This window comes from Castor canadensis, chromosome 5 (genome assembly GCF_047511655.1).
Source record: "Castor canadensis chromosome 5, mCasCan1.hap1v2, whole genome shotgun sequence".
Lineage (NCBI taxonomy): Eukaryota > Metazoa > Chordata > Mammalia > Rodentia > Castoridae > Castor > Castor canadensis.
The window spans coordinates 166,465,754-166,752,488 of record NC_133390.1 but is presented as its reverse complement, the minus strand read 5'-3'; the positions used below and the strand labels follow the sequence as shown (position 1 = coordinate 166,752,488).

The 286,735-nt window shown below is 48.3% G+C and overlaps 4 protein-coding genes and 2 long non-coding RNA genes across 13 annotated transcripts in view; 2 read left to right on the top strand and 4 right to left on the bottom strand.

Annotated features, from left to right (window-relative positions):
- Positions 1 to 14,512, bottom strand: part of Gdap1l1 (ganglioside induced differentiation associated protein 1 like 1) — a 22,286-nt gene extending 7,774 nt beyond the window's left edge. Inside the window, exons 1-5 of the mRNA XM_020173133.2 lie at positions 14,151 to 14,512; positions 6,997 to 7,189; positions 5,912 to 6,085; positions 2,018 to 2,115; positions 1,178 to 1,292 (exon numbers count right to left, since the gene is read on the bottom strand). Coding sequence (XP_020028722.2) covers positions 1,178 to 1,292; positions 2,018 to 2,115; positions 5,912 to 6,085; positions 6,997 to 7,189; positions 14,151 to 14,330 — 760 coding nt within the window. The 5' untranslated portion in view covers positions 14,331 to 14,512. The remainder of the gene's footprint in view (positions 1 to 1,177; positions 1,293 to 2,017; positions 2,116 to 5,911; positions 6,086 to 6,996; positions 7,190 to 14,150) is intronic.
- Positions 14,513 to 40,080: 25,568 nt separating this feature from the next.
- Positions 40,081 to 47,196, bottom strand: LOC141423410 (uncharacterized). Its single transcript, XR_012448269.1, has 2 exons — positions 46,190 to 47,196; positions 40,081 to 45,570 (listed from the first exon to the last, which is right to left on the bottom strand). It is a non-coding gene; the product is annotated as an uncharacterized lncRNA (long non-coding RNA).
- A 14-nt stretch (positions 47,197 to 47,210) lies between these two features.
- On the top strand, positions 47,211 to 59,620 carry Oser1 (oxidative stress responsive serine rich 1). 2 transcript variants are annotated; one of them, XM_020173149.2, is made up of 4 exons: positions 47,211 to 47,348; positions 51,325 to 51,441; positions 54,518 to 54,631; positions 58,333 to 59,620. In XM_020173149.2, exons 2-4 carry the CDS (start codon positions 51,365 to 51,367, stop codon positions 59,018 to 59,020), a joined length of 879 nt encoding a protein of 292 aa, XP_020028738.1. In that variant the 5' UTR covers positions 47,211 to 47,348; positions 51,325 to 51,364; the 3' UTR covers positions 59,021 to 59,620. The 2 variants fall into 2 exon arrangements, with proteins under 2 accessions (XP_020028738.1, XP_020028739.1); XM_020173150.2 differs by lacking the exon at positions 47,211 to 47,348 and adding an exon at positions 47,592 to 47,886.
- A 1,028-nt stretch (positions 59,621 to 60,648) lies between these two features.
- LOC141423409 (uncharacterized) lies at positions 60,649 to 66,628 on the bottom strand. 2 transcript variants are annotated; one of them, XR_012448267.1, is made up of 5 exons: positions 66,489 to 66,628; positions 66,208 to 66,317; positions 65,722 to 65,933; positions 65,060 to 65,445; positions 60,649 to 61,599 (listed from the first exon to the last, which is right to left on the bottom strand). It is a non-coding gene; the product is annotated as an uncharacterized lncRNA (long non-coding RNA). The 2 variants fall into 2 exon arrangements; XR_012448268.1 differs by having other exon boundaries at positions 65,156 to 65,445.
- Positions 66,629 to 66,752: 124 nt separating this feature from the next.
- Positions 66,753 to 132,880, top strand: Jph2 (junctophilin 2). The gene is made up of 6 exons (XM_020173152.2): positions 66,753 to 67,613; positions 87,409 to 88,198; positions 126,511 to 126,629; positions 128,629 to 129,356; positions 130,102 to 130,196; positions 131,314 to 132,880. Exons 1-5 carry the CDS (start codon positions 67,235 to 67,237, stop codon positions 130,180 to 130,182), a joined length of 2,097 nt encoding a protein of 698 aa, XP_020028741.1. The 5' UTR covers positions 66,753 to 67,234; the 3' UTR covers positions 130,183 to 130,196; positions 131,314 to 132,880.
- Positions 132,881 to 153,241: 20,361 nt separating this feature from the next.
- Tox2 (TOX high mobility group box family member 2) lies at positions 153,242 to 273,653 on the bottom strand. 6 transcript variants are annotated; one of them, XM_020173137.2, is made up of 9 exons: positions 273,534 to 273,653; positions 224,635 to 224,700; positions 195,543 to 195,788; positions 162,614 to 162,853; positions 160,497 to 160,724; positions 157,926 to 158,006; positions 156,770 to 157,162; positions 155,844 to 155,971; positions 153,242 to 154,175 (listed from the first exon to the last, which is right to left on the bottom strand). In XM_020173137.2, the coding sequence occupies exons 1-9, from the start codon at positions 273,630 to 273,632 to the stop codon at positions 154,139 to 154,141; spliced, it is 1,518 nt and encodes a 505-aa protein (XP_020028726.1). In that variant the 5' UTR covers positions 273,633 to 273,653; the 3' UTR covers positions 153,242 to 154,138. The 6 variants fall into 6 exon arrangements, with proteins under 6 accessions (XP_020028726.1, XP_073930914.1, XP_073930916.1 ...); XM_074074813.1 differs by having other exon boundaries at positions 153,242 to 153,975; XM_074074815.1 differs by lacking the exon at positions 273,534 to 273,653 and adding an exon at positions 272,446 to 273,331 and having other exon boundaries at positions 153,242 to 153,975.
- Positions 273,654 to 286,735: the final 13,082 nt, after the last annotated feature.

Here is a 286,735-nt window from a genome sequence, read left to right as displayed (position 1 = left end):
TTTTTCAGGAAGGATTAAGGCAGCTGGCTTCAGGGTGGATGACGAAGTCCCTCTGGTCAGGACTTTGGGTCACTGTGCATCTCTCATGCTGGAAAGAACACTGGACCCATCGAGAGGGAACATGTTCATTCCCTAACAATGAGCTGTGTGACCTTGAGCACATCACTTATCTCTCCAAGCCTCGGTTTTCTCATGTGGAGAAGGCACCTGCCTTTAGCTGTCACGCGTATTAGACCGGTATCTGCCAGGCACCGTGCTCAGTGGGTGCTTTTATTTTCACAAGAGTCCAACAAGATGAGGTGAAGATTTTAAGCTGTATTATCACCATCAAGTTTTAACAAGGAGGAAACGGAGGCTCTGACAGGGAAAGCAACTTGGCCCAGGTCACACAGTCCGCATAGCAAAGCTGAAACTCTGACTCAAATGTGTCCAGCTACAAGCCTTCTGACACGGCCCTGCAGCCTTCGTGCACTTGGACACGTGTGCAAGGAGCTGTGAACGTTGCAGGGCATGTTGCATGCACACCAAATGTTTGCACTGCTGGGGCGATGAAACTGACAGGGCTTTGAACACACAGCAAGATGGAAAGATACAGAGTGAGACTGAAACAAAAGCTGTGACAAGGATGGTGTCATAGGTAAATGGAGCAGAGCGGTGTGGGGAGGAGGAGTCCAGGCTGGAGGGGCTGGAGAAGAAAGGTGCAGGGGTGGGAATGAAACTGCAGGAAGAGTCAAGGTCAGAGAGTCTGGCTGAAATTGGATGTCTGGCTTCAGCATGAAGGAGCCCTAATACATTCTTGCACAGGGTAAGGTGAGATGGTGTGGTGGGTGACAGTCACCATCACCACCATCCCCTCACCAACCTGTACTAAACACATGCATGTGCTGATCCCTGACCTAAGCACTCTGTGAGCACCATTTTATGCAACGTCTCACAGCTCTGAGGTAGGTCCTAATATTATCCCCACTCTACTAATGGAAAACCAAGGTCCAGAGAAGTGAGTGCCTCATCTAAGGCCACTCAGATAATAAGTGGCCAAGGGGGGACTTAAGCCTAGGTCTGACTCTCTAATGAGAACCATGAGAGGTCCTCTGAGACCTCTGGCAAGAAAAGAAGCTGGTAGTGGGTAGGGCAGGCAGATGGGCTGCAGCCCCACCCACCCCGGGCAGGCACCCACCCTCATTTTCGAGCTTCCTCTTTTCCAGTTCAGCCTCAATCTGGTCCAGCACCATGGCCAGCTCCCCAAGGATCTTCTTCAGGTAGCTCACATCGTCATGTTCCAGGATCTTGGCCTACAGGTAGAAGAATGGCCAAGAGCCAGAGGCTGAGTTGTTCTTACTGAGTCAGACTCTCCAAGAATGGAAGGAGCTTTGCCTAAACTCCTTCTGCACACCCAGCCTCCCTTCACGTGTACGGCCCGCCCCACTGTCACAAAGCATCCTTACCCAGGCCTGCCCACAAGCCTGTCATGAGCTGGCTTGCTCACATGCCCCACTGCTGGGAGGGCTGGTTGCTAGAAACTCACAGGTGTCCTTTCTCCAGAGAATTGTTTTATCCAGTGAGGAGATGCCTTGCCCAGAAATATGTGGCAAGTGACCCCCTCTATCTGTCAGGTAGTCTGTAGCCAATGGTCAACTGATACAGGGAAATGAAGGGCTGGCCTTTGGCCACACTTGAGAGCTTCCTATGGGATCAGGGAAGGCTTGGCTGCTTCCTCTTCTCTCTTTCCTTCCCTCCCTCATCCTTACCGAGTTCTCCTCAGAGCACTACCTCAATACCTCCCTATGCAAGGACCTGAATGCTCTGCTTTTTTGGGCCACAACTTAAGACACGAGGAGCCTAATATCCCAAGGTGGCAGTGGTAGCTTACACCTAATCAAACAGCCAGTAAATGGCAGAGGAAGCAGGGTTGGAAGAGAAGCCAGTGGGCTTCCTAGGTCAAACCATCATCTGATCCTCTTAGAACCAGTTTCCCCAATTGTTCCTCGGAAAGGAGGGTGGGGGAGGAACCACTCACCATGAGCTTCTTCTGTTTGGAAAGGTAGGGCTCAGACAGCTGGGGCTCCTCTTCGTGGTCCAGTTTCATGAGGTCCGTGGTGGCGTTGGCTAAATGTCCTGGGAAGAGAGTAAGAAAGGTCCCTGATATCTGGAGCCTCCCCTGTTCCTTTCCCAACACAACTGGGAGTCAGTCCATCCAAACATTGACCCAAGAAGTAGCAAGAGCAACAGCTGGCACTTAGCAGGCACTACAGGCTGTGACACAGGCATGGATGAGACACCACCGTGCCCCAGGCAAAGGCCAGTGGGGGAGACAGACACACAAAGGTGTTTCGTAACATGGCATGGCCAGTATGCAATGAGGAACAGACAAGTAAGAGGCCCGCCTGCCTGGAGTATGAGGACCAGTAATGAATAGAATCCCAAACCTGAGCCTCACCTGCTCACTCCTTCCCTGCAGCACCCCTTCCCCACAGTCCCAAGCCAGCTGCCTGGGAGTCCTCAACCCCACCCCACCTCAATCCTTCCCCTGTCCTATGAGTTCCTCCTACTTTCTCACACTTAACCTTCCCCACCCAGCCTTTGGCTGCTGCTTACTGTAGACCCCAGTCATCTCTGATTTGGATGTCCCCACCTTTCCCGGAGAGACTTCCTCAACCATGTCCCCAACCCCACCACTCCCTGTTTGAAGCTCATCCCTGGCCCTTACTGCCTTAAGATAGTATCCCAGCTTTCTACTTGGCTTCAAAGAGCCTGGGGGATCCATCTCCTTCCCTCTCACCTGCTCCATGTTCCAGTGGGATCTCCTGTGTCCCTGTCCCTGGGCGGTACCTCCCAGTTGGTCCAAATACCTCCCACTCCCTAAATGTGACTACTCCAAACCCCTACTCATATTACCTCTCCCTCCTTGAACAATCATACCCTTGATTCATGAAAACCTTCTTCGGGGGTAGTTGGGGAACGGGAGGCCGGGAGAGAAGGTGGGGGGAGGTGGCCCAAACAATGTATACACAGGTGAGTAAAGGTAAAAATGATAAAATAAAAAATAATAATAAAAAAGAAAAGAAAACCTCCTTCCAGGTCATGAAGATCACTTCCCCCATGAAGTCTTCCATGAATCTCAGGGTCTAAGCCTCAGTGCCTTTGTCCCCAGAGTACACTCTACAAACTTCTGCCAGGCAGTGCAGACACTAATCAGAGCTGCCATGGCACAGGGCCATTCACCTGTAGTCTATGTGACAAGTGTCCCCTTGCACTTACACAGTGCACAACCTGTACTGCTTGCTGTTCATGGAGATTTTGATGTGAATGGCATTATCTGTGGATGTACATTTGTCCTGAGAGAATCTGAGTGCTACAGAACTGTGACTCAGACTTATCTTTGTTTTCTTAAAGCTCAGAACAGGATCTCAGTGGGTGATGAAGGAAGGAATGGAATGAGCAAAAGAATGAGTGACCAAGGTTGTTTAGCATCTCACACCTTCTGAGGTCTCCCTATCCACCGCCCAGCCCTGCCTGACATGGTCCCTGGTAAACACTCCCAGCCCTTCCAGCTCTGGGACTATATTAAGTCTCCTTGATGTTTTATGAATGTGAAGGTCAAGTACAGCATCTTATCTCTTGCGCATCACCTGGGCTGCCCACGAGGCTCTCTTCAGAGTTTAGGAGAGTAGGCCAGGCCTAGGGAAGACCTTGGATGACTGGGGTGTCATTTCAGGCTGGCTTCTGCCCCTCTGTACCCTGTGAGATCTCCCCCGTCCCATCTGAACTGGAGGCCTGAGATTCTCTCTGCTTGCCTCAAAGAGGGAGCAGGCTGGGTCAGCTCTGGACCTCACTGCCTTCCTGGTTAGGACAGGATGAAGGAAACTTCCAGGTCCACACAAGCAGAGACTGTGTCTGCCCCTAGGCCAGGCCACCATCACTGCTCACTTAGGTAACAGCCAGGGCCTCTGGGCTGCTCCATTTGCTCTTCTCTGGGGGACTCATCTTTGTGAGACCTGTCCATGTCGCCACCCACCACTATTTCTCCACTGCTCTCTGGATAAAATTCCTCTTTCTTTGGACCCAGTCCCCAGACTCACATAAAACCCCTGCCACCCTCTCGGGCTGTGCTCCACCACACCACATGTCCTTTAGCTCCCCTCACATGGCATGAGTCTTCCCAGGACCTGACACCATCCTCTCTCCTTCCCGACTGCCGTAGCTACCCATCCCTGGATAATGCCATGACTCAAGAGGCCAGGATGGGCATCTCCCACAGACCCACAACTCCATGCTGCCATGATTACACAGCTGGAACTCAATAAAAACTTTTAACTAATTAATTTTATGTGTGTTCTTGTTAAAATTTCAAAAAATGGTGGCTGGGCACTGGTGGCTAATGCCTGTAATCTTAGTTACTTGGGAGGCAGAGTTCAGGAGGACTGTGGTTCAAAGCCAGCCCAGGCAAATAGTTCGAGAGACCCTATCTCAAAAATACCCAACACAAAACAGGGCTAGAGGAGTGACTCAAATGGTAGAGTGCCTGCCTAGAAAGTGTGCGGCCCTGAGTTCAAACCCCAGTACTGCCAAAAAAAACCCCAACCAACCAACCAAACAAACAAAAAACTCAATGGTAAAGAATATACAGTAAAAGGAAACCTCCTCCTTCTCTATCTGCAGACTCTTGGTTCTGCTCCCAAAGGCTATTGCTACTGGCAACTTCTTGTGCATCTTTCCAGAAACATCTCTTGCACTAAGGGTCCGTGCACATCTTTTAATCCTCTTTAGTATGTCAGTGACAGCGCTACATGTTTTTCCCCTTCTCTTTTTCTGACTCATTATTATATCTTAGCATTATATGCCTAGTATTTTAAAATATCTACACAGTATTCCATTACATAGTATGCCATAACTAATTTACCCAGTCCCCAAACCATGGACAGCTAGGTTATTTCCAGCAATATTTCTTGCCATGACCAACTCTGCTGCAGTGAATATCATTGTACACACTTCTTGGTGCCATGTCCAAGTGGAACCTCAGGATAATATCCAGGGTGTGGGCTTTTTGATGTTTGATATACTGTACCCTTCTGAGAGGCTGTCCAAACTTACTTAGTCTTGCACTGTAATAACCTGATCCTTGTCTTTGCTCCATGAAACTGTGACCCTGGGAGAGCAGAAGCTCTGTTCATCTCTGTCAGTCCCTAGACCCTGCCCAGGGCCTCATAAGTACTGCTGACTGAAGGCCGGCAGGACTGTATAGGTAAATCCTGAGTCTAAGGGACAGGGCTGAGATCTTAACTCCCCCGCCTCCCTGCCTTTGCACATCAGTGGGACAGTGGACGAAGAGAGAAAAGAAGTGGCCATTTACTGAGCACCTATGATCCATAAGGTGCTCATGTCTCTTCCACCTAAAGGATCCCGAGGTTCCCTAGAGTCCACACCAAAATCCTGGTGAGCAGCTATTGATGGATCATCTAACTTAATCCAACTTCCATCCACTGAGTGCTCGACAGGAAAGGATGAACCAGGCTGGGGACATATAGGGGCCCCCACTGGACAGCCTTCTTTGGTAACCCCAACCATGAGGTCACTTAGTGCCTTTGGCCACTGGCTTCAGGATGCCTTTCTGGACCCTAACCCCAGGAGTCTACAGCTGGCACTCCTGTGGGGAGGTCTTCCAGTTTCCCAGGGACAAGAAAAAACTCTGGAGGACAGATGACCCTGTAGCCTCTGAATGGGTGGCAAGAGAAGGGCAGAGCACAGAGAGGGAATGAGAGAGAGAGACTACAGAGACGATGAGAGATGGAAGGCCAGAGAGAGAGAGAGAGAGAGAGAAACAAGGCAACAGGGAGAGAGGGAAGGGAGGAAAGAGACTCAGGAATAGAGGCCCAGGAGGGAGAGGGCGGTGAACAGTGCAGCCGGCACTCACTGCGGATCTCGGCCGTGGCGTACTTGGGGATCATGGAGTCAGTGGTGAGCTCAGGGTGCAGGATGCAGCCGTGCGTGTAGGCGTCCATGGGCAATGCGTCCAGCAGCTCCCGGTACTGCAGCACCCGTGCATGTTGCGGGCTGCCTGCCTCAGGCATCAGGGCCACCACGTGCTCTGCAGGACACCAACAAGGGCTGGACTGTGGTCGGTGATTGGCCCTGTCTCAGCCACCTGCCCCTAGCACCCCAGAACGCCAAATGCCACACCCAAAGGTCCCTGGCCCACCCCTTCCCGGAACTGGGCCACTGACTGACAAGAGATCCTAGTGACCCCGTGGCTACCTCTCCTCACTGGTCTCCTCCAAGCTGTCCCTCAAAAGGGTAGCTACTCAGCATCAGATGGTGGCCAGGTGGGATCTGGGCCCAGTGTTTCCTGATTTCCAGAGAGGGTGGAAACCTGGATGCTTAAAACTTAAGTCTCCTTGGTTTTTAGTCATTGGCAAGTAATTCATATTCTTTACAAGCCTGAGCCCTGGGCCCCTCTCCACAGCTCCCTGAGCCTCTGCCATAGACAGCGAGCTCCTGAACCTGCAGGGAGGGAAATATAGAATATTATAGAATATTATATTCTATAGAATATAGAATATAATAATAATATATTTGGGATGCTAGGGGATCATGTCTGTGAGGTTCCTGGGAATCTGGCCCCGACCATGCTTACAGGGCTCCAGGGGACACAGACCTTGTCTGTGGGAACCTGAGGATCTGTGACTGGTCCTGTGTCTCCAGAGGTCCTGGGGGAGGGAACTAGTCCCATGACTCCTCTAGAGGATCGGGGCCACACCCTCTCCCTGCAGTGCCAGTAGAGAAGGTTGGGGGCTATGGGTCTGTGGCCATGCCCATGGCTCTGTACTTCCTGGGGGCATCTGAGCTCTGCCTGTATCCTGTAGTTCCTTTGGGGGGGACAATGGGCCTCACCCATAGTCCAGCAGCTTTCCCCAGGCTTGCCGAGGTTCAGGGACCCTGTCTGAGCTTATGGGGACCCTGGAGCCTGTGACCCTGCCCAGGCAGGAGTCACTGCTGTACCTCCTGTGAACGTGCGCTCCACATAGTCGATGATCTGGTCATAGTCACTGATGATGTTGTCACGGTGGATGATGACGGGTACCTCCTCACCCAGGTTGAGTCGCATGAACCAGGGCTCCTTGTGCTCGCTCTGTGGCAGGCTCACATCCCGCTCCTCACACACCAGCCCCTTCTCCGCGATTACCAGCCGCACCTGCAGGTGCCAGGGTCAGAGCGGGGGAAGGCGGGCGGACACAGGGGACACTCTGCCCGGGTGGGGCGGGATGTGTGGGGAGGGAGGTCAGAGGTCACACACAGGAGGGGACACTGTTGCTTTCAGCCCATTCTTGGGCATGTGGGGGGCAGGGGATTCGTCTCCTGGGGCAGGTGCTTGGTGATGGGCAAAACAGAGTCCTGTCCTGGGACAAGGGCAGTGCTGGCTGGTGGTCAGGGGCTGAGTTTTAGCTGGACACCCTGGAGAGGATTCCTGCTGTGGGACTGGGGGCCAATTCCTGAAGCTTTCTGAGCCTCAGTTTCTTCATTTGCAAAATGAGAGTATTAATAGTACCATCCCTGTCTGGCACGTAGATGGCATGAAATTCATAATTATCGTTATCATGATGGACCACTCAGTCCAGCCTGCAGGGCTGATCTGGCCAGGAAATTCACAGAAATTCTAATCAATGTAATCAAAAGGTAAACTTCTCGAATTACTTGAGGGAAAAAGTGAGATGATGTTATGATTCAAATATGAAATATCCCCACAGGCTCATTGGGGAACGCTTGGGTCCCAGCTGGTGGTGCTATTTTGGAAGGGTCTAGAAACTTTAGGAGATGGGGCCTGACTGGAGGAAGTTGATCCCAGGGGACAGCACCTTAGCAGATTAGGCCTAGTTCTCTCTCTCTCTCTCTCTCCTGTCTGCCATGAACATCCTCCCACCTGCTCCCACCGCCATGATGTCCTGCCTCCCTACAGGCCTAGAAACAAGGAACCCAGTGACCATGAGCTGAACCCTCTGAAACCATGAGCCATAAGCAATTCCTCCCTTTAAGTTGTTTTGTTACAGTGCTGCAAGAGTCACTAAACAGCTGGTGTTGCCTGTAGACACCTTCCCCATTTTTTTTGCAGTACTGGGATTTGAACTCAGGACCTACACCTTGAGCCACTCCACCAACCCTTTTTTTGTGATGGGTTTTTTCAAGATGGGGGTCTCATGAACTATTTGCCTGGGCTGGCTTTAAACCATGATCCTCCTGATCTCTGCCCCCTGAGTAGCTAGGATTATAGCTGTGAGTCACCAGCACTGGCACCTTCCCATCTGATTGCCTGCTCACAATAGGCCCCCTTCAGAAGGGAAGAGCAGGAAGTGTTTCCTTATTGTCTTTGATGGGAAAACTAAAGTCCAAAGAAGGCAAACAACTTACCCAAAGTCATACAGCAGTTTAGCAGCTGATTTAAAACAGCCCCTTCTGTTTGATGGACTGTTAGGAGGGAGAGGCAAATTTACTCTGACCTCCAAGACTCACTCACAGATTCATTTGCTACATTAGCCAAAAGCCAGTTCCACAGAAGGGGCTCCTGGTACAGACAGAGACCCTGGACTGGAGGCAGAGACACACTGAATTTCCTGGTTCTGCCAGAGCAATGCTGTGTGACCTTAGAACTATCACTGCTCCTCTGAGCCTTCTTTTTCTTGTCAGTCAAATGCGGGCGTTGGACTCCATCTTTGGAGCGCCCTGCAGCCTTACTGTGAGCAGACACTACACTCAGCCCCCGCAGGAGGCCTGGCGGCTCCACTGCTCCGTGGGCAGTGGGAGGGGTTGCTGGTTCTGCTAGAGACAGCAGGAACCGCTGCATGGAGTGAGCAGCCTGGGGGCGGCCTCTGTTTGGGTCTGGGTGTGTGAGGGGCGTGTAGGCAAGCGTGCGTGTGTGTCTGTGTGTGCATGAGTGTGGAGGTGCATGTGTACTCAAGCATTGGATGAGTGATATGGTGGAAGTGTGTGTGCACATGGGTGTGTGTCCTTGCGTGAGTGAGTGCCTGTGTGGATGTGACATTTGAGCTTATGGGTGGCTTGTGCCCTGGAGCAGCCCCAGAGCATTAAGACCAGACTGGGTGGGAGCAAAAAACTCATTCCCTTCTCACTTGTCCCAATGTCCTCTGGCCTCACATTAAGGCTCCACCAGGCCATTGAACCTCCTGGTCAAGCTGAGACCTCCAAACAGATGGAAACAGAAACCAAACCAGCTCCCTGCCCTTGGCCTTCCCTCCCAGCAGGGCACCTCCCTGAAGGGTCACTCTCTGGGCTCAGCCCTGGGGCTCCCGTGAGGGTGTCAGGTGTGGCTGCTGCCTGGGGAGGGGCCTATCTTTAGAAACACCATAACCTATGGGGAGCTGCCTCTAGGCCACCCTGGCACTTGGTCAAGGAGATTTTCACCTTTAGCTGAGCTGCAGGCCAGAGCCATGTGCCATCCTGTGGGGGAGGGGAGCCCAGAGAGGAAGCCAAGCCCAAGGGAAGGGCACACAGCCACCAAGGCCATCTGCCATCTCTGTCTCCTGGACGCTCCACCAGACTTAGGTGGCCACCACTCTGTCAATCCTGGGTCCACTGTCTTCTCTGTGGTGCCAAAGTGCCCACTGGTGCTTCATTTGATGGGTCACAATGGGATGCCTTCTTCCTCACCAGGACCTTTTTATATGATGCCATTTAGTTGCTGTGTGACTTTGTAAAAAGCACTCAGAGTCTCTGGGCCTTCTTGATCTCAAATATCTTTTTTAAAAAAATTAATAGACTTTATTTTTTAGAGTAGTTTTAGGCTTATAGAATCAAACACCTTTATTTAACACCTTACAAATACATGGCTTTTCAGTATGTATTCACTGAATGCCTACTATGAAACAGATCCCTGCCCTGGAGAACTGATATTCTGGTGGGGGCAGATAGATACAGGTAAAACAGTAGGACAGGGTCAGAGACATGGGCATCAGGGAGATGGTGGTCCATCAGGTGGGCCTCTGACATTGGAGCAAAAGCTGGATCAGGGTGAGGAAGCGGTCCACACAGGGGCCTGGAAGTCTAGGAGAAGGAACAGTGCTAACTAAGGTGGCCCTCAGAAGTCAGGGTGGCTGGAGCAGGGTAGATGGGGACAGGAGAGGAATGCAGAAAGGATCAAGTGCAGGGGTCTTAATGGAGACTCCCAGACCCAGGGCTCCATGAGCAGATCCAGGGTCCCTGAACTAAGATGGGAAATGATGTGTCTATTTTCAGCAATGAAAGCTGACATTGGCTCACTAGGAATGTGGATGGCGAAGTGCAGTGGTGTGGGCTTGGATTCACAGTTGGTGCAGGTACCGTGAAGCATGGCGCACGCATTGTGACTTGTACTTGGGTGTGATCAGACCTGCCACTCATTGTGGTAGATAACAGGTTAACACAGAAACACACGTCATTACAATCATGCTTGTTTTATAAATATTTCAATAGCTGTACTTCAATATGACTAGTTTCTTTTTCAATCTAATAATCATGTATTTTATTTTATTCAATTAAAAACATCATGCTGAGAAGGGTTCACAGGCTATCCCTGACTTTGTTCTGATCCCAGCCAGGACTCCCAGGGCTATTGTGAAGACTCTGGGTCTCTCCTGGAGGAACTGGGGAGCCACTGTGGGTATCTGAGCAGAAGGGTATAAAAATACAGTGTGGACAGACTTGGGGCCAGAGCCCAGGAGTTTGAAAGGCAAGACCAGGGTAGGAAGTAGAGGTCATCCTCTACCTCTTGCTCCCTCCTGCTGGGCCTGGGTGTCAGGACTGGACCCTGGATCCACACCTGGGGTTTCTTACTCCTGGGGACCAAAGGCTTGGCTCCCAGTAAACCCAGCCATGACAATGGCAGAACCCAAGAGGATGGAGTAAGGGAGCCAGGGTGGCCCTCAGAATCTTGCTCTAGTAGAAACAGTAAGAGCAGTAGGTAACTCTCACATGGCTCTTCCACTGTGCCAGGCACTGTGCTCAAAGCTTCATTTATATTAACTCACTAATCCCTACGAATACCTAGTACCTACTAGTGTCCTCAGTTTACAAAAGAGGAAACTCATATAGATACAATGAATAACTCGTTCAAAGACACACAGCTAGCAAGTAGCAATCTTAGTTTTTAAAAAAGCTGGTAGGTGTGAGGTGTGTATACAGAAAAATCCGGAGACACAGAGGCAGGGCCCTTCTTGCTGCCTGGAGAGGGAGGAAGTGAGGCAGATTTTATCTCCCCTCTGGGAAACTGAGGATGAAAGGATGAGGACTGTGGAACTGCCAACACTGGAATCTTGGTTCTCTGAATGCTTGCATTTTTGTCCCTCTCAATCTTGCTCCTGCCCCCAGAGGCAAATGACAGTGGGCCAGGAGGGCCTCAGGAGCTCACTCACATTTACATTTGGCATTTAGAGTGTCCTCTAAACCCCATCCGTGGCCCTGAACCATCCCCCATGACGGTGTCTGAGAATTGCATAAGGCAGGTGCTCAATGTGTGACCACTGACCACCTATGACATCATTCAGTCCTCACAACCCTCAAAGGGAGGCACCTTTGCTGGCACCTCTGCAAACAGCTGAGCAGAATGCAACCTAGAGAGGTTTGCACACGGCCACACTGGGAATGTCAGGGTTTCGGTTGGACCTTGAGTCTGGCTTATGCCATATACAGCCAGAACTCATGGAGCACTTCCTATACACCACAAGCTATTCTCGGTGATTGCAAGGGCCTCTGTGCAGCCTCCTTGCAGTGACCCTGTGGAGGAAGCTCTATTATCACTCACAGTGTACAGATTGGTCAACCGAGGCACAAGGAGTTAGGTAGCATGTGCGGATTGCCTAGCTTCTCAGTGGTGGAGGCTACCCAGGATGTCTGGCTCCGGGGTCTAGGGTCTGGATTCCTGCACTACCCTGCTTGCCCTGTGGGTGGGGAGCAGTCCCCAGATGTCCAGGGTTGCTGCTATTGCTCCTGAGGGTGGGCTGCTTCTGCTATTAACAGCTCCTGTGCCATTAAGGCTGGGTTTCTCAGATGACCCCCCATGGGGAGCAAGGCCCTTCATGGCCAGAAGGAAGGAAGGAAGGAAGGAAGGAAATGTGTCTACTAAGCTTTCTGCCAGGTACTTAGCATGCACAAAAAATCCTAGAAATTCTGCAGGGGAGGCAGGGAGTCCGCTTTTCCAGGTGAGGATGTTGACTCACAGAGAGATGAAGTGACTTGTCCAAGGTCACTCAACCCGTAAGCAGCCAAAAAGAGACTGGGACCCAGGACCACATGACTGTTGACCCATGCTCTTTTGCCAGACTGCATGGCCTCTGGAATCCTGGGGCCATGAACAGGGGGAGGCACTGGCAAGTGAGGCAGGAGGATGTCCAGGCTAGTTCGGTAGACACTTAGACAAAAGTAGGGTTACTGTTCCCATCCCTGACTCCAATGTCACCTATGCCCTGAGCTCAGGTGGAATAGGAGCAAAGCAGGAGGCTCCCTCAGAGGGTGGGGAGGGAGATGCCTTCCCCTTCCCTGTCCAGTCCCAGACACAGTGGCCTGATTCCCGACAGAGGTTCTGGAGCCCAGAGTTCAGTCTGATTCACCTCCACCCCCCTGCACCCGGCACAGTGCCTGGCATTCAGTAGGTGCTCAGCAAGTACATGAAGGACTTATGGACGAGTCCTAGGATGACCTTGGTTATCTTTGGCCTTCCTTTCCCTAGCACTTTTTTTTAGCAGTAGGAATGAGCCCAGGGCCTGTGCATACTAAGCAGGAGCTCTGGCACTGAGTTACACCCCCAACCCCATTACCCAGCAGTTTCACAACATCACAACACCATTATTAGCAGAGCTGTGATCCTTTGCCAGTCCTTACCATCAGCACTTTCTGTGCATCATCTCATTTTACCCTCCCAACAGCCCTTGAAGAAGTGACCGTGTTAGCCCGTTTTACAGATTAGAACACTGAGGCTTTGGAGAGGCGAAAGGATTTGTGCAAAGCTCCACAGTGCATGAGGAGAAGATGGCTCTCCCACTGGGGTCCATCTGTGGGGACCCCACAGATGGGGTGGCTCAAAGGTGAACCATGATCCAGCCTCTTCAGCATCACCTGGTGGCCTGTCGGAAATGCAGTGTGTGGGCCCTTCAGACTGACTGAACCAGGACCTCTGGGGCAGAATCCAGTAGGCTGCAGGCTGTGTCTCAGCCAGGATCATCTAGTGATTGTAACAGAGCCAGTCAGGGACACTAAGTTAAACCTGGGACCCTAAAGATGGGCTGGAGTTCAAGGTGACTGTTTTCATTCTTATTTTCACCAGCCCATTTTCCAGGTGATGAAACTGAGCCTGGACCGAAACTCAAACTCAAGTCTTTCAGTTCTAAACCCTTTCCTTTCACGGAATCTATTTTTTCCATGTGGAAAACGAGTGAGGGAAACAAAAGGAGAGGAAGAGCCAGGAACTCAGCAAGGACGGGTCTCTGGGCTCTGGCCATGGTGCTGAACCCACCAGAGAAAGGACAGCTGCCCAGTTTGGGAGATTGCGGTCATTAGAGGTGTTTGGGTCTTAAGGGCGCAGTCCCGAGTCTCACTCCGAGGAAGCTGGAACCCCAATGACCGCACCAGGCTGGACTCCCAACTGCCTGCCTCAGCTGCCCTGGGTCTGAGAGGGGTGGAAGGGGACAGGTCGGTTTGTGCCTTTAAAAGCAAAACACAGCTCTGAGGGGCTGGAGATGAGGGGGAGGCGGGTGACGACTGGGACAGAGGTCCCAAGCTCCAGGGAAAGGAAGATCCAGGCCAGGACAGAGGGAGCCGGAGCTCTGCCCTGGGGCCTGCAGTGTGCTGGACAGCAGAGGGAGGGAGGCTGAACCCCAGGGAGGCTTCTCCTGCCACCGCAGCAGCCCCAGCAGGCCGCTTGCCGGCAGTGCCTGCTGTCCCTTGCCTTTGTCTCTTCTCAGCCCCCCAATGCACGGGTCTCTTGGAAAGGAAAGAGGCAGCATGGCTGTTCCTGGCATTGGGGACTGTGCTCTGGGGCCCAGGTAGGGCCGGTCAGTGACCTCCGAGGACATCGGCCTGGAACCTTGGCGACACCCTCTCGCTCCCTCCAGTCTCTCGGGGCCCGGACCCCAGCCCTGGCTCCCCTCCCCTAGACCCCCGCGCGGCCCTACCTTCTGCGAGCTGAAGGACTGGGTCCAGTGGTACAGAACCAGGCTCTCCTTGGGCCAATGGGCGGGGCTGGCCGCCTCGGGCGCGTCCGGGGCCTCGGCAGGCTTGGCCGCATCGCTCTCCAGCGCCGAGATGGGCCACCAGCTGCAGTTGGTGGGGGTCAGGTTGTTGGGGGTCGCCATGACAGCCCGCGATCCGAGGAGGAAGACGGCGGCTCCGCGGCTTGCTCGCCCAGCATCACATGGCCTCGCCGAGCCGGCCCCTCTCCTTCCCTCCCCCTCCCCGCCAATGTCATTACTCACTGGGCGAGGGGGAGGGGCGAGGGGGATCCCGGCTCCTTCCCTCCCCACACCGGGAAAGCCGCGGGCCTCCCCGGGGCTCCAGGAAGGGTGCGAGAATCCAGGGGACCAGGGCCGCGTCCTCTGGGAGCGCACAGCCGGCCAGTCACCTGCCTAAGATTCCACCATTACAAACGCGCTGGGGCCTTCCAGCCTAACAGGGAAAGACCTCCCAGGATGACAGGTAGGGTAGACAGATCTATTCCTTTTAACAAGGAATAGCAGCTGTCTTCGAAACTGTTATTTACAATTTCTTTGCCTGAAGGGCTTCTAAGCACAGGAAGGAACAAGCTATGAATTATTTAACAAGACAGGTGCATTTCTGTGTGCCCAGGTACTGTTCTAAGGGCTTTACAGCCATGAACCCATTTGGCCTTCAGGAAAGTCCTATTAGCCTATTTTACAGACAAAGAAACTAAGGCAAAAGAGGCTAAGTGACCTTGCCAAAGGTCACATAGCCACTAACTGGTGGAGCTGAGATTCAAACCCAGGCAGTGTGGCTCCAGGGTGTGCTTTTAGCCATGAGTTATGACATGTGGTAATGTAAACAGCAGCCCTGCAAGCCATTATCAACTCCAGCACTTCCCATCTCATTTTATCTGCACAATAATCATTTTCACAGACGAGGAAGGTGAGGTTCACATATGCCCCTGGTCCAAGGTCACCTCTTTGCCCCAGGGGACTGAGACACAATCAGAGGAGTCCAAAGAAAGCCTGTAATGCCTTTGCCACAAGCTGTCTTGAGCACTCATGGAAACTATGTAAAGTTCTTTAACGCACTCACGATTCCCTTAGAGGGTATTACGTTTTAATTTAAGTTGAGCAAATACAGAAGACCTTAAGAAAGTACATGCAAATACAGCAGCTTGTTGCTTAATGAGAAAGGTAAGTTCTGAGAATGTGTCCTCTGGCAATGCTGACGCTGCGCAAACATCTGACAGAGTGTACTTAGATGAATCAGGATGACCACATCACTTGGAAGTACCAATATTCTGGCATCACCATTGTTGAGTCCTATCCTTCCAAAGCATGTGACTAAGGTAAGCTTCTCAGTTTTCTACTAGGGACTCCTGGGCACATCACTTCCCACACTGTAATAAGCATGGCTCTTAAGGAATCGGTGTCCTTCCTTCTACAGGTAACAGAAGTTCTGTGTCCTATGGGTTTCCCTTTTTTGCCTTGCCTGACAGGAAGCTTGGAGTAAATTTTTTTTTATTAAGTCTAAGTTGTTATATTAGCCTCCCTGGTTCAGCAAATTCTCTTCATCATTCTTTGTGAATTTTTTTCCCTTCTTTCTCCTTAGAGTGATTTTTGCACTGATTTGCAAAGAAGGATATGGTGCATATCCTTGTGGAAAAATTCAAATTTTTGCAAATTCAAGAAGTATGACCTAAGGTGTTTAAAGAAGGTAGATGATCTGCCCTTTTTTTTTTCTGGCAGTGCTGGGATTTGAACTAAGGGCCTCACGCTTGCTAGACAGGCACTCTACCACTTGAACCACTCTACCAGCCTTTTTTTGTGTGTGTTGGATATTTTCGGAATAGGGTGTTACAAACTATTTGCCTGGGGCTGACTTTGAACCATAATCCTCCTGATAGCTGCCTCCTGAGTAGCTAGGATTACAGGTGTGAGCCACTGGCGCCCAGATGTTTCTTTGTCTTGAACCTGAGCTGTACCATAGCAGTCATGTCCAAATCTGTGTTCAGTCCCTCAACTGATGTTAACTGTGAGCCCAGGTGTGTCAGGCACTTTACTCTACAGATTTGGTGATAAGTACGACTTTATCATTGCCTGCCTTATGCAATGCTCATTTAGCAATGCATCACAGAGTTTCCTAAGAGCATAAAATGCCTAGAGTATATACTCTCTGCTATGTGGATAACAGAAAAATGCATCCAGCAGCTCCTATTGGTGGGTATATAAGCTGTGCCTAATCTTTTGTTATAAAAATAAAGTTGTGGTGATTTATTCATGTAATTGTGCACACTCAAGTACACTTTGCATGTTAAATTCCCAGATGTGGCATTGCTGCATCAGAGGACAGCTTTGCTAAAGGTCCGAATTTGTACTTCCCACTGACAACCTGGGATGTATGCACTTCCCTGCATCCTGGCCAACACAGCAGATCCTTAACTTTTTTTCTTTGTGGAACTATGAATAAAAAATGGAATCCTTTTACTTTTCAAACATATTTGAAAAAGCAAATATGATAACTCAATAAACACTCATATCTATCACCTAATTGCCATCATTGTTAAAAACTCGATACTTGGGCAAATATAGTGTTCCAGCACTTGGGAGGCAGGAGGATCTTGAGGCCAGCTTGAGCTACCATAGCGAACTTCTGTCTCAAAAAATAAACAACAATTTATCCTACTTGTTTATTTGAGGGGTGGAATCTTTGAAATAAATTATAGGCATCATAATATCTCTCCAGCTGAATATTTCAGTGGTAGATACTTCATAAACTATTGCATACTTCATATCTAACATAGGCATTTTCTTACTTAATGGACAATTTTCACTCTCAAAAAATTAACAATAAGGGCCTAATAATCTCGTTCAAATTTAAATTTCTTCAGTTTTGCCAGAAATGTCTTTAGAGCTGGTTTCAACCAGGATTCAATCAAGGATCGTACAACAAATTTTGTTGTTACATCTCTTAAGTGTCTTTTAATCTAGAATGGTCCTTGCTTTTTTCCCCTCCATGACATTGACTATGAAGAGACTGGGCCAGTTGTCTTGTGCAATGTCTTAATCTGGGATTTGTTTGATTGCTTCATTGTGGTGTCCTTTAGCTTGTAACTTTCATATATATTTGATTTCCTCCCTCCTTCCCTCCTCTCTCCTCTCCTCTCCTCTCCTCTTCCCCCTCCCTCTCTCCCTCCCTCCCTCCTTCCTTCCTTGCTGGGGATGGAACCCAGGACCTTTGTATGCCAAGTAACTGCTCTACCACTGAGCTACAGCCCCACCCCCGACCCTATATTTTTTATAAGCTAGGATAGGTTAAACTATTTGAGGGCGAGAATTTCATGACTACTTCCTGGGTGGTGTGCGCTTCACTTCACCTCCCTCAGGAGGTGCACATGGCTTGCTGTCCTACTGTTAACCGTTAATAAAGACAAGCTTGATCACAGAGTTAAGGTGGTGACCACCTTCCTCCACGGTGAGTATCCACTTTTCCCTTCTGGCCAGAGCTTTGTGGAAATGCAGATCCTCACCCTCTGATGGCCTTGATTGAGCCAACTGTCCCAGGATGTGAACTGACTTGCTAATTTTGTCTTTTCACCTGCATTTATCAGGAATTCACCTGAATTTCATTAATTATGAGTGAAGTCGGCCATTTTCTGAATGTTTAAAAGTCATTTTAATTTCTCTCCCAGTGAATTGTCTGTGTTTCTGCGGGGACTTGGGCAATTGTAGTACCATCTGCTAAATACTGTCACCAGGACAAGAAAGAGGAAGAGCTCTTTTTCTTCTGGGAGCATAATTTATAAAAGCACTTGTTTTTTAAGTTAAACTTTCCCATGGACAGGGCAGGTGATTAGGATGAAAACACTCTAAAAATAGTTTTAGATACAAAAGTCCAAATTTCTTGGGCTGGAGGAATGGCTTGAGTGGTAGGGTGCCTGCCTACCAAGTGCAACTCCCTGAATTCAAACCCAGTACTGCAGTAAAGTCCAAATTTCCAAAGATATACCTACTTTAATTGTGATTCAAACCCAATAAACTGCCAGGCAACAGTGCATCATGCCTGTAATCCTAGCTACTGAAGAGGCAGAGATCAAGAGGATTTGGGTTTGAAGCCAGCCTGGGCAAATAGTTCTTGAGACTCTATCTCGAAAAAACACATCCCCAAAAAGGGCTGGTGGAATGGCTTAAGATGTAGATCCTGAGTTCAAATCCCAGTACTGCAAAAAAACCAAAAACAAAACCAATAAGCGTTCTGTGACTTACCCATGGATGCAAGAGGTACCTACAAGGAAGGTGGAAAAGATATAGCTCCCCTCAAGATGCAAGGTTTCCTAACACAGTAAGAACTGTCCTTGTTAAGAAGGTGACAAAGGCTGAGACAACTGAAGTAATCCCCATCCCTCTGAAGCCTCCAGCCCACACTTGCAGACAGTCTCATGCTTGTTTCCCCATTCATTGGGCGTAGCTCTCATTCTCAGAGGTGACACTATTTCCAAAGTCTTGGGGGACACTGCTGCCCTTACCACTTTAATTTTCCCCTCCCCAAGCACTTCAAATCCTTCTTGGAAGCCAGGTGTGGTGGCACACACTTGTAATCCCAGCACTTGGGAGGCTGAGACAGGAGGATTGAAAGAGCCATGTCAGCCTGGACTACACAGGAAGACTCTGTCCCCAAACAAACAAATATCCTTCTCGGATTAAAAGAATGGCACAGGGGCTGACAGATTTGATACACGGAGTTTAACAACTTTTGTTGCACAAAAATCACAATGAAACAAAATTAAGCTGGGAGAGGGGGCTCACGCCTGTAATCCTAGCTACTCAGGAGGCAGAGATCAGGAAGATGGAGGTTCAAAGCCAGACTGGACAAATAGTTTGCCTATCTCAAAAAAATCCATCACAAAAAAAGGGCTGGTAGATTGGTTCAAGGTGTGGGCCCTGAGTTCAAGCTCCAGTATTGAAAAAAAAAGTTAAAAAATAAGCAACAGAGTAGGAGAATATTTACAACTTATACATAACAGAGAAATACTCATCATATGTAAAAAGTGCTTTCAAACCAATAAAAAGATAAAAAGTGGTTAAAACTTTTTAAAAGGCACAGGATATAAATCCTCTATAAAGGCAACTCATAACAAAATCTACAGTGTGGTCACTGTGGTATCTCTGCATCCCTCCTACCCAGCTCCCACCTGCACCCACCATTCGAATGGTGCTGGACATTCCACTGTCAGTGTGGAGGGCTCTCCCCCATGCCTGCCCTCAGTAGTCAAAGCCGGTCAGGGTAATCCCACTCTCCTTTGCTCCAATACTGATTATAACAGCGGAGCGAGTCAGCCCCCCTGGCTGTCCCCCGTGGAACACGTCCCCTGTGGTGGGGGGTTGGTCCTGTTAGAGCGAAACTCAGGTTTTTGTGCAATGCTTTTCCCATGCTAGATATCAGTGAGGAAGCCTGTAGCACCAACTGCTTCTGGCAGTCATCCTTGAGAGGAGTCAGACTAATGCATTTGATTGTGAGATGCTGCCCTGGCCCCCACTGGGAATGTCATAATATGCCGTATAGCCCTATATTACTTTTCTGAAGTTCCATGAAACCCAAATCCAAAGTCTCTTTCAAGTAAGAGGTTGTGGATGTACCTAGTCTTTATAAGACAAATTTGGTTGAATGTAACAAAAGTCTGCCAGAGATACCTATGGTGTTTGACTTCTAAAGAGTCTATCCTATGGAATCCATCCTATGGAAACCTAACGGTCCCCAGTCTCAGGCTCTACCCTACACTGGCTGAGTCAAAACCACAGGCCAGCCAGACTCCCAGGAGGTCAGCACACACTTAAGTGTGACAAGCTCTGCTCTGAGGCATACAGGCTCTCTCTGGAAGGATAGTGGCTTAAGACCCCCAGCCAGGTCTGACCCATCTTCTCTTTGAAAGGAATAGGAGGTCTCAGCGGGCCCCAACCCCCTTGTTGGAGAAACCAGTACCAAACACCCCATGTAGATAAGATAAGCAATGCGGCAGGGCTCAGTTAGGGCATATAGAATGTGGGGAATGTGAGCGGGGGGTACATGCAAGATGTGAAGTACGTGCAAGATGTGAGGTACGCGCAAGATGTGCTCTGCCTGCTTGCCCAATGTTGATAGCGAAAATATGCACGCCACCGCAGTCTATATAAGATTTCCTCTAAAGAGGCTCAGGGTCGTGTTTTTCCTAACCGGTCCTGCGTGTCCGTGTGGGAGCTCGACCCTGGCTAGCCAGCCCAATAAACTCTGCTTTGTAGATTGCATTCACGCCTGGCTCTCTGTCTCTCGGGGGAATAGGATTCCGGGTCCTAACATTTGGAGGCCCCAGCGAGATTTTATTTTCTCGAGAGACAGAACCTGCCTGCGAGAAAGCAGGGGCGATCCCAAGTCCTAGACATTGGGAGGGGATCCCAGACCCTCATTTGGAGAAACTTGAGTGTTCCATTTGGGCCGCAGCGGGGATTCGGCCAATCCCCAGGGAGATTCATTCTGGGAGTCTCGCAAAGAGGACCACAGGGTCCTATTGGGAGAGGCTTTCCTCTCATTTGGGCTCGAGCATTTTAGAAACCCTGGCGCCAGGTAAAAAACTAATTAAACTAGTCGACCGACCACCCGTCAAGTGGACGCCTTTCAGCCTGATATCCCAGTTGGACGGTGAGGAGGTTAAATGGGGTGCGCACCAGTGTGAGAAAAGGACCGGTCCGAGCGAGTGCTGGAAAGTGTTTTGTGTGTGCAGAATTATTGTTGTCTTCACCCTTTTTGTTCTCTCTCTCTTGGTGTTTGATTCTCCTTCCACAATGGGACAGGGACAAACAACCCCAAAGTCTTTGATCCTTTCTCACTTTTCAAAAGTTAAAGAAAGGGCCTTAAATGCGGGTCTGGTCATCAAGAAAGGTAAGTTTGACACCTTTTGTTCTACAGAGTGGCCCACCTTTGGAGTCGGGTGGCCCATTCAAGGTTCCCTCTCCCTAGACATGATCACTAAGGTTAAAACAGTCATTTTTCAGCCAGACAATCGAGGCCATCCAGACCAAGTTCCTTACATTTTGGTTTGGGAGGATCTGGTGAGGAACCCTCCCCCTTGGTTAACAGTTTTTCTGACCCACCCCTCCAGTTCGGCCCTCGGGGCTAAAACCCCAGTCACACCCGCCTTGGTCATAAAGGAGGAGAAAAAACTTTCTCTTCCCACCTTGACCGGTCCTCAAATTAGGGCATCTCCTTCACCATCTCCGGTCTTACCAGAGAGTTCCCCCCTTTACCCATCCCTCGCAGGGGCAGAGAAAGATCGGCCGCCTCCATATATGACTCCCCCTAGCCAAGCCAGTGCCCCGGAGGAGAAAATTTCCTCATCCTCCTCAACAGGACTGGCAACAGGAAGAGGAATGGGTCGAAGACTTCGCCCCCGAGGGATCCGGGAAAGGGAGGGGGAAGATGGGCCCTCCTCATCAACACAGGGGGAGGAAACTGTCCCTACACTTCCAGTCCAGATGGTGGGCCAAGGGGGACCGGGAGGAGGGCAACAGTTTCAGTACTGGCCCTTCTCCTCCAGTAATCTATATAACTGGAGGACGCAGAGCCCACCCTTTTCTGAAGACCCCAAGTGTCTCATAGATCTCTTGGAGTCCATCATGCATACACACCGTCCCACTTGGGATGACTGTCATCAGCTGCTCAATACTCTTTTTACGGCGGAGGAACGAGGGCGCATCCTCAACGAAGCGAGGAAAAACGTCTTGGGGGATAATGGGAGACCCACAACTCTCCAACTGGCCATAGACGAGGCTTTTCCCCTACGCTGCCCTGATTGGGATTTCGGGACCACAGAAGGTAGGGAGCGTCTTCGGATCTACCGCCAGACTCTTATGGCCGGTCTCCGAGCGGCCGCTAGAAGGCCCACCAATTTTGCAAAAGTAAAAGCAGTTGTTCAAAGGAAAAACGAAAGCCCGGCCGGTTTCTTAGAGCGCGTCTATGAGGCATACCGTCAGTACACTCCTATTGACCCTGAGGCGGACCTCCACCGGTCTGCTGTGGTACTCTCATTCATTAATCAGGCAGCTCCAGACATTAGGAGAAAACTCAATAAACAGGAAAATTTAGGGGAAATGACTATAAGAAAAATGCTACAGGTAGCGGAAAAGGTCTTTACTGCTAGGGAAAACTCCAAAAAAAAGAAAAAAAAGACGAAGAAAAAAAGACAGGGAGGCCCAGGAAAAATTAAAAAAGGAGGACCGGGAGTTCCAGGCTAAAGAAAACCAAAAGCAACAGAAAAAAATGGCCCGTATTTTCCTAGCGGGTGTCCGGGACCAACCCAGGGGAGGGGGCCACGCCAGAACCCCGGATAAGAAACACTGTTTTTACTGTAAAAAAACTGGGCATTAAAAGAGAGAATGTCCTAAGTTAAAAAAAAAAAGAGGGTTTAAAAGGAGACCGGGAAAAAACAGGAAAAGGAAACGAGCAGTAGAACAGGCCAAAGTCCTCCTAGCCGGAGAAGAGGACTAAAGGAGACGGGGCTCGGACCCCCTCCCCGAGTCCTGGGTAACAATACATGTGGAGGGAAAGCCGATGGGGTTCATGGTGAATACCGGCGCCCAGTATTCGGTTTTAAACAAGGCACATGGACCTTTAAACAAGGCACGAACAAGTGTTGTTCAGGGGGCCACAGGTATGCAGTTATGTGCATGGACTACCAAAAAAAAGGTAAACTTAAAAAAACACCAGGTCACACACTCCTTCCTGGTTGTCCCTGAGAGCCCCGCTCCCCTGCTTGGACGGGACCTACTCACCAAAATAGGGGCCCATATCCATTTTAAACCAGATGAAATAATTGTGACTGATTGAAAAGGGAGCCCGATTCATGTCTTGTCCCTATCATTGGCTGACGAGCATCGTCTGTTTGAGAGTCAACAGGAACCAGGAGGAGACATAACTCATTGGGTAAAAAGATTTCCCACGGCCTGGGCAGAGACTGCGGGAACCGGTCTCGCCAAACACCTCCCGCCCGTAGTTATACAATTAAAGGCTTCCGCTCTTCCCATTCGGGTAAAACAGTATCCTATGCCTGAGGAGGCCCAAAGAGGCATAGCCCCTCATATCCACAGGCTAATAAAGGAAGGAGTACTGCGGCCTTGTCAGTCTGCCTGGAATACTCCTCTGCTCCCCGTCCAAAAGCCGGGAAGCAGGGACTATAGGCCTGTGCAAGACCTACGAAAGGTAAACGAGCGGACGGAGGACATTCATCCCACCGTTCCAAATCCCTATACCTTGCTCAGCCACCTACCCCCCTCGCAAGTATGGTATACAACCCTTGATTTGAAAGATGCTTTCTTCAGCATTCCATTGTCAGAAATTAGTCAGCCGCTATTTGCTTTCGAATGGCAAGAAGATGGGGGCCAATCCGGACAGCTCACTTGGACCAGACTGCCGCAAGGATTTAAAAACTCTCCCACCCTGTTTAATGAGGCCCTGAGCCAGGACCTGGAACCTTTTCGTCGGAGCCACCCACGAGTCACTCTATTACAGTATGTTGATGACTTACTGTTAGCGGCAGAAACCCGAGAGGAGTGCATCAAGGCTACTGAACACCTGCTAACGGAATTAGGTGAGCTGGGGTATCGGGCAAGTGCCAAGAAAACTCACATCTGTAAAAGGTCAGTGACATATTTGGGTTATCGGATTGCAGATGGGGCAAGATGGCTGACTGATGCCATGAAACAGACTATTCTGGCTATCCCATCCCCGACATCCACTAGGGGGGTGAGAGAATTCCTGGGCTCCGCGGGGTTCTGTAGACTCTGGATTCCAGGATTTGCGGAAATAGCCAGACCCCTATATGAGGCCACCAAAAAAGCTCCAGATTGGAGTTGGGGAGAGAGAGAACAACAAGCCTTTGATCAGCTAAAAGACGCTCTTTTGCAGGCCCCTGCCTTAGCCTTGCCAGATCCTACAAGACCATTCACTCTGTTTATAAATAAAAAAAAGGGGGTAGCCAAAGGAGTCTTAACCCAACAGCTAGGTCCCTGAAAGAGACCAGTGACATACTTTTCCAAGAAATTAGACGCAGTAGCGGCAGGATGGCCCACCTGCCTCCGCATCATAGCGGCCATTGCTGTGCTGGTGAGAAAAGCCGATAAACTAACCTTTGGACAGGCCCTCTGGGTAACGGCCCCTCACCCGGTGGAGGGAATCCTTAAACAACCCCCTGGAAAATGGATGACGAATGCCAGGCTCACCCACTACCAGGGGCTCTTGTTGGATTCCCCTCGGATCACATTCACAGATCCCGTAATCCTGAACCCTGCCACCTTGTTGCCTAACCCGGAACTGCAGACACCTGTCCATAACTGCAAAGAATTCCTCTCCAAAGTTACACAGGTACGGGCTGACCTAAAGGATACCCCCCTGTCCGGCTACAAATTAAACTGGTACACGGATGGAAGCAGTTTTTTCCAAGATGGAGCCCGAAAGGCAGGGGCAGCTGTAGTCGACCAAAAAGAAAATACGGTATGGAGCAGCGCCCTCCCTCCCGAAACATCAGCCCAAAAAGCGAAATTAATTGCCTTGGCAGAGGCCCTGGAGAGGGCAAAAAGAAAGCGAGTCAATATCTACACCCATAGCCGCTATGCTTTCGGTACCATCCATGTCCACGGGGCCATCTATCGCGAAAGAGAATTCCACACAGCAGAAGAAAAACATCTAAAAAACCTAGCCGAAGTCCAGCGTCTATTAATGGCAGTAAAAAAACCGAAGGCAGTGGCAGTGATGTATGTCCCAGGCCACCAGTCTGCCAAGACGCCGGAAGCTGTCGGTAACAACAGAGCAGATCAAGAAGCAAAGAGAGTAGCAATGGTGAGTCCTCCCATGGAGACAGGGCAACCTTCCACGGTTGCGGCGATAGACGTGCCGGTCCCAGAGCTCCCTCCGCTACCCCCCCGACCAAAATACTCCACAGAGGATTTCACTTGGATGAGAGCCCACTCCCCCTTTAGAGAAGGGAAAGACGAATGGAAAAGCAACTTGGAAGACAAGTTAATTCTGCCTAAAAAACTCGGACGATTCCTGTTGGCTAACTTACATAAGTCCACCCATTTGGGGCGGAAAAAATTACTAGACTTGTTGACATCTGCGCAGCTCCGATTTCCGAACCAGACCATAGCAGTCCGCCAAATTGTGAAAGATTGTGCCAGCTACACAATCATAAAACCAAGACGAAGGGAGGGGCACCATACAGGTACTCGGAAACGGGGGAGGGCTCCGAAAAGAAGTTAAAAAGTGGATTTTACTGAGATAAAACCAAAAAAGTTTGGGTACAAATATTTGCTGGTATTCATAGATACCTTTTCAGGCTGGGTGGAGGCTTTTCCTACAAAAAAGGAGACGAGTCAGGTAGTGACAAAGGCTTTGCTAGAAAAAATCATACCCAGATATGGGGTGCCCGAGGCAATTGGGTCAGATAACGGTCCGGCTTTTGTTAGTAAAGTCCTGCAGGGACTAGCCCAGACTATGGGGGCCAATTGAAAACTACATTGCAAATATAACCCCCAGAGCTCAGGGCAAGTAAAAAGGATAAATAGGACACTAAAGGAGACCTTAGCCAAATTGGCCCTGGAGACTGGCGGTGATTGGGTGACGCTCCTTCCCTTGGCCATCTTCCGGGTCCGGAACTCTCCATATGTCCACGGGCTAACTCCCTTTGAGATCCTGTATGGGGCTCCACCCCCCATCATTCAGAGGACCTTAAGCCCGAGACTAGGTGATCTGGCCCCAAATTATCGTGTTACTCTACAGGCTTTAGCTAAAGTACAACAACAAATATGGCCCCTAATTCAAGCGTACCATACTACAGAGAGGACCCCGAACACGGAACATGACATAGTCCCGGGGGATATGGTATGGGTTAAAAGACATCAGTCCAAAACCCTAGAGCCTAGATGAAAAGGACCTTATGTTGTACTGTTTACTACCCCTACCGCCCTCAAGGTCGACGGGATTGCAGCATGGGTACACCATTCCCATGTAAGACGGGCTCACCCTCCGGAAAAAAAGCAGAAAAATTGGTCTACACGGAAGCATCTAACAAACCCACTCAAGCTCCGGCTGATACGGGATGCTCCAAAAAATGAAAACACTCCAGATGCTCCACAGCCCTCCTAAAATGGGATTATCACCTGGGTCCACTACACCCACATCAGACCGACAGATCCGGTAGCTATAAAAAAAGGCTTCCTGCCAACAAAAAGGGTGTGCCACCACAAAAAAAATTTTTTCAAACTCAAACTTCATACTGGACCTCGGTAACTTTATTCCTTTTTCTAACCCTGTCCACCACTTGCTGGGGGCATACAAATCCACATCAACCTTTTAACCTGACCTGGATGATTGTAGATGTATCCACAGGAGACATTCTTAACCAGACCTCCAAGGTGACCCCTCCCAGCACCTGGTTCCCAGAATTATACTTTGACTTAAGGGCCTTATTCACTGACAGGGGACAATGGGATTTGCGCCAAAGTTACTTCTATGTCTGCCCCGCTCCCCAACCCAACCACAGAAAAAAATGTGGAGAAATCGCAGACTATTATTGTAAGTCATGGGGTTGTGAGAGCTCAGGGGATATATGGTGGCCACCCCCCAAACAGGGGGACCTTATTCAATTAAGTAGAGTCTCTCAATCTGGCATTACATACCACCAACCTAGACCTATAAATAAGGGATGCCCAACTCCCCCCAATTGTAATCCCATTATGATAAATTTCACTGATTTAGGAAAAAAGGCAACGAATTAAAAATTGGGTAAATCCTGGGGAATCAGACTCTACAAAACAAATCATCCAGGAGCCCTTTTTACTTTGCGGCGTGTGCGACAACCAGTCTCTACTCTAACAATAGGCCCTAATAAGGTACTTAGGCCACCCTATGTAAAGCCACCTCCCCGACCTTCCACAGCTCATCACCTTCCCTCAACCATAGCCCGGGCTAATGTTACAACTCCAAGACCATCAGAAACCAGCCCTCCCCTGGTGAGGCCCAGTCTCATGACCGGATCTAAAGACCCCCTCTGGGAGCTAGTGGGTGCTGCCTTCCTGACGTTAAACCACACCAACCCTAACATGACTAACTCCTGTTGGTTATGTTATGATGTGAGGCCCCCATTCTATGAGGCAATAGGGCTAAACACCACTCACGATACCTCATCTGAGGAAAACCCTAGTCAATGTTCCTGGGGAGACCGTAAGAGAGGTCTGACCATACAGCAGGTAAGCGGCCAAGGAACCTGCTTAGGAAAAGTGCCAAAGAACAGACGGGACTTATGTACTGTTATTAACGCCAGTTCTACCTGGGAAAATGCTATTAAATGGGTAATTCCAAAGGACAATGGGTGGTGGCTATGCTTGCGGTCCGGACTCACCCCGTGCCTATCAACTAAGGTGTTTAACAGCTCTAAAGAATTCTGTGTTATAGTGACTGTGCTGCCCCGCATCCTCTATCATTCAAAAGAGAGTCTATATTCATACTGGAATACAAAAATGGTTAAAAAAAAAAAGAGAGAAAACCTATTTCCACAATAACTATTGCTACCCTACTCAGCCTAGGGTTAGCGGGAGCAGAAACCAGCATAGCTTCTTTGGCCACCCAGCAAAAAGGGATGTCTTCGCTGCGTGCAGCCATAGACAAAGATATAGAGAAAATAAAAACCTCCATTAGCCACCTAAAAAAATCCCTCACTTCCCTGTCTGACGTAGTACTTCAAAACCAACGAGGTCTAGACTTGTTGTTCCTCCAAAAGGGGGGACTATGTGTTGCTCTAGGGAAAAAATGTTGTTTTTACGCTGACCATACCGGAGTTGTTCGTGACTCCATGTCTAAACTTCAAAAGAGCCTAAAACAAAAAAAACAAAAAAAAGAGGCCGGGGAAAGCTGGTTCGAGTCTTGGTTTAACCAGTCCCCATGGTTGGCTACCCTTTTATCTGCATTGGCAGGGCCAATAATAATCATCCTATTACTTGTTACCATAGGACCCTGGATTCTAAACCGACTTATGACTTTTGTCAAAAGTCGAATTAATACTATCCAACTTCTGGTCCTCCGCCAACAATATCAGGCTCTTCATCCCCTTGAGAATGATTCCTCAATTTAGGCCGTAAGAAAAGGGGGGAATGAAAGGAATAGGAGGTCTCAGCAGGCCCCAACCCCCTTGTTGGAGAAACCAGTACCAAACACCCCATGTAGATAAGATAAGCAATGCGGCAGGGCTCAGTTAGGGCATATAGAATGTGGGGAATGTGAGCGGGGGGTACATGCAAGATGTGAAGTACGTGCAAGATGTGAGGTACGCGCAAGATGTGCTCTGCCTGCTTGCCCAATGTTGATAACGAAAATATGCACGCCACCGCGGTCTATATAAGATTTCCCCTAAAGAGGCTCAGGGTCGTGTTTTCCTAACCGGTCCTGCGTGTCCGTGTGGGAGCTCGACCCTGGCTAGCCAGCCCAATAAACTCTGCTTTGTAGATTGCATTCACGCCTGGCTCTCTGTCTCTCGGGGGAATAGGATTCCGGGTCCTAACATCTTCTACCTCAGGAAGCTGCAGAGCCTTTAACTGTCACCAACAGAGTCTGTCCTCAAAGTTCTGGGCCTTGCTACCTTCATGACATGGACATCTGTTCCTGGATTCCCCCTGGAAGGGCTGGCCATGTACTGAGTTTGATGAATCAACAGGGGTCTCACAGGCCTTCTGTTAAGGAAGGACATCACAGACTAGGAACAGACTGTGGGGCTGGGTGCGGCACCCAAAGATCTAAAAGTCTTTAGATCTTGTAGGCTGGAGAAAATGACAGACTTGTTTGTGTGGTTCCTGGCCAATCAGAGGAAGTCACTGGGAAGGAGGCTGCAGGTAGACAGAGAACAGTTTCAAAGAAGCAGGAAGGGGTGGAGTCAGGGATGATGAGCTTCCTGTTCCCAGAAGAGGACAGGCAGGAGTTGAATGGTCTCAGTGTGGGGCAGCCTGTGGGCTGGGTGTGAGCTTGATGTAGGTCTACATTCCAGGCAGAAACATGCAGCCTCCTGGAAGGTGGGGGTGGGGGGTTTGGAGGGGGTGCTGCTGTGTGAGCTCATTCCCCACGAGGACAGGCTAGGTGAAAAAGAGCTATTGTGTGTATATGAAATAGCCTCTGTTGGTCTCTCCTTCTTTGTAAGCTCATGAGGTCAGTGGCAGGACTGCCTGTTGAGTCCCTGGCACCTATCTGGGGTCCAACTTGAAACAGCAGCTGCTCAATGGATATTTGTTGACTTAAATGTAATCGGTCAAAAATAATTGTTACTCTCTTGTTTGTCTCTTATTGGCCGTTATTGTGCACTGTAGGATAATTTGGTATTCTTTTGTGCCCTTTAAAGCATTCTTCTCTCATATGTGGAAACTAGATTTAAAAACAAACAAACAAAAAAATGTGCCCAGCCAGGCACAATGGCTCATGTCTGTGATCCCAGTCGCTTGAGAGGTGGAGATCAGGATGATTGAGGTAAGGCCAGGTCAGGTAAAAAGTTAGTGAGACGCCCCCCCACCCCATCTCAGCCAATAAAAGCTGGGCATGGTGGTATGCCCCTATCACTCCAGCTATGAGGGGGCACAAACAGGAGGATCAAGGTCCAGGCTGGCCCAGGCAAAAATGTGAGACCCTATTCAAAATATAACTAAAGCCAAAATGGGTGGGGCATGGCTCAAGTAGTAGAGCACCTGCCTAGCAAGCATGAGTTCCTGAATTCAAGCCCTGTGACCCTTCCTCCCCCACAAAAATGTTAACGGCAATGGTGCAGTCTCTGACCAGTTTTCAAAATTCTTTGACTTCCACATAGAAGAATCCATGACAGGACATGTGGTTGTAATGGAGTTTATTAAAAGTTAGGGAGGAGAATTATAAAATGGAGCATAGTAGGACTAGGTAGAAGCTGGAAGCAGAGAGAGTCTTTCTCTTTTTCAGGTGCTTTTAAAACTTATGCTAACCTATTATTGGTGATTCCTAACCAATAATGGATGAGTGAGGAGGGGCATGGGTGGTCCCTGGGCCAGGTGAGAGTGGCTTGAGTTGTCCGTGAGCTAGGATGTAAATAACCTACACACATTCCCAGTTGAAAAGAAGGCTCAGAGAAAGGAATGTTCAACCTGACATACAGTATCAACTCACAGGTGTTCTAAGAGTCCCAAATTTTCCCTAAGTCTTGTCTACCTCATGAAAGAAGAGAGACTATTTGTAAAGAAGAAGGGGACCAGAGGGAGGGGGAAGGGGACACAAGGCAGGGCAATGGAAAGGGGGTGAGTATGATCCAAGTTCATTATGTACATGTATGAAAATGTCATGATGAAACCTATCATTCCTACAATTGTCATACGCTAGTAAAAATAAAAATAAATAAAAGAGAACAATATTCTATGAATCATCAAAAAAGAAAAAATTAAATAAAACATTTTTGTCAAGCGTTCACATTTTCTGTTTTTCTTCTTGTTTTCGAATGCTCTTCTGTATCCTGCTTATACCTGCACTGCATTCCTTGTAACAGCAAAAAACAACTAGGATATCCCTGGCCTACAAAAGGGGAATCGTTAAGTTAGGCTTATCTAAACAATGACACAGAAGTTGTCAACAGGTATAAAGAAACAAGTGACAAAATACCTGAAAAAAACAACTTAAAAGGAGAAAAAATTTATTTTGGCTCACAGTTTCTGAGGTTACATTACATAGTCACCTGGCTCCATCATTTTGGGGGCCTGTTGTGAGACAGAACATCATGGCAGATCAGAGCAGCACAGCTCATGGCAGCCAGGAAGTGGCAGGGGACAGGGTGTATCTTTCCAGGGCATCCTCTAACCTCCTACCTTCCATCACCAGTAATGCTATCATGTGAATCCATCAAGAGATGTATCTGTTGATTAGGTCAAAATCCTCACAGTCCAATCACTTTCTAAAAACCCATCAGTTGGCAACCAAGCCTCTAACACATGAGAATTCAGGGGATACTTCAGATTCAAACCATAACGGTAAGTAAAATAGTAGGTAGGCTGCAAAATAGTCTTATGGCTAAGAACCCATTAAAACATTTTAAATATATATGCCTAGAACATAGTTAAGAAGATAGCTCTTGTTCGAAGAAGAGAAAGGAACCTCTGTGAACTGAATGAGAGATCAAAACTTCAACTTGAGCCTAAAGTTTTAGTGGGTTCAGGAGCTTCCTTCTCTGCAGAGCCCAATCTCTGATCCAGGGTAAGAACCACCTCTGGGAGGATCCAACCAAGATGTTAATAGCATGGTGTCTTGTAGTTAGGAATTATGGGTGTTCTTTATGAACTGCTTTTTGCTTGGTCATATCTTCTCTCCATCCTCTACACCACTCCTGTTCTGACCATCTATGATTTACAGATGGAAACTGGATTTTCCCAAAGGAAATCTCTAATTCATTTTATCTAGCATTATCTAATTGACAAATTTTTTTTGAGAAAATTGTGGATTGAAAAATAAAGTGAATGCCATCAGTGAAAGGTTAGTGAGGAAACTGAGGCCCAAAGAGGTCTAGTCATTTATCTGGCCCTGGCAAGGTAGCAGGGCAGGACCAAAGCTCAGCCCCTTTCTCTCCTCTTCCCTCTGTGAATTTCTTTTTGTTTGTTTTTGAAACAGATACTCGTTTTGTATCCCAGGATGACCTTGATTTAGTAATCCTCCTACCTCAGTTTTCAAGTGCTGGGATTATAGGTGTGAACTACAGTGAGTCTCTTGCTGCTTACTCTGTCTCACTAAGTCAGCAGTGGAGGGCCACAGGGAGGTGTATCTTAGACATCCGTGGCTTTGCGTGGCCTCATCTGTGTGGATTTGAGAGAGTGGAGACAGCCTCCACATCCCTTTGCTTTGTTGGAAAAGCGTACTGGGCTGAGGATCAAACTCACAGAACAGCTGCCAGAAGTTTAGTCTCCCACACCAGGGCCATGGGCTGTCTGCCCACTGTTGGGCGATTCTGCTCTACACTGTTCATATGGCTGCAGGCAAGTCTATGCCATTTCTGTCATGTGTGACCTTTTCTTGGGAATATCCAGGTCATACCACAAGAACTCCAAGGACACTTCTTCCAGGCTGGCTCTGGCTTGCTCTGAACCAGGTGGAAGAGCTCTTGCCGGGCTAGGCAGGGCTGTAGGCTGGGCTCCATTCCATTTCTGTACTAATGGGACCGAGCAGAGACTCAGTACTGTGGATACGTTCCTGCTCCAGGAGGGCTATGCCAGCAGCCCCAGGCTTCACACAAGCACCAGGAGGCTTAGTTCAGCTGTGTGTGACAGCCCTGGACATTGACATTGAGCGGGTGAATGGACCTCAGGTTGCAAAGCTCAGCGTGAGGATTTGTCCTAGTGTCTGGGCAGATGAGTCCATGGTGGATGTTTTGAGTTCCAAGGACAGCACAGGACGCATTCTGGTTAAGAGCCTGGACTGTGGTGAGGCTAATTTGATTCTGGGAGGGGGCTCCTGGGTCTGGGAGTGTGCTGGGAGAAGGTGCTTATAGAGAGCACCAGGGAAATTCTGAAGGTCAAGGAAGGGAGCCTTGAACCTGAAGCACTCTGGCCTCCAAGGCCAGCACGGAGGACTCTTTTTCTGCTGTACACGGAGAAACAAGCAGGCATTTACATGACTACTTCCTCAGAACAGACTGCACACTAACAGTGAAAGAGGTGTGGCTTCTTAAAAAAATCTTTGGTGCTTTGTGAAAGATTTACAGAAAGCAAGCATGCTTATTGTAATAAGTTAAAAAAAAAAAACAACACCAAGCAGCAAAAATAACTACTTATTCCAGAGAGGTCCAAAATAAAATTAGGCTTGATTTTTCAAAATACCACATTGGCAAGATTAAAAAGAACAATGTCCAGCACTGGTAGGGCTGTGGGCCAGCCCTTCTCAACCCTGGCACTGTTTACTTAACTGTGATGTGGGGACTATCCTGTGCATTGCAGGATGTTTAGCAGTGTCCCTGGCCCTACCCACCAGATAGCAGCATCTCCAGTGCCACATTCCAGGTTGTGACAGTCAAAAATGCTTCCAGGCACTGCCAAATGCTGGGGGAAGGGAGGAATCACCTCCTCCCTCTGAGGACTACTGTAGATAATGGCTCCAAACATCATGGAATTCAGCCACTTGCAGATCTACCAAATGTTAACATTTGTGCCACCAACTGCACTGCAAAATGAAATTTGTTTGAGGAGTACTTTTTGTTTGTTTGGCTTGGTTTTTGGTGGTATTTGGGTTTTTTGTGGAGCATCTTGATGCATCATTGCTAATACTTTAATTTTAAAAGTTAGTGGCATTGGTAGGTGAAATAAATGTTTCTGGAAAATGCCCAGAATTAAAAACCTAGGCAGCTTGGATGGAGAGGTCTACAAGGTATGATTAAGAAGGGGGAAAAGCAAGGGGTAGACAGTGTGGAGGACATTTTTATAAAACCTAAAGGGCAGGATTGTATGAATACACGCATGCATGTATAAATATTGAAAATATATATACACAGAAGTGTGTATGGGTTTTGTGGATTTTTTTGTTTGTTAAATTGAGACAGTCTCACTTCATAGCCCACACTAGCCTTTAACTCGTGATGTTCCTGCTTTAACCTCTTGAGTGTTTGGATTACACGCTTGCACCACCAAGCCTGGATTTGGATTGTGTTTTTTTTAAGGCCCAGACAGAGGCGTACTAAACCACAAGCAGTGCTCTTTCTACAGAGTAGTATGGAGGGACATACATGGTTTTCATTTCCAGTTTAAATATTTTAGCACCACTAGTGTTATCTTTCAAGAACATCACAAAACAGTAAAGATAAAGAGGTAGAAAAGGAAAAAGGAGGGAAGGAGCAGAACTCTCACTGGAGTCATGCCCTGCTTTGCCCTGGAGGAGATGTGGCTTAAGGGATCCTCAGGGCTCCACTCTATAGTTTCAAGTCCCCAAGGCAGCATCCCACACACCACTACACCAGATTGCCAATGCAATTCTAAGTCAGCGGACAGAGGTAGCTGTCTTTATTTTGCAAATGGGGAAACTGAGTGCAGTGACTCACCCAAAGGCCCACAGGAAGCAGTAACTCTGGAGAGGTCCACAGGGAACCCAGATCTCTGGAGTCCTGGGCTGCTGCCTTGCTGGGCTGCTATTCCTTCTGCTGCCTCCCCCCACTAATGGGAGCAGGTCAGCACTAAGCTTTTTTTTTTTTTTTTTTGGTGGGACTAGGATTTGAATTCAGGGCTTCCCACTTGCAAAGCAAAGCAGGCACTCTACTGCTTGAGCCACACCTCCAATCCATTTTGCTCTGGTTATTTTGGAGATAGGGTCTCAAACTGTTTGCCCAGGCTGGCCTTGAATCTTGATCCTCTTGATCTCAGCTTCCTAGATGGCTAGGATTACAGGCACAAGCCACCAGCACCCGGTCAGCTAGACTAGGCTCTTAAAACTCCACCTTGTTGGGAACCTCTTCAGCCTTTTTCCTTCAAACAAAGCCGCGATCATCTCTCAAGTCTGTGGATCTACTCCTCTGGTGCTCCTTTTCTGCATGCAGTGAGCTTCAGAAATTGCAAGAGCCTGCAGTGTGCTCTGCCACTTCCGGCTCCATAGGTGGCCTCACCTCTCAGCCTCACCTGCAACTCAAATTTCTAGACGTGTTTGGAGAGCCCAAGCAAGCATGTGTGCAAATGTACTCTATAGTATAAAACACTTCTCAGTATTAGTTCATTTTACACTTGCAAATGAAAACTGTATGTGAGGCTAGCATAACACTAGCAGGGGAACTACAAGTGAGAGGATGCCAAATGGAAGTCTGAAGTTGAAATAGGCACAACTTTGGTTCACTGAAGTACAGAAGCCTGGAAGAGTTCAGAAAATGGGTGAGCCCATTTCAGCTCATACTTAATGAAGTCAGGCTTTCAGAAGCTGTTAGTGGACTTTGGGACCTGTGCTGTCACCAGAAAGATGACACAATGCTAAACATCTTGTAGGGGTAAGTATGACAACAGGGGAACAAGCAAAATCCATATTCAACCAGTACCACAGATTATATTCTACCTGCATGAAAACATACCAGCTGGAAGCAGGTTCACATGTCCACATAGGGTTTATGGTACCACTCAGTTAATTTGTCAGCATTGTAAAAACTAACAGAAGCAGGAGCTGGCACAGTGGCTCAAGTAGTAGAGAACCTGCTTAGCAAGTGTGAGGCCGAGTTCAAACCCCAATACCGCCAAAAAAAAAAAAAAAAAAAAAAGTAACGTAAGTGTAAATGTCACCAGGACCAAGGTGGGCCAAAGAGGTCCCCAAGCAAGAGAGGGTCTCACCGTGGAGTTACCAGGTTCATGATGTTACAGAGAAGAGGCCAGCGAAGCTTATTAGTAAAGAAAAACAAAGGAAAGGACAGTACACACCAGTCGGGTGCAGGCACATGAAAAGAGGCGTGTCCAGTTCTAACAGAGGCGTGTCCAGTTCTAACGTTAGGGGTGTTATACCAGGTAACACAGGCAGGGGCAGAGAGGTATGCAGCAGGCCCTGGTAGTGTGGCGTGGTTATTATCTCAGTTCTGCTTCTGTGTGAGGGTTCTTAAGAGTTGTTACCCCTGTCATCACTTAAGGAGAGCAATTTGGTCCCCAGGAGATGATTACTGGTCTAGGGTGCAGCCTCTTTATTATAGGTACTTATCCTAATTTGCAGGGCATGGGGTGTCTGTCTTGCGAGACTTTGCTGTTCCTTGGAGGGTAGTTTTGATCTCTTGTCATAAAGATGTTACCCATCAGTCCTGTTGTTCCTGGTATCCAATGTGACTGAAGGAGAGACTCGGAGTAAAGGAGCAGATACAAAATGGAGGCAGGGATGTCAGTTTTTAGTTAACATGTGGGCCCAAATGGGGAGTCAGTGCTTTTCTAGCAAAAGCAGTTCTAAGGACCTGTTTATAAATACAAGAGCATGAGACCATCTTCCACCATCCCAGTGAAATGTGGGAAATCCAACTGCAAAGAGATAGCAGCAACAGGGTGATGTAAAAAGTGTCTCTCACTGCTCAAGAGGGTGTAGTGAGGCAGACACTGTGTACATTGCTGAGGGTGCAAGTGGCCAGCAACCTTTCTTTTGCAATTTATCAGTGTGTTCAAAGACACTTAAAACAGTTCTTGCCTTCTCACTCAGGATATCCAGGCATAAAATTCTAATCCAGGAAAAGACTCCCGATCAGATGTAGATATAGAAACACACATGCACACTTTAGTTTTTTTGGTGGGTGGTGGTGGTGGTGGTGGTGGTGGTTCACAAGAGTCTTAGTATGTAGCCCATGCTGGCTTCAAACTTGTAATCCTTCTGCCTTTACCTTCCAAGTGCCGGGTTTACAGGCACCCCAGGTAACAACATATATGTATATATTCACACAAAGATTATAAAACATACACACACCACTAATTGTCCAAAAATAGAGGAGTGGCTAACTACAGAATTATGAATATATTGAAATGATGGGTTAGTATACAGTCATTGAAATCATGCTTTGATGCCTATTTTGTAAACTAAAAATGCTCAAAATATAACAGTAAATGAAAAAAAGCAGGATAGCAAACCCAGAGTTTACCAGAAATTAACTACATCATAATGGTAGTCAGCAACATTTATCAGACATTAGTCATTTTGTTCTCCCCAAGTCCTCCAAGGTAGGCCCTCCCTGCAATTATCCCCACTTTTCAGAGGTACACACGGGGCACAGGGGCTTAGGCAGTGTCTAAGACCACGTGGAGGGGCGGGTGTGGTGGGGCAGGCCTAGCCCTCCGGCACCCTGCCACACGCTAACAAAATGCTGATGGGTGGGTGGTCACCCTCAGAGGCTGGGGCCACAGGGCATCTGGCTTTCTTCTTTACAGGTCCTAAAATTTCGATTCAGACACAGTTTTGTTAAAATTAGTATTTATTATAAAAATAATACACTAACACATGAAAATATTTCCTAAGTATGGTGTAGGGTTACACATCCTAGGAGCCACCCATGGGGATAGGGTAAATCAAGAGACCAGCAAGGGTCAGGAGATAAGGCTTAGAGGGAATGGGAGCACATTCAATTCCACATGTCATGTTTCACCAGGCATTTGTGACAAGTGGCTAGTAAGGATGCTGGACATAGTGGGGTGATGCTGAGGCAGATGGGTTCTAGATACAGATGTGGTGTCAACAGTGAGTAGCTATTACCTGGAGCTGTGGAGGACATGCACAGTCTCTGCCTGCCCTTCCTGTCCCCCTCCTTTGGGAACATCACCCCATGAGCTGTCAAATGTCCTGCTACCCAAAGGCTGGGCACGTCTGTCAAGAACGGTGTGACAATGAACTTCGTAGGGGTTTAAAATCAGTACACTTTATTGATAATCCCTCACTCCTAATGAGCACTTGGTTCCCAGCAAGTGCAGTGAGATAACAGTCTAAGATCTAACTCTGTTGAGGGAGAAAAAGTTTTCCTAGATTCCAGAATCTTGCCTTTGCAGATCAAGAGCACAATTTGGGAATGTGAGGACAGATTTTCCGCAAGTCACAGGGTAAGAACAAAGACACGTTCCCAATGGGCAGGAAGGGAAAAGGGCTGGTGCTGACCAGGAGAAAAAGCAGGATGAGAGCTCAGATGCGAGTGCTCTGGTTTCCCCTTCTCCACCACTCATGGGCTATGAGTCACTAAGACCTGGAAGACACATGTCCGGCTTCCTCAAGCACAGCCTGGGGAGAACCCTGGTCGCTTGGAGTTGCTGCCACAGTGCTGCGAGACCTGGGAGGTGGCACAGGGAACAGAAGCAGGTCCTTGTTTCCCTTTGATCTGTGGATGCCACGTAGGAGATCTCGATGTGTTCATATGCCTCAGGATGTGCTAAGTAGACCAACAGATGAGAAGCCAGGTGACAAGCTTCAAGGACTGTGACCATGAGGACCTCATCACCAGAGCCACTGTCAATTTTCAGGGTTCTAAGGAGGCCATTGTACTGCTTAGGATCGAAATCGGGTCAGACCCATCTTGGTGGGTTTTACCATAACCCATACTGCCTAGGGCCAAGTCTGGAGGGATACATGGCAGTGAAGGCCAGCAAAGGGTAGGGGACAGCTATGGAATCATGACGTTCACCCAGAAGCCACCCTGGGAGAAGGCAAGAAGGGACAGTGGAGAAACCCTGACACACTAACAAGTGTGCAGACCAGAGTGCTGTAAACCAGAAGGGCTGAAATACGCCCTAAACCTGGGCAAGTGGGAACTGGAGAGATAGGCAAGACCAGGTGAAACTCATAGGGGAAGCTGCAGTCCACACACTCAAGTAGTAATGGGTAGGTGGCCTGCTATAGCGCCATCTGAGCCTCTGCCTGGGAAACTGAATCGTGTACAGATCCAGATCAAAACAGCCTGGATCAGAACCAAGTCTGATCACAATGGCCAGGGATTCTGGGCGCCTGGGAGAGGCTCTGGTTCCCAGGCTGATAAGGCTCCTTTGGCATTTCCTCTTGTTGAGTGAGCTTCCTGATAGCCTTCTAGTACATTCCTTTTTCACTTGAGCAAGAGTGGCTTTCTGGCAGGGAACTGGAGTTTGACTTTTTTTCTTTTTGGTTTTTAAAAGATGAGAAATTCTCTGGCTATGGCACATAACCTGCCAATGTGGCAAAGTGGGGCATTCTTACCACTTTTGGTGCAGACTGCATCCAGATTCTAGAACTGCAAATAAAGCCAAATAATATCAGAAAAACTAAAATATCTACCAAAAATGAGAGACAGACAGATGTGTTTGCATGTACAGAAAAAAGTGGTTTTTTCTCAGGGTTTCCTGAAAAGGTGGAGAGGTGGGACTCCAAGTAATGTTAGAAACAGGGATTGACCCTCAGGCAGGCAGGGAGATGGAAAACTGGGCACAGAGCAAGGTCTCCCATCTACTAGCTCTGGGGACACAGGTGCACATTTCTGGTGGTGGAACCTTTTTTTTTTTTCTTTTTTTGGCGGTACTGGGGTTTAACTCAGGATCTCACACTTGCAAAGTGGGCACTCTATCATTTGAGCCACTCCAACAGTCTTTTTTTTTTTTTTTTGTGATGGGTTTTTTTGAGATAGGGTCTTGAGAACTATTTTCCCCAGGCTGGCTTTAAACCTCAATCCTCCTGATTTCTGCCTCTCGAGTAGTTAGGATTGCAGGTGTGAGCCACTGTTGCCTGGCCAGAACCTCTTTTTCCCTCAGGCTTTTTTCCAGTTTGATGGACCTAAACACACAGACAACTGAGTGGTTTCCAATCTTTGCTATTGCAGTCATGTTGCAATAGATAATTTTTTACGTAAATTGTTACATGTATGTACAAATGTCATTTACAGGGTAGATTGCTGGACTAGTTATCTTGATAGACAATACTAAGCCAACAGGGCTGCCTATTTCAGTCCCAGCAACACCCCTCATCCTCCTTGATCCCAGAGGGCACTGTCAAGCTTTGGGATTTCTGTCAACCTGACAGGTTAAACGTCGCACCTTCCAATAAGCAGGTATCTTTTGAAGACTGAATCCTAGCATCTTTCCATGTTTCAGGGTCATTTTTATTTCCTTTCCTGTGAGCCATCTGTTCACATCCCTTGCTCATTTTCTCTTCTGCAGCTGTAAAACTTCTTGAGGTTTATGGTTTTCTCAGGGTGGTGACCCAGCTAAGGTTAAGAATTGTTTAAAAAAAAAAAAAACCCAAAACAAACCTTCAGGGGGGCGGTAGAGTGGCTTGTGCAGTACAGTGCCTGTCTAGCGCACGTTAGGCTCTGCCTGAGTTCAAATCCCATACCAGCGGGGGGTGGGAGGGGAGGAGAATTTTAAGAAAAAAAAATGAATTGTAAGTAAAATAAAAAAGACCAGCTCATCCTATGCATACAGAGACTATTTTATTTTTTAATGTGTTCCAAAGTCTTTATTGGAGTTTGAATATACACACAGAAGCCAGGCATGATGGTGCATTCCTGTAATCCTAGCACTTGGGAGCCAGAGACAGGCAAAAAAAGTAAAAAAAAAAAAAAGGTGGCTCACACCTGTAACTCCAGATATTGGAATTACAAGGGTGGAAGCCAGCCCAGGAAAAGTTCACAAACCCCATCTCCACAAACAACCTGGGGGTAGGAGGCATAAACAGGAGCATCAGAGTATGGGCAAAAATGCCAGACCTATCAAAAAAAAAAAAAAAAAAAGCTGAAGCAGAAAAGGCTGGGTGGGGTTGGCTCAAGTAGTAGAGCACCTGCCTAGCAAGTGCAAGGTTCTGAGGTGAAATCTCAGTACCAAAAACAAACAAACAAACAAACAAAAACCACACAGAAAAATATGCATGTACTACATTATAGCTGCATGGATTTTTACTGAAGATACTCTTACAACCAGAGCCAATCATATCAAGAAAGGGACATTGCCAGCATTCTGGAAGCTCTCCTCAGTACTCCCTTTCAGCCCTCATGGAACAGACTTCTACAGCTTTACCTATTTATTTTATTTATTTGCAGTACTGGCATTCGAACTCAGGGCCTACACCTTGAGCCACTCCACCAGCTCTGTTCTGCAATGGGTTTTTCAAGATAGGGTCTCACCGAGTATTTGCCTGGGCTTGGAACTGTGATCCTCTCCATCTCTGCCTGAGTAGCTAGGCATGAGTCACATGCGTCTGGCTCAGCTTTACTTCTTGATTCTATTTGTCCTCCTTAAGCCTTCCTGATGTTAGCATACAGTTTAAACTTCAAAGTTGAAATGAATGAAAATCTGAGCTTGAAGGCAGTTAATTCACTAACCTTCAGTTTTGAAAGGGCTTTCCTACAGTTAAGCAGAGGTTGCGATCTTCGGGTGCCCTCTGCTGGTGAGCAGCAGTTACCAGGAAAAGGCTCCTGCTTTGTCCTGGAATTGAGGATTAACTGGAGTCTGGGAACTGAAGTTGTAGCTGACTTCCCAGAACCAGCACGGAAGTGCGGGGCCAAGCCACTCATCAAGACATCGCAATGTTCCCCAACATTTCGGGAAAGCAACTGTCAAACTAGCAGAGCACAGGAGCTCTGAGGCTATAAAGAGAAATGACAGGGAAGAGTAGCCGCCACCCACTTCCCCTAAAGCAAGAGGTTGTGGTAAAAGGTCCTGCCGCCCAAATCATAGGCTGAAGGAATCAACAGTGCAGTTGGGCCACCTGGAATCTTTCCTGAGAGGACCAATGGACAACTCACTGGTTCACCAATCCAATACATTGCAGTAGACCTGTCCCACCACAGGGACACAGGACAGACCTCTGTGGAGTGAGAAGTGCCACGGCAGCACACGGTCTAGTGGCATTTATCCTACACAGAGGGATCCAGGGTTGGAGGGTGGTTGAGGGAAAAATTAATAGTGCTTCTTGCCCTTCAGGTTTTGTAATTCAGCTAGAGACAAAGGCTATGCCTGGGTGAAAAGCTAAAAAGTAACTGACAGAGGCCCCAGAAGTCCCAGTGAAGTGTTACTGGAGTTCTGGAGCGAGCTGGAGAAGCTCTTAGCCCATAAAGCTGGCAGGTGGCAAGCAGACAGGTGGGACAAAAATCTAAATGCCCAGTGAGACAACAGGTTAGCAGGTAGAATCCCACGAGGAAGGGAGCAGGCAGGTCCACAGCCATCCTGGGCGGATGTTGAAAGAACACATCCACGAGTCCACTTTCAGCTTACCCAGAGCTGATCTAATACAGGAGAATGGACTCAATTTTTTTGAGACAGGATCTCACTGCATAGCATGAACTCTCACTCCTCCTGCCTCAGCCTCCTGAGTGTGCCACCACACCTGGCTTTGGACTCAATAAATCCTAACTGGTGCTTTATAAGCCAGATGCCAAGTGGTTAGCTTGCAGAAGGGAATCCATCCTCATTACAAACTTGTACCAAGGCTTGTTTTCTCCAGGCTTCCCTTTGCTTCTTTCTGCCTGTTATCCCCCTCTCCTGGGGGTCCTGCCCTCTCCTGTGGCTTCAACAGCCCCTGTATGCTGATGCCACCATCTCTGTTTCCAGTCCCAATCTCCAGCTTGAGTTTCAGACCCACATATCCTCCTGCCCTGGACACCTCTAGTCACCCCACAGACCTCCCAGGGTCAGTATGTTCAAACTGGGGTCACCATTTAGATACATCTCATCACAGGCAGGCAGAGAGAGCACAGCCTGCCTCACAGGGATCCAGCTCTGCCACTTTTTTGCCAGCTGTGTGACCTCAAGCAAGTCACTGAACTGTTCTTTGCTTTGGTTTCCTCATCTGGAAAGTGAAGACGACTTAATAGTAACCTCATGGACTGCTGTGAGAATGAAAGGGAGTTTTCTGATACTAAGTTATAAAATTATTACCTGCTATCATTCCCCTTTAGTTTTTCTCTGTTCCCCGGCAAGAATGCCCATTTCATTCTCAAATGAAAATCACTGTGGACTTTGTCTCACTGCCCCTCTTGTTCTCATGCAATCTCTCAGCAAAGCCTGGTCAGCACAGCTTTTCACTCAATCAGCTCACTCACCCTTCCTTTCTCAGGCATGGTTCAGGGTGCCTGCTCAAGCTGATAGCACAGTAATCGTTCTAAAATTAGTCTGGCCTTTCTTTCTGCAAGAGAAATCTTAGGATAGCCCTCTTGCCTTCAATGACCTGATTCCTGTTTTCATCTGTAATTCTTTGTATCTAAAACCAAGCTTCCCCACTCTCCAAACCTGAGCTCCTGGATTCCCTCCTTTAGTGAGTGGGACCACCTGCTGACTTTACCATGCCCCATGCCTCTGTCCAGCACCCTGCCAGTCTCTGCCCTTCAGCTGTGGCTGCAGTTCTGCCCTTTCCCCACATTCCTTCTCCTACACTTCCCCCTCCCCACTTGCTTTCTAAGAGGCTTCCTGGTGATCATGTTAACTGGCCTAGCACCATCATGAAAATAAATCACAACCTTCAGGATAAAATTCAGGCTCCTTGACATGATTCTCTCCTACCGTGCCTGGCCTCACCCCCCAATCCTGTTCCCATCCCTTCCCACTTAGGCAATGCCTGAATTTCAAATCCTCTTCCAGGAGGTCATCTCCAAGACACCACCCCGCTCCAACAGAGTGAGCTGGTCATCTCCAAGACAACAGAGGCACCCTGCTGTCTACTGTGCTTCGGCTGGTCTGTGGCTCTGCAAAGAGCCCTTGAACTTCTCAAGAGTTTCTGCATAAGACCTGGGCAAGCAGTAAGGTCTATGGAAAGAACAAAAGGAACTGATGGAACATGAGGCCCCTGACTTGCTGTAGTCCCATGGCAGAGCAGACTAGATGCACCTCCCCCAAACCCCTGCCTTCCAAAACAACCAATACACATTCAGTTCCCACTATCATACTGCCCTGGTAACAGGAAGCATTTCATAATAGATGATCGTGGGGAATAAAAATATTTACAGACTTTCGGCATATAGTGAACGTTCAGTGCTTTCCTTTGGCCAGTAATTATCGAGTGCTGCTATGTGCTACCCAAGAATTTAGGCCCTGGGAACACACTGCTTTCATCAACTCTTAAGACTTTTCTTTTTCCTTTGGGGCTGAGGATCAAACTCAGGACCTTGCTTGCACTAGGCAGGTGTTCTATCTCCGAGCTACATCCCCAGCCCAAGACATTATGGTTTTAAGGACTCTCCATTTATTAGAAGTGTAATTAAGCAATAAAAAAAATTACTACCAATTGGAAAGGGACACAGAGTGATAGAGGATGCTGGGGTAGTCTGAGAAGGACCCTCTGGGGAACTGACATGAGTAGAGACCTAAATGAAGAGGTGACTTGTGGTAAACAATGTCTAGCACAGGAAACATCAAATACAGAATCTGAGAGGGAAATGTCTGGTATGTTCAAGGCCATACAAGGCAAGTACATCTGGGAACTCAGTCCCAGACCTGGGGAGTCAACTTCCCAAGTCCAGTGGTATTTCCCAGGTGAAAGCACGCAGTTCCTCAGCTATTTAGGTGATCACGAGGTGTGAGGGTGGGGAGGCTAAGAAAAGCAGCATAACAGGAATCAGGAGGGAGGGTATACAACCAGACCACTTACCAGCTGTGTAATCTTCCGCAAGCTGGCTAAATTAGTCTCAGTTTTAGTTTTCTTTCAGCTGTACCTGATTCACAAGTTGGCTATTTCAATTAAAGGAGATAACACTTGTAAATCAAAATGCAAATGATCATTATCACTACCTTCTACCTTAAAGTCATTAAAAAATTCAGTCAAGGTAAGGAGCAAATTTGAGCCTGAGAACATAAAACTACTTCTCTAGATTACCAACTGGTAGGATTGCAGCCATATCATTAGGCTTTATTTTTTTTTCAAGAATGAGCTTTCCTTCTCCAAAGTTGTTTTCGTTTTGCTGTACTGGGTTTTGAGCAAAAGGCCCTGAGCCATGTTCCCAGGCCTTGTTTCAGTTTTTTTAAAGACAGAGTTCAGGCTGGTCTTGAACTCAAAATCCTGAGTCAGTCTCCCAAGTATTATGATTACAGGTCTGCACCATCACACCCTGGGGTTTGCACTCATGGCCTCATGCTTGCTAGGCAGGCCCTCTTACCCCTTTTGGCAGCCCTCTTTTGTGATAGGCTTTTCAAGATAAGGTTTTGTGAGCTATTTGCCAGGGCTGGCTTTGAACCACATCCTTCTGATCTCTGCCTCCTGAGTAGTTAGGATTACAGGTGTGAGGCACTGGCGCCCAGCTACCCATAGCCTTTTAATTAAACGACTTCACTATGTGCATTAAGTTAATAACAATTAATTTCTGGACTATGAAATACACACGTTAGTTCAGGAGTTTTTCCTTGGCTAAAAAGATCCTATGTTGCTGCTGCATGTTTAGCTTTTTTTCACTTGGGTCACAGGTTCTGTAGCTTCATCGAATTCCAAGTAAAGATTTCCCACACAATGAGCCAGTACAACGTATACTGACTTAAAAATGAAGGCCAGGTCAAGTGTGTGAGGCAACAGACTTCAGGGTTCTTATCTTCCAAGTATGCCCTGATGATGAGTCACAATCTCAGAACACAACTTACATAAAATGAAATTCGTTGACTTGCTAGTTTTCGGTAGTGACCTAACACTTAGAAATGAGGTAAAATGAGAATTCACCAAAATTGTAGTGAGCATCTCAATAGCGATCTAGAGGCAGTCCTTGCCCTCAAGGATCTATGGAGATTTTACCTCAAGCATTATTTTAAAATGGTAGCTTAAAACACACTTTTGGTCTGGCAACTTCTGAGAAAACATGTGCATTTTCCAAGAGATGCTGAGAAGGCTTGTAGGAAAAATTAAATCCTGACTTAGAAGCACTACACGACAGGACAAGGGAGCTGGAATAGCGATGTCATCTCAATGAGTCCCAGTCACGCTTATCTGTAGAATGGAAAGTCACAAGAATATTAAATGAGAAACTGTACAGAACTGTTACTCAGTAGAGGACAGCCATTATTATTGGCATCATGAGGTTACAACTAACAGATTTTTTACGTTGCCTATCGGTTATTGAGCTTCTGGTATGAAGGAGAACCAGAGCCCACTATGTGCTCTTTAACAACCCTATACAGATGCTCCTCCACTTATGATGGGGTCATATCCCAAAAAATTCCTAAGTTGAACATTATTATAAGCTCCAAATGCATTTAATACATGTACTCTACTGACCATGAGCGCTCAGAAACACGCTGCACTAGACAGCATTATCCTTGTGATCACCTGGTGGACTGGGAGCTGCAGCCTCTTTTCTGCTGCTAAGCATCCAAGAGTATCACAGAGCATACATAGTTCAAGCCTGGGGTGTGTGTGTTTAGGGGTGGGGATTAAAAATTGAAGCCATTTCTACTGAATGTATATGACATTCATACCATTATAAGGTCAAAAAAAGAAAACCTAAATCGAACCATTCTGTGACAGGGCTCAAGTGTTCCATGAACTGGCTGCGGTTAAGCTGGACAGAGCTAAACTCTCCAGTAGCCTATTCAACCAGCTGACTTACACCTATGGGAAAGACCAGTTAGGGTTCAGGGAAAACTCTTCACTCTATAGAGGTGGGCCAGAACTATCTCTAATGAGAAAAGCCATCTTTTCTCACGAGTTTTTGAGAAGTAGAGCTGCGGAGTGGTAGGTGAGGACAGTTGCCTGGTGATCTGAGATCCGCAGAACAGGTCCTAGCGATGGAGGCGGTGGCAGCTGCTTCACAGCTCACATATTCCTTGCATGCTACCTGAGCAACAGTCAGAACCATGAAAAAGAAAAGATCCCTAAAAATCACAGACTTAAGTAAACTGCCTAAAACCATTTTGCAAAATTGAGTGTTTACATGCATTTCTCTGGCGAGAGTCTGTATTTCTCACTAGATCCTCAACAGAGTTCACGCTTGAAAAGCCGACTTTCGCTGATACCGTGCAACTTCCAGATGAAGAAACTGAGGCCCAGAACGGGAAAAACAGTTGCTTCAAGTCTTACAACAGAGACATCAAAAGCGAGTCATTTCAATTTCAATTCCAGTTCCGGTCTGGCAGTCATGCAAGAGGCCAAGAAGGCGAGAGCTGCTGTGCGAGCCTAGGCGATATCGCAGGCGGTCCAGCTTTTACCATCTGGAAAACTCCACCAAGCGCTCACGAAGGGCTCAGGTGGCGCGAAGACCCCCCCACCCCCCACCGCATCCGTCCAACCTGCAGAATCCGTTGTCTCGGTGACTCCAGGTGGAAAATCAAGCACAAGCCAACCTTGGGGCAGTGGAGAGGGCTCCGCAGCGTGTATTTGGCCCACCTGACTGAGAAGAGGAAGCAGGCACGCCCCAAAGTCCTGCCTGGAGCTAACCCACGCCAGAGGGTGGAGCGAACGAAAAGAATAACAGGAAATGACGTAAGGCGCACGTGCTTCCTAGAGGGGCGGGTGCGGGGCGTTCGAAAGGCGCGGCAGCCGCCCCGCGCCTGCGCAGCTATCGCCTGCCGCTCTGCCTAGTCACTGGGGTGGGAGGAGCGTGAACAGGGGGCGGGGCGCGCGCCTGATTGACGCAGGCGCAGTGCGACTCCGGAGGCGCGGGCCGCCCTCTCCGAGGGTTTGGATCCGGGTCAGTCAGGCGCGGCGGTCGGAGAGAGACGATCTGAACTGACGGGACCGAATCACCGGAGCGCCCCAGCTGCGAGGAGGTAAGAGCCCTGACGTGACGGGGAAGGCCCGCCCGTGCCGCGTCTTAGCCTTTGGGCCCCGCCCGGCCGCAGGCAGCTTCCTCTGGGCCCGTTCGTTTCTTTTCGCGTCGTTTCCCGGCGCCTACTGCCAGGGCCAGGCCTGGGCCTGGCCTCCTCGGCTCCTCTCCGCCGCGGCCTGGACCTACCTGCCCGAGCTCCGCGTTCTCTCGGCTTCCCGCCTTCCTGCTCTTCCGCGGCCCCGCCCCGCTCCTCCGCCGCCTCTCGCCCATCCGGAGCTTCCCCTTTTCGCCTTCCTCCGCCCTTTGCCCCTTCCCGCCTTTTCCCGCTCTCCTCGGAGCCGCATTCTCGTTGGCTGCCTGTTCGACTCCGCTCCCTACTCCTCCCGCACCCCTAGAGCCTCGACCGTACTCCAGCCTCTCCTTCAGGCCCGGACTGTCGAAGGGGGCGACTTTGCAGCCGGGACCCGGGCGGGCAGAGCCGAAGTCCTGGACAGCTCTGCGCTCGGCGTTGTCCTCCACTTTCCGAGTCCCGCTCCCAGGTTCTGACCTTTCTCCCTGATCTTCCTTAACCGCGACAGGCCCAGATTCTGGATGAAAAGAATTAAAAGGATGCTTTGGCTGTAGTTTTGCAGAGAGAGAGGTGTTCGCTGTGAGTTTTGTCCCGGGGGCCGATTGTTTTAACCGGGTCTTGTTCGTCTCCAAGCTCTGTCTTGCAGAACAGGGTTTTGTTGTTTTTTTTTTTTCCCCCGGGCCCCACGCTTCCTGGTGGCCCGGGAAAGTTTCGAAATCTTCATCATTGTGATGACACACATACGCGCGGGCCTTATGGATTATTCTCAGGTCTTCTCCGGGTCCTGCAAATGAGGAATTAGGCTTGGGTCTTGGTTAAAACTTGAAGATGTTAATAAGATTGGGTCACATGCTATTCGTTGAAAGTCAGGGAAAACCAAGAATTTTCCTGTTTTTAATGGGGGAACTTACAAGAACTTTGTCAATTTTGAAAGGGGAGGGGTGGAAATCAGAGGCAAAGTTAAATTGTGTATTTGGTTTCGAATAATACAAAGTAACTTCTAACAGGTCTTTTACAAGTTTGATCTGTGTGAGGATTGTTGGAGGAGTCACTGCAGTGAAAATGACAAGAATGTCTCCCACATATTTAATATTAAGAAGGCAGGCAAACTATATCTGTTGTCCATAGTGAGTTGTGCCGCTCTTGTAGTGAATGGGAAGCCGGGAATACTGAGAAGCATAATAAGCCTTCCGTAATTGCAAACATGCTCTGCTGTAGCTCTTAAGGTTGTGCCTAAGACTCACCTTTGCTCTGGGTTAAAGTAACTGAGGAAAAAGACGAGTGATTAAAATGCTGGACGCCTGAGAATAGTTTAGATAGGATTTCATTCTTGAAGTTTTAAGTTGTAGCCAGATTATTTTGAACTGTTTTGGTTTATAGATGACAGATCGTTAAGTGTGTCAACAAGGTTAACTAGGTTTGTATTAACACCTAAGGTGGTCACCTGCTGTGTTATTAAGTCAGCACTGTATAATTAAAAGTTACATATCTGGGTGCAGAGCTTCTTAGCAAAGTGGTACATTGTAAATTCCTGGAGGGCAGGAATGAGATTTGAGTACTTAAAGAAAGGGAGTTCCCAGCCCCCTAGGTATCAAGTTTACCCTTGTATCTCTAGCACCCAGTCTTGTGCCAAGCTAGGAATTCTGTAAATATTTGTGGAAAGAACAATTTCTGCCTGTAGATTTTAGATGTGATTTGTACTTAAATGTTGACTGATTTCCACTGAAGCCCACAGAGTTTGTATGGAGTGTTGGAGTTGGGGAGACTGGCTCACATGATTAACTCCAGTTTGGGCCATAGGCTTGGTGTTTGGTCATAAAGTAATTGAAGAGGACTTAATCAAACTTTAGTTCCTGCAGCACAAGGAATTTGTTTAGACTTACGGTAGCACCTTTTTAGATGCCGTGGAGCTTCAGATTACTAGAGTATGTGATCTGTGCTCAGCCCCACCTAGGTATGGGGTCTTGTGCATTTTGGAGGGACCCTTCTCTAGATGGAGAATCAGAGCCCAGTGAAGCGTGGAATTGTATGGACGGTTTCCTTGTGTACTGGTTAGCTAAACTCACCACGTATGTGTGGAGAGTTTATTTATGTGGTTTCACTGTTTTCAGCAGTGCTGGGGTTTTGAACTGAAGACCTTGTGGTTCTACCACTTGAGCCATGCCCCCAGCCCTATTTGCTTTAATTTTTTTTTTTTTTTTTTAAGAATCTGAGATTTTGCCCTGGATTGAGACCAAGGTCCTCCACCTCCCCTTCTGTTTAGCTGGATTGTAGGAATGTGTTACCACACCCAGCTCTTTTTTTTTTTTTTTTAAAGACAGGGTCTTGACAGCTTTTGCCCAGACTGGCCTTGAACCACAGTCCTCCCATCCATGCCTCCCTAGTAGCTGGGATTAAGGCATATACCACCACACATGGCTTTGTATTTATGTTTTTTGTCTTAGGGAAGTTTAGGTGAAAGCTAGCAGAGTTCTTTGAAGACTTGGTAATTTTCCACAGAGATCTGCCTAAAACACCTTAACTTCTACACACAAATAATTAACTGAATGGAAAAGGCTTGATTCCTTGGTGTTTTATTCTGCCACTAATGCTACATGGTTACATTATAGCAAATATATTGTGACATCTTGACCTTTGGAATATTAGAGGTCTCACAATAACATCAAACTTACCCCTGAGAGAGGAGCAGATGTGGAATCAGAGTGTTGGAGGATCCATAGAGGGGCACTTCTCCCTCTGAGAGTGCCTAAGGGGGTGGGAGGATGGGGTTAATTAAGAGTACCAGGTTATTAGAAATAGAGGTGACGTGCATCCTTTGCTTCAGAAATTCTCTAACTTTTGCTTTGCTTTTTTTTCTTTCTGGATACTGGTTTGCTTATTTTTGTTCAAGATTTCATACTAATAGTTTGAAGACTAGATTCAAGAATTTATTAACAGATTTCTTACTGCTTAAGTTGATCCTTCATCCTCCCCCTTTGTTTAAATATAAAAAATCAGGGTGGAAGAAATTGAGAACATCGATTAATCAAACTAGTTGATTAAGAAGAGATCATTTAAAAGCACATTTGCAGGACAGTAATATTTGTTTTTACTTCCTACTTTCTCTCGACGAATGAAAAGTTCTGTTTTTTGTCTTTGAGTTGCAAGTATAGTTTATTTTCTTGTTTAATAATTACAGTATTCAAAGCTATTTTTAAAAACCAAATAAAAGTACCAGTCTTATAGGTAGAGTATGGAATAACCAGTAATCATTGAAATAAGCTTTTGATCTTGTTTTAATGATGGTAACATCTTGTTCTCTTGAATATATCTTTGTACATAATGATAACTGTGTCAGAATTGTTTTGTGAAAAGGCTGTCGTGTGTCATGAAGATATGCTTAACTAGAATTATTAGGGTTAGACTAGACAAATATTTTGTAGTATCTTAAAGAACCAGAATGTTGTAATTTGAGCTTTTCCCTTTTTTTTTCCTGGATGGTCAAAGTTAGTTTGTCCATAGGTTTCAAGACATCTACAAAGGGGAGAGGTTTTTTCCTCTGTTGTAATGTGTACTGAAACATAGATTTTGCACAACTATGTGATAGGATGTTGGCATCAAGTATTGAACAGTTTAAATTCTGTCATATTATGCGCACATATTTTCTGTATTTCATTGTTTTCTTCTTAAGAAATGAAAACCTTTTCATCATCTATACCTGAAACGGGTGTTTTTTCTCCCAACAGTATCAGGAATATAGTTTTCCGGGGTTTTTTTTTCCTTTCAGTGCTAGGAATTGAACCCAGGGCCTCACTCATGCTAGGCAAGAGCTATATCCTATCGCCAGCCAGGAATATGGACTTTTTAACAAAAGGTATACTTTTGATCCTTCCTGTTTTCATTTTGCTCATCTTATTGTCTTTTTTAGTATTAACGGGAACATCCATAGTAGAGCAGAAACTTTCACAATGAAATCCGAAGCTAAGGATGGAGAGGAGGAGAGTCTACAAACTGCTTTCAAGAAATTAAGAGTGGATGCATCAGGGTAATAAAATATGTCATCTGTTATTTGGAATTATTTAGGTACTACATGTACATAGTCCTTTAAATGAGCTCTTCCTTGTCTGATATTCCTCATTATCCATAGAAGATATAAATGCTGAAACTGTCATTCTGCTCAGTTCTGCACAATATTTAAAAGAAATGCTTCTATTATTTGAAAAATATCAGCTCATCTGTACCTAAGGTTGAATGTTTTGATTTTCTTTAACTTTGAGGATCTCTCCTGCTTTTAATCAAAGATTATCGTGCAGCATCCCATCGAGGAGCTCCTCATGCATCTCAAGGGAATCACAGTATTTTTCACTAAAAGTGAATTGGCCTGGTAGAAATCTATGAAGACATTGTTGATTTCATGGTCTCTGATTGCTAAGTCTATCACTATGGAAACCTCTATTCAGTAGGGTTCTGTCACTGAGATCAATAATCTTGGACCCTTTGGCCAAACTAATTAGAGCACCTGCAGACCAGCTGCTATCTGAATGTTAATATTTCACCCTTTGCACAATGTTCTGTGTACATCTCTTCTCACTCCAATTCTTTGCCCCAAGCCAGAAGAAATCTCAGAATTTTAATACAAGAAGTTTTCTTTTTGTGAATGAAAACCAAACTCTGGAAGCTCATAATAGAACACAATAAGTAATAATAGTAACCACTAACATTTATTACTTATGATGCCCTCAATGCTAGCTAAGTACTTTGAGCACATTATTTAGAAGATAGGTACTACTGTCATTTCAGCTTCCGGATGAGACTCTCATAAATTAAGTACTTTGTACTGATCACATTGGTAAGAAGTGACCAAGTTAGGATTTGAACCCAGTCTGGCTCCAGAACCTGTGCTCTAAACAATTGCCTTGAAGATAATATAACGAAATGCATGTAGTCCATAGCACAAAGTAAAAATTAAATAGGTCTTAGTTTTACAGCTGTCTGTCTATTGCTGGCACTAATTTTGGCCTACTAAATGAGAAGATTTATGCTCGTTTGCACAGTACATGTTAAGATGCTCACATTTGCTTCTCTGATACTTAAAAAAAGTAGTGTTTCTCCCAGTGGTTTTTCCAATATGATCATTTTGCCATTTCATATCACTTTGGTAAGCCATTTTTAGAAACAAAGTAGGAGAACAGGTAGCTCCAGATTGTGGTTACAGTGCATTCCTTTGTAATTTCTTAAAAATCAGGAAAATACTAGGAATATACACACAAATATATTCAAATCCCTAAGTGTGTAACTCCTAATTCACAAACTTCTTTCTAATGTTTTAAGAAATTGTAATGTGGACTGAAGCTGTAGCTCAAGTGGTAGAGTGCCTTGCCTAGCAAGTGCAAAGTTCTGAGTTAAAACCCCAGGACTGCCCCCTCCCCCACCAAAAAAAAAATTGTAATGTAAAATTAAGCCACTAAAAATGACTTGGGCCATTATAAAATATGCAATGTGTCTGTAATATAGGGTTGAAAGTTACATATTTGTAGCATGTGATGTGCCTTGAGTAAAATAGGAAGAGATGGAGCAATGTCCAACATTTGAGAAAACTACCTAAGAGTAGACGGGTGAGTCATCAGCATGACTAAGCAGCGCAGGACTTAGGTTGTGAAGCTTTGCTTGTGAAGCTTTGCCATGTGCTGTGCTGATGGGACTTCTGAGGAACTGACTCACAAACTAGCCAAGCTTTGCCAGGAATTTAGCCTGATCCTGTTCAACAGGTTTTGATTCCCAGTGCTATTTGTCTTATCAATATATATTTGTTATTAAGCAACAACAACCTTTTTAAGTATGAAATAATAAACGTTTATTATTATAGAGGGTTTTTTTTGTTTGTTTTTTTTGTCAGCACTGGGGTTTGAACTTAGGGCCTCACACTTGCTAGGCAGGCACTCTTACAGCTTGAGCCACTCCACCAGCCCTTTTTTGTGATGGGTTTTTTCAAGATAGGGTCTCTCAAAATACTTGCCTGGGGCTGGCTTTGGACCATGATCCTTCTGATCTCTGCCTCCAGAGTATCTAGGATCATAGGTGTGAGCTGCCAGCTCCTGGCTTAGAAAAAATTTTAATAAGGGTAAAATGAAAATAAAAGTCATAATTTATTTACTGTAATCACTTTTATCATGAAGACTATCAATGCATATTTTAACATAGTTAAAATCATAATGTATATGGAGATGTCTCTATGCTCTTTTCTTGTAATGTTATAAGTATGTTGTCACATTCAAAGTTCCTTGTGATTTTTAAATTCCTAATATTCGATTGCATAGATACGCCACAATTTTTATAATATAGCATTTTTCTCTTATTGGATATTTAGGTGGTTTCCACTTTTTATTTTAAATTATGTTTTAGCGAACATCTTTTTAGTTGAATAGAGTAATGTCTCTTTTTAAAGAATTTTTATTAATACCATAGCATATATAATAGCTCTGTGTGTGTGTGTGTGTGTGTATGTATTCTGGAAGGATTTATACCAAAATATTAATATTGGTAGTTTCTGGGTTGTAAAGATGATAGATGGTTCCCTTTTCCTCTCAAAATTTTTTTAATGTTGACTGAGGATCTATATTGCTTGTATACTTTTAAACCAAAGATTTAATTCCGTAGTAGTTCAAGTTTATTGATTGCAAAAATTAGAATAGTTTTCTATAAATTGCATAATATTTAAGACGTGTTCATTTTCAAGTTGGATTGAGTTTCCAGAAGGTTTTGCTCCTAATCTTTGTTCCCACGACTCTTGACTTGCCTGCATAAAATAAGGGGTCAGTGTCATTAGCATTCTCTCTGGACCTAAGGCCTGCTCTGCTCCAGATAAACAGCCTGACAGTCTATTTATATCGTGCTGCTGGTTATACTTCGGACTCATTTACCAGAGTTTACAACCGTGGGCTTTTAGGGGGCCTCTGAATTTGGTTTTGGGAAAAACTTTAGACTAAAAGTTGAGCAATTTTTGAGAACCCTAAACTAGAAAGAAAATGAAAGTATTGAAAAAAGTTGTCTTTGGGTTGCTGAGAGCAATAAGTTTTCATTTTATAGTTTTCCACAGCAGTAAACTTTGTGCTTGTCTTCAGGTCCATTGTATCATTGTCTGTTGGAGAAGGCACAAGTGTCAGAGCATCAGTCAGAACCACAGCAGATGATACCAAACCTAAAACCACATGTGCATCTAAAGACAGTTGGCATGGGTAAGAGTTTCTTCCTTAGATAATTTTATCCCAATGCCTTAAAAATATTATTGGATTTTCTTTCCTGAGTAGCCAGGAAAAGAATATGCTGTGATACAGAACCTAGACTGCCAGTTATTCTTCTCAATTGTGCATTGGCTGAAATTTTCTATGTAGCCTGGTCCAGAGTCAGTTTTTACAAATGTTCTATGTGTGTTTGAAAAGAATGTGTCTTTAATTGTTCTTGAGTTTTATGACCATTAAATCAGACTTTTAGAGGGAGGGAGTTGAAAAAAATCAGACTTTTTAAATGTTATTTGGATCTTTTTTAGTTTAGTTTTTTTTTTCTTTTAATTTTTTTGTCAGCTTGACCTGTAAGTTAAGGAGAAGTGTGTTAAATTTCCCCTAGGGGATTGAATCTGTTCTCCCCTTAAGTTCTATATTTTTGCTTTATGTATTTTGGTATTATTTTATTAAGATTCTTAAAGCCCAGATTCATTCAAGTTTAGAATATTTCCTTCCTGGTGAACTGAAACTTTTGTTATGTAGTTTTATAATGTTTTTTCCTTAAAGTCTATGTTGTCTTGAATTAATATAGCTAGTCAGTTTTCTTCTGGTGCTTGTATAGTATGTCTTTCTTGTTCTTGTAACTATTCCATGCTTTTTTTTTCGTTTATTCATATGTGCATACAATGTTTGGGTCATTTTTCCCTATTCCATGCTTTTAAGGTTTGTGTACATCTCACGTAAACAGCATATGGCTTGGTTATATTTTGTTCTGTTTTATTCAGTTTGAGCATCAGTTTTTGTTTTTTTTTTTAAATGTAAATTTAGTGCATTTACATTTATTTTGGTGATTGGTTTATTTGAATTTGCTTTTGCCATTTTACTTTATTTGTCCTGCTTCTGTTTTTTTTTTTTCTCCCATGTCCTCTTTTTTCCTCATCTTTTCAAAAATTATTTGAAAGGCATTTGTTTGATAACTCCTCCCCCCCCAATCATTTTTTCTTCCACTGATTTGGAAATCGTACATTGTTTCTATTATTTTAGTAGTTAGCCTTGAAATTTTACCATGCTTCATGCTAACTTTTGACAAAAACAAGAACTCTTATTCTCTACAGTGTATGTAGTTGCCCAGTATTTGATTTGTTTCTTTTTTTGGGGGTGTGTGGCGGGGCTGGGTTTGAACTCAGGGCTTTGCTCTTGTTAGACAAGTGCTTGTTTTTCATCTCACGAATTAGATTTTGTTACAGTTAGACAGTAGTGGTTTCTTTTGTCTACATATAGTGAGTTTCTTTGCTCACCATCCTTGCATCTCCGACTTCCCATGTATCATCCTTTTCTTCCTAAAATAGTTCCTTTAGTGAAAGTCTTATTAGTAAATAGAACTTCTGCATTGCATAACGCCACATAGCATACATTCGAGTACCCCCTGAGTCAGTGGTAGAGTGCTTACGTAGGATGTAAGGTCCTGTGTTCAATCCCCAGCACTATAATAAAATAAGTTAAATAGTTAGGAATAGTGACCCCTGGAGTTATACAACATCATGTCCTGTTGGTAAATATAGTTTGATTACTTTGATTTTCTTGAAAATAATCTGTTTATCTTTTTTTGTTGTTGGTGGTAGTGGTAGTGGTACTGGAGTTTGAACTCAGGGCCTTGTGCTTGCTAGGCCAGCATTCTGCCACTTGAGCCATGCCCACAGCACAAAGCTTTAGTCATTTCTCAGGTATGGTCTTATGTTTTACCTGAGGCTGGCTTCAGACCACGATTCTCTTACTTATAACTTCCCACAGGCATGCACCACCACACCCAACTTACTGATTGAGTCGATACCTTGCTAATTTTTGCCTGGACTGGCCTCCAATTGCGGTACTCCCAGTCTCTGCCTCCCAAGTAGCTGGGATTGCAGGTGTGAGCCACTGTGCCCCAGCCCCTAATCCGTGAATTTCTAGGTTGGTAGTTGTAAATTCTTAGCACTATTTATTGTCTTCTGACATCATTTTGTTGATATTAAAAGGCCTACTTTCAATCTAATTGTTCTTTTGGAAATAATCTGTCTTGTTTCTGGCTGCTTTTGTTTTTGGTGTTCTATAGCTTTGCTATAGTGAGTCTAAATGTGGATTTCTTTTAATCCTATGCCAGTCTCCTCATTTCTATAGATTTTCTTTCATCATTTCAGAAAATTTATTGGCTAATACCTTTTCAGATACCATTTGTACCCCATTTTCTGTATTCTTCACTAAGTCCAGACTTACCCTTCTTACTACCAAAGTTTTTTTGTAAAGGGTTATGGAGTAAATATTTTAGGCTTTGCAGTCCAGAAGCAAGACACAAGAATATTCTGTAGGTATTTATATAAGAGAAAACTCTTCTAGGATCGGTTTCCGAGGCAGTGTCAGGATGAAGTGGCTAGCCTGAGGGCAGGGCCTGCTGGAATGGGTGGGTAGGGGCAGCACCAGAATCTTACTTTACACTCTCTCAGTGATGCCCAGATCCCAGCATGCCCTGCTTTCCTTCAGAGATCCTTTTATTAGTCAGTTTTGAACTGAGATTCTGCCTCTTGATGCCTAGCAGGTGCCAACATGTAGATGGCAGCCAGTGTGAGCTCTGAATAGTGGTGCAACATGCCCATTGACCAGATGGGCAGGCAGTGGGGGGTGGAGGCTATCCCAGCCTGGTCTTCATGGTTCATACTACTAGCCCACTGGTGCAGTGTCCACTGGCTGTACCAAAACAGGTAGGGGATGCTGGGGGTGTAGCTCAGCAGTAGAGCATGTACTTAGCATGAGTGAGGGCTCTTGGTCTCTCTCCAGGGCTCCTCGACCCCGGAGGGGGTTAGATTTAAATCAGCCACAGGCTGCTGTTTGCTGACCTCTGATATAAATAATTCAGATTTATCTTCCAGCTCAGTAATTCTTAGCTGTGTATATTCTATTTAGCCTGTTCATTTAGTTTAATTCCAAATAAAGTTTTCTTTTCTTTTCTTTTGAGACAGGGTCTCACTACGTAGCCCATGCTGGCCTCAGGATCACCGTCCTCCTGCTGAAGTCTCTTGAGTGGGGATTATAGTTGTGAGGCACCACACCCAGCACATTTTTATTTCTTAAGTCCTATTTGCTTCTTTTTTTCTAGTTTGACAGTTTTGAGTCTGTTTTTCGCTGTTCAGTTATTTATTTAAACACACGTCTGATAATTGCCAGTATCTGGAGATCTCAGGGAGTCCAAATCCTTTTTTGTTTCTTTCTTGGTTGGTTATCGGGTATTACCAATGATAGAGCCATAAATATGATGCTTTGTTTTACAGCACTAGCATTATCACTATTTGTAGCATTGGCCTTCTGTAGAAGCTAGATTCACGGTCAGGGCAAAGCATTTAGGCTTCACAGCATCAGTTTGACGGTGAAGGGTCTTCCCTCATACTCACTGCTCAAAGGTTCTCAAGCCTGCAGTGGAGAAGAGGCGGTATTGCACACCACAAGTTTGGGTCACGTGACTTCATTTATCTTACTTGTTTCTTTAGCTTGCTAATATGGAAATGTTTAACTTTTTGAGATGCAAAGACTTAGGCAGCTTGAGAGCAGAGGAAGGCACATCTCGGTGGGGAAAATTTATGACTTTACACTCATAAAACTGAGAGGAGGTTAGTTTCTAACTGTCATAAAAAGTCTCAGGAGGGCTCTTGAATTCCAGTGTCTTCTTGTATATTTTCCTCTCTTAGGTCTACAAGGAAGTCTTCACGAGGAGCAGTGAGAACCCAGCGTCGTCGACGTTCTAAGTCTCCCGTCCTTCATCCTCCAAAGTTCATACATTGCAGTACAATAACATCTCCTTCCAGCAGCCAGCTCAAGCACAAAAGCCAGACTGACCCTCCTGATGGCAGCAATGGGCTGGGAATTTCAGCCCCTAAAGAGTTCAGTGCAGGAGAAAGCTCTGCTCCTCTCAATACTAATCACACAGGGGCAATCCCTGAGCCTTTGAGAACTTCGGTTCCAAGGCTCCCATCAGAGAGTAAAACAGAAGACTCCTCTGATGCTACCCAAGTCTCCCAAGCAAGTCTCAAGGCCAATGATCTCTCTGACTTTCAATCTGTTTCCAAGCTAAACCAGGGCAAGCCATGTGGATGCATAGGCAAGGAGTGCCAGTGTAAGAGATGGCATGATATGGAAGTGTATTCCTTTTCAGGTCTGCAGAATGTGCCTCCTTTGGCCCCAGAACGAAGATCTACGCTTGAGGACTACTCTCAGTCGCTGCACACCAGAACTCTGTCTGGCTCTCCACGCTCCTGTTCTGAGCAAGCTCGAGTCTATGTGGATGATGTCACCATCGAGGACCTATCAGGCTACATGGAGTATTACTTGTATATTCCCAAGAAAATGTCCCACATGGCAGAAATGATGTACACCTGATAGCAAGAAGCTAACTCGTATGCTTTAAACCAATGAAGGGTTGTCAGAGATTTAGTTAATGGCAGACCTTGTGGCCACTTTGTGAGAAGACATCTCTTTCTGCTCACTGTGCTTGCAATAAAAACTTTTCTTGGCATCTCAGTTAATCTTCATTTCTTTAAGTTACTCTGAGTTCTTACATATCCATCAAAGCAAGCAGATCAAAGAAAACCCCTCTCATCTAGAAATATTCCTGAGAGATGAAGAAACTATAATTAATTGAGACTGGCAACAGTGGGTATATGGTGAGATCCTTTGTAAAACACCGTTTTTCAGATGTTTTAAGATTTGGTATCCAAGGAAAATCAAATGCGGTTTTGTAACTGAACTGAACATTTGTCATGCTGTAGTTGCCAGCCCAGAATATTAGAGGTTATAAAACTGATTTAAACCATCTTGGATTTAACACAGGATTTGTACCATTAAAGGTTTCTTACGTTATTGTTGAGCCAGAGATCTAAGGTTTAGATTGGATTTGAATAAACTAACTGGCCTGCCCTGTATTGTTTGAGAGTCATTAACCATCACTCAATAAACCCCTGCTGGTGCTGTTCATTCTGAGACATGTTATGTGGAGTTCTTGATGTAAGTTTCTTGAGTAAGAAGCTATTTGGAGTGGGCCACTGTACCTGAAGGGAGGGGTATAATACCTGAAACTAGTGTGGTGGTCGCCATGTGTTCAACATGTGGCATGTTTCTTGCAGTTGCTTGTAGGATAGGCCTCATACCTCAACTTCACATGCCCTAGATATTTGTTTTGGAACCGTCCTCCCACTCCAGCAACCCCAGCAGAGAATTTTGTATGTGCTCATTTTTTGGCCAACCATTCCAACATTCCCTCCAAAAATGTAAAATTTCTGCTCAATTTCAAACTGGAGTATGAGTCCTTATCTTTTTCAGGTGGTTCCAAAATGAATTTTTTGTGTGCTACATAGTTTACATTTTAATTTGTATTATTCATTGCATACCTGCCAAATTGTGGGATTGTGGCCATGTTAACTATACTAGAAATTTTGCTTCTGTGTAGATTACAAAATAAGTTTTTATTGTTCACTGAGGCGTCCCACAGGCTGTACAGCTGCTTTGTATCAGTGGGGTTTGAGCCTCACAGATGAGTGATTTCTACTGGGGAGAGGTAGGAAGTGTGTTCACTAGAAAAGCCCTAAACTGGAGGAAGGCCCCTGAAACTTTCCAGCTTAGGATGGATTTAGTTACATCTGAAGCCAGTGGTTAGAGCAAGGAAGCAAAATGCCATCATGAAAAGCTATAACAATTTTTTTTTTAAAATTTTATATAGGCTATCACTGAAACTCAGGCTGACCTTGAACTTGTGATTTTCCCGCCTCAGCCTCCCAAGTGCTATTACAGGTGTTATACTTGTTAATACTTGTTAATAATGGTGACAGAAGGTACACTATTTTGTACCTTCTCAAGCAGCAGTTCTCAAGCTTTTTCTCCTTTACACTTGAAACTCAGGACCTCAGATTTTATTTATGTGACTTAAAAATAACCCATTACAAGCTAACATAAATGACGTTTTTAAATGAAAATATTTTTCTGAACAAATATTTAACAAGAGTAGCATCATGTATGTTTACAAATCTTTTTAATGTTTAGCATAATAGGCAGATTGTTACCTGTTCCTGCATATGTCCTCTCAGGATATCGCAACTTATGTCATGCCCAGCAAACTCCAGTGTACACTTGGGAGAGAATGAATGCATCTTAAAGCATTGAAAGTAGTTTGATCCGAGTCCTTAAAAGTGTCCACATTTTGAGAACAACTCAGAGACCATTTCGGCTTGTGGTTGTAAAGCTACTGCGCTACCCACCCACACCTCTGCAACTAGTGTCTTGCCTTTTTTTTTTTAATGGCGGGTAGGAAGTTATTTATTCATTAAATTAAGATAGGTTCCTAAGTCTTTTAAGTTCTTTTTAGAAAAGGACAAAGTTCCAATGACCTCATAAACCTATTGGAGAAATTCAACTTGGATGAAAATTTAAGCATTTCAGATTTGTGGGAATAAGTTGTTAGATTATCTGTTAGAATCTCAAAATGATCTTGCTGGGTGTGGTGGTACATGTCAATAATCCCAGTCCTCAGGACACTGAAGCAGGAGAACGGGGAGAGTTGGAGGCCAGCCTGAGCTATATACCCTATCACAAAAAAAAAAAAAAAAAAAAACCCCAAAACAAAGGGGGTGGGACATGAATCTTGAAGTTAAAAATTACTTTGCTCAGACCCAATTGGGCTAACTTCAATATTAGCGTCCCTCATGGAAACATCTGACTTGCAGACATGATTAACCAAACTAATTTCCTGTCTCTGATGCATGCTGAGAAATGGATTCCGTTGGTGGACTGAGGTCTTGTTTAAATTGTTCTCTATGTTCTGAAGAATGGCATCCTGATTTCCAATGCTTTTCTTTCTCTCCTCTTCACTAGACATTCATTTAGATGATTATTAGCGTCTGCAGCAAAGCAGGCCTCTGTGCTCGATGCCGGGACCAGAACAGTAGGCAGCACGGGTACCCTGTTCTCTGTGGAGACAGGTGATGAGCAGGTGAATGGTATGGAGAGGAAGTGGATTAGGAGATGAGAAGGACCAGCGTATGGGGTTGGGATTCCTATTCGGGGTTGTCAAAAATGACATTTGAGCAGAGACCCGAAGGAAGGAAGGGAGTGAGCTGTGAGGAGTTTGTTTGGCAGAAGGGACTAAGAATATCAAAGGATGAAGCCTGAACAGGTGGCCTTGGAAGTATGGGGTGGGATCAGAACACGGAAGGCCTAGTTGGCTGTTTTGGGGACTTTGGGTTCTAGTATGAGGAAGATAGGGAGCCATTTGGGAAGTGACCAGAGAGACGTGGTGAGACTTAACCTTTTTCAAAGACAAGGTCTTGCTATGCAGCCCAGGCTGACTACAGACCGTCCTTTAAAGAAAGGACTTTTTGTTTTGGTGGTGGTGGTATGGTGATTTGAACTCAGCCTCATGCTTCCTAGGCAGACACTCTACCACTTAAGCCATGCTTCCACCCCTAAGATTTACATTTTTAAAGAGGTCTGGCTCTTTAAAACCAAGAGGAGGCAAGGAGGGCAGTCAAGAGGCTCGCAGAGAGCCAGGCAATAGCTTTTGGTGGCTGGACGCTAGGTAGTGTGGGAGATGTATCCTGGAACTTTTATTTTTGGTAGTACTGGAGTTTGAACTCAGGGCTTCATGCTTGCTAGGCAGGTGGTATACTTTGAGCCACACATGCAGCCCTTTTGTGCTTTATTTATTGGTGGCACTGGGGTTTGAACTCTGGGCCTCATGCTTGCTAGGCAGGCACTGTTACTGCTTGAGCCACTTCACCACCCTCTTTTTGTACTTTAGTTATTTTTCAGAGGCTTGTTTTTGCCCCAGGCTAGACTCAGACCAAGATCCTCCTACCTATGCCTCCCATGTGGCAGAGACCATAGGTTACGTCACCATTCCTGGCTTGTTGAGATGGGGTCTCACTAACTTTTTGCCTAGGCTGGCTTCAAACCTTGATCTTCTTGATCTTCTGCTTCCTGAGTACCTGAGATTACAAGCATATGCCATCACGCCTGGCTTGTTCTGAAATTATTTTGAAGCTTGAGTTGAAGTGATTTGCTGATAGAGTGCATATAGTAGGGTATAAGAAAGATAGGAATTAAGAATGACCCCAAAGCTTTTAAGAAGTTGGGAGCCAGGCTGGTGTGGTGGCTTATGCCTGTAACCCCAGTTACCCATGGCATTGGGAGGATTGAGGTTCGAGGCCAGCCCAGGCAAAAAGTAAGACCCCATCACAACCAGGAGCTGGGTGTGGTGATGTGTGCCTGTCATCCCAGCTACATGGGAAGCATGAATAGGATGTGGCCCAGGCCAGCCTGGACATAAACACGAGACCCTATCTCAAAAGTAAAGCAAAAAGGGCTGGTGGAGAAGCTCAAGTTGTAGAGCACTGCCCAGCAAGCTCAAGACCCTGAGTTCAACCCCTCGTACCATCACCAAAAAAGAAGAGTGAATCAGCTGGTACAGATTGGGGATAGCAAACTGATTGAGACTCTGTTTTTGTTTTTGTCAAGTCTGAGATGCTTATGGGATATTTGGAGATGATAAGTAGATGACTGATAATGACAAATCAGGAGAGAGGTACAGGCTAGAGATGCAAAGTTAGGAATGATCAGTACAAATAAGTAAATGAATAGATAAATAAAAGGAGAAAAGAAGTCAAACACTGTGACATTCCCAAGGTGCAGAGGACAGGGAATGACGAGAAACCAGTGAGGCAGGAATGGAACAAGCAAGGGTCCCTAGTAGTCAACAGAGAAGCATTTTCAGAGGGGAGTTGCCTCTGCTGCCCTGTGCTGCACAGATGGAAAGATGAGGAGGCCTACTGTGAAGTGAACCATTGTCCGACACACAGGAGGTGTCGTGTTTTGGGAAAGAAGATAGTCCTAGCTTCAAAGGACTGGGGTTGAGAGGAGGAGCCCACCCATGGGAACGGCTGCTGACCCAGCCTGAGGCCTGTCAGGAAAGGGTCCTGGGAAGGTGAGCCTTCCTCTTCTGGACCATCTGGGGCTCAGTGCTCAGGTGTACCTCTAGCACAGGCCTCTTCTCTGTTCTAGATTTTCCATTCTCTCTTCTCTGGGCTCCAAGCTTGAGAAGTGCAGGAGGAAACAGGAAGTGACTTCCTGTGACTAAAATAGAGCCAGGGAGTAAAAAAGAGGCCTGGGAGGGAAAGAATGTGATAGCTACCTTTTAAAAGTTTAAAATTCATTTTAAGCTTAGTAACTCCTGTTTGGTTTGAAGAACATTTCCCTAAGGAAAGTCACATGGCCACCAGAGGTCCCCCTTTCCTTGAAAGTCACAGGATTAAAGGGAAGGACAAAAAAAAAAAAGTGATCAGCACTGAACAGGTAAAGCCAGTGCTAAAATTGGCCATCTAGTTTTTCCTAAACTTTCACAAAATCAAAGTGTCCCTTTACTAATACTGGTTCAGATTTGTTTTTAAAAGAGCCTGGTGTAGTGGATAAAGCCTGCAATCCTAGTTACTCTGGAAGGAGAAATTGGAAGGATCTCAGTTCAAGGTCAGCCCAGGCAAAAAAGTTCACAAGAAAGACCCCATCTCAACCAATAAAGGCTGGGTGTGGTAGTGCATGCCTGTCACCCCAGCTACCAGGGGATGCACAAATATGAGGCTCATGGCCCAGGCTGGTCCCTGAATAAGGAGAGATCCTTTCTCAAAATTAACCAAAGCAAAAAGGGCTGGGGGAGTGACTCAAGCAGTAGGCCACCTGCCTAGCAAGCATGAAGCAGAGTTCAAACCCCAATACAGCCAAAAAAAAAGAAGAGAAACCACAGGTACCATTGGGTGAACATGTATTAGAAAGAGAAGGGATGCTTCAGTGCCAAGGCATTGCATATATAGTCCCTCTTTGCTGACCATTTTATGGTCATGATGAACTGAAAAGTAACTTGTTACATGAGAAAAATAGTAATGATAGCTAAAATTTATTAGGTGTTTAATGCATTCAAAGCCTTTTTACAGTATGAACCCATGTGAGCCTCACTCAGTCATAAAAGGTGATGTGATTATCCTTGATACCAATAATCCTCTGAGGTAGGTACAGGTTAAGGACTTAGAGGAAATTAACAATTGGTCCAAGGTCACTCAGCTGGTGAGGGGCAGAACTGGGATTTGAACACATATCTAAAGCTACCTGCCTTACATGGCCTGAACAAGTCAACACATTCCCAAATTTGTAAATACTATTAAGAAACTATTTTGCCATTTGAAAACATACAGTGGTTTTTAACCAGGGATGGAGGTAAAATTTGTGAGCTTTTAAAAACTACTCAAATCCTCTGCCAGGAAGATTTAATTACATAGACCAGGAGTGGACTCTGGAATTGGTTTCTGTCTTTTAGTTCTCTAGGTGATTCTTCTGTGTCTCCCTCCCCTTCCTCCACCCTCCCCACACTGGGGAGGAACCCACCACAGGAGCTTCTGTGGGTGAACAGTAGCTAAATTGATGTGGATGGATAGCTTCCTGTGTGAGACATCTGGCCAGGATCCCAGCGATTTCACTTACAGAAGGTGTGGAACTCCATCTGGGACTCTCACTGCTTTCAATTGGAAATGCTCTTTCCCCTTCCCTTGACATCAGAGCTGGAAAAAACTCACGAACTCGTGATTCTGCAGCTCTCCACGACGAGTAGGGAAGACCTCCGCCTGGAAGCAGTGTGGAAGCTAACTTCCTGAGCAGGCTGTCCGTCCATCTACCTGGCCAGGGACGGTCTTTATCCACTGCTGTGTACTTCAAGGCTGACGTTTCTACTTGGAGGTGAAAGGTGGACATTGGGGGCTCTTTAAGGTCAGAGGCTGCGCACACAAAAGAACCAAGTCGTAAGAACTGGTAGTCAGTGGGGTAGAAATGAAAGAACGTGTTCTACCCATTTGTGAAACAAGAACAAAATTCCTGCAGTTACTGTAAGAAGCCTAAGTCATCATGCAACTTGGAAATATGTCAGATACATTTGAAGTTAGATAATAGTTTACTGCTCGAGTGCCTTTGCTGTTTTTGTGTTTTCTACCCCTCCCCTCCCTGTTACCCACACGCACACACAACTCCCTAGACTTGGTGGCAGTGGCTCTTACCTGTCCCAGAATCACTCTCTATCCCCTTTACTCCCGGGCTGGGTTGGGGTTCACAACCATCAGCCCAGAACCGCCACAGTGTCTTGCTTGTCATGAAGATTTGTTTGTTCTCTTTGCTGGAGCCTGTGGGAACCTGAGTGCTGGGAATCCACCCGGGGCCCTTGGTTCTTGACCCTGTCTCAAGAGCTTTCTGAAATCCAGCTCTTAGGACACTAGAGCAAAAGAGAAATTAAAAAAGAATTCCGATCCTTGAGTATTTCTGAGTGGACCTCATTCTATCACAACCCAAAGCCCTGAGTTTCAGAAGTGGGTCTGGGGGGGGGGCTCCTCTCCCCTTCGGAGGCATTGGTGTTGGGAGTGGGGTAGGGAGTGGACCAGTGCTTTTTGCCCTGGGTTCTCCCCAGGTTCCTGGGTTGGACCTGGAGCCGTGCACAAGCACCAGGACTCAGGTTTGCTATATTTTCCAGACTGTCACCAGAAACTCACCTCTCTTTCTGAGTTCACCTCTGCTTTCAAAAGCATATATGCAACTGTCCCCTGTTCCATTGTCTTTAGGTCACTGAATTCCTTGATGGTGGGCAGTGGCTCCCCAGGTCCTGTTGGGGCATGCGAGTGGTGGTGGTGGGGTGAGGTCTGCCAACCTCTGTGCCCTGAGGAATTTGAAGTGTCCCGGGACTGGGCATTCTGCTAGTTGTGTCTTCCCTCCCTCCTCTGTGCCCTCCTTGTCTGCAGACCCAGGGGACTCTGGGACAGAAGGGAGTCCTTACCCATGGGAAGACAAGGCACCAAATGTCTCAGGCCACCTGCACTTGGTTCTGAGTTCCCTTGCTCAGCCTGCAGCCACTGCCTGGCTCTGCAGCCACAGTTCCATTTGAAACACCCCTCCCTCCTGCTCTGAAGGGGACTGGGCTGGCCAGGGGGTTATTTTGGGAGCAGCTTCTGAGATCCAATGGCCTTGTTAGGGCAACACTGACCTTTCTGTCCCAGGAGGAGGGCAGGGCTGGGGAAGGGGCGGGGCAGCAGGGAGATCAGTCACACAGACACAGCCGCACACCCACTGGAGTGGACAGACTCCAGAAGGGGGCCAGCGGCTGCTGCAGGAATTCAGCCTCTGCTGGGGCTGCCACCCAGGGGATTGCCCCTCTTTGAAACGGCAATCCCACCATTTCCCTGTCTTTCTGAAAAGGATCACACCGTTTCCCCTTGGACCCCATGGAAGCCAGACTTGGGACACTTCGTGGGGACTTTGTCTTTCCTTTCTGCTTCCTTCACAAGTTGCAGCCTTACTTGGGCTGATTGAGGGGGCCTCCCAAGCATGGCACTGACCAGCGTCCCCAGTGCCGAGCTGGCTCCCGGCTTCTTTCAGCCTCTGCTGGCATCTTGGATCCCCCCTCCTGGGGCATCGTGGTGAGTCTGGGTGCCCAGCCTGAGGGTGCCTGGAGAGTGTCAGGTACCCCCAACGCCCCCTGAACCAAAGCTGGAGAACGGGGAGGTTGCCAGGGGCGAGGATGAGATGAGTGGGGGCCGCTTTGACTTTGACGATGGTGGGGCATACTGTGGGGGCTGGGAGGGGGGGAAGGCCCATGGGCATGGACTGTGCACCGGCCCTAAGGGCCAGGGCGAATACTCAGGCTCCTGGAACTTTGGCTTTGAAGTGGCAGGCGTCTACACCTGGCCCAGTGGAAACACCTTCGAGGGATACTGGAGCCAGGGCAAAAGGCACGGGCTGGGCATAGAGACCAAGGGCCGCTGGCTCTACAAGGGTGAGTGGACGCACGGCTTCAAGGGACGCTATGGAACCCGCCAGAGCACCAGCAGCGGTGCCAAGTATGAGGGCACCTGGAACAATGGCCTGCAGGATGGCTATGGCACCGAGACCTATGCAGATGGAGGTGAGCCCAGCTGGGGCCTATAGAGTGGGAGGTGGGGACACTACGGGATTGTGGAAAGGTAAGGGCAGTTGGCATAAGCAGATGAGCTAGAATATGATTTGCTGTGTGGCTTTGGGCAAACTGTTCTACCTCTCTTAGCTTCCATTTTCTTATGAGTTAGGATGGGGCAGTAAAGGGGTTATTGAGAGGGCTGGCAGTACAAGCCCTGACATAAATACACACTCAGCACATGCTCAATAAGCAAAACTTTGTGTACTAGATAGGTAGAAACAGCTGTGGAAAAGATTCTGGCTTGTGCGCTAGCAGAATTGGGGTCTGGTCTCAACTTTGCCATGGAAATTATTTTCAAGCAATAGATCATGAGGAGTGTCCAATCATTTACTCATCCACCCATCTATTTGTACATTCACCTATCCAGCCAGTGAGCCACCTGCCCACCATGATCCATCCACCCATCTATCCACCCGATCATCCATTCACCCACGCACGCATTCTTTCATTCTATGCGTAATTCTGTGGTACCTCCTACATCACATAAAGGATTAGATATAAAAAGGAAGAAGATACAGCCTCTGGCTTTAAAGAATTGTACACAAATTATGTGCGTAGAACTGTGGCAGACAAGAGCAGTTAAGCTTGAGGAGTGCTTTAGAGGATGTGACACTTGAGCTGGATCTTGCTGGGAAATTTGTGGTTGTGAGAGTGGGAGTTGAGGACCATCTAGGAGAGAAAAGACTTTGTACAATGACTCAGAAGTATGAGAGTGCTTGTGGGTTAAGAAAACAGAGTTTTCTGTGGCTAAAGAGCCCTGATAATTGGCAGTGTAGATTTCATTATTTCATCTGCCTGCTGTGACTTGGGACATATCACTTATCTGAGCCTCAGTTTCCTCATCCATAAAGTGGGGCACTTTAGGATGTCACTAAAACTCAAAATGTGGTCGGTGGACAGACAGCAGCATCATCAGACAGACAGAAGCAGCATGTGACTGCCAGGTAGAAATGCAAGTTCAGGGGCCAGTTCAGAATCTCTGAGCAAGTGTCCTGAGAACTGTTTTAATAAGCTCATCAGGCAAATTTTATGCATGTTAAAAGTTTTGAAAGTATTGCTCTCTGGCATGGTGGTACATGTCTATAGTCCCAGCTACACAGGAGGCTGAGGCAAGAGGATTGATTGGACTCAGGAGTTCAAGAACAGCCTGGACAACGAAGTGAGACTCAGCGAAGGAAGGGAGGAAGAGAACAGTAGTGACTTAAGTCACGGCTAACAAACTATAAGTCATGGGTCAAAGTGGCTTGCTGTCTGTTTTGTACAGCTTGTGAACTGAGAGTGGTTTTACATTTTTAATTGTCTAAAAAAAACAAAGTATAATATTTTGTAATATGTGAAAATTATATGAAAGTCTCTACATAATCCTCAGTTTGCCTATTGTCCTGCAAAGCCTAACATAGTTACTGTTGGACTTGTACAGAAAGTTTGTTATTGCCTGCTTTTTTTTTTTTTTTCCTGACATAGGGTCTCACCACATAGCCCAGGCTGGCCTTGAACTCTCAATCCTCCTGACTCAGACTCCCAAGTGCTAGGATTACAGGCATGTGCCACCACACCTAGTGGCTTCTGCTTTTAATGGTCATTCAGACTCCTTGTGACTCAGGATAATTCTATGATGGCATCCTGGTGTGCTGCGTAACTCAAAACTGTGGCTCATTAGAAAATAATTATATTTGTCACCCGAGCCATTTTTAGGATATTATATTTGTCATTAGTCTGTCTTCTTTATTACAGAAAATAGGGAGCAGGCATTCTGAGAAACGGGGAGGGGGGCAGGAAGAAGCATCAGCAGATTCCCAGGTACAAGGTTTGCTTGAGATGCAGCCCTTGGGGACCTTGACAGCCCCCATTTAGTGGAGAAGATGACACAAACTGGAAAACAAGTGTGTGTGTATATAGATATATACACACACACACACACTTTCCAGAACTTACTGCTGTTATGAAAAAATAGTAGAGAGGGAAGAGGGTGGTGTTTCACCAAGGTGGTCTCCAAAGCACGATGAGAGGACCAGAGAGGAGGTATAGGACGAGATGGTGTCTGGCCAAGGACCTACCCTCGAATGTGCTGGATGTTAAAAGGTTGTGCTCCTGAGTGTCTGTGGTCACAGACGTAGATGTATACCACTGACTGGAACCAGACAGAGCTAAGGATAAATTCTGGCTCCCCTACCTGTTCATTTGGTGACTTCCAGCCATTTGCTGAACCTCTCCAATGCAACTCACCAAATGTTTGTCATGCACTCTGCTAGGCATGAAGACCCAGCAGAGAGCAAGCCTCCTGTTTCCCTAACTATAAAATGGACACAATCCTTGAGTGCTTACGAAGTATCCATTAGGGAGGCAATGTGGGGCATGGTTGACGTGCTGAATGTTCCTTCCTCCTTCTCTCTCTCTCTCTCTCTCTAAACCAAAGGGTATGAGCAGATGTTGGGATCTGGATGTGAGTGATAGGACATACATTGCTGGGTTAAGGCGAGCATGGAAAATGAAGGGCTGATCTCTCAAACCGTCTAAAAGAAGGAAACCCATTCACTTATCCATGCAGCTAACGCTACTGGCTCTCCGCCAGGTGGGGTCCCACAGCAAGTGCTGGGACTATAGTAGTGAACAAGTGGTGGAGAAGACTGAAACAAACCAAAAACCACCCACTTTTACTTGTGTTATGAAAAGGAAAATAGCAGAGAGGACAGAGGGTAGTGTTTGGATATGGTGATCTTCAAAGCAGGCAGAGGGAATGGCAGTGCAAAGGCCCCAAGACCTGTTTGAGGACCAGCAAGAAAGCCTGAGTGGCAGAAGCCCTGAGTGAATGAGGGATACAGGCAGGAGTGTAGGTTGGAGTTGTGGGCCAGGTCACCCCAGGCTTTGCGGGCCCTGGGTTTGATCCTCTGGAGGTCTTGAGGCCAGGTAACTAGAAGACCTGTCGCTCTGGTGTGCCACCAGCCTAGACTTTACCCAAACAAGATGGAGTCCTAGACACCTCACAGATTCTCTCTTCCAAGACACACATGAAGTGTAACTCTCCAAAATTAGATGTGGCCACTGCTTCGGAAAATCTCTTTAATCAATCTGTCATCAGTCCCCTGAGGGTTTATTAAGGACCTGCCCTTTGCCCTAGCCTGTGCAGCACTGAGAGGAATGCAGACAAATGGGATCCTGTGATTAAGAACCACTGGGGCTCAGGCAGTCCTGGGTTGTGATCCTGCCCTGCAGTGTTATTGCATCTCTGAGCCTTCATTTTCTCATCCATGAGATGGACCTATCCTCATCTCTCATAAGACTCCTCATGGGATGAGTGAGAGCTCTCCGTAAATGGTGATTATTATTATTCCTTTTCACTGTTGTGAATTCACTCAATAAATGATCAGAAAGCCAGCATTATGCTGTTTCCCTAGAAGGTGTAGAAATGAAACAGAGTAGACAAACGGAGAATTAACAAGAAATTGTAGGGTGCTAGGCAGGGGCAGACAAGGCCTTAAGGAAGCAAGAGGTGGGGAGCTACCAGACTTCAGCATTCTAGAAGGCTTCCTGGAGTAAGTGGTGGGCCAAGCCCTAGCCTGTGCAAGAATGAGCCTGACCACTCCAGGTTGACAGAGCCCACAAAAGCCAGGGGGCCCAGTCAGCAGATAAGTTGAAATTTGCACCTTTTTATGGAAATTGAGAGGTAGTCACCTTGCCTTGCAGTCAGGTGTTACAGGTGACCGACCTCCTGCTCTAAACTAGAATGCATTTTAGCTTGCCTACAGGAGTGCCGACTCTTTAGTAGGCAGTGTTATCAGTTCACTGGGTCAGGACCTACATTAAAAAAAAAAAAAGAAAAGCATAGAATAGAACAGAAACTGCCAGAGTATTTCACAGAGAATAAGATAAAGTATTATTTCATGAAACATCTATTCAGTCGAGGATATACATGTGTGCGCGCGTGTTTAAAAGCATCTGTGTTGATGTAAAATGTATTTTGTATTGTCACCCTTGGCCAAACATTTGGAAATCACTGTCCTAAAGCAACTTGACCTGGGATCTTCTTCGAAGCCCCTGCCAGACTTCCCTTCCCACCTCCATCCACCCTCCCTCTCCTCCAAGCCTTGCTTTGCTTTTGGTAGGAGGTTAAGTTCTTTAACTCTGGCATGGGAAGGGGGTGGGGGTGGGGAAGGCACACCAACTCTGGCCTCCCAAACCTTGCTGGAGCCTCTTGGCACCCTCCGCCCACTATAACTGGCATTCCTCCCCCAGCCATATAAAGCAAAGCTAAAAATAACTGCTGACTTAAAGCTCCCAAGTACCCCAGCCCTGAAGTAGTAATGCACGGCATGACTGCCTGGCCTTTTCCAGCCTCAACACTTGGACTCCAGCACAACAAGGATTGTTCTCGATTCTTGGTGCTCTTGACCAGGGACCCCAGCCTTGGCCTCAGAGGCCTGTGAGTGCCCTGAAGCTGCAGGCAAGGTGTGTGCATATGTGTTTTTCTGGAAGGTGTTTTCTCAAATACTGATTGGATTCTTAAAGTGATGCACAAATAAATTTAATAATCAAAATGTGCAGTAGAAAAACCAGGCCCCAGGTTCACTTTTTTCCCCACAAAGCTAGTAATACTAATAATCATAGTGATAGTTCAAATTTTTGAAGTGCTTACTCTATGCCTGGTCCTTGGCACCCTCCATTTGTGGTGTTACTTAAACCTTCACAACCTTAGGGGTTACTACTCCTGCTTTACAGATGAGGAAACTGAGACAGATCACAGATGCATCCTTACTCAGGGTCCTGGAGCTAGTGAGAGGCAGGATGGAACTTGATCATAGCGAGAGCAAGCAATAAAGAAGTGTTTCATATTGTCGCTAAGTGTTTAATCAATGACACGTAATGATACAAAATAGTCAGTATCGGCTACATCACTTGTGGGGCCCAGTGCAGATGGGAATGGGGGTTCCTTCTTCAAACTCATTGAAGGCTTTTGTAACAGTGATAGGAGAGCACTGAGCTAAGAGCTGGGCTTATGCACCTGCACAGGTTGAATGTCCTTGTTCACCGTGATGATAACAACTGTGTGTCCCACTCCTTGAGTCTTCAGTAAGTACCAAGCTCCGAGCTAAGAATTAATAAGTATAATTAATAATAATGGATTATATTATTTAGGTTTCTTAAGACCCTCTCATGTACTGCACTAAGGATTTTCAAACTTTTATGATTGCAATCACACTATAAGATTTTGTATGTATTTCTGCTGGACATACAGGCTCAGCCCTATAATCTCAGCACTCAGGAGGCTGAGGCAGGAGGATCTCGAGTTCAAGGCCAGCCTGGGCTACATAGGGAGAAACAACAAATAAAAAGAGTATGTATTTCATATTGTGATTCTGTACCTACATCTACAAAAATGGAAAATTGAAACAAATCACCACAACACAGAATTTCCCTTCCTATGTACAGCACTAGTTGCTTTCTTATTCTGTCTTACTGAGAGAATTATATATGCTGTGGTCTGTGTAAAGCCCTCAGAGCAAGGTCTGGCCTCTGTGAGTGCTCTTACTGTTATTCTTACACACAGAAAGATGAGACTTTATCTTTGACAACTGTGTCCAAAATCCAAGCTTCTCCACTCCAGATTCAGTTGGCTTTTTTCTGTCTAAAGCTAATGAGTTAAATGCATTTGAACCCAGGGGACTCTGAACATGTTAGTTCAGAGAATTTGACAGGCCCCAGGACTGAGTAGTGGCTGATGTCACGTTTCCTGAGTCTGTGATAGGTGTTCCTTGCAGAGATGAGCTTGAAAGAACTTAACCTCCATAGTTATTTATTTGCTTCCCAAAGGAATATCTTTTCGTTATCTATTCTGGTCTTTGTGCCAATATCATTCTGCCTTCATTACTGTAGGTTTATAGTAAGTCTTTTTGTTCTTTTCTTCTTTTTGAGTCAGGATATTGCTTGGTAACCCAGGCTGGCCTTGAACTCATGTTCGTTCTGCCTCAGCCTCCTGAGTACTGGGTTTATAGGCCTGTGCCACCACACCCAGCTCATATAAGTTTTAAAATCATAGTAAATCATCTAAGTTTGCTCTTCCTGTTCAAGGTTGTTGTAAGTCACTTCCATTTCCATATACATCATAAAATCATCTTGCCAAGTTTCTTTACAAAAAAAATCTTGTTGAGGTTTGGGTTGCAATTTCATTAGATCTGTAGATGAGTTTGGGAAAATGGACATCTTCGCAGTGAGTCTCCCAATCCATGGACATGGTGTGCCTTTCCATTTATTTAGGTCTTCCTTGATTTCACTCAGCAATGCTTTGGAGTTTTCAGTGAATCACACTTTGCCTGTGTGCGTGTGTGTGTGTGTATGTGTGTGTGTGTGCGTGTGTGTAGTACTGGGGATTGAACCCTGGGCCTCTCACTTTCTAGGCAGGTGCTCTACCACTTGAACCACATTCCTAGTCCTTTTTGTTTTAGTTATTTTAAGATAAGGTGTCATTCTTGCTTAGACCTCGATCCTTCTACCTCTGCTTCCTTGTAGCTGGGATCACAGGTGGGCACACCCACACCAGCTTATTTGTTGAGATGGGTTTTTTTTTTTCCAGCACTGGGGTTTGAACTTGAGCCACTCCACCAGCCCTTTTTTGTGAAGGGTTTTTTCTAGATAGGGTCCTGCAAACTATTTGCCTGGGCTGACTGCAAACTGTGATCCTCCTGATCTCTGCTTCTTGAGCAGCTAGGATTACAGGCGTGAGTCACCTGAGATGGTCTTGCTAACTTTTTGCCTGGCCTGGCCTGGCTTGGAAACCCAATCCTTCTGCTCTTCACCTCCTAAGTAGCTGGTATTACAGGTATGAGCCCGCCACACCCAGCAAGAAGCACACATCTTTTTCTAATTTTATGCCTAAATATCTTATTTTTAAATGATATTATAAATGCCATTTATTTTCCCACTGTGCATTTCTAGTTAATAGAAATGCAAATATCTTTGTGTATTGACTTTGAATTTTTTTACCTTGCTCAATAAATTTCATAGTTCTAACAGATTTTTGTTTTTCAGACTTATAATGAACATCTGTTATTTTTAAATTTCTTGGTTGCTATTAAAAATAAAGTGTAGCAGTCCTAAGAGAATCCGATACTGCTAAAGGGAGCTCTTGTGGGCTTGGAGGAGACAGATGGAAATCCAAATTTCAGCTGTCAACTGTGTGGACATGGGTATGTCAAATAACCTCTCTGAGCTTCCTTTTTTTCTACTAAGGATGTTAAAAGTTCCCTCAAAATATGGTTGAGACAATGAAATAATACATATAAAGCACTTAGCATAATACTTGCTTCATTGAGAAAGTATATGTTCTTCCTGTGTCGCCTCCATACTCCTAAGGGGGAATTAATTCAGAATGACTTGAACCATGGCTGTCTTTGGAACAACACTTGAGCACAAAACCTAGCTTTTGACTTTGGAACAGTCGATTCACTTCATTCTGCCTTGCGACCTGCCAGTGTGGATGGAACCCAGGCCAGCGTGGTTCCATTTCCAATGTATAATCAGCATAATTTAACCTCATCTTGAAAATCTCATGTCCCAGTTCACTGCCAGGGGTCAGCATGACAGCCGGCTGAGTTGCTGTGTTGGAAGTTTCTTGGCATTATCTGGGGACCCTGGGGTGGGGGGGTGGGGAGCAGAGTGGTCCCTCAATGAGACAGGAAAGCGGACACAGTCTTTCCTCTCTGTGATCATTTCTGTGATTCATGTGTCTGATTGACCAAATCTCTGTAGGCCTGCCCTGTCCAAGGCAGGCCCCTGGGATTTCATGGGTCTTGCTTGTTTCCTGGACCTGCTAATTCTGTGCCCCCAGCAGCTGTTCCCTGGACCAGCCCTTCCCCACCGCACCCTTGTGAGGAATGTCCAGTCTCATTTTCTGAGGACCCTGGCTGTGAGCTCTGGATGAGGGGGACAGGGTTGTTTCCTGCCATAGAGCAGAGGACTGCCTTGCTCCCTCCTATCCCCTCCCAAGCCAGGCCACAGAACAGGTGGGCAGGGAGGTCTACCCTCCTTGCTCCTGGGTGACTTCCACTCCTGCTAAGAGCTGACTGGCTTAGATTTGTGCCAGGCAGAATCACAGAATAGTCTAGGGACAGTAGGGACCCCAGAACTCTCCTTGGCAGCCAGCTGTGAGCACCTCAAGCTTGCAGGTGTTCAGGTCTGAGATGGATGACCATGGTTGTGGATGGACTCTGTGTCATGGCACCACACACCTAGGCCTCAGGAATATGCAGCTTGAAGGAATCACTATAAGGCACCAAGTCTTACTGCTTAAGCATTTTTTATGAAGTTGGAACCTTTAATGGATAGTGTCTTAACCAAGCAATCATATTTGGTAACATCAGCAGCAGGGCATACAGACAGTTTGTACCCTTCATGGGACATACAGAGAAGAACATAACATCTATACAATGTTCCTGCCAGGAAGGTGTGGAGAGGGAGTATTTTGTACAGGGCTGTATATGCCATTGTAAGAATTTGGCTTTGACTCTGAGAAAAATAGACTAGAAAATGACAGGATGGTGAGTACTCCTCAGTGGCAGAGCATTTGCCTAGCATGTCCAAGGCTCTGAGTCTGATCTCCAGCACTAGGAGAAAAAAAGGCTGAAAAATGACAGGACCCAACTCAGTTTAATGGGATTCCTTTATTTCGCTAGTATGTTGAAGAGACTGGGGCTGGGGTGTTAGTGAGTTTGGCCAATAATACAGGTGAGAGATGATGGTGGAGGTCTGAGGATGGTGGAGGTGTGAGGATGGTGGAGGTGTGAGGAGCAGTGCTTTTGTTTGTTTGTTTGTTTTTGGTGGTTTTGGGCCTCCTGCTTGCTAGGCAGGCCACTCTGTCTACCACTCTAGCCACACTTCCAGCTCTTTTAACTTAAGGTACTTTTCAAATACAATCTCACAGTTATGCCCAGGCTGGCCTGGACCACAATCTTCGTATTTACTCTTCCTGAGTAGCTGGGATGACAGGTGTGCACCACCAGGAGTGGTGATTTCTTTTCTTTCTTGGCTGGTGGTACTAGAGTTTGAACTCATGGTTTCATGCTTGCTAGGCAGGCACAGTACCGCTTGAGCCACAGCTCCTGCCTGTTTTTCTTCTGGTTATTTTGGACATAGGGTCTTGCTTCTTGCCCAGACTGGCCTGGACTGCAATCCTATTTTATGTTTCCTACCATTGCTGGGATGACAGGCGCACACCACCCATACCCAGCTCACAAGCAGTGTTTTGAAGAAAGAACAAATAGGTTTTTCTGATAGACTGGACATGCAGAGTGAGATAACAAGGAGTCAAGGGTGGTTCCAGCCATGCCATCAGCTGAGATGGGTGAGGTTAGGAGGTAAGCGTGGACATCCTGGGTAAGAGGTGCCCATTGGGCATGCTAGTGGCAAGGCATGCCTCCTCCTGAATGCAACCCTCATACCCTGGCAGTCTTTGCCTTCATACTCCAGTCAGTTCTGGTTTCTAAGGCCTGAAGGGTTGCTGGCCACCCTCGTGGTGCTGAGCTGACTCAGGCCTGGCCAAGGGGCTTCCACCCGGGCCTCAGGCTCCAGCTGTCAACACCCTGGTAATGCCGCCTGGTTAATCCTCAGCTTCTTGTGTGAGCTGTGGGGTGTCATCCGGGGCAGCAGCCCTGGATGTGGGGGTGGTGGAGCCCTGCAGGCTAAGAGGACTTGTCATCCATGTTGCAACCTGACCCTGCTCTGGGAGCTGTCACAAATGCTGCCAGCTCCCCCACTTTGGGCTGTCTATTAGTGATCACAGGAAACCAGAGACTGTGGGGCCTGACGGACAGTGGCATTTGGAAGCCATGGAAGGGACTTTGTTGCCAACCTTGCAGGTGAGCCAGAGAGCAAAGCCTTGGGATGGTAATGGGAAAGATTCAGTGCAGATCAAATGCTCACCAAAGGGCCTATTAAATTGATTCACGGGACCATGTGACGAAGTATGACAGAGGTAGACCACCTATGCTTGGATGGAAAGCAACCTAAGACATTTTAGGTGAACAAAAGCCACTCAACAAGTATTTATCAAGTACCTACAATGTGCTCATTCTCAGAAATGGGAATCGGTGCTAGAGTGGAGAGCAGCAAACCTTTCTGTCTACTTGTTCTACCTAATTTGTGAGTAGCAGATAGTCAGGAAGGAACCAAACTGTTAACAGTGCTTACCCCTGGGGAGACAGTACAGAGTTCTTTTCTTCTATGATCTCATCTGTTTCAATTTTTCACAATGAACATATATGACTTTTGTGACTTTTAAAGTGTTCCCTCCCCAACACAGAAACATTTATATGTAGACATGATAAGAAGTATGCAAGGTGCAAAAGAGAGTTTGGGGAATTTCCCAAACTTTAGGCTCAGAATCCCAAATGGTCCTTCCTTGTCCTTCCTACTCTGGGCACTCAGATCTTCAAGGCAAAGCAGGACAGAAAGAGCAGGCGAGGCAGGAAATCTGTTCTCTAGTTTCAGCTGAGCTACTGCCTGGCCGTTTGGCCTTGGGCAGGTCTCTCCACCTCACTGAGCCCAAGATTCCCTTCTGTCTTGTGAGGGCACCAGACCACACTTCACCTTAAAGGGAAGTTGCTCTTCTCTCATGTGCAACACTAACTTGCTGACCTGGCTACCTGGAGTTGTGGTGAGGAGAGTCGGCTCAGCCATATTGGGACCCGGCATCACGATTGATTAGCAATGTCTGTGGAAGGTACAGGATGGGGAAGAGGTGACCAATGTGCCAGGAACTTGTTGCTTTGACTAATGGTGCCCAGGTCTTCAGGACTGAGGGATTCTCACTTCCACTAGAATTTTGGCTGCCTGTAGCTATGGGGCATGTTGAGATCAAGAACAATAGTCCCTATGAAATTTGGGGTGTTGGAGCCAGCTCCTACTGGCTCATGAGAGCCCATGTTACATTTTTAAGAATTTTTCAAACTGGCCATTTAACCCGGGGTAGCTTGACCAGCTGTGGTGGGAGCATGGACATGGTGGAGGTCAGCTAAGGTTGCAAACCAAGTTTTGTTTGTTTGTTTGTTTTTCCTGAAGAGCTGGTTCACCAGTATACCACTGAATATTGTGCTAATATAAAACACCCTTCTCACCCAAATTTGGGGGACTGACCTTCTCAGTTTGCCTGGAACTGTCCCACTGTAAGCACTGAAAGTGCCACATCTGGGCACTTCAGTCTGTGGCAAAGTGAGGTGAGTGGTCACCCTACATTCTTTTCTGTGGTGTGGTGAGCACCCACATTGTTGTGCCCATGTCACGCCCACAGCAGCCCTGCAAAGGAAGCCTGCCACTCTCCCTGTACTGCGAGGAGACACTCAGAGATCTTGCCCAAGGCCACCTGCTCCACCGTTCATGTGACACTGTCTGCTGATGCCTTCTGTGGCATTGTGCTGCAGGCTGTGGTGGGCAAAGCAGGCCTGGCCCTGCTAGTAGGAGCAGAACTTCTCACAGCAGAGACCTGCCTCCAACAGTTACTCGGCTACAAAGAGTGACCAGTAAAGGGAACCCGGCCAGGTCCTATAAATAGGGAAGGTTTCCTGGGGGCACTGGAGTTTGTGTTAGGATCTGAAGGAAGGGTAGGGGTAAGAGGGAGACCACGCTGGGGCAGGCAGAAGAAAAGCAAGGGCAAAGGCTTGGCTTGGCAGTGGGGACAGAGCACTGCGTGTTCCAGAAAAGACAGAAACATGGAGGCACGGACATGTTGAGTGTTCTGTGGTGAGGCGTTTGGACTTCATCCTGAAGATGGACGCTGGTGTGCACCATCAATCACCCCTCAGGATTCTCATTCCCTAACTTCCAGAGTTACTGACAGCTCCTGGCTGGGCTTTGTCCTCCAGCCACAGGAGCTGCCTCAGCCAGAACCAATGACAGATCAATACAGAAGGGCAAAGGTCTGTCCCCTTGCTTCGATGTGGGACATCTCTGAAGGCTACGCCAGATAGAGAGCTCTCATGGGATCATTCAAGGCCTCTTCCACGGCCAAATCCTGCCTTTCTCTCAGGTACTCTTCCCAGAATCCTCTGCACATGATTCGCCTCCCAATCTGTTCCCCAAGGATCTTGACCCAGGCTACCCTCAAGGCCTTGGGAAACCATTGCAAAGTCTTAAGAGGGGAAAGCAAGTGGTTGAGATCTGTATCTTTTAAAGATGACCCTGGCAGCAGTGATGGGTCACCTGAGGTGGGGACCAGGGGCTCAGGCTGTAGTCAGCCAGTGGGAACTGAAGTGGCTGGGACTAGAGGGAGGGAAAAGGGGAAATTAAGGAGATTTCCATCAGGTTTGTTTCCAAAGTCCCTTCGGTCTCCATTATTCTTTGCCAAGACATTTCAGCCCTGACTTGCCTCTCTAGGGTGCTGAATCCAAAGTCTTTATCAAGGTGGGTCACAGCCAGGACTGGATGGATCCCTTACACTCAGAAGCATGGCATGACCATTCGTGTTCATGCCTGTCTGGCTGACCTGGCTGACCTTGGTGGATTCCAACAAAAGCCACTGATCCCCAGACTCTCTGGCGTTCACAGCATAAGTTGCCACACTCCATCCTAAATCCTGTTTGAAAATTGTTGATGACACTACCATGGGCCTGTCCGAAGATCTCATGTCAACTTCTGCTACTATGTAGCAGAAGGGACAAGGAGGAGGAAAGAGGTGACCAGTGTCTCAGGCAGTAAGAATTTGGAGGATGGAAAGTGGTCTCCTGACTTCAGAAGCGGCATTAAAACTGGGCTGTGGAGGATGTGAAGGTTGGGGGGGGGACTGGTTTGCCAGGTAAGGCCTTCAGAGGCAGTAGGACCTCTAGAAAGGCCCTGGTCCTAGTTCTTTTCCTCCACCTCTGGCCAGTTCCCAGAGACACTGACAGTCCAACCTGACAGTTTCCTAGAACTAGGAAGGTATTGCTGGCCAGACAGGTGGTGCTCTGAGTCCCAGGTCTGGCCCTCAGGGAGCAGAGCTGAGGTTTGGGCGAGAACCCCCAAATCTTTCACTTGGAAGCGGTAGTCTTAGATTCTTAGAGAGGGAAGCACTCATCAGGACACAGTGGTAACTGCCAGCAACTGCCACATTCTGTCATCATCAGCAGATCCTTTGAAGTCTTGCTTTCAGGTTTCCAAATTGGAAAATTAGAATGATGATACTTCTATCTATTAAGATAAAGTGTTTTGGTTGCAGGTAACTGAAAACTCCTACTGCAAATGACTTAGCTTAGCACTTTCCAATAGAAACAACGTGAGCTATGCATGCAATTGAAATGTTCCATAGCCACATTGTAAAAGGTGAAATTAAGTGACACGTGTGCCTCACGTCTGTAATCCTAGCTACTCGGTAGGCAGAGATTGGGAGGATCAAGGTTTTGAGCCAGTCTGTGCAAAAGTTCATGAGACCCTATGTCAACCAACAGCGGGGAGTGGTGGTAAGCACCTGTCAAGGAGGATTACAGTCCAGGCTGGCATGGGCAAAAAGTGAGACCCTAGCTTCAAAAAAAGAAAAACACCAGAGTCAAAAGAGTTGGAGGTATGCTCAAACCCCAGTACTACCAAAAAAAAAAAAAAAGAGGTGAAATTAATTTTAATAATACATTTTATCAAATACCCAAAATATTATCATTTCTGTAGGTAATCAATATGTAATTATTGGCAGTTTGAGGCCAGCCCAGGCAAAAAGTTAGCAAGACCCCTTCTCAACAAATAAGCCAGGCATGGTGGGTTCACCTGTAATCCCACCTACATGGGAGGCATAGATAGGAGAGTCATGGTGTGTCCCAGGCAAACCACAAAGACTCTATCAAAAAAGTCACTGAAGTGAAAAAGCACTGGGGTGTGTGGCTCAAAGTGGTAGAGCTCTTACCTAGCAAGTGCGAGGGCCTGAGTTCAAGCCCCCGAAAAAATGTAGTTATTGGGATATTTTATTGAGAGACGTTAGATCAGTGAGTAGTCTGCCTGATTTACCAGCCAGGAGCATCATGGGCAAAGGGCATCGCTAGCAGGTTTTCCAGCAGGAATGGAGCAGGCTGGTTAACAGGCTGTCCGAGGAGAGGTTTTACCACTCTCAACCTGGCTTCCATGTTAGAATCGTCAGCAGTGCTTCTCTTAGTCAGCTTTGCCTTCGTGGTGATGGTGGTGGTGGTGGTGGTGGTGGTCATGGAGCCCAGGGCCTTTTGCATGGTAAGGCTAGCACCATACATAGCACTCCCAGCCCTGCTGGTCAACATTTCACCACCATAACTAAATGCCTGATGCAGGATACTGTAAAGAAAAAGAGGTGTTCTTTAGCTCACTGTTTGGGAGGTTCAAAATCCAAGATCAGGTGCCACATTGATTTGGTCTCTGGTGAGGGCAACAGATGGCTGGCAGCATTTTGTGGGGTGAGAGGTGTGTTTACATTGCCCAATAGGAAGTTACAGAGAGAGAGAGAGAGAGAGAGAGAGAGAGAGAGAGAGAGAGAGGTCCCACAGTTCCTTCCAAGAGCATGTCCCCCATGACTTAAGGACCTTCCACCTGATGCCACCTTCAGAATGTTGGCATGATGTCCCCACAGTGCCACCCTGGGACCAAGCCTTTAATCACAATCCTTAAAAACTCCTGTGTCTAGGTCAGTGAAGTCAGACTCTGGTCAAGAAGGTGGATCTTGTCCTGTAGATATGGCTTCCAGAAACTATTCTGTGTTCTGCGTTTGGGGATGTGGAGGCAGGTGCACAGAGCCGAACCTTTTCTTCTTCCCAGGGATGGATGCACTGAGCCTTTTCCCCGAGTCGAGGGTTCCAGCAAAGCCTAGGTATGTCTGATCACAGACAATCACACCAAGGCAGAGAATCAGAGCTGGACTCCTTCCCTAGTTCTCTCTGTCCTTCCTGGCTCCTTTTCATCTTTACAGTTAATCCTTTCTGGGCCAGCTTTTCTGAGCAAAGACTCTGACTTGCCAAATCTGGCCTTTGGGGGGAGGGGGTGGTACAGCTTAGTGGTAGAGCACTTGGCTAGCAGGATCGAGGCCCTGGGTTTCATCCTTGAGGCACCCCCCAATTTTTCTTTTAAAGGTAGCCTTTATGGATCACTTCCTGTGTGCCAGCACTGTGCTGGCTGCCTCCCAGGCAGCTCATCTAATCCTCAGTCAACCACCTCTCCCATACTGTGCCACTCAAGACCTGGACCATTATCTCTCGTCTGGCCCTCTGCTCTGGCTACATGCAGTTCTGTATGTTAGGTTGGCTAACTTCAGTCTTCCCTGGCACTAGGCTGCAAACCCCTTGTGGGCAGACACTGTGCCCATTTAGTTCCCTGCTGTACTTCCAGCTCCTGGTATGATGAATGCATGGTCCATAGCAAATACATGTCAAATTCAAAGGCAACCACAAGAAGGAGGTATCATTGCCTCCACTTTACAGAAGGACAAACTGAGGCTTGGCAGGCTTAAGTAATTTATGCATGTTTTAGAACCACTCAAGGTCAGAGTTAAGATTAAAATCCACATTACTCAGGCTATATTCAGGTTCTACTGAATTCAGGAGGCAGGACATCATTTACCATGCTTGCTGTCCTCAGCTGTCATTTACATGTATGTCAATAACTCCCAGTGTTGGTGCTGCTGACTGTGGAGCTGGACATCCCCAACAGCTACTGCCACCAACTACTGGGCACCTATGTCATGCTGAGACATGGGGGGGAAAGAGATGCAGTTCCTGCTCCTGGGCGGAGATAAAGGGACCATTCAGGAAAGCAGTCACCAATCACCAGCTACTTACTGAAGGCTTCCTTGGGCCTGGGAACTGTGCTAGATGCTGAGATCACAGTGGGAAGAAGCTAGACATGGCTCCCGACCTCTTAGAAGTCAAAGAGCAAGAGGGAAGACTTACAGTGAACCAATAATCACAGTCATCATTTCCCTGCACCTGGGGAAAGTGTGAGGAAGGTGACATGATAGCCTGTGGGCATTTCTGCCAGCAATTGGGAGGGGCCCAGAGAACGCTTCTTGGATGAAGTCACACTGAAGCTGAAGCTTAGCCTATCATTCCAAATTGGCCATGGGAAGAGGGAGAGGGGATGCCAATAAAAGGAGAAAACATGTACAAAGGCCCTGAGGTAGGGAGGCGAGCATGATTACAGTATCGTTCAAGATGAGGTAGGAGAGGGGGCCGGGGCAGACTGTGCAGCAGCTGGGGATTTTGGTCATTCCTCTGAGGACAATGGGATGCCCACAGGGATTACAAGGCCACGTTTAGGGCATCCTAGTGGCTGTCAGAGGAAGCATTCTTTTTGTGGAGGGCCTCTCTCAACCAGATAACTGTGGCAGACACCTTCTCTCCCTCTGCAGATGTGCTCCTTTTGCCCCCAGGGAGGACTGTCCTGTCTTAGACACACAGGCTTACAGTCATGGTCCCACACTGGCTTCTCCCCCTTCCCAGGCCCCGTCACTCCCAGCCTCCCCTGGGTGTTGGTGCCTCTGGCCTCCGGCTGGTAAGTTTCCTAATATAGCCTGGCTGCTTCCTCCCCAACTGGGGCCAAGAGCCTCTCTCTGTTGCAACCTTAGTTTTTCTTGGGCTTAAAGGGACCACGTCAGCCCTTCTCATGCCAAATTTAAGCTAAAGGTAGGCTGGTGGGTTTAATTTCACATATGCCTCCAGTCCAGAGATCAGGTGTCTTCTCTCCCCCATTTTCCATTTTTCTGCTCTCTGTTTCTTTCCCCTTTCCTCTTTCTTCTGAGAGGTAGAAGGGACATAGCTAGACAGTGTGAGTTTTGAGTCTAGCCACTCATTAGCCATGCTCTTTTGGGTGAGTCCTTTGTCCTTGCTAGACCTTAGTTTTTCTCATCTGTGAAAGAAGAACCATAAAATAGTCTGCAGGCATTTCTACAGAGCTGTTTTCTGATGCAGATGGTGGAGAGAGGGTACATAGTTGTGCAATTCGTGCTGTTCATGCATTCAGTCAACAAGTGTTTGTAGAGTGCCCACTTGACCTTGTTTTAGGCACAGAGGATGCTGCAGCAAACTAAACAGAGAGTGTCTTAGATGTTGTGCCCGCAGGCTATGAGGAAGATCAAAGCAAAGAAGAAGATAGGAAGCCTTGGGTGTGAGGGTGTCATTTAAAGGGTGTGGTCAAGGAAGCAAAGGTGAGTGGAGCACCTCGAGGTGCTAGGCACTGCTCCAGATTTTGGGGATAGCTCAGGGAACAAATTAGAAAAGACCCATTGGAGTGGGGGGCAGGGCAGGGCAAGCAAAACAGGTAATAAACAAGCCACATGCTCTGTTAGAAGAGGTAAATGCCAATCAGGGAGCAGGAGCAGTTGCAATGTGAACCGGGAGGCCAGGTAGGGCCCAGTGGGCAACACATTGGAGGGTATGTGTGGGAAAAAACTTCAGGCCAAGGAATGGCCAGTGCAAAGGACAGAGGGAGAGTGGCCTGTCTGGCTGAGTGGAGGGCCTTCCCTGGTTGCTTGGCACAGTTACTGGGCCACACTCCTGGGCACTGGTTGGGAAGGAGGCCCTCTTAGTCAGCTCTCCATTATTACATAACAAATACCAGAGATAATTATTTATAAAGAAAAAACGCTTATTTTGCTTCAGTTTTGGAGGTTCTGGTTCATAATCCCTTATGCACTAACTAGTATTTTTTAGGCCTGTTGGTTTTAGGCATGGTGGAGCAAAGCCACCTACTTCATGGCCAGAAGTGAAAGGGAGAGAGAAGGGACATGCCCCACAATGATCTAAAGACTTCCCACTAGGCCCCACCCCTTACAGGTTCCACCACCTCCCTGCCACACTGGGGACCAAGCCTTTATCATGTAGTTGTTTGGGGGACACTTAAGATCCAAATTATAGCAAAGGCCATTCAGTTTTTGTTAAACAAGGGACAGCGTCAGTGTGTGTGTGTGTGTGTGTGTTTAAAATAAAGGCTCTGAATTGGCGCCTTCAGTGCAGTGGACAATATGTCTTGGTATCATTCTGCAGGCTGGGGGCCCAGAGAGATTGGCATAGGACTGGCTTGCAGTGCCACTGTAGGGGAGGAACACCAAGAGGGTGGTGTGTGTGTGTGTGTGTGTGTGTGTGTGTATGTGTGTATGTAGATGAACTGAAGGCTATGTAGCATCTAGGGGACGTCTGCCTTCAGGCTGACATCTAGAGTTGCAAGGGGTGGGGCCAGGGCTGGGACTATATTTTGGAGGGTCAGGAGGATATCCATGACAGTGAGCAAACACTAGATGATGTCATCATCCAGAGTGGGACATGGTTCGAGATGGAGTCTTGTGGGGAGACCACATGGCAGGATAGGGTGCAGAGTGAAGTCATTTTGGCAGCTTTGTATCTGATCATTAATACAACTCAGGTGACCTCAGATACTAGTACAACGCTGCAGAATCATAGTATCACACATATCTTTTCTTTCCGTTTTTCAGAGATATTAACTCATTTAAATCTCCAACAACACTATGAGGTAAGAGGTAATTGCTATCTGACAGATAAGGAAGCCGAGGCAGAGACAGGTCAAGTCAGTTGCCCAAGGTCACACAGTTAGTGAGGGCAGAGGCAGTACTTGGAGTCTGTCCTCCTCTCTCTGATGCCGCTCTGCTCCCATAGGACTTGAGCAGCCTGCTAACACAAGCCGTCCCCTGGGTGGGAGCTCATCTACTTTTTCAGGAAGGAAACTGACTGCTGACTGCTCCTTCTACGGTCGCCATGCTGCAGACATAGTCTTAAGTGGTCTTAGTTTCACTAATGCCCACAGCCTCAAGTGCCTCATATTGCTTTATGCTGTGACAATCAGGTGACCTTAAACATGCAGAACCTCATAGGCATCCATAGTGTTACCTCCATGGGACCTGGGACACCCAGTCCCCTGATCTCATCTAAGACACATGCATACCCACAAGTCTCTTGTACACATGAGCTTGCTCTCTCCTGTGTTCCAACGTTTACATTACTGTGCACAGTCACTGTCCTGTCTGTCCATGACCTGGCCATCCCATCACCCTGGACTCAAGGATGGCTGTGCATATGCACAAAACTTTATATCCGAAGAGGGCTTTGCCTGTTCACACCACTTTGCATCTTTGACCCGCTGATGGGTGTGCACTCTTCACTCAACTCTACCTTTTTTTTGCACACTCAAGACCTTGAAGGCTCCCATCACTTTATGATCATCACTCCCCTGATGTCTTGCTCACATGATCTCAGACACTTTCTTTGCACACAGTGCCTCGTATACTCCCACAACTGCACAGACCCACTGTCTTGCAAACTCAGGCATTTGCACATTCCTTCTGTCTTGGATAATCCAAAATCTGAGCAGCCTCACCTGCCCGGGGAACTCTATAACACTCTGATGTGCCCTTGACTGGCCTGTTGTGGCAGTATTTGCCCTTCTCAAGATGGCTGTCCGGAACATGCCTCCTGGCTTGTTTGCCCCTTGTGCTCGCACACTGCTTGAACCTCACCCAGGCCCAGGGCCTCAGCTGCTCACAATGCTTCATGCATTGATGCTCTCACACTACCCGCACTGTCTTGCACACCTGTGACCTTGCCATGTTCCTACCAGCAGTCACGCACACCACTGGGCACAGTACTCTGGCTTGTCCACTTACGTTCTTGCACACTTGGAATCTCACGTAGTCACAGTAACGCGCACTCAGTGTCCCTCATATGGCCCCACCCCGCCTTGCACACACTTCCTAGTCCCAGCACACCTACATCATCACCATGCACCCTAGGGCCCCGTAAGCCACCCACTGACGTGCTGTCCTCGTCTGCAGGGACTTACCAAGGCCAGTTCACCAACGGTATGCGCCACGGCTACGGGGTGCGCCAGAGCGTGCCCTACGGGATGGCAGTGGTGGTGCGCTCTCCGCTGCGCACGTCGCTCTCGTCTCTGCGCAGCGAGCACAGCAACGGCACGGTGGCCCCGGACTCGCCCACGTCGCCGGCGTCCGACGGCCCGGCGCTGCCCTCGCCCGCGATCCCGCGAGGTGGCTTCGCGCTCAGCCTGCTGGCCAACGCCGAGGCGGCGGCGCGGGCCCCCAAGGGCGGCGGCCTGTTCCAGCGGGGCGCGCTGCTGGGCAAGCTGCGGCGCACCGAGTCCCGCACGTCCCTGGGCAGCCAGCGCAGCCGCGTCAGCTTCCTCAAGAGCGACCTCAGCTCGGGCGCCAGCGACGCGGCCTCCACCGCCAGCCTGGGCGAGGGCGCCGAGGGCGCAGACGAGGCTGCACCCTTCGAGGCCGACATCGACGCCACCACCACCGAGACCTACATGGGCGAGTGGAAGAACGACAAACGCTCGGGCTTCGGCGTGAGCGAGCGCTCCAGCGGCCTGCGCTACGAGGGCGAGTGGCTGGACAACCTGCGCCACGGCTACGGCTGCACCACGCTGCCCGACGGCCACCGCGAGGAGGGCAAGTACCGCCACAACGTGCTGGTCAAGGGCACCAGGCGCCGCGTGCTGCCGCTCAAGAGCACGAAGGTCCGCCAGAAGGTGGAGCACAGCGTGGAGGGTGCCCAGCGCGCCGCCGCCATAGCGCGCCAGAAGGCCGAGATCGCCGCCTCCAGGTAGGGTCTCCAGGTGGGGCAGGTGAGATGGACGGCCTCTGAGTGGGACAGCCTTGGAGGTCCTGTCTCCAAACCTGTTTCTGCTTCTTTCACTATCTGGGTACCCTTGTGACCTTTTACAGGGTTAATTCGTGGAACTTCAGGAGCTGCTGTCATCCATCTATCCATCCATCCACCCACCTACCGGCCCATCCATACCCTCACTCATCTACTCAGCTGCTGCATTTACCCGGCCCACCCCTGGACATAACTCTTACATTCACTCAAGTGACCTAACCATCTCTCCACTCAACATGGCTTTGTCTGCTCCCCTTCTGTTTACCCACTCAGCTACCCAGTTATGATCCTTCCGCTCAGCCATGCACTCAACCACCCATCCATCCATCCTGTGCCTTTGTTCATAACTTCTCTAACACCTAAACAGCACTCCATCCAGCCAGCTCTTCCACCCCATCCAGCCACCTCTGCTCATTCAACATCTACCTGAGCAACCACCTATTCGTACAGCCATTGAAGCATTCATCCTCAACCTCCCATCCAAATTTCAACCCTTTTATTCAGCCACCCATCCATTTATCCACCCATCCATCCACACAAGCCACCGGCCAACCACCCAAACATCCTTTCAACCACTTATCCATCCCTGTCCACCAGTCACTCCCATTCACTCAACTGCTTCCATCCTCACTCAACCATGCACCCATTCACTCAGCCACCTGCATTTACTGAACTATTTCCACTTATTCGCCTGCCCCACCACCCAGCCATATTTCCATCCACTAAAACAAGATCCATTCCCAGCCATTCATCCACTCAGCCCTCCAACATCCAGCCACCTCCATCATTTAGCCATACTTCCATCCAACACCACTTCCATTCACTCCACCCTCCTCAGTCATGCACTCATCCAACCACCCACCCTGCCACCCAATAAGCACCTGCCCTGTTGTCTGCATTTGAACTCCTCTATGTCTTCTCATTCTACTTCAGATAAAGTTCTAGTGATCGCTCCAAACACATGTAGCACCTACTGGGTGCACAGCAATCTTCAGTGGCTTAAATTTATTGACTTGCTCAATGAAGAAGGGTTATTTATTTGTTAGCCGTGCTGAGGATTGAACACAGGGCTGGCACATGCTAGTCAAGCACTCTTGCCACTGAGCTACTTCCCCAGTCCCTGTCGCTGTTTTATAGGTGAGCTAACTGAGGCTCAGAGAGATAATGTGATTTGTCTAAAATAACCTGTTAGATAGTAGCCTTTGTTTCTTTTCTTTTTTTTGGCAGTACTGGGGTTTGAACTCAGGACCTCACGCTTGCTAGGCAGGTGCTCTACCACTTGAGCTATTCCACCAATAGCCTTTCAAAGCCAGTGCCCACTCTCTTGTTCAGCCCCCTCCCCTTTTTTAACCATTCTTGCCCTGTGCTTGGACTTTTTTTCTCTGTGCTCAGTGCCCTCTGTTTGGATTGCTCTTCCTTCCTCTTGCTGTCCACTTAAGTACTATTGTCCTCTTTTTGCGCATTGGGTGAGCCTTAGGGACAGCAGTGCAATGGCAGGGCATAGTGAAAGGCACTACCTGTCCAGTGCCTGTAGTGATCCTATTGGCTGTAAGTGTCCTGGGCTGGAGGTTGGGACTTGTGGCCTTGAGAGTTAAGCAGACCTAGAGACTAGTCTTGGTCCCACCATCTTTTATAGCTCAGAGACCTGGGCAAACCATCTGCCTGGGTGATGTTCAGTTTCCTCACTGGCATCACCAGTTCTTAGTTGTGTGATCTTGGCCAGGCAAGTTTTCCCACGAAACTCAGTTGTCTTGTCTATAAAAACAGGACCAGCCTGAGGTTTAAGAAGGCTGGTGTGGGTGCAGTGGTTCCCAGTCCTGTGGTGGGATCAGTGTGCGGGATGTTTATGGGAAGCCCTCTCAGGATTGACACTTGTGGGGAAGGGAAGACCAGGATGAGCAGAGGGTGACACAGGCAGTAGTGCAGTCTCCACAGAGGCCTTCCTGCTAGCCACAAGGGGCACTCGGCAGTGGAGACAACCTTCAAAGTCATCCAGGTTGGGGTGAGGGAGGAAGTTGGATCTTCACACCTTCTACAACAGAACAGAGCATGGCCTGGGCCTGGGGCTTGACAGTTCTCTTCAGCTAAGGTCAGTAGCTGGAGAAGGCAGACAGCAGGGAGAATTCTGAGCCACTGGCAGAAGTAAATCCTTCAGTCCTGCTAGGGAACCTGGGCCGCACAGTATAGTGTCTGCTGTGGTGGTGTCACCAAGCATAGGCTCAATAAATGTCACTAGTCATTGTCATCATTCAGTGAACTTACTTGTCAGATGGGAAAATGAGGTCCAAAGAAAGAATGCAGTCTGCCCAAGACCACACAGCAAGCAAGTGGGAGGGGGCTTCAGCCATAGCTTTCAGAGTCTGAAGCTTTAGCCTGCTCACCTTGCTTTCTCTGACCTTTTAAGTTGCTACTATCAGGAAAGAGGAAGAAGTTATGGGTGATTTTCTTTTTTTGTTAGCATGTATCAATTGTACAAAGAAGTTTCATGGTGATATTTCCATATATTCATATAATGCACTTTCATCAAATTCATCCGCTCTGTTATGCTTTCTTCTCCTTTCTTTTCTATTTCTCATTCCCTCTCTTCTCTTTTAGAAATTTTAAAATAGGTTTCATTATTCTGTTTCATATATGTGTATGAAGTACTTTGATCATATTTACCTTGTGGGTGATTTTCTTAAGACATGTTGGTTAAAGAATGCTATGGTTTGAATGCTCCCTCTAAACTCTTGCTGAATTTTTCTCTTTTTTTGAGGCACTGGGGTTTGAACTTAGGGCCTCACACTTACTAGGTAAGACCTTTATTACTTGAGCCACGCCCCCAGCTTTCTCCCTGAAATTTAATTGCCATTGTAACAGTATAAAGAGATGAGACTTTTAAGAGGTAATTAGGCCACGAGGGCTCTGCCATTGTGAAAGAGGAAGTTGTTACCCTTTTGCCTCTTGGTCCTTTTTGCCTTTTGCCATGTGAGGATGCACCCTTCCCTCTGGAGGACACAGTGTACAGGGTGCCATCTTGGAATAGAATACAGGGTGCCATCTTGGAATAGAATACAGTGTGCCATCTTGGAATAGAATACAGGGTGCCATCTTGGAATAGAATACAGTGTGCCATCTTGGAATAGAATACAGGGTGCCATCTTGGAATAGAATACAGGGTGCCATCTTGGAATAGAATGGCCTCACCAGATACTGAACTTGACCTTAGACTTTTCAGCCTTAAGAAGTGTGAGCCAATAATTTTCTGTTGGTTATAAATTGCACAGTCTCAGGTATTTTGTTAGAGCAGCACAAATGGACTAATCTGCAAAACCAGGCTTATGACCAGGTGACCATATAGTTTACTGTCTAACCTTGGACACTTTTATGACTAAGAGGGAACATTTTTTTAAATAAAACTTTTATTTTGGAATAATTTTAGTTTATAGAAAAGTTGCAAAGGTAGTACAAAGAGTTTACCCAATTTTCCCTAATGTGGACTTCTTACGTTTCCATAATGTATTTATTAAAGCCAACACTGGCACATTTCTGTTCACTAACTTGCGGACCTTATTTGAATTTTGCTGGTTGTCCCACTAATGTCCATTTTCGGCTCCAGGATCCCATCCTGGATCCTGTGTTGCATTAAGTCACAGCTCCTTAGTCACCTCTGATCTGGGGCAATTTCTTAGTCTCTTCTGGTTTCTCTTGACCTTGACAATGTTGAAGGAGTGTTGATCAAGTATTTGGTAGAATGTCCCCCTATTGGGCTTTTTTGCTCTTTTCTCATAATCAGACTGAGGTTGTAGGTTTTGGAGACCACAGAGGTAAAGTGCCTCACACCACCTCACACTCACTGGGCACATGAAACCTGTGTGACTCCTCACTGGATCATGTGCGTAAGGTGGTGGCTCGTAGAATTCTGACATAAAGTTACTGTTTTCCTTCCCTCCCTCCTTTCCTCCCTTTCCTCCCTCCCTCCCTCCCTTCCCTCCTTCCTCCCTTCCTCCCTCCCTCCCTTCCCTCCTTCCTCCCTTCCTCCCTCCCTCCCTTCCCTCCTTCCTCCATTCCTCCCTCCCTCCCTTCCCTCCTTCCTCCCTTCCTCCCTCCCTCCCTTCCTCCCTTCCCTCCTTCCTCCATTCCTCCCTCCCTCCCTTCCCTCCCTCCTCCATTCCTCCCTCCCTCCCTCCCTTCCCTCCTTCCTCCATTCCTCCCTTCCTCCTTCCCTCCTTCCTTCCTCCCTCCCTTCCCTCCTTCCTCCCTCCCTCCTTCCTCCATTCCTCCCTCCCTCCTTCCTCCATTCCTCCTTCCCTTCCTTCCCTCCTTCCTCCCTCCCTCCTTCCCTCCCTCCCTTCTCTCCCTGCCCCCTTCCTGTGCTGGAGATGATATGCCAGGCAAGTACATTGTCACTGACACTGACTTACATCCGCAGTTCATAAAGAGAACATTTGAGGTAATTACACCAACTGTATGAGGTTATGACAATCAGAAACCAAAATTGTCCTGGGCCACCCTGGGACATGACAGAGAGGATGGGTTCTGGGTTTAGAAGACCATGAGATAAAACCCTGGCTCTTCTACTGATTAGCTGTGTGACCGTGCTCAAGTTGCTTCACTCTCTGACCCTGGGATCCCCTTTCCTCATGGGGTCATTAGGAGGAGGAGATGAGCTAATGCCTGGCACAGAGCAGCTAGCCGTGCAAGCAGTCATGTTCTCCTCTCACGGGTTTGGCTTTACCAGTGAGGAAACAGACACTTAAAGAGGATGAGTGATTTCCCCAAGGTCTCTGTCAGGCACAGTCTTGCCCCTTTTTGCCCTTACTTTCCCTGCCCTCCTCATCCTTGCTGCAAATGCCTGCACCTTTGAATATGGAGCTCTCACTGAGAAGGTGCCCAAGCCTGCGGCTGGCCTGAGCCTCCAGAGAGAAAAGGTGCTACCTGGCCTCCATGCAGAGCCATGGGTGGGGAGGCCTCATGAGGGTGAGGATCCAGTTCTGGATGCCCTCGGGGTCATGCCATGGCGGGGAGGGGGTGGCGGTGGCTGCCTGGCTCTAATTCAAGTTCAGTCTGACTTTCCAATTAAGGGAGTCTTTGGGTTAGGCGGAAATGCAGGATTTCACTTCTTCAGAGGCTCTTCTCCCTGGGGCTTTGGTGAGCAATCTGTCTGTAGAGGGACAGGAAATGTCCCTCAGTCACCTTCCGGGGCCCAGGCAAAATCCAGATTGTCTCCACTGTGGCCTTAGCCCCCCGGCTAGGGTGGGACTTGTCAGTTCAGAGTCAGGGATCAGGAGAGGGAGAGCACTGAGACATCTCACACCCTTGAAGTGGACACGGAGCCAAAACGATTCTACACCTGCGTCTCCAGTGTGATGTCCTCTTGTCACAGGAGGCTGTGGGAACACTTGAGGTGTGGCTGGTCAGAATTGAGTGGATGGGAAGCACACACTGGAGTTTAGAGACTTAGTATGAAAAGATCATAAAGTAACCTGCTGCTAATGTAAAAAGTTTCGCCTACATGCTGACACAATTGTTTTGGACATATTGAGTCAGAGGAAAAACATATTGTTGAAATTAATTTTACCTGTTTCTTTTTGCTTTTGTTTTTGAGACAGGGTCCTCACTACATAGCCCAGGCTGGCTTCAAATTCATGCTCCTCCTGCCTCAGTCTCCCAGGTGCTGAGACTGCAGGCATGCACCACCGTGTGTATCTTTCTTTTTATTTTTTGAGTATGGCTAACAGAAAAAAGTTTAATTGCATATGAAACTTACATTACATTATTGGAAAGTCTTGCCCTAGACCTATTCATGCTCTTGGCGATAGTCCAGGCCCTTCAATGACCAGATAGGGAAATTGAGGTACAGAAGGGGATGAAGACATACAGCCAGTAGGTGATGGAGAGGAAATTGGACCCACGCCTTTTGATTTTGTGGCTAAGGACTCTTTGTAATGCCTTTTAAGGTCCTGGATGCTGGGTTGTGGAGCAAAGTTGAGCAGTTTGGGGAGATGTCTCAGCTTTTCTGGTTGTCACACCAACACTGTGATAAATGGCTCCTTCTGGAAAGAGTGTGGTGAGTGACTGAATGTGGGGCTCTGGTTGCCTCTCGCTGGCTTCTCTCCAGCCCTCAGTTCCCTCACTCTAAAAGGAGAATAATGGCACCACCTGGCAGTGTTTCAGGAGGGTAAAGCAGAGCTTGTATAGGAAGTGCTCTGTGGGGGGCTGGCCAGCAGGAAGTGCCCCATGAATGTCAGCTGCTGTCCTCATTATCTAGTCTTCTTGTGCTTCCTTGGCACAGACCAGGGATTCTCCTGGGGAGTTCTCAGCTGCCCCAAGGTGTGAGGCTTGGAACACCTCAGGCTTTGTCCAAGAGTGACATCATTGAACTGATCTGTCTTCTGTGTCCCTGTGTCATCCCCTCTCCCCGCCCCACATACCCTCCACACCTTCAGCTCCACCCCCAGCTCCACCCCTGGAAACTCAAAGTTGGGTGCTTTGCGTGTTGTTGGGGACTGAATTTCTCTGCTGAACAGGAGCCATGAGCCACGGTGGCTGAGTTTGGGCTCTGGCATTGAATGGGCCCAGCTTTGAATCTGGGTTCAGCCTTTGAAACGCTGTGTGACCTCAAGCCAGTTGTCACACCTCTTTGGGGATCAGTTCTCTTCAAAGAACAAGTGTAAGCTGTTACTATGAGCCAGATATCACTCTGCAGGGACCTAAGAGTCTCCCTGGGAGTGAAATTTCCAAAGGGAAGATTTGTCCTCTTTCTCAATTCCCACAACTTCTTCCCAAGCTTCTTCCCCTGCATGCCACAGTCCCAATTTCACATCCATGTGCCCCTCTATCACCAACTTAATCTTTGTCTTTAAATCAGTTTACTTGCAAATACATAAGTAGAGCTGAGTGTAGTGGTATACAGCTGGGTGTGGTGGCTCACACCTGTAATCCCAGCACTCAGGAGACTGAGGCAGGAGAGTTGGGAGCTCTAGGCCAGAATGGGCTACATAGTGAGATCCTGTCTCCAAAAAATCAAAACTAATCAACATAAGTACATCTATCGAAAAGGAAGACTTTCTAATCACTATCTTAAATGGGAAACATATATACCAGGAAGTTCTGAAAAGAGAACAGCATCATTCAAATCCAAGGCCAAACTGTTGATAGCCAAAGGCACTGAGCCTCAAATCTGTTCTCTTCTTTCTGAAAAGATACATTGGCAAGAACCTGAGTATGAAGGAACTGTCGGTTCCCCACTGAGGCATTCCCCTAACTCATAAGAAGAATGGATTTGGGGTCATTTCAAGCCGTGACTTCACACTGCCCACACTCATTTCCACACCACCAGAGGACGCAGGCCTCCCTAGAGGAAGAGAGCTTGACCCTGGATGAGGTCAAAGGAATGGTCTTGGTAATGGCCCATGTTTGAGCCTGTTTGTTTAATTTCTATTTAGTAGACACTCTTATTGTCCTTATTTCTGGGAGCAAGGCATAAGACTAAGTACCTGACATATTGACTTATGTAATCCTCAAAACAACCCTATGAGAAAGGTACTATTGTTTCCATTTCACAGATGGGAAACTGAGGCACAAACAATCTGAGTATCTCAAACAGTCATATAGCTTAGCAATGGCAGAGCAGGAATTGCACCCAGATAACCTGGTTCAGGAATGTTCTTCACCTTGAACTCACCTTCGATGGGTTTCCTCTCATAAGCTTTGATTAGCACTCGCTGTGTAGGGCTTACACACTGGGGCACTGGCATACAGTGGACCATCAGGGTCAGGTTCCTCCAGGGACTCAAAGCCTGGTGGTGAAGATAAACAGGGACTGGACACAGTCAGTGGTGGAGAGAGGAGGCAGCTGAAAGCAGTGGAGCCCAAAGTCAAGGCCAACTGGCTATCCCAGGGTAGTGGGGAGCGCTCCCTGCAGGTGGCCATGTAGCTGGGAGTTCCAGGTGGAGAAGAAAGGTCATTCCAGGTAGAGCAAGCATGCTAGGCCGGGCAGCAGCACAGAGGTAGGTGTGTGCAGGGTGTATTTTGGGAGCAATGACTCACTCAGAACCTTAGAGGGGAGGGGTGGACATTAGAGAGAAGGCCAGCCAGGCAACCTCCGCCAGGTTAGGGAGGCTTTGAATGCCAGGTGCAGAAGTCAGAGCCTGATGTCCGTGCCAGAAGCTAGCACGTCACAGGGCGAATGTTTTTTGGGCAGGTGGCAGGCTGTGTCTGACTCCTGGAGGATGGTGGGATGTTGGGGCCTGGCCTCCTTGAGTCCCCTCAAGAGGGGCTGTGGCCAATGGCTCCCTCTAGGATCATGGACTCAGCATTAGCACAACTCTTGATTTTTCAAGAAAAACTGGAGGTCTGTATTTTGACATAAAATTCTTCCCTTTTTTGACTTTTTATTATGGAAAAATCAAATATATAAAAAACAGATTGGAGTAATGAATACGCATGTGCTCATGAATTCGATTTGACAAGTACTAGACGGGGCGCATGGCTCACACCTGTAATCCTAGCTACTTGGGAGGTAGAGATAGTTAGGATAGTGGTTCAGCACCAGCCCAGGCAAAGAAGTTTGAGAGGCTCCATCTCAATAATTAAAAAAAAGCTGGGCATTGTAGTGTGTGCCTGTCACCCCAGCTGCACTAGAAACCTAAAATAGGAGGATTGCAGTCCAGGGTGGTCCTGGCAAGAAAAGCAAAGCAAGACCCCACTGGAGAAATAACTGAAGCAAAAAGGGCTTGGGGGTGTGGCTCAGGTGGTAGAGCACCTGTCTAGCAAGTGCAAGGCCCTGAGTTCAACTCCTCCTACTACCAAAAGAAATTGTTAGCCATTTTGTCATACTTGCTTCTCTTTTATATATAAATATATATATTCTACATAGCATGAGAACCTTCACTTCAAAGCCCTTCACAATGCACCTCTAAAATGTAAGGGCATTTCCTACGCAACACTAAAGCCATCAACATATCCAATTATGTTAATGGTAATTCTATATAAATAACTTTTTCTCAGCTTTATGCAGTGTACTTCATATCTGGTGGGTCAAATTAGGAGTCGTCCTATTGTGGCTCTGATTTGCATTTCTATAATGACTTACACCTTTCTTGTGTTTATTGGCTTTTTGTATATTTTCTTTGGAGAAGAATCCATTCAAGTCTTTTGCCCATTTTAAAATTAGGTTATTTGTCTTTTTTTCCTTTTGGTTTGTTTTTAAAACAGGGTCTTGGTTGACCTCAAACTGATAATCCTCCTTTTTCAGTCTCCTGAGTGCTGGGATTACAGGCATGTTCCACCACACCAGGCTATATTTGTCTTTTTTTTTTTATCATCAAGTTCTAAGAATTCTTTAGCTATTCTGAATACAAGTCACTTCTAAAATATGTCATTTGCAAATATTTCTCCCATTCTGTGGATTGCCACCCCCCCCTTCCCTTCCCTTCTCTTTTCTTTTTTTTTCCTTTTGTGGTACTAAGGATTGAATCTGGGGCTTCAAGCATGGTAGGAAAGTGTCCTACCACTGATTCTACACCCCCAGCTCTTTTTATTTATTTGTTTTTCTGGAGACAGGGTTTCACCAACCCAAGCTGGACTTAAACTTGAGATTCTCCTGCCTCTGCCTCCTAAATAGCTGGGATTAGAGGTGTGAGCCACTGCACCTGGCTCTTCGTTTTCCTGATGGCATCCTTAGAAATACCAAGAGTTTAAATTTTGTTGAAGTCCAGTTTATTTTTCTTTTGTTCCTTGTGCTTTTTGCTGTCATACCTGAGAGTATATTTTCTAATCCAAAATTCATTCCTGCATATTTTTCAGAGTTTTGTAGTTTTACCTTTGTCCTATGAGCCCAGGTAATTTTTGCATATAGTATAAGGTAGAGTCTAATTTCACTCTTTTGATGGGGAATTTGCAGTTGTCCCAGCACTTTGAAAAGACTCTTCTGGGGCTGCTGGAGTGGCTTAAGTGGTAGAGCACCTGCCTAGCAGGTGTGAGGCCTTGAGTTCAAATCCCAGCATGGCCAAAAAAAACAGAAAGGAAAAAAAGAAAAGACTGTTATTTCCCCCATTAATTTGCCTCAGCCTCCTCATTAAAGATCCATTGATCACAAACATGAGAGTTTGTTTCTGGACTCTCAGTTCCTTGGTCTATATATCATTGATCCTTTAGCTAGAGGTTGGCCGTGCACACGACCACTATGTACTGAGGTTTGAAATTGGGAAGTGTGAGTCCTCCAACTTTTTCCCTCTTTTTCAAGATTATCTTGGATTTTCTTTATTCTTTTCATTTTTTTCTCTTCTTTTTTTATCATAATATTATTTTTGTATTGGGGGAACATTGTGACATTTACAGAACTTCTTACACAATATATCATAGTTGAATTCATCCCTCCATCGTTCTCCTTTATCCCCTCTCTTCCCATTCCTGGAATAATTTCATCAGGTCTGCTTTTTCCATTTTCGTAGGTGAGTACACAATATTTCCCCTTCATTCACCCTCCTACCCCTTTTTATATCTGGATATTTCTGGTCCTTTCCATTTCCACAATAAATTTTTAGCATCAGCTTTAAGGTTTCTGAAAATGAAAAGAGGCTGAGATTACGAGAGGGATTTGGATGGATCTGTAGATCAGTTGGGGGAATACCGTCAGTTTAGCAATCTGTGAACATGGGATATCTTTACATTTACTCGGTTTAATTTTTTTCAGTACTTTTGAAACAGTGTGACCTCTTCCTTTCTTTCTTTCCTGTGCTTCCTATAAATTCTATCAAAAATAGATCAGGTTCAGTTTTTCTGGCATGGAAACTTATCAAATGGTTCTGTGTGTTTCATATTATATCATGTCAAGAGGCACGGAGGAACAATGTCTGCCTGGTGTGAAATCTTCCCACTCTCAAGTACTTTGCATCGCAAATCAGAGGACTTAGTTTGGGAGCAGGGGAGGACAAAGAGGAGAGAAGGAGGAAGTGAAGCAGGAGGTGAGGAAAGAGAGAAGTCAATACAACAAGGAGAGATGGAACATGTCTTTCACTCAAGTCTAAAGTGCTCACATCCATGCATCAAAACCCACCAGTGTGAACACACACACTCGTGTGCACACAGACAGTACGCAGACCCAAAATTATATACCTGCTGTGTGCTGTCTCTGGCCCCTTAGTGAACTCTTTCTAGACTGTGGGTACCCACGAGAGCTGGGAGTGACCTGTGCTGATGATGACCATCTCTGGACCATTCCTCCTGATGCAAGAGTGAGGAGCTGGATAGCAGGGACCAGGCTACTGATGGGGCCGATGAAGAGTAGCTTCAGGGATCTTAGCAAGATGACAGAGACCTGACACATGCAGAACCATTGAGTGGGGAGGAAAGCACTGGCCACACCTCCAGGCTGCTGGCCAGGGGCCTGGGTTTTGAGAAGCCTGGGCTAAGGTTGGTTGTATTCTTTTTATTATTATTATTATTTTAATTGGGAAGAGAGGGTTGAGGTAGCCTGAGTCACTCTGCCCAGTGTTGAATCAGGAGGCTTGCAGGTGTAGGGACAAATGCCCCTTAGACTGGGGGAACAATGGGGGAAGGGAAGGGTGTGGGAGGAGGCGCACAGAGAAAGGTGAACCCAAGGTCATGCATCCTGTTCTCCCTCTCTGCGTCCAGGATGTTGTCCCCAGGTGGGACAGAAGTCAAGAATCCTCCGTTACCTTGTCTTCTCACTGCGTTCCTCTTCCTCATCTTCTGTCAGGGGAGGGCCATTGGAGAAGAGCAGCAGGAGTTTGGGGCTTGAGTCAGGACACCTGGGGCTCAGCAGCCTTCTGCTGTGGCATCGCTCAGCCTGGCCTGTCTGGGGCCTCACGGGAGATCCTGGCTGGTGAAGGCTGATATTTTCGGAGGGTGTTTATTGAGAACTTAGTGTGTGGCAGGTGCTGTTCTAAGTGCTTAGCTGACACATCCAGTTCCGACTGAGGCATAAGAGACTTCTCACATGCTGGCATCAGGGCTAGTGACAGGGCTGAAGTTCTGACTCCAGAGTCTCTGTTCTCAGTGTTCTGCCATTTAAAATATGGTGACTTTTCTCTATCTCGCTCTTTACTTCTTCTGTTCTTTTTTACATTGTTCTACATAACATTAAAATTTAAGGAAACTCAGAATAAAAAAAAAAAGAAAAAGAGAAGGTAGTAACTCCCCGGTTGTACTTCTAACCCAGATGCACCTCTGAAACAACTATTATCCATACCCCACTTGAGGAATTCTTCCATTTAACTTCTTCTGATTTTGATATTTTTGTTTTCATCATTAGAACCACCTACATAACCTTTTGAGATCTTTCCATTTTATACACTTAGAGCTGTCTTTTTCTTTTTCATAGCTGTATAGTATTCTATAGTTTGGAGCATCATGATTTATTTCACCAGATATCTCTTGATGGAGATTGAAAGTGAAGCCGCTGTGAAACTCCTTGACTTGTATCCTTGCTTGCAGAGCTGGTTAAATGGATGGCCCAGCTGGGGATATTATCCAGTCAGCCACATTCAAATATCATTGGACACACTGGAAACAGAAGTCCTTCCTTACCCGTGGGGAATAGATTCCAAGCCATAACAAAAGTGGATAGTATGAAACCCTACATATACTATGCTTTTTCCTATATGCATACCTATGGTAAAGTTTAATTTATAAATTAGGCACAGTAAGAGATTAACAACACTAATAATAAAATCAAGTAACTGTAACAATAGACTGGTTTCTAGAGTTTTCCATTTGACATTTTTGGACCATGGCTGACTTCTGGTCATGGTGATAAGCAAAGCTGCAGTAAGGGGTTAGACCACTTCACCTAACCCTGCATTCATTGTCACATGTGAACTCGGTAGACTCTCTCCTGACGAGGGCCACTGTGTCCTTGAGTGGATTAACGCACACAAGCAAGCAGAACTCTAAACCATGCTTGTCCCATGTCCCACGCCATCCCCTCCTATACATCCAACAGATTCTTAGAGTTATTGCCACAAGGAAGACCAAGCTCCTGCACAGCCGTGGGTTAAATTCCTGGGGTGGGTTTGCTGGGCAGTCAAGGTGCACTGTTGTCATGTCACACCCCATAACCAAAAGGTCCCAGCACAAGCTTCTCCCCACACCCTTACGGCCATCGCTGTGTGTCCTGCCTGTTGAGTCTTTACTAAGTCATTTGAAGACACTCAGGTGTGCCATGACCTTGGGACCCGCCCTCAACACCTGTGTACCCACGGAGGCAGGGGTGTCCTTGACCTCGGACTCTGGCTCATCTCCTGCTAGGAGGTTCCACTGAGTGTGCTCACCTCCCTGCGGATGGGCTGAGCTGGGACTCCTGCCTTTCTTACATCCTTCCTTTGTGAATCGCCAGATGGCCAAACTCTCTGGGCACCCAGAGGCTGAGGACTGGGGCGTGGTGGAATTTCCTGAGTTGTCAGGGTGGGATTCTCGTGACATACACGAAACAGCTGTGACTCCCAACCGAGAGGTCCTGGGGAGGAGGAAGCACTTGCCCAGGTTCCTGACAGCAGGAACTAGGGCTCAGTGTGTTTGGGGGACTCAGGCCTCTAAGCTTGGAGAGCAGAGAACCAGAGCGTGGGCCACCTGCTCGCATGTGTCCTCAGAAAGAGCTGGTCAGAATAAAAGGCGCCTTGGGGAGGTGGAGGCCCAAGGTGTTCAATCACAGTGGAGAAACTGAGGCCTGGGAGGGGGCAGAGACCCAGCCAGGGCCCCGTGGCAAGCTGGGTTGGCGCAGAGAGGAGTGCAGCGAGAGGGCAGTGTGGGGAACACTGTCATGAAACTGCAGTTGGTTTCTGGGCCACACTTGTTGACTCTGTGAGGCAGAGAGGAGTTTTCTACAGTGCCTTCCCCAGCCCTGTGACCCATGCTTCAGGTCCAGCTGCAGAGCCTTGCCTGCCTTGATACTAAGCCTAGCTAGCCAAGAGGACAGACAGGTCTGCACCTTGGGGAGAAAAGTGACCCCTGACCGCACAGGTAAGGGACTCCCCATCTCCCAGTGAGGCCAGTGCTTGCCATGCTACCCTGGCACCTGAGCTGAGTGCCAGGGACTCGGATTAGCGCTGGAAGGGTGCAACACAAGAATGCTGGATTAACAGTGTAATGAGGATGCTAGTGACTGCTGCAGGTCAACATCGCAGAGCTCAAGGTCACGGTCAGGCAGACTGGGCTCCAGGCCTGCACATTTGCTAGCCATGTGGCTTTGGGCAGGTGGCTTCCTGTCCCTCCATAAATCATCTCTGAGCTGGAGGTCAGAGAGAAGCTGCACCACGGGCATAAGGGAGGATCCAGCAGGTGTTCGTAGGTGTGACATGCCCAGGACAGTGGCTGGCACAGAGCAGGGCAGGGGATCTCACAGTACCCCTCTGGTGCCACCTGCCAGGCTCCATTGGGAGGCACTTAATGGGCTTCTCGCTGAACCCCCACAGGGGAGAGCTGTTTATCAGAGGAACCCATTTCTCAGATGAGGAAACCGCAGAATTCAGAACCACAGTCACAGGCTCATATGTTCCCATCCAGACTTGGCTCCCTCACTGGAAGAGAGCCTTTCAGTGCTTACGTGTCAGGTTACTGTCCTACTTTCATACTTGCTGCTGGCCATGCTTCTGTCTGGACAGTGGCTGAGAGCACAAGCCAGGGAGACTGAGGGACTGGGGTTCAAATCCTGCTGTCCTTGCCCATGGCGTACGCTGGATCCTCCATGCACCTCACTTTCCTCACCTGTAGATTGGGGTTGCAGGAAGGGTGAAAAGAGAGGGTTGTGTAAAGGGCTTCTTTGCATGGCTGTGATGCCATGTGCGTGTTTGGTGAGTGGAGGCCGTGGCCAGTTTTATCACTGCTCTTCCTACTCAAAGTGAGTGGAACACAGTGAACAGCAGTCTTCGCCTCCAAGCTTCCTCTTTCCCTCATGCACCGTTTTGGGTTTGCAAAGCCCAGTGCGACTTCCACTTCCCTTCCTGAGTCCATACCAGCCAAGCTCTGCCATTGGAAAGGGGTTAAAAATAAAGCCAGGCATCAGTCCTTCCAATAAACACCCAGATCTCTAAAAATAGCCCCTTGCACCAGGTCTGGAGCCAGGCTGGGTTGAGGGATGGAACCTGATGAGGACAGCTCTCTCAGCCAGACAGGGTCAAGCCAGTCCTCTGTGTCACCACACCGGCCTGTGGAGCCTCTGCTCCTGCAGGGAACCAGGCACCCATGTTTGTCTCCAGCCTCTTTTCTCTACTGCCACCACCACCAGCCCCCTGCCCCCTCATCCTCTGCTCCCTGCCCCTGCAAGGAGCTCCTTGACTCTCCACTCTTCTTCCTGCCCCATGCTCTTCACACAGCAGCCAGGGCAAGTTCTTGAAAACATCAGCCTGACTGTGCCACACAGATGTACAAAACTTTTGTGGGGCCCTTGGCCTGTGTTTCCTCCAAAGCAGAGCCTGAAACAAAGATTCAGTGCCAGCAGTTTATTTGGGAGGTGATGCCAGGAAGGAGGAGGTGAGAGGGAGTGAGTAGGGAGAGTGAGACAGGGAAGAACGAGCCATGCTTCAGCTACATATGTGTTACGCAATCATTATTGCTGCAGCCCACAGGGACTGGACTTGGCTGGGTGTCAGTACCCCAAGGATGGACTGCAGACGTGGGGATGGACCACGTCTGCAGTCCCTCATTTACTGGGAGTCTCCCCTGGGATAGAAATTCCCCCCACTTCTGGGTTATAATTGGGCTTGAGTAAAGTGAAGGGATTTCCTACAGCATTTGTGTAGACTCTTGACAGACAGTGGGCAGCTGGGCTTAGGTGACCCTGACAATGCCAGGTGAGTCTGGGGTGAAACGAGGACCAGACAGAGGAGATAGGATATAGGCAGCAGGGGTATCTGCTTTAGGAGAAATTCCAGATCCCTTCCTTTGGCCCACAAAGGATGTTCTGGCTCCAGTTCATCCACCAGCCCCGTCTCACACCAGTCTCCCCTTACTCACCTTCAGCCACAGCTCCTCCAAGAGCTGTAATCTTTCCTTCCTGCTGTCCTTCATACATGCTGTTCCATTTTCCTGAAATGCTTTTCTGTCACCCTTTACCTCACCAACACCTGCCCATTCATCTGGCCTTACTCAGCTCGACTGTTTCTTCCTCAGGGAAGCTCTGAGCTCCCTACTAGTCTCAGTTCCCTGTTTTATGTATTCCTGGCACCTTGGTCCAGGTACTGGCACTTGGCATAGTACCCAGCACATATGGGTGACTCTAGAAGTAGGTTGACTGACCGACCACTGTTGGCTGTCAATTGTCTTATAATGGGAAAAACTTACAGTACAGAGGCACTTTTATTTTACTCATTTAAGCCTTCAAACATATTCAATAGTTATTTAGGGAGAGCTGGTGATGTACCAGCTCAGGGAAGAAAGCCTGAAGAACCTGGCCTTCACAGCATTTCCATCCTAGCCAGGGAGGGAGACCGCCCAGCAAACATTGTAAGTTACAGAGCCGTGGGAGATAACAAGTGTCATTTTTAAGTAAGTAGCCAGGGTAAGGCCTCAGAGACAGGAAAGGGTTGGAAGAAGGGCTGAGGGCAGTTGGGCAGAGCAGCCCAACAAGAGGGAAAAGCTGCCTGGCATGTGAGACCAGTGTGGCTGAAGTGAAGTTACAAGGGAGGACAGTAGTAGGAAGGGAGACCAGAGAGATCGTGGAGGTATGGATGGAACCAGGTGGCCGTGTCGTCTGGTATGGCAGCCACTGGTAACATTTGGCTATTAAATTAGATTAAGTAAATTAAAGATTCTCTTCCTTGGTCATAGTGGCCACACTTCAAGTGCTCAGTAGCTACTGTTTTGGATGTGGCAGATATAGAACATTCTCCTTCCTGCTGGAAGCTGTATTGGAAGTGCCTTCGTGGGTCACTATAGGGCGTTCGTGTTTGCCCATACATAACTGGGCATACATCATGGAGTCCTTTCCTCACCTCCTCAAGTGGTTATGATTGAGGTGTGCAAGGCCGTTGGTTCAACCCCAGCCAAAGTCAGAATCCTTTCCCATCATCCCTGCCCAGTGACCATTCTGTCACTTCTGTATCTCTAGATGTGAGAGCTCACCAGCTCTCCAGAAGGTCCAGGCCAACTTTGCACAGCTCAATGCTGGGATTTACTATACCAGCTAGGTTTTCTGCTCTCTGGGGCATGGGCCCCAGCTCTGCGCTTGAGGCCTGTGTCAGCCAGGCTAGCCATGGAAGCTGCCAATGGTTATTTACCTAGTGGGCTTGTTTCCCCACCCCCAGACAAGACCAGCCAGGCAGGTAGGGCTGATGCAGCAGTTCCAGGATGCCCTCAGGGACCCCTCCCCACCAATCCACCCTGCCCTTCTGCTATCTTTAGAGTGTGGCTTTTGTCCTCAGCCCTAAAGATGGCCCTTGCTTCTTGCTTCATAGAGTGTGCATTGCAGTCAGAAAGGTAGGAAGGGCAAAGGTGAAAATGCCACAGCTTTTCTTCCTGGGCAGAGGAAGCCCACCCTGGGGCTCTGCCCCTCCCTCCCTAGATGCAGAGGAGTTGGGAAAGGGGTATTTTTAGTCAGACACATTGCCTCCCTGACTGCAGTAGGTGTCTGTCTGTGGGGAGGGAGGAGAGCATGGGTATTTGGTGAGCAGCTAGCGACGTCTGTGCGATGTCCCTGCAGAGATGTAAACCATGATCTTGTGTCCCTGAGTCTGCTCTGACCAAAATATCTGCAGCCTCTTCACAGCAGCCCTGTTGTTCGAGTCCCTGCATCCCCCGCCCAACTTTCCAGTGGAGAAACGGAGGCACAGACGTGTATGGTCAGGAGCACGGGCTTTGGGGGTGGGTAGCACTTGTTCTCTGGGCCAGCTGCTTCCCTGAGCCTTAGTTTCCCCAACTGTGGAATGTAGCAGAAATCCAAATAGTGCTTACTGCTGGGGTGTTGTGAAGGTAGAGTGAGACAAGCGCTACTGTTGTACCCAGCACACAGTAGTCATTCGCTACAGGCCGCTGTCACTTTTATTATCATAACTGTGATCTGTCTTACCCCCATGATTCCTCCTGGTGGTATCGACTGAAGAACCAGACAGGGTGAGCTGTCTGCATGATAACCCAGTGTTTCCATACTCCCAGCGGTCACCCCAGGGGCAGCCTGCCTCCTAGTGCCTGAGAGGGGACTACAGATAGGCGAGAGGAAGGGGCTGCATGGGAACCCACCTCTGAAGCCACCTGTGGCCAAGCCATGTCCCTGTGTGGACCTATCGCATTACTGCTGAAGTGCCATTCTCTTCCGTCCTGGCTTCGTGCAACCTCATCTGGGAGGGGTATTACCGCAAGGTCACCCCACAGGGCTTGTTGTGGCCTTGGTGGAGCCTGGCCAAGGACTGTGGCCTCTTGTGTTCTGACCCACCAGGTGGAGTGGAAGTGTCACTGACTGTGTGCTCTAGAAGGGGATTTGGCAGAGGCTAACCTGGGTGTTCTCAACCCAGCTCAGACCTGCATGGTTCTTCTCTGACAGCCCCAGCTCGGCGGGCAGGGGTGTGGAGACAAGCAATCATGCCACAGAAAACCTGGAGGGAGAGGCCCTCAGGATTTTCCCTTTTACTTAATATATATATTATACATTCATTTCATCCCAAAGTAAAAGTTATAAAAGTGTAGCCCATCTCTTCTTCCTGTGCCTGTTTTGTTGTAGCTTCTTTTTGCTTGTGTTTCTTTCCTTCCCTTTCAGAGTTACCTTATGCATAGATGAAGATGGAACATGGGAGATCATTAATAAGTACCCAGGTTTGACCTGCAAAATAGCAGTTTCGTACAGTCCCAACTGCCACAAGCAAAGGCATATTTAGATTTCTATTTCCTTGTCTTACATAAAAATGTGTGTATTGTACATACTGTTTAAAACTTTGGGGTTTTTCCTCTTTGCTTTGTATATATTAGAGATACTTCCAAATCTTCCCAAATACAGAACTGCCTCGGATTTTCCAAACTCCCACATAGTAGTCCATTATATAGCTATGTCATAATTTATTTCATTGTTGTCTGTTGCACGTGGTTGTTTCCAGACTTTTGCTGTCAGGTAAAGCTATACACATGTCCTTTTACCAATGGACCAATGTATCTCTAGAATAAGTTCCCTTGAAGGGCAGCTGTGGGGTCCCAGGCTTTCTGCAGGATTTGTTCCATTTTATCTTCCCACCCATGTTGTTTTTAGGGTGGGAGATCTCTGCCACTGACTCACTTTCCAAAGCACTGAGTTCTCCTTGGGGAAAGAGCCTTCCTCCATTGGCTTCCTTGCTTGGCCTTTCCCATGGCCCAGCCATATGCAGCTATTGTTACCATGGCTTCAGCCCAAATGGAGTCCAAGGTCAATATGGAAGAGCAGACATGGAAGGGCAAAAGCCTGGAGGTACAGGCTTTTAGTAAGGGCTAAAGGTAGGGTCTCCCAAATGCCAGCCACCGAGGTACCTTCCAGAACCATGCCTGTCTACATACATCTGGAATGTTTAGTCTCTTACTACTTGAAACTATTTTGAATTCCTTAAACCTAAATTTATTTTTATAAAGAAACTTTAGATCATTACCTTAAATAGAAATCCAGTAGCACATTAAAAGAAGTTAGCCAAAAGAAAAACACAATGCAGCAAAGCATCAGTGAGCCATCTTCAGTTGCTAAAAGCTCACACCAAGGCTGCTTGGTGCTGGGCTGACTCTGCAAAAAGGAGCAATGGGGTTGGGGGTGTAGCTCAGTGGTAGAGCATGGGCTTAGTGTGCATGGGACCCCAGGTTCAATCCCCAGCACCAAGGGAGTGGCAGAAAAAAGCATAAAAGAAATGCTGAAGACACTAGCACCAAATGAGACTGTTTCGCTGATGTAATGAGAATGGTTGAAACTGAATGTTAATGGAGCAATGTTACTTGTTAATGGCCTGGTACCATATCACTTTGGTCCTACCAGTGGTAAGCCATGGAGACACCGGCCTGACAGACCGATTTCTCCTCTTGTCTTCAGGCTTCCAAGAGGGGGAAAACCATCCTTTGGAAAGGCCTGCTCTCCAGGAACTAGAATTTTGGGGGCTTTGAGTAAGAGGAACCCCAGCTATTCCTTGCATACAGCAGGCACTCACTAAATGCTCATCAGTGACTGATTCTTAGTAGGTCTGAGAGACTAATATGAAAGAAAAACAGACATCCAGACAAACTAGTGTGTTCCAGAATCTCATCTGAAGAGAGCACCTGTCCTCTCTGCCCCCTTGGGCACATCTCATAGCTGAGGCGTGGCTCAAGCAATAGAGCACTTGCCTAGCAAACACAAAGCTCTGAGTTCAACTCCCAGGACTGCCAAAACCGAAATAGGTTCCCTCCTGTATGGGCAGTTCTCCTCCAAGTGATGAATCAGGGATCCAGGCTCTGTCTACATTATGGTTCTGCCACCTTCAACATACGGCATCCAGAATTGTCACGTTCTTCTGACTCAAGCTACGGAAGAGGGAAAGCACATAGAGGGATATATGTGCAAGGTTTCCATTGGCTGGGCCAGAAGATGGGCACATCATGTCCACTACCTTCCATTGTCCAGAGCCATTCACAGCTCTGGACTGGCAATGGACACTGGGAGGCAGTCTAGGTGTGTGCCAAGAAAAAGGGGAGACTGATTGGCAAATTGCTAACTGGTCAGCCATGCTTAGGGAACATGGCAGTCAAAGTCCTTTGTCATCGCCTCCATCCTTGCTCTTTATTCACTCATGACATTGTCTGGCTGAACTTTTCTCAGTCTCTTAAACACCGTGTGTGTGTGTGTGTGTGTGTGTAAAAACCTTTTCTATCTTGGCTTCTTGTCTCTTCCTAAAGCATCATTTCCTCTCTTCATCTTTGACTGACTCAGGCATATTTTTGTGGGAAACAGACCACAGCCTCAGAATTTAAACAAATATGACCATTTTCTAGGGATTACACTATGGGGAAGAGTCCTGGACAGAGACTGAAAGTGTCCTTTTCCACTCTCTCACTGCTTTCCTGGAGCAAATTGCAAGCTTCCTTTTATATACACATGCTGCCCAAGATCCCCTCTGAGAGCTGTCCTGTGATTCACAGCCATAAGTGAATAAAACTCCAAGGAGTTTTATCAGAGAGCTTGTAATCTGTTTTTTCAAGTAGGGTGTGTATGTGTGGAGGGGTAGGGATCACAGAAATAATCTAGAGCAGAGATCAAATGCAAAGATCCGTATTTGCTAAGACAGTTCAATTTTTTCTAGTTCATGTCTGTTCTGAGAAGTAGCCTGCTGATTAAATAGCTCCCCAGGGTGGGAATAACCCTGCTCCCAACAGTCTGCCAATTACCATAGTGTAAATACTACCAAGATGGTAGATTCCAAGCTACCAGTAGCTGTTAGTAGATGTGGAGATGAGAAGAGCGGAGAGCCCTTGGCTCTGAAGCCGGCAAGAGCTTACATGAGCCCAACTCCCACTCCCCAGCACAAGCACTGGGTCTGTCTCTTCCTCTGTGCTCTGGTGCAGGCTTAGTTCATCTTCCAGGAGACTTCCCAGGCCCTTTTTTCTTTTGGGCTGTCTGTTTTCTAGCCTGAATGTTCCAAATTGGATTTTTTTTTTTTTTTTTTTTTGTGGTACTGGGGCTTGCACTCAGGGCCACTCCACCAGCCCTATTTTTGTGAAGGGTTTTTCAAGATAGGGTCTTGTGAACTCTTTGCCTGGGCTGGCTTCAAACTGCAAGCCTCCTGATCTCTGTCTCCTGACTAGCTAGGATTACAGGCGTGAGCCACCGGCATCCAGTCTGGATTCTTTTTTTATAGCTCTTTCCTATTAGTCCATAAACTCTTAGGGGCAGAACTTTGGTTGTAGGTGTCTTTCCATCCCAATGCCTACATTTGGTAGGCAGCAGGTACCTGCTTTCAGAAGGCAGGCAGGATGAAGGACAGAGCAGGCAGTGTTGAAGAGCACCAGGCTGGGAGCCAGTTTCTGTGACTTTCTGACAGTGTGACTGATGGCAAATCCCTTCACCTGTCTGGGCCTGTTTCCTCCTCTGTAAAAGGTTTCCTCGGTCTGCCTGGGCCAGGCCTGTGGCTTCCTAATGAGGACAATGGTACTGGTAGTGGCTACCTGTATTCATTCAGTGTGTTTTATTAGGCCCTGTTGCTGGGGATTCATCAATGAACAAAACAGGCCAAAACCCCATCCCCATGCCGTTTGTATTCCATTTGTGCCACATGCTTTCAATTGAGCAAAATCTCACGGGAATTGTCTCTGACTCTCTGAGCAACCGAGTCTGCTGCTATAGACTTACATGAGTTACCAAACGTCAGCCAGTGTGTGTGTGGTGGGGAGTGAGTAAGGGACTCACCTTGGCATCTGGCATTGGACCTGTGTTCTTAGCCACTGCCCCAAGCCCCACCCCATCCAGTATGCCCCCCTCTTGCCCACTTCTCTATCTTTGTCCCAGCTGCTCCCCCTGCTCTCCCCTCAGTGCCCTCTCCCTCATTTCATCTATTCCCAAGAACATGTCCCTCAGGTGCACCCCAAGGCCCAGTCCTTCCCTGATGACCTCTCAGGCCCTGCCTCCAATCTTCACTATTCCACCAACTTCAGTTGGTACCAAGAAGGGAATCCATTGCATCTTTGTTTTGCTCCCTCATGACACCCCTTGCCCTTCCCTTTGACCTTACCACCCTGGGCCCAGGCACGGCCCCCTTGAAGAGCTCAATAAATATCTCTGAGTTGGCATGTGGAATGCCTTACTTTTTCTAGTCCAAGTCTTGGTTTTAAATGTCTTCATCGTATATGTTATTTATTCTTCTCGGGGAATCTGAAAATCAGATTTGTTACACCAAGCAAAACCTCAGCATGCTTTGGTGCACCTACTGTGTGCAGGGAGTGATGTTCATTGAGTGGGTTCCTTGGTGTGGTCAAGGATGACCACATAGCCCTGTGTGCCAGGGCCAGTCCAGGTTCATACTAAGTGTAATTACTCACAGGCTGCCTTTTGCTCTCAGGTGCACTATTGGAATGGTACGCTCTCTGGTCACCCTAAGCAAGGCCTGAAAATGTGGCCTCTTCCTGCTCTAGGCACTTGACAAATCCCAGGTCCTTTGAGGTTGATGTTTTTATCATCCCCACTTCACAGAGGCACAGAGCAGTAAACCTGCTTGATGTCACAGAGCTAGGAAGAAGCACAAGTCCCATGTGCCAGATTTCCAGTCAAGCACTTCCTCAGCAGGACCTAGTGCACACGCTCAAAGTGGAGAAAGTGTCTTTTCCACCCACCAGGATGCAGAGACACACTGTCATGACTGCCATGTGGCACTTCTGTCAAGTGGGGATCTCTGGGGCCTGCGGCCTGTCCCAGCTAGGTCAGTTACAGTCTCTGATCCAAATGCCTTTGGAACTAGGTGATGTGATCTTCTAGGCAGGGCTAGGCAATGTCCCTCCAGAGGCTTCTTCCTGCCCTGTCCCTTTGGTGGCAGGGAGGCAGAGACACCAGCCCCCAGCAGCAAATGGAGCTGCCTGAAATTTCTTCCAGAGCTCCTTATCAGTTTCCATTCAGCCTGGAGGGAGGGGTGAGGGGGTGTCAGCCACTGAGGGTTGCTGTGGAAAAAGCTGGAATGCCATTGCTGAGCCCCACCTGGGGAGGGGCCGGAGGCAGGGGTGGTGCTGAGCAGGGAGGGCTCAGCTGTCACATTCCTGGCTGGGGGAAAGCGCTCCTGGACGGCATGTCCATATTTAGGCAGGAGATGCCTGCTGACTATGGTCTGCGGGGTGCTTTGCAGGCGCTCACCACTCACCCTGAGCGTGGGGCAGACAGGGCAGACAGAGCACACCCAGAGCTACGTCAGCAGGCTCTGGCCAGGAGATCCAGGCAGGCTCCGACTCCCAGGGAGGGAAGTCAAACTTACGGGGACAAAAATCACCCTGTAAGCAATAATAACGGAAATGGCAGCTACCGTTCATGGGAGACCTGCTGTGTCAGGCACCATGCCAACCTAGCCCCTAGCCTGTAAGCCCTGGCATGTGTCTTTCCTCCTTGTCCCCTGCTCCGGCCTCCCTACCAGATTTAGTTCAGGACTCAGCGCACAGCAGATGCTTTAGTAAATCTTTGTCACGATTGAAGAAATATGTACTTCCCTCGCCACAGTTCACCTAATCCTTACAATCATTCTAGTGGTAGCAAGTACTATTATTAACCCATGTTACAGGTGGAAAAACTGAGGCTCAGAGGTTCCATTTCTTGGCAAAGGTCACACAAGTCGGAAGTGAGGGAGACAGGCTTTGAAACCAGGTCATCTGATTCCAGGGCTAGCTGTTGTTTCCTTCTCTGCTTTCTCCTCCTCTTCCTACTTCTCAGTAGTGGGGTTCGAGCCCAGGGCCTTGCACATGGTAGGCATGAACTCCACCACTGAACTAGCTACACTCCCAGCCCCTTGCGTGTTCTTATTTTGGTGTAAGCTGGCTTTCCGCTTTCCTGGCTGAGTGAATTGGCTACATGGTCTAGCTTAGAGAAAACTCTGAGTGGGAAGAGAGATAGCAGTGTTTCAGCATTGTGCCTCATGCAGAGAAGGGGCTCAGTGGGTGCTGCCTATTCATATGGTAGGAATGGTGGAGGTGTTCATGGCCCGCAGGGTTAGTTCCTTCCTGTTGAATTGTACCCAAGGAGCACAGTAGGCAAATGGCAAGGTCATTCTCCGGGAGGTTGTGTCTCCTAGCACATGTTGACCTCTGGACAGGGTGGCAGAGACTCGGTCCAGCCTCTTGTTTCCTACTGAGAAAAGCACTCTTAGGCTATCCAAAGCCTTCCAGGTCCCAGGGCAAGAGGCTGGAAGGGGTCTCAGGTGTTACCCTCTGTTACACCTGCTGTGCAATCACATTCTGTGTCAGCTTGTTTGCCAAGGCTTCCATGAGCACCTACTGTGTGCCTGGGCCGGGACTGGTCTCCATGGAGGAGGCAGAACAGGGCCTGCTGCCTCCTTCCAGGTGCCTCTTGAGTGTTGGGGAGATGTGGACTCAGGAGCCAGAATGTCTGGGTTCCTGTCTCTTGCTCTCAGTGTGCTCTTGGGCAAGTTGCTGAAATGCCCGGAGTGCTACGTTCCTTGTCTGCACAGTGAGAATTATGCTTGCATTTCTCTGTAAGGTGGTTGTTTGGGCTAAAGTGATGCACTGTGCTCAGGCACTTACAGTAGGCTTGGGTGCTTAGCACGCAACCCTTCAGCATGTCATAGCAGGGAAGCTGGCACAACGACTAAGTTTGTGTTATTTATTGAAAACTGAAAATGATCATACAGGCTTCTCTGTGCCTCACTGTCCCTGTCTTGTCACTGACTATGTTAATGTTAAGTGAGAGAAGAGGAGATGCCTTCTGAGGGTCCTTCAGCTCTGAGTCTCATGGTCAAGTGTACGGTCCATATAGCAAACATTTACCCAGCAGATACTTAGCGAACCTGAATATTTGCTGGATAAATAAGCCTGCTAGGTACCAGCACTTGTCTGGTGGTAGAGACTCAGTAGTTACTGCTCTGCCCCTGGCAGACACTCCAGTGGGGGGGGGTCATAGAATAATCAAAGGAAGATAAAGTTCCTGGCAGTTGAATGCAGGGGGCTGTAAGAGCAGAGAGCTGGAAGTCAGGTAAGCTTTCTGGGGAAGGGTCCTGAAGGATAAACAGGAGTTCTCCAGATAAAGAAGTGGAGGACAGGGGCGGGGGGACAAGAGTGCCCAGTCGGGGAAGCAGCCTAGGTAAAAGCTGTGGGGGGTAAAACAATAGATAGGGCACATGTGAGGAACTGGAAGTTTCCTCCGGAGGGCTGACTTTGGAGTCAGACTGGAGAGGCTGGCAGGAGCTAAGTCATGAAGTCATAGTATTGCATATTCACCTTGTCTTTCAGGCCCTGGGAAAGGCATTTGGGGTCTTAAACTGAGTGTCAAGCTCAGATTTAAGGGGGCTGGTCTCTGGAGACCAGATGGGTATAAGAAGGACAACCTGCACCCAGGGTTAGTACCCAGCAGGACACTCCAGTGGGACCATGCCCGTTGTTGCGTTTCCAGATATTCTTTGTTGGTCTGTGACTAGCAGTTGCCCTACTGCCTAAGCTCCCCAGACCCCTCTGCCCCCTGTTGCTGTCCTGTCCACTTGGACTCCTTCCTGGAACATTGTCTTCCCCAGCACCCAGCTCTCAGAAGGCATCGGAATACACCAGGTAGAGCAGGATCAATCCAGGAAAGCTGGATTCTAACCCATCCTTGTCTTCCTCTTGCTGCGGAGGCAGGCGGTTGGACTGAAGACCCTCTGGACCTATCCTGCGCTGTCAGGATGAATTGGGCAGACCCGAGGGTCCACCCCTGCCCAGCGCTTCCTGGCTTTGCTCACACTGCCCCTGGAGCCTGGTTTCCCTGCCTCTTGCGTGGACACCATAATACCTATCCCTTCGGGTTGAAAGGCATCAATTAAACCATGCCTCTGAGAGTCATTCCTCACACCAGTAGATGCTAGATTTTTTTGTTGTTGTGTTGTTTTTAGCAGTACTGGGATTTGAGCTCGGGGCCTTGTGTTACTAGGCCGGCACTCTACCACATGAGCCATACCTCAGCCCTTTTTTTGCTTTAGTTTGTTTTCAGATAGGTTTTGCTGTTGTCCAGCCTGGACTTCAATCCTCCTGCCTATGCCTCCCGTGTAACTGGGATGACAGGTATGGATCACCATACCAGCCTATTTGTTGAGATGGAGTCTTACTAAATTTTTTTTGCCTGGACTGGCCTTGAACCATGATCTTCCTGATCTCTACCTCCTGAGTAGCTGGGATCGCAGGCGCGCACCACTGCTGCCCAGCTCCTATATATGAACTTATTTTGGAACAGGTATGTTATGTGCATGTCAGGAAGACTAAACGTGTCCTGACACGTGTAATCCGGGGAAGATTATATCCCAAGGGCTTAATGGAAGTGTTTAATGAAGACACTGTTTGCAGGGATGTGATAGAAGGTTAGTAGCGGGGTTAAGGCATCTCTGAGTAGTGGGGATGGGAAGCTCCTGCACCCCGTTCTGAAGGGGCAAAGTGGGGAAATGTGTTATTACTAGAGGTTGGTGGGTGGGAGGAGGGAGCCAGATGGAGGAAGGAAGAGGGAATAAACACCCACACCTCTCTCCTCTGCCCTCCAGCCTGCTGTCTGTGCCCCTGACTCGTGGGCAGCTGCAGCAAGGACACTGGGCAATGCAGGCTATGAAGCCATCTCCCTAGATGCAGGGCAGGGTAGAGAATGTTTGGGGTAGGGTGAGGGGAGGAGATGGGGCAAAGGAAGGTGACCCACATGTGTGCATGTGTGTGTGCACCATTTCTGACTGCCTGCCTCTCTTCCACTTCGTTCCCAGACCCCAGCTTCCTTCCCACTAACGATCGTGTAACCCGTCTCTCACCATCCTTCCATACTCTGTATGGCACGTGTGTGTGTATGTGTGTGGGTATTTGTTTAGGTGTTGCACCTTGCCTTGTAACTTGACCTACCTGGAAGTCAGTGTGCATCAGGATACAGATCACTCTTATTCTGAGTACTGGGGACATAACCGTCCTTTGAACGGCTGATCAGTCCCCACCTGCTGGCTTTGAGTTTGTTTCCAGGCATTTGCTGTTACAAACAGCATTGCAGCAATTTACACATGTAAAAAGCACGTGTGTACTTTTGCACAGTTTGAATATGTCTGCTGACCAACTTCTCAAAAACAAAATCCCAGAAGAGAAAGGGGTGAGGGGAGCATCACGAGCAATTTGAAATAACTGAATGCATGGAAATCACTTAAGCGGAAACTAAGACAGGAACAGCTAATGTTTGTGTAGTGCTTGCTCAGCACAAGGCACTGTTCCAAGACTTTATGACACTAACGCACTTAATTTTCAGAACCCTGTGAGCTAGGCATTATTATTCCTTTTGTGTTTATTTTCTATCACTGCATAACAAGTACTCCCAAATACAGCAAGCTTAAAACAACATACATTTGTCATCTTATATGTCTGTGGGTCAGGTGGCAGGGTGTGGTCCTACTAAGTACTCTGGTCCGTGTCTCTCACTTTGGTGGCAAAGTGCTGGCCAGGGCTGTGGTCTCATCTGAAGGCTGGCCTGGAGAGGGAGGCGGGGCACCTCTGCTCTCAGCTCATGCACTGGGTTGCTGTCAAGATTCTGTGTCTTAAAAGCCTTGGGCTGAAGCCCTTGTTTCCTCCCTGGCTGTTGGCTGAAAAGGCCACATGGGCTTCCCCAGTGTGGCAGCTTGCTTTGTCAAAGACAGCAAGAAAGTCTGCTAGCAAGAGAATAGTCATAGTCTTCATAAACTAGTATGGAGCACTACTTTATAAACTAGCGTGAAGGGAGGGGATCACACAAGGGCGTGATGTTCAGGAGCCATCTGAGAAGGCTGAGAAGAGGAAACAGGTGTGCATAGTAGTTAGGTGCCCTATGCAGGTCATGCATCTAGGACAGGTGGGGGAGTCAGGGACTCAAATTCAGGGAGTGTGACTTCAGATTCCATGTTCTTAACCATGATGGCTCAAAATTTAATTTTTATGTCCACAGGTCTGTTAAAAATAAGCACACACTTGGACAGGCTAGAAAGAGTTAAAAAAAAATACCTATCTTGTTAGCACAGTGGTTTCCCAGGCCTCTGTAGGGAGGGGGAGCGGGACCTGAGGTTACCCCCCCCCACCTTCTCCTCTCTAACGTCCCCAGTGCAGCCCCATCTCAGTCCTGCAGCCAACCAGTAACTGCCAGCCAGTGGACCAGTCTCTTTGGGGAGAGGAGCACTGTTGGTAATGGCTAGCTCTGTACCCTCTCTGGTGGCAGGGGTACTGGAGTCCCACTGTGTCCCTAGGGGAAGAAGCTGGCTGTGGCTCTTGCAGCTGCTGGCCCTTCTAGAAAGCTGGCTGGGACTGAAGCACTGGAGCTCTATGGGCATCAGCGAAGGCTTTGGCTTCAGGGACCTGCTTCTGGCTATGGTCAATTCTGGCACTTTCTAGCTGTGAGCTTTGGGCAAATGGTTTTCTGAACCTGAGTTTCTTCTCCAGAAAAGTTGGACATCTTGAAGAGGCACACACCACACAGGTTGTTTTAGCTTCCTATCTGCTGCAACAAGTGCCACAAACTTTGTGGCTTAAAGCAGCACAGGTTCCTTTTCTTGAGGCACTGGAGCTCAGGAGTCTGTGCAGTGTCCCCGGGCTAAAGTCAAGGTGTCAGCCTGGAGGGGAGAGCCCAGTTCTTGCTTTTCACCTTCTAGTGGCTCCCCTGGCTGTGGCCCTTCCTCCATCCTCAGTGTCCACTTCCATCATCACATCGGCTCCTCCTCTGCTGTCAGATCTCTCACCTCCCTCTTAGGACACTTGTGATTCCTCCCAGGACCTGCCTGTGTAATCCTGGCTACTCTCCCCCTCTCGGGGTCTTTATTTTAATCACATCTGCCAAGCCTGTTTGCCATATATGGTGACATTGACACGTTCCTGGGATCAAAAGCTGGATCTTTGGGGCCATTTTTCAGCTGGCCGCATAGGTCAAGTGGCTGGCTGGCATGCAGTTAATAGCTTTTGCTTCCCTGCCCCCTAGGGTGGGAGGGCCACACCCCCACTCACTCACTCACCAGGGGAGACTTTGGCTCTTTCTTAAGGAAACAAATATCACCTGAAAACGTGATCTGGAAGGGGCCACCTCCACACGGGAGGATTTAGCCTTGGCTTCCAAGGTGGGGAGGTTCTGCACAGGGCCTGAGAGAGTCACACAGCCTCCAGACTCAGAAGTCACATCCCCCACACCGTCCCTTACCCCCACTTCAGCTGGAACCGACCAATTTCAGATGCTGCACACACGTTCATGGGGCTCCCTCTGTGCCAAGCTCTGTTGTAGGGACTTTCTGCCTATTAATTGACTCTGTAATACTAGCAACTCCTGAGGTGTAGGGCTCTCTGTATTCCCATTTTACAGATGGGGAATTGATGTACAGAGAATTTAAGTCACCCAGTCATACAGCTGTGTTCCTCAAAATACCTATATGTGAACAGTGATTTCTTTTTCTTAAAAAAAATCAACTTGTTTCCAAAATTTTCTATGAGGAAGTCTTATTATTCTTATAATACATTACACTTATAATTTACATTTTTCTAATATAGAAATAATAAAATCCCTTTATGTAAATATTTATTTGTACATGTATTAAAATACAAATAAGATACCATTATGACCATGTGAGCCACCAGATAGGCTTTTTCCTCCCAGTAGCCTTGCTTGTTCAACTCTCAAGACACTTCACCTTGTCTTATCTGTCCTACCAGATTCCTCATCTTCCCAGAGTGGGGGCCAGGTATGGCTCAACTGTCATTTTAATAATCATGGGTAAATGACTTCACTTCTCTGTTCCTCAGTTTCCCCATCTGTAAAATGGTGAGCTCTTAGGCTCGTTCTCATTTTTTTTCTTACTGAAAGAAATCCTCATAAACCTAAATGAGAAACCTAAAGCTATAAAACTTGCAGAAGGAAATATAGGAAGAAATCTTTATGACCTTGGTTCAGGCAAAAGCTTCTTAGATGACACCAAATGTCCAGATGACAAAAGATAAGAGAAGTAAGTTGAACTTCATTAAAATTTGGAAAGTCTGTGCTTCAAAGGGCACCAACCCATCAAGAAAGTGAAAAATGAACTCACAGAAGGGGAAAAATACTTGCAAATCATACATCATTTAGTTTGTATCTAAACTATATAAAGAGCTTTTACAACCCAATAACAAAAAGACCCCCCCAAAAAAAATGTGGGCAAAGGATCTATGTAGACAATTCTTCTAAGAAGATGTACACACGGCCAGTACGCACATGAAATGATGGCCAAAATCATTACTCATCCAGGAAAATATAACTCACAACTGCAGTGAGATACTACTTCACAGAAATGAATGGAGTCCCAGGTCGGGGAGGAAGGGCTGTGGGTCAGGAGTCCTACTTTTCTGTGCCCTGACTACCTCCTTGGAGGGAGAGGCTTTCTCCCAGGGAGCTCTCGGCCAGTGGCTGCACTTCCAGCTGTGATCCTCCTCTTAGTTGGCTTGGTCATGATTATTCTAGGGAAACGGCCCTAGCCAGCCAGAGTGGGGACCAGAGTGGGGACGAGGGGCAATTTGGGGAGAGGGAAGGGCAGTGGTACCTGGAGCACCTTTCATGCAGGGGAGGGGAGGAGCCGGGACGGATTGTCTACCCCTTCCAAGCCTTCCATTGGCTTCTTGTTTTAAGGATTTTTTTTTTTCATTTTGAAGTAAACAATTGGTGATATTTATTACTTGCAGGATTTTTGACTTAGTCCTCTCCACAAAACTCTGCTTCTTCCCTGATTAACAAGTACTTATATGGTACTCCCTGTGGTCAGCCACTGTCCTGACAGCCACAGTGCCTGCTGGGCTGCTCTTTGCTTCAGTTCTCTGTAGGTGCTGAGATGATGCCCATTTTGCAGATGGGGAGACTGGGGCTAATGGCACTCAGACCTGCCCATGGTTGTGAAGAGCAGAATCAGGGTCTGGCCCAGGCAGCCTGGCTAGAGTTGCCCTGTTAGCCATACCTCTGTGCCCTCTAGAGGCCTTGCTCTGAGCTTTTGTCCATCCACTGGTTTCCAGAAATATAGCTGATGGGCCTGGTAGGGCTGCCTTAGGCTGAGAGCTCCCTAGGTGCTTCATCATCGGTCCCCACCCCTGGGAGACTTGCCACATTGTTCGGGCCAAGAGGTCCGTGCCTTAGTGTACTGGGTAAGAGTGTGGGAATATTCACTTGTTAGCTGGGAACATTGAGAAAGTATGTTTTGGAAAAATCTGGCCCTGGTGTAGAGAACCAGGAGGCTTTTGAATGGGTATCAGATCAGCGAAAAGAGGCATCAGATCCAGGATTGCACAAAGTACAATTTATAGGGACTCACAGACAGAAGCATGCCTTGTCGACAGCAAGACAAAATGATCCCCTCAACCCACGGCAGGAGGAGTGGTTTATATGCTAAGCTACACAAAGGTGGGCCTCGGCCAGCTGGTATGTACTTGGCCTTTCTCAAAAACTATTAACATGGCTATAGACTTAGTTACAATCAAATGTCAGTTATTCGCTGGTAAATGGATGGAATTGGAGAACATCATTCTGAGTGAGGTTAGCCTGGCCCAAAAGACCAAAAATCGTATGTTCTCCCTCATATGCGGACATTAGATCAAGGGCAAACATAACAAGGGGATTGGACTATGAGCACATGATAAAAGCGAGAGCACACAAGGGAGGGGTGAGGATAGGTAAGACACCTAAAAAACTAGCTAGCATTTGTTGCCCTTAACACAGAGAAACTAAAGCAGATACCTTAAAGCAACTGAGGCCAATAGGAAAAGGGGAACAGGTACTAGAGAAAAGGTTAGATCAAAAAGAATTAACCTAGAAGGTAACACTCATGCACAGGAAATCAATGTGAGTCAATGCCCTGTATAGCTATCCTTATCTCAACCAGCAAAAACCCTTGTTCCTTCCTATTATTGCCTATACTCTCTCTACAACAAAATTAGAAATAAGGGCAAAATAGTTTCTGCTGGGTATTGGTGGGGGGAGAGGGGGGAGTGGGTGGTAAGGGAGGGGGTGGGGGCAGGGGGGAGAAATGAACCAAGCCTTGTATGCACATATGAATAATAAAAGAAAAATGAAAAAAAAAACAATAAAATTGTATTAAATTAAAAAAAAAAAAAAAAGAAACAACCTGGGCATCAGTGGCTAGTACAACATACTTGACTGCCTAGCTTAATGACTTGTTTGTCCTATAAGGTTTGGGATGTGTGCCAGAGTCACCTGGTGGGCAAGATGGTAGTTATGGCCAAGATGTCTGGGTCCCTATAAAGTGACTCTACTTCGTGTCAGTTGTGCCTGTCAAGGAGGCCACAGCACAGAGCTGGGCACAAGTGCTCACCAGATAACCAAAATTTAATGTTATTAATCCTAGTAGTAGGAGGAACGTTTGTCACGTGAATGCATTAGAACAGAGGCTGGCAGACTTTCTGTAAAGAACCAGCTTGCCATGCTGTCTCTATAGCAACTGCCTAACTGCAGACAGTACATAAACGAATGAGCGTGGCTGCATTCCAATAAAACTTTATATAGACACTGAGATCTGAATTTCATACAATTTTCACGTGCCACAAGATATTACTCCTTTGTTTTTTTTTTTTTCAGTGATTTAAAAATACAATAACCATTCTTAGCTGCAGGGTGGCACAAAAGCAGGCAGCAGGCTGGATTTATTTTGCTGCTGTAATTTATGGAACCCGGCTAGCAAGCAAGTTCTAGGAAGGATTTGGGAATGCTCCATTTGTTGTCATGTCTACAGTGCCCAGAACGGTGCCTGACACGTGCTAGATGCTTCCTAAAGTTGTAATAAGTGAATGAAGTAATGCATAAATGTGGGTCTTGAGCAGGCCTTTTAAGGCTGGGAATGTGGAGGGAGGGGAAAGGCATTCCAGGCAGGGAACAGCCCAGCTAAAGCCTGGAGTCAGGATAAGTCCTTCCTTGGCTCCACAACGCCATCAAGGCTTGGTGGAGATACTAGGAAATAAGGCCAGCTATAACCAAGTGGCAAGGTGCTTAGGGATGGGGGTGGGAAATGGAGGTGGGCTTGGGGGTGGGGAGGTGGATGCTCCCCAAAGTGGCTCTGTTGGGTGATTGCCCTGGCCCATCCCAAAACCACCTTGCCTTATTTTTAACCCTGTTGACGAAATACAGTCTGAAGACCATCAAGAAGAGTGGTTTTTCTCCTGGCCCAGTTACTGCTCTCCTGCCTTCCCCCAGTCAGCTCAGAGCCATCCTAGGAGACCGCCTCCGCCCGATGTGGATGTAGGCAGTGGTCCGATATCCGATATCTGCCTTTCCTAGCAGGACCTTGGTGCTTAAAGAAAACCATTTAAGGGGCTGAGCAGACTGGGAACAGCCAAGATGGAGTTGGTGCTCCAATCTGCCACTGGACTGACTGGCAGTGTCTGCAGAACTTAAAAGCAGCCCGCTATTCTGAGTCAGTAGGTCCAGAGCAGCAGGGACCTGGAGCTTGCATTTCTGACAAGCCTCCTGGGTGGTGAGGGTGTGCAGGGACCACATATGAGGGCACTAGGTTGGAAGCGGTGACCTCTTGGTGACAGCAGTTCTGCCTGTCCTTCACCCTGGGGCCACGTGATGCAGACTAGATTGCCTTTGGTGGAGGGCCTTGGACACCATGCATTTGTAAAGATGCTGGGGCTTTCCTGTGAGCATGTCAGGTGGCCCTGCAAAGGTGTAAAGCAAGAAGCCAGGCCCTGGGGGTAGGAAGTGAATGAGCTCCCTGTGTGCACTGGGCTGGCTCAGGCTGGGGGGGTTGTAGGCAGGGTGGGGATAGAAGGAGTGGGAGGTGCTCGGCAAGAGGGACAGGAGTGGGTGATTGACTGGCTGTGGAGGTTGAAAGGGGTGGAAGGTAGGGCGACGGAGAACACTGGGATTCTTAGCTTGAAGGCTGGGAGTTAGGAAGCCTCCTGAAGTCAGGATGAGTGCATGGGGACAAGAGCCCATAGGGCCACCCAGCCAGGTCATGGAGGTGGGCAGAGGTGCTTCCAGCACAGCAGCCTTGATGCCTGGGGCTGTGTGGCCACCCCATATTCACCCCTGTGCTGGTCCCCCAGAATCTTTCAGGGTCTGGGTGCAGGCTGCCATTCCAGCCCTTGGAGTCCTGCAGCCCTGTTTGCCAAGGCATTAGAAAATGAGAATCCTTCAGCACACATGACCAAAAAAGGACATCTTCTCAGCAGGAAGAATTGCCCAGTGGTTCCCTCCTCCCTCCACCTGGGGTTTCAGGTTCCCAGTGAAGTGTCTTGAAAATGTAGGATTTTATCTCACACATACCCACAAGCAGCCCAAACAGCCTGGGGAGACACACTACCACCCTCAAACTCGATGGCCCAAATGTCATCCCCCTCTTCGTCCACCATCTCCATCAGCTGTAGCCTCCTCGTCGTGTAGATGAAACACTTGCAATGTGCTGCCTCTTTTTCATTTTCACAGCAGCTCCATGAGGTGAGAATTCTTGTCTCCACTTTACAAATGAGGAAACTGAGGCACAATAGGGAAAGCCACACACCCAAGGTGTTAGAGTCTCAGCAGGTTGGAGACTGGGGTGTGGTGAGGGAGGGAGGCACACAAGAGTCAGATCTAATCCAGCATTTATTTAAAATGTTCTTCATTCTTGTCAGTGACATTATTTGAATTAGTTATTACTTTTAAAAATATTAAAATATGATTTATCTTGATTGCTCAGCATTTATGCTTCTGAGTGCCTCACTTACCTCACCTGAACCGCAGCCCACAGAGCCAAAATTGGCACACAGGGGTGGCCCTTATCTCACCTCTGTGCTGCCTCCTGGGTGCGTACAGGGGTGCTTGTGTGGGCACTCACCCATCCATTCTTTCCACCAGTAAACAGTAGCGAGGCAGCATGGCCTAGTGGAGAGGGTGAGGCTTGGGAAGCAGAGGGTTGACGGTTTGAAATCTGACTCCACTTTTCTTACTGCTTGGAAGTCCAGTGTATGGGTAGGCCTGGACTGTCATCCATAGGCCTTGACTTGAGTCTTCGTGCTTTGGCTTCCTGGCCTTGCAAACTTGGGTAGGTTCTTTAAAACCTTTCTGTGCCTAAATTTTTCCTCTGGAAAGAGGAGTGATGGAATGACATCTACCACGTGGAGTGATTAGGGATTAAATGAGATGGTTTCTGTAAAGCCTTGGCACACAGTCAGTGCCCGTGTTAACTGCTATTTTGTATCTTTGAGCAGGATCCCTCTCTGAGCCCACTTCTCCACTGGGGGACATCTGCATCACATGGGAGTTGTGAGGATTGAAAAGGAGAAACTAGACAAAAGGACCAATGTACAGTAGAGCTTAGAGGACCTCACCTCCCTTACTGATAGCCTCCTGTGTGCCATAACAAGCTCCCTAAGGAATTAACTCCCCTGCAGGGATGTGATCTCTCTGATTTGACCCTACACTTCTCCAAGAATGCAAACCTCTCACTCTGTTGCAGGGCCTTTGTGCTCACTCTTCTCTCTGGCTCACTCTTCTTCCCCCACTTCTGCTGGGCTTAATGGGCGTGTTTCTTCAAGTCCAACTCATAAGTCCTACCCTCAAGAAAGCATCCCCAGACCAGCCCACCTCCATCGACAAGCTATATGAAACCTTCGTGTTCTGTGTTTCCGTTGCACTCATACTCTTCCTTCTTGGCATGTCTCACCATTGTATTTAAATACTTCTTACTTAATTACACTCAACGTGACCTCTCCCAAGTGGCAGCAGCTGGGCCATCTTGTCCATAGAAGTCTCGGTCCTTAGCTCCTGGCCACAAGGGTACCATGCTGTAGAGCAGGGCTCCTGAATTTCATGACTTTGTGACCTCAGCATGTTACTCAATCTATGTGTGCCTCAGTTTCCTTCTATGTAAAACGGTATAAACTGAGCTTTCTAAAATGTTATGATGGCTATTTGAGATAATCTTCATAATTCTTTTAGAGCCTTGCCTGGCCCATTGGTAAGTGGGGCTGTCATTATTGAGGTAGGTATTGTACTGCTGGGCTAGTCTGACACTGACACTGACACTGAAACAAACATCTCTCCAATCTCAGGTGCTTAACATGATGAATGGTTAAAGTTTGCTCTTGTCACATTCCAGTGTGGGACTGTGGCCAGGGGTCTTTGCTCCATGCAATCATGAAATGACTCAGGTTCCTTCTCCCACATTTCTTAACTTAGAGCCCACTGAGGGCTCTGTGGAGAGAATTCAGGGGGGCCCATGAACTTGAACAGTGTGTTAAGGTACAGTCCTTGGAAACAGGACCTGAGATGGGGTTTTTTTGGGGGGTGGGGAGGCGGTACTGAAGTTTGAACTCAGGACTTTGCACTTGCTGGGCAGGTGCACTACCACTTGAGCCACTTTGCCAGCCTTTATTACACTTGTTATTTTTGAGGGTGTTGCTGTGTGCCTGGGCCAGCCTGGAGCTCGAGCCTCCTATTTGTGCCTCCCCGTGTAGCTGGGATGACGGTGTGCAGCACTGTGCACAGGTACTGGTTGAGATGGGGTCTTGTGGACTTTTTTGCAGGGGCCAGCCTGGAACAGTGGTCCTCCAGATTTCAGCCTTCCAAGTAGCTAGGATTACAGCCATGAGCCACCGAGCCCTGCTCAACACATTTCTTGAGCAGGTAGTGTGTTGAGGGAATGCTGTCATGCTGGGGGGCGGGAATGAGAAGGAAGGTAGGGCAGGACCAGGAAGGAGCTGAGCAAGGGTGTGGTCTTAGCTGGAGCGGGAGCTGCACCCTGTGGTTGCGGTGGGGTGCTCTTGGAGTAAGACGGGGCTGGGCAGTGTCAACCAGTCTTTGATGTGGGCTTCCCGGATCGGGGTGGAGGGAATGGCACTTTAACTTCTGGAACAAAGTGTCTCTGTTGGTTGCAATTCTCTAGGGTGGCACTGGGCCTTAGCAGCCAACACAGCAGTTAGAGGTTAGGTCCATTCACCCAACAAAGGGATCTGGACAAGGCACCAAAAGGGTCTACAACAGCTGGGAAAAAAACCCTATCTTTATTTTTTACTAACCTCTACTGAAATTTAGCATTTTCTTTAATTATGGAGTAGGCAATAAACCATAGTGGCATTAGCAATATCTGGACTTTACTTTGTCACTGATAGAAATCACATACGTTCATGTCACGTTGCTTTGTCGCAGGCATCCTGAACTATCTTCTATGCTAATTTATGCTTTTAAATTGTGGTAATTAGCAGACTTCATAGGTATTTTGTGTAATGTGTTAATACAGAAGGACATACATTGTCACAATACAGATTTGTTCTTTTCAATAGTTTGGTAACAGTGTGTCAGCGTAAGAGCTGACCTTCGTAATCCCTGTGTACTTTAGGCATTTGAATGCATTGTTCTGAGAAAGGGTCCACGGATTCCACCATAAAAGAGGTGCCTGTCCTGGGACCTTTTTCAACATGGAAAATGGTTTTATGGACCAGACCTTGATATGGCATCCCTCAGGTCTTCCCACAATGCATTGGCCAGTCACCTGACCACACCCAGCTGCAAGGGAGACTGGGAAATGTAGTCCATCTGTTTGCCAAAAAAATAGAGAAAATGGCCTAGGGAATGCACAAGTATGGGCCACAGGGCTGGACAAATAGTCATCGACATTCCGAGTGGGGAGGAAGGGCAAAGAGCTGATTTTCTGGTGGGTCCTAAGTCTCCCTCTGTGTTGTCTCCTCAGGACAAGCCATGCCAAGGCCAAAGCTGAGGCATCAGAACAGGCTGCCCTGGCTGCCAACCAGGAGTCTAACATTGCTCGCACGTTGGCCAGGGAGCTGGCTCCGGACTTCTATCAACCAGGTAGGGCCAGCCAGGATGTGGGTGGACAGCCCTGGGGTGGACACTTTTCTTTGCGTGCTGGAAAATGGAGCCATCTAAATGGACTCGTGAGTGCTTGAGTTTGGGAAACTGGGGTGTGGTACAAACAAGGGATGAGATGATGCAAAGGGCTGTCGGGGAGACACATCTCTGTCTTCATGCTGAGACTGTGCCGAGGGTAGCTGAGGCTCCCAGCTGTGGGCGGGGCCACCCAAGCCAAAAGGCTTGCTGTACCCACTTGACAGTTGTAGAGGATTAATCAGGCACTGCCTACACGTCAGGCTCTGAGGACACACTCTGGGGCCAGAATCTGGATGGAACAGAGAATCAGAAAGACAGCAGAGTATGGGGTAAGGCATGCATTCAAATCCTGACCCCACTGCTTACCAGCTGTGGTTTTCTTTTGGCGGTATTGGTGTCTGAACCCAGCATTTAGTGCTTGCAAGGCATGCACTCTACCACTTGAGCCATGCCTCCAGCCCTTTTTACTCCGGTTATTTTGGAGATAAAGGGTTTTGCTTTTTGCCTGGGCTGGCCTGTACCGTGATCTCCCTTTTTTAAACTACCAGCTGTTGCTGGGATGACGGTGTACACCACCAAGCCTAGCTTTTTTTGTTGTTGAGATGGGGGTCTCACAAACTTTGTTTTTGCCTGGGGTGTCGTGGAATCACAATCCTCCTGATCTCAGCCTCCTGGATGCAGTTCTGGAGTTCAGGCGTGCCGCCCAGCTATTGGTTGAGATGGGATCTCTTGAACTCCCTGTCCAGGCTGGCCAGGAACCACGATCATCCTGACCTCAGCCTTCCAAGTAGCTAGAATTATAGGCATGAGCTAGCACTGCCTGGTTTAGCTGTGAGATCTTGTACAAGGCAAGCCTCAACTTCCTGATCTGTGACATGGGCGTAAGACTAGTGCTTACATTTGTGCATGGACGAAATCTCCGTAAAGGCCACAGTAAGTGCTCAGTGGCTAAGGCTACTGTCTCACTATGATGATTAAACTTCACACAGGTAAGTGGTTATAACAGGACCTGTGGCTCACAGGAAGCATTTAACCCATCGAGGCCTTGGGCAGTGTTAGGAGAGGCTGTCCTTAGGAGAGGCCATTTCAGCCAAATCTTGAAGGCCAAAGCAGGTCGGTGGGGCTCAAACTTGGCATTGACTGCTGGGCTCACCCCCGAGTTCCTGATTGAGGAGGTCAGGTGGAACCCATGAATGGGTTCTAACAAGGACTAGAGATGCTCTGAGGTGCCCATGCTGCTAGTCTGGAACCTCTCTTGAGAATACTGCACCAGGTAGTGCAGGGTGGGCCGGAGGATCAAGAGGAGGGGCCGCAGGTGCAAAGACAGTGGCACATGGGAAGCTAGATGGTAAAACAGGTGGTGGTGGAAGGAAGGAGGCTGCAGAGGGAAGGAGGCCTCCCATGGGGCACACAGACTCCACTTTGCATCAAACCCAAAGACTGGTTTGTATTAATGTGTTAAATGCGCTGGAGGCTTTTAAGGTGAGACATGATTAGTGTGTTCTAAACATTGTTCTTGCGGCAGCAGGGGACCAAAGTGACACTAGGTGAAGAGGCATGACTGCTGCCCTGGGAAGATGTCTCTTCTGGTCACGGTCCTCCCCCTGCTGGTCGCAGGAAGAGCGACACGAGCTTGATAAAGTTAGGCCCATTTTTCTGAAGAGGAAGGGAGTGGAAAGAGACCAGTGTCACAGTTAAAAGCATCACCTCTGCCTTGTGTGACATTGGGCAAGTGATTTAATCTCTCTGGCTCTTTCTTCATCTGTAGAACGGAGTTTCATGTAGCGCCGACCTCATGGGGTTATTAAGGCGAGTTAATGATTTCCTAGTAGGGAGCCTGGTCCTTGGGCAGTGCTCCGAGTGCTGGTTGAGTGAATGAACGAGACTTAGGGAGGTTAAACGGCTGTACCCAGCGGCGGCTCGGGGTTCAAATCCAGTCTTCCCGCGTTGTCCCCGGCAGGTCCGGAATATCAGAAGCGCCGGCTGCTCCAGGAGATCCTGGAGAACTCGGAGAGCCTGCTGGAGCCCCCGGAGCGGGGCAAGGGCGCCGCGGGTCTCCCGGAGCGGCCCCGCGAAAGCCCACAGCTGCACGAGCGCGAGACCCCGCGGCCCGAGGGCGGCCCCCCGTCGCCGGCAGGGACACCCCCGAAGCCCAAGCGACCCCGGCCCGGGGCGGCCAAGGATGGCCTTCTGAGCCCGGGGACCTGGAACGGGGAGCCCGGCGGCGAGGGCAGCCGTCCGGTCACGCCGTCCGAGGGCGCGGGCCGCCGCAGCCCCGTGCGCCCCGCGTCGGAGCGCATGGCCATCGAGGCGCTGCAGGCGCCGCCCGCGCGGCCGCAGGAGCCCGAGGTGGCACTGTACAGCGGCTACCACAGCTACGCCGTGCGCACCCGGCCCCCCGCGCCTCCGCCCTTCGACGACGAGCCCGAGCCCGAGCCCGCGGTCTCCCCGGCCGCCCCCGCGCCCCCGTCCCCCGCCACCGCCCCCGCGCACCAAGGCCCCGAGCCCGAGCCGGCGCCGGCGCCCGCGCCCCCCGCCAAGATGGAGCCCAAGCCCATCGTGCACAAAGCCGAGCCCAAGGCCAAGGCCCGCAAGACAGAGGCCAGAGGACTGACCAAGGCCGGGGCCAGGAAGAGGGCTCGGAAGGAGGCGGCACTGGCGGCAGAGGCTGAGGTGGAGGTGGAAGAGGTGAGGCTATTGGCAGAAGGAGGCGTCTTGAAGGCCAAGGTCATGGCCTCGAGAGAGGGAGGATTCGGGTGCAGATGACTCAGGGTCGCTGGAGGGAGGTGGAAGCAGGACAGAGCAGGGGGCGAATCCAAGGCTCTGGCCTGCTCTGCAGAGGACTTCAGCTTACAAATATCAAAGCAGAGCCTTGTCGCGCGGATGCAGCTACCTTTGCACCTGGATCCCATCAACAGAGGCCGTTCTCAGGGGTCAGGGCGTTCCGGAGCCTGAGCGGCGGGTGGTGGGGCCACCTGAGAGTCAGGGTCATTTGGCCTGGGCAGCAGCAGCATCTGCTATGGTGGTAGCAGGGAGGGCTTCCTGGGGTTGGAGGGCGGGGCCTACAGGTCTTGGGTTCTGGATGTCTCCATCCTTGGGGTTGGGAGCCAGGAACTTCAGCAATTGAGTGAAGCTAGTTCTGAGGCACCAAGGATCTCTGTCTAGAGGACAGGCAGGTAACCTCCACTCTGCCCACTGTGTGGTTTGGGACATATTCAAGTCCCTTTCTGAACCCTGGGGTCTTGGGTTAATTATTCCAAAGAATCCTACTGGCTCTCCTGGATTGCCCACCAGGGTGCGGATCCGGCAGTGAAGGAAACAGGGTGCTCTTAGGATGATCCTTTCAGAAGTTCCCACTCTGCCCAGCTTTGCGACCTGGGTGGGGGTGTCCACAAGCCCTTGGGTACTTAGCAGTCTTTCTCCGTTGCTCCAGGTCCCCAACACTGTCCTCATCTGCATGGTGATTCTGCTTAACATCGGCCTAGCCATCCTCTTCGTTCACCTCCTAACCTGACCCTCGTTTAACAGGTGCGTGGAGAGTGGGAGCTAGAGGGACTCTGAGGACCTGCCTGCACCAGGGCAGCAGGAGTAGGGGCCTACTCAGTACTGGACATCCCCCCCATCTGCAGTGCAGGTGTGGCAGACTGTGCCCTCCCCCACATACGCGCCTCACGCACACTCCACCCGCTCCACATTTGCAGAACTCCAATGTGAGTGGGGGCTCCACGCACTCTCTCCCTCATTTGTTCACTAGGTAGCAGCTCCGCTGGGAGCTGGGTGTGTGGCAGGGCCTCGCTTCTGCCCTAGGATGTGAGAGTGAGCCCTTAGTACCTCACCCTGTGGGAGAGCCTCTCCTGTGTCATGTAAAGCAAACAGTTCTTCCACATCTGGACTGAGTTACCCAGATTGCTGGGACTTTCACCTCCATCTCCCTCTGCGCCGGTCCCCATGTCCTCCATCAGTCAGCAGGCTCCATCTCTATTTTCTCCCCTTGGTGGAGCTGGGGGTTGGGCTGGTGGAGGCGACAGTGGCCCTTACTGGTCTCAGGGGTGAAGTATCTACAAGGCAGATGCAACTTTCCTTCTGAGGACCTGCCTTACAACCTGAGTCCTGAGCTTGGCCAGGTTACTAGAGCTCCTGTCTCTTGCCCACCTCCACAAGACACCTTTCTTTGATTGTAGCTTAGTGTGGATCCAAGAGAGAGAGAGAAGGTCCTTTGTCATGGGTTAATAGCCAATGACAGTATTAGCCTGGTAGGTGTGACCCTGGGGTGAATGCTGAGCTCTGGAAGTTCCCTGTGTCACAGGGGATCTGGAAGCCCTTCCTGCAGGACTGAAGGATGAAAGGCAGTGAGTCAGATGACAATGGGGGCGGAGGAAAGAGGGACAGGTAGGCCAGAGAGGGAATGACATGCATGAACAGGAGAAGCAGGCAGACACCTGAGGGAAGGGGAGGCCTCAGAGATGTGTCTACTTTCGCTGAGAGTCAGAGCTAAGGGCATGGGGCTGCCCTGGGGATGGGAGAGAGGACCTTGCTCCAGAGAAAAGTGAGCCTGAGGCCTGAGGCCTGTGCTCTCCTTAGTGCCTCAGCCTTTGCGTGCCACTTCTTCCCTTCCTCACCTAACCCCATTGCTGTCTCTCTGCAGAGTCAGGAGTTCCACTGAGGACAACAGGACACATCTTTTTGCAACGCCAGGCAGATAACGAAGGAGGACTAGACCTGGAGCTCTGGGCCCAGCTCACATCTGCAACCATGGACATTTAAGGGGGCCTCCTGTGGGCCCATGCTGGGTGTTCAGGTGCCAGAGGGAGAGAATGTCTGAGAAGCCTCCCAGAACACTGCCCGGGGGCAGGGCAAACCTGGATAGCTCCTGAGCCTCCTGATCCGCTCCGGTTCCCATCCTTGTCCACTCTCTTGCCTGCCCCTCACCACCCCCTCCCTGGGCTTTTGTGTGTTTTGAGAGAAGTCACCTAAGCAGGATATTAATTTTAAATCCCTCCCTCTTCCTCCCTCCCCACCCCCACTTCAGTCGAACCCTCAACCACGCAGCCCTGCCCAGCACACACTGTCCCCTGGCAGTCCTGGAGGGCAGTGGAGGAAGTGGACAAGCTCAGTTGAATATCCCAGCATACACAGCTCTGCCTCCTCTCACCAATCAGTGAGCTTCCCTCCTGGACCAATGGACAGGGGAGACCTGAAAATTGGAGCCTTTGGCTGGGAAGCCATTGAGCAGGGGACCCGGGTGGGCTGGAAAGGAGGATGAGACACAGTTGCAACGGCCCTGATTTTGAGTGTGTCTGAGCTTGAGGCTGGGGTTGCGTTTATGGCTGGCGATGTGCCCCACCTCACTGCGCAGGAGCCCTGGGGCCATCGAGCTGCGGCTGATGCCTTATGAATTGGCTCGTCCCCTTCCCCCACCAACGTCACAATGGGCTTAGCAGAGCGTGTCATGGAAGCCCTTGGAAACCCAGGCTGATTTCCGTGGGGAAGACTCTCAGGCAGGGGCTGAAGACAAGTGTTTCCCAGGAACAGAGGAGCAAGTCTGGGCTCCTGCTGGATGCAGCCTGTGCAACAGTGACTCACTTGGCAGAAGATAATACTTGTAATTACCTCACTTAGAGATGTTTGTACCATACTGGGTCTCATGGAGGATGGGGGAAAGGACTTCCGGACCCCTCCTTGACTGAGGAGGCAAGTGGCAATGACATCCAAACTGAGCTGGAGGGAGCCACTGCTATTCTGCCTTGTTTCTCTGGACCTTGGGGCTTTGGGCATGGGGGCCAGGCCTCCCCCCAGGGCAGCTCAGGGATCTGGGTATTTGCAGTCAGCTCCCCACCCCCACCCCACCCCCCGCTGTCAGTCCTTAGGAACCTTCCCCTCCAGCTTCACACTTCCTGTTTCCAGCTCTTCTGGGCCTGGCAGCTTGGCTGGAACCCTGGCCCGTGTTCCTGCAGAGAGTACCCTGCAGACGTTCTTCATCCCAGCAAGGTGGGCATGCTTGGCCTCTGTGTTTGGGCTTTGCTGAACTCCTAGGGAATAAGGGGGGTGGCTGGGGGCTGCTCAGTGCTGATAGGTTCCAGGCCTTGGCGCTGAGACCATTGCTCTGGGTGTTGGGACGAGCCTGTGGCTGTCAGAGCTGGTTTGAGGCTGGCGTTGGATGACAGCTCCAGGTGCCGAGTCTGTTAGATAATAAACCCGCATCTGCTCACGGGCTCCAGTGGCTGCCGTGTCTGCTTGTGGGCCCAGGATGAGGGGCTGGCTGAAGCAGTGGGGAGTGGCTGGAGGATGCTGGGTCCTGCTGGACAGCTCTGTAAAGATGCCCTATAATGCTTTTGGAGCGGCAGCTGAGGGGATCAGTCCTGCAGAGAAGGCTCAGGGGCCATGGACCTTTCATGGTGGAGTCTGTTTCCTAATGCAGACGTCCAGAAGCTTTTCTACCTTACAGTAGCAGCAAGAGCCCCTCCCCCCATCCCCTTTGAGTGGAGGCCTCCTGGACTCTGATCCTGCTGTAGACACATTTTTATTTCTCCCAGCCTCAGTTGCCTCATCAATAAAATGGAGGTGATACTGCCTACCTCCTGGAGTTATAGTGCTACTGTAGGAAGCTACTGAAAGATACAGTGGTCATATTACAGTACTGTTACAAGCCCTCTTCCATTTTGATGGAGGACACCAAAAACCCCAAAGCAAAGATGATGCAGTCACCAGCTACACAGTCACAGAATATCCTGGTCAAGGGGCCCAGACCCATCTCCACTGCATTGGGGCTCAAGGGAGCAGGGACAGGCCCAAGGTCACACAGAGCAAGTCCATGAAGGGTGCAGTTCTCAGACTTGATTGGTCACAGCACTGTCCATTAGGTTTTTTGCAGCTGGCAGCCCCAGTGAGAGGGTAGGAGAGTGAAGTCTCTCCAGCACCAATGGGCTCCAGTTCAGTGACTGGGTCTCCAGGAGCCCTGGCTCTCTCCCCAGCCCCACCGTCAACTTCTGTGTGCCTTTGGATACCTACCTTGTTCTGTGCCTCAGTATCCTCTTCTGCCAAGGAGACTACAATTCCTGCCCTATGGCTTTCCTCCCAGGCAGTGCAGTTGTGAGACTCAAATGAGGTAGATTCTGGGTGGTGAAGAGATTTTTCAAAATTCTGGGACAAAGGGTGGGTTTGGGGGGAACCCCAGGATGGATGGAATGGATGGCAATGTGGAGGGAATTGGTTTAATGTGCAGAGACTTTGATAAAACCCATGGAGGGGAGCAGGGTGGGGCAGACAGCCTGGTGGGCAGCTGACCTGCACATTGGCTGGGGTTGAGGGAGTTAGGACAGCCGCATCCGAGTCACCTTGGATGGAAAAGAAGGTCACTTCCGGAGGGTTCAACCCCCCACATTGGAGCACCCAGTCAGGTGAGATTGAGCTGGCTCAGGATCCAGCCTGGCAGATGCCTCCTCTTCCAGTCTTGGCCCCTGCAGCTCTAGGAAGTTTGTCCCACCCCCTACCATGTCCTGGATTCCTTTAAGGTGCTTTGTACTATGCTGGAACTTACAGACGCTGTTAGGACCTGTAATCATGAACCACTGCCTTGGGGTGGTGGCCGGGGGAGTGGGGGCAAGAGGGAAAGGCTCATCAGGACTCTCCCAGGGCAGAGAAAGGGAGAGGGCCAGGAGTGATGACAGTCAGATATCGACTTTGTGGCAAGAAGAGAAGTCATCTCTGATGGACCCACAGAGGACCCAGCTATGCTGGGAGATGCAGGTCCAGGGATGACCTTTGGAGGTCCAAGCTGGATGAAGTTTTATGGAAACCTGCCTCCCCCATATGAGACTCTAAAAACAACTAGACTGTAAAACACAGAACTGGCATGTATGCTGAAATTAAAAGAGCTCTCGAGCCAGGCATGGTGGTGCACACCTGTGTCCCCAGCACTTGGGAGGCTAAGGCCAAAGTTTGTAAGTTCAGGGTCAACCTGAGCTACAGAGTGAGACATGAAAAAAGAAAATTATCCATGTCTTGAGGGGTCAGCAAAGACTGAGGGAACCAACCCACAAGGCTGCCCTCACTTCAGACACAGGCCACAAGTTTGGGGGTCCCAGGAACACACTCAGTACAAATTAACTGGTTACTAGTGGGAGGTCTCCATGACCAGCCTCAGGCTGAGTAATTCACTAGAAAGATCCACAGGGAAGAAAGGTAGTCCACTAGTGAAAGCCATTGTAGCAGCTCGCACTTGTTATAGCAAAAGGACACAAGTTAGAAGCAAGCAGGGGAAGAAACGCTAGGGCAGAGTCCAGCGGGGCTCAGCGTGGGGCTGACACCACTTACACATCTACCTATGCGTTGCCTGGGGTTCCCCAGGGAAGGGGATGTTTGGGGCATTCGCCTCCCTCCGGGGACTCCTTGGAGCTGATAACGCTCAAGGACTGCTATACACACTCACGGTAGGTGTGAGAGCTTTGCTAGTCAGCTGAATTTGGACATCCATCAGTGTGTCTGATTCATGAAGAAAGGGATTTCTGGTCAACTGACGAGGAATAAAATCAAGTCTGCAAATCCTGGCCAGTGCTTGGTGGAGTTATGAACTATCTGGGTGTGTCAGCTGTGCAGTGTCACAGCCACCTGAGTTTGTTCATTGTGCTCAGCATTCCATGGGGTGGCAGTGAGGGTTAGGTGTAACTGAGCAGTTTGGTGTTTTGGCCAAAATGGCTTAGCACAGCGGGGGCCATCGGTGTGTCTGAACTCAAATGCTGAGCGTGCAGGTGCTTGATGCCACCAACTGGAGCACCTTCCCTTCCCCTAGGGTCTCCTAGGCTTGGGCTTGCTCTCAGGATGCTAGGGGCCCCAAAACAGGAGGAAGGCAAGCACCAATGCGTAAGCACTTGTCAAGTCTCTGATTACAGCGTTTGCCATTATCCCTTGAACCAGAGCAAGTCAGATGCGGAGGCCTAGAATCATTGTCAGAGGCATGAACAAAATCAGGACCATCAACACAAGCTCTGCACACCACTAGGCAACAGCTGACCCTGGGTATCTTAGATCATTCTCTATAGCTATAACAAAATACCCCGAGGGTGGATATTTTATAAAGAAAAAGTTCCGGTTCTTATAAATGATGTCCTCACTCTCTTTTGCTGTGCCTGAACCCTGACCCTTCTAGCAGGAGTGGTCATAATAGCAATGAAAATAATAAGCCACTGGGTGTGGTGGGGCACACCTGTAAGCCCAGCACTCAGGAGGCTGAAGCAGGAGGATCACAAGTTCAAGGCCACCCTGGACTACATAGTGAGACCCTGTCTTAGAAAAACTAACAACGAGCAGTAGTAATGGCAGCAAGTGTTGGTCACATTCCAGACACTTCCAATTTGCACAAGGATTATTTCATTTAACTTAATTCCTACAGCTGTGAGAATGACGAGCTATGTATATTATTACATAACACCACAAAAACTTCAGAGAATATTTACGTACGAGAAATCGACACATTACAAACATGCCAAGCAACATCATATATTAAGTGTGAATGTTTGCATATGTGTTGAATCGTGTTAAAAATGCGTGGACATGATGACTCAGATTAGTGGCTATGTGCGGAGGGTGGGGCTTGGGGCAGAGTGCAACCCATCTCTGGTGACTCTGTGGCTTGAACTGACTGAGGTTTGACTGAGGTGGGTGGAGGTTGCCTGAAAAATAGTCATCATCTTTTCTGTACTTCTTGTTTGCCCAAAACAGTTCAGGAAAAAATTAGTAAATGTTGGGCTCACAGCATTTAAAAAATATATAGATTAGTATCCCTAATCCAAAAGTCTGAAATCCAAAATGCTCCAAAATCTGAAATCTTTTGAGCACAATGCCACAAGTGGAAAATTCCACAACCTGAAGCTTTGTTTCACGTATAAAATTAAAGTTTTGCATACCTTCAGACGATGTGTATAAGGTGTCTAGGATCCATAAGTGAATTTCATGTTTAGAAACCACATTGTATATATGCAAATGTTCTGGTTTGGGGGATGGGTCCCGAGTCTAAGCACAAGCTTAGTTATGCTCCATGTGCCCTTGTACACACTGCCTGAAGGTAATCTTAATACAATATTTTTCATGTACCTACATTTTTTTTTGGTGATACTGGGATTTGAACTCAGGACTTTGCACTTGCTAGGTAGATGCTGTGCCACTTGAACCATACCTCTGGTTATTTTTAAGATAGGGTCTCACTTTTTGCCCAGGCCTGCCTGGAACTCTATCCTCCCATTTTATTCTTCCTGCTGTACCTGGGATGACAGGCACGTGCTACCACACCAGCCTTTTCTGTTGAGACAGAACTTTTTGCCCAGGCTGGCCTGGAACTGTGATCCTCCCATCTCAGCCTCAGGCATAGCTGGAAGGACAAGCACACACCACTGCGCCCAGCTATTGGTTGAGATGGGGTCTTGGGAACTATTTGTCCAGGCTGGCCTCGAACCCACAATCCTCCCAATCTCTGCCTCCCAGATAGCTAGGATTATAGGTATGAGCCACTGGCACCTGGCTGCGCCTGTATTTTTTGACAGGATCAAGTGCTCCTGATTTTGGAGCAGTTTGGATTTTGAGTTTTCTGATTAAGGATGCTCAACTGTGGCAGCACAAACGAGCTAAGGGAGAAGGCAAGTGTATCTTCACCCACAGTTCTGCCGCCTGTAAACTAGAGCTGCTGCTGGAGTGCCTGCCAGAACCCTGCTGAGCTAGAGGAGACGTTCACTGGCGACTGGTCGGGCACTGTACTCAGGACTTCACCCATGACCTCGTCCCATCTTCCCGCTGTCCTGTTTCCTGTTGCTGTAACTGGACACACAGGCTGGTAACTTGTAAAGAATAGAGGTTTGTTTTGCTCACTATTCTGGAAGCTGGAAGTCCAGTGTGCATCAGCTTGGGTCCTTTTTATTTGGTTATTTATTTTTGCATTGCTGGGGATCAAACTCAGGTCCTCACGCGTGTTCAGCAAGTGCTCTCCCACTTCAAAAGCCTAACCACTCTTTTTTAGGGGGATGGTGGTATTGGGATTTGAACTCAGATCTTCTACCACTTGAGCCATGTCCCCCTTTTATTTTATTTGTTTTTATTGCTTGGGAACTGACTTCAGACCATGATCCTCCTACCCATGCCTCCCTAGTATCTGGGATTACAGGTGTGTACCACCATGCCTGGCCTAGCCCCTCCATTTCTTATAAAACTGCTAATGCTGTCATAGGTCCCCACTCTCATGACTTCATTTAATCATAATTACTTTTCAAAGTCCTCACCTCCAAATCCATTAACTCATGAATTTGGAGATTAACTTTCCAGCACAGGGGTTTTTCGAGGACACTTTTGGGCCACAGAATCGCCAATACTGAGGATAATCTGCCATTATGCCCAGTGTACCAGTGAAGACATGGAGGTTGGGAGCAGTCTCAGAGTGGCTGGGGCCCCAGCTGTGTGCTCTGTGGCATGTGTCCTTAGGACAGGCGGTGCCTGGTGCACCTGCCTCCCTGGGGGAACTGGAAGGACTGCAGGGAACCAAGTCTCAGGATACATTAGGTAAGAACTCCAGTGTCTTGCTGGGCAGGGCCAGGCAGCTGAAGTCCAGCAGCATTGGCACCAGCAGTAAAGCAGCTGTGGTGTGACTCATCATCTCCTCACGAAGCCAGGAGCAGTCCGTCCTGGATGAGTCGGATGTACCCATTTCAGCTGGCTCAACAGTGTCAAGGCCAAGGCAGCCCTTAAAGGCCTTAGGCTGTGGAGGTGAAGAACCCCCTGCCTTCCCTGCCTGGCTATCATGGTGCCAATGCCCACCGCCAGCCAGGCAGGGCCGAGGTGCAAATTAGAAAAGAGAGTGTCTTCCTCCAGCAATTTTGCTTTTTTGCAGTACTGGGGTTTGAACTCAGGGCTTCACACTTGTTTGGCAGGCGCTCTACCACCAGAGCTGTGCCCCTAGCCCTTTCTATATTGGTTGTTTGGGGGATAAGGTTTCACTTTATGCCCAGATGCGCCTGGACTGTGATCTTCCTATTTGTACTTCCCCAGGTAGCTGGGACGACAGGTGCACGCTGCTGTGCCCAGCCATTGGTTGAGACAGGGTCTCACAAACTGGTTTTTAAGACCCAGATCCTCCTGATCTCTGCCTCCCAAGTAGCTAGGACTATAGACGCGAGCCATTGCACCTGGCTGACTCAAGTATTTTCAAGTCAGTTTGTCATATTGTTGTCATATTGAAGCTGGGCTAAGGTGGCACATTTCCTTCAGGTATCTTGGGTGCTGGCAGCCATGGCTAGAACTGGGGGAAGGAAGAGGGAAGCGGACTGTGGTGGAGGGAGGGGTTGACTCTGGCACTGGGCATGAAAACAACATAAACCAAACTTTTTATCATAGCACACACTCATTAAAAAAAAACAACAAATGACTGATGTACACAACTGAGAAATGAATTATAAAAAATTAGGCTAAAGAAAGAAGCCAGACAGAAAAGATCCTATTTCAAGTAAGGCTGCATTCTGAGGCAGTTCTGGGTGGACATGAATGTCTGAGAACTCCACTGCCCTTGGGCCACAGTGCTGTGAGGAAGCCCATGCTGGCCCCATGGCCTGCCTGCAAGGATGGAGAAAGAGGGCTGCCTCGAAAACCCCAGATGCTCCCGCTGTCCCAGCAGGGCTGTAGATATTGAGAGACGCCCTCTTGCACACTCCAGCTCTGGCTACCATTGCTGCCTCACCAACCATGCAGAACAGGACTAGCCAGTCAGCCCACAGACTCACACGGTGCAATCAATGACTTTTAAACTGTAAGTTTCGGGGTGCTTCATGATGCACCCACAGATAGCAGGCTCCAGGCCAGGGCTGGGCTGTACTAACAACCTTGCCCCATCTGACAGCCTGGGCCATTTCTCCTGGGCCTGCGGTGCCGGAGCCAGCATTCCAGTTGTGCGGGAGGGGAGCTGCCTTCTCCCTCTTACCTTTCTTGGCTTCTTGTGGCCTCAGGACACCCCGAGGTGTCCAGAAGATGATGTGAGGGACTGAAGGAGCCTCTTGCTGAGGGTCTCCTCAGAGCAGTGTTAAACCAGAACTCTAGGGACTCAGGTTAACTCTAGGGAACTCTAGGGACTCAGGATTTATTGAGCCCTTACAAGTGATAGCCAGAAAAAAAGTTACCATGATTCCCAGAGGGAGAACTAGGAACAGAGGGAAATTCTAGGCCAGAAGCCTGAACTGGGAGTCTCAGCATATCACTCCAGCCACTCACTGGAAACCAAATGGAAAAGTCACTGTGAAAAATGGGAAAGGAACTTGAGTCACTAATTGCCCTGCAGGGAAGAGGAAGAACCAGTGTCCTAGCCCTGTCTTCCGGGATGCTGACATGGGTTCCTGGACTATACAGAGAAGGGACTGAAGTGGACGGAGTCAAATAGCTCTGGGGCAGGGGTGGGGGGAGTAGCGTCTACTCTTCTTTTAAAATTTATTTATTTTTATTTGTTTTTTTTTTGTTCATTTATTCACATGTGCATACATTGTTTGGGTCATTTCTCCACCCTGCTCCCCTCCCCTCCCCTTCCACCCTCCCTCAGTTCCAGGCAGGTCCTCTTCTGCCTTTATCACTGATTTTGTTGAAGAAAAGACATAATCAACAGGTGTTGGCCAGGATGCGGGAAAAAAGGAACCCTCTTACACTGTTGGTGGGAATGTAGACTAGTACAACCACTCTGGGAAAAAATATGGAGGCTACTTAAAAAGCTAAACATTTATCTACCATTTGATCCAGCAATACCACTCTTGGGGATATACCCAAAAGACTGTGACACAGTTACTCCAGAGGCACCTGCGCACCCATGTTTATTGCGGCACTATTCACAATAGCCAAGTTATGGAAACAGCCAAGATGCCCCATTACTGACGAATGGATTAAGAAAATGTGGTATCTATACACAATGGAATTTTATGCAGCCATGAAGAAAAATGAAATCTTATCATTTGCAGGTAAATGGATGGAACTGGAGAACATCATTCTGAGTGAGGTTAGCCTGGCCCAAGAGACCAAAAATCCTATGTTCTCCCTCATATTCGGACTTTAGATCTAGGGCAAGTGCAGCAATGTGGTTGGAATTGGATCACATGACAAGGGAAGATATAGGAATAGGTAGAAAACCAAAACACCAAAGAGTTTGATGTCCCTACTGCAGAGGAACTAATACAGAAACTTTAAAATGACAGGTTATCATGAGCAGGGGATCAGGAACCAATGTAAAGATCAGTTAGAGTTGAATCAACATGGTCGTAACACATGGGTACAGGAAAGCAATAGTAGGAATCTCTCTGTATAGCTATCCTTAACTCAACTAGAGTCTACTCTTGTCACTAGATGCTTAACCTGTCAGACCTGTTGTTCCTGGAATCCCAGGTGACTGCAGAAAAGAATGGCTCCGCACAAAAGAGACAGATGCAAAAGGGAGGGGGAGAAGCAAAAGGGAGGCATTGAGCATCTGCAGGCCCACTTGAGGAGTCAGTGCTTTTAGTCAAAGTGGCCTCTGAGTCCTGGTTACACTAACAGTGCTCTTTTAAGATGTGGGAGGGAGGGCATAAGTCCTTTAGATTGAAGCTATCCGCATGAGCAGGAGGGCAGGACGTGCCAGGTGGGGAGAACTCTGAGATAGAAGGGCACCCATGAGGAGTGGTGCGCTTCTGGGTTGGGGGTGGGGTTAAGAGGTGGAAAGTTCACACGCAAACAGGGCACATGGCCCTGGTGCTGTGGCTCCAAAGGATTTAAGTCAGTGTCCAACACAGGTTCAGGAACGGGGAGCCTTCTTTTTGCTGTCCCCTTCCCCGGCTTTTAACTCCTTAACTTCTCTTATCTCTTCTCCAACCCACTCCAGCCTTTGTAGTTAAATTCAGGGCATCTAAGAATTTCTTTTTATCAGGGGGCTGGGGGTCCTGTCCCCTCAGAAGCTCTTTAGCCTGGAAGCCTGCAGGGGGAGTTGGAGCAAGAGGCTGGGTTAGGGAGGTAGGGGCAGTCAGCCAGGCCATCTTCCCAGATTTCATCCTTTGCTTCTTGTTAGCACCAGCCCCTCAGGAGTCATTCCAGCCCCTGGAAGCACAGCTAGTCAATCACATGGTCTTTGTGTGGAAGGGAGGTCAACTGGAAGTTAGCTCTGGCTTATTAAGTGAATAGTCAAAGTCAACTGGCCAGCTTGTACACCCATTTTGGAAGACAGTTTGGCAGTTTTTTCTGAAGCTAAACATGTACCACCCTACAATCCAGTATTTTCCCTCAAAATAAATGAAAAAATATGTCTAAAAACACTTGTAGAAGAATCTTCATAGCACCTTTAGACATCATTGCGAAATGCTAGAAACACAGATGACTACCAGCAGGAGAATGGAAAAACAAAACCAACTCCGCTCCAGCAATGAGAATGAGTCCTAGTCAGGAACCAATGACAGACAGGCCACAGCATGCTCAGTTATTAGCTGAAAGAAGCAGACACACAATAATACTTAGCAGTGCTTCTATTTATATGAAATTCTAGAAAAGGCAAAACCAAGCTAGTGTAAGAAAAAACCAGCACATCGAGGGGCCGATGTGGCAGAGCAGGGACTGGCTGAGAAGAGGTGGGGGGCGGGATTTCTGATGGTGGTGAGTATGCATTTGTCAAAACTCATCCGTTTGTGCCCCTAAAATCCAAGCATGTTACAGTATATAATTTATACTTTAACTGTTTGTTTAGGAACTGTTTAAAGTTTTTTGAAGAAAAATTAAGACATTTTAAAAGCAAAGGTTAGTTGGTGAGGTCATACCTTTTCCAAGGTAGATTCTTACCCAACAGTCGTGTGTATATTGGCTCAGTTCTGTTCATGGCCACGGTCAGCTTGGTGATCTAGTTTTGTTCATCTGTGATCAGTAAGAGAGTGGCTTAATGGATTGGCTCTTAGTTGACCAGACAAATGGCCAGTTAGCAGCAGGTCCCCTTCCCCTGGATTTGGGGTAGAGACTGTGACTCATATCAAGGTATGGAGAAGAGTCTACATGATCCACCCAGGCTCCACCACCGGCCAGCTCTGTGACCCTGGGCAAATCACCAACCCCTCTGAGCCTCGCTGTTCTCACCTGTGAAATGCAGGCCCTTGTGAAATGTTACGATAATGTGGTGACTGGCCCAGCTGGCCGTGCTCTATCACCATGAGCTGTGATTCCTAGTGTCACTTCTCCATCTGGGTCGGGAAAGGATGCTCTGGGAGCCAGAGGCAGTCTGCACTCAAGCCTGGCCTCTGGTCCTCCATCTCTGGGGCAGCCTAGCCAGCGTGGGAGTTCTACCCCAGGCTGCCCATCTGTGTGGGCTCCTCTTCTCCTGGCCTGTAAGGAGGTAGGAGGTGAGCTCTGCAGGTGTATGAGGGTGTCCAGAGGGGAGCCACCAGAAGGAAATGTCCACAGAGTGTCCCCCATCACCACGGATGCCAGGCTCCCCCTGTCTGGGAGGGAAATAGATGAAGAATTCATCCTCTCCTGGTCTTCAGGACTATCACAGTCATCTTTCTAGGGCACTTTGGTTTAAAAGAGAAGTCTGGGAGGAGAGATGAACATTTTTTTCCCTTTATTATTCATATGTGCATACAAGGCTTGGGTCATTTCTCCCCCTGCCCCCACCCCCTCCCTTACCACCCACTCCGCCCCCTCCCTCTCCCCCCAACCCCCTCAATACCCAGCAGAAACTATTTTGCCCTTATCTCTAATTTTGTTGAAGAGAGAGTATAAGCAATAATAGGAAGGAACAAGGTTTTTGCTGGTTGAGATAAGGATAGCGATACAGGGAGTTGACTCACATTAATTTCCTGTGCATGTGTGTTAGCTTCTAGGTTAATTCTTTTTGATCTAACCTTTTCTCTAGTTCCTGGTCCCCTTCTCCTATTGGCCTCAGTTGCTTTTAAGGTATCTGCTTTAGTTTCTCTGAGTTAAGGGCAACAAATGCTAGCTAATTTTTTAGGTGTCTTACCTATCCTCACCCCTCCCTTGTGTGCTCTCACTTTTATCATGTGCTCAAAGTCCAGTCCCATTGTTGTGTTTGCCCTTGACCTAATGTCCACATATGAGGGAGAACATACAATTTTTGGTCTTTTGGGCCAGGCTAACCTCACTCAGAATGATGTTCTCCAATTCCATCCATTTACCAGCGAATGATAACATTTCGTTCTTCTTCATGGCTGCATAAAATTCCATTGTGTATAGATACCACATTTTCTTGATCCATTCGTCAGTGGTGGGGCATCTTGGCTGTTTCCATAACTTGGCTACTGTGAATAGTGCCGCAATAAACATGGGTGTGCAGGTGCCTCTGGAGTAACCTGTGTCACAGCCTTTTGGGTATATCCCCAAGAGTGGTATTGCTGGATCAAATGGTAGATCGATGTCTAGCTTTTTAAGTAGCCTCCAAATTTTTTTCCAGAGTGGTTGTACTAGACTACATTCCCACCAACAGTGTAAGAGGGTTCCTTTTTCCCCCGCATCCTTGCCAACACCTGTTGTTGGTGGTGTTGCTGATGATGGCTATTCTAACAGTGGTGAGGTGGAATCTTAGTGTGATTTTAATTTGCATTTCCTTTATTGCTAGAGATGGTGAGCATTTTTTCATGTGTTTTTTGGCCATTTGAATTTCTTCTTTTGAGAAAGTTCTGTTTAGTTCACTTGCCCATTTCTTTATTGGCTCATTAGTTTTGAGAAGAGATGAACATTTGAAGGTATCTTTTTCTCCAGTGAGATTCCAAGTGTCCACAAAGGCCCGGTCTTTTTGGTCAGGAGCTCCAATCCATACCAACCCTCCCTATTGCCACCAATAAAAGAAAAAACAGTAACAACTGGGCGTCCATGTGTTTCACCAGCCCACAAGAGAGGATGTCAGCAATGTGGGGCAGGTGTGCACTGAGTGTGGGGTCATGCTAAAGTCAGGCCAGGCTCTTTCTAGCATCATTGCCAGCACTTATTAAGGGCTTACTGCATACTACGAAATACTGCATTACATGATCTCATTAAATTGTCAGAGTCACTCCATGGGGCCGTACTTTTTGGGAGGTGGGGTGAATATGGAGGCTAAGGGCAGAGGTCAATGACCTGTGTTATTCCTTGCTTACGTCAGAACTTCATTCAATCCCATGTTTGGCTGGGGCATTCAACTTGGCTATTAATCTTCCTGTTACAGGCTGGCCACACTGTGCTGCAGTTCTTAATTCTGACCACCAGGAGGAGCCTCTGCTCCACACATGAGCACAAATTTGCTCTAAAGAGACTAAGAAAAACCATTACTTTTATTTAGCACAATAATAATAACCACTATTAATTTTAAGAACCTACTGTGTTCCTGGATTTGCACTATTTTACCTGCTTGAGTTCATACTTTCTTCATAACAGCTCTAAGATTTGAGACAGGACTGTACTGTGATAAATAATAAGCCAAGATTCAAAACCAGGTCTGTGTGTCTGTCTTCAAAATCCGCACTTAGCATCTCCTGGACAGAGCCACAAAGGAGATACTTGAAGGCTGCATGAGGCTGGGATGCCTGGGAGGTCTGTCTGGGGCTGGCAGACATTTTTAGTCCTCTGCACACCCTCTGGTATGTCATCCTGTCTCCTTCCTTGGTTCCTGTTACCTGCCTGGCCCTGGGGCCATTCGAATTTGTGGCTCACTGTGTGCTCATGAGTTTCCTGTCTCCATTTATACTAAGAATATTTTGTGGACTGGGGTCAAAGCGTGAGGGGAAGCTTGGAGGTTTAGGAAGGTATTCGGGAAAGATGGAGAATGTGGGGAGGTAGCCACACCTGAGACAGTGTCACTTCTCACTCATGGCACCTAGTGAGCTGGAGTAAGATGTGACATGTCCTACTTCACAGCCTCGGCCCAGAAGACAGGTCTGGTGACAACACACCACTCAGTTTGTCCAGATTTGTGTCTATTTCTTTTTGCCCAGTCCGTGAGCCACTGGTTGGTCTAACCCAGTATCGTGCATTTCTGATCATTTTTGTTAGGGACAGAATTGTCTTCCCCCAAATTCACATGTTCCAGCCCTGACAACCCCCCCCCCCCCCGCACCACAGGATAAGACTGTATTTGGAGATAAGGACTTTAAAGAGACGATTAAACCAAAACAAGGCCATTAGGATGGGCTCTAACCCAATCTGCTTATTTGCTTGTAAGAGGGAATTTGGGTACACAGAGACACCAGATGTGTGTGCACAGAGGTACAGAGGTATGACCATGTGAGGTCATGGTGAGAAGGTGCCACACACAAGCCAGGGAGAGAGGCCTCAGAAGGAACCAACCTTACTGGCCCCTTGATCTTGGACTTCCAGCCCCCAGAAGAAAATCAATTCCTGTTGTTTAAGCTATCCAGCCTCTGGTATTTTGTTACAGCAGCCTTAGAGACCAATATACCATCTTCATCAAAGCTGGACTGGGCTGGGGCTCCATCAGGGTGGGCTGAGCTGAGGGAAATCAGTGGCTTTGAGCTAGAACAGCAGAGGAGGTTGGACAACACCCTCCTATTCCCCCAGGTAAGACTCCAGTATGGAGGAGTTGACAAAGGGGTGTGTTCCTCACTCTTGTTCCTAGTGATGGCAGCTATCACCTTTTCATGGACAAGAGCACAAAGGAGCCAGATTCTTGGTTTCCAAAATATGGCCTAGGAGTAAGACAGAGGAAGTTAAGAGATGCCATGTAGCATCTTCCAATGGGAGGGGCCCACTCAGTGCCCATGTCATGAGAAAAGATCTACCCAAATGTGCATCTCTGTGAGACACCACGACACCGTGGAGAGACAGACAACCTAGAGGTTACCAGAGAAGGGTAACCTCAAACCACAAAGAAATAGAAGCAGAGTAACATTCAACACTTCCTTGGTGATGATGGTAAGTAGAAAGCAGTGCAGCAGGGCCCTGACATTCACAGAGAACCCTGTCCCCAGACCAGCAGTGTAGAGTGAAGACACTTGCACAACTGCACATTTGTTTCCCACATACCTTTTCTTAGAAAGCTACTGGAAGATGTACTCCAGCACAACGAAGAAGCAAAATAAGAAAGAATAGAGGGATCCAGAAAGGAGAAGACCCATCTCAGAGAAGTAGAGGATTTTGCTCAGTGAAAGTAAGAGGGAGCTTCAGGCAAGGACTGTGATTGCCCTAGAGAAAGAAGACTTTCTTCCCCTTTTCTCCCATTTTCAACAAGACACTCATCTGCTCTTCCAGTGTCGAAACAACTTGGCTACAACTTGGGAATCCTTGTCTAATGCATATTTCTCCTGTCAACAGTAAGTTGAAGAGACCTACCTGGTCTCTTTTTTGTCAGTTTGTCCTGGCACTTGGCACGGTGCCTGGGACTTGAAGGGAGATCCTATTTATTGAAGGAGGCCAACTGACCTGTTTGCATTTAGCAGGAACCTCTGGAGGGCAGCCTGCCTTGCAGGCAAGGAGTGGCTTTGATGGCAGAAAAGGCAACCCCGAAGGCAGGTGGCAGGAGATGGGCAGGTGGGTGGAGGGGAGGGTGTCTTCTACAGCAGGAGCAAAACTGCAGGGAGGGGAGGTGCAACTTCCACCCTGCTTATAAGTGAAACGGAAGCCAAAGAAATGAGGGGGGTACAGACATCTCTTGGTTCTCAGCTCAGGTTTAAAAGCCCACAGTGTAATCCTAAACAAGAATAGGAGTTCTTGTGAGCCACACACTGCACCCCCCACCCCATCCCTTGCAATCCTAACAAGAGTTTTGTCAGAGGGGTTCCCATTTTTCAGATGAAGAAAGTGAGATCTAGAGAAAGACAGAACTCTTGATTCAAGTGCCCCAGGCCATTTGCACGTTTTCTCATCTGATCTCCAGGCTGAGCTGTAGCTGCTGCCATCACTGTTTTTTTCATGTAGAAACCAAATTTCCAAGTAGAAATTCTCCCAGGTGCCCAGGAAGGGAAGGCTCAGTGTTGATCCTGGAACCCTGAGGCTGCTACCACCTACAGTCTCTGCTTCTTCCCAGATGCTGAGCAACCTCCATTGTGCATGAAGTCTCTCTGAGCCTGCCCTGCTGGAATCCCCATTCTAAACCAAAGCAGCTCTCTCTAGCCCACACCCACACCTCAATGTCTCCTTCAGTGGAAGGACAGCAGCAGCTCACAGGGTCCACTTTACCAGCCTGGAAGTCATTTTGTACAATGTGTCCAGTAACTCACATGTGCCCTTTATGAATGTTGAAACTTAGGAAAAAATTATAAGCAGGCTGGACAAAATTCCTTCCCAAAAGCCAGGGGTTCCACCAACACTGAGGTACACGGATAAGGTGGTTGTGTGGATGTCCGAGGGACAGCAGGTGTGCGTTGAACACTTTGGCACCACATTGAATGTTCCAGGCCTCCAAGTCTCCCGCGTTCTCCTGTCTGCCTCTCACCATTTTCCTGTCCCTTCCACTGCCCAGCGTCGCTTCTCCCAGCTTTTGGTTTGGAGGTTTTTCTGACCCCCTAATCTAGAAGGTAAAACTGGCCAGGCTGTGTGCAGAGGAAAGTCAAGCCTCAATACTAAGTGCCCAAGAGCTCCGCCTGCCAGGGGTCTCAGTCCCCATGTGCAAATGCAAGAAATTTGGAAGAAGGATGGATTTGTGGTCTGGCAGGTGTCATTGTGATTCCTGGCTCCGTGGAAGTGTGCCCCAGCTCTTCTCCTCCAGGGCCCGCTTCCTGCAGAAGGTCCTATCTTCCCACCCCCCCACCTCGCCACCCCCCACTGCCTGACTCGCTCTGTGCTGCCTCCAGGCCTTCGGTGATCCTCTGTCCACTCATCAGTGGCTGAAGGGGACCAGGACTCTGAGGCCCCGGGGGGTGGGGCATGGCAGAGCCACTAGGGAGCAGACCCTCAGATCCTACGTGTTCTGGGAGGCTTGGGGGAGGGCCAACCGAGAAAACCTAGCAGCACAGTGAGCCAGAAACAAACTCATGTTGGGGGAAGCCATTAAGATGCCAGGAGTTGGGACGGCTGTGTAACCAGGCACATCCTGACTAGCAATGACACCAGCAATGTGACCCTTGGTGTGGCGTTTGAGTAATAATGACAGGCATGATAATACTAGTCCCAGAATTTGACATACAGTGACTTATTGTTACCACAAACAGAAGACTGTTATCCCCAAGTCACACCTGAGGAAACAGAGGTTAAGAATATTGTCCGAGGTCATATGTCTGTGACGTCGGCCTGATGCCCTGAAGGCAGGGTCCCAGGCCCTCACCCTTCCCCTCTGTCCACTCCCTGTCAGAGTGATGGCCCGCCAGCATTTAGTGCACCGAGGTTATTCGTTTTGGGGACTCTGAGAGGCAGAGCTGAGTAATAAGGTGCGTTGATCAATTTGTAAGAACCACCGACTGTTATAACAGCTATCAGGTCTTTCTTGCACGTGAGTTCTTTCAAACTGCCAAGAACAGATACCCCTCCCCGCCCCCCACCACTAACCCATGCATGCATATGGCTGGGCTGCACACTAGTGTACACAGCTGTGTGGCTTGCAAGTGTGCGTGTGTGCATATGCAAGTGACAGGCATGCCTGTGAGGCACACTGTGTGTGTAGTGTGTGGGCGTGTAGGGATGTGTGTGTTCACATGGTATGTGCATCTACGTGTGCAGCGGGTTTGTGTGTCTGAACGCAGTTTGCTCGCCTATGCTTACCTGCGTGTCCTGTGCATTGCGTGGATGTGTGCACATGGAATATGTGTATGCCATTGTGTGCGTGTGCTAGGAGGTGTGCGTCCACCTGCTCTCCCTGTGTGCATTCTGTGTGTGTGCAATGTACCCACATATGGGTTCACTTGGAATGTGTGTGCATCCACCTGTATGTTTTGGAGGGCTATGATATGTGTACTCACACACACAAGCTACACTTATGCATCCAACACATGATCCATATGCCCTCACCAAGCACACCAGGCACAGATGTGCACCACACGCACATGGACGGCACAGACATGCATACATAAGCTGCCTACAAATGCACACACGCCAGATGCACACCTCCCCCACGCATGGAACACACACGGGCACGCTCACATTTCACACACCTCCACTCTCACCCACACCTGTGCACGTCCTACACCATGTGGGGTCTGTGTGGGCCTCAGCCCCAGGTGAGGGGTGAAGCTGGGTGTAAGCATCATGCATGAGGTTCACCTTAAACTTGAAGGCAACCAGCCTTGTTCCTCATGTAGATCTGTGGACTGCTCACCCCAGATTCTTCCACGAAGGACTCTTCAAATTTCTTCATGTGAGCTGCAGTCCCAGCCAAAGAAAGGCCCAGGGATCTGGGATTGGAAAGACCCAGCCCACTGGAGCCAAGTGTCAGTCCCACCATGACCCTGACCGGGGCCTAACCCTGAGCCCAAGCACAATCAGGACACAAACCCAAACTCCACTCCAGCCCCAAACTCAAGCCCAGCATAGACGTCCCCTCCTACAGAAAGCCTTCAAGCCGGACCAGGGGCTCCTGTTTGGAGTTCTCCTGCCCTCTCTTTTAGCTTTCTGCATTTACGATTTACAATATAAAGTTACATTTTTATAATTAATTAAACATTAGTGTTTTCCTTCTTCACCTCCTCAAGCAGATCTGAAGCATCTGGAGAGGGCCCAGCCAGGGCCTGGTGGAGAGGAACTGTGTAGCTTTGTATTCTTGCCTGATAAGCAAACTGAATTTGAACACCATGGGCTCTGAAAATTCTTTCAGGCCCATTGGTGCCATGCTGCCCACCCTCCAGGCTAACGTGAAACTCGTCCAGGTCCCTCTGGGAGGAGTGGCCCACCACTGGTCAATCTCAGGCCCAGCCACGTCTTCCCCTGGAGTAGGAGTGCAGCCTTGGCTCTGCTCTGCTTCTTGCTAGGGTGTCCGTGTGTCTGTGGGGAGGTGAGCACGGAGGAGACTGAAGCAGGAGCTTAGCCCTGGAATAGGAGAGTGGTGCTGGTTCCTAGGCCCTGGGCTGGCTCTGCGGACAAATGAGACAGGCTGCCAGCAGCACCCAAAGGGATTCCCGATGTCAAGCCACTGCTTTCAGGTTCAGATGGCAGACTGGCCCTGGTGAGTCACGCATGCCACAGCTGCAGAGTCCCTGACCATGCCAAGGTTGTGGGGTGAAAGACTGACAGATTGTGGAGTACAGGGCAGGTTGGGGGCACCCATGGCTAGGCTTGTGGGGCTTAGTGGTTGTGGCCACCATCATTGCAGGGTGAAGTAGAATGCAGTGGACAGCTTCCCAGGAGAAGGAAGTCCTACACTTGCAGACAGGACCACAGCCCAGGAGTGGCCCCACTCTACCCATGGGCCCAGCACGCATCTTAGGTCCATTTCCCTAGAAACACACAAGGCCTGAGGTAGGGATTCTGGTTCATGTGGCTTACTGAGTGGGAGCTCTCAGAATGGGAGGGAAGGGAACAGTAGCTGATCGAAAAGATGTCACTGGAGACATGCTTCTGCCTAGTCCCCTGGAGAACTCTGGAGAGTGAATGGCTCCACAGAAGGGAGGGGCTTCCCAGTTGTTTGATCACTTGCCATGGGCAGCTCTAGGGGGCGGGCATAACCTTCCACCAGAGGTAATGATTGGACAAGGGTGGCAGCTGGAGTGAAAGCAGCCAACACTCCTGGGCTAGACATGGAATCAGGCCAATGAGCACAACTGGTGCTGTAGAGGGATGCTTGTGTACCCCCAGTCACATGTTGAAATCCTACCCTCTGATGTCATGGTAATATGGAAGTGAGACTTGAGCCCTCGTTCCTGGGACTTGTGCCCTTATCAAGGAGACCCTAAACTGTGCGCTCTGCCCCCTGCCACGTGAAGACACAGGAAGATGAGTGGACATCTATGGACTAGGCAGTAGGCCCTCACCAGACACAGAGTCTGCTAGCACCTTAATCTTGGACTTCCCAGACTCCAGAAATGTGAGAAATAGATGTCTAAAGTTTACAAGCCACTCAGTCTACAGAATTCTGTCATGGCGACCCAAGTAGAAGACAGTTGGTGTCCATTCCACGGTCCTGACATTAGCCTTTTGTACTTTGACACATCGGCTCTGTTCCCACTCTCGGGGTCCAGAGATCACACCTATGTGACAAGTCTCCTGATATCTGCAGGTAGATGTTTACACTGGACATCCCAAGCAGCCAAGAGGCCAGCCTGGGCACACGGACACCTCTAATGGCCCCGAGCACTTGGGACAGAACAGGGGACTGTGGGGCTCTACTCTGAGGAATCCGGTGGCCCTGTGCTCTGATTTTTTGGGGATGTCTGCACGCATCCCATGACTCTGTTCTCTCCCTTGTAGAAGCAAGAGTCGCATATTGAGCTGTCTAAGCCACCACCATGTTGTGACAAGCTCCACACAGGAAAGGAAACTGGAAGCACATGAAATATTGATGGTCCACATCGCGGGGCTGCACCGATGTGACAGCCTGCTGGTTTTGTTTGTTTGGGGGGTTTCTTTTCCTAAGTGGATGATGACATGCCCTCCAGGGAGGAAAGGGCTCCCAGTGAGGCTGCCCCTGCCCCTGGGCTGTCATCTGGAAGTAGGGGCTGCCATGCCGGGAGAAGGAGTGGTCGTGAGCTGGCACCGTAAAGATGGGGGCTCCTCTGTCTAGGTCACTGCTTGGCTCAGAGCAGGACACTTGCCCCCTCCTCAAAAGAGGTGTGTCACAGGGTGTGACAATCTCAGCCTCCCAACAGCCCCTCCCCCACAGGCAATTCTTTTTCCAGACAGTTAAAGGAAACACATGATCGTTACTTTTGTTAAGTGCTGCCACCTACCGTCTGGCGGGGGAGCCTGGTTTAGGGAGTCCCTGGTCTAGGATGCTTGTTCCCACTGCTCACCTCCTCCAGCGGGAGACCCCATCCCCAACCAAGTGTTGAGCTAGGACTCAGTACTGTCACCCGTTGTCACCAAGTGGTGGTGCTCCCTGCCCATAACCCTTTCATCACAGAGGACCTTGAGAGTCGGCACCATACCATTTCACTGTTCCCCCAAACATGTTGGCGGTCACATTTATAATCAGTTCAATTTCATACTGAAGTCTGGGTGTGTATTTGTGTGTGTGAGTGTGTGTGCTCTGGGGATGGAACCCAGGGCCTCACGCATGCTAGGCAAGTGCCTACTACTGAGTTACACTCCTAGTCCCATACTGAAGTCATAGAAAATCTGACTGGACAATACCAGTGTTCTCTCTGCACATTTGGGGTATTCTTTGGGCACTAGGGATTTTATCGACACTCTTCAGTTTCTGGAGGGGCAAGCTTTTCATGGAAGGTCTGATGTTTAGCCCCTGTGTGGATTCACGTGGTGGGGTGATGTCTTCTACCTTTCAACACATTTATTGATCACTTACTGTGTGCCAAGAACTGTGTTGAGTTTTGTATCTCCCTTTTGGAAAATCTGAGGCCTGTGCCCCACCCCACACTTACATAGGCTGGTCAAATGCAGGTAGGACTTTGATCCAAGTCTGTCTTCCTGAGGGGCAGGGCTCTTCCATCCTGGCAAAGTCACCACCAAATGCCACATCAGAAGGCCCTGCCTGGCTCACAAAGTGCAGGAAGACACAGACTAGCTTGCCATTTTCAGAAGTTTTATTATAAAGAGATCTGAGAGAAGCACTGGGCACTGGGACAGACATTTGCCAGGGCCAGAATACAGCTGCAAACAACGTCAAGAACCCAAACCCAAATCAAACCCCGACACGCATACGTTAGGATAAACTGCAACTTTGTTCTCGAGTTTTCTCCATAAATAGATGACAAAGATCATCATTGGCAATTTTAAGCAGATGGACACACCGTTTAAAACCCGACAAAGAAGGATGCCTCCGAGGCGGCTGTAAATTGTCTGGTTCTCTCTCGCTGTGCAGGTGAAGCATGTCTGACAGCTGCTTGTGCACACGTCTCCCTTAAGATAAAACTTAAAAAAATGTGCTAAGGGCCATATAAAATGCTTTTTACCTTAAAGGAAACTACTTTTCCCCACAAAATAATCTCACAGATGTTTTCAGCACAGTTCTAAAACACTTAGTAACTACTTACACAGAGCCCATGGCCGGGAAACCGTATTTGCACACCTGTGGCTGGCAGCCCCCTGGCCCCTCATCTGGCGTGGGTTTCTATTGATGAACGACCCTGCCAGGGGCAGCCCAGGGAGCTCAGGTTGGGGCCAGATGTCCAGACAGAGGGAACTGTGTGCAGGGCGAGGAGCGGGGTCCACAGCTACCCTGGAGCAAGCAGGTCAGCGGGCAGAAGGTTCCTGCAGGTTCTTTGGGCTGGCAGCGGGTGGTGGGCTGCCTCGGCAGAGTCTGGTGGGAGGTCGAGGAAGAGACTCAGTCCTGGGGCATTGGTGTGTCACTGCTCTCGCTGGCCGGTCACCCTGCCTGCTGCCACGGCCTCTCTCCTGTGGTCAGCCCTTCAGGCTCTGAGCAGTGCCCTCCAGCGAGCCTCAGGGAGGGATGGGAAGCGGGATTAGGTGAGGTAGAGCGATTTATCCCTGGGGAGCAGGCTGTGGGAGAGAGCAGGGGCTGTCAGCTGTTGGAGCCCACCTGGCACTGTGAACATGGGGGTCCAGGGAGTGCCAGGACCCCTGTGCTCTGGCTAGTGGCCCCTCACCCTGATCAGCTGCTCCTCTGAGGGATTGTGGCTGGGCCCTCCCACTGTCCACTGTCCACCAGGCAAATCCAAACACCTCCTCCCGGCATCTCAGTGGGGGCCAAAGCACCCAATTCTGGAACCTGGGGGAAAGGGCAACAGCGTGTCTGTCCTTCACTGAAACCTATTCCAGTACGGCCACTGCTCCCACATCTGTTTTCTCCCTTGTATATATCAAACAGAATTACAGGAGGGCAGTCAGTTACCTTTTCTGTCATTAGAATAGGCCCAAATTCCATGCTGGGTATGAAGGGCTGGCCACTTGCTCCTCCCCAGCACTGGGGCTTTGGGGAAGGAAAACTGGTGAGGGGAGAGGGCTGGACAAGAGGGTCTACGCCTGCTTGGGGTGGGGAAGGGAATCCTTACTAGCTGAGTTTGCCCACGCGTGCAGTCGCTGTATCTGGGCACATCAGAAATGGGGACATGCGCAGAGTCACTCAGTGCCCAAGAGCACTTCAGACTAGACAGAGTGAGCAGCTCATGCAGGAAGGCCAGTGGTCAAGGCTAGGGTGGCTGCTGCCTGGTGGCAGAGGTGACCACAGTCCACCAAACATGGAAAGAGCCCGGAAGGGGAAAGAGCAGCAGCTGGGAAAGCTGCTTGGCATCACGGTCCCCAGGTGGGGCCACGGGTTCATTCGTGCTAAGGAAATGGGAACCTGGTTAGCAGATGAAGAAGCTGGTGGGCCTCCTCCATTCTGTTCTTCCTTTGTGGGCTAACACTAAAGGTCACTGCCCGGGAGTTGGTGTGACTAGGATCCAGGAAGGCTTTCTAGAGAAGGGGCAGTTAGTGTGAGGGGACTGGGAAGGAACCATGTGACTCTAGTATCTGAGTGTCAAGAGGACACCGACCACAGGGGCTAGTGGGATGTGTTTCCAAGGTTGGCCCCTTCTCCTAGGGTGCCTGATCCAGGGCCCCTGTCCTGTGCACCAAGTCATCCCATTCTCCAGAGAACTGTCCTGACTAGGGGGGCTACACGTGGGGGTGGCTCACAGCTGATGACTAAGCTGGGTATGAAAGGTAGCTCCCTGACCTCCCACAGGGACCCCCTGTGGCATCATTCACTCCCCAGGGCCTAGCAGGATCAGGCAGAGGCCATCTCTAGCTGAGGTCACATCCCTGCCTGGCTCTTTCCTTGCCCTGTCCTCCCTCCCTCACCCTGTTCTTCTGCCAACTCCCCTCACACATCATCCAGGGCACCCCCGTTCCTGATGACGTGGCTCTGCTTCTAGGAAACTCAGCTTAAGACAGGACCCATGTGTGTCTATCACATAGAAGCATTTGTGAAGAAACAGATGGAGGGAGAAAGGCAGGAGTGAAGGGTGTTCTTAGTTGCCCAAGCAGACCTGGGCATCTGATCAGTTGAGACCCTCTGGGGCCTTGCTTTGCTCTACATCACCTTCTGCAGACTCGGCATCTGCAGGCAGGGCTTGACCAGGACTACTCCAATTCCCGAGTGTTCCCCTATCCCCTGGCCACCCCTGCCCCACTCCCCTTGAGCAGCAGGACAAAGGCAAGACTGACCTGCAGGTGCTGAGGCCTCGCTCCCCGCCAGGGTAGCTGCCATCCCAGTCCCCACTGCTCGTGGGGTTGGATGGGCCAGGAGAACGGGAGCCAGAGCCGCTGGGGAACTCAGATATGTGCGGGAAGTCCTACAGGGGAAGGACAAAGAGAGACAAAGGGGAGCAGAGAGACAAAGGGGAGGTGTCTCTCAGGCAGCCAGGTGGCATAGTCTGTGTGTCTGAGGGCATCATTCTGCAGAGACACTTCCTCAGGGCCAGACAGAATGTCCACCCTGCCTCCAAGCCATCTTCCTTTTCCCTAATGGAGCACCTTTCAGAAAATTCAACCTGAGCTTGGGGTGTGGCTCAGTGATAGAGCAGCACTTGACTAGCATATGCAAGGCCCTGGGTTCTATCCCTAGCAACACAAGGGAAAGAGAAAGAACTCAATCCTTGTTTTAGCTGACTAGGGATGACTCTTTCAGGGCCTTTGCTTTACTGAGCCTGAGTTTCCCAATCTGTAAAATGGAGTTACTGAACTGCATGAGTTCTTTAGAACAGTCCCTATGGAACAATCAGTGGGGTCTAGGCCTCAAAGGCTTTGGGGAGAACTAGGGGCTAGGGATGATGTGTCAGATGGCATAGCAGCCTCAGTCTCTTGGGCCAGGTGGGAGCATCTTGGCTGCTGAAGTGGACAGGTGAAAGAAGGAGGCCCTGGAATAGCCAGGAGGATCTGCCTTTAGCTGGTCAACTGTTCACTGCAGCAGTACCTCTCAGGCAAGGTGTACTAGACCCATTTCACAGATGCAGAAACTGAGGCCCAGAGAGGTAGACTGCTATGGCTGAGGTTACACAGCTGGTGAGTGGCATGGCTAGTATGTGAAATCCCCAGTTGCCTCCCCTCTCCACAAGGGTCACAGAAGGCTGTCCCTGCTCTGCCCTGCTTACCTGAGGCCCTGGAGGTGAGGGGCTCATGGCCAGCTGCACCTGGAGTGCCATGGGGGCAGGAAGGACAGGAGGCTGGGGAGCCGGGGACATGCTCACAGGTGGGCTGAGGAGGGCGCCCTGGGCGTGGGGGGGCAGTGGCAGCTGCTGGTGCAGTGGGGGGCTGAGTGGGAAGGAGGGTGGTGGGGGGGATGCACTAAGGCCTGGCAGTAGCGCCTTGGAGCCCAGCGTCCGGGCGAGGCTGGCAGGAGAGGCCCCACTACGGAAGGCCTGCAAGTCGGAGGGTGTCAGGAAGGAGGCCAGGCCGGGCATGGCGTACATGGGCTGCTTGGGTGGGAGCATCTTGGCTGCTGGGTTTGCCTGAGTGCTCTTGGCCTCGCCTTGGTCCGGAGGACTCTGCAAGGAGACGGAAACCAGTCACTCTGGAGACAAGGGACAAGCTGGAAACCAGGCTGTGAGATCAGGTGGTTCTGCCACCTGCTGACATGGCTGGTGGCTGCCTCTCTGTCTCCTCAGGGGAGAGCATGGATGGAGCAGCCATAACTGTGCAGCAGACTTAGGACTCTTGGCTCTGCCCAGCCACCCAGCCCTGCCTTTATCTCTGCGTGGGCTTTCCTGCCACGTGCGCGGTCCCATACACCTCAGCCTGGCAGTGATGCCAGTGTCAGCAGTCTCTTGCCTCCCAGGTACTAGTCCCTCGACTGTGAGCATCCTTTTTTGTTTAGCCCTTTATGTCCCAATTTTGGTGATATCTCCTCTGTGACAGCCTCCAGGACAACACCCTGCCTTTTCTTGGGCCACACATCCACAGCCACACCTTGCCCCTGTGCTGCTGGTATGGACAGAGACAAAGGCGTGGTCAGGAGTCAAGACTGGCAAAGCTGGATTTGAACCTAGAACCACCACTCAACAAATCCAGGCATGTTCCTGAGCCCCTGTGAGTGCTGAGTTCTTGAAGGAAGGATTCAGTGAAAAAAGATACAGGCAGAGTGCACACCATGGGCCCGGCACACTGTTGGGGCACTGTAGATGTGACCTACAGGTCTCACCCGTCCTTTCCAAGGCCTATGGTGCTTTGGTCACTCCCACAGGCCCCAGCTCCTGTTCCATCCCTCAAGTGGTCCACTGGTATCAGGGCGCTGCCTAGGGATGCTGTTACCTTGGAGACAAGGCTGGCCCTGTAGGCTGCCAGGGCTTTCAGGTACTCCTTCTTCGCTGCTTCAGTTTTTCTCTTGTAGGCCTGAAAGATGAAAGACATGGGCAACTCCAGGGATAATGTCACAGAGGAGTCATGGTGCAGAGCCTGGAATGAGAAGGCATGGATTCTGGGGCTATGCATGGATGGGGGTGGTGGGATCAGAAGCTGGGTCACTCACCTACTGGCTCCTCTCTGGGAGCACTGCACAGGGAGCACAGAGTTCAGGCTATCCTCCAACTTTTTATCTACATTGCTGTGTGCCCTTGGGCACATGCTTCACCTCTCTGGGCCTTCAGGTCACATTAGCACAACTTACTACAGAAATACATGGCCCATGGAAGCCCCTCTTTTGAGTCTGCACAGGGCAGATTTCTTAATTCTGGCACAAACTCTACTTGTTCAGAGTAGCTAGTCTGGATTCATATTTGCTAAAACTGTTATCAGGAATTTTAGACCTAGGTTCACATGTTACTGTAGGGATGGCCCCTGTCTGTTCACATCCTCTGTCCATGCCTTTTACTAGAGCCTCCCACAATGCCTTGGGGCTTGGCCTTTGGACTTGCTTTGATCAACGGGACGAGAACAAATGTGTGAGACATGAGAAGTGCGTGCACACTGGGGTGGCCTCTCTGAATTGCTATGTGAACAAGCCTGGCTAGCCTGTGGATGATGAGACACAGGGCCCAGCCTGACCCCCTTCTCCAGCTGGCAGCCGTCCACTTCCACGGCCCTCTACTGGCTGCCTTCCTGTCCCTGTCTCACACTCCCTCCTCCCCTGGGCAGCACACGCTGGGACCACCTCCCAAATAAACTACCGGTGCTGAACTATAGTCAGAATTTTTTAATATTTCAGGTAAGATAAGGGCAGGATTTCAAGGAGATCAATGATGGATCTCTTTGGCCCAAGACTGGACTCTTCTTGTACCTTCCTCCTCCCCATTCACCCAGAGTGCAAGCCAGAACTCCGTGAAGGAGGCTTGCACCATATGCTGTGTCCCCTTCCCTGTCCACCTTGTCCTGACCACTGTCATCTCCCTCCCCGGTGGTGAGGATCTGCCACGTTAACTCCACCAACTTTATGCAGCTAGGATCCTACCCTTTTCAGGCCTGCAATAGCCCACCTGGCCTGCCCCCTGCCCACCTTGCCAGCTCTGTCTCTGTTTGGCCACCCTGGACTCCAGTGTGCTTGCCAGTCTCCTTCCCTTCACTACCTTTGTCAACATGGTTCTGCTACCTGCAGTCTCCCCTCCCTCACCCTGCAGTCTCCCCTCCCTCACCCTGCAGTCTCCCCTCCCCCACCCTGCAGTCTCCCCTCCCCCACCCTGTAGTCTCCCCTCCCCCACCCTGCAGTCTCCCCTCCCCCACCCTGCAGTCTCCCCTCCCTCACCCTGCAGTCTCCCCTCCCTCACCCTGCAGTCTCCCCTCCCCCACCCTGCAGTCTCCCCTCCCTCACCCTGCAGTCTCCCCTCCCTCACCCTGCAGTCTCCCCTCCCTCACCCTGCAGTCTCCCCTCCCTCACCCTGCAGTCTCACCTAACAAGACTATGCCCTTGCCTCCTCTTTTTGCTCTCCTGTCGTATGGTCCCTCCTGGCACATGGGACAATTACTACTGTGTTTTATGCTTAATTCTTGATTATTGGATTAATACATCTTATAGCAACAGCCCAACTGACCTTCCTGCTTCTACAGATCTGACTGCAGCCTGGCTGTAACCTTGGGCAAGTCACTCAGCCTCTCATCTTCCTCTCTTCCTATCAAAATAGTCAAGTGATATAAGTGTAGTGAGATCACAGAAGGAGGGTCCAGCACAGGGCTCAGCCCAGCACACTTAGAGAATGGAAGCCAGAAAGTAGGGACCAAGGTCATCAGCCCAAGGCACCTATCTGGTAATAGCATTTATGTATAAGCTACTTCTGCTCCACACTCCCCTTGGAGGCCTTTCAAGGGGGCCACAGGCATATAGTCAGTGGTGGGACAGGAATCTCTGCCCTAGCTACAGATTTTAGGGAACAAGGGACTGGGTGTGGTGGTATACACCTATAGTCCCAGCTACTGCAGAAGCATGGATAGGAGGATTGTGGTCTGAGGTCAGCCGGTCCAGGCAAAAAGCATGAGTCCCTATCTAAAAAATAACTAAAAGCAAAAAGGTCTGGAGTAGAGGATGTGGCTCAAGTGGTAGAGACCTGCTCAGCTACTGCTAGACCCTAAGTTCAAACCCCAGATACTTCCCTGTCCCCATCAAAAAAAAAAAAAAAAAAAAAAGATGGACTGACATGCTTGTTCTCATTTTTCTATTTTTTGCTTGTTCTCATTTTATGGATGGGGAAACAGCGGTCCAGAGTGGTTACGTTGCTAGTGAACACAGCTGGGAAGTGGCAGCACTGGACAGAACCCCCATTTACAGATGGGCAAACTGGGCCCAGGAAGGAGCCTCTGGTCCCAGAGGCTGGGCCAGTTCACACCTTCTAATCCTGTCCCTGGTTCCAGGGCCCCAAAGCCCCAGGGGTGGCTGGGGAAGAGATCGAGGCTCACCTGCTTCTGCTCCTCTCCCAGGCTGTCCCACATGGAGGCCACAATTTTGGACACATCCCCAAAGGTGGCACTGGGGTTCTGTCCCTTGATGGCAGCCTGAGTGTCTCTGAAGAAAAGTGCGTAGGCTGACACAGGTTTCTGGGGCTCGTTGGGGTCCTTCTTCTTCTTCTTCTTTGGATTCTTGGCCTTTTTTCCTGGGTCTGCTGAGGGTCTCTTCTCTCCCGAGATCTGGCCAGTGACAGGAGTCAGAAAACTATAGAATCTCCTGCCAAAGGTGACCCCAGCTAGCCTCAGGCCTGTCCAGCCCTGCTTACATGTAGGTAGGGACAGGGCAGCCCCACCCAGGGCACACCCATGCAGCTTGACCTGCACTGTCAGGGTGGGAAGGCGATGGAAAGACAGAAAGATGGACCTGCACACACAGACACAGAGAGCCAGACACATAGACACAGAGACACAGACAGACAGACACACCCCCTGTGTGTCTAGGTAGGAGCCCTGGGGCAGGTTTAACTCTTGAAGGAGAATAAACGCAACTGTAAAGTTGACTCAGAGAAACCCCGGAGGAGGAGGCGTCTTCATCACTGAGAGACCGATGGGTCAAGGCTACTACAGTGCAGTCACAATCAGCCTGGGTCCTCTGCAGCAATAAAACTACTGCCTGGGGACTTTTAATACTATGCTAGATAGAAATCATTGGCATCTTTACCATGTTTTAAAATTTAAAAAAGTTCTTTTGCTTTTCCCCCAAGTTAACACCTTCCTTTACAGACCTGTAAAAGCTGCTAACCAATAAGGAAGGAATCAGAGCCAAGACGGGCCCTGGAGGACCTGTTGTTCTGGAGGGGGCACGTAGACCACACCTGGGTCTGACACTGAGAGAGAAGAAGCAGCGGGGCCATTCTCCATGGTCTGCTTTTTTTTTTTTTTTTTTTACTAACTGTTCTACCCACAATCACAAATAATCTCAAATGAATGTCCTTGATTATACAAGGAGGGTCTTCTCCACCACACTTCAACTGTACAACTGATCAGGTGGCTTATCTCCTGGATTCCTATGGGGTGGTGACAAAGAACAAAGCTAAAGTGACTGCTATTGGGCCAGCCCTGGAGCCAGGGGTTCCACTCAGACAGACTTTAGGACCACAGTCCTATCTACACCTGACTTAGGGCTTCCAGGATGGGATGGGGCTGGGAAGTTCCCTATAGACCTCAGTGGGTCTCTTGTCTATTGTCAAGTCCCTGGACCTGCTGTGAGGTCTGTGAGTCTGTGTGCCGAGATGAAGGTGACACCATGAACTGACAAGGAAACCTGGCCAGTAGACAAGACTCAGACCTCCATGTCTGATGGAGGGGGAAGGCAGGGCCTGACTGGCTGTCCCCAGGTCTCCCCTGCAGCCACCACCTCTCTAGGCCTTCATCTCATTAGCAGCAATGGTCAGGCCCTGTTAAGATAAGGGCTGAAGATGTGTCTGTGATGTATGCAGAGCTGACAGATGGACACTGCAGGGGGTTAAGGGCACATATGCCAGATTGCAGCAGACACCTGGTCTGATCCTGGCTGTGCAACACTGGATAACTTTAACTTCTTGGTGCTTCAGTTTCCCCATTTGTCTAATGGAGATAATGAACAGTGCCTATCATATAGGACTGTCATGGGGAGTACATGGATAAATGCTTGTCACATGCTTAAAACAGTGTCTGGCCATAGCAGTGTTTGAGAAGTGCTTATTAAATAAGAGATAAAACCAAAGCCACCCCTGCCTGTCCAGTGACACTGGCCAAGGTATCCTGAAGATGAGGCTGGACCAAGCAGCACAGGAACTTCACGCCTGGAGTCCTGGGTCTCCGGACTTGGGCCTGTGGCTGTGCCCTGGCCTCTGTAGGGCCACCATGGGCACAGGGTAGGGGGCAGAGCCTCTGGCAGATTCAGCAGAAGCCCAGTGGATGGCTTCCCCCATGGATGCCACCCCCATGGACCAGGGTTCCCATTTCCTGTTTCACCTGCTGACTCTTCCTCCTTGGCTTCTAGCAAAGGACACAGCACCCTTCCAGTCTTTCTCAGAGGAGCCCATGTCCCAGCAGGCCCCTCCTTCACTGCCTTGCCACCCATGTACCTTGAAATGGGCTTCTGACTCCTCCTCCTGCGTGGAGCTGGAGGGAGAAGGGGTCGCAGACTTGCTCCCTGGGGGTGACGGAGAGCCGTGGCCAATGCTGCTCCGGATGCCCATTTGGGAGATGAGCTGGGACTGGCTGAGCGCGCTCATGTGGCTCGCCAGCATCGCTGGGCGGCCCAGCAGGGGCCCTGTCCGGCCTGAGTCGTAGGCAGCAACCTCCGAGTGCACTATCTCCTGGATCTGCAGAAGGACACGGCACTTGAATTAGAGACTCGCCCGTCACATCCTGGGTCCTGTGACTCAGGAGGGACACACAGGTGAGGAGCGGCAGGTGGCTGGCCTCGTGCTGGGCTGTGGGTCCCCTGAGGGTCCCTGATAGGTGATCTCTAGGAGGAGTTCCATTCTACCTTGACCTCTGTGTGATTTGAGACATCCGTTGGGGAACAACGGATTCCTTGGTGGTTTGCCACTGTGTTGGCATCCACCCTGGATAGGCGTTTAGCATCTCAGCCCTTGCCAGAGTTCAGCCAGCTGTGACACTAGCCTCCCTCCTGCACCATGTCTCTGCTTGATTTACTACTCAATGTAACTACAAAAAACACAGATGTTGGAAGCCAACTACCTTTTAAATCTTCGTCCTGTCCCTTACCAGCTGTGTGATTTTGGCCAAGTGACTTAACCTCTCTGTACCTTATCTGTAAAATGCAGACTGAATCAAACCTATCTTCTAAGGCTGTTAAGGATCAAATGTACCTGGTATATGGTAAGCCCCATATTGTAGAAGTGTTTGTTTAAATACATGAATAAGGAAATCTCTAATATTTAGCATTTTTCTTCGTATCTCTCAGTAATTTTCTTATTAGCTATATTCCCCATGGTACTTTCTAACTGGTTATTTTTGAAATACAAGAAAGCATACTTTGTACTTTCTTTTCGTTTTTTGGTGGTACTAGGGTTTGAACTCAGAGCCTTCTGCTGGTGAGGCAGGCACTCTATGACTTGAGCCAGGCCTGCAGCTCAACTAGCGTGTGCTCTTGACCCAAACACACAAGGTTCAGCAAGGCTTGCTAATTTGAATATACTTATAATTGTTTTTATTTCTCTGCATTTGTGGCTATTTATTCTTTCTAATGTTAAAAATATGCATTTTCCCCTCGCTTTCTCTGCATTAGGCAAACTAGTGGACTTTGATTTTTATGTAGGTTCTCTTCTCAAAAGAATCAGATCTAAATTTATCCCTGCTGCTTCTCTGTTTTCTAATTCTTTAAGATCTCATTTTATCTTTATCAAGCTCGCCCTCTGCTTTTTAAAGATTCATTATTGATGCTCCCCTTCAATTTTGAGTTACATTTTATATTTATTTATTGGCACTACTAGGGTTTGAACTCAGAGACTTGTGTTTGCTAGGCAAGCTCTCTACCTCTCCTTGAGCTACATTTTAAATTCATGTGTTTTCCTTTTTTTAAATTTTAATAATATGCTTAGTAATATGAATTTTCCTCTAAGCACGGCTTTAGTATTTCTCATAGACTTCATTGTGTAAGATTTTCATTGTTTTCTGAATGTGTATGTATTTTTTCTTTGATCCCAAGAGTTGTGTAGGAAACTTGTAAAATTTCTAAGTGATTAATTTTATTTTGTTTCTTTTCCCTGTGCCTATAATTTCTAGTAACAAAAATGATCAAAGAATGTGGAATATACCATTTGTATTTTTGAAAATTTGTTAAGGTTTTCTTTGGGATTTGAATATGATTAAATGTTAAACATATTCCACAGAATTTACGTGCAGAGTAGGCTGTGTTGGTACACGAACATAGCACTGTATCACTGATCCATTTGATCAGCAGTGAATGTATTTTTTAGAACCTTTCTTAATTTTGACTCTTTAATCTGACACAGGCTAGTCTAGGTTGACCTCAACTTTTCTGCTTGCATCAAAATCTCCCTTTTTACATGGAAATATCACAAGGAAAGTCCCTGTGTAGCTATCTTAAACAAACAAAAATGTCTTTTTTTTTTCTTTTACAGGAGGGCAGAATAGATCCTGCAAGGGGGGATTCGTACCAGTGGGAGGGGGACGATGGGGGAAAAGGGCATGGGAGGGTGAATATGGTGCAAATACTGTGTACCCATGTATGGAACTGGAAAAATGAGACCTGTTGAAACTCTTCCAGGAATTGGGGTGTGGGGAGGGAGGGGGGTGGATAAAGGAAAATGGTGGAGGGGGTGAATGCAAGTGTGATATATTTGATACACCGTAAGAACCTTCCTAAATGCCACAGTGTACCCCCAGCACAATAAATTTTTTTTAAATGTGTTTTACACTTAAGTTTTTGTTTTGGAAACTTTATGTTGGTTTTTATTGCAAATCTTCATTATCAACTGTACTTTTTATTATGGCAATGTGTCTCATTTTTGCCTTGAATTCAGTGGAGTTTGATATTAACACAGCCGCCCTTGTCTGCTATATTTGGCTGGCATGCCTTTGTTTCTGGGAGACTGTCTTTTTTACATATCTCTTAGTTTTTATTTACTGGTGCTATCTTTGTCAAGTGTTGGTACTTGTGTCATGGTCAGCTTTAAAAAAGAACTAAATGTTTCCCTTTCTCGTCATGCGTAGAATGGTTTAAATAACATACAAATTACATTTTCTTTAGGGAAATGGAAGAGCTTAGATGTAAAACCATCTGAGGTCCAGTACCTTTGTTTGTTTGTTTTCACAATATCTTCCATGGCTGTGTTAGTTCCCATCTTCTCTTGGGCCAGTTTTTAAAATTTTTATATATACCAAATGTAAATGTATATATGTATGTATGTGTGTGAAAATTATCTTTTTGGGTTTTTTTTTTTTTTTTTGTGGTGCTGGAGATCTGATCCAGGGCCTCATGCACAGCAAGCAAGTGCAATACCTCTGTACTACATCCTCAGACTTTCAGCCAGACTTTAACTCTTAATACCATATAGCTGAGACACTATATTTTTAACTCACTCTGGGATTCTTCTTCTTCCTCCTCCCTCTTTTCTTCTTCCTCCTCCCTCTCCTCCTCCTCCTCCTCCTCCTCCTCCTCCTCTTCTTTGGCACTGGGGACTAAACCCAGGGCCTCACACATGCTAGGCAAGGAGTCTGCCTCTTGAGCCATGCCTCAAGCCCCTTAATTTACTCTGGTTTTTTCTAGTTAAGCCTCCATTAAATCATAATATTGTGAATACATGTTGCTTTTAATTGTTTTCTTTTCAAAAGAACCAATTCTTATCTATATAAAAAATCAATTCAATAGCTTTCCTGGTCATTATTAACAGAATTCTCTCCTCTCTGTCAATGCTAACCTTTAGCTTTTTGAAGTTAAGTAATTTATTTGTCCCCTGCCCCCTCTAAGAATCGAGGCAGCTAGGATCGGGGTTCAGATGGAGCAATCTTCCAGGCAGAGATGTTTGAGGATGTCTCAATTCACTTTGGTTCTTATAACAGGGGATACTCTGGGCCTCTAGCCAGTAGTGGCCAAAGTCCCTGCCAAACACCCCACATCACGCAGGACAGCTGCCCTCCATCCCCGCCTCCTGAACAAAGAATCCCGTGTCCCCAAACATCAGCAGTGCTGAGGTTGATCTGCTGTCTGAGGAGGCTGTCTCCCCTGAGGACAAGGTCAGCTGCATCATAAACATAGTTTTAAAATATTCTACAACTGGGGTGATAAGAAAGAATAACAGAGGGGTGAATCTGATTAAGTACCTTACACTCACATGTGGGACCATCATGATGAAACACATTACTACAGTCAAGTTAATACTCACTAATAAAAACACAACAAACCCCCCAAAATATTATCTAGCCAAAGATTTGATTTCATTTTCACTCTACAATTATTTGAAAGAGATTATTTATTTAATGTATCATTTCATTATTGTGGTCAGAGACACAACTCCCAGAATTTTATCTTTTTGGAATATATGAGGCTTCCATTACACCTTAGAAAATGACCAGTTTTTGTAAAGTTTTCGCATACTTTTGAAAGTGTGTGACTTGGGCATGTAGCTCAGTGGCAGAGCACTTGCCTGGTATGCAAGAGGTCCTGGGTTCAATCCCCAGTAAAGGAAAAAAAAAAAAAAGGCTTTCTTTTAGGGTCTTGCTAACTTTTTCCCTATGGTTGGCTTCAAACCATGATCCTCCCACAAGTAGTTGGGATTACAGGCATGAGCCACCTTACCTGTAAGCCCTTTTCTTTAGAACTATGGATTTTGTATAATTATCCAGTGATTTTTCTAGAAATTAGGATGTTCCTAATTCCTTGATTAGGCCCTGTGCACAGCAAAAACAAATGCTTGTTGGAGCTACTGGGGAAGGAACCTCTCTCCTGCTATGGTCACAGATGACCCACATATCTTGTTCTGACCTTTCATGAACCTCCGCTTTGCGATGGACACAATGCTAAGCTCTGGGGCTGCAAGAGCCCTCACCCCATCGCCCTTCCGGTGACAGCTCCATAAAGACAATATATGACTAGTTTTTAACAGATATGGACCAGTAAGATATGTGCACAGCCACTGAGCATCCCAGACTTTCCAGGACCTTTAACAGACTCTGCCTCAATCTCTCCAAAGTGAGCAATAGGTCCATGATTGCAGGCTTGCTATTTGAGCATGTCCTCTGTAGTGCATACTGTAGGTACCAGACCCAAACCCTATCATGCTGTGGTCCCCATCTGCCATGTGCTGGGAACATTGGTACCTGTTCCCTTGAGAGAAGTGTCATTGGCCAAGTGGAGCTGCCATTGTCAGGCGCTATGACACCCCACCAACCCCACGCCAGCCCTGCAACAGACCTCATGTGGCTGAACAGATGCAGAGGGGCAGCCAGCCAGCCCCTTGCTCTGTGGTACAGCTGGGCCCCAGGAATCCCCATGGGATCAGTCTAAAGTGTACTTCAGTTGAGGTAGCCTCCTTGCTCAGTTCTTCACCTGTGGACCCTGCTGCCCCTTTTCTAGGGAGCTCACACAACCTCCCCACCTCAGGCTCTGCTCCAGAGATCTCACTGAGACCCCTTCCACCTGAACCTCAACCAGTGAGGGACATGAGTTTTTGGACCCCTTGGTTTCCTCGCCCTTCAGTGGGTGATTTTGAATTGGCTCCCATAGTTCTCTTGGACTGTCCCCGGCAGGACTACCTTCCTGTTGTTCACAGTGGTGACAGCCATGAGCCCACCAGTCATTGGCTTTCTTTCCAGTCTCATATCCCTTCTTTCCTTGATGGCGTCCTGGCTTCAAACCCCAAACTGCTTGCACCCAAGGCTGTCTGTCAGGCCTGCTTTCAAAGCACAGTACAGTCTCCTCCCAGCCTCACAGTGGCTTCCTTTAGTTCAGGTGCCATGCTGGCCACCAGAGTGACCCTTCTGGGGTACAAAATGTCTCCTCCCTTTGGGCATGGTGGAGCACACTTGTAATGCTAGCACTTGGGAGGCTGAGGCAGGAGGATCAAAGTTTTGGGCTATAAGATGAGACCTAGTCTCAACACCACCAGTAAGTCTCCTTCCTGCTTAGCATCTCTCAGTGCTTCCCTGGGCCACTGGGCAATGGCCTGGTAAACGCCCCACCAAGACCCATACAATCTCTCCAGCCCCTTCCCAGGTCTCCCTGGGGACACAAGAGCAGCTCTCTAGATGGGGGCTTCCCTCTGTGTCCTCAGCCTCTGAAGCTTCCCTGAAACATCACCTCCTTGGGGAAGCCCTTCCTGCCCTCCCTGTCCCCCCATCCCCTGGTTGCCCCCTGTTCCATGGCCTCCCCCAGAACCTTGAGTGGTGCCTATGGGGCGTCTGCTCTGTTGTGGTGCAAGCGCTGCATCCCATGTCACTAAGGACCTGTGAGCAGCTGACTGGGGAGATGTCTGGGAAGTGCACGGAATAGCCTCCTGCTTCCCACACGGAACCATACGGCCACGGCCAGGAGCCACATCTTCACCCTCTCCAGAAAGGACGAGGCAGAGGAGCTGGGAAGCAGGAGCAGCTCTGAGAACATAATCAAGTTTGCGGGTTTAATAGATTCTCAGGGCCGTGGGAATGCAAAGGTGTTTTTCACAGATGCTCCATTTGCAGTCTCTATGGAGAGCACCTGCCCACCAATGCTGAGCATGTGGGGACATGGTGAGAACGCTCACCATCCTCCTCCCACCTTCTGCAGATCCACAGAACTAATATCCATCCATGCTGCTTTCTGGGAGAGGGACCAAGGTGTCACTAAACACAGATTCACACCCAGCCAGGGAACCTGAAATATTTTTTCCTTGGGGCAATAGTGGTTCCTCTCTGCTGTGTTCTGTCCTACAAGCCTGGCCCTGATTCAAGAGGTTCCAAAAACTGCTTAATTTCTGAGTTCCATCAGACCCCAAAGGGAGATTTGCAGCCACCGATCAGCATTTTACACTTGTGAGCATCCTTGTTTACAGAGGGTGGCAATGGCAGTGACAATGACAGTCATACTTCATATTACATTAGAGTGGCACCATTCTGGGAGTTCTGTGAAGAACTCTTTGATAGGAACACTTTCAATACTGAAATTCAGAGGGGTCAAGCGACGTTCCTAGGAACAGACAGCTAGGAAGTGGGAAAGTCAAAATTCTGCCTATGGTCTTGGATCCTCTCACTGTACCCATTCACAGTTCACCAGCTCTGTCTTTGGGGGTCAGGGTGATAGTGAACCTGAACCTAGGGGACAGAGGAGCAGATGTGAGTATTGAATGAACAGGTAACTTTCTAAAGAACCAGGTGTATACTAGGCACTTGACAGGAGAAGTTTCCACCCACGAACTTGCTTAAGGTGTGAGTTGGAACCGGATTTCACTTGGGCTAAGAAGAGGTTGTGAAACAGGATAGAAGTGAGTGCCCTACAATAAAAACAGCACGTGGCCTGGCCCAGGGATTGTGTGTCACACATATTTGTCATTCTTGTTCCATCAGGAGTTGGTAAGCTTCCATAAAGGGTCGGATATTAAATATTTTAGTCTTTTCAGACCAGATGGTGTCTGTTGTAACTACCCAACTCAGCTGGCGTAGCAGGAAAGCAGGCACAGGCAATATGCAAATGAATGGCTGTGGCTGTGTGCCAATAAAACTTTATTTACACAAAGAGCTGGAGGGCCCATGGCCATAGTCTGCCAACTCCTGTATTAGTGAATGTTGCTGATAAAAATAACAGTAGAGCACTATCTACCCTTCACCTGGCACTTACCATCTGCCCGGCTTCTGACCACTGTGAATTCTCCCCAGTTGTGAGAGGAGAGTTGTGTATCAAGGGTCCTTCACAGATGAGGCAGCTGAGGCTCAGAATGGGAGGGAATGTGCCCAAGGTCATTTAGTCATGGGTGGCAGAGCTGGGATTCACATCAAGGTGTGTGTGGCTCCCAGTGCTGGCTCCAGCCCAGCACCTCTCAGCAAATGCCTGCTTGAGAGTTCCCTTGGCTAAGCCCTGCCCTGGCCACCACTGGGGGGTCTTGCTCCCTTGCCTTGCAGACTCTGAAATGGTGCAGTTGTGACATTCTAGGGAAGACTATGACCTGCTGCCATGGCCATTTCCGGATCACAGCGCTCAGTTCCCCAGCCTCTGGGTGTGCTGACTCCTGACGGTTCATAGCTGCATCTCTCTCCAGGATATTCCTTCTGATGGGGCTGCCCTTTCCAAGGGCTTTCTGTATCCCAACAAGTGCGGAACCAAAGGCCCCTTCCCTTGCCTCACTTTGGGACATCTCCAAAGGTGCACCCTAGTTCCAGGGCTCACTATGGGATTGGCCAAAGCTTCTTTAGGAGGACATTTTGGCTCATGTTCTTTTTCTGCCCAATCCTGCTCCCTTTTCTCCTTATGGGTGATGCTCCTAAGTGTGCTACCCCTGACACTTGTATACAATCTCCATCTCGGAGTCTGATCCAGGGAGCCTGACAGTTGACAACCTCCTGGAAGCCCCATCACCAAGGAAATTTCAACTTAATCTCATCTGTAAAATCCTTCCTGCTATAGAAGGTAACATGGTGAAAGGTCCCGGGGACATCTTGGCAGGGAGGCATTATTGAGCCTACCACGCCCTGGAATCAGTGGTGTGGGAAGTTGCAACCAAAGCTCCTTCATGCCACCTTTCCCAGAGGCTCTGCTCTCTGAATTATCCTCAGGCGTTAAGAGCCAAATATTTGAAAATCATCCCCATTTAGGAAAAGTATTCCAGCACAAAAGAGAAGAAAAGAAAGCCAATAGAAAGCTCCCTTCAGTGCCTGCCCCTTGCCTTGAAGCTCATTGGTAAGAACTGCTAGTAAACTTTTATGCTTGGCGGGAGATTCTTTGCATGCTGACAAATTTCTCCTGAAATTTAGATGTCTTGTTCAGAGTAATAGCTAGAACGCACAGGTGCCCAGCTGCTATTGTAAAATCAGTAAGCATTTAATTGAAACAAACGACTGTAATAATAGTACATTATCCCTGCAGGCCAAACGCCATCAGAGTTTTAATTATTGAGTTAAGAGTCACACTAATTTATCCTTTAAAGCAAAAGCCCCCTTCCCGGTTACACTGATCATCTTGTTATGGATACAGAGGCCCAGCAGGGAAGCATGTGAACAGAAGCAATTTGTCCCCTTCAGGGCTGGCTCTGTCTTTGAAGAGAGGTTTGCAAACACAGGCAGTGGCTGCCGGGCAGGGCCCACCGGGGGTGTGAGATTTATGTACAAGTCTGGGGTGAGGGCTGTGGTCTATGCTTTTCATCTCTGGCATGCAGGACTTCTTCACTCTTCTGCTCAAGAGCCTGCACTGGCTCCCTAGGATTACAAACAAAAGCCAAAGTCCTTACTAAGCCACAAGCCCCTATAACAGTCTCTCTGGCCTCCTCCTCCTACTGCTGTCCCCTCACTCACCCCTCACCTGCACATTCCCCTCCATACTATTCCTTCAAAACCCAAGAGGCTCCTGCCCCAGGGCCCTTCACAGGGTTTTGTCCTCCAGGGAACAGATGCCAACGTTTGGAGACATTTTTGGTTGTTACCATTAGGAGGGTGCCACTGGCATCCAATGGATAGAGACTAGGGAAGCTGCTAAACCTCCTCCAGTGACTGGATGTGTCCCCCACAACGTGGGTGGTCCACTCCAGTGTCAATTACACTGAGTCAAGGGCACCCTGTTACATTAGCTATTGCTCTGAAGGGAATGTTCTTTCCATGGTGGGGGATAGTCATCTTGAGCACTCTCTCATTTACTCATTTACTGCAAGACTTTGTTCAAGCCTCACCTTCCCCAGGAGGCCTTCTCTGACCATGCTACTGAACTGCAACCTGTCCCCCCAACACACACTGGGTGGGGGCAGCAATTCCCATCCCTTGGGGCTGCTGTCTTTGTCTTCTCCACAGCATTTAACACCTGCTAACATGACTTATTTATCACTTTGTTCTTTCCTGTGAGCTCCCCACTACAAACACCCAATGTAAATTCCACACAGTCAAAGACTTTTGCTCTGTTCAGCTCCTACACTGAGCAGGAGTTCAAGGAATGTTTGCTGAGCGAATATCTTCCCAGACTCTAGCCCTTCACCTTCAAGTCCAGTACATGTCACCTCCTTGTTGTCTCCCAGACCCACTCGTTCCTGTTCCTGGACAAGGACATATCTTTTAAAGAGCTGCTCAGGTATCTTTTCAGCAAGTATTTTTGGGTGACTCCCACATGCTATCTGGCATGTTCCTGGTTCCTTGAGGGCAAAAACAGGTCTGTGAATTGTCACAGACCATGAGCCAGAGGTCCTGGGACACAAAGAAGGCAGGCATAGGCCTTGCCATTCAGGAAGGGCTGTCACACTCAGTGGAACAGACAGACATGTGAGCTGATGACACTGAGTCCTCCTCTGCTGAGCAGACATGCCTCCTGACCCTTCCAGGACTGGGAAAGGCGACTCCTCCTGGAAGTCCTCCTCAGGCATAAACTTCTTCCAACAGATCACGGTCCTGCTACCAGAACCCTGCAGCTAAGACATCAGGACTCTCAGACCCTTTCTGCAGTTGTTCACCCACCTTCCCCCTCTTGTCCTGAGTGGTCACAGGTTCTGGTATGAAAGTGCTGACTTCTGGCTTCTCCCAGTCTGTACCTACTACCTTTGCCTCCGTAACCCTACATAGAAAAGGGGTCTTTAGCACCCACTTCCTTCCTGGGTCCTTCCTGGTTCTCAGTGAGGACTTAGGCTCATTTTCCAGCTGAGTTGGCACATGCTGAGGACAGTTTCCTAGACCCTGTGTGGTTTGTCCCCACTCTACTTTTCTCCAGTAAACTCTGTTATTTTTAGGAGTCAATAGGTTTTTCAGGAATGGATCTATCACATTAGAGCTGATGCGTCCATATGTATCAGGCTGTGTACTGCACATTGCAGAGCCACAGTGATCCACACAGGCGACCCTGCCCCATAGAGATAACTGAACATCCAAATGCACACTGTGAGGCTGTATGATGGAAGATCAAGGGCAGACTTGGGCCCCAGCCTGGCTGGAGTGGAGGGTAGTGAGGAATGGGGAGCAGGGCTAGGGAAGGAAGAGCTAAAGGGCCTTGAATGCCACGTAAAGACATTGGCTTTTATCCCAAGGGCCACTGGGAACCAGAAGTGTGTTTCAGAAAGAAAAGCTTGCTGCTAAGAGCAGGTGGCAACTGCCAGGTGAACTGTAACAGAGGTCGTGACACTCAGATGAGATGGGAATGAGGGACACCAGGGGAGAGACACAGGATTGGGACTGGCGATGGCAGACAGTCAAGGCTGACATCAGATCACTTGGTACCCACAGGTGGGTCACATAGGGAGAGACATCTGGCCAGTTGTGAACAGGCTGTGCTCAGATGCAAGATCCAAGTGGCGGTCACCAGGTGGGAACAGACCAATTACACAGTCTGGTGCCTAGGAGAGGGGACAGGGCAGTGGAAACCACCTGTGCTACTCTGTGGTACCTGCCATGAAAGCCAGAAACAGAGAGAGAGAGAGAGAGAGGAGAGAGAAGAGAGGTGTGCAAAGGAGTCCGAGAACCCAGAAGCATGTCCCACTCAGGTCTAACACAGCAAATTCAAGCATGCTAAAGACATTACATAGTAAATGGATTTGGTAAAGTGGAGGCAACCAGTGTCCCTAACAGAAGCAGCTTTATAGACATGGAGAGGGGAGACAGAGGTCAAAGCAAATGGGAGAAAAGGAGGAAACAGGTGATGATCACTGTCTGGGGTCAAAGACTGCTTTTCCTTTTAGATGCTAAGGTGCTGTGCCCACTGTCATAATGCCAGCCCCATGGGGACCTTAATGCAGAAGTGAAGGACCCCAGTGGTTTGCTAGGGCTCTGTTCTCAGCTTCAGTCTCAGGCGACCCTTTTAACAACTCTGTTTCTGTTTTAGAGATGGCTCTTTATCAGCAGTTCATACAAGCAGGGTCAAGCAGGGCCAGGATCTGTACCTGGGTCTGTCTGACCCCACAGTCCATACATGCTCTTTTCACTACTGATGGCAGAGGGGCCAGTGTAGACTGCGCAGCCTCACCATGTCCTCCTATCCATGATTACACAGTGACCCAAAGAATCTGCCCCTGGTTATCATCCGCCAGGGAGCCAGAACAGAATTATCTGTCTTGTTTTGACTAATCTTTCTGTGTCTTTGAGGAAATAGGAGGAAGCTGCTGGACACATGGGTGACACACAGGATTTGATTCCAGCAGAGCTGTCGGGGGGAGGCTGCTGAGAGTCAGTGCACCATGGGGCAGGGACTGCTAGGACTCTGTGGTTCTCTGGGGCCATGGTAGAGGGAGATAAGGGGCAGCTCACCAGGGGATTGAGGACTCCATCTGGTGGGCACTGGAGAACCAGGGTGGTGTGTGAGCAGAGAATGGTCTACAGGCCTCCTGTGCTCAGAGGCCACAGGCAGGAGGGTCATGGGCAAACTTGGGCAGGGGGTGAGCCTAAGGAAGTGGAATCAGCTGTCCTTGGCTACAAGTGAGAGAGAGAGAGAGAGAGAGAGAGAGAGAGAGAGAGCTGATAATGAAAAATGACCTTTCCAAGCTGTGAGTCCTCCATGTTCCTGAATTTGATCTTCAGTTCTATTTGGAAGGGAGCCTGATGCCCTGTCCACACCTGGTGCTGGAAGGATGGGAGGCTTCTAGAAGGAGGCCTCGGTGGATATGGTAGGGAGCCTTCACTCCCCATCTGAGCAATGGGTGCATTTACTTCTGTAAACTTTCCCACTGGAATGCAAATGCCTCAGATCAGGGATGGCCATCTGCTTTGTTCACTGCTCAGGGCTTGGAAGGGCACCTGGCACATGACGGGGGTCCAGTAGAAGCTGGTAGATGAGTGAGTGTGTGGGTAAGCCCGATGAAACTGAGCTGAGAAGCCCCACGGGGCTTGCGGCTGTAAAGCACTGAGCCTGGGATTGGGTTCAGGAAAGCGGTTACCTCCCTTCCCATCCTGAGCTCCTCATGGACAGACGCCCCTGTCCTGTATGGCTCTGTCCTCCACCTCTCCTGCCAGCCTGGCCCCACCCCAGGCTGCTCCTGCTAGCCAGCCCTCTCCGTCTCAGCACGTCTTTCTGAAAACTGGGCAGCTCTGTTGGCTGTGGGCCCAGTCCCTCCACTGGGACTCAGGTTGCCTCCCTAACCCTTCTCACTTTGCAGGTCCCTAGCTCTCCCACCTAGATCAGGGTCCTGGTGCCTCCTCTCATGGCACACTGTATGTTTTCCGTGGGACTTGTCACAACTGTAATTACACATACACTTGAATGTGTACAGGTGTGCTCTGTCCATCAAGGGGGGACACGGCAGCTGCTTTACTCTGGACCATCTCCTTGGTGCCTAGCCCAGGCTTGGCATACAGCAGGCACTCAGCAAATGTTGAAGAGAGTCAGGTAGGCCTTGGAGCTCTAAGCCCTGGCCTCTCCCAGCTCCTAAGTAGGACCTGCTCCCTCCATCCTCCCCATTCAAGCATCAGAGGGACAGAATAGTCTGGTCCCTGACTCCTCCAAGTCTCCCCTCATCCCACTCCCCCCTCACAGCCCCACACTGAATGTTTCAGCCTCCTTGCCTTTGCCTTTGCTGATCCCTCTGCCAGCCAGTGACACCCTGCTCATCCCCATGCACCTAGACTCTGGCCCAGTCAGCTGGTCCCTGGGAACCCCTTGACCAAACATCTCTGAGCTTCTGCTTCTTCAGTTAGGGGCAGAGATGGAAGCAGTTCTGCACACACAGAGTCCCCACTGGGGTTGAGTGAGAGCAGGGGAGAGGGATCAGGGAACCCCATTCATAGGCTTCTGCACCTGCCAGACCATGACAGAGCTGGGAGGAGGCAACGGGGCAGGGAGGGTTTCCAGAAGCAGGGCTGCAGAGTTTGGAGGCAGCCTCAGGGTTGGCTCCAAGACTGCTGGCAGGTGGTGGGACCCCCCCCCACATAAAAGGGAAACATAAGGAAAGGCCAGCATGACCCACCCCCTCCTCCTTAATGTTGAACATTCTACATTCCAAATTAGCACGTGTGCTAATTAAAACCATCTTTCCAAAGAATTTATTATAGGATATTCTGAGCTAATTAGAAATTCTCTGTAGTGATCCTGAGCAGTTTGCTAATGCAGTGTTGAAATCTCTTTGGCCAGTCTTGTTTAAATTATTCATTAGGCCCCGCAACAGTTGTGAACTGTAATTTAAACAGTCAGCTCATGCATATTCAATCAACACAACAAACACTGGCATGTTTTACTGCCTTGCCACTCAATATTTTGTATCCTCACTTGTGTTTACGTGTTTTTATGAACTCTCGAGGAAAAAAGGAACGCACTGCCTGCTGAAGTCCCTGGCTAAGCTGAGACCGGAAACCAGGAGGAAAAGAGGTAGCAGACAAAGCTCCTGAGGTCCTTTTAGGAGAGCTATGCAGGGTCCAGGGTGGGGCTCAGCAGCCTCATCCTGCAGAAGATGGAGGGAGACCCACAGAGGGTAAAAACTGGTCCTGAGGGGTCCTGAGGCCCCCACAGGGAATTCCAGACACAGGCAGGACTTGGCATTCTGAGTGGTTCATGCTGCCTACCTGGCCACAGATTGCCATAGAGGGGGTTTGTGGAGATCTGGTCTCTGAGGCTGTATCTGCAAAGTAGAGGAAGCCAGGCATCTCTGGCTCTCCAGCCTCCCTGGGCTGTGGCCAATGTGGCCATGTTAGGTTGTGTTGTGTGAGGCAACTGGCTGCTTACAATCCAGGCTGGCTCCATCCCTTAAAATCAGGGGCCATGTGTTCCCTCTTCCACCATGTGCTTCAGAGCCTCCCATCCCACAAGCAGCCAGGGCACCTCATTTATCCTCATGTCCTACCCGGGGCAGGCGCTATGATGAGTCCCATTCTACAGAGGAGAAAGCTGAGGTATACGAGGCTTGCCCCCGTAGAGGTGGATGGGAGCTGTGATCTGCTAACACCCTCTCCTCTCCTTATTGCATCAAATCGCTCCTCCACTAAGGACAGAGGTTCTGTCTTAGTGTCAGGCAGGGATCTAACTTCTTTCTCTTAGAAATGTGGAGGTGGGGACAAAAACAGCATTTTCAATCATCAGATTAATTTTAAAAACTGAATCTACAAAATCCAGTGGTGACATAGTGGGACACACTGGCATCCTGGTACAGTTAGTGGGGGTGGAACTGATGCACCCAGGTGCTGGACAGTGTGGAAGGAGGACAGCAGTGACACTGAGCAGACAGGTCTGGTGGGAACTTCCCTAAGGCTGACTGCATAGCTTCATAGCCCCCCGTTATTTCCCTCCATACAATGGGATCCTGTCAGGGCCTGGCTCAGACAGTTGTGTGAGAGTGAATAATGCATAAAGAAGAACCTCGCAGAGCGCCTGGCAAACTGCAAGAAAGCCAGGGACACACTTTAGTTTTCATGGTCATCACCACCGAGTATCCTAATCAAAACTATTCGGCCACATGCTCCAAAATGTACATCCTTCTAGCCCCTATCCTCTCCAGTGTATTAAAATAGCTGTCCAGTGCCTGCCTTCTCTGTCCCAGGTGCTGATTTAGGGGCTGAGGATGCAGCAGTGAACAGGCAGACCAGGTTCCTGCTCTAGAAGCTGCATCAGATACATAAATAAATGTATTTTAGACGGTGGCAAGTCCCATAGAGGAAAACAGCAGGAAGACGAATGGAAGTGTTGGGTAGGGGTGGGAGGCAATTTTAGAAAGGGTGGCCAGAAAAAGGAGAAAGGGATATCTGAGTGGCCTTCTAAGACTCAGAGGTAGGGAAGGACACACTGCAGGTTACCTGAGGAAGAGCGCTCCAGGTAGAGGGAAGAGAAAGGCAGAGCCTGAGCTCAGGTAAAGGACCCGCACAGTCAAGGCACCAGGAGGAGGGCTGGAGCCTCAGTAGTGGGCAGTGCAGAGACTTGGGGACATCATAAGGAGGCTGGCTTTAACTCTTAAGAGATATGAAGCCACTGAGAGGTTCTGAGCCATGGCCTCTCTGAGAGGTCCCTCACTGAGACCAAGAGAGTCAATGATAGCTCCAAGTGTGTGACCGGAGCAATTGAGGGAAGGGGGCTACCATGTTTAGAGATAGTGGGGGACTATGGGGAAGCAGAGGAGGGGGAAGTGTCAGGCCCTTAGTTGTGGAGATGTTGTAGATATACAGAGCCATTCTGTATATAGAAGAATGGACAGAGATAAAGTATAGACTTTATCAGTTTGTTTCAAGCCACAGACCCTGATGGGAGCGGGCAGCATCTAAGTACAGATAAGACAATGGAGAAGCCCAAATTCTGAGCCTTGGGCTCTGCAGCACTCAGAGTGAGCCCAGAAGACTAAGATGGGGAGCAGAGCAAAGTTGGAGAGCCTCAGACCTGGAGGCGATGAAGGGGGTGTTTGAACAGGATGAAAAAGCAATAGTGTGTCAAAGGCTGACAATCAGACAAGTCAGACTAAGAATTTAGCAACACAGTGGTCATTAAAAACCATGAGGGCAGTTTCCATGAAGAGATGGAATACAAACCAAGAGAGGTGGGGGGACAGAATTTGGGAGAAGGGAGGTCAGACAACTATTGCAAGGAGTTTCTAAGTTCCCAAGAAGATAAATACGCAAATATGAAAACATAAATGGGGCTGGGTTTGTGGGAGGCCCTGGATTCCATTCCCAGGCCGGAAAAAAGAACAGAGAAGGAAAAATCCACACACACGTTTCTTTTGAGATTGTTTTGTCTTCTTGTTGTGAAGGATTTCTCAACCTGGACACTAATGAGTTTTTGGACCAGCTTATGTTCTTGCTGTGAGAGGCTGTCCTGTACATTGTAGCATGTTCAGCATCGACCAACTCCAGGTACGATAACCAAAAAATGTCTCTAGATGTTGTCAAATGTCTCCTGCGGTGTGTGGGGAAATGTCCCAGTAAAGAACCAGTGGTGTTGTAGAAGACCCTGGGGCCCCGCCCAGGTCCCAGTCACTGGGTCAGCATCCCATCCCCCCACTGCTACAGGTGCTGGTTGGTAAGGGCTCACAGCTGCTGAGAACATCCCTCGGTCAACAGGCACCACTAACCCAAGGAGGCTACTCAACCCTCAATCTATAGCCACTGGCCCACTGACATGGGGACACAGAGGACCAACCCCATTGCCTAAGAAGGCATTATTTCATGGTGTGATCCAGAGCTCTCTGTGAGTCAGGTTGAAGCTCAACTCCAGCAAGGGGACCCCCCCCCCCACTGCTGTCCTAACAGGCTTCTCTTGCTGCCTCTCCTGAGACCATGCCCTCAAAAAGTCATTTTCACATCTATGGAACCCAGCCCAAGAGAAATCTTAATAGGGGAGAATCAGAAATAGCCCAGATGTCTGTCAACAGAAGGTTTAAGTTCGTGATGAGACATCCTACAAGGAAATCTAGGTAGTCACTAAAAAGAAGGGCACAGCCTCTACTGGGCATGATGAACATGCAGTCATTCTGGAGGGTAGAAAATCGACAAATCACAGAACAGACCAGAAAGTACAGGAAGAGGCACTACAGTTTTGTTTCCTTTATGTCTAATGTAGGAGATGACTGAAAAGATATTTAGCAAATGCTGGGTTAATAATGGTTATTTGTGGATGGTACAGCTTTTATGGATTTTATTTCTTCTTTGTATCTGCTTGTGTTATTTATTTATTTATTTATTTATTTATTTATTTTACAATGAAGATGTGCTATTTTAATAAAAATCCACAAAGCTATGTTTTGGGAAGAAAGAAAAAAAGATGTAATAACATTTCATTTCAACATGTACAGGAGACAAACAAAGCCATACCCAGAAAAAATACATACTGACACAAAGTTTTTATTATTAAACAATAATAAAAGTAAATGAACAAAAGAATTGAACATGAAAGTTTAAATAGCTAAAGAAAGAGGAAGAGATTAATAAACATAAAAGGGAAAATGAATAAATTAAGAGGAAAGTAATAAGAGTTGAATCACAACTCTACTGTTAATTCTCTTAATAAAACAAAGTAGATAAGACAACAACGCAGATAGACCTCTAGTAGAAAGGAGCACGAAACCCGAGAAAGAAACCACAAATGCACAACTTCAGGATTCTGAAGGGGTCATAACTGCAGGCACAAAGTCTACAAGATGATAAGTGAATACTATGTCTAATTGTAGTAAATTCTCATTTTATGAAGATGGTATACCTAATACAGAAGTATGAGAACACCACTTACCAAAAGAAAGCCACAGACCCATTTTACTATAAAAAATGTAGAAGAAAAATCCTGAGCAAATAGTAAATTAAATCCAAGCTTGTATTGAAAAAACAAAAACAAAACGCAAGCGTGTTTGGAGGAGCGCATGTCTACATATGTCTGTCTCCACACACACCGTAGCCACGTAGGCCATCTTACTGCTGGAGACCTCAGCTACACCGAGGAAGAAACGCTGCTTGAGCATCTCAATGTGTAATAAACAGGCCTTCAGTAAGGCCCACAAAACCACCACTAGCTGAAAAACTAAGACTTTTCAAAAACATGCTGAAGAAAATTGACTTTGTACCAAGTGTGACTCAAATTGCTATTAAACTGGAGGGGACAAAAGACCAGGTGCCACTGATATCTCCAGTAACAAATGAATGGTCAGTCCAATGGAATGAAATAAAAAGACACATGTTTCACCACCAGATCTAGAAACCTGCACGCCACAAATTCTAAGACAGTCAGGTAAAAATGAATGTAAGCAAGGCCAGGTGAAGAGTCGGAGACCCTGCTTCTGTGAGGTGCTTCAGTAAAAGTGAGAGGTAGGCATTCACAGCTGCTTCCTTACCCCCGATCTCCTACCGACCAGCAAAAAGGTTAGAAAACAGCAGAAAGGCCCCATCCCAACAGTAACGCAGACATGGAAACTGTAAAGATGAGAACTGACCAGAACTGTGACAGCCTCACTTGTATGTACATATGTATTTATAGATACACATTAAAAACCATAGGGAGAGGTACAAATCATTTAAGTGAAAATTCATGTTGAATTTCTGAAGGGTACAACTCAACAATATAAGATATAACTTATCCTCATCTTAACTTGTTGACATAATGAAATTTCACTAGTTTTCAAGTGACAAGAGTTTTGTAAAAATCTAAGTGGAAGAATAAACAGTTGAACTTTGTTAGGAAATAATTGAAGAGTAGGAACTTTGGAAAACTGCGTTGCCAGATATTAAAACATACTATGAGCCAGACATGGTGGTACCTGCCTATAATCCCAGCTACTTGGGAGGCAGAGATTGAGAAGAAAAAAAAAGAGACCTCCCCCCCCCACCCCGATCTCTTTAAGTAAACCTGGGTGTGGTGGTTCACACCTATGATCCCAGCCAAGCAGAGGCACAGGTAGGGGGATCACAGCCCAAGTTAAAATACTACACCCTATCTAAAGAATAACCTATAGCAGAAAGGGCTGGAGGCATGACTCAAATGACAGAGCACCTGCCTAGTAAGTGCTTAGGAGCTTAACAAGGCCTTGAGGTGAAACCCCAGTATGGCAAAAATAAAGAAAGAAAATATACTTTGAAGCCAAAGCAATTTGAAAGGTGTGGTAAGGACATGAGAAGACAGATCAAATGACAGAATAGAGAGGAAATCTTGCCCACCTTTGTTCCTCTCCCTTTCTTCCTCCTCTCCTCGCTCACTCCTTTCTTTCCTTCTGCCTGCACTGTGATCTAAGCTTCCCCCACCTCCTGCTTCTTTCTCCCCCCTCAACAATCTTCTACCTGCCTAATCCTATCTGCTGCCTGCTTCTTGGTGGATCTGAACTGACACAGCCAGATTTCCTCTTGGGGAGAAAACTACTTGTTTGATGGAAATACACTGATGACCTGCTTGGGTGTGTGGGGATGGATCCCAAGGATGCTAGAGTCAGATCCAAGGGTCCCTAAACTAGCTTCTAAGACAGGGGTTGGTTAGTGGAGGGTCCTCTGCTCAGTGAGCACAGAGGGAAGTAGTCTGGAGTTTAGGGGGAGGTGCTGAGGTCACGGGATCACCATGACGACAGCACCCAGAGGAGCCTGACACAGAGCACACCATAGGCAGGGATGAGGGAGCACCAGAGACAGTGTGGCCACACAGGGGCCTGGGAGCACAGGAATGTGCAGACTGCAGGTGAGTGGGATACCCTCAACTACTTTGTTATTTTTGTTTACTTGGGCAGGTAGGTTTCTTGAGGGAACCAGAAAGGACAGAGTCCTCCATGTGGGCTGGCAGGGCAGAAAGCGAGATAACTCCTGAGAAAGTGACAGACTCATGACAGCGCTGCCTCAGCCTTCATGTGGGGCATGTTATAAGCAGTACAGTATCTAGTGTTCAGACTACCCCATAAGGTCAGGACGGCTAACATATTCGTTGAACACTGAACACACTGTGCTTTTAGGACAGGCACTTGATTAATTCAGCAGTGAGCCGGAGGAGCTTGGACTTAAACCCAGGTCTCTTCAAGTCCAAAGTCACTGGCATGAATTCTGACAACATGGCAGCCCCTCTCAGCAGGGTGGTGGGCACAGAGACACAGTGGAATTGTCTAGGATGAGGAGCAAGGGTGGAGGCTAAGCCCCTTCCCTGGGAAGTTTTGTCCCCAGCTTCATTGGCTGGTCATTTCTCACTTGTGCCTTGGTGGCGGGCCTCCCACCTCATGTTGAGGCCCTGCCACATTTGGGAACCATTTTGCAGGGGGTTATGGGAATACAGAGCCCGAGGTTACAGTGATCCAGAGCACCTCCGTGGGAACATGCTCAAGGGCACTGCCAGAGCTAATCTGCTTGCAAGCAAGGACACAGGAGCAGCGAGTAGGAGAGTGTCAAGCTCGTGGGCAGGGGTGGGGGTGGGTGGAGAAGGAGCCTGTGTGCTCCAGTACAGAGGCCTGAGGTCGGGGGTTCCCCAGAGAGAAGAGGAATCTTGTGGAATGGGGTAGGGACCATCCCAGGCTGACGATCAGTGGTAGCCCCATGATTTGCTGTCATTGTGACGTTGACTGGGGCCCAATTCTTCTGGCCCAGCTTCTCTAGCTTGAGTCCAACTACTCATATTCTGTCCCCATGATCTCCGAGGGTGGGCTTCACAGATCGGCCCTACCTGAATAAACACACCCAGCCCCCCATAGCAGTCAGTGGCACTTTGCCTCCTCGTCATACTGAGGCACCTGGGGTCGCCCTGTCAAATTTTGCTTCTGACTCTGCTTAGGACTCTGGGCACAGCTGCCATGATGTCTCAGCAAAACAAAGTACAATTTAGGGAGACCTGGTCACAGGCTGGGAACTATCCTCAGGCCAGAGTGTCTGCCTCAAGGCCTGAGCTGACCGTCAGGGGCAGGAGGGGCTGGAGGCAATCTAGGCAGAAGTGTGGATCTGTCATATCCCTGGGGGAACACTGCATCTGTCACAGAGGTGACCAAACCCTTGAGGGAAACAGGAACACAAGCAACAGTTCCATGTCTCCTAAAAACTGGGGACCTAGAGGTCAACCTGGGCTGATGTCGTCTAGCAGTTCTGAGCAGGTTTCTCAAGCCCACGAAGAGCGGCTAACAGACCGCTGGGCCCAGCCTGGCATCTCTGATGTGTGAGGTTTGGGAGGGGCCTGAGCATCTGCGTCTATACTGAGTTCCCCAGTTTTGCTGGCCTGAGGACCACGTCTACGAACCTGCACAGTAGTGGGTACTGCTGGAGCCCCACACACAGACCCCTGCCAGTGCTAGCTGCCAAAGGCCCGTGCTGCCCACTTCCCCCAGACCTGCCGTCGCCAAGGGGGCCTCCCTCTTGCCTGGAAGTGACACATGAGCTCACCTTTCCTGGCCTGTGACCAACATCTGACTCACATCTCACATGCGGGTGCAGGTGCCAGCAACGTCATGGTCATGGTCTAATCCATGCTCCAGAGCTCCCTGTGGGACCAGGAAGACACCAGGTAGCCTTGATCTAGACACCAGGTAGATTGTGTCCTAACAATCCTACAAGGAAACTGTGGCACAGAGAGGTTAAGTGGTATGGCTGAGGTCACACAGCTAGTTACTCATGTAGCTAACAATGTCTGACCACAGAGCACTCCCTCCTAGCCTAGTGGGTGATTCTGACCCATAGCTCTTATCCACAGCCTCAGGGACCACAGCCTCTCACTGGTGCCGTTCATGAAAAGCTTTAGAGACCCTCTTGAGTTTTGTACACTCAGCACATGAAGAAAGTGAGACGGAGAGGAAAGTGACTTGCCTCCCACAATCCATTAGTGGCAGCAGAGAGAGGGGATGGACCTGGGCTCCCAGACTCCTGGCCTTGCTGTGGGTTTCTGGACTGACAGGAAGCATGTCTCATGGGAAGTACCATTCCTTAGGACTCCAGCATTTTAGGCTCACCACTCCACCCCAAAGCGACAGGTTCTCACTGCTTGCCCCACCTTCCTTTCCTTTCTCCTTGCTACCAGAAGCGTGGAGAACGTGCCATCAGGGCCAGTGTTCTTCCTCCTCCTGCCTAACTCTGTGTCAACTGAGAGCATCAGCCCCACAGGATAAGGAGGCAGGGGTGCGGGTCAGGTTCAGAGGCCCAGGATAAGGGCTGGGGCGAGGGCTGGAGGAGAGCACAAAGCACTAGGAGTCAAGGGAACTAGGTTCCCATCCTGTCTCCACCACTTCCTGGCTGTGTGTCTTTGGATAAGCCACTCGCTCCTCTGATTCTCAGTGCACTTCTGAAAAAATGAGGGTCCTTCTACCTTCCTCCACAGTTGATGGAAGGTTTAAATGAGACAAGGGGGATTGTGCTGTTAGAATCGGTGATAGGGTCATCATCCGACTTGGTGTAGATAACATTCTACAGTTTGGGAGATGTTTGAACATTTCATTCATTCATCCATGCATCCATTCCTTCATTCATTCATATAGTCCGTCAACAAACCTCCAGATACCTGCTACATCTCACCTGTGAAGCAATGGAATGTTTGTTACCACACTGGATTCTCACAGTCACCCTGTGGAGTAGACAGTATCAGCTCTAAAGAGAGAGGGAGAGAGTGACTTGCTCAAGGTCGCCCAGCAGGCAGAAAGGAGATGCAGCACGCGAGGCTCCCTGTGGACTGCAATGGCTTGGGGACCTAGCTGCCACCCTTGCAGTCCAGCCAGAGCCCACGCTAGTGGTGTGCTGAAAACCTCCAACAGGAGGAAGGAAGGCTGTCCTGGAGATCCCTGAGCCCCGGCCTGCCCCGGGCCCTGCACTCCCTCCCAGAGCCTCAGTACTGAGGTGAGTTTTGTCTGTGTCTCTTGCAAAGACTCCACCGAGTTCCAAATGGGCAAAGCCACAGCTGAGAGAGGAAGAGCGCCTGAGACAGACTTTTTATTATCCAGCCAGAGCAGAGGGAAAACGACTGCCATAAATCTCAAGTTTTATGTGTTCCAGACATGCCGCGGAGCCCGTGATGGCTTCTCAGCTCTGCCGACGGTGCATTAAAAGCTCATTTTCCCAAACATGGTACTGAATATGCAGTCGGAGCAGAGAGCATTGTGTACGGAGTAATAGTGGAGCTGTAACTGATGGATGCCGGGCGTTTCCCCTGAAGCCTCCCTCGTGCCTCGGGAGATCTCAGCTCGCACTCTGCCATCAACTTGGCATCCTGCCCGAATGGGACTCCAGGACCTGGCCCTGCACTGTCCTGGACTGGGGGTCATGGCTCCGACTAGCAGCCTGGCAGGAGGTGGAGAGGTTGGGCTCCAGAGGGTGGCTGAGCAGCAATAAAACATCACAAACTGTTCTCTGAATCCTAGCAGGAAGGGTGGAGATTGGTCTAAATAGGGAGATCCACGCAGGGTGAAGTTAACTCCCCTCTTGCTTTTGCCACTGTCTTCTGTCCCCCACACCCAGCCCAAGGCCACCACCTCCAGGAAGCCCCCTCTACCACCACTTGCCTCTAAGCCCTGCAGAACTTCTGTTCCAAGATATGAGCTCCTCACACGGCAGGCAGAGGTTACCTATGAATGTGGATAGCTCCACTCAGAGCTGCACACTCACTCCCCAGGTCAGTGCATTCATTCATTCACTCACTCACTCACTCACTCATTGGATAGAGAGCACAGGCTAAGAAGTCAGTCTACCTGGATTCAGATCTTGACATTACATTTGGATAGCTGTGTAGCCAAGTCATTTACCTTTCTGTGCCTCTGCTTTTTCATCTGTAAAATGGCAAGAACATTAATCCGCCTCGGTTTGAGGATTAAAGAAGATAACAAAAGCAAAGGGCTTCACTGGGGGCTAGGCACATTGTAAGTGCTAAGAGAAAATTCATGCGTTCATGTAGGAAAAGTTCCCGAGAGGACACAGGATCAAACAAGGTGTGTTCTGTGCCCTCCAAAGGCCAAGATACGGCATCTGACTATGCACACACAGGCAGGGATTGGAGGGCTGGCACGGTGGTTCTTTTATTATTATTACCATATTAATTGTTGGTGGCACTAGGGTTTGAGCTCAGGGTCTCACATTTGCTAGACAGGCGGTCGACCACTTGAGCCACTCCACCAGCCCCTTCCTTGGTGGTTCTGTTGTTGAGGTCATTCGTCCTGGTGAGCAGCCCATGCCAGCTTGAGGCTGAAATGAGCTGCCACAGGGAGGGCCTGTGGAAACTGAGCAGAAGTCAGGGCTGCTGTTCCCTGCCCCCCCTCAGCTGTGAGCCCCCAGGGCATCTTTAAATCTTCTAGGGCCTGGGTACTACTCTACAGGTACCAAAGTTCTACCCCATATACGTCTAAAGGGTGCCTACTGAGAGCACTAGATTTCCAAATCAGTGCTCACGTTCAAGTTCCAGCTCTGCTCTTTTTCTAGCTATGTGACCTTGGGCACGTAAGTAACTTCTTCTTCCTTTCATTCAGTACTACACAGACGTCGAGGGGTAGCCAGGCCCCATGAGAGGTGCTGTTACCAGAGAAAGGTGCAAACCACAGAACCAAATTTAGGCTGTGCCAAGCTGGCAGAGCAGCAATTATATACACAGACAATTGTATCCTTTGTGGCACTGAGACAGCTCCCATCTTCATGCAAATTTTTGATCTGTTGTCATCGTGAAACCATGATTACTGCTTTTCATTTTTTAAAACTATTGCATTAAAAACTACTGATCTTGATTTTTGAGTTTTGGGGGACTCCTTTAAATTACCTCTCCTGTCTCTCCCTCATCTCAGCCCCGAGTGTCCTAAGAACCTTAGGCAGAGGATGACTTCTTGAGTTGGGTCCTGAGCAAGGAACAGGAGTTCGCCAGGAGGATAAGCAGAAGGAACAGCATGACATGGTTCTCAGTCTGAGGTGATTTAGTCCCCCAAGTGACATTGGGCAAGTCTAGGACATTTGTGGTTCTGATTTTGACTGCAGGAGAGCTACTGCACACCAGGAACAGTGAGTGAAAGCAGGGACATGGCTACACATCTCGTAACAAATAGGACAGGCTCTACCTCAAAGAATCACCCCCCCACAAAATATCAGCGCCACAGCAGGTGAGAAGTCCCCGGCTAAAGATCAAAGGTGGGAAACATGGCGCATAGTGCTCTCAACCTTTCTTAGCCTCAGTTGCTGTGCCTGAAAAACGGGAACCACAATGGTACCTGTCTTGGAGGGCTGTTGAGAGAAGCCAATGGCCCCAGGCCTGCATACAGCAGGTGCTCAATAAATACCTGTGCCCCATCCTTGTTCACTCTGGGCCCACCCCAAAGATTACAGCAAATAGTTCTCAAAAGAGACAATGTCCCCAGGTTGCAAAGAAAACTTTAGCACAGAAACAAACACATCTTGTTCCTTTCTGACCTTTCTTCTGGGGAAAACCACGAGTCTTATCTCTCAACAAATGTGATCCTGTGCGTGGAGAGCCGGCCTGTGTGTTGGCTTATCACTGGCCTGAGTTTTTAACAGGGAGTGAATTTTTATGACTGAGTTGTAAACCTTTGCAGAAAACATTTTTAAAGTGAAAAAAAAAAAGTTGACAGAGTCTTAACTACTATAGCTGCTAAATTAAGCATAAGGGATGTGGTAGTGAGGGTGGGAAAAAACCCAAAAGTGTCCTAAAAGAATTAGTGGAGGTAAAATAACATCCATTAAAAATAGAAACACACACACATACACACACACAATCTTTTGTGTTCAACTTCACACTCGTACATCATAATGTTCCAGTAAAAGGCCATTTCCCCTGAGATGATAAAAGAATTGAATTTTTCCTTATCGGTCATCTATTTTTCTAGCCCAAGCTATTATTCCCGCTCTGGGGTTGCTAGGCAACAAGAAATATTAATAGCAGCTTTTATTAGCTTAGCTTTTGCAGTGGAGTAGCAGAATGAGAAAATGGGAAACATAAATGTGTTACATAAATCTTTCAACCTTTCAGAGCCAGTGTTAGTCTCTGTTTTCATAATGATTTATTGAAGTGATGGTTCATTTATGAGCGAAAGGAGTGCGGGATAAGAAAACGGAGCAGCCCCCTACAGGACTGTTTGGAAATAAATAATTATAGCAGGGGAGCAAAAGCTGTTTAAAGCCATTTTTCTGACTTTTATAAAATGTAAAAAGACATATTTCTTTTGCATACTGCCTCTGAAAAACAGGGGGTGGAAGTTTCATCTGGACTGTGGTACATACAAAAAATAACCCCTCCAGACCTTCATGGAACCTCTTTTTAGGGTCTTCCAGGACCCACTTTGGAGATCAGTTTTCCCATTCCCACCCACTGAGGGAAACTAGGCCTTTTGCCTAAAAACATGGCACCCCCTGATTTTACCATGATCAATCCTTTCCCAGGTCTTGAAACCAAGAAGAGCTGAGTCTTAGGTCCTTGCTTTTTTGGCAAACAGTACAACTCTTGCTGCTGCTTTTTTTTTTTTTTTTTAAGTTTTCAGTTTGAACTCAGGACCTTGCACTTGCCAGACAAGTGATCTACCACTTGAGCCACAGCTAAAGCCCTTCTTGTTTTAGGTTGTTTTTCAGATATGAACTAATTTTTTGCCCTGGGCTGGCCTCTGACCACAATCCTCCTATCTATGCCTCCCAAGTAGCTGGAATTACAGGCCTGAACCACCATATCTGGTTCCTTTGCTGTTGCTTTTAAGTGCCAAGCCCTGTCCCAGACCTAGAGTAATGAATACCCTCTACCCTGTACCAGCTTCCACCACCCATCTCCAGCCTCCTTGGCCTCTGACTTGCTTTCCTAACACTTGTTTCTGGGAACAGCCTGACCACCACACCAGCAAAGCCCACAGCCAGCAGGTCAGGCTGGACAAGCCTGGAGATGAGGCCACCCAAATCCTGTCTATAGATGAATTAATAAACACAATAGCTTACATTTATTGAATACTTACTGTGTGTCACTTACCTACATCAGATCACTGAAACACCCAAAGTTCCTACATGGCAACTAATCTGACCTCCGTCATACTGATGAGGAAACGCAGGCTAGGGAAGAGGAATGCCTTGCTCTGGATCCCAGGATGGGGTGGTAACAAGTGGGGAGCTAGGTTCTGAACTTAACTGAGGGCCTGCCTTGTAACTACTGGATCATACAATGTCAAGAAGGGAGATTGGAGGGGAACAGCACAGAGCAAGGAGAGCAGGGGGAGTGGCAGAAGGTACACGAAGGCCTTGCCCCAGGGCTGCAGGTTCCCACGGTACCATCTCAATCAAGTTGCTCAAATGACAGCTAAGGTTCTGTCTCTGCTCCCAGTAGCAGCTCCAGCATAGCAGCCTGAAAGAGTCCTTCACTGAGGTGCGAGTCCCTGGGCCTAGCCCCTAGCTCTGGGTATGCTGGGAGAAGGACCAGTCCTGGTCATATGTTTTGGGACAAAGGATCTAAAACTCAGCATAAGGGGCTCAGATCTGAGTGGATAGGAGTCCCCAGCCAGTGGTATGTGTGATGGTGGCGGTGGGAGGTCTATGAACCCTCAAACTCATGTACTTGCCCAGTGTAGCAAAGCTGGCACAGCGATTATGCCAGGTGTGCATTAACCAGAGATAGAATCCCCATCTCAGAGGTTGGAACACTGAGGCTGGAAGAGAAGTGACTTGTCTGAAGTCTCAAAGCTGGGCGGAGAACATTTGAGTAACATCTGTCTACCACCTCTGTGCTGAGGCCCAACTCTGAACCACACAGCTCCAGTGATCCCAGGGCTTGGCTAAGGGAAGCCCCAGATTCCTGGATCACCAGAATCCATGGCAAGTATGGGGGAGCTGTGCCAGGACTGACCTCCCCTGAGGTCCAGCCGCTACCTGCCCGAGGCTCTCCTGGGGGGTTCTCTGGCTTCACAAGAAGTGCAGTTCCTGGGGAACTTGTCTGAGAATGTCAAGCTCCACTCATTCCCAGGGTAATCCCTCCCCTGGGTACACAAGGACTGAGAACTCCAACACTTCCCAAGGACGACTCCAAAATAAATGATTTCAGACTCAACAGAAGCTGCTTAATAAATTCCACTCTTTGAATTTCTTTGGGTATTTTAGAAACTGATTTATACATACAATATCTCTCTCAAAATGAGACAATCAACACAGTATAAAATTATTGAGTTATGAAAATAGGGGTCAGATGGAGGTGCAACGCTTTAAATTAAACCAGCAAAATATATCTTTCATACTAAATTGACTCTTTTTGTCTTGGAAATGAATGTTTAATCAGTTAAGACGCTGAAGTCAAGGGAGATGCCTTGAGCGTATTTAATTTTGTAAAAGGGGCCTGATTCCAGTACTGTACATGATTCCTCCTGGCAGCCATCCCTTTAAAGGAGAGGCATTGACTCCACACATGCCTGTGGGACTGAGCAGCCAGGCAAGGGACCAAAAGGAATCCATGGCCTCTGGGATCAGAGCATGGGGACTTGGCATTGATGAGATGGCCGTCGAACACTTTGGCCTCACCCATCTCTGCAGGGACAACATCTCTGAGGCATCTTAGTCTGAGTGGACAATGCCTGAGGCACCTGGCATCCAGGCGTCCCCATGCCACCTGTGGCCCTGCATCCTGGCTGTGCGGGACTGGGAGGAAGATGGAGGGGACTGAGCTGAGTGTGAACTCTGGTTTTGCCGCTTCAGGCTAAATGGCCCTAATTCGCTTGCATCACTTCCTGTGTGAACCAATGGTGGCTTCCAAGGGTTACTCTGCCAACCCTGAACTACACTAAGCAGCCCACAAACATTCCCCAAGTTTGTACTGTTAGTTTGCCCATTCTACAGATGGGGCAATGTGGCAACGAGGCTCTGAGGAGACTTGGTGTCTTTGGACTCCTAAGAAATTTTGTGTTCCTTCTATCATATTCCTCCTGACAAAGGACAGTGCCCCAGTTAGGAAGCGATCACCCCACACCTGAGCCAGGGTCTCTTCTGGGCACTCAGACCACCATGCACTGACCTTAGTGGAGCACTTATGGCATTTTTAGAAATAGATGTATTAGTCTGCTTTGCATTGCTGACACAGGCTACTTATGCAGTAGAGAGAGGTTAATTTTAAGCTTAGTTGTTCTGCAGATTCAAATCTAAGATGGATTTGAGCTTCTGGTGAGGGCAGCACATCACGAAGGAAGAATGAGTGAGAGCAAAATTCACACCCGGAGCCAGAGAGTGAGAGAAGAGACCTGGGTCCCACAATCCCTTTTGGAGGGCATGCCCCCAAGGACCGAAGGGCTTTCCATTAGAAGGACAACTTAAAGGTCCACAGTACCTCCCAATACTGCCACCCTGGGGATCAAGCTTTCCATAGGAATTTTAGGAACACTGCCTGTATCCAAAGCATAACACAGGTGCTTCACCTTCTCTCCATCTGCACTGGGAGTTCCTCAAGGAATCCTATAAATGCCACGCCTGGAGCATCCTCGTACCTCGTGCTACTCAATAAAGGCAGATGAAGAGGGTGGTACGTGGGAAAATGCCCCACCCCCACTGAATGTATCAGGCCCTAATCCTTGTAGCCTGTGTGTAACAACAACAACAACAACAAAAAAAGAGGGGGTGTCTTTGGAGACTCAGTTAAGGATCATGAGATGGTAAGATTATTATCCTGATTAGCCCGAAATGCCACCTCAAGTGTCCTCTTAAGAGGGACAGGGAGCCTTCCTCTGATAGAAAGTGACGTGAAGACAAGATAGAAATTAGAGTGACACAGCCACAAGCCAGGGAAGGCCAGCAGCCCCTGGGAGCTAGCGGAGTCAAGGACAGACTACTCCAGAGCCTCTGGAAGAAGCATGGCCTCCCAGCACCTTGATTTTGGGAAAGCGAGACACTGATGTTGGGCCTTCAGAGCTGTGAGGGAATAGCTTTCTGTTGCTTTCAGCCACAGGGCTGTAGTAATCTTTTACAGCAGCCTCAGGAAACTTAAATACTCTCCTGCCTCCAGGAGCCTCCATCCCCTGGATCCTATGCTGATAACTCCCTGCTCCTTCACCTGGTGGGAGCGTCAGGTGAGAAAACATCGGCAAAGCCCTCAGCATGGTCCTTGACTCGTAGCAGATGTTAAAACAAATCCCAGCATCACACACACAGCAGACACCCACACACCCACAAACACTGGCCTCCCCCTGCAGGACCCTGTCCTTAAAGGCTCCTTATCTCTTCACCAGGCAGTCCTAATGTGCATACATCTTCTTACCTGGTTTTCCAGGTCGGTGCAGGCCTCTACTCTGGGAAACAGAGCTTGGCTTATCTTTCATTACATAGCAAGTGAACAGAAATTCAGTGAGCCCTTGCAAAGTCAGACTTATGGGAAAATTAAGGCTATCTGAACTTAAGAAACGCTGTAGACCTGAGCTAGATTTAAAGAAATCTGGAAACCAACTGCTACCAAGAACCTGTTTGCACAGAGCCCAAAGTAAGCACTTCTCAGAGGAAGGGTCATCTCTGATCAATAGATACCACAGTGTGTGTGGTTATCAGAGGTACCATCACCTGGGAGGAGCTGCCATCTGTCCCTTTGGGTAAGTGAGACCAGAGGGAAACACTGCCATTTGGTTATAGTGAGAATTCACTTTTATTACTACTAATAAGGATAGCAAATATTCCCTGCTTGTTTACTTTTCCCAACACTTGCTGAGACTCTATATGCATTATCTCAGACACATTTTGCCATGATCTGGAGAAGACTCTATTATGATTCTCAGACAAGGAAACTGAGGCTCCAGAGGTAGAGCCAGGTTCTAACTTGGGTCACTGGGAGCCCCTACCCCACACTGTCTCCAATAGCCCAAAGAAGCCACTATACCTCCCTACCCTCCACACCACAGACCTCACAGCATGCCACCAAGGTCTCCGACACCTGTCCTGCCCTTGCTTGTGCTACTGTAAATCCCAACCAGAGGCAGTCTGGAGCACTGAGAAATTAAGGCTATATGACGGCAGAGTCAGGGTCGGCAGGTGTCTTAGAAAAAGTAGCAGAGGACCTGCATTATTGGTGGCACCAAAAGGAAAGGATTCCTCCAGAATAGAGTGTTGGCTGGGCGTTGGTGGCTCATGCCTGCAATTCTAGCTACTTGAAAGACTGAGATGGGAAGGATTGCGTTTCCAGGCCAGCTTAGACAAAAAATATTTGTCTCATCTCAACAGAAAAAAGCTGACATGGTGGCGCATGCCTGTCAGCCCTGTGATGCAGGATGCTTAAAGGAAAAGATCATGGTCCAGGCCAGCCTAGCCAAAAAGAGACCCTATCTCCAAAATAACCAGAGCAAAAAGGTATGGATCAAGTGGTAGAGGTGCCTGCCTAGCAAGCATGAATTCCTGAGTTCAAACCTCAGCACTGATTAAAAAAACAGAACGGAGTACCAATTTCCATTGAGCTCCTGAGTGGGAACTGAACTCTTTGAAGTATGGACTCTGAGTAGCTATGCTTCCTCTCTCCCTCCCTTCTCTCCTTTGTTTCTTACCTTGTTTCAAACCAAAACAAAAATGTGAGTGATATACGAAAATACACAAAGTAACCAGGGTTTTTAAGCAAGGAAACCTGTTGGTAGTAAGAGTAAATAATAAATAAATACTAAGAGAATTAGAATATTAGAGCATGCCTGCAGGTCTCAGGCATCTGCTAGCATTGGGCCACAAATTGGGCTGTGGCTTCTGAGCAGCCACGGCCATGGTAAACACAATTCACCCAATACCAAGTAGCTCTGATAGGAAAGTCAAGTAAGAGGTCTTCTCCTCCCCTGCCCTAAGTGTGTTCATGACCCAACCTGGACATTGTGGTTAGTCCACTATGATCACTACCAGGGATGTCCCTCCCTAGAAGACCCAACAGCCACCCTCGAGGGACATCAAGGAGTATGTCGATTGCCAGTAGCAGAAATGGGGATAGCATGGGATCCTAATGACACTACTGCAGTTCCAAGATTGAACCTCTGTCCACCTTTGGATATTTCAGTCCTTTTTGCTTAAGTCAGTGTGAGTTAGGGTCCTGTCACTTAAAAATGAATATAAGAGTCATGACTAGTATATAATATTATCTGTGAAGGGAAGAAAGCAAAAGGAAACACAAATTACAGTTGCTCAGGAAAAGAACTAGCATTTCCCTTAAGAAGCTTTATTGTACTAAAAAAAAGGCCTACTGACTTTCTATAGGTCTTGAAGGTTCAACTCAGCCACTCATGTTAAGGAAACAATCTCTTTAGCATGGGTTTCAGGACCCTGATGACCAAGGCTCTGCTAAATTCTTTTACCTCCTCTTCTCCCTTTCTTGGTTTTAGGCCCTTCCTTGCTTTCCAGTCCAAAGAAAGAAGGGATCGCATGCCATTCCCCAGCCAGGAAGATCGGTCCCTGCCCTTTTCTGCTGGATAAACTTCTACCTATCCCATGAACTTCAACTCAGTAATCACCACCTTCCCTCGCCACTTAGGCAAGACACAATTTTTAAAAGCTACGATTTCACTTATATGGTATGTCCAAAATAGGCAAATAGATAGAGGCAGGAAGTAATTAGGGTTGCTTGGTACTGGGGATTATAGGCAATGGGTTGGGAGTGATGATGAAAGTATGGGTTTCTTTTGGGGTGATGAAAATGTTTTAGGGCCAGCTGAGTGGCTCAAGTGGTAGAGTTCCTGTATAGCAAGTGTGAGGCCCTGAGTTCAAACCCCAGTACTGTAAAAAAAAAAAAATGTTCTAAAACCCATTATATAGATGGGTACATGACTCCATAAGCATATGAAAAGCTACCAGGCTATATACTTTACATGGGTGATATTCTATGGCATGTGAATTATATTTCAATAAAGCTGTTAAATATAAAAACAAGATTATACTATTAGCAAATAACAAAACAAAAAATCCTAAGATGTCATAAACAGAGCTGCAAAAGTGACTATCAGTTTCCCTCTATGCCACCCCTGTTTTCTGCAGACTCCCATGCAAACAACGGAACCCCAGACCCTGCACAGGGTCAGCAACCCTTGTCACAGCACTGACATTCTGCTTCCCTCAACCCTGCTCCTGCTGTGGCAAAAGACAGGGACTCACCGTGGGCAGCTGGCCTGACAGCAGGTGGCTCTCCTGGGCCAGCATATTGGACACCATAATGGCTGGGAGGTCCATGGCCTGGTAGGAGTAGGCAGGGAGCAGACCGTTGGGCGCCAGGCCGTGGCACAGCGAGTGGTAACCAGCTTCGTGGTCTCCCAGATGCAGGAGGGATGGCTCGGGGAGGTTGGGAGGTGTTATCGGGGGGATTTCATAGTCTTCGTTGCTCTCGCTCTGGCTGTTATAGGTCTAAAACATCAAAAAGACATGTGGTTGGGGTCAGTGTCTTAAACTGCAGAACACACTCAACAGCACCCATCACAGCAGTGATGGTAACAATAGCATGCTCTTGGCAAGGGGAAGGGGTGATTCCTCTTCAGGCGGAGGGTCTAGGGGCTTCTGCCTCACCCCTAAGAGGACCCCCTTCCTCCTAGAGGCTTTGGAAGCAAAAGCCTGTCCTCCTGGTGGGACTGACCCCTGTTCACCCAACCTTCTGTTTTTCTACCAGATCTGACTGCCACAGCCACCTGGGGTCCATTATCCCATAGTCACCTACTTTATAGATGGGGAAAGGAGAAAAATGGGCCACCCAAAGTTAGTAGAAGAGCTGGAATGGAGCTATTGTACCCGGACTTCCTAGTGCAGCTGGACAATTTTCTCTTAAGCATTCTCAAGTGTTGACCCATCTGGCACCTGTCTTAGTCTTTCTCATCTTGGTAAATGGCACAAAAATTCTCACAGAAGCACAAGCTATAAACTGGAGGTCATTCTGGATGCCTTTCTTCTAGTGCTTGTTGGTTTAGCATTTTCTGACCCACTGAACGGACCAGGAGCTTCCAGGACAATGCTGAACAGAAACGTGAGAGGAGATACCCGCACCTTTTCCTTTACCATTGCTCTCGCTCTGGCTGTTACAGGTCTCAAACATAAAAGGACATGTAGTTAGGGTCAGTGTCTCACTTGACAGCATCAGCAACAGCAGCAATGGTAGCAATGGTATTTACCGTAAAGCATGATGGGCACAGACTTTGTGCCTTGACTTTGTGCCATGTCCTTCTGGGTATTCTTTAGCAGGTGGAAAGAATTCCTCGTTTGTCAAAGGGGGGGGATAGGCTTTTTTAAAATTGTGCATGGATTTTTAACTTTATCAAATTCTTTTCTTCTGCATCCACTGAGAGGTTTAAAGGACCCTTCTTTAATTCAGCTAATATGGTAAAAATTTCTGGTCTCAGCCATGATGTAGTATGCTCTTTTCAGACTTTGTTGGATTTTGGTGATGTTTTGTTTAGAATTTTTACATCATGTTCCCAAGTGGTATTGGTCCTCAATTTGCTCATTCTCCTATGACCCATGTTGGGTTTTAGTATTATGTGTTAGCCTGGGAAGTTACTCTTCCTTTTTTATATTCTGGAGATTAGTCCCCACAGAAGAGAGATGTATGGATTGTAAGATGGATCTGAAGGAATTATCTGGGAATTCAGTGTAGACAGATAAGAGTGGTTGTGAGCCTGAAGAACAGGTAAGTGTGACTCATGGACACCTGCTCAGTCAGTTAAGGTTGAGATGAAGAAAGAGTGAGTGAGAGAATGCCCGGAGGACTTACTGACGAGATAATAGTTGAGAATATTGCGGAACTAAGAAGAACAGCAATGGTATCGGTGAATATGAAGGTAAACCTTAATGAGAACACATGTACAGAGAAGATAAAAATGAAACCACAATAACATTTTGTATTGTTTAATTAAGTATAAATGCTAAAATAGCTAGGTCACTGCAGTCTAGCATGGTACCTGGTTCTTGGGCAGGTAACCTCACTGAGTGGGTTGCTGGAGGGAGCCATGTGTGTGGAGTAGAGTTATGACGAGAGCAGGGAACACATGGAACCTAGATGTCTACTCTGTGTTTAGGCCCTTCTCAGGTACCATATGTGAATCTCATAAGCACTCCATGAGGAAGAGCCCTAGACAGCCACGGAACCGGGCTCTGAGAGAGCCAAGGCCTGGCCACACTGGTGCCCACCCAGGTCCATGTCACCTCCTGCTCACAGGCCCCCTCCGTGGGGCTGTCATGGAATTATCTCATAGATAGGCAACTGACCAGGGAAGAGGTGACCATCTCATGTTCTCGTTTTATCTTCTCTCTGTTCTCATGTTGGATTCTCAGGCTCAGTTCCTCTCTTCCTGCCCTAGGCTCTCTTCCCAGGTGATCTCAACCAGTCTGTTTCAAGTCCCTCCAGTCTTGGTCACTAACACGTACTCAGTGTTCCCATTGGATGATCAGGGTTCCACTTCCCTTACCCTGCACCTATGTCCTTCCAGTGCAGTAAATGACACCATCCTCTGCCCAGTTCATAAAACTTAGTCACCTGTTAAAGCCAGTGGATGGCCTCCAAAATGCCTTTGAACTCTGCCCATTTCCACCGCCACCGTCTTAGCCCAGGCCACCACCATCTCCCACCTGGACAAGGACAACACACTGCTATCCTGAAGTCCTTCCATTCCCATCTGCCCATTGACCATGTCATGCCCACTGGCCACGTCAGCGTCATAACATGACACTGACGGCTCCCACTGCCTTTAGGTTCAAGTCCCTAGTGTCAAGCATGGCCCTTGGGTCCCTTTAGCCATAGTGACCATCCCTGCCTCTAGGCCTCACACATCCTGAGTTCTCTCTGCTGCACTGCTCTGCCTACCAGACCCTCTCCCTTCATCTGCCTATTGGTACTCATCCTCACCAACAGGTTGGTTCATCTGTCTTCCCTGATAGTCTAGAGTAGGTCAGACCCCAATGAATACCCCAAGATTGCCCAGCTTTTCTCCTTGAGAGCGCTCATTGAACTTGAGTTGACTTCAGGTGTATTTATTTAGTGTTTAATGTTAAGCGCTGGTTGACAATCCCCGATGCTTAGGTCAGAATCATGCACAATATCAAGGCACAAAGTATGAGCTCAAGAACAATTCACTGAGAGAGAGAGAGAGAGAGAGAGACACCTAGGGAAGATGCTATAAACACCCATCTCACTCATCCTTTGAGACTGTCCTGGAGGTGGGTACTACTGCCCCTGTTATGCAGGAGGCTGGAAAGTTGTAGTAATTAAAAGCCAGATAATTGTGGCTCATGCCTGTGATCCCAGCACTAAGGAGAATGAGGCAGGAGGTTGGCAAGTTCAAGGCTCACTACATAGTGAGACCCCCCATCTCAAAAAAACAAAACAAAAGCCAGGCAGCTTGAGTTTGAATCCTGGCTCTGCTACTTACTACTTGTGTGTGGCTTTGGGCCCATTACTTATTCTCTTCATGCCTCAGTTTCCTCATCTGTGAAAAAGAAGGTAATGACAATATCTACAGGGCCGTTGTGAAGAGGCAATGAAAGAATGTGTGCAAATAGCTCAGGACCATGCCTGGCACACAGTCAGCCTTCTCAATATTGGTTATTATTGCCATCCTTGTCATCCTTACCTAGAGTCCCAAAGACATTGAGGGACTTCCCCAGAGACCAGACAAATAAAGAGCAGTTCACTGGCTCAGCATCTTTATTTGTGAATGTTCCTAACTCGCACACCACAGGTCTGTGCAATGTGGAATGATGTTGATCTTCAGCCTCACCATGGAGATGGGATGGGGGCTGAGTGCCTTTAGGTAGGATCAGCCCTGGGTACTGCATCACCTCAGAAAGCAGTCCACATGCCAGCCCCCCTCTTATCCAGAGTCACCTCCTCCAGGAAGCCTTCCCATCCCCTGCCCATCCTATGGCAAGATTCCTGTCCTCCCCCTCCCCCTCTGCAGGCACTTTGACACCTTCCCTAGAGCATTCATTACCACCTGCAATCATTTTTGACTCTTTACCTTCTGTTGTGTCTCCCTCTCCCAGACTTCAGGCTCCATGAGGGTGGGTGTTACATCTGTCTTGTCCCCAGTGCATAGCACTGGGCCTGGCACACAGCAAGTACTCAATTACAATGCAGTGAGTGAGCCCACAAATGGGGACATCCCCCCCAGGTGTGTCTACAGCTGTCCTTCCCAGCAGGCTCTAAGTCTCTCAGTTACCTATTGTTGTCTGTTGACTGCTACCTCCCTCCCTGTCCCCCAGCCATCTAGACCAAGTGCTAGCATATGGCAGGTGCCCAATGAATGACAAGTGGCTTCACAAGTCCATTTTTTTCCCCATCAAAAACCAAACTTCAACCCGCTGGAACCAACCCAATCAACCAGAAGCCTTTGGGAAAATAGGCATATGCTGTATGACAATATTGAAATAACACAAGGATGACAATTCACTTGCAGAGCAATTAGCACACTTGAAAATAAACATGCTAACACAGGCAGGCCTCTTCTGAGTACAGCCAAACCCTGAACACCTGGGCTCAAGCCAGCCTGTCCTGCGACTGCTTTACCCACAGTTCCAACCGCGTGCCAGCGTGGCACGAGCATTTCCCATCCACTCTGCATGGAATCGTGTCTGTTCTTCAGGAAGCGCTCTGATCTCCACTTCACACACCAGGAGGTGGAGCTGGGAGCGGAGGTGCTGCCCAGTTAGAAGATTCACACCCAGGATTTGTGCATCTGCGTTGGCACTTTCCCATGCTGGGTCAGATGCCTCTTCCACATTCCTGCTTCAGACTTCCCCTGGAGCAACAGATCGGCTGCTCAGCATGCCTAATTTGCTCTCTACCACCTCTGTCCTCATGAAAATATAGAAGAGGTGCCCAAGCTGCAGGCTTGTGGGAGCCGTGGTGAGTGCAGGACAGTGTCTGTCACGTTTTCCGTGCTCTGGTGCTAGGAAGGGTACCAGGCTTTCTCTTGGGTCTGAGCAGGGCTAACGTCCCCTGGGACTCCTGGGGGAAGGGATCTTAAAACACTGAGGGCAGTGACTGGGGTGAAGGGAGGATATGGGGTAGGCAAGGCTCTGAGTTCTCCAAGAGGTGATGAGGAAGGATTTGAAGAAAACCCCACATTTCAGAGCTTCCGCAGCCACTGTAGTACCTAAGCTCTACCAAGCTGTCAGAATAAACTCAGACCCTTAGCACAGGAAGATGACATGACAAATTAATCTAGAATTCAAACACAAAAAGTTAAAAAAAAAAAAAGGCATGCTTTTAAATAATCCTATCTGGAAAGATACTCAATGCTAGAGCCTAGAAATGGAAAAAGTGAACCCGAGAGAGGTTCTAGAAAGAGCAGCAAGCCAAAACAAACAAACAAACAAAAAAACTGATGACTTATATTAATCCAAAATTGTCACTGATTAAGTGACTGCAGAATTTAATGTGACTGAAATCTTAAAATAGAAGAGGTGTGGGACGGAAAAACTAAAGCTGACCCCAAACTCACAGTCGAGAGGATTTCAGGTGAAGATGTGTCTTCCTTAGGGGAGGGATCACAGGTACCAATTCATGATTTATAATGCAAGGAAGTTGTAAGCTTAAATATATTTGTTATAATATTGGAAATTTACTGAGGCTTCATACAACATAAAATTAGCCATTTTAAAGTGACCATCTCAGCGGCAATTGGTACATTCTCAATGTGGTACAAGATCACCTCTAAGTTCCTAAATATTTTCATCACCCCAAGAGAAAGCTTCATACCCATTCAACATCTTCTCCCTGTTCCCCTTGCTTCCTCAGTGCCAGGTCATCACTCAGCCTCTCTGAATTTACCAAGTCTGAATATTTTCATATAAATGGAGTCAAGTCATATGTGAGCTTTTATGACTGGTTTCTTTCACTTAGCACATTGTTTTTGAGGGTCATCCATATCTACCTAGTATAAAATGTACACAGCGTTCGCTTAACATCATAGTGTTGAGGTTTATAACATCAGTCATTACTTCATTCCTTTTTATGGTTACAAAATATTCCATTGTAAGTATCTGCCATAATTCGTTTCTTCATCCAACAATGGACATCGGGGCTCTTTTCATCTTTGGCTATTGAGAATAGTCCTGCTATGAGTAAGTGTGTACACATGTCTGAGTCCCTGCCAGCCTTGGACAGGGATCCTCCTACCTATGCTTCCCAAGTAGCTAGGATTATAGGCACAAGTCACCACATCCAGCTTTTTTTTTTTTTTGAGATGGGCTCTCACTAACTTTTTTTTGAGGGCTCTCACTAACTTTTTTTTGAGGGGGGGCAAGGCTGGCCTTGAAACCTGACTTCCTAATCTCCACCTCCTCTTCAATAGCTAGAATTGTAGGCACAAATCACCCTGCTGGTCTGTTTTTCCTGTTTTTCCATCTACCTAGAGATGGAATTACTGAGTCCATGGCAACTCTACGTGTAACTCTTAGAGAAGCTGTCAAGCTGCTTTCCATAGTGGCTACACACTTTACAATCCCACAGCAATGTCTGAGGGTTCCAACTTCTCCACATTCTCCCTGACAGCTTTACCTTCAATTTTTCAATTATGGCCATCCTAGTGGCTGTGAAGTCGTATCTTAATTTAGTTTCAATTGTATTTTTCTAAAAATGAATGACGTTGAACATCTTCTCAGGCATTTCCTGGCCATTCGCATACCTTTGGAGGAATGTCTATTCAAGTCTTTTGCATATATTCCAAACTGGGTTGCTTGTCTTTGCATTGTAAGAGTTCTTCATATATTCTAGGTATTAGGCCCTCATGATAGAGGATTTGCAAACGTGTTCTGCTATTCTCCCTTTTCTTGATAATGTCCTCTGATGCATGAAAGTTGCTTCTTTTGATGGAGTCAAATCCATCTACTTTTTGTGGCTCATGGTGTTGATATGGTTTTCAGATCCAAGACTCCATTTCCAGTCCAGGGTAATGAGGAGTTACCCTCACGCTGTCTTCTAGTAACTCTGTGGTTTTGGTCTTGATATTTCTATCATGGGTCCATTTTAAAGGCACTTTTGTACATGGCACGAGGGTTGAACTTCTTCACTTTGCATGTGGCTACCCAGTTGATTGACATCCAGTGACTGACTCAAATGACTGACATCATTTAGTGAAGACTGTTCTTTCCCGATGATTGGTTTTGGCAACTTTGCCAAAAATAAGTTGGCTATTCATGTATGAGTATCTCTCTGGACTCCCAATTCTATTCCATTGGTTTATATGTCCTTATGTCAGTATGGCTTTGGGTTCTTTTCAAGAATAACTGTTACTAAGACCACAATTAATAAGAGATTACAATCTTTTAAAAGTATGCCAGAATCTCCGATGAGGGACAGGTGCTAGGAATAAACCTCAAAGCATACATCCCAGTATATCACGCTCTGCTCTGTTACGTGAAGCAACTTTTATTTGTCTCATTAAATCCATCTTTTCTCCAGTTTAGGCAAAGGCTGAGCAGAGGGGTGGCATCTGTTATAAGCATGCTTCGTAAAATGACACCCTTTGCTTCTGAATCTTGTTCACATCACCTTCTTGGCACAGCACAGAATTTGATAGTCTGGCTTTGCCCCTGAGAGCTTACCAGCTGACTATTACAATTTTATGAGAAACAGACATGGACACCTTGTTCTTGTAACTAGCATGGCTTACTCATACACTTAGCAGGCTACAGAGGAACAACATATTATGTGTAATTAAATGAGAGAAAAACATGGACAGTTCCTTCCAGGCATAAATGCATATTTAAAATTTTATAGTACACAAATAATACTTCTAAGTGAAGATTTTCCCTATTTCCAAGTAAGATAATGTTGAACAGCTTTTATAATGAATTTTATATTTGATCTCTCTCTCTCTCTCTCTCTCTTTTGTGGTACTGGGGATTGAACCCCGGGCCTCGCACATGCTAGGCAAGTGCTCCACCACTTGAAACACACTCCCTGTCCTTTTGCTTGCATTTGGTTTTTTGAGACAGGGTCTCAAGCTACCTTTGTCTTGGCTGGCCTTGAACTCACAATCCTCCTGCCTCTACCTCCCAAGTAGCTGGGATTACAGGCATAAGCCACTATGCCTGGTTTCATTTCACATATATATTTGGTAAATACGGTTGTGAAAATTGACTTTCATACTCTTCAAAATGTCTTTCCTTACCACACACCTGTTACTACACTGCTTTAACTGGTATAGCTTGTAGAAACTGGGAAATGTGAGTCCTCTAACTGTCGTTTTTCAAGATCACTGGCACTATTCAGTTCCACATGAATTTGCTACTCAGCTTTTCCATTTCTGCAATGAAGGTTGGTGGAAGTGTAGGCTTCCACCCACAGTGGGGCTGAAGGCTGCTTGGGCAGCACTGACACCAACCTCCCTGCAAGGGTGTCCCTCCGTTTACCACTTAGGTCTCCTGCAATTTCCTTCTGCAACGTTTCCTAGATTGTGGTTTATAAGTCACTCACCTCCTTGGTCAAATTCATTCCTTTATATTTTATTCTTTTGGATGTTATTGTCAATACAGCTATTCTCTGAGTTTCTTTTCTGAATTGTTCATCACTGGTTTACAGACACACAACTGACTTTTCCATGTTCATCTTATACCTTGAAACTTTGATAAACTGATTTATTAACTATTTGTTATCATTTTAAGGAAAAGCAGAAATTCCACACCATTAAGGGAACAAAAAGGAAAAATAGAACATGCTCGAACTAACAAAAATCTGAAAAGAAAATAGAAAAACTATGAGAAATGCTAATAAAGAATCTTCTTGAAGGCTGTCATCAGTGGATCACGCATATAATCCTAGCTACTTGGGAGACAGAGATCAGGAGGATCACAGTTCGAAGCCAGCCCAGGTAAATAGTTCAGGAAATTCTTCTATGAAAAAAACCCATCATTAAAAAGGGCTGATGGAGTGGCTTAAGCAGTAGAGCATCTGCCTAGCAAGTGTGGTGCCCTGAGTTCAAAACCCTAAGCCAAAAAAAAAATCTTAAAAATGACAGTATTGAGACTAAGTATTAGTAGCCACATAAATATGAGAAATTTCAGTCTACTTCTTAAAATATAAAAATTAATATTTTCATTAAAATAAATTAATCCAAGCTGCAATCCCAGTACTTAGGAGGCTAAGGCAGTAAAATTGTGAGTTCCAGGCCAATCTGGACTGCATGGCAAGAGCCTTTCTCAAAAGAACAAAAACAAATAAATGAAATAAATGATCCAGTGTATACCATTTATAATAATGTATCTAAAATAAAATGACATGGGGGATTAAAAATAGATAAATCAGGCATATTAAAAAAGAGTGGTAAAATTAATAGCAAATTAAGTACAATTCAGGGCAAAAGGATTAAAGAGACCACGAGGAATACTAAAGTCCACTGTGAAGAAGTGACAGACATAAACTTTTATGTACACTGATAAACCACAGGAATCAAAAATGCTGGAAGCCATTAAAGTGCAAAACCATAAACACACTGTGACACTTCGACACATCTCTTCAAAAACTGACAAGTCAATCAGATGGAAATAAGCAAGGATAATGGACTAATAAAACAATTTACCTTCTTGATTTGTCCCCAATGCAGACTCATTTCAAATGTCCACGGGACACTGACAAAACCTAACCGTGTACTAGCTACAGAGATCGCTGCAAAGTTTTCAAAAGGTGGAAATGACACAGACCACATTGCAAGGTCTAAATGCACCAGCTTAGTTATTAACAAAAACCAAAGCAAACAGAGGAAGGAAAGAGGGAGCTGGAAGAAAAATGAAGGGAAAGAGACGCTCCTAAATAGCTGGGATTTTAAGAGCAATCTTTTAAATAACTTTTGGGTTAATGAGGAAATTACAACTGAAATGATAACACTATCTTGACAAAATCTGCGAGGCGTGAGCAATGAGGAATTTATAACTTTTACCTAAATACATTTATTAGAAAATAGGAAAGACAAAATTAGTGAACTCAGCCCTCAGTTCACCAAGATAAAAACAGAATAAACCAAGTTGGTAGAAGAAAGAGATTTAATAAAATAGAAAAATGTATTTTAGATAAGAAACATACAGTAGCCACTGGAGTTTTTTTTTCCAAAAATGAAAAAAAACTTAACAAAATAGGTAAACACTGACAAGAAAAACCAAGATAACCCAAAAGGAATGACAAATACATTGATTCCCCACCCCCACCATGGTACTGGTGTTTGAACTCGGTTCCTTGAGCTTAACTAGGCAGATGCTCTACTGTTCGAAATACATTGATTTTTTTTTTTAAAGGCTGTTGGATTGCAGAGTGGCTTATGTGGTAGAGGGCCTGTGTAAGGCCCAGAGTTCAAACTCCAGTGCTGTGATTAAAAAAAGAAGAAGAAGAAAGAAAAAGAAGGAGGAGGAGGAGGAAGAGGAGGAGGGAGGAGGAGCAGTGAAATAAAGGCCACTGAGAACTCCTCTGTCATGGTATAAGGCAATTTGGGTAAATTCTGGTTAATTCTGTTGTTTAAATCTTCTAAACAGCTGGTACTTTTCTTTTTTCTGTTTGATCCCTTGACTTCTAAGAGAAGTGCTAAACATTTCCACATTTCCACTAGGATTATGATTTTTATCAACTTCTTGACTTCTGGCTATTTGGCTTCATATGTCTCAAAGCTATGATATTATGTATTTGCATATTAATTGTTATCAGATCTTCCTGGTGAAGTGTTCCTTTCACTATCTGAGCTTTGACTACTTGAGCTCACTTAATGCTCACTGCAAGAGTCTCAGACTGACATTTTGACTACCAGCTCTGTTGTGTACCCCAATACTGTGTAAATGGAAGGTGAAGATCCACTGAGGGCATAGAAGGTAACCTGACCTTTTACGAAAGCTTGTTGGACTCAGAGTCCAGTATGGAAGGGGACATAGCATCTTACTCTCTGGTGAAGCTTGGTGAGAAAGGAGTCTCTGAAGAACTTGTGTTGCTGGAGTTAAGGCGTTTAGGGGAACATGAAGCAGTTTTTGCCCATCACTAGAAGATTTTGGAAGACAAGAGGATAGCTCTGAAACAACAGAGAAATAACAGAGATGGGAGGGGAGGGGAGAGACTGTGGCAATCTGCAGGTATTAGCTTGGCAAGGTGAGGAAGTATGGTTTCCAACAGGTCAAGTGAATTTTAATGACAGTGGCTGGCTGAAAGCATCTGAAAGGGTCTTACCCAGTATGGCAACCTGATAGGGTAAGAGGATCTTGGCAGCAGGAGGCATGGTAATAGGTACACCAGCTACTGCACTGGTCATAAGAAGTGGGCTGGGGAGTGAGTCCCCAGCTCATGTGTGTGCCTCATGGAAATGAGTCAGCAGTGAAGGCTGCTGTGACAGTGGGCACCAATGGTGGGACAGCACAGAACTACTCAAGCGAGATGTTTTGACCCCAGGCCTTTAACCCTATCCTGATCCTAGTTCCCAGGAGGTCCAGAGGAAATTGCATGGACCAGCCCCATCCCCACTGCAGGTTCCTGAGGCCAGGAGCCCCTGGAAGGAATGATCTTTGAGCTTGGCCATGAGACTGAAGTTTTGGTTCTCATAAGTAAAAGTGCTCCAAAGGCTGCAGGATGGGACGGAGATGGTGGGAAGGAAATGAGCCCGTTTCCTTGTACCCAGTGGGTACAGCAGAACTTTACGTTGACCCAGGACTCTGGGGTTTCAAATGCCTTCACCTATTTCACATACCCCTCCCAACAAAGCTGGAAGGTTCTTGGAGTACACAATCTATGTTCACTATTGTTTGATTTGCAGAAAGAGCTCTGGTTTTGGGGGCTGACCAACCTGGGGAATCCTCCAGTGCTGCCACTTATCTTGTTGGGGACTTTTGGCCCCCTCAGTTTCCTTAGCTAGGACACCCCACCTGACAGCTGAGGGGATTATACAAGAAAACAGACACTTAAGGAAGGAAAAAAGAGCTCAGGTGGGATGCAGAACAAGTAAATTTCAAGTTTCCACTAGACAGATGAGGAAAATGAAGTTCCAATGGGCAAAGTGACTTCACCAAAGTCACCCAGATAGCATTTATGGAGCAAGAAGTCCTGCCAGCCTGAACCAGTGCTTGCTCTACCACATTCACACCCTGCCCAACACACATGAACCCTGGTGAGTCCAGGACAGTCTTATTTTACCCTCTTCTCCCAGAGTGACGTTTAATAGTGGTCTCTTTCACTTCAAAAAGTGCCCTGGGTGGGATGATGAATTATGTGACCACCTGCCGTCCTACCATTTTAACAAGGAAAATCCACGCCCTGTAGGAATATCTCCACTGGAGGGCTGCAGTGCCCAGCTGTTCCCAGGATGAGGACAATGGCATTTTATCCAAACTCTATCAACTAGCACAGGGGTCCCAGCGCTAAAACTTATCATGTGTGCAGAGGTTTTGCGAATTCTGCGGGGAATGAAACGCAATTTTGTCAGGCTTGTCTGTGTCCATAATGACCGAGTCAAATTAATCATCTTGGATAATGTTCCCGTGTCACCGGTCCCAGAGATGTTTAATAGAATCTTTCTGATTCGTTCTCACAGCACATCAGATCTGGAGTGTGGCAGCATTTCTGAGGATCGGTACAATTATTCCTGCTACTTGGCCTGCCATTTTCCTGCACTAAAGACATCTCTTGAAAACAAATAACTAAGAGCCCAGATCATACATAAACCAAATGGGAGTGGAAAAGCCACACTGTGAAAATTAAAATGTGGATTCTGAAGGAGAGAGGGGAGGGGCCATAGTATCCTTTTAAGGCTTTCTTTACAGGCAGAGCCTCAGAGTTGGGCAGGACAATAGGCTGGAGGACTGTGTTCAATACCTTCCTTAGTGGACCACCATGCTGTCAGCCATGGTTACTTCCTGGGTGCTCCTGACCCTGACATGCTTGGATTGGAGCAGACAGTCGTGGTAATGAGCCAGTGACAGGCAGTCACATTAGACCTGAGCTTTGTTTACTAACACTGTATCAGGAAACCAATGTGATAGCCCCCAAGTCTTTTTGCTCAGGAAATTATCAGTTGCGCTCTAAGGTTTGGACAGCTTCCTGGGTGATTCACCCTGGGGAAAGGGAAGGCTCTGGAAAGATGGAGGACTGGTGGTTAGGTTTTTGGCTTTCCTATTTTTAAGGAAGCAGTTGTCCCCATAGAACATTGGTGGCACAGCTGGGGTAACCTGGGGAGTATTTGAATGAGACGAGACAGCCTGAACCAGGCCACCCCACTTTAAGATGAACAAGCTTACTTTCTGAGCAAGTGGCAGAGTCATTTCAGTTATTCACTCACATGTTTGTTCTAATAACTTTTTTACAACAATTTAGCCATCTGCTTCTCTGGCACTTTCTGTTGGATGTTCTCGAGGAGGGCTTAGTAAACGTTTTCTGTAAAAGTCCAGGTAATAAATTTTTGGGCTTTGGAGCACAGTCTCTGCCACAACTATTTAACTTTGCCCTTGCAGCATGAAAGCAGCCATAGACAATATTGAAACTGATAAGAATGTCTGTGTTATGATAAAGCTTTATTTATTTAAAAACAAACCAAACAAAAACAAAAAATTGGTGGAGGGCCATGGCCATGGTTTGCTGACCCCTGTGCTGAGTTAGGCAAAGCTAGCTCATCCACAGCTGAGCTTGTGTCCTCTGTTCCCACCAAGTGCGCTCCCCCTCTGGGTTCCTCCTCCTGACAATGAGGCCCAAGTCCTTCCTCTCTCTCAATTCCCACCTCCAATCAGTCACAAAGTCCCGTTGGCCCTACCAGTCATTAAGACTCGAATCTACCCACTGCAATCCACCTGCAGGGCGACTACCCAGGCCACGTGGCCACTGTCCCCAGAGCAGCTGTAATCGCCTGTTCATGATTCCACTCAAGCTCCCTCTAGTCCATTCCCGCTACACAGCAATAGTTTTACACACAGATCTCATCAAGAGACTCCTATTAGTTGACAGTTCCTCTGCCTTTGGGATAAACGTGAAATACCCTGCACGATCCGACCCTGTGTGCCCCAGCCTCAACTGAATGACAGATCTCAACACTACGGACCATCCCTACATGTCTAACATGCAGTGTCTTCCCATTCCAGAGCCAGGCACAAGCAAGACCCATGTCTCTGTGTTACTGGCTCCTGCTCATCCTGCAGGCCACAACTCCCCATAGAGGCTTTCCTAGGCCACCACAAGGAACTGACCCCCTTCACTTACTCACAGCAGCCTGCTTCTTCTTTATGCTTCCCACACTCTGTTTTGTTTGCATGGTCCTATACCAGGGACCATGTCTGGTTCCCTTCTGGGTCCCCAGGGCCTAGAGCACTGCCCAGTATATGGTACAAAGTCAAGAATATTTGTTGAATGAATGAACATGAAGCAGAGCACTGAGCCCAGATCTCATGTCCAGCTCCCTGTGCAATTTTGCCTGACCCTTGTCTTCCACATGATCAGGTTAAGTGTATTTTCTCTCACTACCATGAGTTTCGTGATCAGCAAGAGGGTCTTTGGGTAGCAACCCTTCTAGCCTGTCTTTGTGTTGTGTGTCAGGAACTGCAATTCCGCAGAGGAATCAGTGACAAGAATAGCCCAAGCAAATATAGTAGATCTTTGTTCTTGAGACCGGCATCTTATGAGTAAGTGAGTATGATCAGATGTGCAACCTTGGCCCTCCTGCTGAAGCAGGCATATACAGTCTGTGGTTACCCAGCACCCTTTGTGAGAAGGCATGCACCCATCAACCACCTACAAAACCCTCCCCCCAAAAAACCCCAGATGCCTAGCAAGAGGGACTTTGTGACAAGAGTTTCCATCTTCCCAGCCAGCCAGCTTTCCTAATAAAGTCACCTCCCTTGCCTCAACACTTTGTCCCTCCATCTAATTGGACTGTCATGCAGTGACTAGCCTCACTTGGGTCCAGTAACAGACAGATGAATGAAGATCTGTGTCCCTCTCCTCTTTGCTCACTAAGGCCAAAGACAAGGACTCCCCCCTTGACCAAACTGTTGGGATTCTCATAGTCCTCCTCCCTGGACTGCATCTTTGGCCTGCTGGGCCCAAATCAGCAAGGATACTCCATGCCTTTGATACCTAACCTAGTACCTGTTACAATTTTCTATCACTGTCTCCCTTGCACTGCCCACTCTTTAGCATTCCCAGGCTGCCCCTGCTGGACCGGGAGTGAGTTCCACCTCTCTCCCCTATTGCAAGAGTCTTGAACAAAGATGATCTGCCTGTTTAACTGTCTGGTATAATTTTTTTCTCTTTCTTTCTTTTTTCTTTCTTTCTGGCTGTACTAGCATTTGAACTCAGGACCTTCAAGCACTCTACTATTTCAGCAATGCCCCCAGCCCTTTCTTGCTTTTTAGGTATTTTTTGAATGGGATCTTGGTTTTTGCCCATGCCTGCCTGGACCACAGTCCAGTGATGCTTTCAAGTCCCTGCCCTTTTCTGAGCCTTAGTGACACCATCTGTATAAAGGAGGAGGGGGGGAAGGAGGCAGAAAAGGCAGTTGGGCCAAGGGATTTTTAAACCCAAATCAAATTCCTTCCTGTGCCACTGGTTTGCAGGTATGCAGGCAGACATAGACAGTGCTGCTTTTAAAAGCGTTTTTAAATTGATGAGTAGGCTCTCTAGTTGTTTCCATGCTAAAATAGCTTCTGGAAAAAAAATATGTCTATTTGCAGCATTTTTTTTTCTTTTCCATTTCTACCTTTTGAAAACTACAGAAGTAGCACTGCCTAGAAGTGTGCCAAGCCAGCTGCCTGAGGACAAAGGCTCTGGGGCTCAAAGAGAATGGCCCTTGTGAGTGCCATAAGTGTGGAAGGGAGCCCCCATCCACACTGTTCTAGGACCTGTGCCTGCTCAGACCCTATCAGGGCTGGATGCCTTCAGAGCAGGGGCCCACCACCCAGCCTGGCACTGAGGTCTCTGGGGCCAGACCCTGCAACCTCACCTGACACCAGCAGAGAGCTCACTGCACCCCAACACCACCCACCCCTTGATGTGCTGGCCCTCTGCTCAGGCTACCATCCCCCCAGTTGATATTTGCTCAATGACAGGACCTCCACAACACGCTCCTGCCTTGTCAGGCAGAGACTCTAGGGATTGGACCCAGCATGCTAGTCCTACTCTGAGAGAATAGAGCAAGGCCTGCTTCTCCTGCAGCCTGGCTCCCAGGTTCTTGTTAACCTGCTCCATCAGGGAGCTGTGATCTCATTCCCTCCCCTAAGGTTTATTGAGCACCACCCAAGGGCAGGCTTGTGCTGGGACCTGGAAAGTTATCAGTGAAAGGATGGCTCAGCCCCATCCTCATGTTAGTCTCTCCTGCATTTCTGTAGCCTTATTCAAAATGTAATAATAGCAGCACTTACCATGTGTATGGCCTCCCTGTTCTAGGTACTTTTCATATATGAATATATTAGTCTATGAAGCAAGTGTTATTATTACATCCATTTCATGGGGAAAGAAACAGAGATCCTGCCATGTGAAATTTGCCCAATCACACATCTAAGAAGGAAGGAATAGAGCCAGGGTACCAACTCAGCAGTCTAGCTCAGGGGAACCAACTCCTGCCAACAATGACCAGAGGGAGCTTGGAAGCAGCTCCCCCTTCAGACAAGCCATCAGAAGAGACCACAGCCCTAACTGATACACAGAATGCAGCCTCTAGACAGACCTGAGCCTGAGGCACCCAGCCAAGGCACTCCTAGATTCCTGAGCCTCAGGAACTATGAAATTATTAGTATGGGTTGTTTTAAAATTTTAAAGTCTAGCTCATTAAAAAAAGAAAAAAAAATAGTCCAGTTCGGCACTTGTATTTTTAACACCTGTGTTCGAGGTTCTGCCTCCTTTATAAACATAAAACAGAGGACCTGGGCTTCCTCGTGTGAAGCTGAGCTTCTGTGCTGACTCTGTCTCCACAGGCAACTTCCACTGCCTCCTCTCCCATCTAATTGCATCTCAGGGAGGATCTAGGCCTGTGCCCATCTGGCTTACGTACTTCCTGAGCATGGGCTCTCTAGCCCCTCCTAGTGCTTGGGGAAGGCAGTGCACCAGTCTTTCTGCCGGTGCACACAAGTCAACCAGGGACCTCTTGCAATGCAGACAGAGTGTGCATGTGCATCCTGTGCGCTCGTGTGTCCACATGCACGGTGCACGTTTCTGCAGACGCACAAACCTGCTGGTGAATGCATCACAATGTCAGTACACATGCTGGCGGCTTTGTGAGAGTTGCTCACTCACTCATTTACAGGCAGTAACTCAGCTCCACTACTCCAGGTCCAGTTGTACTCCTAACTGTAGTATGGAGCCAGGGTACCAACTCAGCAGTCTAGCTCAGGGGAACAGACTCCTGCCAACAATGACCAGAGGGAGCCTGACCAACTACCTGGCCAACTACAGTTAGGAGGGAGGTGGTCATGAAGCAAACACAAAACTCTCATTCGTGTGTGCATATGCACATACGTGAGTACTTCTTACAACAGCCCCAAGAACCAGAAACAGAGACACTGAGACGTTCAGTAACTTTCAGTGTCACACAGCAATGCTTAGTTCTACAGAGGTGCATAAGAGTGAGTAATCTATGTAAGCACACTGGTGCTATATTCTCATATTTTTGCATGCTCGCAGACACATACCAGCACATGTGTGCACATGAGCCTGAAGGAGCTGCCACAGACATCTTCAAGTGTTCCATTAACCAGATTTTCTGGCACTATAGCACTTTACCCAAGCCACACATACACATGTGCACTTTGAGACATTTGTGTCCTCTCTGTCCACAGAGAAATGGAAGGGAAGGTTGCAGCCTGCAGAACTGAGCAGATGTGGAGAAACCTGTGCCTGGGGCAAGTCAGTGAGAGCAATTTCACAGCTCACCCTCCATTGGAGGCTAAAGGAATCCTCCCTCTCCCAGCAAGTTAAGTCAATTGTTCAAGCCACAAGGCCAGTGCGTCCACACTCCCAATGGGAATGCACTACCCAAGACACAAATGACCAAGGCTGTCTAGGTTTTTCCCTTCCCTGTCATAGCCTGGCTCTAAAAACAGAGACACCTGTGACAACATGATAGCCCCCATCGTGTGTTTAATCTTCATTGAACAGGACACCAACAGAAAAGTATGCAAACCATAAGCATATAGCTCAATACATTCCACAAAGCAAACAGATTTGAACAACCAGCCCGTAGGAAGAAAAAAACCTCCTAGCACCCTTAAAGACCTTCAAAGCCCCTATGTCACTAACCGCCCCCCCATACACGCACACCACAGAACCACAGCTCAAATTTATCACCATTGATTCCTTTTGCTTGCTCATGTGCTTTGTGTCAACACATCATAAAGAATGTTCTGTTTTGTTGTCTGGCTTCTTTCACTGGACATATTTGTGAGATTCATCCACACGACTGCCCATGATTACAAATCATTCATTGTCTTTGCTGTACAGTGCTCCACTGGGTAAGACTCTTCCACCATCATTTATTCAGTCTACTGCTGATGGACATTTGGATTGTTTCCAGTTTTGTGCTTTCCCAAAAAGTGCTGCTAGGAACGTTCCGTGATATATCTTTTGGTGAACACATGAAGGTATTTATGGTATTGAATTGCTGGTCACAGAGATATATGATCAGCTTTTGATATTGCAGACTGTTTTCCTAAAGCAGTTATACCAGTTCACACAGCAGTGTATGAGGGGCTCAGTTCCTCCAGATCTTTGTCCATTTGGTATTTTCTGTCTTTTTAATATTCTCCATTTGGAGAAGAGGATTTCATAAACTTTAAAATACTTCCCCACCTTTCCCCTGATAAACTTCTATTGCTATCTCCAACAACTGCTCATGAAGGCCAGAGCAAGGATAAAAGAACTGTTCCATTTTATACATCCCACAAACACAACCACTGGCCACAGCCACCTACCCCTGGGGGCTTTCTTGGCACAGTAGATGGCCAGAAGTAGCAGAAAGCCACATCTAAGAGTCCTTGAGCAGCTCCAGGACTTTTCAGAGGATTATCCTACTCACAGTACAAAGCAAAACTTCCTCAGCCCCTTGCTGTCTCCCCTCCAAAGCCACAGCCCCTCACATGGCATCCTCATCCTTCCCCAGCATGGCACAGGCCCTCTCAAGGACCCTCACCCAGTGCCCCCAGTCCTGGGAAAAATGTTCACAGAAAACAGGGCAAACATTCTCCCACCTTCCTTCATTATTTTGCTTCTCTTCCCTAAATTGAAAAATTCTGGCAAAATGACTGTATCCTGCTCCTCTCATCACCACACAGGCAAGCTAGTTACTTGCACCTGCCTCAGGGTTGCCTAAATACCTCCACGGTAGACATTACCATTCCCATTTTACAGAGGTAGAAAGTGGAGCCAAGAGTTTAAGTCATCTGGTCAAGGTCACACAGGAGCACACAAACCACAGAAGTGCCACAGATTCTCACCAGAGTCCCTGAATTCCACGCTCCCCCCATAGCTGGCAGGAGGAAGAGGCAAGGCCTGGCAGGGGCACCACCTCACTCCTGGGCCTTTCTTCCCCCTCAGAGCCTGGGCTTGCAGTAGGTGAGATATGTAGAAATGGATTATCTGGACCCTAGAAAGTCTTTTCAGTGTTAATGAGCTGTGGGTCAAGGGGCCTGGGAGACCAGGACAGTCAGCAGAGGCTGCACAATGAGAAGGGACTGGACTCTCAAACAGGCTGGAACCAATCAGGAGCCCCTTTTCCTAGTTTTGTGATTTCATGGGGACTTTTCTCACCACAGTTTAAAGTAAGACAGTGCCAATAGAATCTTTTCAACTTCAGCCCTTAACATAATCTGATTTTTGCCAGGTAAGAGAGGTGATTGCCTCCCCTGTGCCCTGTTTTCTGATGCTTCATCTGACTCCCGAGCCCACCAGGTTCCAGGAAGACAGGACCTCTGTTTTCTCATCCGTAACATGGGTTCAATAACACCTCATGCTAACTTCTATTTGCGACACACCAAGCACAGAATAGCTCTTGGGTCAACATGCATCTTATTTACTTTGCCCTGCATCATTTTGAGGGACTTCTGAGCATGAAATTGAATCTTAGAAAAGCTGGCTAACTTGTCCAAGGGCTCTCAGCCATGACGCATCAAGATCGAAATTTCTGTGTTCTCGTTATTTCCCTGATAACCCATTCGACCGACAGCATTTCCTTATTGTCACCCCAGTTGTCTGGAAACTTGCTCAGAACTACTGGCCTTATCTCCTGGCCCCTTCTGCACTAGTGTAACACAGCCAGGTGGGGAAGGTCACTCTCTGGCCTTTTGGACGGAACACTGTCCCTCCTAGGTATTCAGGGAGTGAAGGAAGCAAATCTCTGGGCCACCAGACACAACCTGGAAGGTCCCTCAGAGGAACCTACCAGCACCCATGCACAGATGCAAAAGCCCAGAGAGGGCAAATGACCCATCGAAAGGCACACAGTAAACGAGGCTGAACAGGGGCCAAATCCAGGTTCCTGACCCTCCAGAAGCTAGGAGCTCAGTGTCATTCCAGAAACAGCAAGTTCTGAAATTATTTCCAGGTCTTGGCCATGAGGTGAGCTCACAGTAGTGAGGGACAGATATGTGAAATCAGCGGCTTCCAACCCTCCCCAGAGAAGAGCCAGGCCCCCTGGGGGATGCTAAGTTTGATGTAGCTGGGAGAGGGGGATGGGTGCTGTTTTTATGAAAACCCTCGAAATTGCATTTCCAACCCACTCCTGGCCCCTCCCCCAGTCTGTGCACTTCCTGCACCATCCTCATTGTTCCCATCCCATTTAGAGAGAGTGAACGCTTCCTGGGATTCAATTTCTCTCATAATAGTTGGAAGGAAACAAAACTATATGCTGTAAACATTCATGGCATTGTATGAAAATGTCTTTATTACAGGGGAGCCACAAAACATGCAGACCAAGGTCCTCCCTCAAACCGTCCCCCAATGCCTCAGTGCAGCCTTCAAATATTCAAACACCTCACAGGCAGGAATCCGGAGCTCTGAAATAAATATAGTTTTAGCCACTGGAATACAAAATTAAGATTGGGGAGATGTAAGTACCAACTCCCTCTCAGCAGTTTTCTGTCAATGAAACCAAGACAGACTGCATTTTTTTCTGAGCATGTGTTCAGGAGGCACAGGGAGAGGACATTAGGTTCAAGGTGACAGACACTCAATCCCTTCCATATACACTGTGTGGGGGTCTTTCCCCTCCTTCCATTTTACTCTCTAGCTGTGAAATGATATGAAATTTCATCAGATCTGAACAAAATCTACAGTCTTGGAGCACGTGCCTTTAAGGCTTCTTCATATTTATTCAGAATTCATGAATCATGTTCCGATAACACAACCATAATTATTTTTAAAGTGTGATGTTTGTGGCTTTAATAGGAAATGCTTGCAAAAGGCCTTTTCTGTTTGATTGTTTGTAATCTTAGCAGTAATCACTGTGGCTGCCGTCTCTCACCACAGCAGGCGAAACACAATTTCATTTTAATATGAATCGCAAGCTCTTCACCCAGGTTTTAATTAAAGCAATAAAAGCCGTGTCATCTTTGCCCTTTACAATGTACACAGGCTCAGAGGCCAGCTAAAGCCTAGACTTTTAGACTTCAACCATGGCAGGAGAGTCTCCTGCCTCCCAGTGCATTTGCTGGGAGTGGTTTTGTTCAGAAAAGCCTCATCCACCTCTCTGAGTTACAGTTTCCTCACCTGTAAAATGGGCACAGCAGCAGCAGCAATATCCAGAGCAACAATACCTATCTGATAGAGCCCATGGGCAGAGGGAACAAGACATTTGGCCCCAGTGCCTGAACTCAAGGAAGTGCACAGCAAATGTAATTATTTATGTGTGGGAAAACCCAACTGAATATCTTCCCTGATTATTAACAGAGGGAAACCGAAGTTCAGCAAGATACCAACACAGGTGAGGGGAACAAAGTAGGGTGGAACCTCGAACTCAGAGCTTCTGGTTATTTTGCATTCTGGGCATCTTACACTACCGTCTACTGGAAGGAGGCTTCCAGTTCACAGCCACAAGGACCTTGGGGCATAGTGACTGCAGGCTCCAGCTCTCTCCCCGACTGGCTGGCCGGTTCAGTCTTTTGGTCTCTTCGTTGTGCTCTCTACCCATCTAGGTCTATGGCTGATCTGAGTGTTAGGAAAACAGACCAGGTATCCTTGCAGATCTACAGATGACTGTGGCACAGACCTAATGTGGTGCTCGGAACCAAGAGCTAGAACCTGCTGGGCTCAAAGTTCTTTCACATCTGGGGTGCGCAGGTGTGTGGCTCTGGGAAGTCTCCCCTCTTGCAGTGTGAGAATGTCAGCTTTTACGGCATGAGAACTGCACCTCAGCATTGCTGGAGCACACAGAGTGGTGAAAGGGTCATGGTGGGCAGGCTGTCTGGCACAGCTCCCGCTCAGGGATGCTCACACCTGCCTGTGCTGGTATTTGGTGGTAGTCACCATGCTTTAGAGACAGGGGGCTCCCAGTGAGCACCTCCAGGGTAATGCTCTCCTCCCAGCCAAACCTTCATGTCCTCCTGCCCAGTCTCTCTTGCAAACAGCTCCTGAGCCACTATCACACTTGTTCTGAAAGAACAAAGTCCCCATTTCCCAGCTGCATCTTAGAATAGACGTCCACTCTCTTGACACCCTCCTCTCTCTCCACTACCCCATCCAGACTGCTGTCCACAACCTTGTAAATCCCCAGCTCCCCGTGCCCTCAGTTCTGTCAGCATCTGACCCCTCATGCTAACCCTATGCTCCCGGCCTTCAGCTCTGGGCTCTGGCTTTCTGTCCACACCACCTCAGCCTCCTCCAAGATCCCTTCAGCTCAGCCACATGTAGACACAGGCTCTCAGCTCTTCTTCTCCTAGGAGCAACTCTCCCTACTGCCTCAGGCTCTGCTCCCGTAAGAAACCCAGAGGTCTGTCAATAGTCAGGGCCGCACCTTGCAAACACCTGTCCCTTCTCCTCTCTGAGGAAGGTGTTCACTTGTCCAGCTCCTCCCTTGTGGCTCTTCTGCACTGGCCTCTCTGAGGCCCCCACAGTGTTCTCTCCATACCCAGCCTAGATTCCTGGTCTTTCACGTCAGTCTATTGGACATAAAAGCTTGTCTTTCTGGTGTAACTGCCTAGCAAATTCCTTGCTCCCACTGCACCTGTACCAGGCCTCATTCCACCATGCTGCACAGCAAATTCCAGACCTTCTGTCCCTCCCAGACTCCCGGGCCTCTGACTCTCAGCAGACCACCTGCTCCCTGCCCCAGAGGGCAGATGCTTTCAGGGGCAGATGTTCTCAGCCACGCTGCTCTCTCCTCTGTCCCTGAGCCCCAAGCCATTCTGACCTAAGGCAGCACCTCCTTCTCTGGGCACCTGCTCGGAAAATTTAAGCCACTAATTCACCATTCCCTCCCCCGCGCCCTAAGCACCACTCCTTCCTGGACACCTTCCATGGGTGATTATGTATTCTACAGTCTCTCAGCTTGTGAAAAAAAATCTTCACTGGAGTCCTTATATTACTAAACTAAGACCCCCTGCCCTTGTCCTGCCCAGAGGGGCTTCTCACACGAGGTGTCTATATAAGCATTTACAGTCCTTCCCCCTCCTTGGTTCACCCATAGGATGCAGGACATCCCCTAACATCAAAACTGCTTTTACTGGGGCCACAATGATTTGCTTTTCCCTAAAACTACTGGATACATTTCAATTTTTACCTCACCAACCCCTTGGAGTACACAACCTGACTGGCTGCTTCTTGTTTAAACTAAACCCCTCTTGCTACAGTTTGGAGCTGAAATGTCTCTCAAAGGCCCATGTGTGGAGAGCTCCAGTCTGTGACACTACTGGGCGGTTGTAGAACCTTTAGGAGACAGAGCGTAATAGAAGGAAGTCAGGTCATTGCGGGTGTGCCCTTGAAGGGAATATTGGGATCTTTGTTTCCTGGCTGTCAGGAGGTAGACAGATCTCTGCCACATGCTCCTGACATGTGGCACATGTCCCAAACACAACAGGGTCAAGCAACCATGGACTAAAATCTCTGGAACCATGAGCCAAATAAACCTTTCCTCCTTTTAAGTTGATTATCTCAGGTATTTTGTCACAGTGACAGAAAGCTGACTAACACATCCCTAATAATTAAAAAGCACAACAGAAAGTCTCTTTTATACTCCTGTACACTGCCCATCCAGTTTTTATAACACATACAAACACCCACATGCACGCACGAAATGCACAAAGCCACCATTAGCATTACTTTAATCAAATGCGAGCACAAAAACATACATTTTTTTATCTTCTTTTTCTCATAAACAGTAACATACTGAACTTACTGTTTTAGACCTTGCTTTTTTCTGCAAGTAATGTATCTCAAGAACTTCCATATCATTTCAGTTTCCTCATTCTTTCCTTAGAGCCACATAGCACAAAATTATTTAACTAGTCCCCTGCTGTTGGATATTTAGGTTGTTTCCAGTTTCATGTCATTACAAATGATAACACAGCGAATAATCTTCACCATGTCATTTTTCATGTGTACACATGCATCCAGGGATATAGTTCCTAAAGGAGAATTCCTGGGTTAAAGTTCAAGGCATTTACAATTTTGATAAATGGTGACAGTCCACCCTCCTTCAGGATCACACCAATTTATTCTCCAATAACAATGTACAAATCTGTTTTTCCATAAGTACTCTGACAGAATGTCTTATCAAACTTGGGTTTTTGTCAATCTGACAGGTGAAAAATGGCAGTTTTAATTTGTTTCTCTTAGGAACTATTCTTAGCATCTATTCATATACTTAAAATCCATCTGTATTTCCTTTTCTGCAACTATTGGCTCACATCTCCTTCCCTTTTCTCTACCAGGGCACTGAGTTGATTTCTGGTAACTATGTAGTAAGAAAGTTACCCCTTTAACTGTGTTGTAAATTGAACATATTCTTTTTATTCTAATTTTCCTTTTTTCTTTTTACTATACATATGCTGTTTTGGTCATTAAAAAGTTGGTTTTTGTTAGTTTATGGTCCAATTTTAAAGGCTTTTCTTCTAAGGCTTTGAGCCATAGAAATGTCTTCTCTGCTCTAAATTGTAGTCTATTAAAGGCTGTTTTGCTGGTGCCTTTATGGTTTCTTTGAGTACATTTAAATCTGATTTATTTAAAAATTATCTTTTGATAGGGAAGGAGCTGCAAATCCAGATTTTCCCTAGACCCTCTTCCCTTCTTAAGTTTCTTTGCCCTTGGTTTCTAAGGCTCCATGCTCTCTTACTTGCCAAACCACTCCGTCTCCAACTACAGTGCTCCTCCTCTTCACTTTGCATTCAGACACTGGTACTCAGCATTTAAGGTCATGGATCCTCTGCTCTTCCCACTCTTTCCTTTGTCTCCATAATTGTCATCCACCCCCAGGGTTCTGACACCATGGGCTGAGGATTTTCAATTTACCTCTCCCATGAGCTCCAGTCTTGGACGGCCATCTACCCACGTGGACATCCCCACTTAAATGAGCACCTCAAATGTCACATGTCCAAGTTTGACTTCATCAAATCTGCACCTCTCCAGACTTTCCCCACCTCAGAAGATGGTACTATCCTGCTGGAAAACTGGCTCATGCTAGGAGCCTGGGAGTCATCAGTACCCCCCATTTCTCTCCTCCTCTAGGTCCATCAACCTCACTTCCTACCAACTTGACTTTCTGAGACACCCTCCAACTTTATCGCTCTCCATCTCCTCTGCCTCTACTGCATCTAGGACAAGGTGATCCTTCACTAGGTCTCTTACCACATCCTCCCACTTGGTCTCCCTAAATCCACTCATACTATTGGAGCTTCTAAAACTGCAAATCTGATCTTGTCATTTAATCTCAGCCACTTGGTCCTGATTCTGTCTGTTCCAGTTCCATTCTCACACATGCACACAAGTTCTTAATAATTCTTAGGAAAAAGATTTATAGCAGAAGTCGGATTTAGAGTCAAAAGAGTGGAAAACTCACCACAGTCAGGACAGTGTCATGAGGAGTGACATTTGCAGTGGCCCCAAAGGAACACGGACATTTGTTGGGGGGAAATAAGTAGGGAGTTCCCATCAGAAGAAACAGGGTCTATAAAGACACAGGAGTGACCAGAGACTTGTCTTGTGTGACCAAAGCATTACTTATGGTAATAAACACAACGAGAATGAGCCACAGCTAGTTTTTCTGAACTCTGGTGCTTTGCATATGCTCTTAGTTTAGATTCCCTCGAAGTGGAGCCTGAGGCGGGGATTCCTATGAAGAGGACCCAGTGCAGGAGGGTCATGGCAGAGGAGGGAGAGGAAGGGCAGGGTAGGGCTGAGCAAGGATGCAGTCTTCTGGAGCTCCATGGGGAGTTACACCTTTGAGAAAATGAGGTTGGCTTTCAGACCACTCCCCACCCTCCTTCTGTACATGGTTCCCACTGGCAGAGGGCAATGTTCCAGAGAAGTAGGTGGTGCACACTCATAGAAGCTGGACATGGGGGCATTGGTTGGTCAAAGAGAATCTAGTGTGCCACCAGAGCCCACAGTCTCACCTCATTTATGTCCCCCAGGACCCTAGAAAGCAAGCATCACTGTTTCCACTAGGTAGGAAGCTGACACTGCTTGCATTAGGGCATCTGGCCCATGCAAGGGCATGAAAGAGCTAGAAGATGAACCCAGGTCTGTGGAGGCCAGAACCTACTTCATTTCCTCTTCATCTCTTCCCAGGAAGAAGGAAATACCAATCCCCATAGCTCCTGGACAGAGTCTGGTGTCGGCAGGGCAGAGCTGATCCATTCTGGCCCTCCAGCCCCAGAGGCTGCAACCCTGCCATTCTCAGCCCTCCCAGGCAAGTCTGGTACCAAAGAAACACAAGTATGGGTTCAGGAGTAATAATTTATGAAAGCTGAGGCAGCTACGCAGAAATTTTGTGAAGACTTGAAAACACCAAACAGTAGAGCGTGCAGATGCAAAAGCAACTTAGAGCCCTTAAGAGCTGGTTTGAAACACAGTTTTAAAAAGGACACAGTTGGCTAATGCATACCCACGGGAGCCTCAGTCTAAGTTGCAGTTTCTAAGTAAAGAAGATGGCATCTCAGGAGAAGTACTGAATTAAAGAGCAGGTTTGTCATGTGATAAAATTGGATGTCCTGGAAGCAAATGCTTTCCAAAAATGCCTTCCCACTCATATCCAGAAGCTTGCACATTTTAGGTGCCCGAGATACATTTGCTCACCAGGTAGGCAAACCTGCTATTTGACTACACTCATAAACTGTATTTATTCAGTATATCCTATGACATTTGGAGTGTTTAGTCTTGGGATCCTCTGTTGGCTACGAGACCTTCATTTTGCCCACATGTCTTTCAGTCCTTAAGTAACTCGGACAATACAATTCCCGCAGTTGATGAGGCAACACATGGCGAGAGGGTGTTCATGTGCCTGTGAGTGGGCACTCCGGAGAAAATGCTAGAAGGAAACATACAGAACTCTTGCCGTGAAAGATGGGAGGCCAGCAGGACTGCTCCAAAAGAGTCTGAATTATTTTTCAGCAAAATCAGCATGCATCACATCCCCTGTTTCCCACATGGGGTGGTTTGTAAAAGGACCACAATACTTTGCAGCTCCTCCTGTGTCCATTTCTCCACTCCTTGAGTCTAGACTGGTCCCGTGACTGGCTTTGACCAGTAAAAAAGAGCTGGAAGTAATGATGTGCTATGCCCAAGTGTAGACCTCCAGAGATCTTGCATGTCCACCCTTGCTCCGGGAACCCATCCCCCTCCTGTGTACAGCTTCCAGAGAAGAAGAGCCCCTGTGAAGCAGCAGCGAACCCTATCCCAGCCAGCACAGGCTACCCTGGAGCTTACTGCTGTCATTCAAGTGATTCGAAGAGCACCGCCCCCAAGCTGAACCCAGCCAAACTGCTACCAAAGGATGCATGAACTAGATAAATATTTTTTCAATCCACTACATTCAAAGTGTTCATTATGCAGCAAAGCTAACACACTGTGAGTCAGTACCAGCATGGTAGCTCATGCCTATAATCCCAGTTGTTGAGGAGACAGAGGCAGGAGGAATTCAGGTTCAAAGCCAGAATGGACAAAAGTTAGTGAGACTCTATCTCAAAAACAAAAGTTCTTGGGGCAAGAGCATTGCCTAGCATGTATGAGGTTCAGGGTTCAATCTCTAGTACTGCAAAAAGGGGGAGGGGTTTTCTGGATTGCTTTTGTGAATTTTGCTCACAGGAAGGTTGGCTCAGGACACTGGGTAGACTTGGTTAATCTCAGAGAATTCTAATGTCTTCTTCATAAAGTGTTAGTTAGAGAACCCTCTGGATGATAGCACAAAAAAAAATCTGGAAGTCCAATCACATAGGAAAAGCAAAGTTCAGAAAAAAGAAGGATCACAAATATTTCCTAAGTGGCTTCTGAGTGTCAGACTCTACCTCACTGGGGTGCACAGTAGTGAGTAGGAGAGAGCCGCCCTTCCGCCATGGAGGTCATGAGTGTGGAATTCAGACAGCAACAAAGTTATCACATAGATACAGAGATGACCCGGCATTCCAGCCTCCAGTGGGACCCTGCCTAGTGTCCCAGCCTGATTGGGGACCCTCCCAACTTGCAGTGAGGGCCCTCTCCAGTGTCCCAGTCTGTACTAAGGATGCTCCCTGCTGAGAGAAATGTTAACTTTTAGCTCTGTGGAAAATCTTGTTCCATTTGGCATCTGTGACCCTCAGAGGGCTGGGCTGGGTTGGGACAGCCCTTCCCAAGGAATACTTCGCCCCTTTGACCACTAGAGAAAACCTTTCAGAAAGCCTCTGCTCTCTTCCCTCTATGCCATGTCCACAGCTTCCCAGTGGCCTCTGACACCAGGCAGGCAAGAGAACACTGTATCTTCACACACACACACACACCAAAGCATGTCCCCATGGATGCTGTGCAGGAAGCAGGCAGCACCATGGAGCACCAAACACCCTGACTTACTGCTACTAAAACTTGCCCTGAGCACAGAGGATGTGAGCGATTCATTTCAAGTGTCATGGAGCTCCTGATGAGGCTCATTTTAAGCCACCAGTAGCCAGAGAGTTGATTTCCAGAAAGCACTCTATTCCAGATTGATTGTCCCTTTTAAGGACTCAACTGATATTCTCGAACACTTTAGAGAGGACAGTAGCAGGCTGTGCCCCCCAGTTCTGCAGCCCAACTGCCTCCACCCCAGGAGCAGCTCAGCTCCAGTCAGTCCAAGGCTTCGACCCCCGCTCAGGGAGGAGGGGCACCCACCTGGCTGGTTGACAGGAGCTCTGGGTTTCCGTCACTCATCCCCACGTAGGCACTGTCACCATCAAACTGGAACAGAGAGAGAGAAGCAGCACTGATTAAAATGCTCTTGGGGAGGCATAGGAGAAGCAGCCAGGGAGGCCAGGGGACTGTGTGAGGCGAGGGGGCTGAGCAAAAGCTGGAGCCCATGATGCCCGAGGTCCCATTTCAGCAGGGTGGAAGGAACTGCCCCATTCTGAGGATCCCCAGGGCTCCAGGTTAGCACCATTAATCACAGGTACAATGAAGACTAGAAACCCTTTCCACACCTTCTCCACAGCACAGCAGGCTCCTTGTCACACATTGAGCCTCCCAGCCCTGGAAGTATATAAGCACCTCATGGCCAACGCAACCAGAAAATCCCTAAGACTGGAATCCTACGTACAGGAGGTGAGGGTAAACCTCCTGTACCTATTCCAGCCCCTAAGGCCACCTGTGGCCATAGACAATGGACACTGGAGTAGAAACCACACAGAGGAACAACAATCTTGTGTTTGAGAGGCCACCATGTCTGGATTCAGGAAGAATTCTCACAATGGGGCAGGTGCAGTGGAAGAAATGTAGGCCCTTGAGCCTCTGCTCCCTCCTCACCCTGGTGTGTGATCTTGAGCTGGGGTCTAAACTTTCAAGGTTCCTCATCTGCCAGAATGGATAATGACAATAGCCCCCTTTGTAGGATATTGCAATTTAGAGCACTGAACTCAACATGAACTCCATTCCAGGTAGTTCCTGTCCTTTGAGACAGGTATCTTAGACAAGGTTCCCCAGAAGCAGAGCCTGAGGCAAAGGTTCAAATGCATGTGTTATTCTTTAGGAATAACCTGCAAGAGTAGGAGGGGGGAAAGGGCAGGGCAGGGCAGTGGTTAGAGCCAGGCAAGGACGTCTCAGCTACAGACTCACTTCAGCCTGATCCCATGGTGGCAAACTTAGTCCCAGCACAAAGCAGGGACTTTTGTGTCCATGTAGATCAGTCACTGATGTGGGCTGCCCTTAGGGAGTCATGGAGTGGTACAACCTTCTGAGCAAGGTGGTCCCCATTGGGCCAGGGACAATTATCCAGTGGGCTATCTCCACTGAGGGCCATTGGCAGCCAGTGCTCATAGCAGGTGGGAAAATGGGCCATTTGGTCTTAATTGAACAATTAACTGTCATCAACAGTTGGCCTGGAATCCAGCACATATTAGTTGGTTGATGAGTGTGCTGGAGGCTCAGGAGAGAAAGGAGTTCCCATGGTGAGCAGTGGCCCTATTGCTTAGTAAAAGAGACCCTGGATTGGGGGTAAGGGGGAATCAGACACCTGGGTAGGCAGTGGATTCCCATGAGGTCACCAGAGCAGGTCTCAAGTCAAGACAACTCATTTATTCACTCTTTTATTCAATCAACATTTAAGAAAGGGCTGCTGCATGCTAGCGCTTGCTTTCAAGGAGGACTTGGTTGGCAGAGGCTCTAGGCAGAGCCTGGTTTGTCTCAGTTTGGATCCCCGAGTGTCTTGCACACGAGCATGCTGGGTGAGCAGCTGTGAACAGAGGCCTGAGGTAGAGGACAGACCTGCTATCAGCCCACCTCCTGGGGCTCTGAGGCTTCCTCTGGCACTAAGGCCTTGAGCTTCCTCCACACCAAGGTATAGGACTCTTTCTGGGCAAGAAGGGGGATCACAAACTCTCCTCGTCCCTCAGACACAGCAGGGCCACCTCCCTCTCCACGTGTGCACAGAACAGATACAAACACTCACACTACACTGTCACCCAAGCTATGCAGGTGAACACAGAGGTAGGCGATGCATGTGGTAGACGCAGGTATGGAACACACACATTTATATGGACATGTTTACATGGACCCATGTCATGCACAACTCGGTGTTCAGAGCACTGAGCCACACATGTCGCACGTCCATGAGCGACGTAAACCAATGTGCACAGAGCACGAGCACAAGAATGCACATATCAGATGTGCAGGACTGGGCACTCCCACGGCGGGTGCACACGCAGGAAAGGAGGGAGGATGCGTCAGATGTGCATAAACGGCCACACATCCGCAGCTCTCTACCAGAACTCACGCAAATGTGAGCACAAACAGTGCGTGTGCGTGACAGCTGAACTCAGCAAAGACACACGGGGCTGAAATCTTGTGCGTCCTTCTCAGTGTATCAGTCCCTCAGCCAAAAATCATTTTTGCACACCACACAACCTTGTGCATGCTTTAAAATGGAAAGAAGAAATACAGGGGAAAACAAGAGCCTACGGATTGCTGTGGAATGTCAGAACATCCTCTTGCCACTGCCCGGAATCGATTAATTTCCCCGTTTCAGATTCTAATTATAATTCCCTTTCCCACTGCCATCTTCAGTCCTCATTACAGCTGGAAGATTGTTCTGCAAAAGCCAGGCCTTCATCTTCTCTTCCCAAGAGTTTTGTCATGGAAATGAGCTTTGGAATCTGAAGGAACCCACATTTTTGCAAATATCGAATGTGTAAGGATAACCCTTTCACGACAGCCACTAGGGACATGTTCACAGAAGGCTTCTACAGGGTTCTTCTCTACCCACACTGTGTGGTCCCCTCAGGGACAGAGGCTCCTGGGCCCCTAGTCCAACAGCCACCCTCAATCTAAGCACACCATGTTGTCCCAAAGGATTTTTTTAATCTTAAGGGAATCCTGGACAAATAGGCAGCCAAGGTAAAAAGTGAAAAGCCCCTGGTCTTAGAGAGTCCAGGTCTTGGCCCATCTCAGGCCAAGTACGTTGGCTGTTCTAAACCTCCATTTCTTCACTCTTTGGACCCACAGAGTCACTGGTTCGTGACAGATATGAATTAGGTATCTGTGGGAGGGTCACATGTGATAAGTGGGTGGATGAAAAGGAGGAAGGGAATAACAGATGGGCTGTATGATACAAGGATGTATGGATGCATGGACAGATGAATGATGGCTGGATGATGGATGATGGATGGCTGGATGAGCGGATTGCTGAATAGTGCATAGATGGATGAATGATGGGTAGATGGATGGAGAGATGGATGATGGGTAGATGGGTGATGGATGGTATAAATTATCATTGCTCAACAGAAATATAATGCAAGTCATAAATGTGAGCTGCACATGTAATTTTCAATTTTCTAATAGCTATAGTTATAAAAGTTATAGTTTTAAAAGTAAATAGGCAAAGTTAATTTTAATGATAGTCTAACCCAATATATTTACATTATGACTTTGATATATAAGCAATATAAATCTATCAATTATTAATGAGATGGTTTATGGATAGAGTGGAGGAACAGGTGGATGCACGCACGCATGGATGGATGGATGGATGAGCAGACGGGTCGGAGATGCGTGGATCACAATGGTGGATGAGAGAGAGGAGTAGGTGAACGGATGGATAAGACAGGAGTGTGAAGAGGCAGGGGATGAGAAGGAATGGTGGATGAAATAACAAATGGATGGTTGGGAAGGTATTTGGGATGCATGGATAAATGCCAGACAGTGGTTAGAATGGTTTGGATGGGTGAGTGCGATGATAAGGGGTAGGTAGGTCTACTGTCTCCTCTTTGCTCTTTTTACATTTTCCCTAGACAGTGTCATGGCTTCTCGGGGTTGCAACATATTACTGACTCTCAAAGATTCATTTTTTCCAAATTACCTCCAAATTTCAATGTACAATACCCCCTGGACACCTTCCCCATGTGGCCTATGAGCACCTCAAATTCAACACAACCAACACTGAACTTATGCATGTGTTGAGACTTTCTCTTCTTCCAGCACTCCCTCATCCTAACTGAAAGTGTCACCTCCACACAGTCCTTTGGATGACTCTGGACTCCTCTATTCCTAAATCCCCCAATCCAGTCCCCCACAAAAGCTTTCTTCTCAGCTTCTCCACAGTTCTGTTTTCCTCCCTGGCTATCCTGAGTGATCATCGGCAGTCATCTCACTCCTCAGAGCAAACTCTGCATGGACTCCACATCACTGAGCCTTATACTCTGGAGCCTCCATGACCAGCCTAGGGTTTCAGCTCCCATGGTGTCCTCAATGTTTCAGGAACCTTGGGTCCCCATGAGCTCTAATAATATTAACTATTCCTGACCAGTACTTAACAAATTTTGCCTATTACTGTTATTATATGATAAATTAACGCTCCCCTTACCAGCCCCAACTCTCCTTAGGCTAGCGGGTGACCTCATCTCCTACATTATTGAAAACCTAAGGCCCTCCCCCCTGTCTCTCTCAACATTCCCCAATTATTTATATCACACTATTCATCCTGGCTTCCCTCCCCTTAGTCTGAAAGGTAAAGTGTCAGTTCAAGGTCAACCCTTTTGCCTTGACCCCATTCCCCCAAGTCAGTCTCTCTCAGTCTCTCTCTCTCTCTCTCTCTCACACACACACACACACACACACACACACACACACACACTCATTCTCATTTTTGGCACTGGGTCTAAGATCTAATTAAAATGCGCTGGAACAAAGTGAGGTCAGCCAGTGGTTCCCAAACACTGGGGATTTACAGCGAATGCCCTGAGAACACACAAACATGAGCATAAAGAATCCCAAAGCCCTGGAAAGAGGGCAGCAACCATTTGCCTAGCCTTGTTTGATGAGTGCTCATCAAGTGTCAGATACCGTACGAGATGCCACGCACACGGAATGATCAGGACACCTCCCTGCCTTCTAGAAGCCCCCAGTCCTCCTGAGAAGCTGATGATGCTTCAGCTTCCCACCCACTCTCCAAATCTATGTTCCTTGGCCATGGCCACAAGCTGCAAACAAGTGGTCACAGGACTGGCTCAAAGTCTCCCTGACTGACCAGTGACAGCTTTAGAATCAGCCTCTGAAAGTCCTATTCTGATAGGCACATGTCCACAGCTCAGGGCAACCATTCCCAAACCTCCTCCTTCTGAACGTCCTATGCCAGGACTCCTTGTGTCCCCAAATCCTGCAAAGACCAGCTCTTGCTTGATTTGGAAAGACTAGTTGTGTGGACTGCAGTGATGAAGGCAGCTTCTTGTTTCCCACTATCATTGAATGACAGCCTCTTTTTTGACACTGAGTGACAAGGTCTAGGATCATGCTAGCACAGGGAAGAGACAGGTTTCTCAAGAGAGGCACTCTGAGAACAGTGACTTGGAAACTCCTGGACATCAGGCAGACAGCTGGTGGCAGAGAAATGAGCAGGAACATGGGATCCAAGGCTGCTGTGAGCATGGGCCAATGAGCACCTACTGTATACAGCTTTTGTCCTGAGCTGTGCCAGGCCTTCTCACTGGAACTCCCTAGAAATTGCAAGGCTGCCATGACCAGCCCCACTGTAGAGATGAGCACCATGGGGCTCAGGGTGGTTGGGAGCTTGCCCAAAGCCAGCCTGCCCTTCTGATCTTGGCCTCGACCCCAGGTACCAAAGCAACAGTTGTTCTGAAGAAGCTGCTGTTCCTCACCCTGCACCAAGAAACAGATCAAAGATGAAGGATGCACAGCCCTGAGCCTGGCCAGTCACAGACACGGAGAGATGCACCTCTCGAAGATCTAAAGAGAGACAATCAAAGCAGCACCCACTGCTCCCACACAGGCCCTGAGAACACTTTCTGCACAGATAAAGCTTGGCTCCAAAGGCAGATGCGCGAGCGCAGCAGCTGTGACCTGGGCCCTGTCGAGAGTGCGGTTTCATGTGGAAGTGTCACAGGGAGATACGCATCGGGACGGGAAGTGCTGGGGAGGGCGAGGGCAGAGAAGCCTGCACACATGGAGAAGGGACAGGCATGGGCACAGTCTGGTGAACCTCAGGCTCAAGCAGACCCAGGCCTCATAAGCCCAATCCAGGCCGGTCATCATACACAGAAGCACCATGGCACAGTGGTCGAAAACACAGGTGCTATTGACCGACCGCTAGGGTCCAGACTCTGAGGTTATTGTTTCTACCTCATGTGATTTTTTTAAAAGAAAATAAGTTACTCTGTCTCAGTGTCCTCATCTGGAAAATGGGCGTGAGTGTCACTGGGATTAAATAAATTAAAACACAGAAAGTGTTTAGAGCATTGCCTCGCAGTACAGAGAAAGCCCTCAACCACCGTGAGCTAGCTCCTGCTTTACTACTTAATCTGCACAATGCTGACACCTTGCTGTAAATACCTCTCTACTGACATGAAGACCCTAGGGGGCTTTCCCACAGATCTCTTAAGCATGGGGAAGACTCTGAGCCCTCTGCCTACTGCATGCAATTCAAAATAAAATTGGTAAATTCAAGTCAGTAGAAAGCCCAACTGAGGGTTAATGACAACTTTCATGTTTTGTTCCCTAAATATCAGATTTCAGTTTCTCTCCAACAATGTTTTTTGTCCTGGTTGATACTCCTACTTTGCTGGGCATTTTTATTCTGCCCTCTTGGGAATTCAGCACTACACCAGAAGGCCCAGAGAGGTTAGGAGATCTGTCCAAGGTCACACAGCCAGGGTACACCTGGGCTGAGCCAGAGCAGGTAACCTCATGACTCTGGGCCTGGGACCTTACCTCCCTGTAAGGAGAGACAAGGCCTTAGGCATGGCCTGTCAGAATGTGGCTTAGGAGCAAGTCCAGAGTTGTAGGCCACCACAGGACCCTTGTCATCCCCACTGCTGACAGAATTTGGTGCCACTTGTTTTAGTCAATAAAAAAAAAATAAAGAAGAGGCTGAGCGTGGAGATACACGCCTGTAATCCCACTTCATGGTAGGCAGAGGTGGAGGTAGGAGGACCATGGCCTGAAGTCGGCCCTGGGAGAAAACATGAGATACCATCTGAGAAACAACTAAAAGCAAAACCAGGCTGGGGACATGGCTCAAGTGATAGAGTGCCTAATAAACACAGGGTCTGGGTTCAAAGCCCAGCAGTGCAAAAATAGCCCTGGTTACCACAGTGACCATGGATGAGTGCCACCAGGTACCTGGACATTCTGGAAGGTAGGAGGCACTCAGTCACTGTCCCCACTTCATAGACAGGACACAGAATCCTCCACCTGCCTGTGACTGTGTCCCTTCCAACCCTGTGCTGGCAAGAGAGTGGCCACCAGCCCTAGGTGGCCACCAAACACTCAAAATGCCGTGCATCCAAACTGAGCTGTGCTGAGTGTAAAATGCATGCTGGATCCCAAAAACTTAGACCAAGAATAGCAACAACAAGAACGCAGAGAACTTCATCAGCATTGTTACACTGACTGCATATTGAAACAATACTTTGGCTATGCTGGGTTAACCAAAATATAGTATTAAAGTTAATTTCACCTGTTTGTTTTTGCTTTCTTTGAATGTGGCTATAAGGAAGTATAAAATCACATACATGGTTTGCATTATGTTTGGTTTGGGTTTTTCCCCCCAGTGCTGGTGGTCAAACCTAGGACCTCAAGAACTCTACCACTGAGCTTACCCCCTAGCCAAGGCTGCATACTATTTCTATTGGTTGGTGCAGCCATAGACACTGCTTCAACCACTGTCTGCTCCAGACCCAGAGCCCTGGAATAGTAAGAATTGACATCAGCAATAGCCAAATCTAATTCCCTGTCTGGATGTGAGGAAATGGAGGTAGGCAGAGGGAGAGTGACTTGTTTAAGACAAGAGTCTGTCAAAGAGGAGTTCATTCGCCAACATATAGCAATGTTACTATATGCTGAGTGTTGGCACACAGCAGGAAGCAAAATAGGGGGCCAAAACCCAGTCCAAGGCTCTGATCTGCGGTCATCTTGCAGCTAGGAGTAAGTGTGCCTGGGTTTCTCCCTGGCCATGTCATCCTGGGGGCCAGGGCAGCAGGACTCAGTACCAGGACCTGTCTCTCAAATGTGGCCCAATCCCAGGGCTCACAGTCTGCAAGTGGGAGCTCCAGCTTCAACTCAGAGCAGATATACCTCAAAGGCCCCCGTGAGTCCCACCACTGCGCCCCGCCCTGGGCTCAGTGGGCACAGCATGGTGGCCTGGCAGGCCTGAGTCTCTTCCCTGGTGCAGCCAACTGGTAACTCACACACCAACTGCATTACCGCAGATTCACAGCAAAATTATCCTCTCTCTCAGCTCCACTTAACGCCATTTGGAGCTCGCTCCCATCCCCGATTATAAATCTAATTGCACATTCCAAACAGACAAGCGCTCATTAAGCTTTAATTATGCACATGTTGTTTTCAACAAACATTTTCATTTGGCCACTGTGAGGGAGATGGTTCCAAGAGGGCTGCAAGCATGGAGGGAGCTGGGGTGGAGAAGTGGGTCAGGGAGAAGCCAGATGAGGCTGTCCAGGGGGCAGGTCAAGACTCCATCAGATTGGGATCATGACCTGATGGCCTTCCACCTGGCTTTGCCACAGGGAATACCAACATGTGCAGCTAGTCCCACCTGCATCCCCAGCATCCCCCCGTCTTCTAAGCTGGCATCCACAGGCATCTCTGGGAATAGGAGGAGAAATATAGGGACCTGCACCTTGCTCCCATTCACCCTCCCCCCACTGCAGCTGGCACCCTCACTCTCCAGCACCATCTTCCATCCTGTTACTTGTCCACTCATTGATTCCACAATTATTCACAGAGCATTGACAGAGTTTAGCAGTGAGGGGCTAGCGGGGCCAGGACAGGCACAGCCCCTATGTGGTCCTGCCCAGGCCACTCTGCCAAGTCCCATCTTCCCCACTGAAGAAGAGCCCAAATTCTTTACTGTAGCATTCAAGGCACTGGAGAATCTGTCCCTGCCAGCCTAACCATCCAGGCTGGCCTCCCTCCACACACACACACATCCCTCTCTGCCTTCCAAGATGGCCTGAGCTCCACAAGTGAACCCAGCTTTCCCTCATGGCCAGGGAAAGCCCTGCAGGACTTAATCTCCACCAAACTCTTCTCCTTCTTTTCCACACAGCTAGTGCCCATCTGCTCCAGGAAGCCATGCCCATAGTTGCTCCTAGGCCAAACTGGCTGCATCCCTGCTGGGGACACTTGTGAAGGCATTTATTGGACAAAATATCATCACCAATTGTTCCATGCATGACTCTGGGACCAGCCTGCTCACGATATCCCAAGGCACCACCTCCTCCAAGGAGTAAAAGGAGGCCACTGTTCATTGTAGAGCCGGGAACAAAGCCTCCCTCTCTGAGCCTCAGTTTCCTCATCTACCTGGAAAGCCTGAATGGGTGAGCCTCCACAGTTCTCTTGGATCTCAGTTTTGTGCTCTGTCCAGGAGCCAAGCTTGAAGAGGGAGGACCCCGCCTCCCAGAGCTGATGGGGATCACCGAGGCGGGCTGAATGACGCATGCCCAGAAACGGGGGGGGGGCGGGAAGGTGTAGTGGGAACTCCAGGGCCACTCCTTCAAGAGGTGCTGAGAATATAAGCAGGTGAGATAAAATATGGTTTTGCATGGAAACAGAATTAACTCAGCAGCCGGATGGTTTCCCGGTGTTTTAGGGCTGCATTCCTGGAAACAGATTCTGAGGGTGAAGTCTACATGTAGGAAGTTTACTGGGGAGCTCTGTAGAGGAGTGAGGGATGCAGATGGGCAGAGGGACACATTCAAACTGTCCCAAAGGAAGAGCTGGAGGCAGGATGGCCCTGCAGAAATGTCCCAAATTGGGGCAGGGAGCCAAGCATTGTATTCCCAATGGACCAACTATCGACTCCAGGCTGCCAATGCCTCCTCCTTCCACCCAAGGCAATGGCCATGAGAGGCTCAGCTGAGAGGCGCCAGCAGCTGACCAAATGAACGCCTTAGTCCTGAGGAGCTGGCGGCGTATGGTAGCATCTGTTATAGCTACGATCCCTCGCTCCCTCACTCACTTTAACTAACTTGCACAACACAGACACAGTCTTTTCACTGTAACCCTCACAACAACTTGTGAGGTTACTTACTATTAATAAGGCTCCATCTCACAGATGAGGAAACCAACATCAGTGAGGTCAAGCCTCTTGCTCAAGGCCACACAGCTAGTAAGTGGTAGAGCCAAAATTTGAACCCAGGAAGTCCACCTCCAGAGCCCATGCTCCCATGACCAAGCAAGGCTACTTCTATGGTCTTGCGCAGTCCCCTCCCACGGTGTGGGGCTGTCCAACTCCTGGCCTTCTCCCCAGAGGCTTGCCTGCGGTCAGTGGTCGAGAGCTCTGAGCACTGCCAATATTTATGCCTGACAAGTATCTATCATGCATTCGGTTGGGAACACGTCCCAAAAACAATTCTTGCCAAAGACAATTAACGAAAAGCCACAAGAGCGCACGTCAGGTGGGACAGTGTGGCACGGGGGAGTGAGAGTGACCGAGACAATGAACAGCAGATGATCTGGAAGATATTTCCTCTCTACTACAAAACAAGCCCTCAATCACGCCACAAAGGGCTTGTATTGTTGGAAGGGAAATATGTCAACGACAATGCTGGATCGTGAGGCGGTTAAAAAAAGAAGAAGCAAAGAAAAAATCTTTTGAAATTGTAATTTGACCTAGAAAGGTTTTTCTAGGTCACCTGAACTTGGCACTTCTGCTTCTAACCCCAAAACCTAACAGACAGGCTGCCAGGCTCACTTCCTTCTGCCAGAACCAGATAACACAGGATATATTTGTGAACACTGCTGATATGTTTTTAAGTGCCAGATTAAAATCCTCCTGTGGGCCAAGAGCTGAGAGGACACTGGTGTGGTGCAGCTCTGAAAGTGTGTGGATCTGGATTCAAGTTCAGACTGTGCACTTCGCTGCTGCAGAGCCTTGGGCAGGGATTTTGCCTTTCTCATTAGATTCCTCCCCCTGAAAAATGGGAATGGAGCTGGCAGGGTCATGCTGCAGCCTGGTAGTGCGTAGCACACTATGGTACCTGGGAAGGCTAGTTCTTACCCAGCCACGCCTCTGTTCTTGACCATGGAACCTCATGCCCCAGATCTCGGCTCTCTCCTAGAGACCCAGGAGGCTGTGGGGGACTTTGTCCTAAAAGAACTTTCCTCCACCAGGAAACAGACAGCACAAACTGCATTCTAAGGTACAATATATACCAACGTGCTATTTTTATTCATCTTCACCATTGAGCCACCCAGCTCAAGATAAATCAGGTGACCATGCTTCAGAGACTTCTGGGGAAACCGAGGTTAGGGCTAGCTGAGGATCCAAAGTTACTGGCAATAGCAAATCAGGAGCTATACTGATCACACTGCTGGGTCCCCTAAGACTGGTCTCCAGAAAAAGCCAGATTTTGGCCAGTTACTCTCAAGGCTGTGACCCAGGCATCTACAATGTCTCTAGCCAGGTGCCAGTTTCTTAGGGTCACCTGGAACACAGAGAAGATTTTTGGAGGAGGTTAGGGTCCAGAGGGGATGTAAGACCAGCATGGGGACACTCAGGGGGTAAGGAGCCAATAAAATGGGGATAGGCCAGATGAGAGCAAGTGATACACACCTATCATCTAGAGGGACAAGAGTGAGCCAAAGGTCAGGCAGCTGGGAGGGTGAGAAAGCTGGGGTACATGTTCAGGGAAAAGGAATGTCTACATGTCACTGTGGTGGGTTACAGTGCTGAGTGGAGGAACCAACATGTGCCAAGGAAAAACCCAGGTGAGAGGTTAAGGCAACATTCAGAGAGAAATGGCAAGGGGCCAGGTGTGATCAGAATGTCAACCATTCTGCAAAGCAACTATTAAAGGAAGTGGGAGTGACATGACACGAGAACTTGAAATCAATGAGACAGAAGGACACGTATGGAATTACCCATCCAGGTGTGGACACGGCATGACTGAGGAGGTCATTACTTCATGCCTGTGCTGTGTGACACGTGACACCTTCACATAGGACAGTTCACTCAACTTTGGCGACAGCCCAGGAGGGAGACATTCACATCCCTTTCTACAGAGAAGAAAACAAGCCTGATTTATCCAACCTGCTCCTGGATCACACAGCTGGAAAGTGACAAAGCCAGGCTCTCAACTCTACCGGGAGTCACACCCATGACAACGACTCTATTTTGTCTCTCCTTTTGGAAACAAGGAGACAAAGCCCAATTATTTAATGTACAGAATGAGGATGACATTCTCATCTCATCCTCAACGATGAGGATTGAACTAGAGGCCCATGGCAAGCCACCCCCCATCCCAAACGCACTCCAAACAGATTAAAGAGTTAGATGCAAAAAGTCATGTCAGAAGGAAACAATCTGGACACAGAACAGAATGTTTATCAGAGCCGTGGAGGCTGATGGTTTCCTCCACTCTTAGTGCAATCGTGGAGGAAGAGAGATTGACAGATTCAAATATCTATGCATTAATATCTTCTGTGGAAGGAAACATAATAAAATCAAAATGAAAAGGACATCAGACTAAGAAAATATCAGCACGACTATGAGACAGTTAATATATACAATGTAGAAATGCCTCTGTCAAATTAAACAGAAAGCAAGATGCCGATAGACAAAAAGACACAAGATTCAAACAGAAAAGTCACAGGAGAGGCAATATTCCACAAAACAAATGCACGGGGGTGGGGTGGGGGGGTGGGGGGGGATGGGCGGAGGTGTGCTTGCTTTAATGACACGTGGAGAGCGACACATGAAATAAATGTACAATCATGAAACTAGAGAATGTCACAGCACTGTCAATGATGGGAAATAGCTTCTTTACTGGAAAGCAATATGGTGGCCACCACTGGACAGAGAGCCAGTCAGAAGCAGGGAAAACAGGGACCCAGGGCCTGTGCCTGCTGCTCAAGGAGTCACCCCCTCACCATGCTGCCTGTCTCAAGGATAGCCAGTCTTGCCTTTTGCTCTGAGGAGTGAGATAAAGGACACAGTCTTGTCCTCCTGAAGCTTGCCATCTGGTGAGGGGAAAAGGAGCAGGAATAAGACTGGGTGAGTGATACGCTGTACGCTGTGCTGGACAGTGGCCCACAGAGGAGATGGTTTCTAAGCAGTCCCCTGCAGGATGGGCAGAATGAGCCAGGTGAGGGGACAGGGCACCGGATGGAAGGGAAAGGCATACAAAGCCTGAGAGTCAGAAAGAAGGGCCAACTCACTGAGCAGGAGGCAGAGAAGACAGCAGACAGACAGAAAAGCAAACAGGGCAGTCAAGACACAGCTCGGAATAAGCCACATTTTAGAAAATGTCCTCTGGCTTCCTGGTGCAGAATGGGTTACAGAAAGTGAGCCCAGAGCTGGCCTAAGACGCTAGGCAGAGGCAGTTGTGCTGATCCAGGGGTAGGACCAGGGCTTGAGCAGGGAAGAAACACTAGATAAAGCAATAATAAGTAAAAGAGTGTGGCAGTGATCCCAAAATAGAAACTTACATTGATAGCTAGAATTGGGAAGCAGGTTTGGAGCCCGAATAAAACTACACAGTCTCTGTGTTTTTGCAGAATCCTACAGCGAGAGTCCCCAAGATGAATAAACATTACCAACGCAAGGGATCACCTAGAGTCAGAAAGAGGGTGACTCACGCAGGTCACAAACCCTAATTTCCTCTTCTTGGTCACACACTTCCTTCTTATTTCTTTTCTGATGATTCATAAGAAAAAATGATTTCCCCTTTTAAATTCATAGTAGAAATATCTGAGTGCCCAGGCTCCCTGCCCCAAGTTTTAACCTCTGCCCTGAGCCAGGCAGAGCCCAACTTTACCCCAGAAACAGACGGAGAGGAAACACGAGATTTCAGGCCCCTATGGGCCCTCCCAGCCTCAGGAGGGACTTCGACGGCAGCTCACAGGTCCACAGCCCAAGCCAGAACCCATGCAGCTCCACAATTCAGAATTTATTTGAATTTCAGAAAAGTAATGAACATTCTGCAAATTATACAATAGCTTCAGAGGGGCTCAGGCCAACACCTGCAATCAACGCATGATTATTTCCGCATTCACATGCGTGGTTAAGATTACAGAAAGCCACAGCTCAACCAGGTCAGGTTTGAGGGCCGAATGAGTTGGCAGTATATTGACAAAACAAATGTTGGCCGTGGAGCTTTCTGGGTCTCAGACAAAAGAGTTTTGAGCCGAATCAAGCACAGGGTACATATGTGCTAGTCCCTCACTGGGAGACTGTCTCTCTGTAGGCCCACCACACAGAGGGGGAAAGGGAGGTTCCGAAAGGTCAAGCTGTAAGTGGCTGACCTGAGACCAGAACCCAGGTGTCTTTTCTGACACCCCCGTGGTTTCTTCCAAGAGGCTGAAATGCCAGGCAGAGCGTTTAACATTATGGGGAACGTGAGCAGGACAGGTAAAAACCAGGATGAGGGTAAAACTGATGCCTTAGAGACCTCCCCCAGGACTCCTCCTCTGAAGGTCAATGTAGGGAATGTGTCTTCTGAGGCAAGTCCGGCAGTGTCTAGCCACCCAGAGTTCCCTGTATCCTCTGCGTCCAGAATGTGGCCTTCACTCGTTTATAGACACTGAGAGCCCACTTCTTGCCGCAGCTCCGTCCTTGGGGCTGAGGATACGGGCAGCCTTATTCTCTTGCCCCCAGAGTCCCCGAGGTGGGGGGGACAGTGAACAAGCAAACACCAATGTGGCCACAACTTGTGATCGGTGTTGTGAAGTAAACCAAGCAAATGCCAAGACAGGGGAGGAAGGAAAGAAACAGACTTTGAAAAGCCTCTCTCTAGAGGTGGCACTTAAACTGGGGGTTCTGAAGGAAAGGAAGGAGCCATCAGGACATGAGTAGGGCAGGAGCATTTCAAGCATGAGGAGCAGGGCAGCAAATGCAAAGTCCCTGAGGTCAGCAAATAGAAGCTGTCACAGGGGAGGAATGACGGGTCTGGGGTACAGTAAGCAGAGGGGCTGGCATATGAGTCCTTAGGGCCATGCGAAGTCTGGGACATTATCCCAGTGGAATCTTGGAAGGGTTTACAGGGGAGGAATGGGCTCTTGTTCATGTCTTAAGAGATGCTTCAGGCAGCCACAGGAAGGCAGATTCCATGAGACTCCATTCAGAATCTCAGTTTTCTCATCTATAAAATGGATTCCTGAGAAACCCTGTGAAAAGCAGAGTCAAGGGGTGTCTGGCATAGAGTTGATGCTCAGATGGTAAGAGTCAAAGTCTGGGTTTTCCTATCTAATCACCAACCAACAGAACCCAGGGATAAGTCCCTTCCTTGCTCAAAATACTTTGAAGGCTTCCCACTGTCCCAAGGTGCTGCTTGGGCTGGTCCTTTCTGATTCTCCAGCCCCATCCCTCACTCTCTCCCACTGGGCCTTGCTCTCTTGCTGACTGGGTCAGCCCTGGATGGTGCCAGGTCATACGCCTGGAGTACAGGTCCCCCGTACACCAGCATGATCACCAGTGTCCCCTTCCTTTCTATAGAGGCTGCATGAGCAGACACCAGAGCCAGCCCAGCCCAAGCAAAGAGAGGCTGGTTGTGCGTGTCTGAATGGGTGTGTGCATGTGTGCGTGTTGCATGGGGGGCTGTATTACGGGAGGTGTCCGTGCACAATAGTGACAACAGAGGGAAATATAGAGAGGTTCTGTCAGAGTGGACAGATTCTCCTAGGCACTGGGTTTCAAGGCACTTTCTGATTTAAGGTCACGTACTGGTTCCCACGCTGCTATACACAATCACTGCAACTTGGCTGCTTACACCAACACTATTCTCTCATAGTTCTGGTTGCCAGAAGTTCAAAATCAGTGTCACTGGGCTGCCGTCCAAGTGCCAGGCTGCTCTGGGGGCTTCAAGGGGAAGTGTGTTTCCTTGCTTTTTGATAGATGGCTGCCTGTGTCCCTTAGCTCAGGGGCTCTTCCTCCACCTTCAAAGCACATGGACTCAATCTGTTTCTATCCTTACAGTGCTCTCTGGCTCTGACTCCTTCTTCCCTCTCTCATAAGCATCTGTGATGACATCAGGCCACCAGGTAACTCAGGATAATCTCCCCATCTTGAGATCCTTAACTCTGCTGCACCTGTAAAGCCCCTTTTGCCATGTAAGGTAGCATCCACAGGTTTCAGAGATCAGAACAACTCCAGGTGAGTTCTAGAAGGTTACTGATAAACGGTGTCCCGGTCCCCCGTGTTTCACGGTAGGCAAGGAAGGAAGTGCCCACTGTGGTAGACTTTACCACCATCCTCAATATCCAGCTTTCCACTCTTCCACACTGGCCTGTTTCCCATGCCAGGGAGCTGGTTTATGTCAATGGGCTCTTCCTCATGGAAACACAGAAAAGCAAACATGAGCTCTTCAGGCTGGCTCTGTAGGGCCAGGCCAGCAGGATTCTAAACGTGAAGATTCCAGCCCTGGGTGACTCCGTGAAGCAAACCCCAACCTCCTACTTCTCTGATGATTGTCATGGGACATGAAGGAAAAGCAAAAATAAACCTTCCTTGTGATAAACAGCTGAGATTTGGGGGTTGTTTGTTATTGAAGCATAAACCAGCCTGCCCTGCCTAATGTACTCATTGAGGTTAACAAACAGCCATCTGCTAACTGTCTACTACGAGCCAGGCACGTTACACACTAATACGTAATCCTCACGATCTACCCTGTTTTACAAGTGAGAAAACTGACATACAGAGAGATGGAGGTGATGACCACACAGCTAGGAAGTGGTGGAGCTGAGACTCAAGCCCAGAATAGTGTGGCTCCAAAGCCACACCTGCTTGTAATCCCAGCACTCAGGAGGCTGAGGCAGAAGGATGGAGAGCTACAGAGTGAGACAATGTCCCCAAAACACACAAAACACCAAAACCAAACTCATAACTGCTACAAGGTCCCTCCTATAAGGTGCCATAGGTTCCAAAACCTTCTCTGGACCCATCCAGCTGTCACCTCAAGGGTCAGCAGGGCTTCTGGCTTGGGCAGGTGAATCCTGGTGCCAGAATACCCAGTGACAATCAGAATCCATCCCTGTGTCCTGCATCCCTGAAACAACATCCCCACCTCCCACCCTCACAAACTCAGCTTGGACCGCTTCTGAGGGCCAGGCCAGGTCTTCTTCAGGCACGCATGCATCCAGGCACCCAAAGGACCTGGGAGCAAGCAGATCAAAGGCCTCTGAGGCTTTCCCTTGTGCACAGCATGTTGTAAGGCTGTGAGTGCTATGGAAAAAGACAGAGTGGGCAGGTGAGGAGAATCGGAAGGGTGGGCAAGTTTAAAAAGACCATCAAGGCAGGCCTCGTGAAGGAAGGGCCAGTCTGGCAGACTGGAAGGTGAGGGAGTGAGCGCAGCAGGTGTTGGGGGAGAGCATTTCAGGCAGCCCAACAGCCTGTGCATAGGCCCTCACCTGGGAGTGGGCTAGTGCCATCTTGGTCAGCAAGGGGACAATAGGGTGGGTACAGCAGTAACGGGAGGGGGAGGAGCGGCCAGGGAGGCAACTGGGGATCAAGCATACCCACAGATGGCACTGCGATTACCCTCCCCAGAGAGGAAGCCAGCACTTTTTCCACAGCCTTATCTGATGCTGTGGTTGGAGGCGCTGGTGAAAGCAGGCGCAAAGGGCCGCTTTGCTCGCACATCTGAGGGACCTCAGTGGGGCCTCAAGGCAGCTAACATCCGCTCGGCCTGTGGCTTCTTCCTGTGGCTTCCGCATCTCAGGGTGCCCCTGTAGCTGCTATTTTTGTTCCTGTTTAGGGTTCTACAGCGGTTCAGCTGTATGGAGCACCAGGGGCCACTGAGCCTGGCCCCTCTTTGTGTTTACTCTGTTTGGAGCAAATGGGAGGGGTCATTTAAATGTGCCAGGTGTCCTGGGGGACACTTAGCATCCAGCAAGTGGAGGAGGAAACTTGTTATTCGTGTCATCGTGCTAATCCCCATGACCCTGCAAGTTCAGAGAGGTTAGGTGGCTTGTCTAAGGTCACAGTTAAATCCAACCACAGACTGAGGATTCTAACCAAATCTGTCTAGGCCTGAAGGACCTTAATTTGCAGGGGGTTCTTTCCATTTACTGCCTGCATGAGTGTTTTCCAAGCAGACGCTGTGTGCCTGGCCTCCCAGCAGGCATAAGGATAAGGTGCACTGTCCACAGGATGTCCTCCAGAGCATCACAGCACCTGGGAGGGGGTGTGACATGCACAGAGGAGGCATCTGCAAAGCTGCAGTGCCCCAGTCAGGCCTGTAGGAGTTGAGGAGTAAGGGAAACCTGTCTGGACAAAGGAGTCTGAGAAACCTGGCAGAACAGATTGGTCAGTGGGTGGGGCTTTAGGGAATAGCTAGGCATCACTGCAAAAAAGTGCCATGGGTCTGGGGCCCCTGCCCCAGACAGGTATATTAAAGGTTTCAGAACAGAGCCAGGAGGTGAGGAGGGACACCAACAAAAGTTTTACAGGAGGTCTAGGGGAGGGACACACACGTCAGGCAGTTCACAGAGATCCCACTGGCCATGGTGAGGGACGGTGGAAGACAGGGAGATCTGGGACAAGGCTCCTGAAGTTGTCCAGGTGACAGGTCACAGTGAAGCAGGGACAGGTGATTATGCTCGGGAGGGACAGTAACTGGCACGTGCAAGTGGACTAGATGCAGGGAGAGGGCTCAAGGATGACCGGACCTGTGCGTTAAGTCAAGGTGGACAGTCAGGATCTCTAAGGCAGCCAATGCAGGGGCATGCTGGGAGGGGCCCCGGCTCCTTCAGGATGAGCCCTGAGGGAGGACACACATGCATGCCACAGCTGCCCTCCCAGGCTAACTCCCTCCATCACTTTGAGAGGTTGCTGCTCTCAAAGCCTCGACTTCTCTGACAGAGCCACACAGCTGGAGTCCAGAGAGGGAACTGAAGGCCCAAGTCACTGACTCCCACTCCAGCCAGTGCTCATCTCCATAGATCTGACAGTGGGGACAGAGGCCCTCCCTACAGAGAGCTCCCAGGGCCCAGGAAGAGTGAGGGAATCCACCCTATCTCTGACATTTTCAGGCCTGCAGGCCACGCAGAGACAGAAACTCCAGGGCAGCCTTCCAGGTTGTGAGCAGGTGTCACAGTGGTGGCCCTAGCCAGCCATGCTGCCTCCTTGGATGGCCTCTAGCCTCTGCTCCCAGTTTCACCAGACTAATGGACAGGCAGGGTAGGAAGGGAGGAGCATGGCCAGTGGTAAACAGGAAATGAATCTTGAGCAGGAAGCCCACCCACTTCATGCCAGCCCAGTGGAACAGGAGGAGGAGTGGGATCAGTGGATTATTATTCTGGGAGACTCAGAGGCCAACCAGAGCAGAGAACCTGCCAGAGTAGCAGACAGAGCCTCATAACCCAGTCTCCCTGTCCTGTGCACCTTCCTTTTTCCCATAAATTCTCACTAGGTGCCTACTGGATGCAAGCCCCTGAGTGCAGTGGATGCTCTGGGCCCCAGGGTCCCTTCCGCAGGGGGAGCGTTTTTATTTACTGAGCACCAGCAATGTGCTTTATATATCTCGTCCTGTGTAATCCTCCTAATAACCCATAACCCCACAGGCTCAGAGAGGTAAGGTGAGATGCCTGAGGTCACAGAGCAAGCAAGGAACAAAGCCATGGCTCCAAGCCAGGTCTGTTCTCCAGGTGGGAGGTGTGCAGGGATTGGCAATTTAGCCACACTGTGCTTTCCAAGGCCACTCCCTTCTTTGGCCTTCTGCATCACCCAGACCAGGGCTCTCAGCACACAGGTTACAAGTTGCCGCCGGAACACTGGCAAATTTAGTGGCTATTCTCCAAGACCCCACCAACATGGCTGCCAACCCATCTTCAGTAAGTTGTTCCGGTAAAACTGAAGATCAATTCTGTTTCGAGATGGCCGGTAAGTCCCGAAATGAATGTCCCTCCCAGCTGGGAAGTGACAAGAGGCACAGAGAAATGACCATCAGCCAGGCCCCCAACAGAACACAGCACCTCTAACTGTGGGAGGCTCCCAAGCAACACACAATTGCACTGTAATACACACCGTGCTGTGAGAGCTGACTCCTGCTGCTGAGCCCGGGTTCTGGGTCATTTGTTCATTCATTCATTCATTCAACAAGTCTGGAGGTCCTGCCACATACCAGGCCAAGTGTGAGCAGTGAGCTTAGAGAGGTAATCACCATAACGCATAACTCAAGGAAGCAGGCATCAGTGCCCCAGTTTATGGATAAGGAGACTGAGGCTTGCAAGGCTCAAGGAGCCTGCCCTGTGTAACAGACTGTATTTGTGGCACAGCTGAGATTTGAAAGCTGAACCTTGGTGCCCAGAGGAACTGATGGTCGTTTCCTCCCTGGCCAGCTAGTTATGAGGCCTCCTCAGCAGCCCTAGGCTTACTGCCTCTTGCCAGCTTTCAGCCCCAGTGGGAATTAACAAGCAGCAGCTGGGTGCTGATGGCTCACACCTATAATCCTAGCTACTTGGGAGGCTGAGATCAGGAGGATTGTGGTTGGAGGCTAGCCCAGGCAAATAGTTCATGAGACCCCCATTTCCAAAATAACCAGAGCAAAATGGGCTGGAGGTGTAACTCAAGCAGTTGTAAAGTGCCTGCTTTTTAAGTGTGAAGCCCTGAGTTCAAACCCCAGTCCCAGAAAAGAGGAACTTCTCCTAGGAGATACAGAGACTGCTGCTCCTTGGTCTCTTGTTTCCCCCGGATGTTCTGACTGTGGAGAAGCAGGCCTGAGCAGGCAACTTCCGTTTCTGGGATGCACATGTACGAAGCCAGATTTCCAACAATGACTGTGATAAATCTGAGCACCAGAAGAGGTCGGGCCTCCTGGTGTGCTGGGTACAATGCTGTCAACAGCAACAAGCCCTGCCCCCAACTCAGCCACTTCCCAGGGGGCAGCTGCAAAGTGCCATTAGCACGAGGTTTCTGCATCAGAACCTCTTCCACCTACTGCATGCATGCCTGCCTTAAGTCTGTGAGTAGGCCCTTCCTCACTTGTTGCTGACCTTTCTTCTCCCAAAGGAATCTGAGAGGACACCCCAACTGGTTACTTGCAACATTCTTCTCTGACAAAGGGAAAGGCGGCCTTTGCCAAATTGGGAAAGGAATTTTAATTTATTCCCTAATCTCCAAAACCCAATGCCAGCTGCTCCTCACCCCTCCCACTCCTCAGTCCCCATGTCTTCTGGGCCCCTTCCTGCCAAGGGCCATCCCTATTACTGCTTTGGTTGTTCTGAGTCAGCCAGATGCACACACACACACACACACACACACACACACACACACACACACACACACACACCTAGCCAGATCCACTGCAGGGTGTGCTGAACGAATGCTTCCTGAACACCCTGGACACCAAAACCTAAGGCTGAGCCTGCTCTGTAGAAGTGATCCCAGCCACCTCCAGAATCCTTTTCAGGAAAAAGCTGCCCACTGCAAGTCCTGGGTCCTCTGAGCATCTTCCTTCCAGTCCAGGTCCCTGCCTGTCCCCGCCCTCCATCGTCTGCCTTCAGCCCACAGCGCCGGCCTGATCACCTCCACCCCACGAGGCGGTGGGCACGGCTGCTTACCTTCTGCGGAAACACACCTGCAATGCACCCGCGTCTTACAAGTGGAAGGAGCCCGAGTCTTGTTATACAGAAGCCCAGGCAGGGAGAGAACGCGCCCGTGACAGCCTCTGTGCGATTCTGCTGCATAATCAGCAGAGAAAGAGAAAAAAATGCCAGAAATAGCAAGCTTTATAAGCCCTCCTGACAACTCTTGGTCCTCTATTGGCTGGAGGCCCAGCACCCCCGCCCCCTATCCCGTTCCTACAAGGTGAAATGGAAAAACCTGCTATTAACCTCTTTTATTAAAATTCATCTTCTATCCCAATTTGGGCCCTCGTGTTCGGAGCTCCAGGTAGCAGTGGCCACACCAGGTGTCAGAGAGTAGAAGGGGAGGCAGCCCCTGCACTCAGCCCAGCTCTGTGTTATCTGTGACTTCAGAGTCTTCCCAGCGCTGCGCGCTGCGTGGAGCGGGCGCTGCATGGGAAGGGCCTTCGGAAGGCAATTTGGCTGCACCTGTCAACGTGTGAAACTTGCACGCCTTTTCATTCGGCAATTAGACTTCTGAGCATCCATCCTGCGGAAATACCTGTTGGCCACTGCAGGTTGCGTGCCAAGCATGTTGCTTGCTACAGAGAAATCTGAGGCAAGCTAAATGTCTGGAAAGTCAGGCACTGGTTGAATACACTGAGATACATCTGCTCCATGAACAGGAGGGGATGAGGAAGGCCTGCAGGTGCTGACTTGGAACTGGGAGGGAGAAAAAGCCAAGGACACAGTCCCTTTTTACAAAACAGTATCTCTGTGTGTGTCTGGATACGTGCTGTGAAAGGTGGTTACCCTAGGGAGCAGGAGGAGGTATATTCAAGCTGCTACTTTTTCCTTTCTTGCCTTGTTTCATTTCTTTTTTCTTTTTGCACAAGCATGTATTACATTTGTAATTTGAAACAAAACTTAGGAGTCTCCCTTGGTTCCTTATCACCAGGAGGCCAAGTCCAAGGTCACCCACTATAAGGCTAGTTGGGCTGGTGCCCGCCACAGGCACTGTGGATCCTCCCCAACCCTAATAGCTTTCCTCCAAATGCAGCTAAACTAGGGCTCCGCAAAGAATATGGGCTCTGGAAGAAGAGAAGTGGGTTCGAATCCCAGCTCTGCCCTATGGAACAGCTGGCTTCCCTGAGCCTCAGTTTCTTCATGTGCAGTGTGGGGAGAGTGGTACTTACTAAGCGTCACGTACTGTGCTGGGTACTGCTAAACCAATTGTACATTTTTTAACATATTAGAAGTAACAGAAGCTGGGGAAGTATGACAGGGCAAGGAGTGTATCCAGGACTGAGCAAAAAGAGTTCTGGGAACCATCCCACAATCAACACTTTTGTTTTGTTTTGTTTTGGTTTTGCTGTACTGGGGCTTGAACTCAGGACCTCCACCTTGAGTCACTCCATCAGCCCTTTTTTGTGATGGTATTTTTGAGATAGGGTCTCGTGGACTATTTGCCAGGACTGGTTTTGAACCTCTAGCTTCCTGATTTTTGCCTCCTGAGTAGCTAAGGTTACAGGCGTGAGCCATCAGCACCGGGCTCAATCAGCATTTCTAACAATGTTAAGCCAAGGGACTGAGAAGAAGGGCCAGGGCACAGTAAATGCCATATGATAAAGGGGACCGAACCCCAGCATGTTTGTAGAGGGAATGGGGAGGGGCTGGGAAAGGAAGGCGTTGTGCTTCTGTTCCTCTGCACCTTTCATGCTCTTCCCTCTGCCTGCGATGCTCTTCCCCAGCTCTCCTCCAACTGCCTTCTTCTCACCCTTCCAGCTCTGTCCCAAGCTCTTCCTCCCCAGGAAGAGCTCCTCCAACCTCATCTACACTGGGCACGTGCCACGTGTGCACCCCCAGAACACACTCCCCCAGTACATGCTTTCTGCTCATTGGCTTGGTTTTGTTTGTGTTTACTGTTCACCCTCCTCTCTGGGCTCTGAGCTCCTGGGTGCCTAGGACCATCTGTCTTGTTCATCTCTGAGTCCCAGCTCCCAGAACAAGGCCTGACACACAGTGGGTGCTCAACACACAGAAATACACACAACCACATCCAAGCCGCACTCAGCATCTGGGGCTCGTCTGAAGGAGAAAAGAGGTGCTGCTGTCTAAAGATGAAAAAAAATTTCAGACATAGGGTTTAAAAGCACACTCCAGAAAGATGTGAGGGTACTAGAAAAAACTATCAATGAGTATTTACATAAGCTCAGGATGGGAAAGAACTTTCTAGACCCAAATTCATATGGACAAGATGTTTACTACATTGTTATTTATAGGAAAATGGAAATTACAAAGTCCATTAATACAGGCTTGGTTAAATAAATCATGGCTCTCTGTATGATAGAATGCTATACAGTCAAGAAAAATGAGCAGCGTTTGCTGATGTGGAAAGTAGCCCATATTGCTTGTTGAAAATTAATTTTGCTCATCAGAAACCAGAGATTCTGATCTGTGAAACATATAACTGATTATTGCAGAGAAAGCATAAAGCATAATCCTTTAATTATCACTTATTCATCAGTCATTCACTCAACAAGCATTTTCTGCTCTCTCTGGCTACTCCCCTACTCCATGAACATGATGCCAGACATGAAGCAGTGGGTACACAGGACACTGTCCTTACCCTCAGAGGCAACCCTGCTCACGTATGTAGATGAGAAATTATGACAAGGGAGACAGAGCTCACAGTTAAGGGTCTTGGGGTGGTCAGTCGAGTGAGGGCTTCTTGGAAAAGTTGTCATTCAAGGTGGTTTTGAACAAGGGGAGGAGTTTGGTGCCCCATGATTCATGAGGACTCACATTCCAACAATGCCACTGTAAGTAAGCTGAAAATATCCTAAGTCAAAAACGCACTTAAGACATCTAACCTACCGAACGTCGTAACTCAGCTCAGCCCACCTTAAACCTGCCCAGGACTCTTACTTAGCGAGCTACAGCGTGCAAACTCACCTGCGACAAAGCCCACTTTACATGAAGCGGTGAATGCCACATGTAATTTGTTGGATACTGTACTGAAAGTAAAACATCAGAATGGCTAGGTGGCTACTCCACGTATGGTGTATTGCCTTCACGCCATCATCAACTCAAAAAATGGTAAGCTGAACTATCCTGCATCCAGATCACTCTGGCTAGAGAAGGGAGGGGGTTTTTAATGAAGCAGAAGCAAGAGGACATGGGACAAGTCCTGGAAGTCCCTGCCTTCTGCACACACAGCACTCAACTCCCTGTCCACCTGCAAGAAAAGGAGTCAGTTGGCAGGGGCCAGGCCTGGAGACAAAGGACTCCAGACTTGGTTCTGCCACCTGTACTGGGAGGTGGGATTCTGAGGTCAGGACCGTGCAGGAACACAGATGATAAAGAGTATCTTGATGGTGACTTGTGCAGCCTGACAGTGCCAGCAACAGAAGCACGAGGGCTGGGGCAGGTGCACCCCCTGGCAGACTTAAGTGAACCCCAGTATGTGTGGCCATTCCAGACCTAGCGCTCTTCACTTGGCACTAAACGAGGGTCATAGTACCAGGGCAGGTTGGAGGGGCCCCATCTCTCTCGCCCCTCTGCTCAGCTGCTTTGGGGGAGTCTGGGAGGAGCCTGCTGCTTGAGGAAGCTCAGTATTTGTTAGTTTTGGTTTCCAGATGGTGAGACGGCTCGATGGTTATGGTTCAAAACAGAGATGACTCAGCTTCCGGTGGAGGATCTGCAGTGTTTGAAAGATATTTCTGTTTCAATGCTTCTCTCTTCTCATCCACACTGCCTCGTTTTCTTAGTGTTCAACCACTCCCAACATGAGGATCTGAAACCTGGCCCTAGCCTTACTTGTCCAGACAGCCTAGACAAAGTTCTATCCTCCCTATCTCCTAACCTGAAGGTGGGAATAATAGCTCCTTCCAGAATAATTGTGCAAAGCAGTTGTCACCTATGGACAACTGGGCCAGGGCCTCACACAAAGCAGGTGATCTATAAATATCGCCCTTAAGCATGATGGCCACCATGCTGAGGCTATACCCAACCTAAATGGTCTCACTTGCTCCTTACCTGAACAGCATAAGTCTCCAGATGAGGAAACTGAGGCTCAAAGGAACTAGTTGACTTGAGTGTCTGTCTTCCCAGTCATGAGGGCTCATGGCCACAGCCCATGCCAGCTTACAACCAAATCTGGGTAAACTCTTTCCTCTGACCCCCTCTGCACTAGCAGCCAAGTGCACACAGACCCCTCGCTGTCTTCATCTGCAAACTGGGAACGAGTTGAGACAATCTGGCAACAGCTTAATGAAAACAGCTCCATGAAGGACTGTGGACCCCTAACCCCATCACCTTACTGTCTCCTCCTGGCAGGAGTAGTCCACAAATTGCCAGAAGGCCTAAGGAGAGGTGCCAGGCTGCCGAAGAAGCCCCTCACAAGTCTATAAAACACGCGTGAACTCCTGGGAGGACAGGAAACAGCACGTGATCATGGCCATCCTGCACCACAAAACTAATGCTGGCTCTCTCAACCCTGTGTCCTAGAACTAATTTAAAAGAAAACACATGGAGCAGGTGAACACAAGGTAAGCCAAGGCCACCAAGCCGACTTCCCGCCCCCTTCCCACGCCTCCCCCCAACAGCCTGCACTGACAGAACAACCTTAATAGTAGCTGACTAATTTTAAACCCTGTGATTACCAGGGCTGATTTCCACGGAACCTTCCTTTCACAGCATCAAGAACCTCTCAGGAGTGGTAATTGCCAAGTTCAATTTTAGCTCTGTCATGCCCAACCATCGGTGCTAACTAAGGCGGCTGCTTCTTCACCAGGTAAGCTGGTAATGAAGTCAGCTCCGCAGATTAATTTCACAATATTGTGATGCCCCCATCAGCACCTGTAAGTGCTGAGAAGCTGTGAGCTTCCATGAAACAACTCTCACCCGAGGGAAATGACTAAAGCCACTTTGTGCTTTTAAGGGGCCCTGTGGAGATCCCCAGGCCCACTGGGATGCTGTGGTTACTGAATCCCACGTGCGTCTTCCCACAAAGCCCAACCACAGGCTGCACCACATGCCTGGGGTGTCCTGATGGCCTGCAATTGCCTCCTCCCCTCCCATCCCACAGCCGGGCCAGGCCCTCTTTCTGTTGGCATGGCTCCCCAGAACACTTTCCAGGCTAATCGGTAGTTTTCTTACAAAAGAAAAGTGACTCTAATGCCTGCTGTTCCAATTTAAAAGCTTTCGTGGCTGCGCACAGTGGCTCATGCTGTAATCCCAGCTACTCAAGGGCAGAGATCAGGAGGATCAGAGTCCAAAGCCAGACAGAGAAAAAAGTTAGTGAGACATCATCTCAATAAACAAGGATGGTGTGGTGTTTTACACCTGTCATCCCAGCTACACAGGAGGTGGAAGTAGGTAGATGGTAGTCTGAGGGCCAGGCACTGTGGCAAGACCCTATCTGAAAAATAACTAAAGCAAAAAGGGCTGGGCATGGCTCAAGTGGTAGAGCACCACTAGAAAGTGCAAGACCCTGAGTTCAAACCCCAGCACTGCAAAAAAAAAAACCTAACTAAATAAAATCATTGATGACCCCCAACTGTCCTCAAGGTGAAAGTTCTCATGACAGGAGTCCTGATCACACCCTCAGATCATCGCCCCATGCCTAATACAGCCTGGCCTGCACTGTCCAGGTGAGCAGGCTCTCCCACCTCATTTCCATAGGCTGGGTCCCTTCTACACAGAAGGGAACCTCTGCAGAACACCTGGCCACAGACACAGAAAACCCCTATTAGCCACCCAGTAGCAATGCTGCCCAAATCTCCAGGCTGCACCACAGAAATACTGCACAGGACACTCTTTGGGCACTTAGTGAGCACCTATGGTGTGCCAGACACTGGCACTCTCATCTCCCTTCGATCCTCAAACAGCCTAGCAAGATGAGGTTAGTTGCTTCTCTTTCCCAAGAGGTTACATATGCCCTGAAGGCTGGACAGCTTCTGACTGCAGGACCTGAATTCAAATTTAAGTACAGAATTCTCACATCTCACCACGCAGCTGGAGTCACCAAATGCACCTCACTAGTCCTCAGCCCCCTGCTTGGACTCCTTTGTGGGACTTATGCACAAGGCCACATCCCATTGGCCTTGACATCTGCCCTACTCCAATCTGCCCCATGCACTGCTCACATACACCCTCCCTCGGCCGGGTTGTCCTGACAGCAGAACTGCACTTTGGGCCCAGCTGAGTTATGGTGGAGCTGACTTTAGCCTTGGCTCAGAAATATCAACAGGAGCTAGAACAGAGTTCCGTCCCATCTTCTCCCATCTCAATGCGATGAAATCCCTGTGCAGACCCCACCACAAATCAAGTAGGTGCAATTATTATCCCCTGTTTACAGAGGAGGACGCAGAGGCACAGAGAGCTTAAACAACTCACTAGATGTGCACAGCAAGTAACTGTCAGGGATGGGGCCAACCAGTTACCACTATGCTACACTGGCAAGTGAGTCAATGATGCCTTCTCTTTTAAGGTAAGGACACAGAGATGAGGGGTCTGCCCAAGCTGGGACTTTGATGTCCAGTCTTGATGGCCACAGACACAGAAAGTGAAGCCCCACCTCAACTAGAAGGCAAGGCCTAAGTCCACTTGTGCCAGGGGTCCATGAGGAATTTGTGAAGAACAAACAAAAGGGCTGGAGACGCCCTTGTCTTCCAGGCCATCTCAGCTGTTCTCCTTCATCACCTGGATGCTCTGGGCTGGGGACAGCATCACAAACCAGTCACCCCACATGAGGAGCTTACAAGTGCTCTTTCCCCACTCAGTGACTGCTAAGCCCCCAGCCATCAGAAGCGCAAAGCATGCAGATGTGGGTTCAAGTGCCAGGCAGGCCACTTCCTGGCTGTGAACCTAGGGTGGAGGGCTAAGCTCTCGCTACCAAGTGGGGTATCAATGCCGCCCTTTGCTGGATGTCTGAAGACTGGAAGGGACCCAGCCCTCACTCCCAGAGTAGATTCATCCCCGCTCCTTTCACCCCAGGGCACCCATCAGGAAATGGGGGACAGAGGTTGCCGCAACTTATCCCATTTGAAACATTTTCCAGGGCAAGCCTAAAAACTAAAATAAAGCAATAATTGGACTTAAAATTGAACAGAAACCCAAAGTTAGAAATGATTTTTCTAGAACTTGGTCCTGCCTCAGGAAGGAAGGAAGGGCTTGGAGGTGCCCATGGATACCTGATGGAGTTGGCGCAGGGCCTCCACCATGTATGTCAGGCCCTTCTTCTGCCTATCTTAGGATGCATCGCAGTTGCCATGGTTTCTGTTTATTCTGGGGCAGACAGCTTCTCTGACATCCAGGCCTGGGAGCCAGAGTATTTGCTCCACTCATTGTGCCATCAGCCACTGGAATCCCCACATGGTCCTCATTGCACACCAGCAGGAGGGGCTCTGCACAGGGGCCGAGGTGTTGGATTCACTCAGGTCTCAGGCAACTCCGCACCTGGCCCCACCTCCAAATGAGAAAAGCGAGGCTTGGGCTGGGCAGAGACTGTCCCAGAGTTCCGTGGTGGAGGCACAAGAAAGAAGCAGGGATTCACACCTGAATTGTGGACTGCTCCCATTTTTCTAATCTGTTCTGGCTCATTTAAGATCACGATCCTGGCCTCCAGTGACCTGGGCCTTTTCCAAAGCCACCAGCCCCTGATACACCAAGAGGTCCTTTTGAAGTTAGCTTGTGGGAGTCAGCAGGCAGCTCCTAGGGGCCTGAGAGCCCCCAGCCTGGCACATGAATGCAGAGGATGGCTTAGAGGTAGGGGTTTGGGACTGGCTGGGAAGACAAGGCAGTCCTCAGGCTTCCTTCTGGGTACCCTCCCCACAAGCTCCCACCCACATCTGACCACACCATTCTCAGTTCATGGTTCAGAGATCACCAGATAACAGAACACAATCCAAGCCCCAACTCAGCCCCCAGGCCTGCTCTTTTCAAACACAATCCCCAATCCTAGCACCTGGCCCCTCGCTAGCTCCTGGCCCTTGCTCAAGCTACCCCTGTGCCCTTTCCAGTGCTCAAATCCTCCTCCTTCGGGACATCGTTGGTGAGCACCTACCTCTCCTTCCTCCCAGAACCCACAAAGCCATGGAAGGTCTCTCCCCACCTCCCACCTGAAAAGACATCACACAGGAGTCACTGGGGATATTTGCCCTCCAAAAGTTCCTCCCTCTGCCCTAGGCTGCTGGAACTGACCCCCTCACTGGGCACTCAGATGTGCTGAGTCCTCATTCCCCAGACGCCGCTCTTCTTGTCACGATTCTTGCCTCGTCTCCATTGCCTCCCAGCTCCTAGTCTTCCTACAGGTCTCACCTCAAGAGCCAGGCAGGTCCTCCCTGATGATCCTGTGACCTGATCATCTCCCAGCCCTGTGCAGCTGTCTGTCATCACCCCTGTCCTCTTCCGTTATGTTTCCACGTGCTAGCTGGAAGGCCTGGAGGGCCCTGAGTATAGCACTAGGTCTGTCTTGTTCAGCCCACAGTCTCTGCCACAGTGTATGCCATACAGCAGGGGCTCAATAAATATTTGTTGTCTGAAAGAGCCTTGGTGGTTTCAGAATGTCCTAAAAAGGACCCCAAGTCTTCTGTCCTTACACGGACATCTCCTGCTCTGTGCTGTGGCCACTCTTTTCATTAAGAGGGAATCTAGTTCTTTGTGCCTTGGATCTGCATTGGCCATGTGACTTTATTTGGCTACTATGACAGACACAAATGTGCCAGGAGCTGGGGTGAGAAGCCCTGGGCACTGGGGCTTGCTCCCTCTTGCTGGCCGCCAAGCCTGGGTGCTCCCATGGACAAGCGCAATCCAGCCTGCTGGAGGTGAGGCTATGGGGAGAGCCAGCCCAACCCTGCCAGACAAGTGAGCCAGGCCACCCCAAGCACAACGCTCCCAGGCCACCAGCCAGGTGGTGATGGATGCAGGGCCTAGCCCAGCCAAAAAGCCTTTGGGCCAACCCATGAAACCACCAGCTAAGCTGCTGTCTTAATTTTGGTGGTTTGTTAGGCAGCAGTACACAACCAAAGCAAGAACATTTTCTGTATGGACTCCCTGACAAAGAACATGGTGAGTCTGGTCTACACAACATCAAGTTGGAAACAGCGAAGCTTCTTGGTGGCAGAGAGCAGTCGGGATCAGGGGGGTGAAGTCCCTGGGCTGGAGCCCTGCTGGCCTGTGACTCTGTGCCTACACGTTCCTGTCTCTGAAGCAGGAACAAGTATCTCCTGCCAAGCCTTTTCAGGTGAGATGGTCTGAGACCAAATGGGGAACACATGGGAAAAGATCTCCAAAATGGAGCTGAACGTTCTCGCGTGCAAGGACATATGGTACAGAATGAAGACCATGATCTCGGAGCCAGGCGGATTCAAGTGCATGATTCACACTGCCCCTCACAGGCTGTGTAACCTTGAACAAGTTTCTCAACCTCTCTGAGCCTCTAGCATCACATCTGTGACATGATAAAAATAATATATAACTTGCAGGGCTGTGGTAGTTGAATAAGATGGTAGACAAAAGAGACCTAGCAAAACTCCTCACACACAGTAGGCATTCAATAAACACCCCACATGCACTTCATTGGTGACTTTCACACTACCATCTAAGCCTCAACACTAAGCTTGGGGACTACTGTTTCTGTGCTTGATATCCTGGGCCAAGTGCCAAGCTGTGACTAGCTGATGTAACATCCTGTATGAGAGGCTTGCACAGAAGGGGAGGGAGAAAGAACAGGATGTTGCTGGCTTTGACTGGGACAGAAAACTCAGACTGTAGAGGTGGGGAACGGTGTAGATGACTGAGATGCTTCAGAACTGCATCCTTACCCTGGTGCCTTGACACGTGCAAGCAACCCCACATCTGTCTTCATCTAGGGAAATTACCTGTGGCCCTTCTTCCCTTCACCTCCAGTGCATTCAGCACACAGGATGGAGGGCTCAACACAGTGGCAAGGCACTGTCTGTCACCCAGGTCCCTGGACAGCAGCACAATTCCAGGGCCTCTGTCCCACAGAGCATCTACAGCAAAAGCCAATTCCCCAGCAGACCAAATATCCACAGAGTGGTCTATAGGATGGTCGTGGGGACTCCACACACACCAACACTCACCCATGCACTCTGATGACGTTTGAGTCCAGGGAGGGAAGGCAGTATGATGGGGAAGATGGCTCAGAGTGGAGTCAGGAAGGGGACCCCCAGAATAGAGGGGGTCAGCACTGGCTGGCTTCCCGCACATATGGCTCCCCAGTGCAGGGCTCAAACTCCAGTGTCCTCCCAGATGCTTCAGACACAAGCCTGTACCCATCCATGCAGTTCTTCCCCAGCACCGTGTCCCCTCCCTTCCCCACGGCCCTCATACATGATGAGGTCCTGCAGGAGAAGGGGTTTTCCTGCATACAGGTTGGACCCCGGTCCCATTGTGTCCCAGCCCAGAAACCTTGCTCTCAGGCCTCAGCTCCATATCTGCACCATGGGATGCACTTCTAGTTCAAGGTGTGTTGTGCGGATTAAACAAACAGCATGAATGATACACCCATCCCAAGATGGATGCTGACTAAATGCATGCGTGTTCCTTCCCCCTCCTCCAGAGGTCCCCATACTTTCCTTCTTGCAGGCCATGCCTCATGGCTCCCTCTGTCAGGACACCCTCTGAATGTTACAGGTCTCAGGGATGGTCACTCTCTTTTTCCCTCCTCATCCCCTCCTCCTTGAGCTCGCTCCCACACCTTGTACAGACCACATGACAGCCTGAGGACAGGGACCAAGTACCAACCACCACCAAAGCGTAGTAAGCTGCAGCACCAGCAGTCCCGAGAGAAGAAGCTTGCTTACCCAAGGTCACACAGGAGAGCCCAGAGTCCTGGCTCCAGATCCACACTCCTCAAGGCCATTTTCGGGCAGATACTGTATACAGATGCTGACAGGCCCCACCCAGACCCGCTTGTTCAGGCTGAAACACACCCCTCTCACCAGCAACCCATGGCAACGGCTGACTGGCGTGAGGGTACAAAAGGCCCCAACCCCAGCCTCAAGGTGGGACCTGCTCTGTGGATCAGTCATGCTCCAGGTTCCCATGGGGTCAGGCCAAAGCCGGGTACCAGCTGAGGCTACATCCTTGCTGGGCCCCTTCCCTAGCCTATCCTGCTTCCCCATTCTCCTCCTCCTGATTGCTCACCCCACTATGTCTCTCTCACCAGAATCCTATCTCAGGCTCTCAGAAATCTCAGCCTAACACAAACTTCTGGTGATTCAAAAGTCCCAACCTCTGTCCTCTAGCCAACATCACTCAGACCTTCTTCGAAATGCAGAATCTCTGGCTCCACCCTAGACCTACTGCATCCGAAGCTGCATTTTAACAAGACCCTCGTGGGAGTCACATGCTTAAGGTAGGTAGCTACTAGCCCACTGAAAGGGCCGGGAACCATCAAGTCTGTTAGCCCAGCCCCCTGGGGCTACACGTGGTCCCTTTTGCTCAGGTGACTATGAATCCCGGCAATTCCCAGGTGAAAGCTTTGCATCCTTAGGTTTGAGCTATAACCCCACACCTTACTCAGTCACCAGAACTCTGTTTCTTTTTGAGCATAGAGAAACTAGCCTCAGTGTTTGCATTAGCCAGCGAAAGCCTCTGCCCCCACTTCCTTCTTGCAGGGACCCGCCCCCACCAGACTGCTGGGGGGGGGGGCGGGGATGGCATTCTCCAGGGATCTGAGTAAGTACTGGAGTGTCTGTGCTTCAGAGAAAGAAGCCCCTGGCCTGGCCTGAGTCAGAAATGGGGGGTGGGGGGCAGCAACCCTTCTTCAGAGACCCCACTCTAGCCCACCAGGGTGTGAGCCTCCATCAAAGGATGGCCATGACCTTTGCAGAACTGGATGTAATAACCAAGTCCTAGGAGCAGAGCAGACCCCAGGGCCAGCCCCAGAGGCTGCAGTAATCCAGACGCATGTTTGGACAGAAGCACCCTGCAAAGCTCCGTCAACTCTGCCTGTCACCCGAGGAGGGAAGCAGCTCACCTCTGCTAATCGTCCTAATTCATTTTTTATTACTAACTTTCCTGTTTTCTGTTTGCCGTCTGATTAAGGATATTACCACAGGCATTTAAAATGCATCAGATCTGCCACAATGGCAAACATAACTCGTTTCACAAAAATCTGCATTAATATACATATAATTCCCTGATCACAAAGACCTCATGATCCACGATCCATGTTAGACCCCGAACGAAGGTAGATTTAGTGAGAGGCATATACACAACTGAAGGTTTGACCAGAGCTAATGAGCCAGGCAGGGAGGGCAAAATGGGCACCGTCTCATGGTGCTGGTAAATGTGGCTGACATGCCAACGTGAACTGAGCGCCATAAAAATGCCCATTCCTTTTGACTCAGTAATTCTAAGAAGCCACAGCCAATGACCCGGTCTTATCCTTGATACTCACTCTCTTTCACACTCCACATTGAACCCATTCCCACATCTCGAACGCTCTGCTTCCTAACACCTCCCATGCTCCTCCCCTTCTCTCCAGTCCCACCAGAGCAGGCCAACAGAAGCTTTTGGAATGATAAAAATATTAAAATGTGGGCTGGCTATAGAGCACTTACATGAGACTAGTGTGACTAGAGAGTGAGATTTTAATTTATTTCACTTTATTTTAACTGTGAATAGTCACATGTAGCTGGTGGCTACCATGTTGGAGAGCACAGCCACAAGCCATCATCAGTTCTCTACTAGATTATAGAAATTATCTCCCAACTGCTGGCCTGAGTCCACATGTGCCCCCTTCCAATGTTACACACACACACACACACACACACCAAAAAAAAAAAAAAAAAAGAACAGCTACAAAGATTCTTCTAAAATGCAACATACATCTGCATGGTTCACACTGCCCTAAAGGCAAAGTCCATGCTCCTAGACATGACCTTCAAGGGCCCATCTCCTGGGGACATTGAGCAGCCCAACGTTCAGACAGCCCAATGTTGCAAAGGCTGGACGGGTTAATGACAGTGGCCCAGGAGGACAGTAGGGAAGGCCTCCCAGAGGGGGTGGCCCTTGAGCAAAAGCCTAAGGAACATGTAGGAGTCTGCTGGCAGGTGAGGAAGGTCTCAGCCAGAGACACAGCTGTTAGTTGCTCTCATTGCTGCATCCACCAGCAAGCAACAGAGACTCTGATTGACTAGAAGGGCTGGAGGGAATGACATGACCAGTAAACACAATGACTAGGTAAATTACAAATTGTGACAAGGAAAAAGAAAAAGTCAGGTAAGGTAGCTCTGATGGGACAGGGTGGGGTATAGCCCCTTATAACATTGATATTAAGAGCCAAAATAAACAGTGTTCTTGAATCTGCACATGGGAAAGGAACAGGTGATTTCTCCCCATTTCTCATGCTTTTTGGCAGGTATGGCAGGTGACATTGTGTTACAGTTTAATAAAAAGAGAGGGGTGATCCTTTCAGGACAGAAGCCACCCAAAGTCCTGCTCAGTCAACAGAAACATTCCCATGGCTAGAAAGAGAGTTTGTCATCTCTGAAGGCCAGGGCAACTGTGCTCCAGATACCCCAGCCTGAACAACTGGGAGCAACGCCTCCCTTTTGACAAAGCCAAGGTCACCACCAGCAAGGAGATGGGAGGTGGACAACACAGGAGCTGGCTCTTCTGGCACCAATTCAGTCTTAAGAACGAAGATTTCCAACTTCCACCCATGTGACTGGCCAGCTGGAGAGTGCCCTAGCAGGTTGCCACAAAGAGAGTTGCATTTATCCACACAGGCAAGTCTCAGACACTGTGTCCCTCAGATGTATGTGTTAAACCTTGTGGCAACAATGTACAAACAAATATGTGACCAGAGAGCTCAGGGGATTATTGTTGAAAACACAACCTGGGCTACATTATGGGGACATCTCCAGAAAATATAATCCGCCACATTCATTTGCTCGATCTTTCAACAACTTTTTATTGAGAACCTATTACATAACAGATACCATACTAGGTGCTGGGGACCCACCTCGGGGTTAACAAGACAAACGCCATCCCGTTGGTTTTTAAAGTCTACCAAATAAAGAACAACCAAATAATGTCACGAGGAATTATGACATAAAATACACTGAGCCGGGTGCTGGTGGCTCACACCTCTAATCCTAGCTACTCAGGAGGCAGAGATCAGGAGGATCGTGGTTCGAAGCCAGCCCAGGCAAATAGTTCCCAAGACCCTATCTCAAATATGCACAACACAAAAAAAGGCTGGCGGAGTCACTCGAGTGGTAGAGCACCTGCCTAGCAAGTGTGAAGCCCTGAGTTCAAACCCCAAAATGAAGGAAGGAAGGAAGGAGAAAAGGGAAAGGGAGGGGAGGAAGAGAAAATAAACTGGAGGTCAGGCTAGAGAACAGGCTGGGTGACTGTGCCGGGGGTCAGAGTCTGAGAAGGAGAAGATAGATCAGAAGAATGAACAGGAGCCAGCCACATGAAGATGAAACCAAGAACACTCCAGGCAAAGGGAACAGCAGCACAACAGGCCTGGGAGCGGTCAGCCCGGCTGGAATGGGGGCACTGGGGGTGCTGACCGCTCACCATGGGTCCCCAGCACACAGCCTGGGGCCTAGCACACAGTGACTACCAGTGAGGCCAGAAGAGAGGGCAATCCTCCCCCACTGCCACACACACAGGACTTACTGGCCTGAAAGGGGCTTCTGGTGTTACCTGCACACCAGGAGAAGCCTGGGCAGGTTTTAAATCAAGACCTGAGAAGACGTGGCTTAGGTTTGTAGGAATCCATCACGCTACACTGGGGAGCCACAGTGAAGCTGTGAGAGCACAGACAGAATCCACTTTCTGCCTCAGAAAGATCTCCAGTTTGGCCACAAAGGCTCCACGGCTCATCTGTGTCCCAGTGACTTTGGGACACTGGATAAATGGCTCTGAACTCCATTGAAAGTTCAGGTTTCCTCGCTGGTATGCAGGAGCCAGTTACCGTCCAGAACAGCAAGACAGAGCAGCAACAGGACATGCAGACAGAGCATCAAGTCAGAAACGTGGCTGTCAGTGGTAGAAAACTGTCCCAGAGAACACCTCAACAGGATGAGGCTGATGGTTAATGTGGAGCTGCTAAGAAAACACAATTATGTGCCTCCTGATTCTGCAAGACACAACCCAGGACATCACGGCAGCATGCCAACAACTAGCGCTCCATCTGTTGGTGTTTTTGTTGGTGGTAGTTTGTTGTGCTTGTTTCTGTAGTGCTGGGGGTGGAACTCAAGGCCTTGCTCACGCTTTGAAAGCACTCTACCAAGAGCTACATCCTCAGCCCCGTAGTGCTTCATCTGCAAGAGCACAAAGCAACTCCCTGGAGAGCAACTAGCAGACTTGCTCATGTTGTACAGGTGGATAGCCAAGCCCCTCCATGTTTTTTAATCCGCATCTCATTTAAAATTAAAGTCTGGCACTTAGGCATCCGTAGCTACATTTGGAAAGGGAATTAATTAAAGTTAACTATGCCAGGTGCTTACACATCCATTATCACCTCATTTAATTTCATAAGCAGGTAAGCACTGATAATCCCATTTTGAAGATGGGGAAACTGAAGCCATAAATAAAAACTGAAGCTAATAAATAGCTTTCCAAATGCCCCTTGCTCTTGATACTCTCATCACCTTCTAAGTCCTTACACATGCTGTTCCTTCTACCTGGAATGATTTTCCCTGCCTTCTTTACTTGGCCAGGTTCTACTCACCTTCAAGTCCAGGCGGGATCCCCTCCTCAGAGAAGCCCTCCCTGTCTGTCCCAGCCTCACCTGGTGATCCCACAATGGCCTGTGCTACTTCTAGTGCTTACCACACACATTTGAAGCTGTTTACTTTTGTCTGGCTTCTTAATAGGTCTGCAGCTCCTGCAAGGGCAAGGACCACATCTGAATTCATCCCCAGCACCTATTACAAAGCCTTTCGCATGGTAGGCAGAGAGTGTTCTGTGAATAAAGAAGGAATGAAGAAGTGAATTAATGCTTTTAAGGAGTATCAATGCCAGGATTTGATCCCAGACCAGTGTGACAAAGCATGTCCCTTGGACTACGTGTTTATTAAGTGTGTATGTGTGAGTGTGTGTGTGTGCCTTACATAGATGGATCAAAAAACATGCACAGTGTGGAGTATATTACAAAACATAAGGAGGAAATGTGGTAAAAGTTTAACCACACCTGTCTCCTTGTGGCAAGAGAATTCCACTTTTGGCCAGGCATGGTGGTACACACCTATAATCCCAGCTACACAGAAGGATGAGGCAGAAGGATCAAGAACTTTTGCCCAGCCTGGGCAACACAGCGAAACTCCTTATCAAGAAAAAAAGAAAGTGGCAGAATGGTTCAAGGGGTAGAGCACCTACCTAGCAAGTGTGAGGCCTTAAGTTCAAACCCCAGTTCCACTATGAAAGAAAGAAAAGGGAAAAAAAGGAAGGAAGGAAGGGAAGGAAGGAGGAAGGAAAGAGGAAGAGAGGAAAAGGGAGGAAGGGAGGAAGGGAGGAAGAGAGAGGAAGGGAGGAAGGGAGGAAGAGAGAGGAAGGGAGGAAGGGAAGAAGGAAGAGAATGCCACCTTTATTAGCCACCTGGCCTAATTCTGCTGGAGTCCTGGTGGAGCCAGGGCAGTGCCTGGGCCTCTTGGACCTCCTTCCAGGACATGGAGCCAAGGGTGGCCCATGTTATCTTGTGAGTCCAAATGTGTAAGTGACCCTCACAGGCTCACAGTGGGAACTGCAGTGAGAATGAAGGAACTGATACAGGTGAGACAGGAGATGCCCCACCTAAAGAAGCACTCACCTGTCCTGAGCAGAAAAGTTCCCTATATTCTGTACTTTATTAAAGATAGAGAATCCTGGAATGGAGCCTGCATTCACTGTTCTGAACAGCACCTGGCAGCAGGAACGAGAATGGGGATGACTGGCTTGATCTCCCAGAGGAGATATGAGTATGGTTAGATGGGGAAAGAGAGGCACAGAGAGGCTAAGAGACAGGTCCAAACTCACACAGCTTTAAGTGTCAGGCTAGGAACCCAAGTACTTCCATCAGACTCAAAGACATATGTGAATCTACCACTTGGCTTTGCATAAAAATTAATTTACAGAGAAAGCATGGGGCCAAGTTGCACGGGGTAGGGCTCCTAAAATAATGTAAATGCACCCAATGGGCATTCAGTAAGTATTTGCAGAATAAATAAGCAACATGAGGCCTAGGGCTCATTTTCCACAAGGTAAAGTTCAGTTCAAGTCCAAATACAGCATGGTGTGACGATAAAATTTATGCATACGATTGACCCTAGGTTATACTACTGAGTTGGACTCAATTCCAACAAGTTTCTAAATCATTCCTGCAAATTACACCCAACCTCAAGATAAAGCACATTTTAATTAGCTATAGTATTGCAGCATCCTATTGGCAAATGAGGTCTGAGGTTGAAAAGTAAGGTGGGAGGCCCAGATGAGAACCCCCAGCTCCAAAAGAGCCAGTGCTTTGACAGGAAAAGCAAGGGGAAAGCCGGATGAAGTGGCTCACGCCTGTAATCCCAGCTACTTTCTTGAGAGATGAGATCAGGAGGATCAAGGCTCAAGGCTATCCCAGACCAAAAGAAAAAACAGATAGCAGGACTCTAAGAACAAGCAGGCATGGTGGTACACATCTGTAATCCCAGCTACATGAGAGGTACAGGGCCAAGGATCGAAGTCCAAGGCTGGTCTGCGCAAAATGCACAAGACTCTGTCTGAAAAATAAAGCAGCTGGGCACCTGTGGCTCATGCCTGTAATCCTAGCTACTTGGGAGGCTGAGATTGGGAGGGCCTCAGTTTGAGGCCAGCCTGGGAAACTAATTCACAAGACCCCATCTCCAAAATAACCAGAGCAGAATGGAATGGAAGTGTAGTTCAAGCAGTAGAGCACCTACTTTACAAGCGTGAAGTCCTAAGGTCAAATCCCAGTCCTCCCAAACACACACACACACACACACACACACAAAACTAAAGCTAAAAGGGCTGGAGATATAGCTCTAGTGATAGAGTGCTTACCTCGCAAGGGCTAGGTCCTGACTTCAAAACCCCAGTACTAGCAAAAACAAACAAACAACAACCAAAAAACCCCCAAGAGACTAGCCCATGCCCTCTCCCAAACCCCTGACGTTGGGGGAGGGGACCCCGGATCTTCTGCTTCCAGAGGGACTTCTGTATCTTGATTCAAATCTCAGTTTCCTCACCTACAAAACAGGGTGCCTGTGCCTGGCACAGTGCTCAGGCAGACTTGAGGTAATACGAGTGAATGAGCCTGAGTTGTGGTTATCAATCAGTAAATGATCTGTGCTCATTTCTATCCTACTTTTCTCCAAAACCCCCACAAATTTTAAAAATAAAATCAGTGAGAGAGAGCTTTCTGTACAAGATGGCTGATAAGAACACACACTTTTACCCCCTCCCCTCTCCTCTAAACACCACGAGAGTAACCAAAAAAAGATCTACCTATCTAATAAATCTAGCTAGCTATATAGATAGGTTGACAGGTAGATAGATGATAGCTAGATACACATTCATGATTCACACACATGCACATAAATGCTCTTGACCAGATACACACCAGTGTCTGTGAGAATGGGCTCACTCTGTAAGAATCAGTATGGGAACAGGAAAAGGCTGCGAATCTGAAACACTGAGAGACAGCTGGAAACCAAGAAGCAAAGAACAGACTGATGGCATAGCCAGTGTGCACTAAGGACCAGCACCCCAACACAAGGTCCCACAAAAGCTATTTTCCTAACTACATAAAGTACCAAGAGAGAGGCAGCTGGCACTCAGAGCCCAGAAGAGAGCAAGTGAGGGGACCCTGGTGTTGGCTGAAGGCCCTCAGAGAAGCTGATGTTAAGGACAGCACTGCCTTCCTTAGTGTTGCTAAGAAACTCAGATTAATGTGACCTACGGAAGTTCCCTCTAGTCTGGAATGCTGGTTTCCAACCTCAGCACAACGGATGTCTGGGACCTGGTCATGCTATGTGGTGGAGGCTTTCCTGGGCAGCATTTCGTGGCACACTTGGTCTCTACCTGCTAGATGCCAGTAGTGTCCCCTTCCAAGCTGTGACAACCACAGATGTCCTCAGACTTTGTGCTGATTTAGAACCACTGGTGCTGAGGGATCAGCAGAACTCTAGAGCTGAGCTCCCTGTCCTGTGTCCCTATCAGTAGATCCTGTATCCACGTGGCTGATGGTCATCTTATTTACAGGGACCCAAACCCGCAGGGTGATTTTTCTAGTGTGACTTGGGAGCAGCAATAAAAACATATTGTAGGTAATTATTAACTTAATGAGTCGTGGTAAATTGTAATTTTATATCTTCGTGAAAAGATGTTGTGTAACACAGGGTGATAAATTTTAATCAATTACCCTGATGCTTACAACCTGCCACTGGACGACTGGGATTTCTGGGGCCTGCTAGAGTAAGCAAGAAGACTGGAGACTCGAAATGCTTAATGACCTGTTTGCTGCTGGGTTTCTCAGATGTCTATTGGGTTTTTATTGAGTGCCTACTGCGTGCTCAGTGCTGGAGATTCAGCCCTGTCCTGATAACTCTGGCAAAGTTGTATTTACCAGAAGAAAAGCTACGTGGATCTGTGGCCTACTAGCTCAAAATGTAGAGCAGTAATTAATCATCAAATTGTCTGGGGCAATTAACAGTGCCCCGAGTGAGATTTCCCACAGCTGAGTCTTAGGGAAACAGCAAGTAGAGGGCTCATAGGGTGGAAGGAGGGGGTTCCAGGCAGATGGAGCAGCCCTTGCAAAGGTGTTTAGGGGAATGTCAGCCCAGGAGGGAGAGGCAGAGACATCACAGGGGCAGTCATAAGACACTCAGCACCCAGCCTGTTGTGTTTCAAGTAGAGAAAGGCCTAGAAGCCAGCGGTGGGTACAGAAGGACGAAGGTTGCATATTGCCAATTCAGATGTCCTCCACGACTCTCTCATCTTCTGCTGATTGGAAAGTTCAAGAAGCTTGTTTTTTACTTCCCCCAGGTACCAGAACACTGCTTCTCAAACGCTAGCCCTACAGAATTACCTGGAGGGCAACTAACGCAGAGACTGCTGAGCTCCACTCACAGGAACTCTGATTCAGTAGAACTGCTGGAAAGTGGGTTGGGGCTGATCTTAATGGGCTGGACCTTTTAATTCCAGACTAGAACACGGGAGGATCTGCCCGCCTTGGACAGTGGGGATGTACTACTGGCCTGGGGCATGTAGCCCAAGCTTGGGCACAGTTAGGTGGCCTTCCCAAGCCCCCTATAGATTCTTCAGGTAGTGTCCCTACCCATGGGGAGAATCTTACATTGGGTTTCCTGCAAACACACTCTGAAATGGAGAGGTGCTCAGAGGAGGTTGATTTGGGGAGGGGGACGATGGCACGAGGTGTGCACCTGTACAAGAGTGAGGGAAGCATGTTTGGGCACAGGGAGAGGCTGGCCAGTCTCACGGTTACTGATGAAAGACATCGAGCTCTGCAGCAGGCAGGGCTGCCCATGCCTAACTCCTGAACCATCTGGACATGGTTGCCAGGAGTCGCCCTGGGCAAGCATCTGACACTCCCACAGGTGGGGAGATGAGTGCGGGGGTGGGATGGGGTGGGGGCACAGGGAAGTAACAGGGAAGCATCTTGGGGAAAAACATCCCTAACCCTGGTGCACATGGGAAAACCAAAATCTGGAATGGCTAAATGGTATGCCCAAGGTCACCAGGTCAAGCCAGTGAATGGTGCAGCTTCTACTTGAGCCAGTTCTCCCTGCTTCCAACTCACTTTCTCTCCTAGAGGGGAGCACCAAGTTAGGAAGCCAGGCACTGCCCTTCACAGGGTTGGACTGGGAGGCCCCACCTCCAGTAGCAGGTGCTTTGTTCAGCATTTTAACTCTAAGGTGCTGGCTTCTCTTTTTGAAAGCAAAGGAGCACATTTCCTGCTGGGGCCAGGGCAGTACATCATGATCTGCGCCCAACCAGGCAGCTCCATGGGGGAGCTACTGACGTGCCATTATGCAGGTGAGGGGATAACCACGTGGACAAGTTACCTGCACTGATGACGATGGAGGCAGCATTCAAAGCCAGGTCTGCTGAGTTCCAGAATCCACACCGCTCTCAATCCTGGAACCAGCTCTAAGAAATCAGGGCAACGAAACAGATCTCCCCATGCAAACACTGGGCAGCAGCCACAAAGCAGGGGATTCATGAGACACAGACTCAGGGGCTCTCCCTGCTGGGTCTGCTCAGGGGAAAGCCTCTAGGAAAACCCAAAAGACTTTTGGTCCCTGCCCTGCCCCAGACTACATGTGCTCACCACACTCTTCACATTATAGGAGCCAACCAGAGGCTGAGTACTAAAGTACAGGGGGGCAACTGGACAGCCCAGAAGTCATGTATTCACTCATTCATTCATTCAGCAAGTATTTGTTATGCACCCATAGGCCAGACCCACTCTGGGAATATGACAGTCACCCTCCCCATTTACAGATACGTCTCAAGACCCCTCCCAGCAGATGTACTAAACCCTATAAATACTATATTTTTCCTATACATACCTATGATAAAGTTTAATTTATAAATTAGGCACAATAATAACAACAAATAATAAGATAAAACAATTACAAAATATACTGTAATAAAAGTTATTTATAACTTATTGTTTCTGGAGTCATCCATTTAATTTTTCAGACCAGGATTGACCAGATACGGTTTACAAAAGTAAAGGCAGATAGTGGTTCCTGCCCTCCGATGCACATGCAGGCCCCTCTCCTTGCTATGGCTTGGATATGTGTCCCTGCAAAGGTGACTGGAGCTTGGACCAGAGAGGCAGTCCTAGGAGGGGGTGGAACCTTAAAGAGATGGGGCCCAGGGGGAGGTCCTTAGGTCAGTGCAGGCATGAGGTAGGTCTGTGAGCACACACCCCACCCCACCCCCATTGGTAGTTCTCAGGAGAGAGTTGTTATAAAATGAGAAAGCCTTGTCCCTCCCAGCCCTCTGCCTGTGGTTTGAGATGGAATCACATGCTCCCACCACTGCTGTCCAAGCCACAGTGTGATGCAGTCCAGGGGTAGCTTTCACAGGACCTGTGCTGTGTCCTTTGGACTTTCAGTCTCCAAAACTCTGAACCAAATAAACTGCTCTTATAAAGTTAGCCTGTCTCAGGTATTTTGTTATGGTAATGAAAAGCTGACTAATACACTCCTCAAAAAGCATTATCCTCATCCCCTGGCAGGAGGAGTGTCCTTGCCACAGTTATAAAGGACATCTCCAGCCTTCATTTCATTATATCTCCTCACCACACTGTCCTGTGTGGCTGATGGCCACTGGTTTTCTGCCCCTCTGCACACAAGGGAACAGAGATCCAAAGAAGGGCACTGACATGTTCAAGGTGACCCAGCAACAGGGTGGGCAATGCCCAGCCTGGGCTGATGCTTGTGACATGCAAAGCGTGGTCCTGGAGGAGCCTCCAGGACAGATAGAGTACATTTTTAGATGGAAAGTAAAGAAGAGGTCTCAAACAGAGATTCAGGCACCTTCCAGAGCTAATTCCAACCATGCCGGCTCACAGCTCATCCCACCCAGGGATCCTTCTACAAGGTCCACCCACAGCCACCTGTCTCCTGCAGAAGGAAGCCATGGAACTCTCATCCCCAGAGATGCTACACAGGCCTCAGATCCCTTAAGTCCAGGTAAGGCAGTAACAACAAGTCTCATCTCATGGATTTTTACCCAAAGGAGACTCCAACCATTCAGTAACCAAGTTTCTCTAGCTCCCCATCCTCCCACAATGCTGTGCCCAGAGTAGTGTGGGTGGACAGAGGAATCATTCACCCACCAGCATGTATTTACTGAGCAATTACGAGGAGGCATTGTGCCCAGTGCTGGGCATGGTTCCTGCTGCCAGAAGCCCACAAAAACCTGTACACAAACAGCCAAACCACCACTACACCCCGGACACAGTGTGGCCCCAAACCAGCAGTACCATCACCTGGGGGTTCACTAGACATGCAAATTCTCAGAGCCCTTCCTCAGACCAAAAGAATCAGGATATCTGGAGCTGGAGCCCAGGAATCTGTTTTTAAAAGTGTGTCAGATCTGCATAATGCCTGTCTGGATCAGAAAGGCTTCCTCAACCTCCCTATTTAGCATTGCAAGCCAGTCCCAGGCCTTGGCTCCCCTAATCCTCTTCCCTGCTTCATATTTCTCTGAAGCTGTATTATTGTCAACCAGAATACCACATATCTCAACCATGTATTTACAACTATAACTTCCTACACTAATGGCAGCTTCTGAGGGAAGCAATTTGAGACACTTTTGTTCACTACTCTAGCATCAGTTGTCTAGCACAGTGCCCAGCACAAAGAAATGATCAATAAATATTTGTCAATTGAATGATGGATGGCAGAATGTGCCACATTCCACACACTACTAGTTCTTGGGAGAGCCTGAAGAGAGAAGGCTGTGGGCCACAAACCACCACATGGGGAAGGTGGGGCTCAGGTTGGCCTTGAAGGATGTTTAGGCCAGGGACGAAGGATGCTTGGTACAGAGAAGCTAAGCCTCTTATTGGAATAAGTCCCAGATGGTTAATACCATCATTATCTGATTAATAGCTGGTATGTGGCAAGAATTGTCCCAGCCTCCATCCCCTGACTTAACCTCCTGAGCCTCAGAGGAAAGTAGTGTTCTCAAAGGGGTACCAAGGCTCAGTGGCATTAGATAATTTGCCCCTCACACAAAAAGACTCATACAAGAATGTTCATAGCAGCTTTATTTATAGTTTCTCCAACCTGGAAACAAACCCAAATGCCCATTCTGCAGGTGAATGAACAAACCAATTGTGCTACATTCATACATGTAACATTACTCAGCAATAAGACTGAACAAACCACACACACACCAGCAAGCATGGATCTTGAAGACATGTTGAGCAAAAAGAAGGCAGACACAAAAATGTTTATACTACATATGAAGCTCTAGAACTTAAATACAGTTAATAAGCTAAATTGAACTTAAGTTAAGCATTGGTAACAGAAAGCAGATAAGAAATTGCCACTGGGGGGGAGGGGATGAGGATGATGACTGAGAAGAGAATATATTCTATATTCAGAATGGGTTAGTAGTTATATGGGCATTTATATTTGTCAAAACTTGTAGAACTGAACACTTAAAATCTGTATTTTATCATATTAAATCATATCTCAGTAAAAGATGAGATAAAAATAATTTTGCCCTAAGTCACAAAGCCACAAATGGAGATGTGAAACGAGGCTCACCTAATTCCAATGCCCACACACATCTGCTGGGGTTGAGTAGGGAGTCCCCAGCAACCCCCCAGCCTGGTAAAATGCCTTGCCAAAATCTGAATGAAAGGATTCACAGTTATCTTAGGATGGAAGTCTCAGGCCTCCAGCCCCCAAACCATGACAGAGATTCATAGGGAGGCCAGACTAGTGTCCTGGTGGGAGTCAACAAACTGGGTTCAGGCCACAGCTCTGCTCTTCACTTGCTGTATAACCTGTGAGTTCACTATGACTCAGTTTCTCCTTTTATGGAGCAAAGATGAAGGAGGGAATCAATGGTTCCCATCATAGGACCCTGGATCCTGGGGCCCAAAGGAGCACAGGCACCTGTTTACCAAGCACTATTTTTATGTTAAATAAGTAATGTGCCTAGTCAATTTTTCTAATGCCTGCTAATATTATAATAATTAATATAAAGCACATCTATTTCAAAGCAAAAGTGAAACCACAATACCTTGTTTTCATTGTGTATTTTCTCAAACAAAAGACACCAAAAGAACAACTACTGCTCATGACTTTGGTTTAAAGAGGCTAGGAATTTCTTTGTAGAGGATTGCTAAGGGGCTGGTCGCCAAGGGGACGGTCACCAAGGGGACGGTCGCCAAGTGCCCTTCCAGGTCAACTGCCCCATAGTTGTCCCACATCACTTGGACAAATGCTTGCCCTTGTATTCCGAAGGCCTGGGTCCCTGTGGGACAAGCCTCTTGTCGGAGCTTGAGGGACAGAGCCCCCCATGTGTGGTCTGCATCCTGGCTCTGCAGCCCCCTCTGCTGCAAGTCCCCAAATGTCATCATTACAGCACCTTAGGCCTCAGTCTCCCCTCCAGCTCTGATAATGACCAGTAAAGACGAAGCCTGGGCATTTTCCTCCCTGACCCCTTACCATGAGCCTTCAGTGCCAGAAAAGGGAGTCCTTGGTCACAATCGTACCCTAGTCCCCAGCCACTACCACTGAAGACCATAGCCACTAACAAGATTCTGGTCCTAGCCTAGCCAAGCCCCCTCACCCCCACCTTCCCCCAAGCCTGAAGGACTGAGTAGCAGAGCTCACATTCAAGCACAAGGTGAGACCTTTTTACTCACCCCGGTGGCCCAGCCTGACCCCCTACTCTAGACACATCCTCAGCTACAGGCCAGGGGTCCTAGATCACAGATAAAAACCCGTTTCTCACGGCCTCCCCGCGTGAGCCCTCCCCTCAGGTTTCTCGATGGTTCGGGTGCTGAGTCAGAGCTTTATAGAGACTCAGAATAAGGCAGGGCCTCTCATAGGCCTTGATCTGGGCCCGCCCCACTCTGACGGGGATTTATAGAAACACCACCCTCAAAGAAGCCTCCTCTGGGCAAAGCCCACCTACCCACCCAATCCCCAATCCCCACCCATGCCCCCAACGCTGAGGCTAGAACCTACCTAGCACACTTGATATGTGAAAAGTAACAAAGCCAGTGGTCAAAGACCACCAGCTCCCTGTACACCCACTCTCCTCCCCTTGAAAACTCCACTCGCTACTTTTATTCTATTTTCCCTCCCTCAGACTGGAAGCAGCTCGTGAACCTGCCTTCTCTCAAGGGTATACCATCCCCCTCTCACGAACTTTGCTGGTCAATAGACAAAAGATAATCACCCAACCCACAGTGAGATCGCCTGCCACCCACCTCTGCCCCAGGACCTTCCAGACCCTGGAGGCCCAGACCCTCCTTCCCCGCCCCTCTCCATTCCCCACCACCGTGGGCAAACTGCAGAGGGCTTTACTTAGGGCCTGAGGACGCACTTGGCAAGGCCCAGGGAGGCCCAGCGATTGGCGCCGGACACCCCCACCCACCCACACGCACACTGCATCCCCACTGCAAGGGGCTAGGCGAAAAACCAATGGGGAACGGGAGAGACCCGGATAGGGGCGCCGATCCAGCCACCCGAGGCGCACTCACCACGCAGCGCCGCGGAGCCCGCGCGTCTGCGCTTGGGCGGCGGGGAAACAAACCCACGCGCGCTGTTCAATCCGGGCTCCGAGTGACGAAAAGCCACGCTCGGCTCCTACCGGCCACAGACCGAGGCACAGACCCGCAGACCCGCTGACCTTCTGGCTTCCCAACTAAGTTTGAAAGTTCCCTTCCCCGATAGGAAAAAGGACGCGGACCTCGGGACTGACCCTAAGCATCCGGGTTGGGCTCCGCGGGGGAGCGGGGGTTGGACCTCCTGTCCGGGGTTGGAGACGCGCAAGCCTCTGACGCGCAAGAACTAGTGGGGCGCTGCGCAGCCCACTAGACCTGGCTAGGGGTGGGGACCGCGATCTTGGAAAAATGGGGTAGGGATATGCCCCTGGCTTCAGCCCCAGTCTGGAGGGACTCCCGCTCACCGTTCCCGGGAGGGGACAGGCCTTGATTGGTCATTGCCAACTCGGAATCGAAGGCGCCGCTGGGCAGTGACAGCCAATTAGTATACAGCCCAATTAGTGCGCGGCTACGTCGAGAAGTTAAAACCTCGACGCGGGAGAGTGGGTGACCAAGGTGTGTGTATGGGGGGGTGGTTAGGAAATGAAGGGCAATGTGGAGCCTGTGGCTGTCCCTGGGTGTGACCGCGTGTGACTGTGTGACCATCAGGGCGATTTGTATCTGCGGTTCACCGTCCAGGGGTGGCTGTGTGTGGCAGTGCGCGCTTGTGTGAGTCATTGTATGAGCTGTGACTGTCGCAGAGACTTCTTTGTGTGACCGTCCCCATCTGTAACTAGGTGTGACAGCTGACAGGGGCATATAACAGTGTGTGTGGCGACATAATGTGTGTGGCTGTGTGACTTGTGTCTGGTAGTGTGCCTGTACGTGGGCGAGTGACTGCAAGTCGTTGTGTATAAATGACTGTCAAGCTGACTTGTGTGGGACGGTAAAGACAGGGCAAGTAGTGCATGGCTGTCTGTGTAGCAGTGGGTCACTGTGCGTCAGCTAGGGAATGAGAGGCGTGGGTGAGTGTGTCACTATGTCGTCGTCCGAGTGACTGTCGGGGTGACTTCTGCCTGTGACCAGAACAACTCAGGGCGTGTGTGTGACCGCGAGGGTATCGGTGTGAAGGGGCACGTGCCCGTCGGCGGGGCTGTTATGTGCGTGTCCCCCAGTGTGCGCCCCAGAGCGCGCGCGTCCCAAGCCGCCAGGTGACTCTTGCCCTGCGCTCCGGCCCAGGACGCTCGGGCCCTGGCCAGGGGTCGGAAGGCGCCCGCGTGGCCCGTTCACCGCGCCCCCCGCCTACCTTGCTGCAGTGGTAGTAGTCCAGGTGCGCCAGGCCGGCGGGCTCGGCCCCGGGCCGCGCGCCCACCGCGGGCGCCGAGGGGTACAGGCGAACGTCCATGGCGGGCGCGGCGGCGGCGGCGGCGGCGGCTCCCGCGGGCAGTGCCTGGGCGGGCGGCGGTGGGAGCCCTGTGCGAGCGGGTGTGCGAGCGCGGGGGGCGGGCCGGGGGCGGGGCCCGCATCAGCGCCCCGCCCCCGCCCCGCCCCGCCCGCGCGCGCTATTGTTCCGGCCTCGGGCGCCTTGGAGGGCAGGGGGCCGGGGCGGCTGCGGGGAGGTCGCCGTCAGGGCTGGGCGCCCGCCGGGGCCGCTGCCTGGCCCTCCGCCCCGAGGGTCCCTAGGGTTGCGCTCCTGCTCAGACAGTCCTTCCCTGTCCCGCCTTTCGCCACCAAGAAAGAGGGGAAGAAAAAGCCGGCACCTACCCCTCTCCAGACGTGGGACACTCCCTGCCCTAAATATTTGGGGCGACGCCAACCCCCACATGGCATGGTAGAAGGAGGTAACAGAACACCTTCAAAGATGGTTACTGCTTTACCTGGGGGGAAAGCGGCCCAGCGCCTGAGGCCGATCTTAGGGTACCCTCTCATCCATCATCTGATTGATTAGTTACAGTAAGGGGGAACAGCGCACGTAAACTCTTAATTTTATATATGGGGAAACTGAGGCAAGGACTTGCGGCACCAGTAACCAAGCACCAGGCCGGCGTGCTCCACTGCCCGCAGAACTGAAAGTGCTTGGAGAAGGTGTTAGAATTCCTACCCCTTTAACGATTTTCGGGGGCGGGGGGAGAACTGAAGCTCAGAGTATGGGGGTAAAGTAGGCCTCCACTCATGACGTCCTAGAGTGCGAAAAGAAAGCAAGTGGATTGGACCCCTGGCAGGTCAAAGAAATGACTGGAAGGTGGACTTCCTCTCTAAAAAGGAAGTCTCTCAACCCCCCCATCCCACCCCAATTCCACAGACCCTTGTTAGCTACTAGACTGTTGCTCCTCCCCTTTTCATGCAAGAATTGTCTACACCAGCATCTCAACTCCTTCACCTCCTACTCATTGCCCCACCCACTGTCCCCTGCTTCCTGTGTTCCTGTCTCTGGAATACCTTTGAGGCCTGCCTGGAAAGGGACAGGAGGCACAAGTCAGCTAGTACAGGATTGTCCTGTGGCAGTAGGACATAGTGTGCTATTTGGTGAAAAAGGCTTGGGTCTCTTGCCCACTTAGGAGGCAGCTTAGAATTTAGCTCCCACCTTCTGCTTGGGCTTTGCTGGTCCTTGGCCTAAAGCTAACACCAGTATTTGTAACCATAAAAATTCAGGAACACAAACTAGGTGTGGGAAACAGACTTTCCCTGAAGGGTTGGGAATAACAGAGGGAAATGACAGCTCAGAAGGGAAAGAACTCCTAAATACATTTCAGCAGTCATTGTTTCTAGAAACTCAGTGCCACTGCTTATCAAAAGGAATTTCCTCCTAAGCCTTTCTTTTCTTTTTTTCAATCTAGATACCCAACCCACCAGCCCTACTTACTATAAAGATCATCCGTGCATACACACCATTTCTCTGCAGTGCTTTGTCACAAAGCAAGTAGTCTATTTGCACATGGGACTGTTTCTGTATTCTCTATTTTGTTCTGTTGGCCTGTTTTCTCTCCTTGTGCCATTATCATATTGTCTGAACTACTGCAGCTTTATAAGTCTTAATGTCCCATAGAACAAGTCTACCTACTTGTTCTTTAAGGCTGTCTTGACTATTGAACTTTGTACTTTTACAGAAATCTTAAAATCAGCTCATTTGTTTACAGACACACACACACACACAATCCTGCTGGAGTTTTGATTGGTATCACATTGACTTTAGATCAATTTGGACAAAATTGACATTTTCAATGAGAATTCTTCTTATCCATGAACATGGTATGTCCATTTTTTTTTCAAAAATCTAGCAATGATTTGTATGTGGAAATCTGTCACATCTCTTATTAGATTTAGACCTCAGTGTTTTGGTTTTGATGCTGTTATAAATGATTTCATTATTTTACCTTGTTTGTTGGCAATATAGTATAGTGGTTTTATAGCAAGTCCACAGATCCTTTGACACTTCTCCCAAAGGGTGGAGCCTAGTAACCTTCACTTTGAAAAAGACTGATATTAGTAAATGGTTTTTAACAAATAGTGAGGCGGAAGTGATGCTGTGTGACTTCTGAGGTTGGACCATTAAAAGTCGATACAGCTCTGCCTGGCTCCCTCTCGTGGGGCCTTTGTCTTTGAAGTTCTAGGCCACCATGTAAGAAAGAAGCCTCTGGCTGCCAGGCTTTGATAAAGCCCAAACTAACCCACACGCAGAAACCATATGCACAGACCCTGGAACTAAATGAAGACAGGAAGATGCCTTGCTGTTCCCAGCTGCTCCACTTCTGTCCACTGCCTGATGCAATCACATAAACCCTCTGAAATGTGTAGCTAAGCCTTTCCTGAATTCAAAACATACAGAAACTGGGACAGGTAATAAGCACTTATTGTTATTGTGAACCACAAAGTTTTGAGGTAGTTTGTTACTCAAGAATACAAACTTATTATAAATAGAATTTTACCTAATGTCCTTATACCCAGCAATATCAACAAGCTCACTTATTAATTTTATTTGTAGATTCTCTGCCTTTAAAAAAAATACTACATTTTCTATCTAATCTGTAAAAATGAGGATTTACTTTCCCTTTTTAATCTTTATACATTTCTCTTTCTTGCCTTGTTTCACTGGCCAGTATCACCAATATAATGTCCAAAGTAATAATGGCAGCCATCCTTGTCTCCTTCTTTATCTCAGAAAAAATATCAGTATTTCACTATGACTAGCGTTTGCCATACATTTTGTCTCATTCTTTGTGAATACCTTTGTTGCAGGTTGGTGAGGTCAATCTACACAAACACACTTGAGGTCAAGAAATAAGATTGCTGTGGCTGTTTTACTGATGGGAAGAATGGGACCAGTGAGGAATGTTCTCAACACCCCAAAGTTAATAGCAGAGCCAGAGCTATGGCTTAGCCCAAGATTCCCACCTGGAGTACTCCCCCTTGCCTGCATTTCTAATCTTGGTCTCATCAACTTTGACCAAAGCCCGTGATGTAGAGGCCCACACGCAAGGGTCAGCTGAGCAGCCATTGTCTTCTTGAAGTCTGCCAGCAGCAGCAACCATCAGCCCTGCCAGTCCTCTACATATGTTCCCTTCCTTGAGGAGAGGGGTAGCACCAAGGGGGCATCTGGGAAGTCTGGTTGTGAAGTCCAGGGAGGCTGTGTAGGCCCAAAAGCTGGGCTCCACCCTGGAGTGTTAACAGTTGATAGAAAGTTGATGAGTTGTCTCCACTGAAGTAACACCACAGCCACATCTGTCATCTTCAGGATGGGAGTGGGGCTTCAGCCCTCCTCTCTTGGGGGATCTGAGAGGGAATCTCTAATCTCAACCATAAGACAAGCTGATTTATGTCCTGCCTACAGCAGCCCAGTTTGGGAACTCAGGATAACTGCTTTGCATTTTCCAGCTTTCAACTTCTTATGCCTTAAGTACCCTACAATCAAAATATAAATGTGTTTGGTATGTTTTATTGTTAGTTAGATGTGATAAAGCCAACCGACTGGGAGATCGTTGCTATTGACAAGGTAGTTTGGAACTCACATTCCCAAGAGGGGGGGCACACCATGCCACAGAGGGCCACACGGGAAGTACCAAGATCAGCCACGAGGCAGAGGAAGAGGGGAGAACTGTGCCTAAGCACTTCTAATGTGGTTACCTTAGGAAGAGGAGCATACAGGCAACATAAGTAGGTTCAGGATTGGCCAATTTGAATGTCAGTGGATCTGGGATTAAGGCCCATCCCTAGTTTCTGGTTCCTGACCCTGGAGTGATTGAGGCAGGTGAATAGTGACCCAGAGTGTGGGAGCCCAATGAAGAATGCTGTTGGAGGTAAAGACTCCAAACAGCTTCTTCTTTCATTCTGACAGTGAAAGAAGTCACAACGCAGCCCTGTCTGTCTCTTTCTTCTGTGACTCTACTGTAAGCGTGCTGGGATATGTTATGTTGATCTGGGGTGCAGAAAAGGGAGATCCACAGAGAAAAACTCACCTGCCTTCATTGAGGTCCTCCAAAAGCAGACCCTGAGACAAGGGTTTTAGAACAAGAAGTTTGTGGACAGTGGTTGCCGGATACAGAGTAGGGGAGTGGGGAAGAGAAACAGGAAAGGGCAACAGTTAAGAAAGGGCATGTGCTGGGCGCCAGTGCCTCATGCCTATAATTCTAGCCACTCAGGAGGCAGAGATCAGGAGGATCATGGTTTGAAAGCAGCCCTGGCAAACATTCCACAAGACTATATCTCGATAAAACCCCTCCAAAAAAAAGGCTGGTGGAATGTCTCAAGGTGTAGGTCCTGAGTTCAAACTCCAGTACCATGCAAAATAAAGGGGGGGGGCACACGTTATTAAAACAAATGACCACTATGGAGCTGAATTCCACTGGAGAGCTCTTGAAAGCCATGTAGCACACATGTCCTACTTGAGGGGCAAGGAGCCTGGTCTTACTCACCAAGCCCTATCAGTCCAGGTTGACTGATGTTCCCAAGAGCATTCATTCCCAGAAAGAAAGCTCATGCAGGCAGGCAGAGGGGGTGCTGAAAACAGAGAAATCCCTTAAGCAGAGGGGTGCAGGAATCAGCAGAGGATGGGCTGCACGGGGAGGGGGAGGTGTAGGGAAATGTGTGAAGGTTTCGGACATGTGATAGAGTTGCCGTAATATCTGGATCCCTGCTCAGATCTGTGCAGTCACAGAGTAGAACTCTGCTTTCCTCGGACGCTTTGGCCTGTGTGTGCACACAAACATCTCAGGAACTTGGAAGTAGGTGGTTATTGTCTGAGCACAGCAGTTGGGCATTACAGATGTCTGGCAATTGCACCCTCCCCCCATCCTGGTCAACAGCACTCCAACTCGTCTATTATTTCTGAAAACTGGCCAAGTCAACCTGCAACTTCCACTTACAGTGTCTGCTGGGCAGCTGATCAACTGGGTTATTGCATGTGGCAGAGATTTGGGCACAAGGTGATTTGTTCAGGACCCTGCCCAGGAGAAGAGCACAAGACAAATGTCAGAAGCTCTGGATTCAAGTCCTGAGCTCTGCTCCCTGTTCAACTTTTTTTTTTTTTTAGTTTTGTAGTTTTGCAGTTTTGCAGTACTGGGGTTGAATTTAGGGCTTTACGCTTGCAGGGCTGGGGTTCTACCACTTGAGCACACACACCCCACCCCTGCCCCACTGCACCTCTTTGAGCCTCAAGCCTCAGCGTCCACTTCTGCAAAACCGGGTGGCAATGCCTACCTGTTTATCACTATGTGCTGGACACATAGAGAGAGAAACTAGAAAAGTTAAGTGTGAGTCACACTTTAAAAAGAAATAAGACATTACCATGTATTGAAGGGAATAAAAAGAAGCACTAATAACAGTTAAGAAGTACTGAGTGCCAGTTGTATGTCAGGCACTCTGCCAAGCACTGAGGATATACTACCCATTAATCTTGACAGCAATTCCATGCAGTAGGCACCACTCTTACCCCTACTTTATTCATGGGGAAACCGATGCACAGAGCAGCCAAGTAACTTACTTGCAGTGAGTACCTGGTGTAGCCAGGATCGGCAACTAGTCAGTTTGGCTGCAAGTCCCCATCCATAGTCACCAGACCTCATTGCATCTCTCTGATCTTTCTTATAAGTTAGTCTTTTGTTGAAACTACATTTAATTATTGAATAAGCTTGCAGAGAATTGAAATCTTTGATAAAAACTATTCAAATCTATATTAGTGTATAAGAAAACTACTAATGTTTTGGATTTTTACCTTATATACAGAAAACTTACCAAACTGTTATTTGTTCCTACTTCTTTCTGTAGATTCTTTTATTTTCTGAATAGATGATCATATTATCTCTAGAAAGAGAAATAGAAATAGATTCTGCTCTGTCTTCCTTGTCTTATCACTTCTTTATCTTCTCCCCAACTTTATTAAGGTAAAATTGACAAGTAAAAATTGTACACATTTCCAGTGTACAAGGTGATGTTTTGATATATGTACACACTGTGAAATGATTAAATCAAGAAGACTAAGTAGCATATCCATCTCACGTTCTTACCACTTTTTCTTGGTGAGACCATTTAAGATCATCAAGTACATCACTATTAATCTTTACCTCTTCTTATTGCATTGTCCAGCCCTTCTAGAATCACTGTTAAATAGAATCAGTGTTAAACAGAACTGGTGACGTTAGGCATTCTTGCCTCTTTCTTGCTTTAAGAACACACTTCTTACATTTCATCATTTAGCCAGTGAGGAACATACTAATTCTAAGTTTTTGGTGATACTTATATCAACTAGTAAGGTTTATAGTCTTAGTCTGCTAAGAGATTTATTCTAGCATGAAATTGTTACCAATGAAATTATCTGTGTTTTTATCTGCTACTAATATTATGTAGGAGTAAATAAACAGATTATATTCAATTGAACCATCCTTGAATTCCTGAGACGATTCTTGGGGCTTCTATTTGATAATTTTACTTTTAATACACTACTAAATTCTACTTGCATCTTTGTTAATAATTGAAATTGTTCTAAAATTTTCATTGTGCCACTGTTGCCAAACTGCATTGTCAGGATTATACTTGTTTTCTGTATATGAAAATGTATTCTCTTCCTGATAAATTTTACTACCACTTGCACTAAAAAAAAAAAAAAATCATATTCATTTTGCTTAATGAGTTTGGGAAGAATTTTGACAACTCATTCAACTTTTTTAAAGTGTAATTGAATTGTTATCTTATATTTTATTCAGTACATTTTGGTAAATTATACTTCTCCAGAGAGTTTTTAATTTCCCCAGAGTTTTCAAATGTATTGATGTAAAGTGTTTCTAGTATTACCTTTGATTTTTTAAGTCTACTGTATATTATCTCTGCTTTCCCTCCTTATTTCCTTGATCAATCATCCTCAAAGTTTGTCTGTATCACTAAACCATGTTTTTATTCTATATTTCTGTTTTCTATCATATGTTCTCTTCTCCCCAAATTTTGTACAGTAAGTAGATAAAATATGAATATTTGTTAAAAACAAAGATTATATGTGTTAAGTATCTGAACTTAGAAAGTGTTTGACAAGTATTGATTAAATTCATATATTAAAAATGTTTTTTAGTACATGCTAGGGAAAAGAAATTCAGCTGTGACTGAGACACAATTTGTGCTCACAGCTGAATAATGGACACATACAGGTAAAGTGTCAATCAGATACAGCTTAATAAACATAATAGAGGGGAGTACAAAACTGAGAATAAAAAGGTGGCTTTCTTGCAGGAGAGGACATTAAGCTGGGTAGTGTAGGATGAGGAGGAGTTAGGCGGATGAAGGGGATGGATGTCTCTTAGCCCTGACCTTAGGCTCATTCATCTTCAGTTTGCTCAGCTTTGGGCAGGAATGAGCTGCCTGGATGAGAAATCTATGATCTTAAGCCTCCATCTCCACAAAAGGACATCATCTAACATTCTCCCCCTTCTAAGGATAATAATATTCCATTTGTTCCCAGACATCCCTCTGGCCTTGTATTTTCTATCACCAGAAGTGGCTTCACACACTCAGGCAAAGGAGAATAAAGACAGAACTGCTGCTTCTCACCTTGAAGAAGCAACATCCCTCTGGTAACCACTAATCTCCAACTGCTCATGGTTTATATACAGGCTCACCTTAGATGGGGCAAGAGAGCAAAAACAAAAATAAAAGCTGTCCAACTCTCTGGTCACTCCCTCCCAACTCTCCTCAGGGCCTTGGAAAATCATTCTACCTAAATCTTCTGGTCCAAAAACATTCATTACAGTAGCTCTTTTAATGTCTAAGATTGGACAGGGATGGCAGTTTAGCCAATGGCAGGACAAAGAAAAAGGTGTTCAAATTCTGGAGTGCTAACAGTCACCACTCAGCTGCCGTCTCCCTCAGCAAATGTGTGCATTGAGTGCTTACCATGTACTAAGTGTCTGGCAGCTATGTTCTCGTGAAATCCACCCAAAAACCTGCGAGGACTGCCTGCCCCAGAGCCCTACACACCCTGTCATGTGGGCTGGTGAACCCAGTGCTTGGGACAAAGAAGATCCTGTGTGACCAAAGAACAAATTGAGTGAGTGAACAGCAAAATGAATTCCCATGAAGACTAGGAAGCAAAATTACTTCGTTATCATAGTAAGAGAAGAGGAAATAGTGGTTGTGTTGAGGCTGGGATTAGTTGGGAAGGAATCTGAGGGAACTTTCTAGATGATATTAACATTCCATATATTGATAATGGTTTGGGTTTACACACATGGAAGCTTTCTTCAAAACTCAGCATATGTACATTTAAGATTTGTACACTTAATTCTACATGAATTTGAAATCAAAAGAAAAAATGGAAACAAACACTGGATTGTATGATATGTTTGCTGATGTCTTTTAGGGAGAGTGAAAGGATGTCTGCAATTTGAGTGTGCCCCCAAAATAAAATGGCTCAATGTCTGAACAGAGAAATGGCTAGGTGGATAAATACATAAGAGAGCCAGGAGAGTAAAACGTTATCGCTTGGGTCCGGGTGGTGGGCATACGGGTTGGGGGGGGGGCGGTTCTCTGCAGTGTTCTTTTAATGCTATTAAACTGTCACAAAAAGGTATTGAGGGAAAGTATCTTGCGTGTGACAGTGGCAATCATATATCGTATCTGTCTGCATCCTGCTACTTACTATGCTTCTCCTCTCAACAGAATGCAGAGATAGCCCTTCCTCCATTTTTCTTCCTTCCCACCCTTCCTCCCTCATTTCACCCAGCAATTAGCAACAAAACACTAACACGGGGTAGCAAATCCCAGGTCCCACGGTCTCCCTCCTCCATCAGAACCCGCTCACCTCTTTCCCCATGCAACATTGGTTAGTGCTTCTGAAGAGGTGAATGCCTGGACCTCCACCAAAGGCTGGGTGGAACTGCATGGAGATTACTCATACAAGGGAACCCCAGTACGCCATGCACCTTGCACAGCCAGAACCTGATGGCATTGCACACTCCACTCCAGCTCTTGGTGCAGCCTCTGGTGGATCATCCAATAGACAGAGACAAGGAAAAAGTATCCCATGTCCAGAGGTTGGAATTCAGATGATTCCCCGCACCCCAAATCTCTTTTCATGGTGTCCATGTTTTCATGTGTCCATGTGTTTCATGGTTTTTTTTTTTTTTTTTGATAAAAAAAAAACAAAAAACCTACAGCCCACCATGGCCCCTTTCGATGTCCTCAAAAAGGCTTTTCACACCACTTTCTCATCCAGAGAGGAGGAATCAGCATGCTGAATTGTGATGTTCTGTTTCTTGGCTTGGTGGTATATTTATTGGTGGCTTATTTTTTTTTTCTTTTGTTTCCTCTGTGGTTCTTTTTAAAACATCCAGAGAAGGAAGCCACTCTCCATAGAGAAATTTGAATTTTTGAATGCCTGCTTCCCATCTGAAATGTCCCTTACACATTAAGTCTGTGTCCCTCAGTTGCTGTGGCAACCTCGGCAGCACTCTTTGCCCAGGGTGACAAAGGGACCCTTTGTTAGCCGGGAGGCCAGGTCTGAGTGCAGGGACATCCTATTCAGCCCACCCTAACAAAGGAGCACTCGTCCCCTTGTCTGAGCAGGCCCGCCGGCCTGATTATGCCTGTACTGTTGACAGCCTTCCTCGAGGAGACTAGGAAAAGAAATCCCGTTATTGGCATCTTTGAACCAAAGTTGTTGCTGGTTTTTTTTTTTTTCTTTTCTTTTTCTCTCTGTGCTACTTGCTGTACAAAAACCCCTGCAAAGGGCCCCACTCACACTCTTGCAAAGAAAAACACCCATTATGAGACCTCTGTGGAAGAGGAATGAGGTTCCCCATCTTAATTGAATCTCCTAAACTTGGTTATTAACATGGCAACATTATCAGTGATGGGTGAGCAGGTGGCTTCTTCAAATTTTAGCAAGCAGCCTGGCTCTGTCCCCAAAAGGGGCCTTGGCTGCCCCTGGCTCTACAGTGGCCTCTGTACCCAAAGGCCAGGGATTTGGGCAAAGGGTAGGCTCCCCACATAGTCAGACCAGACCTGGGGGCTCCACTTTCATTCTGCCTTGGCCTATTTACCCTCAGAGCCAAAGCCTAAGGCAGGCAGAGCCTTGTCCAAGCTCTGGGAGCCGGTGAGATGAGTGTAAGGTGGAATTCCAGCACCTGACTTCTGGGCCTATCTTCTTCAAGGTCATAGGTGGACGCAGCACAATCCCCAGGCCTTAGTTGCAGCCTGTGGCCTCTGTCAGCCCCCACAGTCGTGGGCTTCCACTCCACCACCCGCAAGGTGAGGCATGTGTCACTGTTTTCCCTTTGCTTTGTCACTGCTGCACCAGAATCATCATTTTGCATTTCTCTTTCTGATCCAGTGATATATGTGGAAGCTAGGACAGAGAGCCCCAACACTGCCAGAAACAGTGCCCATCCTGTTTGCTGTGCTCTAGGATCAGCACAGTACCTGGCATATGCTGTGTTCTCAGAAAGTATTTGTTGATCCTGTGCATCATGAATGAATGGAGCTCTGAAAATGGATTCACTTCTTTCTACCAAGCACTCTGAGATTGAAGCCATTTTCCTTATGCAATTCTCTTGCCTGCTGTCCTTTGTTGCCAGGTCCAGGGGCAGGGTACCAAGATTACAAGAGGTGTTTCCTCCCCAAGAAGGACTGTGTGCAGAAGCTACAGGGCAGGGTTATGGGTGTCAATGAAGGCCACCCAGGGGCTACAAGAGGCAAGAAGGGAGGATGCAAGGTGTCCAGAAGGACTTCCAGAATGAGGACCCTTGCAAACAAAGTTTCAGGAATGACCAGGAGCTGGCTGGACAGTGAAGGCTTCAGTCTGAAGACACAGCAAGAGTAAAGACAGGGAGGCATGAAGTGGCCTGCTATGTGCAGAGCTCTCTTTGGGGCTGCCTAGGGTAGAGAATACAGGGCATGGTATAGCAGGCCTACATACAGCCAGAAAGGCAAGGCAGAGGAGGACCCTCTGATCCAGGTTTAGGAGCTCAAAGTTGAGCCCACCACGTACAGTTCTCTGAGTTGTGTACTATGTAACGGGACTGAGTAGAACTGAAATTCAACCTGTGGTCTTCTGGCTAAGTCTTGAACCTTTCCCCCCAAAGAGGAAGCAAGGTTAGCTTTCAAAGGCATCAGTATCTCCTGTATGGGCAGCAGTGTCCTCAGTTCAAGCTTTCTGCAGTTGGGGGTGGTGGCACCCAGTCTAAAGGGAGGCCAGGCAAGAATCAGGATAAATATGCAGCCCCCCCCCCCCCCGGGCTGCCAAGGATGTGTGAATATGATGCACCTGCAAGCCAGGGTCTCTAGCCTCCTCCCCTGCGGGGTGAAGCCATTTTCAAAGAAGCAGTGGAAACCCTAGGCTTCCAGGTCAATTCTAGATTAAGAGACAGGGCAAGGCAGGGGGAGGGTAGACTATGATAAAGAGAGGAGGTGTTTTTGCTGGGCACGGTGGTACACACCTGTAATCCCAGCACTGGGGAAACTAAGACAAGAGGATTGCAAGTTCAAGACTAGCCTGGGCTACATTGGGAGATCCTATCTTTAGAAAAAACAAAGGAGGTTCTGGGTTTGGAAGTGTCCCTGGGTGTGAAGACTTCAAGTTGGGTTTTTTAATAAAAGATGAGAGAGTGGCAGTCCTAAGTAGTGACACTGTCTAGGGTGTGCCCTCTGTAGTAATAGGCTGGTTTTTGGAGAAGAGTCTAAGACCCAGGAAGTAAGTGTGGATTGGATCCCCAGGTGGCAGAATGAGGACACTGGGTCTCAGCTCAGCAGCTGGGCCTGAGGGGACAACTGGACCACAATCTTCTCCAGGAAGGGAGGTGGAATCTGCGCTGTGTCCAGAGCACCTAGTCCAGCTCCTTGCACACAGCAAATGAGCTACAAATATTTTTTCAATCAATGACTGAATTGGTAACATCACTGATCCAGTTTCCCTGGATCTGTGTGGATGTCCTCTGTGATTATGAGGTTTGAAAAGGAAGGAAGCAGGGGAGCTTGTGCCAGGGGAGGTGAGTATATGGGCAATATGTATGGGTTAGGGTAGCTGCTATAACAAATAACCCCTAAATTGCAGTGGCTTACCCTCAAAATACAAGTCTTTTCCTGCTCACTGAAGAGTCCAATCTAGGTGTTCCTCATTGGTTAACAGCCTTCCTCAACGTAGTGATACAGGCTTCCTCTTAATCATGGAGTCCACCATCCTGAGGTCCTTCGCATCCAACCAGTAGGTAAAGACCAGGAGAGTGAAAAGCCTTAGTTGCTTCACATCAACTCAGCCCAGAAGTGACACATCACTTCTGCTCCCCCCTTCCATGAGAACCTTCAGCAAGGCAGGCTGGGAAATGTAGTACAAGACTAGAAAAATGTCTTCTCCAGACAATTCTGCACCATGGAAGAGAGTGTACATAGATTTTTTGGTTCACTGACATAGGAGGTGACCGAGTATGAGGAGGTGGGGCCTTGGGGCACAAATGTGTGACAATGCTTCGGGGCAGGTGCAGTCACCTTTCAACCCCGAATTCAGTTCTTAGCTTTGTGTAAGTGGACCTTGAAGATGACTCCTGTGCATAGAGGAGGGAGGGGTTGGGCAAGAGGGACCGTCTCATCCACCGATTGCCACACTTGATCCTCCCTTGGTCTTGGGAAGTAGAGTTCTCTCTCTGTCTCTCTCTGCCTCTCTCTTTCTCTCTCTCCCTTCCTCCCTCCCTCCCTCTCTCTTTCTCTCTCAGTACTGGGGTTTGAACTCCGGGCTTTGCACTTGAGAGGCAGACACGCTACCACTCGAGCCATACCTCCAGCCTTCACTGTCTCTGTGCCTGGCACTCATCTGATTCAGAGAGAGGGAGCCCTGGACAAGGTCACACAGTGTAAAATCTGGACTAGAACCCAGGGCGTCCATTTCCTAGCCCTGGACTGGCTCTTCTAGTTTCTTAAATCTAATGCACTGAGATTTCTGTGCTATTTCAGAAAAACAGTGCAGTGTGGCCCAACAGAATTTTGTCCCCAAGCACAGAGAAGTGGCATATGGCCACGTGGCTGGGTGATCTGATTCTT

Excerpts from the sequence above, each read along its gene's own strand:
- Oser1 (XM_020173149.2), top strand. The coding sequence starts at position 51,365 with ATGAAATCCGAAGCTAAGGATGGAGAGGAGGAGAGTCTACAAACTGCT. Across the intron at positions 51,442-54,517 it reads TTAAGAGTGGATGCATCAGG|GTCCATTGTATCATTGTCTG; the intron begins GTAATAAAATAT and ends GCTTGTCTTCAG. Across the intron at positions 54,632-58,332 it reads TCTAAAGACAGTTGGCATGG|GTCTACAAGGAAGTCTTCAC; the intron begins GTAAGAGTTTCT and ends TTCCTCTCTTAG.
- Jph2 (XM_020173152.2), top strand. The coding sequence starts at position 67,235 with ATGAGTGGGGGCCGCTTTGACTTTGACGATGGTGGGGCATACTGTGGG. Across the intron at positions 88,199-126,510 it reads GCCGAGATCGCCGCCTCCAG|GACAAGCCATGCCAAGGCCA; the intron begins GTAGGGTCTCCA and ends TTGTCTCCTCAG. Across the intron at positions 129,357-130,101 it reads CTGAGGTGGAGGTGGAAGAG|GTCCCCAACACTGTCCTCAT; the intron begins GTGAGGCTATTG and ends CCGTTGCTCCAG.
- Tox2 (XM_020173136.2), bottom strand. The coding sequence starts at position 246,105 with ATGCAGCAGAATCGCACAGAGGCTGTCACGGGCGCGTTCTCTCCCTGC. Across the intron at positions 157,163-157,925 it reads GGGCCAGCCTTGTCTCCAAG|AGTCCTCCGGACCAAGGCGA; the intron begins GTAACAGCATCC and ends GTCTCCTTGCAG. Across the intron at positions 153,976-155,843 it reads CGAGGCCTCAGCACCTGCAG|ACTCTGCCGAGGCAGCCCAC; the intron begins GTCAGTCTTGCC and ends ACCTCCCACCAG.